At 45.1% G+C, this 288,358-nt stretch overlaps 1 protein-coding gene across 1 annotated transcript; it reads right to left on the minus strand.

Moving 5' to 3' along the window:
• Window positions 1-23,742: 23,742 nt before the first annotated feature.
• COMTD1 (catechol-O-methyltransferase domain containing 1) lies at window positions 23,743-236,586 on the minus strand. The gene is made up of 8 exons (XM_086922087.1): window positions 236,330-236,586; window positions 190,089-190,222; window positions 181,223-181,328; window positions 116,315-116,433; window positions 88,555-88,609; window positions 38,467-38,603; window positions 24,470-24,988; window positions 23,743-24,361 (listed from the first exon to the last, which is right to left on the minus strand). The coding sequence occupies exons 1-7, from the start codon at window positions 236,409-236,411 to the stop codon at window positions 24,836-24,838; spliced, it is 786 nt and encodes a 261-aa protein (XP_086778213.1). The 5' UTR covers window positions 236,412-236,586; the 3' UTR covers window positions 23,743-24,361; window positions 24,470-24,835.
• Window positions 236,587-288,358: the final 51,772 nt, after the last annotated feature.

Genomic DNA, 288,358 nt, shown 5'->3' on the forward strand with positions numbered 1-288,358 from the left:
ATGTGCGTGGACCCCGGAGCAATCAAAAATAATCTCTCAAGGTGTCGAAAAATGCAGAACTGCACAGACACTTAAGAGAGAACTAAAGACAGATAATGCAGCCTATAAAACCAGGCTACACTGTCCAGTACTTCAACTAGAAATTTCACCAAAAATCCACAAACAGCAAAGTCTGTCCAGATTTCCCTTGCCTCAACAGCAAAACACCTCTGGAATGATAGAGAGGAAGACCTGGACAGACAAGCCCCATAGGCTGCCATTATGTGGCTCAGAACAGGATACTGTGCCTTTAAGAGAACTTTCCAGAACTTCGCAGTATCCCAGAATGCACTGCAGGTCCCTTTTACTTTCAGTTCTTTTTTCCGGCTCCTGCAAGCAGGACCCTGGAGCATTGAGCTCTCCCTTTTCAAGGGTTTATTGGTGATTTTTCACTTTTGTTCAAGTCTTTGAGTGCTTTTCTTAAGTACTTTGGTGCCTGTCTTCTTGTTTATCCTTTGGTGCACCCTTTGATTGTCAAATATGCCTGCATTATTTGACAAATGTCCAGAGGGCGCCAGGAAGAAGGCCAAATCGGATCCCCATGAGGTGTGTATCCTCTGCCTTCCCTCTTCCCATGTCCCAGAGGAGTGTGTGATTTGACAGGGCTTCTCTGGCAGGACCCTGAAGGACAGAAAGAAGATCAGGCTTCAGGGCCTTGAGGAAAGAAGGCTGAAGGCGCAAGGTGGGTCTGGAGGGGCTTCCTCTGCCCGTGCTGAGGCCTCTGGGGGGCTCCCCAGGGGCAGGAAGACCAGCAAGCGTCCCCATTCTCTGTCTGGGTCGATTGCACCGACTACGGCGTTGAAAGGGATGACTACAGTCTGTTCCGCGTCTCCCCTGGGCTCTGGGTCGAAGGAACTGAACAGACCGCCGTCGAGGTCTCCTGTGACAATTTTGTCGTCGCCCTCGTCGGAGTCATTGTCAAGTGATCGACGTTGAAAGGCCCGGCGTCGGCGCTCGCCGTCGAGGCGACACCGCCGTTCGCCATCGGCGAAAAGGAGAAGATCGTCATCGAGGGGATCCTCGTCGTCAAAGAGAAGATCGCCGTCGAGGCGCAGATCGCCGTCGAGGCGAAGGAGGTCGCCGTCGAGGCGCAGGAGGTCGCCACCGAGGCGAAGGAGGTCGCCGTCGAGGCGAAGGCATTCGCCGTCGAGGGAGAGACGGTTGACGTCAAGGAGAAGACGCTCGCCGTCGAGGGACCGACGCTCGCCGTCCGGTCGCCGTTCTTCGACGCCGAAGAGACGTGGAAGGAGGTCTGGCACCATGGGAGGTTCGCCAACGTCCCAGGCTGGAAAGGAAGGCGAAGCACCGGGTTCGGTGTACTCCGTTGTGTATACCCCGTCACACAGGCCGGTTACACCCCCGCCTCCATTATCGAGGGGGGTCCCTCCGAGGGCCCCTCCTCCTCCTCCTCTACCACCACTTCCTATACCTCGACCTCAGCTGCCAGCAGGTAAGCTGCCTCCGGTCCCTCCGAGGTCGGTCTCACTGCCCCGACTTCCGACTCCTCCCAAAGGGACCCCTCAGCTGAGGGCCCCGGCCAAACCAAAGTCGCCCGCTCCGGTGGAACCGGCGGATCGACCGAAGCCAAGGAGGTCACGATCACACTCCGGACGGAGGGGGAGATCGAGGAGTTGGCGTAGATCCTCCACCAGGTCAAGACGTCGCCATAGGAGGCGTGGATCGAGGTCCCACACGGACTCCTCCAGGTCCAGGACCAGGACCTATTCACCGACCTTGTCGGAATCCCCAGGGACAAGGGTGTCTCCGGTGGAGGACATCAGCACGTTCCAGGATGTTCTCCTGAGGGGGGCAGCGAAATTGGGAATCACGGTGACGGCTCCAACACCCACGACGTCCGTGATATTTGAGACGCTTCACAAGAGGCATTTGTCTCGCCCTCTTCTGCCGCTAGTGCCTTGTTTGGTAGAGCCTGCGGAGGAGCTGTTCCTCACGCCAGCGGTGGCGAAGGCCGCTCCCTCCCGACTTCTGAAGAAGTACAGGGCCCCGGATTTGGACCCGGCTTTTCTGCGGATAGCCCCGGTTCCGGACTCTGTTATTGTGACAGCGGCCAGGAAGCTACATTCTACCTCCCCGCCTTCAACCGTACCGCCCGATAAGGAGAGCCGATGGATCGACTCAATTGGTAGGAAGGCTTGTGGGACGTCATCCACGGCCATGAAGGCATCCAGCGATGCAGCGCTGCTAGGGCGGTATGACCGTGCCCTGTGGGAATCCCTTCAATAGTTCACGGAACTCCTGCCACGAGATAAGAGGGAGGACTTCCAGGAGATACTCAAAGAGGGGATGCTGGTTTCAAACCAGGTCATCAGCGCGGCTGCAGATTTCTCTCTGCTGGCTGCCCATGTGTACTGTCATGGGATCAACCAGCGGCGCAATGCTTGACTCAGGCTCACGTCACTCAAGCCGGAGGCCCAGCAGCGGGAGGCCAATCTGCCCTTCTCGGGGGAAACCCTGTTCGGCAAGGATGCCGATGATGAGATGGCCAGCATGAAGGCGGAGGCAGAGACCCTGACGGCTGTGGGCTTGGAGAAGCCCAAAGAAAAGAAGGCCTACCGCCCGTTGCAGAGACGGTTCGGTGCACAGGGAAGAGGACGAGGGCAGACTTCGGGACAGCAGCAGCAACAACAGCAGCAGTTCCGTAGACCCTTCCAGAAGCGCCAGAAGGGTTGAAGAGGACAGCAGTCCTCTACAGCGAACAAGGGCCCGGCCGGGTCTCGACCCTGAGCGGTTACTTCCCCTCCATCCGTTACCCGCTCCGGTGGGAGGAAGCGTTAATTTTTTTCTGGCAGAGTGGAGAAAAATTACTCAGGACAGGTGGGTGGTGAATATTGTTTGCAATGGATACAGTCTTCGGTTCACCAGCCCGCATCCATCAATTCCTCCGGTCAGCTCGCAGTTTCAACTGCGCGAGCTCCAGGCGGAGGCCGATATCCTGTTAAGGACAAGGGCGATAGAAGACGTACCTCTGTGTCAAAGAGGGAGAGGTCTGTACTCCCGGTTCTTCCTGGTTCGCAAGAAGGACAAGAACGAGTTCAGGCCCATTCTGGACTTGCAACAGGCAAACAAGTGGATTCGCAGGGAGAAGTTTTGCATGCTGTCGTTGCATCAGATTTATCCTCAGTTGCAACAGGGAGACTGGCTATATGCAATAGACCTACCGGATGCGTACTTCCATGTGCCCATTGCACACAAACACAGGAAGTTCCTGCGATTACAAGTTGGCACCAATCATTATCAGTACACGGTACTGCGATTCAGACTGAAGTCTGCGACCAGAACATTCTCAAAGTGCATGGCAGTGGTAGCAGTGCACCTACGGAAGAACAAGGTGTTTGTCTACCGGTATCTGGACGATTGGTTGATCAAGGCCTCCTCCTTCTCGGAAGCTCAAGCACACTTCGGAAGACGTGCGTTCTCTTGAACAAGCTGGGGTTGCACATCAACATGGAGACGTAGTACTAGGAGAAGTCTTCGCAAGGTGGGGGACTCCAGACGTAGATCTGTTCGCCACCGCCACCGCCGAAAACAGCAAATGCCTAGACTTCGCCTCCAGGTACTACCAGCAGGGGACGCTGGGAAATGCGCTATGGATCAACTGGTCGAACAGCTTTCTGTACGCTTTTCCAACCATTCCCCTGATTCCGGCAGTGCTCATCAAACTGTCCCAGTCCAGGGCGCGGATGATCCTGATGATTGCCCCAGAATGGCCCAGGCAGTGGTGGTTCACGGACCTGCTTCACCGGTCTCTCCTTCCTCACATATGGCTGCCATGCAGGCTGGACCTTCTCACGAAGTTCGGGGGGCAGATGTTTCACCCCAACCTCTCGTCTTTGAGTTTGACGGCATGGCTCCTGAGATAGTGCAGTATGGCCATTTGAATCTACCCGAAGATTGCATGGACATACTTAAGGAGGCTAAGCGACCTTCCACTCGGACTTCCTATGCTTACAAGTGGAAGAGGTTCTGTATCTGGTGCAAGTCCAAGGACTATAACCCGACGACGTGCAAGGAAGACGTCATCCTTCCTTACCTTCTGTATTTGGCGCAGTCTGGCCTTAATGTTCATTCCATTAACACCTTGGCTGCTGTGACTTTTCCCCTCCTGTGCTGACGATCTGTAAATCCCATTGTTCATGACGAGCTCAGCTCGTCATGAGCACACGAGCAGTGTCCTGCATGACGAGCTGAGCTCGTCATGAGCATGGAGGGGTTATGGTTCATCTCGCTGCATTGATTGCCTACAGGAAATGCTCTTCACAGTCTTCCTTCTTCCAGATCCCTGTGATCAAAGATTTTTTGGAAGGCTTGAAGAAAGTATTCCCTCCTGTCAGGCTTCCTTCGCCTTCATGGGAATTGAATGTGGTGCTGTCCAGGTTGATGAAGGAGCCTTTTGAACCTATTCATAAGGCTTCGTTGCAGCACCTGTCCTGGAAGGCGGCATTCCTCGTGGCCATTACATCGGCCCGCAGGGTGAGTGAAATTCAGGCATTGTGTTGCCAAGAACCTTATACTGTATTTAATGCTGCTAAGGTTGTTATGCGTACTCACCCTAAATTTCTTCCCAAGGTTATTTCTGATTTTCATGTCAACCAGACCATAACTTTGCCTAGATTTTTTCAGAATCCTTCATCTCTAGTGGAAAGGTCTTTGCATTCCCTGGATGTTAGGAGGGTGTTTATTTTTGATTGCTCCGGGGTCCACGCACATGGGCGGGACTATTCACTAGATTAGGACTATATACAGAGATACCCCTACTACAGAACTGGAGTTACAGGACAGAAACTACTCCTTCCTCTTCCTTAATGTGCCGAAAGCCTAAAAGGCGACAGATGGGTTTAATCCACTTTTTCTTGGTCTGAAGGTATGCGGGGAACAAAAATAAAACATGGGCCTCGTCCTCCCTAACACCCATATCGCACAATTCCCAGGTTTCTTGGAGAACATTCCCTATTACAAGCCCATTTTGATGTGTTAGATTTGATTTGTAGAATGCCGTAACGGTACTTTAAATACAGTGATTTTGCCATAGTAGGCAAAATTTCAGCCTATCAATAGAAACGTCTGAGCACCTGCAGGGAGATTACCTAGAAGCACATAAATCTGATTTATACTACGTCCCCTTTTCAAATCTACTCCGTTCATTCTAATTTTTCAAATACTACTAAACACACAAGAAATTAAGAGCACAATCCAAACACAACTACCACACAAGAAAAAATGCCGGAAAAAGCACATCAATTCCTCGTCAGGAGTTATTGGCACTATATAAATAAATGTACAATTACAATTAAGCGTGTGGTAATAAAGGCCCAATTTTGTCAACAGGAGTCATGTCTACACTTCTGTAAATCAGTCGCTAAGGTATTACTAGGATGAAAGGAGAGGCCCTGGTGGTAATGATGAAATTGCAAACAGAGCTAAACTCTGAAAGGAAATATAGCACACAAGAAAAAATATGCAATTGCACTGAATAAAAAAACACTACAAACCAAGGACTCATTTACCAGGCTCCTGGCGGCACTTTTGCACCACCAGAGGGTCACTTTGTTGATGCTCCAATGGCGCAATAGCTGCAGCCTATTTACAAGCCACACATAGCCACTTTGCGTTGCTTTTCATGGCGTTGTAAATATGTGCCCCTTTCACGTAGAACACTGCATGAAAGGGACATTCCACTGGTGTTGCTTTGGGTGTCCCCAAACAACACCCATGGAATTTGAAGCATTCCCAGATTTATGAGGCATCGTAAATTTGAAAATGCGTCAGATTCTAACGCCACCCCAGGGGTGGTGTTAGGGAGGCGCATCATGGAGAAATATCCTTATTTCTCTTATTTTTTTCCTCTTTCTATATGTGCTGCATTCTGCAGCACACAAAGAAAGAGGAAAATACCTCTTGTGGTTGCTGTTGTGCAGGAAGGTCTCCCTTTCTGCACAAAAACAATCACACCTGCAGCGCAGACACCTTTGCACCATGGCACAAGGGTGCCTACGTTGGCCCACAGCCCATTGTGCCCCAGTGCAGGGAAAAAGGACATGAATGCATTTTATCTCGTAGATAGGGCACATTCCTGCCCTTTTCTTTTGATGCAGGGCAGTGCAGCACGATTCCTTGTGGCACTGCCCTGCACCAAAACCTCGTAAAAGGAGCTCATTTATAAGCCCCTTGCACCGCTGGTGCATCACTTTTTTGACACATCTGCGGCGCAATGGGCTTGCACATATTTATGAGGCCACATAAAGTCCCCTTTCGTGCAGGAAGGTGTCACTTCCTGCACATAAACAATTGCCCCTGCAGCGCAGACACCCTTGCAACATGGCGCATGGGTGCCTTCGCTAGGCAGCTTTAACAGCACAGCACTAGGGGGGAAAATACAGCGGTGTGCTGTATTTTTGTAAATACGGTGCATCCCAGCATTTTAAAAACACAGCGCTTCGAAACTTTGTTGTAAATATTCCCCTATATCTCTAAACAAAACAGAATATAAGAAATAACAGGCTGGGGAAGGAAAGACAGAATAGTATCTAAAAAGCTTCCCTGTTAAAAAGCCAGGTTTTAACAGTGCTCTGTGTGAGGGAGAGGGTGTTATATAATTTAGCACCTGGTACTGCAGCCAAACAGCCTCCTAGCCGGGCTGCACGTAACTTGGGAGGGAGAATTATAGAAGCAGTGGGAGATCTCAGAGATCTAGCTGAAATATGAAACTTAAAAAATCTTGATGTCTATGGGAGCCTGAACGGTATGCTGCTATATGAATGTGGGCAAGAGTCTTGAATTGAATTCTCTTTAAAATTGGAAACGAATGAAGGGTCTTCAATTTAGTTGGAATTAAACAGTACCTGGGAAGATGGAGTACTAATCTTGCTGCGAGTCCTGCTCTAGCTGAAGTTGTAGCATGAGTTGCCTTGGTATTGCAAGAAAAAGAGGAGTGGAGTAATCACACCTAGTGGTTATAAGGCCATGGATAACAGTTTTTCTAGCCACAAAAAGCAAACATGTTAATGCCTTGCAAAGAGTTTTTATCAGACCAAAACAAGGGTGAAGTTAAGAACCTAATGTCTAAAAGAGAGCTTATTGTAGAATTTGATTCCAAATTCCGAACTACTTTAACTGGAGGTGGGGAATAGCCGAGCTCTGAAGGCCACCAGGAATCATTCAGGGTTCTTTATTTTTCCCAAATATCCGCAGTTATGTTTTATCCAAGTTCAGCTTTAAATGGTTTTCATTCATCCATTTTTATATTGATATTAGGAACTGCCTGAAACTAAGTAGAATATTCCCGGGTTGGTTGTAAAAGAAATAATTGTTTGCGCGTCTTCTGCATTAGACATTACTTCGAAACTGAAGCCATGGACCAGCTCAGCCAGAGGGGTCATATCAATGTTAAAGAGAGAAGGACCCTAAGATGACCCCTGTGCTTCTCCACAGTCCAGTGCAGTCCTGTCCGAGAAGAATGGAGGGAGATGCACTAATTGAGACCTGTGGGTTCGGAAGTTGGAAATCCATGCAAGGGTGGTCCCATCAATCCCTATATCTTCTAGTCTCTGTATTAACATTTTTTGGGATATGGTGGCGAGTTCTACTGACAGATACAACAAAATGAGTGCAGCAGTCCCCCATTGTCCATTATGTGTTTGTCCCTTATATGTTCAAATACTCTGAGAAGAGTGGATTCAGTGCTAGGAGCATCATGGAAACCAAACTGTGATGGATCCAGTAGATTATGAATTTCTAGATACTGAGATAGTAGACGGTTAATGTGCATTTCCAGCATCTTGACTGGTGCTGGAAGCAAAGAGGTGGTTCTGTAATTCTCAGGTATATTAGGATCAACGTTACACTTTCTGAGGGTTGGTGTACCGTAAGCTAATTTCCAGCTATTTCGTAAAGAGGCAAAAAAATGGAAGAGTTCAAAATCTGACGAAGAATGGGGGCAATCATGCTACTTCCTAGACTAAGAAGAGAGAGAGGGCATGGATGCAAATGTGATCTGACTTGCAGTAAGTAATGAGAGTAAGATTTTCTGGATATGCGATTGGAAGAAAATGCGTGAGGCCAGGAGCATTGTTAGGTCATGTGCTGGCCAAACCTAGGCTATCCCTCTTTGTGGAAGAAAAAGACTTTTTGATCGCAAGAATCTTATTTAAAAAAAAAAATGAAACCAGTGAATTACACAGACCTTGAGAACGTGTTATCTAATGACACAGGGAAATGGAATGGGTCATTGATTTGACTATTTCAAATATTTCTGTAGATGAATGTCTAGCAAATTCAATTTTTGTAGTATAAAAATAAGATTTTCTTCTCCTGGTCTCTTTTTGATAATCTTTGATAGCTGCCTGGTACAAATTTTATCTGCCTCACTAAAGGTAGTGTGACATTTAATTTCAAGTTGGCTTCATTTTCTTTTCAATGGTAGCAAACTGGAATTAAACCAGGAGGTAGGCTTAGAATTACATGTACCTTTCTTGTTATTCAAAGAAACAACAATATCATGGGCAGATACAAGGCAGACTTGTTATAATTCAACAACTGTCCCAACTGCCCGGTCAGCTGTAACTGATTAGTCCATTACACAGAGTTAAATTCCATCACATCAAGCCAAGCTCATGCCAGGCTCTGCATGCCATGGCAGTTATAGCATGTTGCCTGTTTGTTGCTGGAAGCTGGATAGTAAAAGGGACTGCCATATGATCAGTCCAAGCTAATGGTATGGCAACGGAGCAGCTCAGATGTATTTAATAAATAAAAATAAGATCTAAGATGTGTCCTGCTCTATGTGAGCCACAAATGACTACTCGAGTTAGATGGAGTGTAGACAGTTTTCAAGAAATTGGTTAGTAGGGCCATCAGATTCATCATCCACATGGTAATTGAAATACCATGAGGATTTAATTGTAATTGAAATAACTGAGAATTGTGAAGTTAGTGGCATTGACAGGGAATGGCAATAATGAGTCAATTAAAACCTTAGTGAATGACACAGCATAAGCTGGCATGCTATACATTAACAGACCTGATGTTGTGGAATTAGGGTTTGATTTAAGTAAAAAGTTAGAGTCTCAGCATTAGATATATCAGAGATATGGGTGATGGAACACAAACAGACTTTGAAAAACAATTATAGCCAAGCCACCTCACTTTCTCTTCTCGTGATTTAATGAACTATTGAGAAACTATCGGGAACCACAGGGCTTTAAGTGGGATGCAAAAACTAGGGAGTCTCTAAAAGGGGTGTGGCCTATGTAATTAAGGGGGTGGCTTAAAAATACGTAAAACAACAAAAGAAGAGAGGTCTGGTCTGGTCAAGCACAAGGCTACCAGAAATGTGGAGCAAAAAGATAAGTGGGTAGTTTTGGTCACAGTCACTCTATTTGAGTGGGATCACAGTCACTCTATTTGAGTAGGAAAGCCCTCACACACCGACCTGGTCAGTGTCATGCTTCATCATCGGGCCCCACCGAAGAGACCGAGTGTCTCTTCGGTGTGCTACGACGCCAGAAAGACTGCGGAGCTGGTCGTGTGGGGAGGACGTGTTGTGAAAATAATAAGATTAAAAGTGACTAACAGGGTATCAAAAAAACTTTAATGAGTGATCCCTAAGACACGTGTAAGTGGTATATGTGTCTGAATTTAAGAGCCAAGGTTATTAGGATTTTGTTTAAATTCAGCTAAATACCACGAGTTTATTAAAATTAATCAGTCAACATGTTTCTGCCTTTACTGTGGTATATATTCACCATGGCATTCTTCAGGACTAAAAACCCCGGCGGTATGGACACTCTAATAGTCCACCCTAACCTGGGGACGTGAAAGTGAAAAAAGTAAAAGTGAAAAAGTGCTTAAAAATTAGAAGAGCAAATTGCTCATTCCAAAAAGGCCCCAAATTCAGGGGTGTATCAGCACTTTAAAACTGGGCGCTATTCGCACCATGGGTCTCGGGAGGGGGATTGGAGCGCGCTTGGCACATCGCCCTCAGCGCTCACAATCCGCTTGTCAACCTGCAAGATCCCTCTGAACCGTCTCTGACTCTCCCTACCTCTCTCCTTGTTGATATATATTTAAAAACACGTAAGCCAAAAATTTGAGTTTAGCATAGTGTACCGCACAACTTGTTTTTTGCGGTTTCTGTCATCGAATCCAGATATATGATACAAGTAACATCATACTTACAACAAGTTAGGACTATTGGCTTTGTCAATGGTTGCTAGTTACCTAAGATAAAAAAGCAGCAACTATGGCTAGTATATCATTTTGAAAAAGCTTCCACATAACCCCCGGCCGTCATGCATCACGGTGCTCGTGTGCTGATGAGGGCTGGGGGCCGTCATAAACCCACCCACTCAATAAAATTGCCGCGCAGAATCGCGGCTGCGCCCAAGGGTTGAAGCCCTGGTGACACCACAACAATGTTGCTGCTCCTGAGTTTCAAAAAGAAAAGGGAAATCCAGAGAGAAAATCACTCTCTTTAAAGGATTTCACTTCCCCTACAACGCTCACCTGGCATGACGTCATGCCGTAACTTTTCCACTGGTGAGAAGTGAGCAGTTTGAGCCTGCGTTCATTGATGTGCCTGCTATCACCGAAGTCTGAAAATTAACGGACCGCCTGTGCCAGGGCACAAAACAACCCGATAGAGACCCGTTTCGAGGCCTCCTTTTAAAAACAGCTGGTGCACAGCACCAGTGAGACCCGGCCCACTTAAAGCCCTGGGGGACCATGTCTGCAGTGTCTGGCCAGAGCAATCTTTATGCTAGGTCTCAGTAAGAAAGAAAGCACCAGGATTTAACTCCACATATTTGTGTTTGGGGAGCGATCTGGCGTTAATAAGATAGAAGGTGAAAAGCTTATCTTTCTTAGAGGCCACCCACTTAGGGACACAAGGGAAAAAAACACTAGCGAAAAGGACAGACAAAAGGTCCCACAGTTATGAGTCCGCCAAGGGTAAACACTTATCCGGAGGGCGCAGTGAGAAGCTCTCTTTTTTGGAGTAATGAAGGGCATCTGAAAACAGCTGACCAGGAGTGGGGGGTGTCACTGTTCGCAGTCCCAGCACGGACAGGCACAGCCGGGCTAGCCTTTAGCATCTCAGCGGCATGACCAGTGCACTTGTCTTTGATGAAGTCCTCTGTCCTGTCAGGGGGGCGTCGCCAGAGAGCCAAGGAAATAGAGCACTAATGCACTTCTAATATGCCAAGTACAGACAAGGGGGGGGGGACAAATTAAAAACAAAACTGGACCTCGGCAGATCTTGAGTCTGAGGACAAGCTCCCTTTCCAACACTACAAGGACAACAAAATAATTACACTACTACTCCAAAACATTCAAACCATAAAAAGAGACGGGAGACTCGTGCAGCTCTGAGTGCCTGGTGGGAGCCACGCACCTCACACCATACAAGGAAAATACAACTAGGATGACCAGAATTTTAAAGCAAAAAAACGGGACATTTCACAAAAATAGAAGAAGGACTGTAATTTTATGTCAACAAAGCGCACAGAATGACAGCGCTCCTCAGTAGAGAATTGCAAAACAGACAGTAAGAACATACATAAGATGCAATTTTTAAACCCAGTAGGTTTCCTGTGAATTAAATTGCTTTCCTGGAACAACTGCTAACTTTTCCTGCTTTGTAAAACATTAAAAAACGCCTACCCCGTTTTTAGTCGACCCTCTCCAAACACCAGGACACAAGCTAAATTTCTCAAAACCTGCCCGGACATCTGGTGTAAAAAGGGACCATCCCGGCAAATCCGGGACGCCTGGTCACCCTAAATAAAACTCAACTGGGACAAGTCAGGCAGGGTGCAACACCACTTCCTGAGTGTGTGTTTCAATTTGGAGACGAAATGACGCATGGCAGCGTTCTTTATGAATAACTCCTTCCTGGCGGGTGGGAGAGGTGTGTGTCTAGACAGCTGATGAAACTAGAGTGCTAGCGGCCTTTTAATTTGCTAATAGTTTATTGTGAGGTAATAAACTTCATACCAATCACCCACACGACTAAAACATACCTCAAATTTAGAAAGGCTAAATAACAATACCTTAGAATTAATAACACACAGTAATGTGTGCAATTTGCCTTCGAGTTTAAATGCTGCTTAAAAACAGAGAATAAAAAATCATGACCTGTCCGTGGAGTGGAAAAGGAGTCCTGCAATCAGGAAAATGAACAAAGGGTGATAAAACAGATTAGGGAGCCTATTTAGGCATTGGCATGCTGTAACTTCAAGTCAAGTCAAGTCAAAAACATTTGTATCACGCACATATCACATCCAAAGAGTCTCATGGCGCTTAACTTGCTCTGCCAGGGCAACTTAAGAATGTACGCACCTGCCCTGGTTTACTACAGAGGGTCATATATAGACATCTTCACCAGGCTGGTGGAGATCTCTTTGTCTTCATCTGAGTCTCTGCCACGGTTGCCCCTCTGAAGGCACTTAAGCCGTTCTGTATGGTTGCTTTGTTCAAAACACTCACAAAGAAAAGTTTTTTTCTTTAAAAAAAAAAAAAAAGCCCCCAAAGTGGGAACTTGTTTTTGAAAAACAAAAAATAAATGTTCCTGACATTCTTGGAGTTTCCTCCTAGCGTATGACTGTCATGTATTTACTGTTCTCCACCACCAGGCTATCAATGATGGTCACAAATAGCAAAAATAAATGACGTTAAAACGTATGCCCTTCATAGCGCATCCAGTGTCATGTCCACTGATCAACAGCCCAATGACTCTCAGAGAGTCAGTCAAAGGTTTCCACCCCTGGAGTCAACAGGGACTATAAAAGAGAAACATAACGATTTACCTAACTATAAGGGGGAGGTTTTCTTGTGTTTCCAATGCTGAGTGGGGTACCAGGTCTGCCAAACTATACATGAATTCCTACATAATTTAGGTATGCACTAAACAGTACGCTGTCTCATATGGTAAGATGTCTAAGCGAGAGCTGAGTTACTTGGCCCACAACTGATGATGCCCACCTATTAACATCTGCTTGTATTTATCGTTTATTTCAATGATACATTTTACTACATATATGTTTTATGAAAGAATCCTTATCTTTTGGATGATACTAAAGATAGTGAAGGGAACTCTCTGATGTTTCAAACTCTAAATGCAAAAAAATCAGTATGGGAACTGTGATGTAGGACAGGAAGCTGTGGGGTTGGGGGTAGTGAGGACAAAAAAACAGGGACAGCGTGAGTGGCACGGAGAGAAAAAAAAAACATGATCCTTGCTATTCACAAACTGAAAACTAAGAATTAAAAACACAAAAACTACAAGTACCGGAATGCAAAGCGGTGTTGGCAAAAATCCAAACCCGACTCACGGTGTCACTCATGACATGAGTATCTCTGCCAGCTCACATTGATTATTGCATGTGAAACAAACAACCATAGGGTCTCATTTACAAGAACAATGCGCCGCCGGTGCGTCACTTTTTCAGACGCACCGACGGCGCAGTGTGCCTGCCAGGGTTGGATTGGAATTAAAAATCGGGCCGGTGCACGCTAAAAAAAAGTGGCCCACATTTGCAGATTGGCTTTCTGCAAAACACTGCTTCGGCCAAATTTTATAAAAAGGGGGGGGGGGATAAAAATAATGCACAGATTAGTTTACACTGGTGAAACACACCTGAAAACTAGTGAGGCCACTTTTGCTCAGGCTGCCTGCCCCACTCAATATGAATAAATTAATGAGCCAAAGACACACAATTGATGGACAGAATGCAGAATAAATCAAAACATTCACCCCCAGTCAAGAGATCTGGGTTAAATCCATCATTCTTTTGCTCACCATGCCACCCCAGTTCAGACCAGGCTATATGCAAATCAGTCTTGACCCTGTGCCTCATGGGAACAGTCCAGCCCAAAGTTCCAAGCCAAGCTATCCATGCTGATGAGGGCTGAAAGCCCGAAACCATTCCTAGGATGCTTGTTTCCAGTCCAGGGAGGACCTGACCCGGCTGTTTGGGCTGGACTGTTCCTATTGGGCGCAGGGCCAAGACTGATTTGAATATGGCTGGGTCCAAACTGAAATGGCATGATGAGCAAAAAAATGATGGATTTAGGCCCAGATCTCTGTACTGGGGTGAATGTATGACATTGCTCTGCATTCTGTCTATTAATTGTTCTTTTTGCATAAATGAATGGGCCGGCCCAGCGAGAGAAATGGAATGACATCTCTGCCGTTGCTAAGAGGGAGGTAATAGACACCCACCTACCTCCAGAAAGGCCACACAGGCACCCACTGAACCGCTGGCGGCATCGAACAATGCGGAAAATGCCCAAATCGGCCCCCAGGCTGCTCAAAAGAGCAGCCCACAGGTGGAACTCAGATACCGGCCCCTCGGGCATTGCCCGAGTTACCAATCTGACGCTAGTGCCAGCTCATATTTACATGACCATATAAAGTCACCCTGCATGACTTTTAATGGCCTTGTAAACATGGGCCTATTTCACGCATTACTCTGTGTGAAATGGGCGTACCATGGGTGTTGCCATGCAACATCCATGGATCCTGACACATTCCCAGATTCACGAAGGGTTATGAATTGGGGAATGAGTCAGAATCCCATGCCTCCCCAGGGGAGGCCTATGAGTGGCGCCAAGAGAAGAATACTTTACTTTCTCCTCGAATTTTGCTCATTCTATGTGTGCTGAATTCTACAGCATATAGAAGGAGCAAATTGCCTTTAATGAATGTATTTGTGCAGGAAGGTGTCTTTCCTGCATAAAAACAATCATCCCTGCAATGCAGACACCCTTGCACCATGGCGCCAGAATATCTGCGTTGGCGCAGAGCTGCTTTTTGTGCAGCGGTACAGGGGAGAAGTACAGGAATGCGCTGTATCTTGTAGCTATGGTGCATTTCTGCACTTTTATTTTGAAGCACAGCAGCGCAGCAGGAAGACTTGCAGCACTACAGTGCATCAAAATATGGTAAATGAGGCCCATAGGATCTTGTCGGAAAGCAATTGTAATTCAGCAGAAGTAAGAAAATGGTAGAAAAGGCCCTTCAAGTGCAGATGGGTGCATCTAAATACTAATGGCCAAACGCATTAATCTGGGGCATTTGGCTTGCTCAAAAGTCGTATTGCCCATCACAAAAAAAGACCTAGGGATTTTGACACAGCATTAGAACCTCCTGTAGCCCCACTCCTCCTGTGATAATGTCTGCAGCAGAAGCAGAGTGTGCCTGAAAAGTCATACTCATCTGTGCTGTCATTGCTTTTTCCACGGTTGAGCATATGGTTTGTAGGGAATTATTGATCTGTACCTACAGGAATTTGATTTTGTTTTGGAACATTTAAATTTTTTTTTTTTTTACAAAGAATAAGAATGTATCTGTATAAAAGGAAAAAGTATAGGAACACCAATTCCATTAGTTCCCACCCACTTCGACTGCTGCTTGTAATCAAATCAACTGGGCACAATAACTATTTATAACTCACTAGAGTGGGTGGATAACATGGCACAAGGATCAGTCCAACTTCTTAGGGGAGATTACATCCTATATACAAATAGTGAGGGCTGGCTTTAGTGTTCCTCCCCTAAAGCACACACTTAGTATGGATGTTATTTTGTTTATCCTATTTTTGCTAGTCATTAAAAAGCTTTGATTTTATTATTAAATGTGATGCTGAATACATGTGGGTGGAATGTCAACAGTACAATATCAGTCTAAAGCATGTTTAATAAAAGGCAAACTTATCTCCTTTTCTTGAACAGAAATCTCCTTGAGCATGAGGAACAAAGACTTGCCACCGTCTCAGCACATTCCGCAACGTATTCAACACCTAAGAGACATGGCCCACCAAGGTTCACTCCAATCCGCATCCCGCCTCATTATAAGTTTGTGGAGGAAATCATAACTGAGACAAGAGAGATAGCAATGTCAGAAGCTGGCGACACTGAGGAAGATGTGATGTCGGCAGAAGAGCTGGATGACACCTTTGAGCCAGACACAGGGAAGCATCCTGAGGAATCCTGTGAGACTGACACAGCAACAGCGGAACAGGTCACTGTGGACGCAGGTGAGACTGTGTCTTCAACTGCTGAAGAACAGCAACAAATGACAAGAAGAGGAAACACAGCTGATAATATGAGAAAAGCAGAGAGAAAGGGATGCATTTCTACAGGGGAGATACAAATTCAAGGGCAGAAGAGTAGCAATCTGGAAAAGAATGGAGAAAAGGAAGATGACAGTCATTCACCGAATACTGCCACCATACCAATGTCAAGGACATTGCCTAATCAGGAGAATAAGCCCACAACAGAGGTGCAGCAACTTCAAACCCAGCAAACAGAGGTGTTAGTCAAGGTAACAACTAGAACAACTCACAGATCTGACACAGATATGCCTGAACACAAAGATCTGGTTTCAGAAGAGGAAGAAAATGACTCCCAATTAAAAAAGGGAAAGTCAGTTGAGAAGCAAGTGGAAGAATCAGGACCAGGAAAGAGAACCAGGCAAAAAAATATGGATGCGGGCAATGGCGCAAGAGTTACACCTACACATAAAAAACACACACTTGTAGAAGAAACTACGGTGGATGCCAAAGTCAAAGCAGACAAAGAGGTTGTAAAAGTAGGAGACAGCATAGATCGGTCAATTGAAACTTCTTGTCTTCTAGAAGAACATGACAATCATAAAGAAGGAGTAGAGCAAGAGACAACACATTCTGAAGACCAAAAGATTGTGCTTGTTCCAGTGACAACCTGCATAATTCAGAAAATGGCCAAACCAGAAACTATAGATATTACAGACAACTCTCTAGACAATACTTGTGATGAGAAGGTAGCAACAAACACAGCTGAGATAGCAGATGTTGAAGATGACATTGTGGAAGAGTCAGAAATTGACAAGTATCAGCCTTTCAAAGAGGATCAAAACCATAAAGACCCTCAGGAAAAATCAAATATCGACACAACTACTGAAAACGAAGAAGAAACAGACCAGCAAGCGTGGCTCATGGATGTAACAGATCAGATTACACCTGAGGTGGGAAAATTTGTTTTTAATAGATTAAAATTAGACACAAGCAGTGATGCAGAAATCAAAGAAGCAACAGCTGATGTTACTGAACAGGAAGTGAAGCATAGTGACAATAATAACAGCAAATTACCAATAGATAAAGAGAGTTTCATAAATAAAATCATCATGCCCATCGGTGATGAAAAGGAGGACGAAAACATCACAAAACAAGAACCTGCATCTAGCAATCTCACTCCAGAACTGAAAACCACTTCTCCGCAACCGGCGACAGAAATTAATCTGAAGGAATTTAGAGGAGGCTTGACAGACAGGATTGTAACTCCTATTATACAGGAAGTATTAGGAGAAATAGAAAACACAGGGGGGCCACAGAAGATTATTGTTCTCCCAGTCAAGGGTGCTAGTGATCCTATTGACTCAAAGCAATTACAGAATGTTAGTAGAGTAATAGAACATATTGACAAGTTAGAAGACATAAATCTAGAAGTTAAGGAAGAAGAACCAAGTAAAAAGCAGAAGGTATGTGCTCAACTGCCACCTGCAGTTTTGCTTATGAATGTTGGCGATTCCATGAATGTTGAAGAGAAGCAGCAGTCTTCTGAAAAAGATGCAGATGCACCTTTCAAGTCTTCATGCACAGGAGGCGAAAAGTTCAATGAAGTAAATGGAACTACTGGGATAGAGTCAAGGGAAACGTGCAGCATAGAAGAACAAGGTAGACAAGAAACAATGGCTTGTGAGAAACAGCTGAGTCACGATTTATTGCCACTAACTCCAGAGGAACGAGCAATCAGTGATGTAAATAGACCAGCTCAAGAGGAACAAGCAAGCCATGATCTCTCTTCAGCAGTTGAGGAAGAACAAGTGGCCCATGATGTATCTACACCATCTCAAGACTTAAACACAATCAATTATTTATCTACACCAGTTCATGAGCAAGGACTGAAACTTGATTTATATGCACCAGGTGATGAGGAACTGGAAACTCAAGAGGGACCAGTGATCAACAATGTATCACCTCCTAAAAAAGAGCAAGCTACTCATGATTTATCTGTATCAATTCTAGAGGGACAAGAAACTCACAGTTTACCTACAGAAGCTGAATTATCTATACCAACTCAAGAGAAAAAAGCAACCAATGATGCAGATACACAAGATCAAGAGGGCAAAGTGACACATGATTTCTCTGCACAAGAGCAAGAAGAATTATCTGTACAAGAGGAAGAATTAAGCAACAATTTACCCTCACCAGTTCAAGAAGAAGAAATGACTCATGATTTACCTACACAGGACATGGAACATGTTGCTCATGACTCATCAACACTAAGTCAAGATAAAAAAGTAATAGAGGAATTATCAGCACCAGCTGAAGAGGAACTAGTAACACACAATTTAAATACAAAAGATCACGAAGCCCTTTCACTCCATGATTTATCTGTACCTTCTCAGGAGGAAGACATGATTGACTATGTATCGTCCCCTCCTCAAGAGAAATCAATCAGCCAAAATTTACCAACACAATCTCAAGAGGAAAAAGATGCTGAGAATTTAGCTACACAATATAGAGAAGACCAAATGAGCCATGATTTATCTGCACCAGCCCAAGACGAAAAAATGGGTCATCATTTAGCCAAACAAACTACCAGTGAGGATGAGTCCCATGACTCTACAAAACAACTGCTAATGGGCGAAGTGATGCCACAAGAATCATCATTAAAAGTTCTAGGTAAAGAAAACTCCAGTGACTTTACTGAACAACTGGATGAAGTAACACAAGAAATATCCATAAATGTTATAGATAAAGAAGAGCCCTGTGACTCACTTGCACAAGCTCAAGAGAAAGAAGTGCCCCAAAAACAATTTATGAATGCCTTAGCAGAAGAGGTACCCCGTAATTTGGCTATACATGCTCTAGAAGAATACCTAACCCATGATGTATCTAAACAAGTAGTCGAAAAACAGTTTATAGATGATTTATCTACTCAACACCAAGAGGAAAACATAACACATAATTTGTCAACACAATACCATGAAAGGGGACTGATCCTTTCTTTGTCCCCACAAGGGCAAGAGGTGCATGTGACCAACTTGTTATCTTCAAAAGATCAAGAATTAGAAGTCAGCTGCAATTTATATCCTAAAGGTCAGGATCAACAGAAGACCAATGACTTAGCGACAGCTGTTCAAGAAGAAAAGACAACCAATGATGTATCTTCACCAACCAGAGTGGAACAAGACAGACATGAATTATCTACACTGATGCACACAGAAGAACAAACCCAAGAGTTGACACCACAAACTCAGAGGCAAAAACTGGACCAAGATTTACCCATGCAAGTTGCATCAAGTGGTAAGGAGGCTCTACCTATAACCGATACTAGCACAACAAAGCTGGAAAACAAGGAGAAGGAAAGCATAGATGGCAATGTGGTGACAGACTCTGGAGTGGAGCAGGCTCCTAGAAATAAAGTGGAGGAGACTACACGACCTACAGATAGCAGCAATACTTTGTCACAAAAGAAAGCAGAGCAATGAAGATGAGTGATACATGCAGTTGAAGGAAGGTACACATTGCCTGTGATGTTTCTGCACTACTACCTCCCGGAACCTCCGAAATATCGAAGTTATTAAATGCATCAAAAGGACTTCAGAGAGGAATGTCCAATAGCTCCCACTTTCGACAAAGCTTGAGGGATATGATGGCATCATGTGTAACTAGAAACTAAGGTGGAAACAGTTCTGTCCACGGCAGATAATGTATATTAAAGTCAAAGGTTATAATCGTTTTTTTCTGGAATGGTTAACAATAAAGAATGCCTTATGATGCTCAAAATGCTACTTTCACGTTTTCAGTACAAGAACTTTACCGCAATGGTGTAAATTGGTCATAAACAGGATGTTTTACTCCATAGAACACATGCTAGCAATGCATCTAAGCAAATACATCTATTTAAAATATACATTTGGTCAAAAGGTGAACTTTTGTCCCTAAAATCTTGAAAAGCCGAATAGTAAAGGTACACATGTTACAGAGTGCACAACTTGTGCTGTCCACAAATAATTGTCACCTTGAACTGCTCTTGTCATCACCTTTCAAAACAGGTAATAATGTAACAGTGAGGATGGAGTTAGCAAAACTGTGCTGGAACTAAAGGAACAACTTTTGAAAGCAAACTAGGAGGCTACTCATAAGGCACTGATCTTTGAAAAAGAGGTGAACGCTGCGTGATAAAGCTAGATAACAGATTGATTTCTTTAAGCCTCATTGTGAAAGGTAATAGAAGGGCTATGAACATGGAAACCAATGCCCTCATCATACGTTTGTGAAAGAATTCTGATATGTGTGTTAACAGCTGTTACTGCAGATATTAGAATGCTGATATTTGCTGCAAAGTCCACACCTCTCCAAATTCCCACAGAAAAAGGGGACATAAACTCCAATACATGAACATATTGATTCATAACACACCAATTCCGCATGTAATTCATAATTTTCCGGGGGAATCCGAGTTATTTACTGCCGCTGGCACATTTCTCACCCTGGGATAATATAATTAGAATTTACTGCATGTGATAGTACCCCAACACATTCCAGTGCACTCTTCATTGGGGACCTAGTCAGGCAAAACACAAAAATGTCCTAGAAGTGGACCTGTAGTATGCTTGGAAGGGTCCATCTACCCGGAAGTGTCATCTAATATTGGCAGTGCAAAGGCCAGGCTTTGTCTGCTGTGATGTCTAACAGGAATAGTGGTCTAGGAATCAACACACCAATATCACAGCTAGGTCTTTACATCTCCTAGAGTCTCCTGCAGAACTCAATACACCCATGCTCAGAGCTGGCTAACAAAGCTTGTCTCTCCTCATCCTGTACAAAATGTCCTTCAGCTGCATTTCACCTGTTAAAAGTTGTGGTACTTCAGAGAAAATGCACAATTTTCTGAGAAAATCATAAGCCCATGCACCCTTCTGCTACATCACCTACTTAGTGTGTTGTTATCCATTAGTTTTAAATTGATTGCCACTATGAGCCCCAGCGGCAACACGATCATTGTGACAAGTCTGGAGTTGGTTGGTTGATTGTTAGATGCCAAAGCAGAGTTTATATATTGCTCTACACCTTCATAAAGAAGCATCATTCTCTCCACTACACACAATTTTAGCTGCCACTCAGTGTGCTGACCAATGCCTCTTTTAGCAACATTTTTCAACTCATCGCTGTGTATCCCGTTTCATAAATATACAGACACATATTTGTGCAAAGATTATCTTCTTTTTATTTTTCTAGGAAAATTACAATATAATCTGTACAAAAAATCTTTTAAAAGGCCACACAGCAATTGTATCTTGCCATTTGATTTATATGGTTGCATAGTTGGATGAATCGTTAAGACTGTATTTATATGCTGCCTAACAATGGGATTGATTCTGGGTGTCAGTCAACAAAGTGGCCACTTGTGATGGCTGAAATACTAAGCACAATTATTTTCTAATTTGTATTTCAGAAGCAGGTAGAATTGATAATGGCCACTGTGTTGTTATCTGTGAACATGAGCATCACATGGCGATAAGTAATGGTTACGTGAAGGCAGTTGTGGAGGAACAGTGACACAATTCTGCAGCGACAAATTGAAGTCCCTAAAAAGCAGAAGCCTTGCACAGATAAATACACTCTGCTGTAAGACACAAATGCAGAACTCTTACATTTGTTACATTTGTGTAGTGCACAGTGGTGAAGCCTGAATTCCAGTAGTAACCTTTGCCTGCTTCGAGATTCTCAGGCTGGCCGTCTACCAACCTTTTAACATTGAGTGAGTGAAACACTTCTCATCCTAGGAAGATTCGCTGCCTAGGCCTGATGACACCTATCAAGATCCAAGCAGGAGAACCCTTCATTTGTGTGTTACAACCATGGGTCTCCGCATTAGCCCCCTATTTCTTCTTTATCTTTTTTTCGCTCATTTCCACTGATAAACAGATGCCAGCACTTTTTGACTGGTTCTGCTTTGCTTCCTTTAGACCAGGGGTCAGTAATCTTTTATGTAGTGAGAGCTACGTCTGCTCAAGGAAGGTCCTGTTGAGCTACTAGCATATTTTATCACTGTAAAATAGTGACGTCATGTGTTAATATTATAATATGAGCAGCCTAAGCAGGATTATCAGTAGTGACCATCAAAGCATTCCAGTCTAGGTTACCAGTAAAAAATGCAGCAAAAACGTATATCAATATTAAATAACTCCACATGAAGTAACATTTAGACCAATTGATTTCTCTATTGTCACATTTAATTTTTCTCATTTCTTTCATTTTTTTTCTAATCTCTTGCCTGCTGTCTTCATAATCCCCTCTCTCTGTTGGCTCCCTGCTCTCTACTGCTCAGCACGCGAGTCTTAGTACCTTGTCTCCCATGTTCTTGATTTTTGTATTCTACTCTACTTTTAAGTAGTTGTCCCAGTGCTGCAACCGTTGTTAACGCCTCTTAAGACATCACAAATAGTTTTCCTCTGTAGACAGAAACACATTTGGCTTGCCTACATACACTGTGGTGTCACTATTGATACTGCAACCAAGTGCATCCAAGTGCTAAATGCAAATAAGATACTTCATATTCTGGCAGATGCATCAAAGTTATGTTTTGCGAGTCCTTAATAGCGAATTTTAAGGAATCGCTATTAAAACCTCGCAAAACGGGATGCATGTAGGAATCGCAATGTTATTAGCGATTCCTACAGATTCCTTATTTGCGATTCGGTAATAGCTAATCGCTAATAAGGAATGGCCCATAGGAAGGAATGGGAAAGTCATTCCTTATTAGCAATTAGCTATTACCGAATCGCTAATGTTCCGCTATTTCAAGGGTGCCAGGGTGTCCAAAGGACACCCTTTTGCACCCCTGAAATGGACCTATACACAAATGTTACACACACACATGCCCTAAGGGCATGTGTGTGCGCAACATGTAACTTTGAAAAATGCACAAAAGTGCATTTTTCAAAGTTTTAGCAAATTACCACGAAGTTCAACTTCATGGTAATTTGCTCCCCCTATTAGCGAAATCGCTATTTTTTTGGGTTTCATGCATTGCATTTAAGGAATCTCATTTTGGGATTCCTTAAATGCAAGAGCAATTTAAGGATTCGCGATTTAGAGATTCCTTAAATTGCGATTTCTGCATTTGGGATGATGCATCCCAAATGCGAAAATACCGGGAGCAAACGGGCAGATTCTGAGAATCTGCCCGTTTGCTCCCGGTATTTTCTTTGATGCATCTGCCTGATTGTCAGTTAACTGACCTTGCCTTATACAAACTGTTAGTGGTGTTTTCTCATAGTCCTAGGTTGCTCAAATGTATTTAAATTACTATTGCAGTTTAAACAGCAATTCCCATCAATCAATCAATCAGGACTTAGAAAGCACGGCAAATCGCCTGTGAAGGTATCCAGGCACAGAGAACCCTGCAGCATGGGGGATTCAGTTGAACAGCCACGTCTTGAGTCCTTTCTTGAATTCCAGCAGAGAGAATTAGGGGATACCCAAAACCATAGAGAAGGGTGCCAGGCAGAACATCCTGCAAATATCTGGCAAAATATGAGCAGGCCTTCCATGCTTCTACCTACAGTGCAATAGAACATTTCACAGTCTTTTGGCTATTGACCAAACTCGCCGCAAAGGCAGAAGTGATATGCACCATGGCTGCAGCATGTGCCGCTGGTAAAAAGTCAACAAGGGTACAAAGCTTTCCAACCAAAACTTATGTTGTAGGAGAAATACATTTCTTGCAAAAACAACTTACTTGCAGGGAACTATTCCGTTAAAAGTAGGTTTTGCTGGATGTTTCTCCTGCAACACCTACCTACCTTTGGCAATTTTTCCCTACAGTTTTTACAAGTTTGCCAACATCCGACAGTTCATAAAATTTGCAACTTTTTCAAATCGAAAACTTAACGCACACTCCTACTGAACATGCACCAATAAGCAAAGCCAGACCACAATGCTGAACTCGCATGGACGTCCAAGGGGAATCCGTGGCAGCACACTGACACTCGAGGATGCTCCAGGAACATACAGCTGACAAGGTGCACACACATGTTCATGACAGATATCGGTTACCAGGAAGATGGACTGGCGGACAGGCTACCAGAAGAGTCGTTGGTGTATGAGCTTAATGGCACAAGCTACAGCATTTACTGAAGACTAAGCAGGTCAAGAAAGGGATCACAATAAAGAGTTTAAGCACACAGGCCCTCATCAACTAAAATTCTGTTCGGTGTTGGCTCATGCGATGCTAACTATAGAATCAATTTACTCTACTGTTGTGGGTAGTATTCGCAATAGCTGATTGGTAACTCTAAGCACCAGGATACCCTTTGGGTGATAATGCGCTATATAAATGTACCTACATTACATTACATTACTTACCCTTTGTGTGCTGTATTAAACTGGAATGCGTAGTGTGTGAGCCTTAGTAAATGAGAGACATGGTGTATGACATTTCAAGCAAGTCAACAATTGCAAGGTCAGCCATAACAGTTCTCATTGCCTCTCACATCCTGTAGGCCTGTGCAAATTTATTTGTACATTTTCATGGCTTCTGATGAGCAGGAGGACAATCCTGGATGTCATTATCACTCAGGCAATGGGGATTAGGTCTCTGTTCTGGTTCCTGATCAGGACACAAGCCATGTTTATTTAAAAGAAATGTTTCTAGGTCACCAAGATCTGTTTCCTATAGCAGCACCCACAGGAGAAAGGGGTGACTCGTCCAATCCCACGATCACCACTCACAGCTTGAAGGCCAGAGTTAGGCCATCCCCCAGGGGGAGTATACTGATGTTCACCCGATCGTCTCGTAGAAGCTTCTGATTCAGCTCATGGATTTGTTCGGCTACCACGTCACTTTTCTTTAGATGCAGCACTCTCGTCTGACATAAAACCTGATGTCAAAGACAAACAATAGTGGTATTAGCCACTTTAAACTTGAAGAGATCTAGTTCTGAGCACTACAGTACTCAAAGATCATCTTATATACAGGCCAGTCAACCTTGTCTCAGCCAAGAGCGATTGGTGATACCGGTCCTATCACATATGACCCCATTGAACCTGAAGACCCCAACGATATATAAAAGAAATCTGGAAACAGTTCCTAACATTCGTACAGCTTATTCATGGCATACCAAATAAAGCAATTTAAAACATACAAAGAGACAGGGCCTATTTATGAATCAGTTTGCACCACGCAATGTGGTATAAGAGTGACTCAAACCTTACATGTGATTTATGATGCCACGCAAGGCCACTTTGCGTGGCCCTGAGTAGCTCCACAAATCAGGAGTATGGCCACACAGTGAAAATCGCTGTGTTGCCTTATTCTGCCTTGGGAAGGCATTCCATGGGCGCTGCGTGGGTGTTCCCACGCGACTCCCATGGTTTTTTACACATTCCCAGATTTACCAGAGCTGGTGCCTTAAATACTGTACAAAAATGTAACACTCTCAAGGGAGTTACCCGAATGCCAAAAAAAAGGGACAAAGGGAAACCCTTTTTTTCGAAGACTTAAGCCACGGTATAAGATTTATATAGCAAACCTTAACGTACAAATAAAAATAAAAATGTGATCTGGTATTTGAAAACGTAGACAAACACAAAAATAATTTTTACATACGAATCACAAACATAAATAATTACTGGATTATGTGATAAAAATTCACAAGAGTTATCTCAAATTAGATTGTTTATATATAAATATTTTGTTTAAAAAATCATGGGATTTAAAATCTTCCACAATTGTTTAAATCAAAACAATGCATTCACAATATTTCATGAATTAAAGTTCTTGGGCAAACCCAGTGATACTCTCAAATATCAAAGTTCATAAGCACAATTCAATCTACATAGATGCCATAATCATGACATGAAATATTTCCTCATTCAAATAATTTTCTAATATTAAAAACAAATAATAAAATGTAATAAGCACTGTAAAACAACTGTTGACATGGCGTTTTGGTGAAAGAACTACAATTCGTAACCTTCTTCAGGAAAAGTATTTGTACAATATTTAATTGTCACTATAAAAAGAGGAACAATCGTTTTATTACCTGAAAAATGCTCATGATATTACAATCATATATATCACATCAACCTAATCACACAATTTACATAAACATTAAAACTGTTTAAAAATACCATTCACATAAAACACACAATGTTGCCGGTTTGTATAAAGAACCTATACAAAGATGAAGACTTATTCAACAGGTATAGAGAGTATATATCCACCTCAACCCAGCGGAAAAAATATTTGCTAACATACATTTAAATGGAGGGCACATATGTAGAAAATGTAATGCGTAACCTGACGCACAAATTAGTGTATCACAGCAATAGCTGTTCCACTCCCAAAGAAAGATCATTAAAGAGCTGGACCTCTGACCTCTGGTCTGAGACTCGCTCTCTCCCCAGAAGCTCCGCTGTCTCGAGCACCGCCGCTGACCCCTTCCTGGGCCGCTGCGACCGGGCCCGTGTCTGCACCCATCCCTGCTCAGGTTTCTGCCGGATCTCTTATATTTTCGTATTTCCATATCTTACTTTTTATTGCATATCATTCACTGTGCTTTGTGCTTGTGTAGTTGTGTAATGGCTGTTTGTGCCCTAGATTGTTGTATCAGCCTGTTTTTCAACCCGCCACTGGCGCACCTGTGGCTCCTCCCTGCTGCCCGTTTCCGCACCCGCCTCCCTTCCCTCCCCCTTCCCTATTTAATCTGTGCCCGTACGCTTCCAGCACCAGGCAGCCTGGATCTCTGAACATTTACTGCTACGACTCAGAAGCCCTCCTTGCACTCAACACCGGAAGAAACAACAACTGCCAGCAGTCCACGCTGAACACAACCCACGGCCAGTTCTCCTGCTGCCACTGCCACCAGACCTTCACCACCGCCCCCGCCACCAACATCGCCAATGCCCTGAGGTGCATTCTCCTCAACGAGCGCTCCATGCACAGACACGCCGTAGAGATCTGGAATCTCCTTGACACCCTCGCACCAAATGTCGCCATCTTTACAGAAACTTGACCAACGGCTCCTCCGCCCCTGACATCTCCATCCCGGACGGATACAAGATCCCGAGAATGGACCGCCCCAACCACCCGGGAGGAGGACTCGCCATCGCGCACAAAGACATCCTCCGCCTCCGAACACTTGCACTTCCAGGTCCAGACCAACTCCAAATCCACACTCCATGGCACCCTCGCCTACAGACCCCCCGGCCTGTGCCCTTTTCGCCGCCACCATCACCGACCTCCTCGCCCCGCACACCGTCGCCTCCATGGACTACATACTCATTGGAGACCTGAACTTCCACCTCGACAACCTCAGCGACCCCAACTCTGCCACCCTTCCGGACAACCTCGCCAACATCGGACTGAAACAACTCATCACCATGCCTACCCTCAAGGCAGGACACACCCTCAACCCCATCTTCGTAGGAGGAAACAGCATCCACTTCAGCCACACCACGCAACCCCCATGGAATGACCACCACTGCGTACACTTCCTCGTCGACAAACCCAAGCCGCCCAAACCTGCTCTGCACCCTCTGCGAAGGAATTGGAGCAGAGTCACAGAGGAGTATCTCAACTACACCCTCAACCGCGACACTCCCACCGCTGCAACCAACGGCAACCTCGCAGCCTTGGATTAGGAACACTGTTATATTTAAACCCACTGAAACAAGGGTGGGCAAGGAGGGACGGTATGTGTTCGTCAGGGGGATGCTGAATGGTGCATGTGTGGTGCTTGGCAGTATGCATGCTCCAAACGTGGAACAGTCGCAGTTCTTTGAAGGTATTGGCAGGGTGTTATCGGATTGGGTGGAGTGCAACTGGATTATAGGTGGTGATTGAAATGCGGTGTTGGATCTCGCACTAGACAGGTCACACCCCCCTCTACATGCAACAGAGAGCAGGAAACAGGACGTAGCATTGGCCAAGTGGGCGGATGACTTGGAACTAGATGACGCTTGGCGGATCCTTAACACATCGAATAGGGAATACACATTTTACTCCCCACCGCACAAGTTACACACTAGAATAGACCGTATCTTCTGTTCCAGGGCATTGATGGCATCCATTGTGAACGTGCAGCACATGGGTAAGACACTATCAGACCACAACCCGGTGGAACTGTCCCTACAGTGGGGGAGATAGCCCACCCCCATACCCACATGGCGCCTGTCCCCGGGTCTCTTGGAAGATCTGGTCTTCCGATCCACGCTACTGGACGCTAGTACAAACTACTTTAATGAGAACTCTGGCACCGCCAGCTCCAGACAGATTGAATGGGACGCCTTCATGGCTACCATAGGTGGAGTGGCGATGGGCACTAAAGTGGGCGTTAAACACCTGGTGTTGGATAAACTGTGGGCAGTGGAGGACAGCCTGGCGGCGCTGGAAAACGAGGCCGCGGGAACGGACAGCGCTCTCACGCAACTCCAGGAGGCCCATATACAACATGCAGAACTCTTGGAGGAACTGAGAGTGCTAGATTACAGGGAATACACCACACAGCAACACACGCAAGCGGATAGGGCGGGCGTGCTTCTGGCACGTCTGACGCGAGATGCCCCGGCGAGTGCCCCTATCATGGAGGTGCAGAATGCCGCAGGGGAATCAATTCAGGATCAGCAGGAGATCAACGCTGTGTTCCGACATTAATATTCGGTTTTAAATGGTCCGCATGCACCACTTTCGGAACAGGCCTTCGAGGAATTTTGCTCCGACATATGTGTCCCCCAACTGAGCGCGGCACAAGGTGCGGAACTCGCTAAGCCTGTCTCGCTGACGGAAATTAGAATGGCCATTAGGGCTTTGCCGAGAAACAAGGCACCCGGGACTGACGGACTCCCGATAGAATTCTACCTGACGTACATTGATCTCTTGGCCCCCCGCTTACACGCACTATACGGTGAGGCGCTGAAGAACGGTGCATTATCGGGCACGACGCTGCAGGCCCTAATTGTATCACTTCTGAAACCTGGGAGGGACGCCTTGCAGTTGGGAAACTACAGGCCCCTGTCGCTTTTGAATACAGATTCTAAAATCCTCAGCAAGATACTGGCGACACAACTCTCCTGCTTCATTCCGGACATGATACACCCTGATCAATGCGGGTTTGTACCGGGCAGGAGTACGGCTCTGAACCTGCGAAGACTCAGTCAACTAATGTCCCTGGACGACGAGGGTGGAGACGCGGACCTCAGACAGGCCTTTTACTCCCTTAGGTGGGACTACATGTTTGCGGCTATGGCCAGATTTGGGATCCCGCCGGAATTCATAGCCTGGGTGTCCCTATTATACCCGAAACCCACGGCGCAGGTTCGGACCAACAGATGCATCTCGGACCAGATTGAGATAGCGAAGGGTACGAGACAGGGGTGCCCGCTCTCGCCCTTATTGTTTATATTCACCCTAGAGCCTTTAATGGCGAAGGTACGATCAGTTGCTGCCGTGGTGGGGATCACTAGACTCCGCACTCATCACGTCATATCGGCGTACGTCAACGACATATTGCTGATCCTCAGGGATGTGGGTGGGTCGATGACACCGCTGCCGAAGATCTTTAGCGACTTTCGAGAATTGTCGGGCCTCGCGATTAACGAGGCGAAATCGTACGGGTTCGGTTTCTGTGGCCCGGTGACTGGTCACACGTCCAATTTACGCCGTATAGCTTCCAGGTCTAGCCTGCGACCTATAAATATCTGGGTATCTGGGTCTACCGGCAGGCACAAGACCTGATGGCCGGTAATCTGGGTAAGGCCCTGACCAATTTGAAAAGGCAGGTGCAGTTCTGGTGGCAGGCAGAGTGGCTATCTCAAAGATGGTGGTACTGCCGAGGCTGCTATATTTTTTCACGAACTTGCCACTCCTGGTGCCTATGCCCTTCTTTAAAACCCTGACCGTGCTGCTGACGGAGCTAGTGTGGGGGAGGGGCAGACGCCGCGTGGGCATGGCCAGACTGCAGATCCCAACGGACGGGGGCGGCCTGGGAGTGACTGACCTGTTTGCCTATAGCTGTGCGTGTCAACTTCAGTGGCTGGCGTACTGGCTGGCAGGCCGCAATCTCCAGGAACTGAGTATGACGGAGGCGGATCGCAACCGAGGAGTGATACACCGATTACTACTTCCAAAGGCCAAGACACCGCCCGCGGCCCGCCCCTCCTTAAACTGGCAATCGCAAACTGGAGGAGGGCGATCAGATACACGAACAGGCAGTCGGCGTATGCGCCTTCGATACCGCTATTGGGTATCCCACTGGGGACAGTCACGTTAACAGAGAGAAGATTACGGTCATGGCACGAAGCAGGGGTTGTGCAAATCGGGGATTTCTTCTCGGAAGGCAGGCTCCTAACGAACGCTGACTTCACCCGGTTGCACCAGACACCAAGAGCATTGTTTATAAAACACGCGCAAGTGACTTGTTACATAGGCACACACTGGTTATCAGACGGGACGGAGCCTGACACAAACACGTTGATCACCATGCAATATCTTATGGGGACGGGAAGTCACCTGACGAAGTGGCTGACTAATGGTAATCGCACATGCAGGGCTGTTTCTTTACAGCCCATTAGGTCGAGGTGGGAAGAAGACCTGCGGAGAGAGCTCACCGATAAGGAGTGGGGAACAGTGCTGAAGCTGCCAAAAAAAGTGTCCCGTAACCCTAAGTTTAAATTCATCCAGCTCATGATTGTGCATAGGGCATACTTAACCCCTCACAGGATACGTGTCATGTTCCCAGATGCAGCTGACACCTGCCCCAGATGCCATTGGGAAGCTGCAGGCCTATAACACATGTTCTGGGATTGCCCTACACTGGGACACTATTGGGGAACAGTTCACCGTATACTGAACGAAATAGCACCGGATAGGCCTTACACCACTGCATCCTACTGCCTACTGGGGTTAGGCCCCAAAGAGAAAAAGAGGAGTGTGGCTACCAGATATGTGGACCTGGTGTTATTGCTGGCGAAGAGGGCGGTGGCTATGAGGTGGAAATCAGCTAGGCCACCGACGGTGGAGACTTGGAGTGGGGAAGTGGTGAGATGGGGTAAAGCAGAGGGGCAGGAACTTCACAGAGAAGAGCGCAGAGGCCTTAGGAAGACTCCCATTTCATTAGATTGGAACGCTCTTCTACTGGAGTTTGAGCGGTGGGTACGGGATCAAGACGATTAAAACCCATACGATGGATTGTGCAGGAGGACGCCGTGCTGACCTGGTGATACCGTGTGCGCTGAGAGCCACGAACGGACTCCGAGTCTGGAAAGACATGTCCCTTGTACGAGATGCAGACCTTGCTAACACTGTAAGTTGTTTGATTATGTTTCAATGAAGGAGACCAAGAGACCCAAAAGATACTAAGTGAATCATTATAAAAGGGTCAATGCCGAATTAGAACCATTATGTGGATTGGGAAAGTGCTGGGATAGGGGGGAGGGAAGGGAGGGAAGTTGGGATTTAAACATTTACACACAAAACAGAAAATGGAACTGAAGGATTCTATACTGTTGAGGACACTGTACTTCTATTACGTACAAAATGCAAAGTTAAATATGTTATGTACCAGTGACTTTATGATGTCAATAAAGAAATTTTCAAAAAAAACCTCGCAGGCAGGGAATTTCATACATGGATCTCCAACTGTGCAGAGAAGGTCGCCCGCTACCCAACTTCGAAAGACAGCGCGCAAGAAAAGCCACCTGGTTCCTGCCGACCTCCAAGAAGCCAGACGTACCTACAGACGCCTCGAGAAGAACTGGGGAAACAACAAGACGCCTGAAAACCGCATCACCTACAAGAACGCCATGACAGAATACCACCAATGCATCAGAGCCACCAAAAGAACATTCATCCACAACAAAATCCTCGCAAACTACAGCAACTCATAGGAACTCTTCAGCATCATGCAGGAATTCACCAAGCCCCTCCAGTGAAACCACAGACATCACCCCTTCACAGGACCTCTGTGACAAGCTCGGATCCTACTTCCATCTGAAAATCTAGAACCTCTATGACAACTTCAACGACCAAACACCTGACTCCGCAATGACCCCACCCTCCGGCAATGTCAGCCAGCCTACCACCTCCTCCTGGACTCCGTTCACGACCAAAGAGACCGCCTCGATCAGGAAAGGCATCCACTCGGGGGCCCACACAGACCCCTGCTCACCACACATCTACCACAGAGCCGCCACCGCACCAAAATTACGACACACCATCAACGCCACCTTCAAGACCAGCACCTTTCCTGATGACTGGAAAAGCGCAGAAGTCAGACTCCTGCTTAAGAAGCCCTCAGCAGACCCCACGGACCTCAAGTACTACTGGCCCATCTCTCTCCTCGCCTTCGTAGCAAAAGTCGCTGAGAAGACCGCTAACACACAGCTAACAAGGTTCATCGAAGACAACTCCATCCTCGACCCCTCTCAATCTGGATTCCACAGCACCGAGACCCCCCTTCTCGCCACCACAGACGGCATCCACATCCTCGACAATCAAGGCCACACCGCAGCCCTGATCCTACTCGACCTGTCAGTAGCATTCAATACTGTCTCCCACGGCACACTCGCCGCCAGACTAAATGACGCCGCCATACAAGGAACCGCCCTCAAATAGAACAGTAGCCAAAGAATCAGATTGCCACCCTTCCTCTCCGAACCCACGGAAATCAACTGCGGAGTACCCCAGGGATCATTGCTCAGCCTAACCCTCTTCAACATCTACATGGCCCCCTTCAGACAGCACAGCCTCGGCATAGTATCCTCACCCACAACACCCAGCTCATCCTCTCCCTCACCAAGGACCCCACCACCCCCAGACTCAACTTCCATAAAGGAATCAGGATGTCGCATCCTGGCTGAGCAACAGCTACCTGAAGCTAAACTCAGAGAAGACAGAAGTCCTCATCCTCTGAACCACCCCGTCAGCATGGAACAACGCCTGGTGACTCACCACCCTACGCAGCCCTCCAACTCCCACGGACCAACCCAGAAACTTAAGCATCATACTCGACTGCTCCCTCTCCATGAACAGACAGGTCAACACCGTCGTTTCCAGCTGCTTCAACATCCTCTGCATCCTCCGTAAGACCTTCAAATGAACCCCCCCCCCCCTAGAGTCAAGGAAGACAGTCACACACAGACTCATAACCAGCAGACTGGACTATGGAAAAGCCCTCAATGCAGGCATCTACAAGTCTCTACTCCGGAAGCTCCAGTCGATACAGAATACCGCAGCCAGACTCATACTCCACATCCCTTGACACGAACACATCAGTGAACACCTATGGAACCTCCACTGGCTCCCCGTCGAGAACAGAGTCACTTTCAAGATACTCACCCATGCCTCCAAATGCCTCCACAACACCGGACTCCCATACCTCAACTCGAGAATCTCCTTTCATGTACCAAAAGAAACATCTGATCCACCAACCTCGCCCTGCGGAAACCACGCACATCTGCAGAGCCAGAACATCGGAAAGAGCCTTCTCCTACATTGCGGCCAAGGCCTGGAACGAGCTCCCGATCAACATCAGATGTGCTCCCTCCCTGAACACCTTCAGGAAGGCTCTCAAGACCTGGTATTTCAACTGAACTAAACTGCTGACCCCCCTGCCGCCTTGAAAGCCTCATGGGTGAGTAGTGCGCTTACAATTCCTTGATTGATTGATTGAAAGATGGAATACTAAAAGAGAATATATGATGTATTCTATTACACAAAACCCCAACTTGCCTGGATATTAATAGGGTACTCTGAATGATAATTATGGCAGCATACTTGGGCTAGTGATGTAGGATAGTGCACAGTCTCTTTAAGCATATCCTGGTCAGCCCAGGGTGGCAAAAGCTCATCCACCTGGGTAAACACGGTGAATGGAATAGAACCTATGAGAATGATCAACAATCTGCACTGGAAATAAAGTGCTTCAATAAGAGTAGGTCTCACCTTATATATTAAAAAGACCCGTACAGTCTGTTCTTAAATCAAACTATTGTTAGGATGCAATCTTTTCAATTGATTGGATCTGGTTCAAGCTGTATGTTGAACTCTATAAAACACAAAGAAGTACAACACAATAGGCGTTTTACCTGTACTCCTGTTCACCTTCGCAGGTGCTATTGTGAAAAGGCTACCGGTCCCATAGAAATCACTTTATCACAAGCACTTAAATGACTTCACTATCACTCAGTAATTAATATTAAAGTATTCAGCTGTATTGGCTGGTAGATAACATATCAATACACGGATACAATTAACGAAACCATCCCGCTGTTTTAATACTGCCGGGTAATACACTGGTGTTAATATTATCAGGATTAGAAATTACCCTTGATATAGGATCTTAGTTAGTGATATTGCAAGCAGGAAACCCTTAAACTCTAAGCGAAAAAATTTCAGGGTTATAAACACGTTGCAGTAAAACATGAAGCTGTTCGATCTTAAGTCTGAAAATGCATGTAAAGCACCAGAACTATAAGCGTCTGTTTTGGTGGTGGTGGACATGGTAGTGGTGGACGTGGTGGTGGATGCAGTGGTGGTGGTGGTGGTCCTGGTGGTGGTGGATGTCGTGGTAGTGGACGTGGTGGATGTGGTGGTGGTGGACGTGGTGGTGGATTCTGGTGGTGGTGGACGTGGTGGTGGTGGTGGACATGGTGGTGGTGGTGGACGTGGTGTTTGTGGTTGAGGTGGGCGTGATGGACGTGGTGGTGGTGGTGGAGGACGCGGTGATGGTGGTGGATGTGGTGGTGGTGGTTGACTTGGTGGTGGATGTGTTGGTGGCGGATATGGTGGTGGTGGTGGTGGACGTGGTGGTGGATGACATGGTGGTGGACGTGGTGGTGGACGTGGTGGTGGTGGTGGATGTGGTGGTGGTTGAAGTGGTGGAAGTGGTGGTGGTGGACGTGGTGGTGGTGGACATGGACGTGGTGGAGGACGTGGTGATGGACATGGTGGTGGTGGTGAACGTGGTGGTGGTGGTGGACGTGGTGGATTTGGTGGTGGTGGCATGGTGGTGGTGGATGTGGTGGTGGACGCAGTGGTTGTGGTGGCGGATGTGATGGTGGTGGATGTGGTGGTGTTGGTGGGTGTGGAGGTGATGATTGTGGTGGTGGATGTGGTGGTGGTGGATGTGGCGGTGATGGATGTTGCGGTGGTGGATGTGGCAGTGGTGGTGGTAGACATGGTGGTGGACGTGGTGGTGGTAGTGGATGTGGTGGTAGACGTGGTGGTGGTGGACATGGTGATCGTGGTGGATGTGATGGTGGTGGATGTGATGGTGGAGGATGTGGTGGCGGTGGACATGGTGGTGGATGTGGTGGTGGAGGACGTGGTGGTGGTGGTGTTGGTGGGCGTGGTGGTGTTGGTGGACATGGTGGTGGTGGATGTGGTGGGGGATGTGGTGGTGGGGGATGTGGTGGTGGGCGTGGTGGTGGTAGACATGGTGGTGGTGGACGTGGTGGTGGTGGTAGATGTGGTGGTGGTGGTAGACGTGGTGGTGGTTGACGTGGTGGTTGGGGTGGTGGACGTGGTGATGGTGGTAGACATGGGACATGGTGGTGGTGGAGGACGTGTGAGCCATGGTGGTGGTGGACGTGGGGGCCATGGTGGTGGTGGACGTGGTGGTGGTGGTAGAGGACGTTGTGGTGGACGTGGTAATGGTGGACTTGGTGGATGTGGTGGACGTGGTGGTGGACGTAGTAGTGGTGTATGTGGTGGATGTGGTGGTGGTGGATGTGGACGTGGTGGTAGATGTGGTGATGGTGGATGTGGTGGATGTGGTGTTGGTGGACGTGGTGCTGGTGGACATGGTGGACATGGTGCTGGTGGACATGGTGGTGGACGTGGTGGTGGACATGGTGGTGGTGGACGTGCCGGTGGACGTGGTGGAGGTGGTGGATGCGGTGGTGGTGGACAAGGAGGTGGTGGATGAGGTGGTGGACATGGTTGTGGTGGATGTGGTGGTGGTGGACATGGTGGTGGATGTGGTGGTGGACGTGGTGGTGGATGTGGTGGTGGTGGATGTCGTGGACATGGTGAAGAAGGCAGTGGTGGTGGACGTGGTTGTGGTGGTGGTGGACATGGTGGTGTTGGACGTGGTGGTGGACGTGGTGATGGTGGTGGACGTGGTGGTCGTAGTGGTGGTGGTGGACGTGGTGGTGGACATGGTGGTGGACGTGGTGGGGACGTGGTGGTGGACATGGTGGTGGACAAGGTGGATGTGGCGGTGGTGGTGGACGTGGTGGTGGAGACGCGATGGTGATGGTGTTGGACATGGTGGTGGTGGACGTGGTGGTGGTGGACGTGGTGGTGGTGGATGTGGTGGTGGACGATTATTGGGTAGGAAGGTGCTGGCAGAATGTGGAAGGAGAGGAGGATCTCGAAGGGGCACATGGGAGAGCATATTAAATATTAGGCCGCTGAAGTAAAGAAAAGCGCACTGCTGCCATTGTTCACTACTCGGCTTAGCAAGTGCAGCTGTCGGGCTGGTTAAATCAACCTTAAAAAGCAGAGACGGAAGAGAGGCAGTGACGGGTGGAAGTGCTTCAGGACGTAAACAAGAGGTCTTCGCTGTCTTCACTTTTCAAGTACTCGCACTCGTACTCGTGCCGGCTTCCATCTTGCGGGAGCGAGCAGCGGCCACATGTTTGTAATTAACGTGGCCGCGCTGCTGCTCGCTCCCACGAGGTGGATGCCGCCACAAGCACGAGTGCGAGTGCTTGAAAAGTGAAGACCGATGGCTAAAGGCCCTCCTAGAGCAGCATATGTGCGCTGCCTAGGCGAGACCTAAAAAAAGAATCTTCATCCTGGGCTGACCTGGAAAGTAGTAAAGGATTACACCTGATTAACTACAAAACTCACACCCTCTGATGCGGGCAAAGTATCCAGACTTGCTATGTTGGGAAAAAGGATACATACTATCCATACTATTTGGCAAAAAAAAATCCCATCATTAATATATATATGGCTAATAGAACATTAAAATCAAGAAACATTGACTTCACGGATGAAAAAATATTGTGAATGCATTGTTTTGATTTAAATGATTGTGGAAGTTCTTAAATCCAAAAAAAATGATATATTTAGATGTATACAATCTAATTTGAGAGGATTCTTGTGAATCTTTATCACACAATCCAGTAATTATTTATGTTTGTGATTTGTATGTAAAAATTCTTTATGTGTTTGTCAAAGTTTACCAGATCACATTTTCATTTGTACTTTAAGGTTTGCCGGTCTGTTATATTAAACTTATACTCTGGCTAAAGTCTACTAAGAAAAGGGTTTCCTTGTTGTTTGTCTTAAACACGGTGCATTATTTCCCTTTCCCTGTCACGCAGTGAAGCGCAGCAAGGTGACATTCTCATAGAGCTCGTACATAAACATTTTCAATGGCTATTTTTAATTCCTAGTCTAGCCCAGAACGAAGACTGGATTATTATCCTTAGCATGGGGTCCAGATTAACAATGTATATAAATATGCTGAACTGCGACTTGACTGAAAATATAAAAAGCACCCAAACATTTGCTGCCTGACCCCTAGCAGCTAATTTTTCTGAAAATTGAGGCTTTTAAATCTAAAAATGGAAACCCACTAACTTGGACTATCTAGTAGAAACAACTGTCATATGTATGGCACTAGTTGTTCCTATTTGTATATAATATAAATGCAATGTACCTCTGCCACCTAGTGGATAGTTCGAGCATAACTGAACAATACTGTTTCCTCAATTCATCAACAACCTACATACCATAGTACTATCGATGCAATTCGCATGCCTCCCAGCATGGCGTTAGTGGCTTGTGTAGAAATCCTCCACCCCTTCTGCGACTGAAAATTCTCGGCACAGTATATTCATTGTGTGTGAGGTCCAAGGATCTACCAACATTCCTACTCTATAATCAATATGCATTCGGATCTACAACCCGTCATAAGTATAACTGAATAACTACTCCACATGATGCTCGGTAAGCAGGCCTCCAAGCTTGCTGGGTTCTCAAAACATGGCAAGCGATGCTGCACTCGACCAGTAGGGGGCTCTGCCTCGTTGGCGGGATTGCGAACCAACTGCTGGGATCTAATTGGCCCTGTACGTATTACAATACACTTTTAAGTATTGTATATAACATGCACAACGACATATCACCTGTAAATGAAAGCAGCAAGAGAAAATATAAAAAGGAGATAACACATAACAGTAAATAATCAACGTAAGACACAGCTCTGGGTATGGAGTTCCTGTATTTAACATAGCACTTGCCCTACATTAAACACTACATAAAGGACTCTAAGTACTCCCCACAAAGGCATGTTATGTTGCAATGCATTTATTAAACCATCAAAGCCTTTAAATGAATACTCACGCCATCCAGAGCGATGACCCCCCCCTTCCTCAGGAGCCGTAAAGACTTCTCGTAGCAGTCACTGGGGTGCGACACGTTGTTAATGTTGATGAAGGCCATGTCGTAGGTGCCAGCTTCACCGGTCTGGAGCAGCTCATCTAAAGATAAGACAAAACAAGCATTGAAAAATCAATCGATCTCGAATTTGTTTGAGTTAGGGCTATGATATTGTAAATGGTAACGTTTTTCACCTATGTGTTATGGAGCGTATGTGGTGTGTAGTGGTAGTGGAATTATGTGGGTTGAATTGGATTAGTTAGTTGTGTAATTGTGTGGTGTGGACTGGATTTGAGTAGTGGAATTATGTGGCATGGTGTGTTGTGGAATTGTGTGAATAGTAATTATGTAGTCAATGTATTGAATTATGTGGAGTGGGACTGTGTGTTAAGAGGTGTAATTATGTGGAATGTATTTTGTGTTGTGGAGTGGTATGTAGAGGAGTTTAATTATGTGGTGTGCTATTGAATTTGTGTTGTATAATTGTGCTGTTGAGTTGTATTATGTGGTTTGGTATCAAATTATATGGTCTGGATAGGAAATGTTCAGAGTTGAATTGTGTGGTGTGGAACTGTGTGGTTAGCTTTGCCTTTTTGGTGATAAAAAAGAACAAATAGGTAGGCGCTAAGCTCTAATCTGTGTGTTTTGGTGTTAAAAAAAAGAAAAGAAAAGGAGTTAGAGCTATTGCCGTTGTAAATTACCTATGTCTTATGGATTGGAGTGGATGTATGTGGTGTGTAGGTGAATTATGTGGGTTTAATAGGAATTGTTAGCTGTGCAATTGTATGGTGTGTAGTGGATTTGTGTAGTTGAAATATGTGACATGGTGTGCAGTGTATTATGTGGATAGTAATTTTGTGTTTTGAGTGTATTGGAATTATGTGGAGTGGGATTGTGTGACGGTGCGTAATTATGTGTAATGGTATTGTGTGTTGTGGAGTGTTATGCAGTGGAGTTTAATTATGTGGTGTGCTGTTGAATTTTGTGGTATGATGTTGAATTATTTGTTGTGAATTGGATATATGTGGTGTGTAGTGGAACTGTGTTGGGAGTGGAACTGCAGCCCCCCCCCCCCCAGCACTGCAATTACACCACTACGTGAGACAATGGCAAGACCACACACGGGCGAGCATAACAGAGAAGGGGGAGGACAACAAAGAACAACTGCAGGGGGTGGAAGTATAGGAGTGAAACCACACTCAAACACACATTAGCGAGCACAACAGGGAAGCTGGAGGGCGACAAAGAACAATTTAGGAGTACAGAAGTACAGGAGGGAACCGGCTCTTAAACATATGGGGTGCTGAACATATGGAGTGCTGAATTAAAAATAATTCATTTACCTTACAGATTTGAGATAAATCCATGTAAAAAAGCTCTGCAACACATTATCTTGGGTCTTGTACTACCAGGGATTGAAGAGCTACACAATTACTACACACTGGATCATGCAATGTGATTCAGGAATACATAATTGCATCAGGAAACATTTAAGGACACATTCCACTGTGTTGAAAGGTGACATACTGGCTACGTAACAAAACGTTTGTAATACAGCATTGCATCCACAAAGTATCCGTACTTCCCTTTTCCAAAATAAATAGAGTTGTCTAAAAGGAACGCTTCTCTTGTACCAATGAAACTGAGAGACAGGGAGTTAAAGTCATTTACCAGGCATGGCTCACACAATGCGTTCACACAGGTGAGCAGATATCACACATAACTGCAGGGGGCGCTCCTCCAGTAGGGCGGAGGAGCGTCACCCCACTGCTTTCTCAAGGTGCAAGAAGCAGAAACATAAAATGGTAATAACTACCATTTGGTGGTTCTGCTTCTCGCACTGCGAGAAAGCAGAAGGGTTTGGTTGTGAGCGGGTGGATGGACCGGGGCTGCTCTGTGAGCAGGTCTAGACAGGGGAGGAGTGGTGTGCCCACGCCTGGGTGCCCATCACTGGTTTGGCCGGCCCTCTGGGACTGACCAAACCTTCTCCCTGCAGGCTGCAATGCAGCCTACATGGAGAACATGGCCAGGCCATTATCTTCTGGCTAGGCGGCATCCCGACCAATCACAGTGCTGCTTGCAGCATTATGATTGGCTTAGGGGTAGGAGCCTGGCTGCCTGCTTCCTGTTCCTGCAGGACAGCAGGTGGAGAAGAAGAGACGACGCGGGACTCGGCCGGCGGGAAGGTAGGTAAAAATTTTTTTACTATTAAATTAACCCCCTACCCGTGTGCCCCTCCCCCCCCAAACCCCTGAGCCAAGCTCGCCGCGGCTGCATAACTGCCTCACTGACACCACTGAGCATTATATGACCTGCAGCAGAATTCTGCCTTTTTTCGAGTGCTTCGGTAAGGTATATTATATATAGTGCCAAATGTATAATCGCAAATGGCTCCGATAAATAAAAGAGAGGAAAACAATGAAATTATTGTTCACTGAAGACGTTTCCTTTATTAAACTATTTTGATAATGAACATTTTATTTGTGAGAATGTCTCTGTGATCTGGCATGCAGTCAAACTTATTCTCATATTTATGACCACTACAGAACCCTAAGTAGAGAAACAGGTGAAAAATACTTCTGAAAGAGTGACTGGAAAAGCAATATTTTAACTATCTCCTGAATTACTTCAGCTATATTTTGTAATGTTCCATGGACTTAAACACCGCTAAAGAAAGAGAACTGCCACACCATGCACCTCTCAGGTGGGTTTTGGATAATTTACTTCATAGTTTGGGATCAATTACAAGTCGTCTGCCCTATGTGTCTACAACTTTGTTGATTGGAGATGGTGCAATGTAATGTAAAGAATCTTAGTGAAAGGAATGCACAAACTGCTGATCAATAGCCAGTGTATTTTTCGTCTCTCGACTGGGTATAACTAAATCCACTTTCGGAATTAAACAGATGATTATCATTTTAGCCCAGAAAGATTGTACTAATTCAGTAATAGTAAGACTCAATTTTTTTGCAGGAAATGTCCTGTAAACTTGGTGCTATCTCCCAGGATATGGAAGAGCTTCAGCAAAGAGTGGTTTTAACAGAGGAAAAGATACTTCGCTCTGAAATAGCTGTGAATAAACATGCGGCTCAACTATGCCAAATGCAAGTTAAACTTGAAGATTTAGAAAATAGGCAACACAGACAGAACCTACGCATATTTGGAATTGTGGAAGGGGCTGAGAGAGCTGACCCTAGAGCATTCATTGTTCAATTATTTCAGAAAGCTTTTCCCGAACTATCAGACTGGGATTGGGACTCGCAGATACAACGTGCCCATCGGCTCCCACTATTTCAAAGAAATAAGGGCCAAGCTATCTCATTAAAAGCGCGACCAAATACTCCAGTCACCACTGATCTAGTTACTTTTTTTGTTAGATCTGATTTAAGTAAACTCTCTTTGGAATGACGATGGAAACTGAAACAATATATTGACCCGATAAAGGAATTGGGTGGCCAGGCTTTCTTGCAAGAACCAGCTAAATTGAAAGTAATAAAAAATGGCCGCTCTTACTATTTCCTGGAAGAGAATGAGGTGGAACGAGCATTGGCTAATTGGAAATTGGAAAAAGATGGACATTGAATACTGCTTTTTCCTGAATATTTTAATCCTTTCCTTTTTTCAATAATGTTATAATAGGTGACGGGACACGGTATCTATGTGTGTAATACGGGTGTTTATCCAGGGATTTATTGTTATTTCTTTTATCTTTTCCGTTTGACTTATTGGGCCAGAAGGCAGTATAAAGTATAAAGTAATAGCGATTGCTAAGCGCGGTCTTGTTTACTTGAAATTATATTATTTGAACGCCCGGATCCTCTAGGCGGCTGACTCCGCTTTTTAGCTGCTAGTATAATGGCAGTCGGTCTAATGGGGGGACCTGTAGGTAGTTATAGGATGGGGGGTGTGGTAGTGTGCGGGGTGGGGAAGGGGGAGGTATTTTTTGGGGTAAAAATGCATCAGGGGGTTAAAAAACTATATAAATATGAGGTATATCAAGGTTGCTTTGATTTATTGTAGAGGCTTTATAGATAGAAAAATACACTTTATAAAATGTATCAAGTAAAATGTTTGGTATGGAGTGTGGTGGGCTTAAATAGCAGGATCAAAAGGAGTCTTGTGTATGAGGAACTTAGGATGTAAAATCCTCAAATTGCGGTTATTACTGAGACTGACGTAGCATATAAGGATAAAAAAATTGCTTAAACAACTGGGATATGATATTATGGTGTGTACTGAATTCAATGCTTCAATCCGGGGGGTGGCGATACTAAAAAATAAACATCTGAAGGTTGAAATACGTAGAACATTAACTGATAAGGCGGGCAGGTGGGCAATCGTACAGATAATATTGGAAGGCTGTAATTATGAACTCGAAATAGAAAGAACTGTCGCACTCCTCGTGTTTTAATAAAGGTGATAATTTTGGTATTGGTCGGTAGGTGCTGTTTGGTATACCCCTCTGAGTATCGGGGTTTTGTAAACTCTCTGTAGCATTATCCTGATCGAAGGTAACGTCCCCAAACGCACACAATAAGATGAAAATTGTTAGGCGATTGTAGTTTGGTTTATACAAATAAAGTTTTATTCAAAAAATCATTGTTTGTTTTCATTCTTTGGTATTTTCATTTTTTAGTAATTTCATTTGTTTTCAATGTAGACTACAACATTGTAAACAAATGAAAATACCAAAAAATGAAAATAACGCTACAGAGAGGGAAGGCTGTAATTATACAATATGTGGGGTTTATGCATCAAATCAGGATGAACCAAAAATTATTGACCAGATTAATATGGAATTGCTCGCATGGGATGGGAAATACATTGTGCTTGGAGACTTTAACTGTATTGTGAATTATAATTTAGATACTACCAGAAAAAGCTGGTTTCAGAGAATGAGGAAAACTAGGGCTGCAATTATAGATCTTGCAGCAATCCATCTTCTTAAAGATGCTTGGAGATGTTTACACCCCAATTTGGCCGGGTACACGTACTATTTCGCAGCACATAAATTATGTTCACGCATAGATATGGTTTAGGTCTCAGATTCTATTTTTGGAACTAGCTCTATGGCAATTTGTCCAAGGGTAAGCTTGGACCACAATCCGATCCTTTTAACATTTGAGGTTACAACAGTGAGACCTTCTCCTCGCCTTTTCTCATTTCCCAGATATTTATTCATGGATCTTAAATTTGTGAACCAACTTAAAGAGCATATAAAGGAATTTATTGACATAAATATGAATTCTGCTCGACCTTTGACAGTATGGGATGCATGTAAGACAAGCATACGAGGATTCACACAACAGTTTATATGGCGGCAAAATAAAGAGCGACGATGCCAAAATGAGAAAATGCTTGCGGAAATACTCAACATTGAACATCAAATATCTGAAGCTTTAGTAATTGGGGTAACAAATTTGGATACGTTAAGCTTCAAATTAATTGAGCTTAAAGCAGCTTTAAAAAATCTTCTTAGGGCAAAGAGTATTAGTAAATTAAAGAAATATCAACTTGACCAATATGAAAATGGCGATAAGATTGGTAAAGTCTTAGCTTATAAAGTGGCTGAAGATCGATCTCAGAATGTTATCAAGGAAATTAAAGGGGATAATAACCAATTGTTTTTAGATCCCAAGTCAATATTGCAACAGTTCACATTGTTCTTTCAAAATCTTTATACACCAGAAATCGTAGTCACGGAGGATAATATTAAAAATTATATTGCGGTAAATAGAGTCAAAACTATGGAGCCTGAACAATCGGATCGACTTGCGGCAGACATTACAATGGCAGAAATTAGAAATGCTATCAACTCCTTAGCAGCTGGTAAAGCTGTAGGTGAGGACTCTATTCCTTTGGAATTATTTAAATATTGTATGGAGGAATTGATACTGCTATTAATTAAAGTGATTTATGCTATTGGCAATGGGGAGCAGGCACCAAAGTCTTGGAACCTCACTCAATTTTTTTTTTTTAAAAAGGGCAAACTGCCTCAGGAGAGAGGCTCCTATAGACCAATCTCGCTCATTAATAGTGATGCTAAAATCTTTGCAAAAATATTGGCAACTAGGTTGGCACCATTAATGTCTCAGCTTGTATCCTCCCAGCAACATGGGTTTATCCCAAAACGAGATACTACAGCACATATTAATATGGCAATCTCTGCTTTTGATGTTGCACGGACCCAGTTAACCCCACTCGGTATGATTTTATTAGATGCAGAGAAGGCATTCGACTGAGTGGGGTAGGGCTTTTTATGGGCTGCATTGCAGGCGTTTGGTATCAAAGGCCAATTCTTGAGATGGACCCAATCGCTGTATGATAATCCTATTGGCAAGGTATGTTACATGGGAAATTGCTCCTCTACTTTTTCAATCAGGAGAGGGACGCGGCAGGGGTGTCCTTTGTCACCCCTGTTATTTGCTTTGGGCATGGAACCTTTTTTGATTGCACTTCAGAGCCAGGCTTTAATTTGCCCTTTTTTAAATGGTTCAAACTCTCTTGATATTACTGTGTATGCAGACGATGTTGCAGTTTTTTCTACCAATGTGTTTCAAGCTATGAAGGGTATTATAGCAGAAGCAGGGAACTATGGCTTAGTTTCAGGCTATCGACTCAATACCAGCAAAACTCAGATTATTATGAATCATCAACCACCAGCCCCGGTTTCAGGAATATGTGATGTAGCAACTTATTTGGGGGTAAAAATCTCCTCGAATATTGATTTAATTGTGGCATTGAATTATGAACCATTACTAAAAGAGACTGCTATGCTATTCAAGAAGAGGCATAAGTTACCGCTTAGCATTATTGGCCGAATAAACCTGGTCAAGATGAAAATATTACCAAAATATTTATATCTTTTTCGTTTGATTCCTTTACGGGTAAACAATTCTTATTTTCTTAGACTAGAGGGTATTATTAGCAGTTTTATATGGGGGTATAAGAAAGCCCGACGGGCTGTGTTTTCACTTAAACTTCCTTTTAATCAAGGAGGACCTGCTCTCCCGGATATTAAACTTTATTATTGGTCGGCTTTTTTGACCCGTTTTCGTAGCCTGCTGATCCCCGATAAATGCTTCTATTTCCATAGATTTTTGTTAGGATTGGATGCAAATTTGTTTCTTTATAGGCTAAACGACCCCAATTACTTTAAACGGGTAAATTTTAAGACGGTACGGGATACAGTTAATATTTGGCGCTCCATTCTGGTTAAGAGTAAGAGCTCTCTCTTTCATTATAAAACATCCTTGTGGTGTAATCCGGGTTTACCTGCAATTTTTCAGGATTCAGCTTGTCGTTTACTATCAGACTCTGGCATTAAAATATTGGATGATCTATATGACCACAAGGGATTTATGGTATTTGATCAACTGAAGATGTGTTACAACTTGCCGGAGGTGGCTCGGTTTAAATGCTATCAGATTAAGGATTATCTAGTGAGAAAATTAGAGCTTACTACTGTATCAGATTCTGAAGTTTGGAATTGTATCTATAGAGAAGCAGATAAAGCCCTGATTAGCATTGGGTATAAGATTTTTTTCTGGCTATAATATTAACGATATTACAAAATTAGCTGAGAAATGGAATAGAAAGCTGGCATTGAATGTACCATCAGATTTGATTTCTTCGTCTCTTAATAGCTTACATTTATCTGTTCAATCGTCAAGTCTTAAACTACAGTTGTTTAAAACCGTATGCCAACTTTATTATACCCCAGAGAGAATTCTTAAATGGGCAACAAATAATAACTTCAGTGACCGTACAAAATGCCCAAAATGTGATTTAAGTGGAGCTGATATTATTCACATGTTCTTTTCATGCCCGCATCTTATTGAATTCTGGGATGGAGTAACTAAAGTTGTTTCTGATAGACTTGCTTGTTTATTACATTTTCATCAATGGATGTGTTGGTGGGCATATCGGGGGGTAATAGTGTATTATGTGATTTGTTGAACATTTTAGTTACATGTGCAAGGCTGGTTATTGCTAGAGTTTGGGTAAAAAAAAAACACCAACGGTTATGGAGTGGTGGAGCCTTGTTAAGTAAATATATAATATGGAGCATGCTCTTGCTGCTACAAGGGGTTTGCAGACGTAACGGAAAGTCGACAGAATGTGGGGATTAATAATGTCTTATAACAGTCTCTTTCTCTTCTTTTTTCTTTTTTTTTTTAGTATTTTTGTGGTTGGCCTCTACTGAGCCTATGATTTATGTATTCTCTTGCTTTGGATATGTTAATTCATTGATCTTGCTTAATTGTATATAGACATTTATTGCTTCTTTTTTTGTTTTTTTTGTTCCCCATGATGCAAATAAAAATATTTTTTAAAAAAAGTAATGTAAAGAATCTTAGTGAAAGGAATGCACAAACTGCTGATCAATAGCCAGTGTATTTTTCATCTCTCGACTGGGTATAACTAAATCCACTTTCGGAATTAAACAGATGATTACTATTTTAGCCCGGAGAGATTGTACTAATTCACAATAAGGCATACTAAACTTGCTCATAACTATGGAGATACCTACTAAACTCATTTTACAGAGCACCTCAACTTAGCTGGGTGGTGATTCAAACTACTATGACTAGGGATGAAGGACTTGTAATATTTGCTGATCTAGCTCCACAAATACTCCTAGGATCAGAAGTCTAATACAATATTGCATTAAGGGTTACATCAAGGCTGGCATCGGACTGCTATGTGACATTCTTTGATTCAAATTTTGCCAAAGAGTGCAGCTAATGTTGGTCCTGCCGCGACGCAGGGTGGCGATCACCTGGATGGGGCGGAGGGCTTACAGATGTCCGGGAGTGGTCCCTGGCAGAGGAGACCCATATGCAGCGTACACATAGGGACGAGAAGCTGCAAGATGACCTACTTGCCTGTCGGGTCATGTGTAATACGGGGCTGCCCCTGAGTGATTCGGAGGGGACTAGTGAGGAACTATTCATGCTGGAGGGGTCGGGGACTGATGGGGAGGGGGAGTGGGAGAGGGACTGCTAGAATTGGATATTGTGTAGAGTTCGGCTGCTTCCTCATGTTCATATTCATCTCCTGTTTATATTATGCTTCTCTCATTCCTCATTGACTCAGCTTGAACTGTGATACCTGTACCCTTTAGTGCCATAATGAGGTCATCGAACTGTATGCAAGTCTTTTATCTGATGCCATTTGCAGGGGTGTATAACCAAAAATAAAGTTAAAAAAAATATATATAATAATTTTTTGCCAAAGAGCACAGTTTGAGTTAATGAGTTGCTCTAGAAGGGGGTGTTATGTTTTTTAGTTATCGTTAATTCCAGTGTAGGATAAGTCCTATAATCACCATCCCTGAATATGAATCTAAAAGAATCCTATGCTGGAGAATGTTAATATTTCACTCCACATCTGAGCTATTTTAAGCACCAGCTGTCTCTGATGGACTGTGTCACATGCTTTCTGCTTCACAGCTAAGACCAATGGTGGCAGGAGACACTAAGAAGCAGCTTTAGAAGCAGAACTGTAGAGCTTCTGCCTGTATTATCACATCAACACATTAACCTACTAATAAAGGGAACAGAGAGCCACAAGCATGAGATAGGGGCAATACGGAGGTGGGTTGCATGACAACACACAGCCTCATGGAGCATGGGGTTTACAGAGAAGCCCACTGTGTGAGAGAACAACTAGAAGGGGGGTGTACAGAGACTCACGTCTGGGTAATGTAGGTTGCATGACAGCACACAGCCTCATGGAGCACAGGGTTTACAGAGAGGGCCACGGTGCGAAAGAACAACAAAGGGGGGGGAGGAGGAGGGGCATGTGCAGGGAATCACATCCGGGTAATATTACTTATCCAATGGGGCTCAAGCAGGACTACTCCTGCGAGATTACATGATGTGCATTCGAGCTGCAACAAAGGCTCAACATGATAAAAAAAGAAGTGCGCCAAGATGAATCATATTGCCGAAAGTGAGAGGATCAATGTAGCAGGGGTAGTCTCCAGGGTGGGAACAAACCAGCTAAAGGTGCGACAAATGTAAAGCATTTACCAAACAAACCTCTTCAATTTGGAAAGGTAGGCCAAGGGACAAATTAAAGTGATGGGTGGGTGATGGGAGTGGTGAAACCCTACAGACATAGATAAAGCATGTCAAAAGACAGCACATGCACGCTGCCTAGGCTCAACCTAAAAACACTCATTCTGTAAACTGGGCTTTGCGTAACCCATGCTCCTTTATGCAAGGGGAAAAAGGTGAATGAAGAGAATGAAAGTGGGATTATATTCGGGGAGTTGTGATGCTGTACAACTACTAGCTCTCTGCAGACAGGAATCTGGCTGTCTCTGACACACAGCTGAAAGGACTTTGGTTAAACAGAAGCCTAGGGCTCTATAAAGATGGCTCCGGGTGTTGCTAAGTGGACAGATGTGCACCACGTTTTGACTGCAGACTATGCCGAGAGAGAAGGGACAGGACACTTGGACAGGACAGTTGGGCAGACGGCTAGCCAGGGGATCTATCTGGCCTCGTTGTGGGCACAGGAAAAGAATGAAAAACATATTAAAGAGTATGGTAATTAACACAACATTAGCAAATAAACACACCTAGATATAAATATAAATGAAAGACATCCATGATCTCATGCACTACAGAAAAAACGAGGTAGGCAGCATATATAGACCTATGTATTCAGTTTTGTGTGACAGAAAGTAAGGAGCACGTTGCAAGATCCTTGTCACTAGAAGTAGTGCTAATGTACACCCGCAGACCACCAACTGAAAAATACCAACGCGCATGAGGATTGGGTTGTTGCGAGCCTGGCTAGTATTCGCAGACGGCTTTAAAAATTAGGTGAGACTAATGTTCATTTCATCACATTGAACTCTGCAATAATGGACCTGCAGCCAGTTGTACTACAAAGACAGACTGTTCACTACAGTGATGACTGAGTAGATGCACAGGAACAGTTCTGCGCAATGGGCAGAACTTCTTACACAATTGTGAAGTAGTGATTGAAATATTTTTCCATAGAACTTTGTCAAGGTAGCAAAAACCATTTACTCCCACCCAATGAGCACACCCTGGCAAAAGTCGCCAACTGCTCATCCCATGGTTTCCTTGCCCAGTAGGTCTCCCAACTAAGAATGTAAATATAATTGTCTCTGCTTATAGTTTGTGTGATAAGTAACTCTTGGGATGGTGAATCATCCCTGGGCCACCAGGCATGGTCCAAGCAGTCAGTAAAAGGGAGCCAGCCTGTCAGTGACCCCTCCCCTGTCCAAGGGTGTAATGCAGGCCCCTGCAGCCCATGAAGTGCAGTGGGGCCCGTCCCGAACCTTTTAGGGGTGCCCTAACCCTACAGGGCCCCCCACTGAGACCAAGGCGAATGACTATTTGTGAGATGTGAGATACACAGTGACCCCTAATCACATTCTGTACCTTTATCCCACATTTAATGTGTGGGGAGGGGGAGAGATTCTCTATATGTGGGGAATCGTAAAATACTGCCTACCTATTTCACTAGTTCATCATAAAAAGTATCCTACAACCTTCTTGCCTCCATTCTGACCTCTAACTCCAGAAGGAAAAACAATCCAAAGGGAATATTTATGGACTCTCACACACCCTATTGGTGTCATGCTTCATCATTGGGTCTTACCCTGGTCACTATAAACCCCCTTTGGGTTTTCTTTCCTTCTGGAGAAATGCGTCCGATTGGAGTTAACAAGGTAGCTGGAAATAATTTGTGATGCCCTAATCACATTCTGCGGGGGAGTCACATCATTTTGCAATACGCTACTACCCCAGTCAGAGGGGTGTACAGGAGCAGGTGTCCCAGAGTGAATTGAGAAGGGACATGCCTTTTCTAGATACACTCCTATAATGATGCATGTTGAGAATGACCCAGGCCAGAGAAGAAAACAGCAGTATTGAGGTGATTCCTCATCAGGGGTACCCTCAGAAATCTGAAGAGGCCCTCACAGTAGGCTCCTAAGAGCCAGTCTCTCCCCAGAGGGACTGTCAGGTCCACCCATTTAATCTTTAATGGAGAAAGAAACTCCAAGCAATGGATGGTATATATACTTCATAGAGTGCTCACCCACTCACTTCATTGTCAAAGGGATGCCACCCATATCACTTCCTATAGATTAACAATAGTTTCCTAGCGCCTATCTTCATGACAATTGCAGTTAAACTGTTCTGAAGCATTGTAAGGAAACGAAGCTACTAGTTGTGCATGATGTGAGGCCTGCGCAAGTGATGGGTCCAAATTTTCCCTCTCATTGAGAACCAAGCACCAAAATTGTAGCACTTGATTCTCTCAGGGTAGCGAAGTAGAGCTGTTGTGTTTCGATTTAGATGTCCGTACATAGGTTTTCCTAAATCATGTCCTTATAAAGGCACAATTCGCATTGCCCTTATTTAGGCATGGAATCGCAGTCCTTATTTAGGCATTAGCCATGCTATCCAAATACAGGCATGGTCATCTACATCTGTCCATCCCAACGTCACAGCGAGTTCTTAGAAACCAGACCCTTAAGCCATTGGGAGTTTTCCTAGCCTAGGATTATTGATTTCTCCAAGAACTCATTTATTATGCATGAACTACAATTCCTTAGGGGTTCATTCATGACGTCTTCCTCTGCCCGACTTTACGTCAATGCTAACATTCCTAAGCACCTTCCAGGTATAAATATACCTTCCCTTACCATGGCAAACCATGGCTCGGCTGCACAGCTCGATACGTCTTGCCACTGCAAGTTCGGAAGGAATTTGAGTCTGCGCCTGATGCACTGACCAGATACTGTCATCCCTGCTCGCAGAGAATCCAGCTTCCAGTGTTCTGACTCCATTTGCGGGGAGTTTGAGACCCGGAAAGAGATTCCCACCTCTCTCATTCTAAGGTATGGAGCTGACAATAACCTAGAGGAACTCTTGGTATATATATATATATATATATATATATATATATATTACCTACTGGCGGTAGCCAGTATGTATATATAGTTAGGACCTAGTTTCCATAGGAAATCCCCAACATTCTATTGGGAATAACTTTGGCGCTGGTTGATGAATCTTCGCAAATTTCTCAAAGAAGATGGCTCGTTCCGCTCCTCTCCTTCCCTGAAAGTTTGGGGGGGATTCGTCAAGTGGGGGCTGAGAAAAAAGGGGGGTCCCAAAACGTGTTTTCCCCATGTTAATTTCCATAGGACCTTTAGACTCGGCTACAGCCCGAACGGCTGAACGGGATTATTTGAAATTTGGTAAAATGGAAGAGACTGGTTCGCAGATTACGCTTTTCTTTAAATGGTGTAAATCCGTCCAGTATTTGCTGAGAAAATTGCTTTTAAAATCAATTATATATCTATCGGCGCGCACGCGTGCGCGCACTCTCCCCGCCTGCCTGCCTGAAATCGGGCCGCTGCGCTGCCCGCGGCGACCCGGAAGTGCTGGGGCCGGCTGGCCAATCCCAGAGCGGCCGGCTGGAAATGCCCGCCCCCGCCGCGAGGGGGAAGAAGGACGATGGCGGCTGACTGTGCAGGGCTCCCGTGATGGGAGGGAGCCCTGCCACCTGTATGACAAGTGTCATTTGCACCTACGAGTGCCCACCTCGTTTTTGTCCCCGCCTGCCTGCCTGAAATAGGGCCGCCGCGCTGCCCGCGGCGACCCGAAAGTGCTGGGGCCGGCCGGCCAATCCCAGCGTGGCCGGCTGGAAATGCCCGCCCCAGCCACGAGGCACGGCACGGCGTAGCAAAGCATGACATTACATGACAGCTTGACATGGTTTTATGAATAAGATGCTATATGTGTGTCATGTGAAAATTGTTGTAAATGGTGGACGAAAGATTTCAGAATAGAACAAACATATTAACTAGTGAACTCGTGTTTTTTTCTATAATTCGGATAAGATTTAAGGGCTGTTTCTTGTTTGGATGCCAGTACAGCAGATTATAACATTCATTTACATAAACAGCCGCCTGACGTCATATGTTAATGAGGCCGGCTGGTGTTAATCAGCGCTGTGATTGGTCTTTAGGCAGGCTGACTGTACCGCAGATGATCTAAAGCGAACCCTATCATTAAACGGAGTAAGGAATTGGCACAAACTGTGCGATCCTGGGCAAATCCCATCGCCTTCAGCACGCCAGGCTCCATATTTTTCTGAACCAAAGCGCCTAAAACGGTCGTAAGGTCTGTGGTGTGCGCTATATGGATGGATAAATAGCATTTCCGTCACAATTCAGGCATACCAGCCAAGGGGGAGCCACGGGGAGCCGTGTGTGCAAACTCGAGGACGCAGGAGGCGGGTCAGACTGTAAACAGCGAACAGAGGTACCGAACGTATATACGGGGGGTGGGTTGGTAACCGAAACCGAGGGGTAATGCGGGACAAGGTTTTCACCATGAGATGAAGATGAAGGCGAGAGGAGCAGAGAACAGAACATGTACTAAACTTTGTAGCCAAAAATAAAACCTGTGTGCCAGACGCTTTTTCACCAAAAATAGCCACCGATTGTTGTGCCTGTCGCCTGCCCTCGCTGTCCGTCCCTGTCTGGGCGCTGTTCTCGCGGCATGCGTTTCTTGCTGATAAATATTATTCGGGTACCTAATCCTGTTTATTTATAAGATGGATAAGTGATTGCCAGCCTCTGCTGAATTTTTTAAACAAAATTTGCTTCCTTAGTGATATATACATACACACACATAAACCATTTGTTTTACTTTGAGTGAGGAAAACAAACCCACTACTCAGTTTTTTGGGTTAGGCACATACATTTTTGTGTTTTTATGTAGTGTGGACGTATTGCTAGGGAATGTCAGACTGTTGTATAGAGGTTGCACTAGGATAAGAAAACACTTGGAAAATAGCAGGAAACAAATATATATTATATATATATATATATATATATTAGCTTTTAAAAAACCAATGAAATTCACTGAAAAAACCATAGGTTATAGACTATATATAGTTAGGAATTAGCCTTTAAAAAACCTTGGAAATTCACTGAAAAAACCATAGGTTTTAGGCCTTATATAGTTAGCAATTAACATATAAAAAACCATTGAAATTCCTCCTATATAGTTAGCTGGACATTTTATTGATATAAAACCAATGAAATTCCACATATAGTTAGTTGCACTAACTATATATTTCGCGCATCCGCAATCCAATGCTGATGATGTCACATATTACATCATTCATGACATGGTCAGTGACATCACTGATGACAGCTCATTTAACATCAATGATCACACCACTGATGATTTACTTCATGTGATAATACAATGCACCTCCTTACACTCTAATATAACCTCTGTTACACCTAGTGTAAAATACAGAGTATCATTTTTGAAACTATTAACACACCAATACCATTTACTACATACGCACTCACTGATTCCTACGTCTACATGCACATTCATTCATTCACCCATAAGGTCACTCGTACATACAGTCACTCATCATTACAACACTATCATATGCACTCATACACCTATGCAGACACTCACACACTGCCACTCATCCATGGAGTTACTCACACACCGAGTCAGTCCTGTAAAGAATCAATCACACTTTGATTTCTTCATCTATACAGTTAAACACAGAACAGCTTACATTTTCACAGATATACTAACACATACTTACTCACTTATACAATCAAATCCTTAATCCATACTCTTATACATCCACTCATTCTTCAATATGTAAAACATATTTAAACTTTACAAAAACACACAGTCACTGGATGATGTCATCAGTGATGTCATTTGAGATGTCATCAGTGATGTCATCAGTGATGTCACTGACCATGTCATGAATGATGTAATATGTGACATCATCAGCATTGGATTGCGGATGCGCGAAATATATAGTTAGTGCAACTAACTATATGTGGAATTTCAATTGGTTTTATATCAATAAAATATCCAGCTAACTATATAGGAGGAATTTCAATGGTTTTTTATATGTTAATTCCTAACTATATAAGGCCTAAAACCTATGGTTTTTTTTAGTGAATTTCCAAGGTTTTTTAAAGGCTAATTCCTAACTATATATAGTCTATAACCTATGGTTTTTTCAGTGAATATATATATATATATATATATATATATATATATATATATATATATATATATATATATATATATATATATATATATATATATATATATATATATATATATATATATATATATATAACAAAACTATAGCTTACCATACTATAGAATACAGCACCTACTTCTTATCTCGTACAACACTTAGGTTACGAGCACTGGGGTAGAACTATTTAGAAGCATCAGACGAGTATCCACTTTTTAGTCTGTGTTATTTATGTATATGTATATGAATATGTGTCATAGCTAAAAGATAATGCTATTTCAGTATTATTTCTTCTTACTGCTTACGCTGTACGTATTATATCTCGCATACTGTCTTGCGATTGTAACAGCTCATATCTTTGTAAATGTAAATGTAAATGTAAATGTATAGGCATTTATATAGCGCACTACTTACCCGTAGGGTCCCAAGGCGCTTCGACCGCTGCAAAACCCTTCCTGGCTTCCCTGAGAGATGGTCCCTTAATGGGTATCTCCAGGGTGAGACCAGGCATCCCCGGCGGTCTGGTGGGGCCGTTAGTGAAGATGAGGCAAGCTAATGCCCAGAGTTGCCGAGTGTGATCGCTGATCAGAGTGGGCACCGAGGCGAGAGAATTATCGGGTCCGCTGACCCTGGTCCAGAAACCTGCCGCGCCGGGAATCGAACCCTGGTCCCGGGCCGTCCTCTGCTCTCGGGTCTGCCGCCTCTAACCAGTGAGCCACACTACTTCATATCTTTAACATGAGAAAGAAGACTGTTCAATAAATCCTTTTATTGAAACACCCGTCTATCTATTTCTGTGTAACTCTGACGAAACTAAGCATGCACGATTGACTGAGTGAAACTGTTATCTGTTGTTTCCACGATTCTGAGACATGTTCCAATTCTAAGGGAAACAAAGATGTCATGTTTATGTTTATTCAAGGAGTTTCTAGTGGCCTCTGAGTTAGCTGGCACACAAATTAATTAAGTTTAATGTACTCGATAGAGGCATACTGACCTCAGTCCTATGCCAAAAACTATAGTGTATATTATTCCAATGCGCAGAGCCTATAAGGGAAATAGGAACTACACTACAGAGCAGTTCAAGTCCTACTTTGGGAAAGTGATGTGGGCTAGAAATCACATCTCGCTGGCACTTAACAATGCCACTCAATAAAGGATTGTCCATGGGGGTGGTTAAGCAATGGGATACGCTGCAAATAGACTTATTAGATGGCCCTATGATTGCAAAATTCCACTTTTTCCACACCAGGCATGCGCTGCGAGCAGCCCTAGTGGAGGAAATGCTAGAGACGCGGGAATACACTCCCTTAACGTATTGGTTGCATGCTCAATCCCTGCAACACATGATTTTGATCCTGTACACGCTTTCCAATGCTGGCATCGGTCCCCTAAACGTGAAAGCATTGCAGGAATGGCGCGCAGAATTAGAGTTAGACATCACAGACAAACAATGGACGTATTGCTGCGCAAGTACAAAATCTGTTTCACAAAATGGCAGGCATCGCTTGATACACATTATATACCTGCAAAGAGTGTACTAAACTCCGTCTTGCTTATACAGGTGCAGAATTTGAGAAGATGATAGATGCGTAAGGAGTGGGGCAGCCGCTGCAAACCTCACACATCTCACATGGGGCTGCCATGGGATTCAGAGGTTTTGGGAGGCAGTACACGCTGCGCTACAAGATATAGCAGGAGTGAGGCTGACTTTGACCCCTTTTGAAGCTCTGTTGGGCTATGTCAAGGAGTTCCCCAAAAGCACAAACAAGCTACTGGCTCTGGGCATTGAAGGGTTGCTTTGCAGTGGATGAGGGGCCCTACACCTACAATAAAGGAATGGCATGCTGATTTGTTCTATTGCAACACACACTCAGAAAATGTTAACACTCTTTATGCCCAAACTCTGCAAACCAAAGAACATTTGGGAGTCATTCCAGGCATATCTTGCTTGACTTGGCACGACAGAAGAAACAGAGGAAGAACAGGATAGAGAGGGGATTGGTTGACTTAGTTGAGGCATACACAAACAGGGACATAACGCTAATAGAGTTTGCCACACAGTGTATTAATGTTGGGCCATTTTGCCGCGGAGTAGGTGGGATGTAATCCCCGGCTGTCAAAATGCAATGTATAAGAATCAATGTATAAAGGTAATGCCCCCTCAGACTACAATGCAGGACGATCGTGAACTATGCTGTCAATGTCATGATGTTATCTGCCTCATCCAGCTGCTGCTGAACTTAATGTAATGTTCAATAGTAACAATGGCTGTATGCAAAATGAAAATAAAGTTAAAAAAATCAAATAAAAAGGATTGTCCAGTGTGTGCTTTTTTTTTTTTTTTTTAATTTTTAAAACCTGTATTGTATCAAAGCACACAGCTATTCAGCCTAACATCCCGGAGGCAAGGCAGCATGGTATCAGGAGAAGTAAAGTGCAAGACGATTTACATCAGAACATTGCAGGTTGTTTTTTATTTATATATATAACAACAAAAACCAAGAAAGAAGCGCCAAAGGGCGCATGAGAAAGGCAATGGAGGAAAAAGAAATGCGCATGAGTCAGCTGGAGGCATCGGAGGTCAGGTAAGAATCTAGAGAAGAATGGAAAGTAGGATGTAGAAGGGGGGGGGGAAGGAAAGCAGGAGAATTACAGTAAGTGTAAAGTAGCTGGTGTCATCGGTTACGGTGACAGGTGTTCCTCGCAGGGAAGAGGCTCAGGTGGTAAGCACAGGTCACCCCTGTAAGCATTCCACGCCCCCCACACCTTGTTCCATGTCTGAGGCCTCCCCCTGGCAGCGTACACCGTCTTCTCACGTAACATACACCAATCCATATTGGCCTTCCATTGCACCACCAGGGGGGCCGTGTTAGAACCCCATTTCTGCGCTATATCTCGCTTAGCTAACATGTTGCCCAAGGTAGCCCAACGAGTCTGCGCCGTGTTGTAGTCATTTGGCTCCCAGATGTTGAGGAGGCACCTCCGCGCCTCCGCTGCCAACTCAACTCCAGTCACTTCCCTCATTACTCGGTGTACTCTCTCCCAGTAGGGGGCAATAACAGGGCACTCCCACAAAATATGCATGAAGGTAGCAAGGGCTCCACAGCCACGACGACAAAAGCCATCAGGTGAGAAGCCCATGCGCACAAGCCGGGGGCCGGTAACATATACCCGGTGGAGGATCTTGAACTGCACCAGTCGCAGACGGGAGGAAATGGCGTCCTCCTTAGGGGAGGACACAGCACTCTGCCAGTCCTCGTCGTCCAGTTCCAGGCCGTCGGCTACCCACTGTTCTCTCAAGCGCTGGAGGAGGTCGATTCTAACATTAATCAGCTTCTTGTAGGACAAAGAAATGGCACTATCAGGCATATGGCCGTCCAGAATCCTGTCCTCCAAGGGGGATCTTTCAGGGATTTCACCCTCCTCTGGACTAGCGGCACTTATCGCGTGCTTCAGTTGGGCGTATCGGAAAAACTCCGATCCACCCAAGTGGTATTCAGCCTGTAGTTGGGGAAAAGTCTTAACCTCTCCTATAGCTACCATGTCTTCCACCCTGGAGATACCTATAAGGTCCCACTTATCAAAACCCTTGGTGTGCCAGAGCTTGCCCAGGATATCAGAATCGTACAGAGGGGTAAATCTCGTCAGTCTGCCCTGCCAGCCCTGTATCTTGGTAATCGTCCGCCACATGTGAACCGCTGCCTTAGTCGGGCCCGTAACAGTGTGTGCTTTTTGATTGGAAACAGAAATGCACATTTATTACACACACCACTCAATACTAAACAGTAATTCACAAATAATACATAACAGTGGTAGAAATATCTTTGGTTACCTTCTGAAATCACATTTGACTCCTAAAGGGTCACAACGCAAATAAATCACAGTATCTTCCCCATACCAGAAATTGCATTACGATACAGGAGGACGTCACTTTAAATAATACAGGTCTATTGGCTTTGTAAGACCACATTAAAAGACCAAGAATCACATGTTATTAATCATTTCTCTATTACTGACATCAATACCATGCTTTATCTGCAATCATAATTATCAATAAAGCATTACAACGTTTATGAAAAATCACCATCAGCAATTCATCTTTTAAATAAAGCATTGTCTAGATTGGCTTAAATTAGTTTGGCTCTTGACAGTCCATTCTACAGTTTGTTTCATCTTCTTCTCGCCGTTCTTGCACGTTTCCAGTTTCCCCCCGTGTCCCCTTGCAACCTGTCTGGTTATCTTTTCGCACCCCTGGTGGTGTGAGGAGATAGAAGATCAAAAGAAGAAAGGTGTAGGAGTAGAGAGAGACATAGGCGCATTATGTTGTTGAGTAGGATGCATGTGTGGATTTTGCAGTATTGTCTGGTCTGGGTGTTTAGGGTGGCTTATGAGAGGACAAGTAGCTGTCCAGTGACAGCCATATCTCGCTCTTTTTCCCTGAGTTCGTTTGGCTGTTGGTCGTTATGGTGTCGGCTCCTCTTAGGAAAATGACCCAGTTGAACCAAGCTTTAAAGGTGGCTTTTGCTGTGTCCTTCCAGTTGTTCAACACCGTTTTGACAGCTGCTGTGAGCAGGAGGTCAATCAGGTCTCTGTCATTTTCGGATGTTATGGAAGGGTCAGTGTATCCCAGAATTAGGTGGTGGAAGTCCATTGATAGTGTGGCTCCTGTTACGTCATTGATTAGAGTGTTTATGGAGTTCCAGAACTTCTTTGTTTTGGCGCAGTGGAAGAGGAGGTGTGCCAGGTGTGCCAGGTCTCCCTTCTGCATGTTGCAGTTCCAGCAGGAGTCGGTCTCTCTGATACCCATGGTGGCTAGACGTGCTGGGGTCCAGTAGGCCCTGTGTACTAGCCAGAATTTTGTCTGATCGAGGGTCGTTGTCACCTTCCTCCTTGATGTGGAGGACCATAAATCTGCCCTTTCCTTCTCGCTTAGCTCTCTCCCTGCCGCTTCTTCCCATTGGCTTAAAGTTCTGTTATTTAATTTGGAGGTTTTGGGGGTCATGGCTCTGTATATGTGCGCTATCTGGTGTCCTGTGATGTTCAGGCTGTTAGCGTATTGTGTTATTGATGGGGTGAGCGTGTTTATGTTGGCTTTGGCTATTGCCACTCTTATTTTAAAGAAGTTATAGAGCTCTATGGTGTCGAAATTGTATTGTTGTCTGAGTTTGTCAAACGCTGTCTGAGTCCCTTTCTCCTGTAGCTGGCTCACCGTTGTTATGCCGTGCCGGTACCAAGTGTGCATATCCAGTGTTCTATCCCTATACTTAATTCTAGGGTTGTGCCAGAGCAACTCTAGCTGAGTTTATTGTGTAAGGTAACCAGCCTCTCAGGTCCTGGAGAGACTCTCTGGGCCTAAGGCAGTTGTATGGAGAGTCCTTTGTCCATCAAGGGCTTGTCCAATTCCAGGGTACAACACTCCGTCTCTCACTTGTGCCAGAGCTTTTAAATGGGGCTATAAAGTTCTAGATGCCAGTCACCTATGCTGAAGCCTAGGGTGCCACATCAACCCTCCTCCCCTGTCCCAACCCTCCTGTAAAACATACTGGGACAATAGAAGCTGGCACCATCAAGTGGTTTCTGTGCACATCTCCACTGGGGGCGTCAGCTCCACCCTAGCTGATATCACTACCAGAGCCTTTCCCACCAAAACTTCCAAGGGGAGCCCCCTCCTGTGTTGGCTATGGAGGTCTGGGATTCCTCCTTTGCCTAGTGGGCTTGGGCTTTCCCAACTCTGGTACAGTGTGGGAGCTAATTACCAGGTACATATTTTCTACCCAGCCCATCCTCCTTAGGAGAGACGTGAAGCACTGTAAATTGTTTCTTTTGTGTGGGGAGGCCTTTGTTCCCTCTGCTTGGAGGCAGAGTAATTAACTTGGCCCAGCAGGGTGACAAAAGGCCTGGAGTCGGTTCCTATGCTGAGCCAAAGAAACGTGGAAAATCTGGGCAACCCATAAGATATACATGTATGTTTTTGGGGCTTACATACTCAAACTTGGCATGCATTTTCCCCCGGTTTGATACTCACTGGGCTTTGTAGGCCTAAGGGAAGCGAAACTGCACTTTACTGCAGATTTCCCCCTATTTTTATACTTCAGTGACACTGCAGATAAACTAGTAAACCCTACTGACTTTACCTATAAGTGCTCACTAATATTATACGGCCTACTCCAGGTCAACATCCAACCTTGCAGAGTCCACTCTTAGCCAGGTGACCTGTGCGCAGTTACAGTGCTGTGCACAACGGTGGTCTCACATTCGCAGGCACCTCATGGGTGCACATGCATGTGCATAGTTCAGGTGTATCCAGCCCAGTGACCCTTTCCAGAAGTGGTATCACAGCAGCCTTATCTTAAAAGGTGGAGCCTGGTAGTAAGCATGCTCAAACCATTTACCCACAGTAAAAAGTCCAAAAAACGGGTGTTGCAAAGGCGAAAAAGGTGGGTGGATTAAATGGTCAGAACCCATTTTGCTACAACCATGGCCTTACCAACGATTTTTCCTGACCCAAGTTTGTCTTAAGGAAGTAACTAAATTAGTTGAGCAGCCTGCCAACTCAGGCAAGCTGGCTGCCTGAGTTGCCAGCCTGGAAGTATGTGAAACATTGACTTTTTGCTAATGGAGATGATTGATGTTTATAATGTATGTAAACTCCTGACATTGAATTGAAAATAAAAAAATAAAATAAAAAAGATAGTGATACACGTTCCTCTCGTACCTTTCAGACTTCATCACAGAAATCCGAAAGAAGAGGACGGTCAGAACACAAGGAAGAACCCGTGAAGTCCAAAGACGATCAACACGTTCCAAAAAATAAGAAAACTCAATTCACCAAAAAGAAGGTAGAAGGTCTAAAAATCAGACATGCCGAGGATCTTGAGGACACAACTCAAGAACGGGGAGTGGGCTCAAACAATGTTGGACAGTGCAGCAGAAGTCACCATAGCTCAAAGATTTTGAAGGATCATCTGGAGACAGTGGACTTGAATGAGTACATCCAAGTTGAAACTGCAGATACCAGGGTTATTGTCCCACACAAGTTATATGAGGTAACAATCCGGATGGAGGGGACATAACTAGAAAAATAAGAGCACTCTTTTGGGAGAAGCTCTCCCAGGGTTATGTCATTCTTCTAGCTGAACAAGACTGGCCACCTGAATTTGTCAGGGAGTGCCCACATGGCGAAGACATCATTATGCCAGCCTTCTCCAATCATATTCAGATTCATAAAAAATACACCTATGTCAGGAAATGGGCAGTAGCCCAGGCTACTGCATTATACAAAAATCATGTAGGATGGGATGAGGATTCTCCGTACCATAAAATCCAATTGAAAACTCAACCAACTGCGCAAAGGCAGTACCCAGTTAAGCAAAAAGCTAAAAAACAGGTCAGGGAGATATTAGATCAACTTGAATACCAAGGGGTGATTGAAACATGCACCTCGTCCATGAACATTCCTTTGTTTCCTGTGTCCAAACCAGATAACGTCTAGTTTTGGATTACAGACATTTAAACTCTTGTTGCAAAACCTTTGCAGTACAAAATGCACACAGTGCAGCACTAATGAATAACATTGTGCGTAAAAAATATAAAACGACATTAGATATTTCAAACAGTTTCTTCTGTCAAAACATTGCACCGGAAAGTAGGTATTTGACGCTTTCTCAATTATGGGGACACAGTGTCCTTTCTGTTGTCATCCCCAGGGATTCAAGAATAGTCCAGGGTTATTTTCAGCTAGAGTAACAGAGTTACTACAAACATATGATGATGAGGCATTATCATATGTGGATGACATCTATCTAACAGACGATGACTTGGATAGGCACTTGAATAGGGTGAACACAATCATACTTGGCTTCGCATCTGAAGGGTACAAATTCAATTTTAAGAAATCAAGAATTGCCTACCTCAACGTCCTGTTTCTCGGATATGAGTTATCAAGTGAAGGCAAAAGCCTGCCAGCCAACTTTTTAGAAAAGTGTGCGCTGCTCCAACCTCCAAAAACGCTTAAAAACCTACAATCAGTTCTAGGTTTCCTAAATTTCAGAAGAACTTACATTCTAAATTTCGCAGAAAGCGTTAAACCTCTCTACAAATTAATCAAACCTGATTTCAAAACAGTTAATTGGACTAAAAATGCACAGAAATTTTGCGTTCATCACAAACAGACATGTTAGCAACAACACATTTACAAACACGCGTAAACATACGCAACCTAGTGATCCGAATCATTCCAGGGAGATGCGGATTCACGTACTTAACCTTTAATGAAGGAGAAAAAGTACCAATAGCTTATAAATCACACTTGTACACACAAGCAGAAATTAAATTCACTTCTACAGGAAAAAATCTGACAATGGTTCAAACTGCAGCAGCAAAAGAGAGAGCCCTCGCACAGGGTAATCGCATAATGGTCGTTACGTCTGTACCTGCCTTAGAGGCAGTGACAAAAGCGAGCATTCTAAATGCAAAAGTTTTACACCCGAGATGGATACAATGGGTTAATTCTCTTGCTGCAACAGACGTTGAATATGTTTTTGACCCCTATTTGAAAACACAAGAATTTCAACAATATGAACAATATGAACAAGAATGTCCTCTGCCTACTGAGATTCTGCCTCTAGAACAGTATGAATGTATAATTTATACAGACGGATCAGCACAACCCCCTATTGTGGTAAGCAATCTAATAGTACTACATGCGTGGTCGTTAAAGGTCGCTGGCGAGATGGCAAATTCTGACCTATGGTCACTAAAACTCAATCTTTAGGAGATTGTACAGCTCAGAGAGCTGAACTACAAGCATTGAAGATTGTGCTTGAAAATACTGATCGCGAATCCCCCACACTCATAGTGTGCGATTCCTATTACTGAGTTCAATCTTATAATGAATACTTGCAGCACTGGATTCAAAACGGCTTCAAAGATGCATAAGGTGGCACAATCAAGCATAAATTGCTTTGGGAACAAGTAGTTCAGTTACGACAAGAACTACAAAAGACTCACGTGATACATACACTGAGTCATCAACGTGATGGCGTTCACGTTGCAGGGAATTCATTGGCTGATGAAGCTGCAAAGGCAGCTGTGCAAACGGCTTCCGTAGCTGCAATCACTCGTTCAAAAACTAAATTAGACGGCGAAATAATGCTAGCTGTCAATGGTTCAAGCAAAGACAGTGGTAAAACATTACCAAAAGGCTTTTCACTCAAATACTCATACATAACTGATGCAAATAATGTTCCGTTTGCTCGAATCCCTGGAGTGGGGATAGAGTAATTCCAAACTTGGAACATAGATTAGGACTAATCTTAGCAGCACATGAAGGGCTCGCTTCTGCACACGCAGGTGTTTCCTCCACAGTATCATTATCAACAGACCCGAAACTATGTTTTGGAATGTGAGATCTGCCAAAAGATGAAAGTCTCTACAGTGAAACGTCCTGCGCAGATGCCCCTCTTAATTTCAGATGAACCATTAGCTTGCATTTACCTGGACCACTGCGGTCCCTTACAGAGGGATGGTAACTATAAATATCTCATGGTCGCAGTGGATTCATGCTCAAGATTCTTTTGGATGTGGCGTCTGGGCTCGGCTGACGCACAAACTGTTATAAAAGATTTGCGAGTCTTTATCGGCACATACGCAGTTGGCACGTTACATTCTGACCAGGGTCCTGCGTTTAGCTCAAAAGCTTACAAGGAGGCCATGGAAAATCTGGGCGTTGTTGCGCAATCAGACACGGCGTTCCGGTTGTTTCCTTATTGAAGTTGTAAGGTCCAAATTCCCCTGTGCATCAATTTGCCCAACAAGGAAGTGAACACTTGGTGGACCTATTGACCCGCAACACTGGATCCCACTCGTCCAGGATTCCCAACGGTTTCTCTTGATGAAGTGTACTGGACCTTCTCTGATCAACCGTGGACAAGCGAGTCTTGACTGATTAGGACAACACACATCAAATATAAAAGAATGCAATGACCTTACAGAGTCTAGACATATATACATTCATTATTCCTCATTTCTTACATCATACCTTATGTTCGAAGGCCCATGCTAACACTCCTACAGTTTTTTTGGTGATTAAACTTTACCACCTTAAATGACACAAAAAACAACTTTAATTGCAATAAACACTTCCAAGTATTGATTTGGTTAGTTAAGGTTAGTCAGGCAGATTATTTAACACCACACTAACACTTGTACCTTCCAAACTGTACTTAGCGTCCTCAAAATGGGGTTCTGTAAGGATAGATGGAAAGAAAGAAAAAGAAACAGCACTATCCAAAAGTAATTTCTCAAGGATTAATTCCACCTATTTTTGTGTACAATTCTAAACGGAGAAGTTGTTATTACTTCACCTCAATTACTATCACCACAATTACTATGATCATCAAGACCGCTGCAACTTTGAACATGCTGCCTCAGTATTTTAACAAACCACGTTGCTTACTAACATGTCAAACCACGTCAAGTCTCCATGGCTTGATAATACAATGTTCAGTATTTCTATAATGTTCAAAAACCAACATGGAGCGCACTTTTTTCAAGTGTCCTGAAATGTCTTTAAAAGTTGCCCATTAAATGCATGGTGCGTGTTTTCGTTAGTCTCAAAAGTCTTACCCGGTTATTAGCGTTTTGTCTTGGTGTCTGGTAACCTGGTAACAGGGGTTTGTTTATTTCCTTTCAGATTGCGCAGGAAATCGGCATGAACGACGCCGGAACAAGGAATTCAAGAGGATGTCCCAATTTCTATGGGAAGAGGACCGGAGTTCAGGGTTCCAGGGACGAGGTAAGAGGAAGTGGAAAGTAGCAGGAGGAGGGAGGAAGAAAGAGGAAATACTCACCGGTTTCTGGATGTCTGTTGAAGGGACGGGTCTTGCGTCTTGCGATGTAAGCAAAGCCGTCTCTCAGCTGTTTCCCAATTGCAGGACTGCAATGCGGCTGTCGGCTGGTCCGAAACGCTCGTGACAAGGAAAGCAAAGCGTTGCCAAGTTCCAAGGCGCGCCTTTTATAGTTTAAATACAACGTGCCCTGAACATTTGCATGCACGTGGAGTGTACTGAGCCGTTAGGCGGTTTACTCACATGATTCTTGAGGGGTAACAAAGAATAACAAGCATTGCTAACAACAAATGTTTCAAGTAGATACAAGAATTTGCAATACAAGAATTCCTTGCCATGATAACTTAACTGAATACTAATACACCAGGCTGATTGTCTAAAGAGCAATCATTCAACAATCTAGGGGGGTCTCTGTTACGTGATTGCGACCAATGAACCATTAACAGGCGTTGCATTGTGGTACTCTAGTCCATTCCATACTGAGGGAAATTCGGTAGTGGAGAGAAAAAACTGGGACATAAAGCAATCTATAACAGCTAAGGTATTAGGCTCGGGTGACGGGTGGGTCAAACATCTAATAAGTGTCCAACGTAGTCTTAACAATCTGCTAAGAAGTTGTCTAGGGGGAATCACTCCATATGAAATCCTTTTTGGAACTAGAATGATTGTTCAGGACCTCGATCGTCACACTTCAGTGGTAGAACAAAAACCCTTTGATATCAAAGATCGTTTGGCTGTTTTGCAGGACTTAAATGAAATTAGAAAAAGACAAAGCAACGTGTTTCTGAGCCAACAACCACTGAAGAGAAACCACCCGTGCCAGCAAGGCCTGCCTGGATTCCAAAGATTGGGGATCTAGTCAGAGAAAAGATCGCGGACAAGAAGGAGTTTGGGCCTTCTTATAGACAACCAGTACCTGTCCTAGCAATCCACGGATCAAGAACAGTAATACTGCCGCCCCTTTCTGGTAAAAAGGAGAACAGGTTTGTTTCCATCGACCTGGTCAAACCACATCATGTGGCTGATCATAAGTAGTAGGCCAAGTGGACTCCAAAGATGTAGCAGACGCCCGAATCTGGCTACTATCCAAGAGGTTCAAACTGGGAGAATAATCACCTTTGAAGAATCTACAGTGCAAAATAAAGGACTATGCAACATAGCCATGGAACTTGTGCATCTTGATTCCCAAATAACAGTTCGTCAACAAACGCCTGTCTACAATGAAAAAGCATCTGATTATACAGATATGACAAGTGATCAAGTGGTTCCAGCGATTTTAACGAATCCTGATGCAATCCCTACAATTGACAGAACTGCCTCTGGCTATTTCATTAACTTTGATACGTTTTCCGAGGATCCCAGTGAACCTGAAACGACGCCAGTAAAAAGAACTTTTAAAGAACAAGCTACAGAACTTTTTGATCACCTGGAAAAGACTTATCTGGTTTCACCATGGATTGAACTTTGGATTGCGGTGGGTATACATTTTCTTCTCCTTTGGTTGACTCTTGTATTTACCATGGGAATGCTGTTAAATAAAAGATATGCTAAAAAGGACACAGCAAGTAAGAACATCAACCTACTCCTCAAACCACACAAATCATCCCATCATGAACAAAGAGGCTTGTCATCAGGGAACATCACAGCCGTCCTATACCTGGTGGTATAGCCTGGGACAGAACTGATTATGACATCTTTGGTCCTGTAGAGCTGTGGAATATTCCACACCAATTCAAGTTTTCCTTGAGTGACATTGTTTCATCTAGCACCTTTTCTGATGATTGGGACTTTGAGACTGTTAATAATATGATGACAGACTTAGACATGTCTGCAAAATTTACAAATCATGAATACTTAGAAGGTCCATCGATTACGAAGGAATTGAGGAAACAAAGATGATTACCTGACCCAAGCAGAAGATCTGAGTAACAAGCTGAAAAACAGAAAATATCCTAGCAAACTGATTAAGGAAGCCAAAAAACGGGCTGGAAACAATAACAGGGATGCCCTCTTAGAACCAAAAGAGAAAACTGAATCAGAAAACACCAGACCAATCTGCATTACTACATACAACCAAGTATCAGACACAGTGGCCAAAATAATCAAAAAACATTGGCCTATGATCAACAGTGGAGGATTGACCATACCTACCCCTATGTTCAGCCACCGCCGGGGGAAAAACTTGAAGGATTTCCTGGTTCACACTCGCCCCATACTCACAAACCAGACAATAAGAACCCAACCACTACCAAGTGGACATTTTCCCTGTAACAATTGTAGTGTTTGTCACTTAACATCTGTAACAAAAACTGTAACCTTCAACAACGCTACACAATGGGAACTAAGAGGTTTCTCTAATTGCAACACCAGTGGAGTGGTATATCGAATAACATGCACATGTAACTTACACAATGTAGGGATGACCACGAGGAAGGTCCGTACCCGCATAGTGGAACATAGAAGCAACATCAGGTGCAAACGAGCCACCACCAGGATGACTACCCACTTTATTGAGCAGAACCATACACCCAATGATCTAACTTGGGTGGTGTTAGAAACAGTAAAAAACAAGGACAACCTTGAGAGAATTCTCCATGAACGAGAACAGAGATGGGTGTTCCGATTGCACACTGACACCCTTGGGCTCAACGATGAAATCCCATGGGGCGCTTTCAGAATCTAGTGTGATTATCAGCAAACAACATTATACCATGGAGGTCTATTATTCTCCCTGAAACTATCTGACCATTCACAAATCTAATAGAAACTTTTTGAACTATATCCGAAAATGGTAAAACAAACCCATATAGCTGTAAAGGAAAGTAAATTTCCTCCATCACAGAACCCAAAACTCATTCAATCTTAGGCAGCTGGGTTCAACTATCTTTCCGATCTACTCTCCGAAATAAGTATTGACTGATTAATTTTTCTGAGTCTGTGTTCTAAATTATATAAAATGAAAGCTCAACATTGTGGCATTACTCAAAAAAACTCTGTTTTCAAAAACCTGGCCAAATATGAATTCTACGAATGATTTTATATCATACTCGCGCCGACTCCACGAACATACATCCAAGATGGCCGCCACATATGGAACGGTCTAGCATTCATTGACGCTCTGAACCCGGAAGCGCGAGGATTCTAAATACACCGGCGTACCCTTCCAGCATCAATATGCGGTCGGGTGAGGATTGATCAGGTAGTACCGAGCGTGTTTGCCGATAGGAAGTAAGTAGAACATCGAAAAATAGTACTTTTGTTTCAAACCTTTAGAGGGTTTAAACTCTTCATGATGAAAACGCACAATTGTAGATGAAAAAGAAAATGTAACTATCATCTCAAAACTTTACAGCAATGTTTCCACGAGGCGATCCTGCCCTCGCTTGAGACCATGAAGTGTAATTTAACACTCATTTATGTAAATATACCATTTGCCTTGACAATATTTTATGTATATATGTTGTGTGTCTTGTCTATAGTCACATTAAGTCCTGTGTCATTTACATGTGTGAAATCACAAATCACTTTTTTCACAGTTCTTTTATATTTGCACTGGTTTTGAAAGCCTGCACGCACCGATATGGTGCCCGAGGCACACTCACGCCCTAGACGAAGTGAGCTGCATGTGTGATCCCCTTCTCTTCTGGAGGGGGGATGTTTGCCACTAATCAAGTGTCATTCTCTTTTACAGAAATACGAGTAGGATACAAATTGTATGTATAAAAACGCATGTTTAATCATTAACAGCGCATAGTACAACAACTATTTTTACAAAACAACCTATTTATTTAAATATAGGAGTGAAAATACAGGGCTGGACCCTGTATGGTCCTGATGAAAAGCTTGGGGAGCTTGAAACATGTCGACCACAAAACACTGATCTAGCCCAAATTTAAGGTTAGAATACAGTGTTACCCCATTTTAATATACCAAACTAGGAGCATAATAAATTGTTGAGGCCCACTAGCACAGTATTTTTAATCACACACCCACTCCACCATCACCACACTTCACACCACACATAGCCATTTCACAAAAAAGTGCTCCTGCGTAGTCCGCTAGTCGTAGCACGCCCCTTTTCGTAGAGAACTGGGATGGCCCCAATGATGAAGCATGTCACCGTGGGGAAACCCCGGTGAGTGAGGGGACTCTAGAAATAATTTTTTTTTTCTCATTTTTGGTACACACTGACAAAATTGGCAGTAACCATACACACCAACTAGGTCTCTGAACCCTTCAAATTGGGTTCCTGAATTTCTACTTAGAAGGTCCATCAGATTATGAACAAATGTACTGTTATAATCACGCTGGTCATCATTTCTTGCACAAATCTGCAAACCATTTCAATACTTTTCAGGTTTTAATGTTTCAAATCCAGAAACATTTTACTTTAAAAATATTAATAAGACAGGAACGAAAAGTATGTTGACTAATACTAAGCAAATTTATTCTGCGGCCTTTTATGCTCAACTGCCCAACTCTGTTATAGTAATGTGCGGGTGATCTAAAGATGCAGCGCAATGCATAGGATAGCATCTACTCGATTACTATTGTAAAGTCTGAGTACGTGACAAAAGCATACGAACAAGCCTTAGTTAATGTAGGCAAATTTACACAAGAATTCTTGCCACTTGAGGAAGACACTTTTGTGTTTGAAGCCGCAGAGCTAACCTCGAACTCCTAGCAGGAGTTCCTGAACCTTGATTCTAATCGAGGTACACAGGCATCACCACAGCAGGGGCTCCACGGCAATGGTGGAGGAGCATTATCCCACTGGCTCAGAGCCAGCAGCAGAAAAATAAAGTGATATATTATTATCGTTTTGTTTTTCAGCTGCTGGCTGATCCAGCGTGTGTAGGGAGGGGCGGGCCAGGCCACAGGAGGGAGGAGGAATGAAGTGCTATGTGCACTTCTAAGTGTGCATGTCTGTTTGGCTGGTCATCTTAGGCCTGCCAAACAGGCATGCACACTTAAGTTTCTCTAACCCGGCTATATTCCTCACCTGGGTGTAGAAACAGCACATACTCCCTGTTCCTGAGCGGAGCGTCAAACCAGCCCATTCAGCCCAATCCTGGCGTTGCTCTCATATTAGGTAAGCAGCATCTGGATTGGATGCGGAGTCTGTCCCAGGGATTGCGGGGAGCAGCAGGAGAACCCGAGCACAAGGAAGCCGCACAACCAGGTAAGTTTTTAGAAAAATGTTTACTTCAACCCTCCCCCCGCCACCACTGTTGCTGCCCTACCGCCCCGCCACTGCATAGTGGCAGCAGCCACGACTGCATCATCAATTGTTGTGCTAGGACACCAAAGCAAAAAGCCACTGGTAACGTGGCAGTTGCTCCAATAACTATTATGGTGCAAACCTTCAGCATTGTTTCTGGTACAATAGTTGTAGCAAATTATGGGCAGGTGGATTGGTAGCACCGCTTGGCTTCACGATCTTGCTAATATCAGGTTCTGAACGTTTTCTCACAACTCAATCCAAGATTAGTCTATTTTTGTGGTTAGCCATTGGTTTGGCATTGTATCCTGACTCATGGCATACATTAGGATCACTACAGTACTGATGTTGGTAATGAAATGGCTTTTTTAAGGGTTCACCGTCATTTTTTGGTAACTTCGGACTAATGCTGCTGGTTTTGCGATCTGTGAATGAACTGAGTCCGGCCAAACAGGCGTCAGTGTCAGTGCTACGACCCTTCCAAATTTACATGTATAATTGGCTCACCCACAATTGGCATACTAGGGTCTAAATAAATAAATAAGTTAACTTACTTATAAGTCCATAGTATATGGTACCACCATGGGAACCCAGGGCCTATGAGTTAAAGTTTCCCTCGTGGACTGTATCACTTGTTGTGCCTCCACCAGTGTGACAAAGGAAAGCATCACTCGCAGCCGCCAGTGCTGGCTGCCAGAGCAGTTTTACGTTGCTAACTTTTTAAGATATATTTAAGTTCCCCGTAAGGCAAACCTAATGAGCCATATTGTAGGGTGCAGTATACTAGAATGTAGAACATGTTTTTACAGGTCCTGACTGTAAAAAAAAACACATTGTTGTTTTTACTGTAGAAAGGCTTGTAGCCCCATTGGCGACAGGATTATACACAGACAACTCAGCAGTGTTAACTTCTGAATGGAACTACTAAATATGGTACTTCAAGGTATCAAAAGAATTGCTGCATTAAACCTGACGTGTTGCTCAAATTTAATTTAATGTAACTTTTTTACTAATAGAGAGTTGGCAGTTTTTTGCCTAAAGATTTTCTGGGACCATTTACTGTTGCACACAAGCTGTTGCCCCCAGGAAAGCCCACTGCCGTGCTGGGGGGAGGTGTGATCGACTCTCAGGAAGAAACACAAAGGGACTGCTTGGTAATATGACCAAAGAGGGTCTGAGCTTAAAAGGCAAGCTTCAAAGAGTAAGCTGCCTTTGAAGGTCAAATGGTAGTCACAGATGTGAGAGCCTACCCTTTTTTTTTTAGCAGACAGGCTGACATCATTGACAGAGAGGGGGAAGCAGTGGTCAAACCGTTTTTTTCCGTGGGTTGCGGCCCTCAAATAGCCACACCCATGGGATGGACTAGAGAACTCCACACACCAGGAGAAAGCTCCTGCCATGTTGGAAGTGAGCAAAATAGTGCATTTAAGGAGGCTAGCTAGAGGCCACACTTGACAGAAGTCGTAACTAGGCAGGAAGGGACCTGGTAGCCCATATGCTAGTAGTCACTGCAACTGCCGAGGGCAAGAACTGGGCATAAAAATGGCACCCAGGCCTCAGATCATGCCTGTACTGGAAAGAGGACAGAAGGAGGACTGACCTGCTGCTCCTTGGACCCAGCAAAGAGAAGCTGCACTAAAGACTGGAATGCACATTGAAGTACTGGGTTTTTCGGAACCCAGCGGTGCCAGGGAACACACCCTAAGACTTCGAGTCCTTCCTGCTTCAGACTACAGAAACACAGAGCCTTCTTGGTGAAGTCAAAGATCGTATTTATTGGCTGCAGCCAGTAACAGGTATCCTAGAAGTACAACACGGTGTATGTTCTCAGGAGACTGCTCAATCTTACAAAGCCAGCCTTCTCTTTTTATACAAAATATTATGCTTTAGGCAACCATTCCTTATTTTACAGTTGACCATTCACATATTTCCACTACAAAGAAAAAGCAGAGTCATGATGACAAGCCCATATTTCAGTTTGTCCAGCCCACAATCAATTACCCGGCAAGGGCTCTGTATTTTCATCAGATATCGACGGACCCCCAATAAAAACGGGCACCTCCTCCTCGTAAAGCAAGTCATAAAGAAAGAAACAGGGACATGTGTGTGTAAGATTAGGCATGGTTTGTGTGCGATGAAAGGTTTATGATATGTTGTGCTTTGATGCTAATCTCATTCGGCCACTGGGAAAGGAACTGGCCGAACAGGTTTGGCTTCAGGCCTTGGAGTCAGCTTGCCCAGGTCACAGAGGAGTCAGCAAAGGTGTAAGTGTCCTTTAGACCTGTTTTTGGCCTTAGTCATTGGGCCTATGTGAGGGCAATCACAAAATGGCTGCCATTCACAAAATGGAACCCGAGGGTTCAGAACGGAAACTCTGATTTCAGGGTGATTTCGTCACCCGAATATGACGGAAATGCTTGTGCATGGTATCCTAATCATTCTCGGTCTTATGATACCAAAATCGTCATGATTCGACGATGTTTATGACACGGGTCCAGAATTTTCAGTACCACAGACCCTCCTTTTGCCCTTACATAGGCAATAACCTATACTCACGCTAATCTGAGTCCAGGTCTATATTCATAAAGTCATCGAGATGTTGCTGTAGCATCATCCTATTACTTAGCTCGTTTCTTGATACAGGCTTACTTACACACGATGTAGCACAGAGGCCACATATTGCAGGAGCACACTGTACACACAGACAGAACAGGAAAATAATGGCTAAGATCATCCCAATGACTATCAGAATCTTCCATCCCCAGGCAGAGATCAGTTCCCAGAACCACCCCATCAATGACCAATCTCCTTTATCCACGTGAATAGATTCAGAGATCTTATGTAGTTTGGAAATGGCCTGGTAAACTGTCGGAGCGTTATCTGGGATGAAAATGCAACAACTTGATTGGATCACTTTACATACCATACCTTGGTCTGCAAGTAGGACGTCTAATGTGACCCTGTTCTGAAGAGCCATAAGGCGATCCGACTGGAGCTCAGCCATCAAATTGCTAAGGGCACCGGCGGTTTCAACTACAGTTGATTCAACCACCCTTGTCAATTGCCTTATGTTCCTGCTGTTCACCATAGGCCCCCAAAAAGGCAGAAAACCCTTCACGAAATCTCCAAATTCTTGTCCTGCAGTGTCTTCCTCACTGATGACACCTCTAACTATCCTTGTCTTATGGTAATCTGCCGCAGCCGTGTAGGTGGGAGGCAACAGGAACGAAACAAAACATGTGCCCGAGAAGTCAGGGGGCAACCATGTATAGGCTCTATCATGGCAGATGAAATAGGTACCCTTAGCTGCTAGAAACGGAGGGGAAGTCTGAGACGAAAAAACGTATGTTTCAGTGCAGACACTTTTCCCTAGCTGAGCTCTGGGATTCTTGCCATTACCTTGCAGACATAGGTGACCCTGATGGGGTACAATCCAAATCGGGGAGGATCTCTTTGCTCGCTTGTTCTCACTCAGAGTAACTCCATATCTTGTTACATTCCATCTATCGCAAGCTTGCAACTCATCTCTAGGAATCGTTCTATACGAGTCAATGTTTCTGCTCATATTTGTGATTCCCACTACCAATGCCTTGTTGCTCGAGTTACTTCTCGTGGAACGCGGGGGATATGGTTCGATGGCATATATGAACATCGTCTGAAACGCCCACAAAGAACCATTGTAGCTAAATGGTAAGACCAAGTATGGGATACCCTTATCTGTTGTATGTGGCATAAGACCACGCACCCAACAATTAGTTGTGTTCATTACTAATTGGTGTTGGTGTAAAAGCTGGACGAAGGAGTTATTGATAAACTCTAATCTTCTAGTGGACTCATGCTCCGGCAGAGGGTGAAAAGAATGCGTGGAAACAGTAGAAGGAGGTATGGGCTGTGCAGTGGGTGCAAAGGTCACTTGAAAAGAGAATAAAACATATCCTATTAAAAACATCATTACACTAAGCAACATCAAAATACATAATATCAAAAATCGTGTCTTTGTCATCAGTATACACATTCTGGTTTTAAAGTTCATCTGTTTGGCAGGTCTCTCCATCTTGAAACACTCCATCCTTTCTAATTGCTGCCCGCGGCGGTAGGGTGTTCTATGCTAAGGAATGCTTCTGTCAGTCCAGGGCAACTCCCTTAGACCGACCAGAACTGTCGACCTAACGTCTTCAGCTGCACTGCAAAGAGTTGGGCAACCGCGACCCTAGCAGCTGAACTGGATGGCAGTTCGAAAAAACAAAAATGAGAAAGTTCCTCAGATGAGAGAGCTGCACTTTCAAAAATAGAAAAAAAAGAATTTTTATTTGACCATAGTTCTCGACCTCAGATTTTAACGGCTTTTTCCAGTTACTGTCTGGTTCTGAAACAAGAGTTCAGGCTCTGTAGTGTTCAATCGAATTGACGGTGGCACAGCTTCTTGCAAGATATTGTCGATTTCTTGCTCAGAAATTGTTCCTTTTACACGTGCATCGCTAAAAGGCAGAAAACGAGGCACAGTCTCAGTTTCAGAGTCAGCGATCCCCTCCTGGACCCTACGGTTGTACGGAAGAGGCAGAGGGACCCTCTTACAGTGTACGCCGTGGATCCAGTGCTTTTTCCCTTCTACTCGAACAGCTGATCTTGTTGAGAGAAGGACCAGGTGGGGGCCGGTCCAACGGGGCTGGTCATTCTTTGTCCGTTGGAAGTTCTTAATCAGCACCCACGATCCAGGATCGATAAGATGTCCTGGAGCTTCAGAGACCTGAGGCAGGGTATCGTGAACCTGTTGGTGTAAAACACGCAATTTAGCCGTCAATTCATACAAATAATCAAGCAGTACAGGGTGTTCGATCTCGCGAATTTTGTCGGCCTTGGCACTCCCCATATGTTGGCCGGACGGCCGAACACAATTTCATAGGGACTAAGTCCCACCCGCGAATGCACAGTCATTCTCGTTGATAGGAGTGCCAAAGGCAGAGCGTCAGGCCATTTAAGACCAGAACTCGCTTGGATCTTGGCCAATTTCAGTTTTAGTGTGCCATTATAGCACTCTACTAGTCCAGCTGATTGGGGGTGATTTGCAGCATGAAATTTTTGATGGATACCTAGCCCCACACATACTTTCTTCATCACTCGACCCACAAATTCACTCCCATTATCACTCCAGACCATTCTCGGCATTCCAAACCTAGGGAAAAATTCTTTGACAAGGGCTTTAGCTGTGGATATGGCAGTGTTGTCTTTTAAAGTATATGCTTTTACCCATCTTGAAAAGGCACAAACAACAACAAGTACGTATTTCAGATTGTTGCACCTTTCCATGTAGATGAAATCTAGCTGTAAAACCTCGAATGGATACGTTGGAGGCGCAAAATGACCAGCTGGAGTTGGGGTTCCCCTACCAGGATTGTATTTCAGACACACCATACAGTTCTTCACCAAGTTCTCTGCACATTTTGGAATTTCCGCATTCTGCCAAACCGGAGCCAACAACTTGCAAATCCCTTTCACGCTAATATGTGCCATTCCATGAGCCATTGTCACCACTGCAAGCACATACGCATCGGGTAGCAACCATCGTTGATGTTCTGACAATTCAACCCAACAACCATTTGCATCCAATTTACCTGTACTCTCTCTCCACACACTCAACTCTTTCTCTGAAGCTTCGGCTTGAGTAGACTTCACACTCTCTATCGTATCTTCACACATTCCAACGTCACCAATCCATCTTGCAGGGCCTGCAACATACATTCGATTCATTACATCTTTTGCTCTTTCTTTTGCGGATTCGTCAGCAAATGCATTCCCACAACCGTAACATTTTTGTGTGCACTGCATTTCACAATCGCAACGGCAAGGTCAGTGACTCAAGAAGCTCATTCACCAACTGACCATGCTGAATCTTAGCTTCATGCGAAGTCAGGAACCCACGTTCTTTCCACAAACGTACAAAACTGTGAGCCACGCCAAAGGCATACTGACTGTCAGTATATATGGTCACTCTCATTCCTTTTGACAACACACACGCTCTTGCAAGTGCAACCAATTCTGCTGCTTGAGCTGAATTATGTGGGATACATGCAGTTTCAACAACCGTATACAAAGTCGTGACAGCATATGCCGCAGTCGTATCCATTCGGAAGCTTGAAGCACGAACCATCAACCCACAAAGTACCATCACATTCAGGAAGAGGAGTGTCCCTAAGATCTATTCTCCCTTTCGTCTCTTCTTCAGTTCTCAGAAAACAATCGTGCCGTTCAACATCATCTGTCTCTACTGAAATCGGCAATAACGTGGCTGGATTCAACGTATTGCACCTCTTTATGTGCACATGACACGCTAACAGTGCCAACTCGTAACCTGACAAACGAGCACTAGTCAAATGTTGTGTCTTGGTTCTGCTTAACAAAGTGTCCACCGCATGTGGAACCATCACAATTAGCATATTATTCATCACTAATCCAGCAGACTGTCGAATAGAAACAGCTGCTGCCACTGTGGCTCTCAAGCAACTTGGCAACGCCTTAGATACCAGATCCAAAGTCGACGAAAAATACGCGTATGGACGCTGTTTGTCTCCAAAAGACTGTGTCAGCACTGATAATGCACAACCTTCTTTCTCATGGACATACAGTGTAAAGGGCTTACTGTAGTCGGGGGTACCCAACACAGGAGCCAAACACAATGCATCACGCAATTCGGAAAAACATTTCTGACAATCTTCAGACCACGGATTGGGATTCGGTGTATCTTTATAAATTAATGCCACCAAAGGTTTGGCCAACAAAGAAAAATTCGGTATCCACTGTCTGCAATATGATGTAATGCCCAAGAAAGCACATACTTCTCTCTGTTTCCTCGACACACTCAATTTTTCAATTGCCTGAATTCTTTCTGGGGTCAGTTTCCTTCCCTCCTTCGATAAGAGGTGGCCTAAGTAGGTCACTTTTTGTCGACAATATTGCAGTTTTGAAAGAGACACTTTGTGGTACAGATCAGACAAATGACGCAACAACGACAACGTAGCTTCCTTACAAATCTCCTCAGTATCTGCAGCGACTAGTAAATCATCGACGTACTGAATAAGGGTAGCGCCATCAGGAAAAACAATCGTATCAAGCTGTGTTTTTAAAGCCTGACTATATATTGATGGTCTTTCACAGTAGCCTTGAGGAGCGCGTTTGAAGCGGAACCCTCGGCCTCCTAAACTGAAACCAAAAATATCCCTGCTCTCCTCGGCAATCGGGATGCTGAAGAAAGCATTCTTCAAGTCAATCACCGAGAACCAAGTGGCTGAAGCTGGAATCATAGTCAATAGAGCAGTGATGTCAGGGACAACGGGAAACTGTGGCACAACTATTTTATTTGCCTCTCTAAGATCAATCACAAACCTGTAAACAGGTGGCTGGGATGGGTCGGTACGCTTCAAAACAGGCAGAACAGGACTATTACAAACGTTGCCTCTTGTCTCTTCAATTACATCTTTTTCGATCAGATCGTAAATGATCGCTAACAACACCTTTTCACCTTCGCTAGAGATCTTGTATTGGGGAATGCGCGGCATTCTAACATTGGCTTTCAATGTTACAATATATGGTGGTATTTCCAAAAGACCCACGTCGTTAGGACCAGTAGCCCAAAGACTATCCGGGAGAGAAGAAAATTCCGTCGGAAGTGTATCTTTCGACAAATAGATCGGGGAGACCACTCTCTTGCCCAGTGTGAGTTGTACTCCCGAAAGAGAACAATACAACGTCGCATATAGTCTTTTCAACAGATCCAATCCTAGAAGGTTCTCCCCACAACCTGTCGTCAGAATAAGGGGTGCTTCAAATTCATAAGGTCCAACAGAAAGAGACATAGGACTAGAAATCGGGTTCCTAACCGGGGCGCCAGAAAAACCTACTGAAACATTCATTTTGCCAGACAAAGGTGCGCCAGGGAGTTTTGAGTGCATAATAGAACTCTTTGTAGCACCAGTATCCAACAGAAAAGGCTCCGACACACCTGATGTAATCACCTCAACATAAGGTCCACTCTGATCTACTGGAACTGAAACAACTACCTCTCTTTGTACATGGCTGTCCTAACAATCATTACCATTCATTTCCTCACCTTCATTATAGTAATTATCCGTATAGTACTGAGCGGTCCTACCAGATGAACCTCGCTGTTGATCAAAACTATTCATCGAGTTCTGTGGAGGCAAAGAAAGCACATTCTGTCCACGACCTCCTCTACCTCTAGGCGCTTGTTGAGCACCTCTACCTCTTACACCAGAAGCACCATTCGTACGCTGCAACAAAACCGGACAACTATTCTTGTAGTGACCCTCTTCTTTGCAATACGCACACTGATTAGGACAATACGGAAAACGCTGTTGAAAAGACTTGTTTCTTTGCGAGTTTCTCAAATACTGCTGAGGTTGCTGATAGTCGAGCTGGCTATTACTATGGGGTGGATAAGCTTGCTGTAGAAGAACTTTAGTCTTCAATTCCTTAGTCTTCTTATCCGCTTTCTCTAACTCATCTTTGCGCCTATTTTCATAGTATTGGGCAGTAGCCAAAATCTGTGCTGACGTGGAAACAGCCCAAGCACTCTCAGAACCCTTCAACTTATTACACAGTTCAGGAAGCAAATTATGTACAAACTTGTCGACAAACCATCTCTGACCACCCTCTGTAGCCATATCCTGACCACTGTGATCTACAAAGGTCTCTTCAAACCGCATGAAAAAATCAGACACAGTCTCGTCTTTCTTCTGTTTACATGCAGACAACTTGTCCCAATTGACACGCAATTCGGGCATTAAAGTCTTCATATATGTAATAATCTTATCAGGAAGTTCAGTAATCAAATCCTCAGGCTTAGCACCGCCTACTTGCCTATTGTCGGCATCTCTAAGATTAACACATGTATCACCCAATTCAACCACATGATCTGTATGACGAATCTTACTCCAAATAGGTTGTGGAACGACATTGCCAAACAACATGTCGATGTCCGCTAGATTCATAATACACGAACCCACGGTCTGAGTCAACTCTTAATAGTACCCTGCTGGATTTTTGCGTGCATCACCACCCCCTTTTGTACCGCTTTTGGCCGCCATAAGTGTGGCAGGGTATACTCAGACGTGAGTCCCTTGCTCACTTTGCCACTGGATTCAAGCAAGCCGGGCTGAAGACGGCTGGAATGCCAGAAACCGGTCCTCGGAAGCTTGTTTCCGGTCCAGGGAAGACATGGCTTGGCAGTTCGGGCTGTACTGTTCCCATGAGGCACAGGGTCAGACTGATTTGCATATAGCCATGTCTGAACTGGGGTGGCAGAGTAGGCTAAAGAACGGTGATGGATTAAACCCAGATCTTTTGACTGGGTGTGAGTGTTTGATTGATTCAAATGCTCCGTCCATCACCACCCCCTTTTGTACCGCTTTTGGCTGCCATAAGTGTGGCAGGGTATACTCAGACGTGAGTCCCTAGCTCACTTTGCCACTGGATTCAAGCAAGCCAGGCTGAAGACGGCTGGAATGCCAGAAACCGGTCCTCGGAAGCTTGTTTCCGGTCCAGGGAAGACATGGCTTGGCAGTTCGGGCTGTACTGTTCCCATGAGGCACAGGGTCAGACTGATTTGCATATAGCCATGTCTGAACTGGGGTGGCAGTGTGGGCTAAAGAACGGTGATGGATTAAACCCAGATCTTTTGACTGGGTGTGAGTGTTTGATTGATTCAAATGCTCCGTCCATCACCACCCCTTTTTGTACCGGATTTTTGCGTGGGTCAGGCAAAGACTGCTTAATAGCTAAAACTTCAGCGCGTTTCCAAGGAACATGCACCCAGACACGCTGGAAATGAGCCGGTACAGGTGGTGGAACATTACCTGGACCAGCAGCCACTTCTTCTTTCCATACCGGAGGAACCTCTCTCATTGGATATTGTCGTGCCTTTCTCCCAACTGAAGAATCAGGCCCGAACAATTGTCGAGAAGGAGACTCACTCCTAAATGACAACAACATCGCGACCGCTTTCCCTACATCAGATGAACTTATAATAGTTCCTTTCGCAAATTCGGAACGTATGTTGTACAACTTATCAGGAGCTTTCCCTACTTCCTCGTCCCATTTTTCAACAAGAAAAGCACACATTGTATCGAAAACGTACCTTTGCTTTGGTGCTTCCCATTGAAGGAAAACATGCATAACCCCCTCAAGATCATACTGTGTATTGTACATAATCCATTTTCGCGCCATGTGGTCCAAAATCGTACGCTCATCCATATTCGGCAACTGACTACGTGACTGCCTACGCTCAGTAACAGGGGACATACCCAATTGTCCCAACAAAGGAGAAAAGAAACCAGTAACTGCAGTAGTCATTCGTTGTCCAGCAGAAGGAGAAGGTGAAAGAATAAGAGAAGAAGGAACAATAGCAGAAGAATTCAAAGTCGGAATGGAGGGAGCATTAAGAACAGGCGTAGGAGTAGCAGACGAAGAAGGAGGCAAAAGTGGCGGACCCTGAGGAGGCTGCGCCAAAGGAATAGTAGCCAACGGAAAGGGAGCTGGCTGTGGTGAAATCACAGGTGGCACACCAACTGGGGGTTGTGCAACCACAGCTGGTGGCGGTGGTGCCGTAGCATTCTGTGCATAAGGGTGTGGCAAACTCAAGAGGTGCGACATTAAAGGATCTTTCTCAAGATCTTCCTTTTCTTCCAGTTGTTTACGCGGCAAAACTGGGTAGCATCTATCTACCGCTAACTTCTTCACTCTAAGCATCTGTTTGTTTTCTTGCTCTTCCTCATTATCCCTAAACGCAACAGCAGCTTGTAGCATTGTCATACCTTGTTCTCGTTTATTTTTCTTTGCTAATTTGATTCCTCTCTGTTTGGCTTCTTTGCGCCATATGCGAAAAGAGTCAAACATTGCCGGCCGGGCTTTCTTCATAAAAAGTTTAACTTCTAGATTATCCAAAATCTCCGTGTCAAAACTACCATATTGGGGCCAATTCAAAACACCATCTTTCCTGGTGTATCGGATCCATACTTCATTATATGTGATGGGCCTACGTCATGCTTCATATAAAGTTCATAGGTCGGAGTTCCAATCAGAGGAACCGGACACGAGTCCTCCAATCGGGAATCCCTATTACAACCAAGACAAAACAGATTTCCAAGTCTGCTAAGACCAGGCATCTTCGCTCTCTAGTCTAGCTTCAAACTTCAAAGGATTATCGAATACGATAGTATCGTGAATACACAAGTCCCTCTGCTTTGGTGCTTGCAAGTCCCAAATAAAGGCGATCCCAAGGGGATACCTAAAACTAAGAACCAAACTAAGGACTGGGAGAACCTCCACTCATACTTAACGGAAGTATCGATGACGTCACCAGAAGACTCGTCTAACGTTTCGCTCTACCAATCATTAAAGGTCCAAAACAGGGCGATAGTCAGGGCAGCAGTCCTTCGTAGCCGTCGGGAAGCGGGGAACCTCGCAGCAAAGACTTTCGGACCACGTCGACATACAGGGGTCGATGAAGTGGCGGCCTTCCTCCAGAATTTTCACACGAAGCTCCTCACGAACCTCTGGCTTGGACCGGTACCGCTGAAATCGCCCCACGTTGGGCGCCAATTGAAGTACAGGGTTTTTCAGAACCCAGCGGTGCCAGGGAACACACCCTAAGACTTCGAGTCCTTCCTGTTTCAGACTACAGAAACACAGAGTCTTCTTGGTGAAGTCAAAGATCGTATTTATTGGCTGCAGCCAGTAACAGGTATCCTAGAAGTACAACACGGTGTATGTTCTCAGGAGACTGCTCAATCTTACAAAGCCAGCCTTCTCTTTTTATACAAAATATTATGCTTTAGGCAAACATTCCTTATTTTACAGTTGACCATTCACATATTTCCACTACAGAGAAAAAGCAGAGTCATGATGACAAGCCCATATTTCAGTTTGTCCAGCCCACAATCAATTACCCGGCAAGGGCTCTGTATTTTCATAAGATATCGACGGACCCCCAATAAAAACGGGCTCCTCCTCCTCGTAAAGCAAGTCATAAAGAAAGAAACAGGGACAGGTGTGTGTAAGATGAGGCATGGTTTGTGTGCGATGAAAGGTTTATGATATGTTGTGCTTTGATGTTAATCTCATTCGGCCACTGGGAAAGGAACTGGCCGAACAGGTTTGGCTTCAGGCAGTGGAGTCAGCTTGCCCAGGTCACAGAGGAGTCAGCAAAGGTGTACGTGTCCTTTAGACCCGTTTTGGCCTTAGTCATTGGGCCTATGTGAGGGCAATCACAAAATGGCTGCCGTTCACAAAATGGAACCCGAGGGTTCAGAACGGAAACTCTGATTTCAGGGTGATTTCGTCACCTGAATATGACGGAAATGCTTGTGCATGGTATCCTGATCATTCTCCGTCTTATGATACCAAAATCGTCATGATTCGACGATGTTTATGACACGGGTCCAGAATTTTCAGTACCACAACATGTCGCACCTTTTTATTCCGTGGGTTGCGGCCCTCAGATAGCCACACCCACGGGATGGACTAGAGAACTCCACACACCAGGAGAAAGCTTCTGCCATGTTGGAAGTGAGCAAAATAGTGCATTTAAGGAGGCTAGCTAGAGGCCACACTTAACAGAAGTCGTAACTAGGCAGGAAGAGACCTGGTAGCCCATATGCTAGTAGTCACTGCAACTGCTGAGGGCAAGAACTAGGCATAAAAGTGGCACCCAGGCCTCAGATCATGCCTGTACTGGAAAGAGGACAGAAGGAGGACTGACCTGCTGCTCCTTGGACCCAGCAAAGAGAAGCTGCACTAAAGACTGGAATGCACATGTTGCACCTTGGGCCAGCAAAGAGAGGACTGTGCCTAAGGTGTCCAGGTCGAGAAAAAGTCATCCTGAGCCCCAGACAGAGAAGATGACTCTAAGAGTCAGTTGTCTGATGTCCTGTTACTGCCACAGGGCATAAAACCGGAAGAAGCCTACCTTGACGAGTTGGTAGCCAAGAATGACTGATTGCCTCTGATGGCGGAAAAGCAGCCTGGGAGACTTAGTCCCAGCACTCAAAAGTTGAACTCGAGTCTGCTGGACCCAAGAGAATCATCAGAGAGCACGTTGGTCGCCCAACAAGAAAATTATTGATAGCTAACCAGAGACCAGGAGACTAGTGGCAACTGGTTTTTATCTGGACTTGAACTGGAATTTGAGGGGCTTCAACACCTTCTGGCCAAAGTTGCCCCATGGTGTTTGTGGACTGAGGGATGACTCTAGGAAGACCCCTGTCACTGGTTCAGCATCCTCAGAAACCTTGAGCATCTTCAGCATCCTGTATCTCTGGCATCAAGACCGCTCTATTGAAGTCTATGGCGGACACCCATAGAGCCTGGAACTGGACTGAAGACAACTTTAACTGAAAGGTAACTGTTCAACTGGATCTTATTCATTCTTGAGACCGGCTCCCTGTTGGAGTTAGTCAATACAAGAGGGCCCTTATGGATGCTTTCAAGTTTCTTGTAGTTGACCCTAAACCTCGGGCCGTGGTAGATTACATTGATTTATTGCGCTAAGTGACAATCTGTGATTTCTTGTTTCTTTAAAAATTTGCATCTTAGGAACCCTCCTGTGAAGATTTGTAGTTGAGATGTCTATTTAAAGATAAAAATACAATCTATTATTTTATTTTTTATTGGAGTTAGATATTTATTGTGTTGGTTGTTATTCCTGTTCAACTGTTTTGGTACTTCTAAAAAATGCTTTACACTTATTCCTTAGATAAAACCTGAGTGTTCTGAAGCACAGATAACAAGGGCTGAGCTAATGTTTTTCAATCAGACTTGGCTGGACCTGATATGGGTTTGTCTGTATATTATTACACAGTGGGGTCGCACAATCACATCATATAATAAACCACTTTTTTCAAACAGTGGTTGTGCCAGACGGTTGTACGACGATACAACGCATGCAATTACTTTGCATGCCTTTGGCACACATTTGTTTGCACGCATGTTTTTACCGTGAATATGTATTTAAAACGCATGCCAATACCATGCATTGTTTTTAGATTGAAACATAATGTATTTGGAGGGGAGACCCCCCAATTTACCTTAAATGTGTGGTATTGGCATGCATTTTAAATACATATTTGCGGTAAAAAAACATGCGCGCAAAAAATGTGTGGTAAATGCACAACAAGGTAAACACCTCATTGTAAAGGCTGTTCCCTGTGTCAGACTGCACTTGTTGTCCTAAGGAGACCCACTGCAATTAAAACGGGAGTCAAAATTTAACATTGTTTAAATGATTAAACACATAATATATCCTGAGTTAAAGTTCACAGTAAAAGTCCTTAAAGACAAGACGATCTTCCCAAACTTCTTCTTAATTTCAAAATATTTCTTCAGAGCAAAAGATCTAGCCGCCAACACGTGTTTCGTCCTGTGCGGTGTAAGCCACACACTTCCTCAGGGCTAATCACCATAAAGACCGTTTAATCATAAGGTAAGTCTTTCAAGCATCCAGTAGTTTATTATTATCCCAAAACCAGACATTATTCATAACGGCAGTCTTGGTGAAGTGACGCCACTTCACCATGACCGCCGTGACGAATAATGCAGCTAGGACTGGTTTGCTGAACACCAATTGACTTTTGAACGGACCATTGGAAAGAGGACAAATAATTATGGTGTGGATTTCCACGCCTTTTGGTGAATGGTGGATGGCAGTCACCTTATTCTTTGAGCTATAATTACGTGGATTCAACTTACTGTTTCACAATTTTGCGCAACTGTTACCCAGCCATTCTGTTCTCTGTATTATATTGTTTAAAGGATTGTCCATAGTTGATTAAATAAAACCAAGAGGAACAAAACTTACATTGAACTGTGGATACTTGATAAATAGTGGACATTCTACGTAAGTGTATATATGTGTATCTTATTTTAATTTTCACACCATTTGCACATTTGTCAAATAGAACACCAACAAAGGGTACTAAAGGAATACAATATTGTTTTTTAATTCTAAAGGCCTTGATTTTTTTCTGTCCTGAATAAGTACATTAACCATAGGTGTTTATTGATTGGATTAGACCTTTACTACAGTGTGAAGTAAGACCCATTGAACAATTATTTCTGTTCTAACATGTGTCGGAAGGACTCTTCGTTCCACTGTTAACCTTGGTCCAAAGGATTTGCATCTTGTGGTAGACTCCTGAGGGAGTTCTGTGATTATTGTTTTTCCTTGGTTGGTGGGTACCCCTTCACCTGTTTAGTTAGTATCATACAGATAGCAATGAATAGTGAAAAATCATGCAGTAGTTTATTATTATCCCAAAACCAGACATTATTCATAACGGCAGTCTTGGTGAAGTGACGCCACTTCACCATGACCGCCGTTACGAATAATGCAGCTAGGACTGGTTTGCTGAACATAGAAAAAGCAAAAACAAGGAGAAATAAAAGTATTCCTCCTCGTTGCACCAATCTAACACCTACATCTGCATGGCGTTAGTTTCAGGCACTGCCTCAGATTTACAGATCCTTGTAAATCTGGGAAGCATCAAAAGGCAATGGGTGTTGCAGTGGAACGCCCACAGCAACACCCATCACATGCCCCTTTCACGCAGGTTTTAGATTGGTGCAATGAGGAAAATTCTTTTATTTCTCCTTGTTTTTGCTATTTCTATGTGTGCTGCATCTGCACCGAAGGAAAATACCAAAATGGTCAAAACTACAACCAAAGTTTGGCAGAAATGTTTAGTGACTGGTTAAAATACAATCCACCCCGGTCTGTTTCCAGGTACAACATGCCAAATTGTGATGAGACATATTGGAAGAGCGCCTTCCTACAGAGTATTATTTACTTGAAACAAGCATTTATATTACATTCTGTTAATAGCTAATTTGCCACGACTAATGCCTGAGAGGACTATTTTTCTTAATATTTTAATCAAATTGTAACTATTAACTGCCCACACTGAAAAATATAGCGTTATATATTATGTGTGTATAAGGAGTGCGGTAACCAGTAATAAACTAGTAATAAATAAGTAAACAAGACTATTTTTCTTTCTACTTTTTATTTACAAGTCAGTACAGTGTTTTGTGCAGCATAAAATAAGAAGAGATTCGCTTCTTCAGGTAATATGACATTTGTGAAAAGCGTCATATTAGAAATAGTGAAAACTTGAAAATGTAGAATGATGACGCGCATGTTCTACAAGTAAATAACTTTCTTGGCAGTTATTACTAGGCTAGATGCATCACTGGAGACCAAACTCCCATTGCGTCATGTTTTCTTACGAGAAACAAAGTAGACCTAAGAATGTCGGTGGGGAGATCTGTCTTTCAGACTTATGATTTTCAAATAAAAACAGAATGACTATCAGTAGCAGACCCATTAACCCACTGTACAATCATGGTGTGGGACAGCCACATGGACTAATTCCCAAGTACTCTGAAAGATTGATGCTTAGTTCAGTGCACTAGAGAGCTTTAGAGCCTGAGCCCGTTTTATTGATGGGGTGCAATGTCCCCATGTGCACCATGGCCCAGCTTTTATTAGATGCACTAAGTTTGAACGGGGACAGTACACCGCATTATTGATAATATGCAACCCCCAGGGTCCCTGCGAATGTTGTGCTGTCCTTTGGCCAGCAGATTAGTAATAGACAGATGGCTGAGCACAGTTCCATCCTTTACAGTGCAAGCGGCATTTAGCCTTCACTTTCAAGGAGGATGGAGACCTCCTGAAGGCAGGTGCAGTGAATGATTGCACCCACTTGCAGAGTGGCCCTGACAGAGGGTGCAGTGACTCTGCACTACCTTTTTGTGCTGCACAGTCAGTGCATCTCCTGACAGCCCCTTTGCCTCTGCGCCTGTGTCCACAATACAGTCATGGAGGCAAAGTGTTTCCCTTATTTGCATCGGGGCAATTTACAACACAGATGAAGAGACATGTGTGCTGTTACATTTGTATTACAGATGGGAGCCATGCAAGTGTATGTGGCTCCTTCTACAATACCAAAGTTGCCCAGGGCACAGGAAGCAGGTGTACATGTTGTGCTCTTGGGGCACTTTATGTAATATGGGTTCTGAAGCTCTATTACATTAAGGGTGCAATATCATTCTTTGGACCATTAGCGCACCTTTACTTAAGAGCCCTTGGTGAAAACAGTGTGCCATGTTATTGATAATGCGCTACCCCAAGGGCAGCCGTGAAACTGCACTGCATTGAGAGCAGCCCTTTAGTGGAAGACAGACCAGCTGTTTGAAGCAGCCAGTCTGTCTTTCAAAGAGTGGTAGGCTCCCAGCCTGCTTTTCAAAAGGGGGCAGAGATCACCTTGCAGGGGGGTGTAGGGATGATTGTCTGCACCAGGAGAATCCATTGGTCCCTTGCTCTCTTCCTCCAGAGAGGAGTACTTGGGGGCAGACTGACTGTGCTAACTGTTTGTGTGCACAATTAATGCATCTTGTGGCCGCCTCTTTGCCCAGTGCCCATGTCCATAATACAACACAATTATTTTCCTCAATCCCTTGGGGCTCTGTGCCCATGCAAATAAATGAACACCCCTATATGATAGTGCTACATGCGCATTAGGTTGCATCTGCGGACCCTTCTGTAATACCAAGGTCCTCCGGGGATGCACACAAATGAATGCACATGCCTCTTGCACCCCTAGGATACTTTATGTAATATGGCCCTGGTGCACAATTTTCAACACTGCAGAGCAGAAGGCACTGATAATATTAATTTAAAATTTGAAGGCACCATTTGCTTAGGAGTAACTGGTGGTTAATATGGTATCTTTTCACTTTTATACATCCATTCCCCCATGCACAGAGGTCTTACAAAAAGTGCTGCCTGTGCGTTAAACATTAGCAGGAGAAGGGACTTACCAAGGATCTGAAGTGTCAGCTTTATCCGCAAATCAATTTTCTGATGCACATCAGCCTTAAAGGAAAGACACAAAAATGAGTCTGAGACTGGGTGAAGTGAATGTTGGAAAGAGATGAAGAGGTAGTGCTAGCAATTGGGAGGGCTGAATGTGGGACAGCATGTGGAGACAAGAACACTAGAGAGATAGAGTGGGAAAGGGAGAAAGAAACAAAATAGAGAAGAACGAAAGCTAGCAGAAGCAAGGAATGTAAAAATGAAACAAAGAAGAAATGGAGGGACAGGAAGAGAGAGAACAGAAGGTAAAAGGAAGGCAGTGGGGAAGGAAGGAAAAAGGAAGATTGGAAATAAGTAAGAAAGGGGGGAAAGTTGGGAAGAATATACGATTGGCACCTTGAGTGTCCCACTAGACTAATGCAACTAATCCAGGATGTCAGATCACTGAAGCATTCTGCCTGTCCCATATTACTCAAAAGTTCACCACTGGAAAACTCCACACACAATGAAACGTACTCTTGACGGTTTAGTGTTGTTTAGATGCAGATGTTGCAACAAACTGTGGTGGTAATATACCAAGGGTTGTGTGGACGGTCATGTGGTGCCATACAATAATGCCCTTCACCCTTAGAATTTTTATAATGCTAAGTGTATTGATGCATTGCTTTGCACCACATGAGCAAACACACAAAAACCATAGTAAATAACCTCAAAAATGATGAGACATCTGTTCCAACATTCAACATTTTGCTAAATTAGCGATTGTCAGTGACGTGCTGCATTAGATATGCAATGGGGAGTAGCTGAAAGGGAAGAGAGGAAAAAAGGTTGGTTGGCACATGTGTTATGCAGGAATGCATGAACAATAATAGAAAAGGGAGGTGGATGTGTATGATCTGGGAACATATAGGGAACTCCCTTTTTATGAGGTGGTTTGTTGAACTGCAAGAGGATAGAAGGTCCTCCCACGATATATCAGGACTTATACTTCAGAACAGGTGACATTGGACTTGCAGCACTGAATCAATCTATGGAACCTATTGATGTCCATGATACTGATGCGTGTGCTATGGGCATCTGAGCTTACTAAAGCAACACAGCCCTGTGAACTTGGTATTCCTAATTCTGTGGTAGGTGCTTTGGGTGCGCCAACCTGCCAGTATCTCAGAATACTAGTGGGTACTCCACCATCTGATCTTCTCTTAGTTCCTACTGTAGGTTCCATTGTTAAGTTGAACTTTTTTATCTCATGCCTGGGGATAAGAAAGCTGAGCATGATTGGGACCAACTACTGCACCTTTTAATGTATCTCTACAAATGGGAGAGTCTCCTCTTGTGCTAGATATTACTTTCTGCATTATTATAGGTGTGTTTTTCGCTGCAGTGGCCAAAAGTGCCTGCTTTTTCCTTTTAGAAGTGCATTTCTAAATAGTCTCCCAAAAGGATAGTGACATGAAAAGATGACAACTGCTCTGAAGCCATTTAAAGTAAAATGCTTTAGCTGGAAATGCTTTAGTATGAGGGATAACAAAGTCCAAGCTTATAATTTGACTCAACAAAAAAGTGTCTTCCTATTCTCCTGACCAAGAAGTAGACAGAGATACATTTTAGATGTATCTATGTCCAGGCACAGAAAGTGGTGAGGATTACATTATCCTTATATGACCCATTGGTAGAGATCTCACCAGTTACAGTAGGTGATATTGAATCTAGAGACAAGGATCAGGGCCATTTTATAAACTAAATTGTGGACTTTCCAGATAAGTGTTGTTGGTGAAACTAAAACCACCACTTCAGTACTTTTTTCTAACCCATTCCTCCTAAGATAACATGGTCACCCACCATTTAGTGCCCACTCTTTCTGGAACGTGATTGCTTTCCATTAGCTTACAAGGTACCTAGCTGCCTACCCTACTTTAAAAACTCGCTATAGAATCATTTATATATACGATAAAAGAGAGAGAGAACTCTGTGTAGTTCCCAAGTTTAAGTGAAAAGCAGCTCCTATGTAGAGCATCCTGCAACACCAGTCCCGCTCTGAATTTGCTCACCTCAAATATCTGCTTTTCTATCATATAATTCTAAATAGGAACTCCTCTCCACCTAAACTTAGAAACTACCCAGAGTTCTCTGCTTCTTATGTACATAATTTATGCGGCACTATATGCCTGAAAGGATATTGTTTTGATGTATATACATATACACATATATATATATCACCTACTGCCAATAGCCAGTAGGGGGTTATAGTTAGGATCAAAGGTTCCTTAGGAAGAGAATTTATTGTTTTGCCAATAACTATGGTGCTGCAATACAAATCTTGATGAAAGTTTCAAAACTTATACTTTAATCAGTTCAGTTGCTGTGTTGAAGATTTCTGAGTGATCCATCAAAAGAGGTTCTGAGAAAAAAAGGAGGGGGGGGGGGTCCCAAAACGCTTTTTCCCGATTTATGCCTATGTGGATTTTTTATTTTTTTAACACGACTACAGCCCTCACCGCTAGACGGAATGACACCAACTTTGGCAGAAAGCTAGCTATTGGTCCAGAAAGCGTGCTTTTTGTGATTTGGTGTAAATCCATCCGGTAGTTTCATAGACATTAGAAGTGTAAAAATACAGATATTTAGAGACGGGGATCCTGCCGGTAACTCTGCAGATCCTGGAATCTGCTAGATGGATCCTTGAATACACAGGATAGATCCTCAAATATGCAGGATAGATTGTTGGATCAAAAATCCAAGGGGAAAAAAATACACCCACTCACACACCAAACCCAGATGTGCATTGCCTACGACAGTGCGCGGTGTGGAGTTAGGTGCATGAGGGGGTTGGCTGCAGGGCTTGGCCGTGTGTGGCAGTAGATGTATTAATGTAGGGTAATTGTATATTAATTTTTAGTATAAAAAAACCCTAGAAATTCACTGAAAAAAACAATGGTTACAAAGACGTTATAGTTAGGTTGAAGTTTTACCCACATAAAACCATAGAAATTTAGCAGTTATAGTTATACTTATCTGAAAAAACTATAACACGTGCCATTAAGTAACTTAAGGCAACAATGAATCATAGTGTCTTAACATAAGTAGAACTATAAGTAGAACTATAACTGCTGAATTTCTATGGTTTTGTGTAGGTAGAACGTCAACCTCACAATAACGTCCCTGTTACCATTAGTTTTCTCAGCTGATATATATACTCTTATATATATATATGTCCAACAATGCAGGAGCCATATTCAAGGTGAGGCCACACGAGTTATGTTAACTCCACTTTATTGATGGAATGCTCGCCAGCAGGCCCCTTGTCAGAAAGCACGACATTAAACTGCTTCTCGAGCCAGACGCGTTTCAGGAAAAATCCTTTCATCAGTGGCTTTAGAATGATTGACAGCGCTGCTGCTCACCCTCATTTTCAACACCTGCCGCGGTGTGCATTGTCCCATTGACTTCTGGGTGTTGTAGTGCTTATAATTTTTACCAAGTGGGTGCGCTGTCATCATGAATTAGATTCAAATATTTGCTGATGTACACAGTCCTGCAGGAGTCCTGCCCTGCTTTGTAGCAGTCGATAGGGATTGAAGCACACACCAACCTGCTCTGGTAGTAGCTTCGCTCGTTCCGTTTCTGGCGCCACAGTGTGCAGCCACGGATCCACTGATGCCGTGGTGGGCCTCTCCTCATGACCGGGTCCGGCCGTTTATAAATCCAACAATGCTGGAGCCCAATTCAAGGTGAAGCCACACAAGTTATGTAAAATCCACTTTATTAATCGAATGCTCGCCAGCAGGCACCTTGTCAGAAAGCACAACACCAAACTGCTTCTCGAGCCAGACGCGTTTCAGGAAAAATCCTTTCATCAGTGGCTTTAGAATGATTGACAGGGCTGCTGCTCACCCTCATTTTCAACACCTGCCGCAGTGTGCATTGTCCTGCAGGGGTCCTGCCCTGCTTTGTAGCAGTCGATCGGCAGCGCACCCACTTGGTAAAAATTATATGAGGCAGGACACCTGCAGGACTGTGTACATCAGCAAATATTTGAATCTAATTCATGATGACAGCGCACCCACTTGGTAAAAATTATACGCACTACAACACCCAGAAGTCTATGGGACAATGCACACTGCGGCAGGTGTTGAAAATGAGGGTGAGCAGCAGCGCTGTCAATCATGTTAAAGCCACTGATGAAAGGATTTTTCCTGAAACGCGTCTGGCTCGAGAAGCAGTTTGATGTTGTGCTTTCTGACAAAGTACCTGCTGGCGAGCATTCGATCAATAAAGTGGATTTTACATAAATCGTGTGGCCTCACCTTGAATTGGGCTCCTGCATTGTTGGAAATATATATATATATACATATATATATATATACAAAGCTCCAAAGAATAATGACAAGCACTCATGGGGGTTTTAAATCCGGATCGGATTTATTGGCAAAAAAGAGAAATTAAATTAATTTTATTTATTAATTAAGCTTTTAAAGCGCGACAGCTAGCTGAAAGGGTTTCCCGGTGCTGAGATAATGCAACTAGCAGAAGATAGAAAGAGGCCACTCAGTTATTGATCAAAAAGCTAGGTCTTGACGGCCTTGCAAAAGCGAGTGTAGCAGTCCTCTGAGCGAATATCAAGAGGGAGGGAGTTCCATAGCTTGGGCCCCAAATTGGCGAAGGATCTTCCGCCCATTTGGGAAAGTCTGAACTTAGGAACAGTAAAAAGAATTTGGGAGGAGGAACGAAGAGAACGGGCAGGAGAATAAAAATTCACCAAGGTTTGCAAGTAACTAGGAGCCAACTTTCTCCTGATCTTATGCATGTAACTGAGCACCTGAAACAGCTGAAACAGACGCGTTTCAGCGGTACGCCTTTGTCAGTGTAAGGCGGCCGCCATGACGCTACACGTTATAAACAAACCACTTCATCATCAGCTCTTGTGGGATCTGTCCCTGTAGGACGGCATATTAATGGCAGGCAACACAAGTGTTTGCAAAGAAGGACAAATAAAGTAATTGGAAATTACTGTGTGCAAGAAAACATATGAATAATGTACTTCATTACAGTGCATTGATAAACCAAAAATTATCCGCTTGGTTGTAGACCGAGAAACATACATTTCCACATAGTAATAATCACTTGATAAATTCATTTGCTGGATCAAAGTTACTACATAAGATCCCATTGCAGTATTTATATTGATATAGCCCATTAAAGGGGACAATAATCAATTATTTTCTGATCCAAAATCAATTTTACAACAGTTTGCCTCCTTTTATCAAACTCTTTATACACCGGAAGATGTTATTTTAGATGAATGTATTAAGGATTATATTGATGTTAATAAAGTTAAGCACTTAGATTTAGACCAATCGGCTCAATTAGAGGCCGAGATCACGCCTTTAGAAGTGAGGGGTGCAATAAAATCTCTGGCAATGGGTAAAGCGGTCGGGGAAGATCTTATCCCCTTGGAAATGTATAAATATTGCACTGAAGAACTATTACCACTATTTGCTGATGTGATCAGCGCTATTGGTAATGGGCAACAAGCACCCAGATCGTGGAATCTGACCCAAATTATTTTCTTTTTGAAAAAAGGTAAAGCACCACAAGAGAGGGGATCTTATAGACCTATTTCCCTTATTAACAGTGATGCCAAAATCTTCGCTAAAATACTGGCTACTAGATTAGCTCCATATATGTCCCAACTTGTCTCTCCCCAACAACATGGATTCATCCCTAAACGGGACACCACAGCACACATTAACATGGCTATTTCAGCCTTTGATGCGGCACGGATTAAACACACCCCACTCGGTATGATTTTACTAGACGCTGAAAAGGCATTTGACCGGGTGGGGTGGGGTTTTTTGTGGGCCACATTACAAGCATTCGGGATTAAAGGAAAACAATTACGATGGATCCAATCTCTATATGATAATCCAATGGGTAAGGTTTCATATATGGGAAAATGCTCCTCTTTGTTCCCTATTAAAAGAGGGACAAGGCAAGGGTGCCCTTTATCACCTTTACTTTTTGCTCTTGCAATAGAGCCCTTTTTAATTGCTCTACAACATCAAACTTTAATTTCCCCTCTTTTTAATGGATTAGAAAAATTAGATATCACGGTATATGCTGACGACATAGCTGTTTTTACCCCAGACGTCGCTAAGACTATGGAGGGTATATTAAAAGAAGCTGGCATTTATGGCTCAGTTTCTGGCTACAAACTCAATACCACCAAAACCCAAATCGTCATGAACTACCAAGCTACTACCCCTGTCCTTGGAATTAGCAATATAGCCACCTACTTAGGTGTCAAAATTTGTGCGGATATTGATTCCATAATAGGATTGAATTATGAGCCCTTATTAAAAGAAACTGCTATGCAACTTAAGAAATGGCATAAACTCCCTATCAACATCATTGGTCGAATAAATTTAATAAAAATGAAAATCTTGCCTAAGTTCCTGTATCTGTTTCGCACAATCCCTCTACGGGTCAATAATTCTTTCTTTTCCAGGTTAGAAGGTATAATTGGCAGCTTTATATGGGGGTACAAAAAGGCCCGGCGTGCTCTATCATCACTTAAACTTCCCTTTAGTCAAGGAGGATTGTTACTTCCGGACTTCAAATTATACTATTGGTCAGCATTTATGACTCGGATCCGCAGCTTAGCTGTTCTGGATAAATGCACATATTTCCACAAGTTTTTACTAGGACTAGATGTCAATATGTTTGTGTATAGGATGAACGACCCCAATTATTTTAAAAGGGTAAAATTCAAGACCATTAAGGATACTATGAGCATTTGGCGATCTATTATGGCTAAATGCAATACCTCTCTTCTTCATAGCCAAACACCTGTTTGGGGCAACCCCGGATTTCCTAGTATTTTTCATGATGTAGCTTGTCAAGTGTTTTTAAACTCTGGTATCAGATTTCTGGGGGATTTATATGACAATCTTGGTTTTATGGCTTTTGATAAAATGAAACTATGCTTCAACTTACCAGAAATAGCTAGGTTTAAGTATTATCAGATCAGAGATTATCTGGTGAAAAAAATAGAACTTACCACAATTCCAGAATCTGAGATATGGGACTGCATTTATAGGGATGACGATAAATCTATCATAAGTTTGGGCTACAAGCTCTTTTCTGATCTCAAGACCAGTGATATTACCATTTTAACCGAGAAATGGAATAGGAAACTGGCCATAAATATCCCTACAGATTTGATTGTTAAAACATTCACAAGCCTAAACACAACAGTGCTATCATCCAGCTTAAAACTGCAGATGTTTAAAACAATATGTCAATTATATTACACGCCTGACAGGATACTTAAATGGTCAACAAATAATACTTACTCAGATAAAACGAAATGCCCTAAATGTGATCTGAGGGGGGCTGATATTGTTCACATGTTCCTTACTTGCCCTCATCTTAAGGAATATTGGGAAGGAATAACTAAGGTTATTACTGAGAGGCTGGAGCAACCTTTTTTACTCTCAAATATTATTATTATATTATTATTATATGAAATTTGTAATGCGCTCAGCTTACCCGGGGGCATCCCGGCGCAACAGACCAAAGAAGGAGGAACTCGATAACTCACTACTGTGGAAACAAGTAGGTTTTAAGAAGTTTCCTAAATACTAGGATCTTGTGCTCTGAGCGAATCTTAAGGGGCAGAGAATTCCACAGAGATGCCACCTGTACCGAGAAGCGCCTGCCCCCAGTCCGAGCTCTCCTGACTCTCGCAGATTGCAAAAGATGTTGCTGGTCTGAGCGCAAAAGGCGGGGAGGTTTATAAGGACGGGCCATATTAAAAAGGATGGGGGGGCCTTTGCCATGGAGAATTTTATGGGCCGTACACAACGCCTTGAATTTCACCCGCTCCTTAACAGGGAGCCAGTGAAGTGCTTTCAGGGCCGGGGCAGCAGACTGCCTTCTAGGGATCTCCATCAAAACTCTGGCAGCTGCATTTTGCACCTGTTGGAGGGTTTTAAAGGTGGCTTCAGGGGCACCAAGAAACAGGGCATTACCAAAGTCAAGCCTAGAAAGGATTAAGCCACGCATCAAAAGCTTCTTAGCTGGATCCGGAAGCAGTGGGAGAACCTTTCGGGCTGACTTCAGTAGACCGAAGCAAACCCCCGCGGTCTTTCTGGCGTAGGTCCTAAAGGACAGATCTTCCTCCAACCATACTCCCAAGGACTTGATCTCCTTCTTGGGAGATGGAGGGTCGCCAAGAGACCGGGGCCAACAGCTGGTAATGATGGAGGGACTGGTGTTACCCAAGAGCATCAGCTCAGTTTTACCTCCATTGAGCTTCAGAGCTGAGATGGACATCCATTGATAGACATTAGCCAGGCAGTCATGCAACAAGTTGGGTTGTTCCGCCAGCTGAGTGAGGCCCACCACCAGCTGAGTATCATCAGCATAGCTGATGATCTTCAGCCCCGAGGGGGCTACCACTCTTTCAAGTGGAGTCATATATGCATTGAACAAAGTAGGGCTCAACGATGAGCCCTGAGGGACTCCACATTGAAGAGGGAATAGGGAAGACTGTTCTGCCCCTTCCCAGACTTGGTAGAAACGGTTGGAGAGAAAAGATCCCAACCATTTCAGGGCCGTCCCTGAGACACCTACCTCTGACAGGCGTTGGAGGAGCACCTGATGACTCACGGTGTCAAAGGCAGCACTCAAGTCCAGGAGGATCACTGCCACTGATCCTCCAGCATCAAGAGTGCTCCTTGCTTCCTCCACTACCGCCAGCAGGGCTGTGTCCGTTCCTTGGCCGGGACGGAAACCAGTCTGGGAGTCTCCCAACAGGTGGTTGGACTCAAGATAGTGAGAGAGCTGACGGTTAACCAGCTTCTCTGCGATTTTAGAAAACCTCGGCAGAAGCGAGATAGGCCTGAAGTTGGTCAGATTGGCGGGATCCAGGCCTGGTTTTTTTAATAGGGCTTTTACTACTGCCTTTTTCCATCTCTGAGGGACTATACCATGAGAGAGAGAGAGGTTGACAAGGTCAGTAAGAGGAGCTGACAGAGTATTAGCCACAAGTTTAAGATGTTTCATAGGCACTGGGTCACTCGGAGATCCACTCTTCATCTCCACCAAGACCTTTGTAACCTCCTCCTCCGAGAAGGGGCCAAAAGAGACAAGTTCGGTCGGGCAGCTTATAGGACCAGTAGCCGGCTCAGAGATTTGAGGCATAGCGGGCAGAGAGGATAGGATTGTATCTATTTTAGAATGGAAGAAACTAGCCAGTTCTTCACATTTATCTTTAGGATTGACGTGCACGACTGGCGGGACTGGGGCTTTGAGGAGTTCTTTAAAAATTTTAAAGGATTCTCTTGGAGAGTTACTTGCCCTCTCAATCTTATCACTAAAGAAAATCTTTTTGACATCTTTCAGTGCACTTTTGTATTTTCTCATCTCTCTTTTATAATTAGCCCGGCTTTACAGACGTTGGCGTAGGCATTAGTGGGGGGGATAGGTTTAAAGATCTACTGAATGTTCTAATTACTTGTGGAAGGCTAATTGTTGCTAGAGCTTGGATTGAAAAGAACCCACCAACAGTTCTAGAATGGTGGAGGTTAGTAACTGAAACTTATAGTATGGAAGCCGCTATTGCAGATTCAAGAGGAGTGCAGGCCAGGCGAAAAATTGACAGAATATGGGGCCTATTTATGTCTTAGTAGGTGTCTTTCAAAAATACAAGTTTTTTTTTTTTGATCCTTTATTGTATGCTTTGCACTGTACAAGTAATGCTATGTTTATTTTTATATTTATCTAAAGGTAATTATGGAATATTGCTATCTTCTAATTTCTGCTTCTGTTTTCTTTTGTTGGAAAAATGAATTGTTTATTATTGTTTATGTGACCCTTTGATGCAAATAAAAAAACACTTTAAAAAAAAAAATATATATTGATATAGCCCGTGTATGGGCATTGAGTCCCACAATAAAACCAGATAGTTTCCCATATTCGAACCAAAGCAAGATAGAGCCCTCAGATGGGCTACAAAACCAAAATTAATTCATGCAAAAATTAAAATTCAGAATCAATTAAGAGCAAGATTGCATTCATCATCAGCTTAAACTGTACTTCATCAATTGGAGATTAATTTCTACAGAATATATAAAGCACACTTAATCTATACCTCAATTCATAGTCCAAAAACCTAAGATCCCACTAGTGGTTGTTATACTCAAAAAAGATAATACAGACAATATTTACAATATTTACAGGTGTACTCTCAGTTCCTCCCTCATGTTCAGTCCCAAAGGTGTTTTTGTTGCCATATCAATAATGTAACGAGACTCTAATCTCCTAAGGCGTTTCTCTCTATCTCCACCTCTTGAGTCTCGAGCCACATGGTATAAACAAAAGTAACTCAAAAGTTTGCGATTACTGTTGTGGTGAGTTTGGAAATGGTGTGCTACCGGGTAGTTGCTGTCATTATTTTGTATTGCCTTCTGGTGTTCCAATATGCGGATTTTGGCTAGATGGATTGTACTCCCTACATATCTAAGGCCGCACGGGCAGCTAAGGCAGTAGACTACATAGGGTGTCAAGCAGTTCATGAGTTTTTTTATGGTTATAGGATCGCTTCTCCCAGGTATGGGATAGCATGTGATTTTCTTGCTATCCGCACACGCTTTGCTTTTATTGCACAGGTAGAAACCACTTATATAACTACCAACTACAATGTAGCAAAGGGTCGGAAAGAAAACGCTCTTGTATGTGTCTGTCGAAGAGTGATCTCAACTGTAAATGGTAAACAGCGAAATCAATCCTAGGGTACTTTCTTTGTGCAAAGAAAAATTCCCATCAGATTACCATACTGTACCGCCCTACATCATCTGGGAGCCATCAAATTGCAGGTAGATAATCGTACCCTCGGAAGATTTGGCCAGGCTCAGCTAAATCTTACCATTATGTCCCAGTGTCAGTATGATCTTACTCAGTATCAAGAGGTAACTGAATAGCAGTGCTAACTAGTGTAAATCATAAGTGATTTAAGTGAGATAAGTAAAATTGAGTAGTAAGGAGGAAAAAGTATTTTTAATGAGCACCTCACTATTCCCAAATTTAAAAACAGTGCAAGTAGTAGTATTAACAAATAACTACTAGAATGGAAGTTAGGTCGACATGTTTCTGCAGTTAACCGGTGACCACAGGTCTCCTACTGCTTCATCAGGACCATATATGCTACTACTAAATGTGTGAAATAAGTGAAAAAGAGTATTATTGTCACCTGAAATTCTCCTGTTTTCAAGGTCCAATATGTGTCCAAATGTTCAAGACAATAGACAGACAAAAACATACAAGAAAAACATACATAACATTAATGGTGTATACTCATCACAATATTCCTTCATGTTTCATTTATCAAGTCAGGACTGAACAGTACAGTATGTCATGGTACTTTTAAGTAAGATACCATAAGAATGTATCAACTATTAGTAAGGTACCTTAGGAGTGTATCAGCTTTTAGTACATTGCCACTAACCTATGTTGTAGGAGAATGTAGCCCCACCTCACCTGGCCACAGCGCAGGAAAAACGGAGCACCGCTTTAGTTAGGCAAAAAGAAGAAGAGGGTCAGAGGAAGAACCCTAATGCTACAGAACAAGAATCACTTAAAGATTTTAGTGGGTCTGACTATGTTGAATTGAACGAGTACATTTTTGATGTTGTTCATCATGTCTTAATGCTGTGTCCCCTGCACGTCATCCTCAAACAAACCCAATAGAAAAATCATTAACAATTGGGGTTGTAGAGACGATTATCTGTGTTGGTGGTGCTGCGTATATCGAGTCAGTACAGCTGTTATTGTAACTGTTTAGGCATTTGTTAGAGTCTGTATTACTCTCTAAGCGGTATGTCAAAGTTATGGGCATGTCTTAATGCAATGTCCCTGCAGGCCATCCTCAACCAAACCCAATAGAAAAATCATAAACAGATGAGGTTGTAGAGACGATAATCTGTGTTGGTGGCGCTGCGTATATTGAGTCAGTACAGCTGTTATTGTAACTGTTTTGGCATTTGTTAGAGTCGGTAACACTCAAAAAGCGGTGTGTTAAAGTTATGGGCATACGCTTGAAACAACGGCTTATTAAGGTCGAGTTACAGGAAGCCGTTCGCGCATGGTGAAACTTTTGTAACCACCCAGAGTTTTCGGCCCCTTTAGGTCTACAATTACGATAGTTTGCACTCGTAGAGTCAAAGTGCCCATTTCAGAGCACAAAAGCTCAATCAGATGCTCAAAACAGTCGACAAGAATGACTAACCATTTCAGAGAAGTACGACATACACCCACAGACCTGCACTGGACAGTTCTCGAGCAGCCACTGATTCCATCACATATAACAGATGTGAGTGCCTTCCTATTCAGACGGGAACAGAAATGGGTATACAGGCTACAGACTGAAAAAAGTGGACTGAACGAGGACATTCCTTGGAAGTCACTATAACACGTACATTGTTAGATGACATGAGTCTGTAATGATTCCAGATTTCTGAATACTTATCCTGCATACAGGAACCATGGGGCTATGGTCCGCCTTTGTCGAAACTTTACATTGGTTGATAGTTGAGGATGGCCTGCGGGGACATTGCATTAAGACATGCCCATAACTTTGACATACCGCTTAGAGAGTGATACAATGCCTAAACAGTTACAATAACAGCTGTACTGACTCGATATACGCAGCGCCACCAACACAGATAATCGTCTCTACAACCCCAATTGTTTATCATTTTTATATTGGGTTTGTTTGAGGATGACGTGCAGGGGACACTGCATTAAGACATGATGAACAACATCAAAAATGTACTCGTTCAATTCAACATAGTCAGACCCACTAAAATCTTTAAGTGATTCTTGTTCTGTAGCATTAGGGTTCTTCCTCTGACCCTCTTCTTCTTTTTGCCTAACTAAAGCGGTGCTCCGTTTTACCTGCGCTGTGGCCAGGTGAGGTGGGGCTACATTCTCCTACAACATAGGTTAGTGGCAATGTACTAAAAGCTGATACACTCCTAAGGTACCTTACTAATAGTTGATACATTCTTATGGTATCTTACTTAAAAGTACCATGACATACTGTACTGTTCAGTCCTGACTTGATAAATGAAACATGAAGGAATATTGTGATGAGTATACACCATTAATGTTATGTATGTTTTTCTTGTATGTTTTTGTCTGTCTATTGTCTTGAACACTTGGACACATATTGGACCTTGAAATCAGGAGAATTTCAGGTGACAATAATACTCTTTTTCACTTATTTTACACATTTAGCAGTAGCATATATGGTCCTGATGAAGCAGTAGGAGACCTGTGGGCCCCGGTTAACTGCAGAAACATGTCAACCTAACTTCCATTCTAGTAGTTATTTGTTAATACTACTACTTGCACTGTTTTTAAATTTGGGAATAGGGAGGTGCTCATTAAAAATACTTTTTCCTCCTTACTACTCAATTTTACTTATCTCACTTTAATCACTTATGATTTACACTAGTTAGCACTGCTATTCAGTTACCTCTTGATACTGAGTAAGATCATACTGACACTGGGACTTAATGGTAAGATTTAGCTGAGCCTGGCTAAATCTTCAGAGGGTACGATTATCTATCTGCAATTTAAAGGCTCCCAGATGATGTAGGGCGGTACAGGTTGGTAATCTGATGGGAATTTTTCTTTGCACAAAGAAAGTACTTGTCTTGACAGGCTTTTTGGCTCTATTTCGGAGTGATAAAGACTTTAAGCTTGCTCACACATATAGGCTGTATTCTTCCCTTTTAAGCCCTTTCTTCCAGACCTAGAAGAGGATAGCTGCTTTATATGATGATAGATCCCTTACTCTAATCCATCTATTGCCTATTGGCTTTGCCTTTCATTATTTTGCCTATAGTAGAGGTTGGATCCTGTGGTCCTGACTTTATATTACACATTGGTATGGTTTATGTAGGTACTCTGACAGAGCTAAGGGTTATTTCATCCTTCTCAGGCCTACAAGGCCCAGAACTAAAGAGACTCCATTTTGCTCTCTATCCCTGCAGAGATGAGATGCTTCAAGGGGAAAGGTAATATTTTGGTTTTGAGCTGTTGTTCGCCCTAAGCGAACCGGAGAGAACCGGCCAGAGCTGAATCTAATCAAGAAGTGTCCCTGGGCTCAGGTCTCTAGACGAAACAAGCAGTTGATCACTGTGGGAGCGTCTGGAGCATGGAGCCTGGTGCATGGACATGGTGGGAGGAGGCTGATGGCTGGAACTTTCCATGAGGAAACAGCATTCCATAATAGTGAAGTGCAGAGGCGGAGTCAGTTAGTTGAGTTGAATTGGAGGAGCGGAGAGTGTTGGTTGAGTTGGAGAAGTGGAGTTGCAGGGGGAGAAGAGACAGAAGATGCTTGGAACAAAGAGAAGACAGACAGACAGTCAGTGAGCTGGAACTGAAGTAAGTAGTCAGAAGCAGTTACTTATCAGGAGGAGTTGTGAATAGCTGGAGTCTGAAGTAATGCCTTTTAGAAGAGACTGAAGTTATATCGTGGATTAACCTGTGGGAGCAGCTGGAGTTAATTGGACATTGGCACAGAGACATTTAAACAGAGTGAAAAAAGCTAGTGGAACGAATGGTTATCAGAGCGGCAGGAACCATTAGATTGAAGTTGGAAGGTGGAGAGAGTCCGTGGGGGAGAGAAGTCCAGTGCAAAGTGATCAGCGCAGATGTGTGTCCAAGAGTGCAGGAGAGAATCTAAGACGAGCTAAGGCACATACGAGAGAGGAGCCCAGATGACAGCTAGAGCAAGACTTCATACTACCAAGGTGACCTCGTTCCTTACTTTATAAATATTAACCTTGTCCTCATACTGTATGTCTAATCCTTTTCTTTCAGAGGTGTGTTAAAGTTCCTGTTAATCAAGAGACCCCGCAGATAACCTTGTCCTCCTACTGTATGTCTAATCCTTTTCTTTCAGCGGTGTGTTAAAGTTCCTGTTAGTTGTAGAGGCCCCGCAGATTTGTGTATTGTTGTTGTAATAAAAATACCCCAGTTCTTAGTGAACCGACCTGTGCCTTGTATTCTTGTTCAATCAGGGTAACCTGGTCTTCTAGTCAGACATTGTTTGCATGAACGGATGTGAATCCCGGTCAGGTAAGAGGTGACTGAACAATGAGGGAGAGAGGGAACATTTGATGTCAAGAGCAGAAGGTACATATTTCAATTTGGAAAGCCGTTCTAACTCCTATTATTGTAGTAGCGAACCCTTAGTGAATAGTGAGAGAGACTTCCCAACATAGAGATAGAGAGCTGAAGGTATTCATAGGAAAGTGGTCGTCATTGGTAAGTGGCGTTAGTGAGAGCACTGATTGTGGTCAGTGTGTATACCCGCAAGATTGCGGCTTGAGTGAGCACTGAGGGTAGTCAGTGTGTAGATCCGCCGGATTGTGGATCATGTTGTAAGTGAATGAGAGCACCGGGGGGACACGGTGTGTAGGTCCGCCGGATTGTGGACCGGATAAGAGAGAGAGAGCACTGGGACTGCAGGCCCGTGTGTAGGCACGCCGAATTGCGTGTCGAGTGAGCACTGATGGTGATCAGTGTGTAATGGTAGATAATCAGAACTGCCCCAGGGTAGATTAGTCTGGACCCATGTGGTCGCGAGACTATGAGTTTGGTGTAGGGCATGGACGTCCTTAGTAATCAGTGAGTATTCCTAGTAATCCCTATAGATTTAGTGGTGTTTCTAATGATATGAGCTTGTATATTGCGAGTTCCCCATCCTCAGGTAGGTACCCAGGTGCCTGGATAGATGGTCCTGAGGAGGGAGGTGGTTAGGTTGGAGGGGCTCTCAGGAGCTGATCCCATCTAGTCTCAGAACACGGTCGTTACATCTGGCGTAGTCGGCTGCTTACGAAGCCTGTGTGCCCTGGCCATGTGTTTGGATAATTTCCCATAAGTTGTGGGGGAGTCCCCTAATCGCCAGTTACATCTGGCCTAGTCGGCTGCTTACGAAGCCTGTGTGCCCTGGCCATGTGTTTGGATAGTTTCCCATAAGTTGTGGGGGAGTGCCCTAATCGCCAGTTACATCTGGCGTAGTCTTGCAGTTTACGAAGCCTGTGTGACCTATTGGCTTGAACAGTTGAGTTTCCCATAAGTTGTGGGGGAGTGCCCTAATCGCCAGTTACATCTGGCGTAGTCTTGCAGTTTACGAAGCCTGTGTGACCTATGGGCTTGGACGGTTGAGTTTCCCATAAGTTGTGGGGGAGTGCCCTAATCGCCAGTAACATCTGGCGTAGTCTTGCAGTTTACGAAGCCTGTGTGCGCTGTATTGGTTTTTATCTTGATGGTTTGCACTTGGCACGAAAATTGGCCTATGGGCTTGAACAGTTGCAGTGTAAGGAGATTGCAGTACATCATGGCATTTGACTTATGCAGGGTGGATGAAATGCTTTTCATCTTGGTGTTTGAACTGTCAGGCTTGAAGGGTGACATTACATGAGGGAGCCAATTACATCTTTGTGATGGTCCAATTGTACAAATGTGTGTGAAAAATGCTTTTAAATTGCCCATTAAATTGCTTGCTGTGTTTGCTTACGCTGTGCAATGTGAAATGTGTTCTTTGTAATATGACTTGTGGAGTTCCTTGTAAATAGCTCCTTGTAAATATGCCTTGTAAATAGCGCCATGTAATTATGGCTTGTGAGGTGCATGTTCTCATTTTGACTTGCTGTGTTCCTTGTGAATTGCGCCTTGAATATATCCCTTGTGAGGAGCATGTCATTTTTTGAACTTGTTGACTTTCTTGTAAATATGGCTTGTGAATAGCGCCATGTGGATATGGCTTGTACAGTGCATGTTATTGTTGCCTTAGGCAGGAGAGAGCTGGATCTCTTTCAAATGCTTGGGGAAAATGTTTTGTAGATGTGCGCGTGTGTTATTTGAAAACGTGGAGTGATAAGTTCTTGAATTTCCCATGTACTGCAGACATAGGGGAATGATTGTGTTTGAGCTGCCAAAGGGTTAATATCTTGAATTGTGACGGCAGTATTTATTTTAACATGCTGTTTAACATGCATGGTTATGTGAGCTGACACTAAAAGTCAGTGAGTGTTTAGATGAATGATGGTTTGATTTGACTTTCATTGGTTGCTGGGTTCTGCCTATGTGCTTTGTCAGCTTGCTGACGGACTGGTAACATCTTGCGTAGAGAGAAAAGGTGTGTTCATTTAACATTCTTTTTTAAATGCGTCCACGTATTTGTGTGGGTTTGCCTTGGAACACATGATTTAATGTGTCTGTCTTAGAGGTCGTAAAGTTATAAATCAACCAGTCGGATTGAGATAAGGGTTTTCAGCTGTGGATGGCACACGAACCAGTGTTTTAGAATTAGTGCATTAGCGGTTGTGAAGAACGAAAATATAAAAACAGACCCATAATAGAATGTGCTTTTAATTAGTGAAATGCAACCGTGTGCTTTTAAAAATAAAATGTGTGTTCTAGAAATTATACATGATTATTATTTTTTCCAATGCAAGCTGCCCCTTAGAATAGCGTGTGAAAGTTAACCCACTCAGTTTGAAAAAATGGCTATTTGAAAAATAAATGATGTTGAATCTGGCCCTTTTTAATATGTAGTGTATAACTGCAATGCAAAATTACATGTTACCCCTTGTTTTACTTCTCATGTTGTTTTCAAAATGGAAAATGAAATGTGTTTGAATCTAATTATTTTTCCCTTTCAGCAAATAGCTGTTTTTATAATAGATTTATTTCAAAATGCTAGCCTGTGACTTAGTTGCAAAAAATATGTCCTTATTAATTATTGGTTTTAGGATGCTTTTCATCACGTTTTAATTTTGCTTCGGTTAGTTAGAGAATAATGGTTAGCTCTCTGGCCTGGGAACAGATGTGTTTTGAGTTACAAAGAATTTGAAATGACCTTGGCTGATATGAGCCAGGCACCAGTTCTCAGCTCGGAGCTTTGTGAGGGAGGAGGCCCAGTGTGTAACTTCTGAGAGCAGCGAGAGCCAGCTTGTTATTCTTGGCTATATTCCAATTTCTTTCCGCGGAGAAATGTTTATGTAAGGGGGGCTCAAGTCGCTCTTCCTTGCTGTCGGCGCAGACAGCTTCATTGCCTTCAGATAAGGGATCCTTGCACATGTAGAATAATTGGCAGACGCTTGGCCCTTGGAGTTAGATAAATACAGTAGGCCTAAGTGAGCTTCCCTGACTAGAGATTAGAGATGCTTGGACAGAATGGTTGGCAGTAGCCTTGCTCCTGCAATGAGATCAGCACTTGGCAGTGATTCAAAATTACATCGCACTGTAGCTCGGCTCCTGCTTATTTTTTGGAGCGGATTCAAAACTCTGAGCGCGAACATCTTTCTGAAGGGAGGGGCTGTCTCTCAGAGGATTCGGGAGTTGCTAGGCCCCAGCCCTTCTGGCTGTGTATGACAAAATTGGATTTTGCCCAAACAAATTTAAAAGAATATGATTTAAATCATTCCTTGAATTCAGAATAATGTTTTTTTATTAATTAGGAGGTTTCTTTCGACAATAAAAAGCACTTGGGGTGTTTTTTAAATGGAAAATTTATTTTTGCTAGATTAATGATACTTGTTTTTTCGTTTCAGGTTGTTGGGTTGTGGTGTTTGGTGTGTGCGTCGGCCCACCCCCCTCCCACTCCCTTTCTTATTTTACTTTTTTTTTATGTTAGTTTGTTATTTTTGGAAGATGGAACCAGACCAGACCGGATTGGTGGCGGATGAACGACGGAAGCTGGAGACTAATGACACGATCGGAGGAAGTGCTTCCTTGGCACCGGATACAGATGAAGATTAAGGGTGGTGACCTACACTGATGAATCCACAATTGACTGCCTTGAACCCCAAAATTATGCTAAAAGAACTCATTTTTATTTGGTTATAATTATGTTTCCAACAGAAGAAGTCATTTTTCCCCATATTTTTTTTATTTCAGATGGACATTCACAAACAGGCCCCAATTGAACATTTCTCATGGTTTTGATGTTTATGCAGTACTATATTTTGCCTTTAGTATGCTATGCTATTACAGATTGACTTTACACTTGTTTATCTTTCACCTATTTCATAGTTTTCCTGTTTTCTGCAAAACAGTCTTGCCAATGAAAGAGATAGTAAGAAATGATGGTGCACACATGTGTTCCACAGTGTGATACAGTGAGGAACTAGGTGCTAACTGTTTTGTGCTTTTATATATGCACCACATTTAGATAATTTTCTGATTTCATGCTTGATATGCATAGTGCTACACCAGCTATTTTGTAGGAATGGGGTTATCCTTATTTTCCTGTTATTCCACTTTCACTTTGATTCATCAACTCTTCATTAGAACAGTGGGATTAGTTCCAAGGGTGGTTACCCTAGACTTTAAGTTGTCCTGGGAGCTGTGTCTTTTAGTAAAGTTATGTCCTACATCTATTAGTAAGGTTTGCCCAGACCTTGAGAACCGTTTGTCATGTTTATTTCTCAGATTTCACCAAATTTTTTCTTAAGTTGACCAAAGTAGGTAGGCCTCATTTAGGCCCATTGTTATTTTTATTCCACACACATGGCCCTTCACCAATAGATTTCATGAGTTACCATTAGAAGTTGAAGCACATTTAGTTCTTAGGTTAACCAAAGTAGGTAGGCCTCATTTAGGCCCTTTGTTGTTTTATCATTAGAAGTTGAGGTACATTTAGTTCTTAAGTTGTCCGAAGTAGGTAGGCCTCATTTAGGCCCCTTGCTGTTTTCATTCTACAAACATGTCCCTACATCAATAGATTTTATTAGTTATCACTAGAAGTTGAGGCACATTTAGTTTGAGGGTGCTTTGGTTGGTTTCTGTTGTTATCAGATCAATCTTAGATATGTTTCAGCATTCAGGTCAAGGGTGCTTTGATTTGTTTTCAGTTGGTTGTTAGATTTGTATTCCCTACATCAAGTTCAGGTGGAAATTCCTTAAGTTGTCATTTATTTTAGAGAGCCTTTTGGTTTTTGGTTTTGTTGATAGATTATGTTGATGTTTGTTTACTTGGATGTTGTTGTTTATAGATGTTCGCAAGATAAAGTCTTAGGGTGGAATGTCTTGACAGGCTTTTTGGCTCTATTTCGGAGTGATAAAGACTTTAAGCTTGCTCACACATATAGGCTGTATTCTTCCCTTTTAAGCCCTTTCTTCCAGACCTAGAAGAGGATAGCTGCTTTATATGATGATAGATCCCTTACTCTAATCCATCTATTGCCTATTGGCTTTGCCTTTCATTATTTTGCCTATAGTAGAGGTTGGATCCTGTGGTCCTGACTTTATATTACACATTGGTGTGGTTTATGTAGGTACTCTGACAGAGCTAAGGGTTATTTCATCCTTCTCAGGCCTACAAGGCCCAGAACTAAAGAGACTCCATTTTGCTCTCTATCCCTGCAGAGATGAGATGCTTCAAGGGGAAAGGTAATATTTTGGTTTTGAGCTGTTGTTCGCCCTAAGCGAACCGGAGAGAACCGGCCAGAGCTGAATCTAATCAAGAAGTGTCCCTGGGGGAGGAGCCTAGCCTGCAACCATGATGGCCGCCTAAACCCTCGGCTCCGCCGACCCGTCCGTTTTCCTACCGTACCGCTCTTCATCCTGCAAGCTATCCTGCATTTGCGTCGAGGTATCGGACTTGGGAAGTGATGCCGGTTCCAACGATGTGCTCCCCGTCGGTCTCCCTGCGACAGAAGTGACAGGGCGCCCTTGTTTCCTTACTGGTGCTCAACGACGGGGACCGGTTCTTTGTTCTCAGATGTGGCCCGCCTGACTATGACAACAACGGCCATTGATTTCAGAGCGGAGTTGGCCGGCGGGAAGCGGCAGCTACGCTGAGTTTTCCGCAGTAGCGAGACATTTAATCCTCTGATCTCCACGCTTCCACGGCTTCGCCGCTGCCAGTGCAACATTTGTATCCTTTTCCCCGGATTACTCTGAGAGACTTCTCATCCTCAAGCGAAGTGAAGGGGGCCATTTTGGACGGAGTGTTCAGCGCTTGCAATTGACGATCCGGTCTGTTGCTGAGGGCGCTTATAACGGCCGACGCTGCTCTGCCATCATATGCGGCGTCAGAATGGAGTGTGCTGCCCTAGTCCCCACGCCCTGGCTGTGCCCGTCGGGGCACCGATGTGATGACCGGCTGCTAGGAATGGATACCGGCGGCCGGGCTCGGGGATTGCAACACGTCTGCGAGCCCCATGTGCAGGGAGCTGCAGCATCATCCTCTCCTGAGGCGCCCTTGAAGATCGGCGATGTTCTGAGCGCCCTGGACAGTTTGCGAGCTGCCTTGTGCGACAATGCCCAGGACCTGGGGGCCGACTAGATGCCATTCTGTCCCCGTTCTCCTCGACTGGCCGAGTTGGCGTTCGCGTGTGGAGCACTTCGCCACACCCTGGGTTCGACTATTGTGACCTGCCTCTCCAGAGATGCATGGAGGCGCTGAAGGTGAGAGAGCTGAACACCGCCGCGATACTGACTGTTACAGCTGTGGAGAGGAGTGTGCTTCCTGAACTTGTACAGAGGCTGGGGGATCGCCCCTGGACGCCATGTCTGGCACCTCCTTCGGGATCTGTTGGCGAGTCTTGCACTCTTATTCTGGGCATGCTGCTTATGCTTTGGTTGTTTAACTCTGGAGGACTGCTGCTGTGTGCTGCCCCGTTTTGTACATTTGTAGATCACATGGCTCTGCGTTGGGTGGATATTGGTGGACGGTGCCTTGTCTCGCTGTGGTCATTCCGGCTGCTTCTCCTATTCCATAAGGCTACTTTACTATTGTACCTCACTGGCACACTGGATCGCAAGGGACAAGGTTGAAGCTGCTTTTCCCCTTTTTACTTACTGTTGTTTGCATTGCTAAGACTGTGATGGATAGACGGGGGAGCTGGACGTTGGCTATGATTCGATTCGGGGTCGGGGGTGGGGCGGCTGATAATATACATGATGGTTGCTTCGGACGCACACGTTTGGCCCTCCTCCGGTTTTACATGTCTACCTTTTTCTTTCTTTCCTTTTCTTCTTTATTTCGGGTACTCTTTTTTGGGCGACAGGCACACTGCTAGGGGGGGGTAGGCCGTAGCCTCTGCATGCGTGTAGGGTGGGGGGTAGGGGGGGGGATTTTATTTTGTCCGTTTTGGTTTCTATGGGCCTTAATTTTTTCTTTATTCCTACATTCTTTTCCTTACTCCTTTCTTCTTTGGGTCAATGGCGTGAGTTGTAGGGGGGTGGGTAGCGACCGGCACACAATGTACTATGCGATTGTCAATCCTTTTATAATGTCCTTGTGCCGCCATTTTGATTGTGTCTCAATGCTCGCTGGATTTATTTGATGGGCGTCGCCCACTTCAGTTTTGGACGGAATGTGTGGTCTTTGATCCTTTCTAGTCTCCACTATTTTAATATTCTTCACGAAAAACTCTTAAAATAAACCTTAACTTCTCCTGCTTCCCAGTAGTACGAATATCTCCAGTGTAACTCAGGTTGACTGTATTTTGTTTTGACGTACTACTGCGTTGCTGTATTGTTTGCTGATGTGCTCCAAAAGTTGTCGAGGCCGGCCGGATGGTTGTAGGCCCGTACTTGTTTCATGATACTGTGCAATAAAGGTTTTCAAAAATGTAAAAAAAAAAAAAAAGTGTCCCTGGGCTCAGGTCTCTAGACGAAACAAGCAGTTGATCACTGTGGGAGCGTCTGGAGCAAGGAGCCTGGTGCATGGACCTGGTGGGAGGAGGCTGATGGCTGGAACTTTCCATGAGGAAACAGCATTCCATAATAGTGAAGTGCAGAGGCGGAGTCAGTTAGTTGAGTTGAATTGGAGGAGCGGAGAGTGTTGGTAGAGTTGGAGAAGTGGAGTTGCAGGGGGAGAAGAGACAGAAGATGCTTGGAACAAAGAGAAGACAGACAGACAGTCAGTGAGCTGGAACTGAAGTAAGCAGTCAGAAGCAGTTACTTATCAGGAGGAGTTGTGAATAGCTGGAGTCTGAAGTAATGCCTTTTAGAAGAGACTGAAGTTATATCGTGGATTAACCAGTGGGAGCAGCTGGAGTTAATTGGACATTGGCACATAGACATTTAAACAGAGTGAAAAAAGCTAGTGGAACGAATGGTTATCAGAGCGGCAGGAACCATTAGATTGAAGTTGGAAGGTGGAGAGAGTCCGTGGGGGAGAGAAATCCAGTGCAAAGTGATCAGCGCAGATGTGTGTCCAAGAGTGCAGGAGAGAATCTAAGACGAGCTAAGGCACAGACGAGAGAGGAGCCCAGATGACAGCTAGAGCAAGACTTCATACTCCCAAGGTGACCTCGTTCCTTACTTTATAAATATTAACCTTGTCCTCATACTGTATGTCTAATCCTTTTCTTTCAGCGGTGTGTTAAAGTTCCTGTTAATCAAGAGACCCCGCAGATAACCTTGTCCTCATACTGTATGTCTAATCCTTTTCTTTCAGCGGTGTGTTAAAGTTCCTGTTAGTTGTAGAGACCCCGCAGATTTGTGTATTGTTGTTGTAATAAGGATACCCCAGTGTTTAGTGAACCGACATCTGCCTTGTATTCTTGTTCAATCAGGGTAACCTGGTTTTCTAGTCAGACATTGTTTGCATGAACGGATGTGAATCCCGGTCAGGTAAGAGGTGACTGAACAATGAGGGAGAGAGGGAACATTTGATGTCAAGAGCAGAAGGTACATATTTCAATTTGGAAAGCCGTTCTAACTCCCATTATTGTAGTAGCGAACCCTTAGTGAATAGTGAGAGAGACTTCCCAACATAGAGATAGAGAGCTGAAGGTATTCATAGGAAAGTGGTCGTCATTGGTAAGTGGCGTTAGTGAGAGCACTGATTGTGGTCAGTGTGTATACCCGCAAGATTGCGGCTTGAGTGAGCACTGAGGGTAGTCAGTGTGTAGATCCGCCGGATTGTGGATCATGTTGTAAGTGAATGAGAGCACCGGGGGGACACGGTGTGTAGGTCCGCCGGATTGTGGACCGGATAAGAGAGAGAGAGCACTGGGACTGCAGGCCCGTGTGTAGGCACGCCGGATTGCGTGTCGAGTGAGCACTGATGGTGATCAGTGTGTAATGGCAGATAATCAGAACTGCCCCAGGGTAGATTAGTCTGGACCCATGTGGTCGCGAGACTATGAGGTATGAGTGTTGTGTAGGGCATGGACGTCCTTAGTAATCAGTGAGTATTCCTAGTAATCCCTATAGATTTAGTGGTGTTTCCAATGATATGAGCTTGAATATTGCGGGTTCCCCATCCTCAGGTAGGTACCCAGGTGCCTGGATAGATGGTCCTGAGGAGGGAGGTGGTTACGTTCCGGCTGGGTTGGAGGGGCTCTCAGGAGCTGATCCCATCTAGTCTGAGAACCCGGTCCTTACAGTACCCTAGGATTGATTTCGCTGTTTACCATTTACAGTTGAGATCACTCTTCGACAGACACATACAAGAGCGTTTTCTTTCCGACCCTTTGCTACATTGTAGTTGGTAGTTATATATGTATAGGGGCAGTAGCAATGACTGGTCGTTAAATATTCCCTAGGACCCCCCCTCTCTTTTTTTGTAATTTAGAAACCACTTATACCCTGTATGCCTCTAGTAATGGGGGGTAAGTGGCTCTGTACCAAGTGGTCCCTTAGCGATCTGGTCCTGCGGAATGTCACAGATGGATGTGCAGGGATATCTCGACCAATAATTGGATCAGATTTTAATATGTTCCAATTAGAGTACATGATTTTCTTAAGACTCTTGGCCGCATTAGAGAAGTTCGTAATGAGTCTAAGGTTATTGGTGCCTACACTTTTCTCTTTGGGAATATCCTTGATAAAATCTGTTCTATTCTTGACCTGTGCTTTCTTCCAAGCTTCACTCAAGACCCTTTCTTTGTACTCACGCTCCCGGAATCTGTTAAGGCAGGCTGCACCTGCCTCCATATAATATTCAGATCTGGAGCTATTACGTTTGATACGCAAAAGTTCTCCATAAGGAATGCTGTTTTTGAGGCTAGTGGGATGGCTGCTACGTGCATAGAGCACATAGTTGCCCACTGTGGGCTTCCTAAACAGTGATGTCTGTAACCTGCCATCAGCTATGAAGACTCTGACATCTAAGTAGTTAACCTCGGTATCGCTGATTTCACCAGAACATTTTAGATTTAGATTATTGCTGTTGAGGTGTCTGATATATTCTTCAACTGACTCTCTACTGCCTCGCCAGACAAAAAAGAGGTCATCGATATATTGCCTCCAAATTATGGTTTTGTCGACCCAATGGTCGCAGGAATCTGACCATGCTGCCTGCTTCTCCCACCAGCCGACAAACAAGTTCGCGTAGCTGGGGGCGAAGCAGGCTCCCATGGCCGTCCCCCGTTTTTGTCGGTAGATCTGATCCTGGAAAATAAAAATATTACTAAACAGGCAGAAACGTAAAAAGTCAATCAACATCTCACTGTGTTCTCTGTATTCTGATGCTCTTTGTTGCAAAATCTGGCAAATCGCATCAATGCCTTGTTCATGTGAGATACTTCTATATAGACTGGCTATATCCAAGGTCACCATCAGGAAGTCACATTCCCATGGACTTCCTTCTAGGTATCGCAAAAAATCTTTTGTGTCTCTGGTGTAAGAAGGCAATTCCTTCACGAAAGGAAAGAGTTAAAATTGTATGAACCTTGAATGCGGCAGGTGTTAAAAATGAGGGTGAGCAGCAGCGCTGTCAATCATTCTAAAGCCACTGATGAAAGGATTTTTCCTGAAACGCGTCTGGCTCGAGAAGCAGTTTGATGTCGTGCTTTCTGACAAGGTGCCTGCTGGCCAGCATTCGATCAATAAAGTGGATTTTACATAACTCGTGTCGCCTCACCTTGAATTGGACTCCTGCATTGTCATATATATATATATATATATATATATATATATATATATATATATATATATATATATATATATATATATATATATATATATATATATAAATAATATATATATATAAATATATATATATATATATAAAACTTGTAAGCAATCCTGTATCCTACTAAGGACAATTCACAGCTTTAATTGAAGAATGTGCACCAATCCTACTAAAGTAAAGAAACGCAATACTCACATGAGGGACTACTTATCCCTGGATGCAATGATGTTACTGCCCGAGACTACGCCCTTGGCGGGCAATCCATGTACTAATAAAGCAGGAAATGATGTCATGTGAGCAATTGGTGTCACGTCCTTGAACAGCCCTAGAAGAAGAGGCAGCAAGCCTTGAAACGCGTCGGCTTTTTTCAAATAAAAAATCGGGAATGCCATGTAAGTTGCTAATTTCAAGCCTGAGGGCAGGAGCGCTGTCGTGTGACCTCTCATGCTTCTGGGCACTTTGAACTGCAAAATTATCTCACGGCAGCCCTGCCGTGGAGAGGAGCACCACCTTCTACCTGTTTGGGGCTGTAAGTAGCACGAATCTACATTAATTCAGCACAGCGCCCCTTGCAAACTAAACTTGTAAGCAATCCTGTATCCTACTAAGGACAATTCACAGCTTTAATTGAAGAATGTGCACCAATCCTACTACAGGAAAGAAACGCAATACTCGCATGAGGGACTACTTATCCCAGGATGCAATGATGTTACTGCCTGAGACTACGCCCTTGGCGGGCAATCCATGTACTAATAAAGCAGGAAATGATGTCATGTGAGCAATTGGTGTCATGTCCTTGAACAGCCCTAGAAGAAGAGGCATCAAGCCTTGAAACGCGTCAGCTTTTTTCAAATAAAAAATCGGGAATGCCATGCAAGTTGCTAATTTCAAGCCTGAGGGCAGGAGCGCTGTTGTGTGACCTCTCATGCTTCTGGGCACTTTGAACTGCAAAAGTATATATATATATATATATATATATACTCTACCCTCAATACTGCTTTGTTGATCTAAGAATTTTTCCAAGATTGTATGTTTTTGTCGTGTGTGTTTCTCCTACGTGTCCGAGGTTTCCAACCCAGAGTGGTGAGGGCTCTTTGGCTTAAACGCTTCTCTTGCAAGAGTAAATCATGACACAAAATTTGCCATCCCCCCAATAAAGAGAGGGCATGCTGGGCAGTGTATGATAGAGAGAAGTAAACAATAGGGATCCCACTATACTAAGGAACATGCAGTGGTTACTGAAAATGAAAAGACATTCCTTACAATGAGGAGGGTACTTTTTGAATCGCATCAAAACTGAGGAGAGCATTCTCAAGATCCTTTTGGCACTGCTTTGAGTAGCCCTTATATGAAAAAGAGTATTCTGGGCATTTAGTGATATTAGAAAGGGTGTTCTGGGCATTCAATGATATCGCGAAGGACGCTCTGGGCTGCCTATGACACTCAGGTGGGGAGGCATCATGGGTATATCATGATACTGAGCATGTTATTCCCGGCATCCTATGATATTGAGAAGGGTGTTCAGCACTATTGATAAGAGTGCTTTTGTCATCCCATGAAACCTAGGAATGTAGTCTGGGTGCCCAATGATATTGAAGAGGGCGCTCTTGGTATCCCATAATGTTGAGGAGTGCCCTCTTGTTGTACCATATTACTGAGGAGGGTGCTTGTGGTGTCACATGATGCTTAGGAAAGTGCCCTGGCGTCCTCTCATACTGAGAGATTAGTAGGTAAGTTTCATTCAAGAATCATTAAGGTCAAGAGAGATGCATACAAGAGTAACATTAAAAGTCAGGGGGAAAAAACTTTACCTTATTCCAAAATGGCTCTCCAATCTCTGCCTCTACTGCAGCTTCATAACAGCTGAGCACCCTGACGTCATCAGGTAAAGCCAGGGCCATGCTCAATGTAAGGTAAGTCATTGAGTCACCTGCACATGGAGAGGAAGAGAAAAATAAGTAATAGAGCCACTGAGAACAGTGATAAGGTACATTAGTGAGTCAACTACAATAGACAATAGATGAAAATTTTCCTCTGGGCCATGTACTAACACTACAAATAATTTGCAATTCGCAAAATTGTTTTGTGACTCGCTATTAGGAAGGGGCGTTCCTTTTCTATTAGCGACTCACAAGCCATGCATGAATGTTTTTCAACCGCAATTGCGGTCGCAAAACTCTCACAATTTACCGCCCTCTTCAAGAGGGTGGTAATGCAACTGCAAAAGGGAAGGGGTCCCCAGAGGACCCCTACCCCTTTGCAAATGCAGGGGAAAATATTTTGTAGGGGCAGGAAGTGGTCCCAGGGACCACTAACTGCCCTTAAAAAATGAAACAAAAACGTTTCATTTATTTTTATTTAAATGCATCCCATTGCACATTTCAAACCACACCTTTGTCCATGCTCTATGCTTAGCCGATGTCTTCACAACCTGTGCATAATTGGCTTAGGGTAGAGTGCTTGCACTTTGGCTAGGCCCAGTCACCCCACACTTAGAACCTAATGTGTTTTAAGATTAATCTCAAGTGGGATCCACAGATCAAAAATGGAGTTTGCAAACACTTGATTCTTGGGTCCCACAGGGTTTTGGGGATTCTCAGTGTCCTATTAACATCCAGAACCGAGGACCCTGAGGATAATTTTTAAAGATGTAATCATTGCTTATTTAATTATCCCTTGCAGTTTTAAGTCGCAGGCCCTATGCCTCAAAAATGGCAGGCATAGCTCACCACAAAGTTCTACAAGATCTATAAATCCTGCAACACAGTTATAAAAGTTGCACTCCCTTGTCAAACTCTTACCGGAATTTATTCTCTACCCTACAATAGAAACTGATAGACAAATTCACAACAAACGTGGAATGAAACAAAGCTTGGACGAGGATATATTAATTTGTTTGGTTGGGACACGTTCCTGAACAAAAACAATCCTTAGAGGCATTCTCTACTTTCTTTGCATGCTGCAAAATGTGGTGCGCATAGATAGAGGAAATAACTAGGAGAAATTAAGATATTTTTCCTTGTTACACCTCCATTGGGAAGGCATACCATTTTGATGCAATCCCAGGTTTTCTACCCTTAGTAAATCTGGGATTGAGTTAGAAATCCATGGTGGATACATGGGAACGACCATGCTCCACCTAGGGAATGCCTTCCCAAAGCAGATTTGCACAAGGCATCGATTTTTGATTCCTTGTGATACTCTGGACGTACTAAGCCATGCAGTGCACAAGCGGGTTTAACATGGCTTAGTAAATGTTACTTAAGCCCTTGCATTGCCTTGCATCGCCTTGCAAGTGCAATGCATGGGCTTAGTAAATCTGGCTCCCTGTGCCCACAGAACCCATACATAGATGACTTTGGGTCCAAGTCTGGCACCTTTCCTTATATGCATGAATTCAATGTGTGAGGTCTGTTGATGGTTGGTGCTGGTCGCCAGATTAATTATTCAAATGTATGAAATACTTTAAAAAAAGTTTGTGTCTTAGTCTAATCACTTTCTCATTTAATGTGAGCCAGTGTAAAATGGCATGACAGGCGTATCAAGGATATATATACTTTAATCTCCACTACTGGATGAACTACTGTGCTTCCTATGAAACTTGTAAAATTATTAAATGGGGTGAATATCGTAGCAAGAATTCTGCTACTGAGGCACATTTTTGGCTGTAATGATCAAAAGCCACTTCTCTGATTTGTGCATTAAGACTAAACCCTTACCGATTTAAAAAAAAAGTACAACCACAATATTTTGCAACAAAATATTTTTTTAACCCCTTCGATGCTGATGACGGAGCGGTTCCGTCATCAGCATCGGTTTGGCTGTGCTGATGACGGAACCGCTCCGTCATCAGTACAGCCCTCGGGGGGAGCGCTGTCGCTCCCCCCCTGGAGGTCCGATCGTGGTTGTTTTAGGGGGGGTGGCAGCGGAAGACTTCGCGCTGCTCCCCCCGGCCCCACCCGCACTTCCTGGTGACGTCAGCGCGCTGTCGCGCACGCCGACGTCATCAGGAAGTGCTGGACGCGCTGGAAGCCATTTCTTTCCAGCGCGTCCAGCTGTAAGGTATGTTTTTTGGTCTCCGGTGGGGCGGGGGGGGCCATTTCTCGGTGCCTTGAGGCATCGGGGGGGAGGAAACACTGTTTCCTCTCCCCTGATGTCCCAATGCAGGGCATTACTGGTTCAGGATCGCGCACAGCGTCGCAATCCTGCACCAGTAATGCCCCCACTAGACACCAGGGATGTTTTTGATTGAAAAGGAAGCGACCCCTTGGGCAAGGGTCGCTTCCAGGGGCACATTTTATGATTTCAGACTTTTCTGCCCCCCCTGGGTCGATATCGGTCGCTTTAGCGAGCGATCTCGACCCAGGGGGGGGGCAGAAAAGCCCACTAGACACCAGGGATTGTTTTTCTTTGAAAAGGAAGCGACCCCTTGGGCAAGGATCGCTTCCAGGGGCACATTGTTTATAATTCAGACTTTTCTGCCCCCCCTGGGTCGACATCGCTCGTTTTAGCGAGCGATCTCGACCCGGGGGGGCAGAAAAGCCCACTAGACACCAGGGATTTATTTATAATTGTGAAGGAAGCAACCCCTTGGGGAAGGGTCGCTTCCTAGGGCCATCATTTTTCAATGCAGACTTTTCTGCCCCCCCCCTGGGTCGACATCGGTCGCTTTAGCGAGCGATCTTGACCCAGGGGGGGGGGGCAGAAAAGCCCACTAGACACCAGGGATTTTAGTATATTTATAAAGGAAGCGACCCCTTTGGGCAAGGGTCGCTTCCAGGGGCACATTTTTTATAAATCAGACTTTTCTGCCCCCCCTGGGTCGACATCGCTTGTTTTAGCGAGCGATCTCGACCCAGGGGGGGGCAGAAAAGCCCACTAGACACCAGGGATTTATTTATAATTGTAAAGGAAGCGACCCCTTGGGGAAGGGTCGCTTCCTAGGGCCATCATTTTTCAATGCAGACTTTTCTGCCCCCCCTGGGGGCAGATCGCCCATGTTAGCGCGTGATCTGGACCCAGGGGGGGGGCAGAAAAGCCCACTAGACACCAGGGATTTATTTATAATTGTAAAGGAAGCGACCCCTTGGGGAAGGGTCGCTTCCTAGTGGCCCATAATTTTTTTTAGACTTGTCTGCCCCCCCTGGGGGCAGATCACCCATTTTTTGGGCCACATCTGGACCCAGGGGGGGTAGAAAAGCCCACTAGACACCAGGGATTTTAGTATATTTATAAAGGAAGCGGCCCCTTGGGCAAGGGTCGCTTCCAGGGGTCATTATAAATATTGTAGACTATTCTGCCCCCCCCCCCCCCTGGGGACGGAGTGGCTGTTTTTTTTACAGTTTCTGGTCCCAGGGGGGGGGGGGGATAGAAAAGCCCACTGTACTCCAGGTTTTTGTTTTTTATAGGGAGCGACCCCTTGGCCAAGGGTTGCTTCCTTGGGCCCATTTGTTTTCAGTATGTTCTGCCGTGTCTTTATTTGGCCTCTCTGCCCTCCGTACGGTTGCTTCCAGGGGGCCCACGTTTATAATGATTTATAATCTTCCCTCCTTGGGGACAGACACCCCATTTGTGACATTCCCATGTGACATAGCATGTTGTAATGTGTGTTGTTTTTGTTTCTTCTAATGTGTTTTTTTTTTTTCTCTTTAGATTGTTGCAGTGTGCGGTTCTGTTACTGGTGGTTCTGTTGTGCTGCTGTTTCTGTAGTTGCATGTGTTTGGTAAGAGACCTTTTTTTTGTTCAATTGTAATGTAATTGTTTATTTTGCAAAGTATGTAGTAATACGAGTATGTGTTGTTGCTGTTTGTTGTGATTGTAAAACATGTTTTGCATTTGTTTTTGATGTGTCCTTCTGTAGATGTAAGTTTTTTTTTTCTTCTTTCTAGTGGGATATCGTTGCCTATTTGCTGTGTCTTTGCAGAGTAGGTGCTGGTGAGTGTAGTTGTGTCTTGTAAGTGAATTGAATATTTTTTCTAAATCTATTTTTTGGTGAAAAAGTCTTACATTTTTATCTTACTTTGCGCAGTATTGGGGTTGTTGAGTTGTTTGTGCAGACTCCTTTATTTGTAAGGATAATGGCTAGCCGCCGGATTACTGCTCAGCAAGTTGTTGGAATTCTTTTTGATTCTTCCTCTGACCATGGTCCAGAGTCTGACTCTGATTCTGAGCCAGAGGTGGGAGGTGAAGATTCAGGTAGTGAGTTTTCTCTACGCATGGCTTCATCTGATGATGAAGACACTTTGAGTGCTGATGAAGCTACTTTTGGTGTGGATGATGTGCCTGTGGTTGGGGAGGACATTGCTGTGTTTACGGTTTTGGAGGACATGCTTGTGCCTGTGGTTGCGGAGGACAGTGATGTGCCAATTGTGCGGCAAGAGACATCTGGGCTGCAGCCTGGGGCTGCTAGACTTCCAGTTGGTGTTGTGAGACAAGGGTTAGTTGGGCGGCGGCCTGCGGCTGCAAGACTTGACGATGAAAGTTCTGACCTCTGGGTTGCACCAGGCATGGTGCAGCCGGCATTGCCTGAATTTACTGGTGTTCCAGGGTGTAGGGTGAACACAGAAAACTTTTTGCCTATTGATTTTTTCAAGTTGTTTATGGATGATGTGTTTGTGGCAGAGATTGTAGAGCAGACTAATTTGTATGCTGTAAATTTTTTGAGGGTGAACAGTGCCAGCCTTAAGCCCCACGCTAGAGCTACCCGGTGGACTCCCACAAATTTGGAGGAGATAAAAAAGTTTTTGGGTTTAACTTTTTTGATGGGCTTGCTTAGGAAACCATCAATGGCTTCATATTGGTCTACTAGTCCCTTGATGGCAACAGCTATGTTTCCGGCAGTCATGAGTCGTGATCGGTATTTGCTTCTGCTTCGGATGATGCATTTTGTTGACAATAGTCTTGCTTTGCCACGAGATCACCCTGATTGTGACCGTCTTTTCAAGATTCGGCCTGTCATTGATCATTTCGTTGATCGATTTTCTGAGATCTTTTATCCTGGGAAAGAAATTGCAGTGGACGAGTCTTTGCTGTTGTTCAAAGGCCGCTTGGTATTTCGGCAATACATTCCTAGTAAGAGGGCACGCTATGGAATCAAACTGTATATGCTGTGTGACAGTGAGACTGGATATGTCTCTAATTTCAGGCTTTACACTGGTAAGGAATCCAGGATTAACCCCCCTGGTTGTCCGTCGACTTTTGGAGTGACTGAGAAAATTGTGTGGGAACTTGGTCATGGATTTTTTAACAAAGGCCATCATTTGTATGTCGATAACTTCTACACAGGTGTGCGGTTGTTCAGGGAATTGGGCAAAGTGGACACTGTTGCTTGTGGCACAATCCGCTCAAACCGTAAAGGTTTCCCAAAAGAACTTGTGTGTCAGAAGCTTGCTCGGGGACAGTGTAGTGCATTGCGTTGTGAGGAGCTTCTAGCTGTGAAGTTTTCAGACAGGAGAGATGTCTACATGTTGACTACAATACATGATGAAAGCACTGAACGGGTGACTGTTTGGGGTCAGGTTGCAGAAGTGCGCAAACCTGTGTGCATAATGCACTACAATAAGTACATGGGTGGTGTTGACAGAGTAGATCAGAGGTTGGAACCGTATGCTGCTCTTCGTAAGGCTTACGTTTGGTACAAGAAGTTGGCTATCCATCTTTTCCACTTGGCAACCTTTAATGCTTTTGTTGTGTTCCAGAAATCTTGTCCCCAGTCAAAGATTACTTTTGAAAAGTTTCAGGAGTCTGTAATAGGCAGCCTTGTTTTAGTTGAACAGGCAAGTGTTCCTAGAGTTGGAGTGGTGGAGGATATTGCCAGATTGAAAGATCGCCATTTTCCTGGTCAAATTCCTCCTACAACCTCAAAAGACTTTCCCAGTCGGAGATGTAGAGTCTGTTGGCGAAGAGGTTTGCGGAAGGAGGTTCGTATGTACTGCCCTGACTGCCCTTCAAACCCCGGGCTGTGTGTACCTGCTTGTTATAGATTGTCCCACACGCAAAAGAATTTTTGGGAGTATCAATGAGTGGTAAAGTGAACTGGTTGGTCTTATTGTTCAGTTTCAAAGTTTGCATTTGTGTAGTCTTTTTAGTGTAGTTGTTGAGTTAGTAGATTTGTATCAATTTGCAATTTGTTTTTGTTTTTCTTTTATTTAAAAAAAAAAACTAAAGTATGATGTTGGTTTGCTTGTAGTGTCCATTGTCTGACGGTGTGCATGGTTTGGCGCTTGGCTGCCGGTGTCTGTGGACTGGTGCTTGTCTGGCGGTGTCTGTGGACTGGTGCTTGGCTGGTGGTGTGTGTGGAGTGGTACTTGCCTGTCGGTGTGCGCTGAGTGGTGTTTGGCTAGTGGTGTGCATGGTCTGGTGCTTGGGTGGTGGTGTCGGTGGACTGGCGCTCGGCTGGCGGTGTGTGAGTAGTTACTTTGGTCACTACACACACTGCTAGGTGAGTGACACCACGCAGTCCATCATTTTGTGTTGTTGAAATGTCAGAAATGTGGGCGTGTGAAAGTGATGGGCCCTTGGATGGGGCTGTCTGCTGGTGTGAGTGTTGAAATGTGATGGGTCCGCGGCTGGCGGTGTGAATGTTTTGTATGTGTCACACGTACGAAAGGTGTATGAATGGCCTGTAAAGAGGTTGGTGCCTTGACGTGGCTTTACAGCTCACGAGCTGTGAGTCAGTGGTTCAGTTTATCATACTTTCAATTATACGCAGTGTATTTCATTTTTTTGAAATTACTTGCGAATACAATTGTATGTACAGAATCATCACTCACCCTCGTGCCAAATCCAACCAGAATGTGTGTGTGCTTGCGGATTTGATGGCTGTGCAGTAATGTTTGTCTTTTATCTCTTTCTGAAGTAGGGTGTACCTTGTCCCTTATTGTGATTGTTGTAATGTGTTGCTGTTCTTTCCGGATGGTGTCAATGGTCTGGTTTGTATCAGGTATGAAAGGCGCGTGAATGGCCTGTAAAACGGTTGGTGCCTTGTCGTGGCTTTACAGCTCACGAGTTGCGAGTCACTGGTTCGGTTTTTATGCATTTATTTATTGACAGAGCATTTCATTTTTTGAAATATCTTGTTAATAAAATTTTATGTACTGAACCATCACTCGCTCTCGTGCCAAATCCAACCTGTATGTGGGTGTCTTTGAGGAATAGTTAGCCGTGCCTTGAATGTTTGACTTTTGAGTAACTCTGTTACGGTGTACATTATAGCCATAAATAACTTACTAAATTTAGTTATGATTGTTAAACCATGGAAGTATATGGTCATGTCTTTCTGGTGAATTCTATTGTTGATTTTTATACAGAATCTCCTGCAAACTTGAAATTGTCTGTCACAATTTCCTTGAATCACACGCTCTCAAATTGAAAACTTAATTCTCCACTGTACGATTTGGACCGTTTCCTGTTGCAGCCACTATGCCTACCCACGCAAGTGAGGTACCATTTTTATCGGGAGACCTGGGGGAACTCTGGGTGGAAGGAAATTTGTGTGAACCCAGTGATGCCACGCTTTCCCATGCAAAAAAGTGTGAAAAAACTGATTTTTTTTAGCTCAAATTGAGGTTTGCAAGGGATTCTGGGTAAAGGAACGTTGGAGGATCCACGCAAGCCATTCCTCCTTGGAAGCCCCCGGGTGTCTACTTTTCAGAAATGTATGGGTTTGGTAGGTTTCCCTAGATGGCCGTCTAGCACGGGGCCAAAAACCCAGGTAACCCCTCTTGCAAAAGCTGGTTGTATTGAATGTCAATACCGCCAGTTTTTGCAAGAGGGGTTACCTGGGTTTTTGGCCCCGTGCTAGACGGCCATCTAGGGAAACCTACCAAACCCATACATTTCTGAAAAGTAGACACCCGGGGGCTTCCAAGGAGGTATGGCTTGCGTGGATCCTCCAACGTTCCTTTACCCAGAATCCCTTGCAAACCTCAATTTTTGCTGGAAAAATCAGTTTTTTCACACTTTTTATGCGTGGGAAAGCATGGCGTCACTGGGCTCACACCAATTTCCTCCCACCCAGCGTTCCCCCAGGTCTCCTGATAAAAATGGTACCTCACTTGCGTGGGTAGGCATAGTGGCTGCAACAGGAAACGGTCCAAATCGTACGGTGGAGAAATTGCAATACCCAAATGCAAAACAACCTTGATTTTTTGGGGGGGGCACCTGAGTCTTTGGCCCGGGGCTCGGTGGTATTCTTTGGAAACTACCAAACCCAAACAGTTCTGAAAACTAGACACCCGGGGGAGTCCAGGGAGGTATGGCATGCGTAGGTCCCCCAATGTTTTCCTACCCAGAACTCCTTGCAAACCTTAAAATTAGGTAAAAATATCACTTTTCCAAACTTTTTTGCGTGGGATCTCCGTGCCGGCAAAAATGTCCTACCACCCAGCGTTCCCCTTGTTCTCCCGAGTAAAAGGATACCTCACTTGTGTGGGTGGGCCAAAGGCCAGTGTCTAAGGCAGGGGGCTTAATTTGTAAAGCTCAAATACTACTTTTTCAAAATTCATTTTCGGACTGTTCTGCTTTGGGGCACCCACACAAGTGAGGTATCCTTTTACTCGGGAGAACAAGGGGAACGCTGGGTGGTAGGACATTTTTGCCGGCACGGAGATCCCACGCAAAAAAGTTTGGAAAAGTGATATTTTTACCTAATTTTAAGGTTTGCAAGGAGTTCTGGGTAGGAAAACATTGGGGGACCTACGCATGCCATACCTCCCTGGACTCCCCCGGGTGTCGACTTTTCAGAATTGTTTGGGTTTTGTAGTTTCCAAAGAATACCACCGAGCCCCGGGCCAAAGACTCAGGTGCCCCCCCCCAAAAAATCAAGGTTGTTTTGCATTTGGGTATTGTAAATTCACCACCGTACAATTTGAACCGTTTCCTGTTGCAGCCACTATGCCTACCCACGCAAGTGAGGTACCATTTTTATCGGGAGACCTGGGGGAACGCTGGGTGGGAGGAAATTTGTGTGAGCCCAGTGACGCCACGCTTTCCCATGCAAAAAAGTGTGAAAAAAATGATTTTTTTTAGCTCAAATTGAGGTTTGCAAGGGGTTCTGGGTAAAGGAACGTTGGAGGATCCACGCAAGCCATACCTCCTTGGAAGCCCCCGGGTGTCTACTTTTCAGAAATGTATGGGTTTGGTAGGTTTCCCTAGATGGCCGTCTAGCACGGGGCCAAAAACCCAGGTAACCCCTCTTGCAAAAGCTGGTTGTATTGAATGTCAATACCGCCAGTTTTTGCAAGAGGGTTTACCTGGGTTTTTGGCCTCGTGCTGGACGGCCATCTAGGGAAACCTACCAAACCCATACATTTCTGAAAAGTAGATACCCGGGGGCTTCCAAGGAGGTATGGCTTGCGTGGATCCTCCAACGTTCCTTTACCCAGAATCCCTTGCAAACCTCAATTTTTGCTGGAAAAATCAGTTTTTTCACACTTTTTATGCGTGGGAAAGCGTGGCGTCACTGGGCTCACACCAATTTCCTCCCACCCAGCTTTCCCCCAGGTCTCCCGATAAAAATGGTACCTCACTTGTGTGGGTAGGCATAGTGGCTGCAACAGGAAACGGTCCAAATCGTACGGTGGAGAAATTGCAATACCCAAATGCAAAACAACCTTGATTTTTTTGGGGGGGGCACCTGAGTCTTTGGCCCGGGGCTCGGTGGTATTCTTTGGAAACTACCAAACCCAAACAGTTCTGAAAAGTAGACACCCGGGGGAGTCCAGGGAGGTATGGCATGCGTAGGTCCCCCAATGTTTTCCTACCCAGAACTCCTTGCAAACCTTAAAATTAGGTAAAAATATCACTTTTCCAAACTTTTTTGCGTGGGATCTCCGTGCCGGCAAAAATGTCCTACCACCCAGCGTTCCCCTTGTTCTCCCGAGTAAAAGGATACCTCACTTGTGTGGGTGGGCCAAAGGCCTGTGTCTAAGGCAGGGGGCTTAATTTGTAAAGCTCAAATACTACTTTTTCAAAATTCATTTTGGGACTGTTCTGCTTTGGGGCACCCACACAAGTGAGGTATCCTTTTACTCGGGAGAACAAGGGGAACGCTGGGTGGTAGGACATTTTTGCCGGCACGGAGATCCCACGCAAAAAGGTTTGGAAAAAAGATATATTTACCTAATTTTAAGGTTTGCAAGGAGTTCTGGGTAGGAAAACATTGGGGGACCTACGCATGCCATACCTCCCTGGACTCCCCAGGGTGTCTACTTTTCAGAATTGTTTGGGTTTTGTAGTTTCCAAAGAATACCACCGAGCCCCGGGCCAAAGACTCAGGTGCCCCCCCCCAAAAATCAAGGTTGTTTTGCATTTGGGTATTGTAAATTCACCCCCGTACAATTTGAACCGTTTCCTGTTGCAGCCACTATGCCTACCCAAGCAAGTGAGGTACCATTTTTATCGGGAGACCTGGGGGAACGCTGGGTGGGAGGAAATTTGTGTGAGCCCAGTGACGCCACGCTTTCCCATGCAAAAAAGTGTGAAAAAAATGATTTTCTTTAGCTCAAATTGAGGTTTGCAAGGGATTCTGGGTAAAGGAACGTTGGAGGATCCACGCAAGCCATACCTCCTTGGAAGCCCCCGGGTGTCTACTTTTCAGAAATGTATGGGTTTGGTAGGTTTCCCTAGATGGCCGTCTAGTACGGGGCCAAAAACCCAGGTAACCCCTCTTGCAAAAGCTGGTTGTATTGAATGTCAATACCGCCAGTTTTTGCAAGAGGGGTTACCTGGGTTTTTGGCCCCGTGCTAGACGGCCATCTAGGGAAACCTACCAAACCCATACATTTCTGAAAAGTAGACACCCGGGGACTTCCAAGGAGGTATGGCTTGCGTGGATCCTCCAACGTTCCTTTACCCAGAATCCCTTGCAAACCTCAATTTTTGCTGGAAAAATCATTTTTTTCACACTTTTTATGCGTGGGAAAGCGTGGCGTCACTGGGCTCACACCAATTTCCTCCCACCCAGCGTTCCCCCAGGTCTCCCGATAAAAATGGTACCTCTCTTGCGTGGGTAGGCATAGTGGCTGCAACAGGAAACGGTCCAAATCGTACGGTGGAGAAATTGCAATACCCAAATGCAAAACAACCTTGATTTTTGGGGGGGGGCACCTGAGTCTTTGGCCCGGGGCTCGGTGGTATTCTTTGGAAACTACCAAACCCAAACAGTTCTGAAAAGTAGACACCCGGGGGAGTCCAGGGAGGTATGGCATGCGTAGGTCCCCCAATGTTTTACTACCCAGAACTCTTTGCAAACCTTAAAATTAGGTAAAAATATCACTTTTCCAAACTTTTTTGCGTGGGATCTCCGTGCCGGCAAAAATGTCCTACCACCCAGCGTTGCCCTTGTTCTCCCGAGTAAAAGGATACCTCACTTGTGTGGGTGGGCCAAAGGCCTCTGTCTAAGGCAGGGGGCTTAATTTGTAAAGCTCAAATACTACTTTTTCAAAATTTATTTTCGGACTGTTCTGCTTTGGGGCACCCACACAAGTGAGGTATCCTTTTACTCGGGAGAACAAGGGGAACGCTGGGTGGTAGGACATTTTTGCCGGCACGGAGATCCCACGCAAAAAAGTTTGGAAAAGTGATATTTTTACCTAATTTTAAGGTTTGCAAGGAGTTCTGGGTAAGAAAACATTGGGGGACCTACGCATGCCATACCTCCCTGGACTCCCCCGGGTGTCTACTTTTCAGAACTGTTTGGGTTTGGTAGTTTCCAAAGAATACCACCGAGCCCCGGGGCAAAGACTCAGGTGCCCCCCCCAAAAATCAAGGTTGTTTTGCAATTGGGTATTGTAAATTCACCACCATACAATTTGAACTGTTTCCTGTTGCAGCCACTATGCCTACCCACGCAAGTGAGGTACCATTTTTTCCGGGAGACCTGGGGGAACGCTGGGTGGGTGGAAATTTGTTGATCCACGCAGATTCCAGAACTTTCCACCACAGAAATGTTAGGAAAATGTGTTTTGTTTGTTAAAATCTTAGCTTTGCAAGGGATTCTGGGTAACAAAACCTGAGGGTAGGCAGAGGAGTCACCCCATCCTGAATTCCCCTGGGTGCCTACTTTTCAAAAATGTATAGGTTTGCTAGGTTTCCTTAGGTGCTGGCAGAGCTAGGGCGCAAAAACAAAGGTAGTCTTTTTGTCCAAAAAGTGCAAAATTTTACTGGGAAATTGAGGTGCGACCATGTTGCGTTTTGCGCTGTTTCATGTCGCAGCCACTATGCCTACCCACGCAAGTGAGGTACCATTGTTTTCGGGAGACCTGGGGGAACGCTGGGTGGGTGGAAATTTGTTGATCCACGCAGATTCCAGAACTTTCCACCACAGAAATGTTAGGGAAATGTGTTTTTTTTGTCAAAATCTTAGCTTTACAAGGGATTCTGGGTAACAAAACCTGAGGGTAGGCAGAGGAGTCACTACATCCTGAATTCCCCTGGATGTCTACTTTTCAAAAATGTATAGGTTTCCTAGGTTTCCTTAGGTGCTGGCAGAGCTAGGGCGCAAAAACAAAAGGTAGTCTTTTTGTCCAAAAAGTGAAAAATTTTACTGGGAAATCGAGGTGCGACCATGTTGCGTTTTGCACTGTTTCATGTCGCAGCCACTATGCCTACCCACGCAAGTGAGGTACCATTTTTTTTGGGAGACCTGGGGGAACGCTGGCTGGGTGGAAATTTGTTGATCCACGCAGATTCCAGAACTTTCCACCACAGAAATGTTAAGGAAATGTGTTTTTTTGTCAAAATCTTAGCTTTGCTAGGGATTCTGGGTAACAAAACCTGAGGGTAGGCAGAGGAGTCACCCCATCCTAATTTCCCCTGGGTGTCTACTTTTCAAAAATGTATAGGTTTGCTAGGTTTCCTTAGGTGCTGGCAGAGCTAGGGCGCAAAAACAAAAGGTAGTCTTTTTGTCCAAAAAGTGAAAAATTTTACTGGGAAATTGAGGTGCGACCATGTTGCGCTTTGCGCTGTTTCATGTCGCAGCCACTATGCCTACCCACGCAAGTGAGGAACCATTTTTTTTGGGAGACCTGGGGGAACGCTGGGTGGGTGGAAATTTGTTGATCCACGCAGATTCCAGAACTTTCCACCACAGAAATGTTAGGGAAATGTGTTTGTTTGTCAAAATCTTAGTTTTGCAAGGGATTCTGGGTAACAAAACCTGAGGGTAGGCAGAGGAGTCACCCCATCCTGAATTCCCCTGGGTGTCTACTTTTCAAAAATGTATAGGTTTGCTAGGTTTCCTTAGGTGCTGGCAGAGCTAGGGCGCAAAAACAAAAGGTAGTCTTTTTGTCCAAAAAGTGCAAAATTTTACTGGGAAATTGAGGTGCGACCATGTTGCGTTTTGCGCTGTTTCATGTCGCAGCCACTATGCCTACCCACGCAAGTGAGGTACCATTTTTTTCGGGAGACCTGGGGGAACGCTGGATGGGTGGAAATTTGTTGATCCACGCAGATTCCAGAACTTTCCACCACAGAAATGTTAGGAAAATGTGTTTTTTTTGTCAAAATCTCAGCTTTGCAAGGGATTCTGGGTAACAAAACCTGAGGGTAGGCAGAGGAGTCACCCCATCCTGAATTCCCCTGGGTGTTTACTTTTCATAAATGTATAGGTTTGCTAGGTTTCTTTAGGTGCTGGCAGAGCTAGGGCGCAAAAACTAAAGGTAGTCTTTTTGTCCAAAAAGTGCAAAATTTTACTGGGAAATTGAGGTGCGTCCATGTTGTGTTTTGCGCTGTTTCATGTCGCAGCCACTATGCCTACCCACGCAAGTGAGGTACCATTTTTTCCCGGAGACCTGGGGGAACGCTGGGTGGGTGGAAATTTGTTGATCCACGCAGATTCCAGAACTTTCCACCACAGAAATGTTAGGAAAATGTGTTTTTTTTGTTAAAATCTTAGCTTTGCAAGGGATTCTGGGTAACAAAACCTGAGGGTAGGCAGAGGAGTCACCCCATCATGAATTCCCCTGGGTGTCTACTTTTCAAAAAGGTATAGGTTTGCTAGGTTTCCTTAGGTGCTGGCAGAGCTAGGGCGCAAAAACAAAAGGTAGTCTTTTTGTCCAAAAAGTGCAAAATTTTACTGGGAAATTGAGGTGCGACCATGTTGCGTTTTGCGCTGTTTCATGTCGCAGCCACTATGCCTACCCACGCAAGTGTGGTACCATTTTTTTCCGGAGACCTGGGGGAACGCTGGGTGGGTGGAAATTTGTTGATCCACACAGATTCCAGAACTTTCCACCACAGAAATGTTAGGAAAATGTGTTTTTTTTGTCAAAATCTTAGCTTTGCAAGGGATTCTGGGTAACAAAACCTGGGGGTAGGCAGACGAGTCACCCCATCCTGAATTCCCCTGTGTGTCTAGTTTTCAAAAATGTATAGGTTTGCTAGGTGTCCCTAGGTGCTGGCAGAGGTAGGGCGCAAAAACAAAAGGTAGTTTTTTTGTCCAAAGAGCGCCAGATTTCACTGGGAAATTGAGGTGCAACCACGTTGAGTTTTGCGCTGTTTCGTGTCGCAGCCACTATGCCTACCCAGGCAAGTGAGGTACCATTTTTTTCGGGAGACCTGGGGAAACACTGGGTGGGTGCAAATTTGTTGATCCACGCAGATTCCAGAACTTTCCTCCACAGAAATGTGAGGAAAATGTGTTTTTTTTGTCAAAATCTTAGCTTTGCAAGGGATTCTGGGTAACAAAACCTGGGGGTAGGCAGACGAGTCACCCCATCCTGAATTCCCCTGTGTGTCTAGTTTTCAAAAATGTATAGGTTTGCGAGGTTTCCCTAGGTGCTGGCAGAGCTAGGGCACAAAAACAAAAGGTAGCCTCTTTGTCCAAAGAGCGCCAGATTTCACTGGGAAATTGAGGTGCAACCACGTTGCGTTTTGCGCTGTTTCGTGTCGCAGCCACTATGCCTACCCAGGCAAGTGAGGTACCATTTTTTTCGGGAGACCTGGGGAAACACTGGGTGGGTGGAAATTTGTTGATCCACGCAGATTCCAGAACTTTCCTCCACAGAAATGTGAGGAAAATGTGTTTTTTTTGTCAAAATCTCAGCTTTGCAAGGGATTCTGGGTAACAAAACCTGAGGGTAGGCAGAGGAGTCACCCCATCCTGAATTCCCCTGGGTGTCTACTTTTCAAAAATGTATAGGTTTGCTAGGTTTCTTTAGGTGCTGGCAGAGCTAGGGCGCAAAAACAAAAGGTAGTCTTTTTGTCCAAAAAGTGCAAAATTTTACTGGGAAATTGAGGTGCGACCATGTTGTGTTTTGCGCTGTTTCATGTCGCAGCCACTATGCCTACCCACGCAAGTGAGGTACCATTTTTTTCCGGGAGACCTGGGGGAACGCTGGGTGGGTGGAAATTTGTTGATCCACGCAGATTCCAGAACTTTCCACCACAGAAATGTTAGGAAAATGTGTTTTTTTTGTTAAAATCTTAGCTTTGCAAGGGATTCTGGGTAACAAAACCTGAGGGTAGGCAGAGGAGTCACCCCATCATGAATTCCCCTGGGTGTCTACTTTTCAAAAAGGTATAGGTTTGCTAGGTTTCCTTAGGTGCTGGCAGAGCTAGGGCGCAAAAACAAAAGGTAGTCTTTTTGTCCAAAAAGTGCAAAATTTTACTGGGAAATTGAGGTGCGACCATGTTGCGTTTTGCGCTGTTTCATGTTGCAGCCACTATGCCTACCCACGCAAGTGTGGTACCATTTTTTTCGGGAGACCTGGGGGAACGCTGGGTGGGTGGAAATTTGTTGATCCACGCAGATTCCAGAACTTTCCACCACAGAAATGTTAGGAAAATGTGTTTTTTCTGTCAAAATCTTAGCTTTGCAAGGGATTCTGGGTAACAAAACCTGGGGGTAGGCAGACGAGTCACCCCATCCTGAATTCCCCTGTGTGTCTAGTTTTCAAAAATGTATAGGTTTGCTAGGTGTCCCTAGGTGCTGGCAGAGGTAGGGCGCAAAAACAAAAGGTAGTTTTTTTGTCCAAAGAGCGCAAGATTTCACTGGGAAATTGAGGTGCAACCACGTTGCGTTTTGCGCTGTTTCGTGTCGCAGCCACTATGCCTACCCAGGCAAGTGAGGTACCATTTTTTTCGGGAGACCTGGGGAAACACTGGGTGGGTGCAAATTTGTTGATCCACGCAGATTCCAGAACTTTCCTCCACAGAAATGTGAGGAAAATGTGTTTTTTTTGTCAAAATCTTAGCTTTGCAAGGGATTCTGGGTAACAAAACCTGGGGGTGGGCAGACGAGTCACCCCATCCTGAATTCCCCTGTGTGTCTAGTTTTCAAAAATGTATAGGTTTGCTAGGTTTCCCTAGGTGCTGGCAGAGCTAGGGCACAAAAGCAAAAGGTAGTCTCTTTGTCCAAAGAGCGCCAGATTTCACTGGGAAATTGAGGTGCAACCACGTTGCGTTTTGCGCTGTTTCGTGTCGCAGCCACTATGCCTACCCAGGCAAGTGAGGTACCATTTGTTTCGGGAGACCTGGGGAAACACTGGGTGGGTGGAAATTTGTTGATCCACGCAGATTCCAGAACTTTCCTCCACAGAAATGTGAGGAAAATGTGTTTTTTTTGTCAAATTCTTAGCTTTGCAAGGGATTCTGGGTAACAAGACCTGGTGGTAGGCAGTCGAGTCACCCCATCCTGAATTCCCCTGGGTGTCTACTTTTCAAAAATGTATAGGTTTGCTAGTTTTCCCTAGGTGCCGGCAGAGCTAGGGTGCAAAAACTACAGGTAGGCACTTTGCTAAAAAAGGGTCAATTTGTAACTGCAAAATTTAGGTGTCACCACGTTGCAGTTTGCGCCGTGTCCTGTCGCAGGCACAAGGCCGACCCACACAAGTGAGGTACCGTTTTTATTGGGAGACTTGGGGTAATTCAGATTTGTAATTCAACTGTTATTACCAATTGAGCTTTCGCGCATTTCTCCCTTTCAATGAAAGACATTGTGTAAAAAAAAAAAAAAAATTGAAAAATGACCAATAATTCGCATGCTAGTATGAGTATTTCCAATTTTGAAAATTAGCAATTATATACTGTTTCTGAACTCTATAATTTGTACCCAATTCAGAAATACATAGGTGTCTTTCATACAGATTTTTCCATGTATACATTTTCCAAGACAAAGTGCTCTATACCCAGTAAATGAAAAAATACCATTGCAAGTTGCTGCTCAGTTTTTGGATCTGGGTTCGTCGGGTTCTTGGTAAAACTACAAGTCCTATATATCCCCACAACCAGGAAGGTCTATCGGATGTAACGGTATATTGCTTTCCAAGAGCTGTCAAAAGTAGAAAAAGTTATAGGTGAAAACGTTGAGACAAAAGGCTATTTTCTTCAACAAATTTTCAATTATTCCAATATTTAACTGTTAGTTTCTATAAAGAAACCTTCATGGATTTAGACAAATGACCCCTTTCTGAATTCAGTGTTGTCTACTTTTCGAAAATGTCCAGCTTTCTAGGATCCATTATTGCTTTCAAACTCATTTCTACCATTAACTGGAAGGAGGTGGAAAGCTCTAAAAATAGCAAAAATAGGCTATGTCCCAGAAAAATGCCAAAACTGTGTGAAAAATGTCGGTTCTCTGACAAAAGACTGTAATTTCCTAAAAGCTGAGAAAATGGAGATTTCAGCCCCACAAACCCTTTTTTGATAACATTTTCAGGGAAAAACCCAGAGGCTTTCATTTGCAGCCCGTTTTCCCCATTTTTCTGAAAAAAACAAAAAAAACACTATATTTTGGTTAATTTCCGGGACCCCTCCAAGGGAATCCAAAAACCCTGGGCGCCTTTAGAATCCACATGATGTTGGAAGAAAAGGACGCAAGTTTGGCGTGGATACCTTATGTGGTCAAAAAGTTACAAGGGCCTAAGCGCGCACTACCCCAAATCGCCAAAAAAGGGCTTAGCTCAGGAGGGGAAAAGGCCTAGCAGCGAAGGGGTTAAGTTTTCTGTTAGTGTAATTTGTAAAGTCAAATATCCATCCATTGGCCTTATTACATGTTGAGGGATAAGACCCGAACCCTGTGCAAAAATTTGTTTGTGCAGGTATTGGAATTAGCCGATGAGGGATAATTATCACACTGTTGTCGTTTTCCTGATAGATTCTTACATGCCAAATCTGCCAAAATGTATAAGGAGGAAAAGGCCTGTAAAAAAAGGTCAAACATGTTGAATTTGGTGTGTTAAATACTGATTGTATTTCACAACAATATCTCATTCGGATTCAATAAAACGGCAGGTAAATATGTATGCACAAAACATTACAAAAACACGGACAAAAGGAAGAGAGACTAAAAATTTCAGTTTTTAGAAAGTGCTTATAGCATCATATATTTAAGAACCCATTTTATACAAAACAGTTAAAGAAGCACTGTAGGCATAGAATGTGGTGGCAACCCAAGGGGGCTTTGTGCACTAGGTGATAGTGAAGCAAAGAGTGACGACGCAAGTGACAAGTGGGTGAACCCAGAGAAGGACGCAAAGTGACACAGTGAAAGAACAATATGTACAAAAGCAATGGTTCGTCCTCAATAGATGAGTAATTAATATTTGATTATATTTGATTGGAAACCAAGGTATATGATGCACCATGAGTCGCGCTGTATTGAGGGTCTGTGGTTCCGTGGTCCCGAATTGGGTTCGATAGTTCCGAACCCGATTTATAAAGATCGTCGGAAATGGACGATTTTGGTGTCAGCAGACCGCAAATGGCGAGTGTAACGTGTCTGAGTGTTTTCGTATGAATCTATATAGGAGAACACTCAATATTCGAGGATTTAGTCTGAACCTCCGGGTTCCATTTTGTATGCGACAGCCATTTTGTGTGGTTGCCCTAACATAGGCCCGATGACTGTGGCCGAGCGAGTCCTTGAGACACGTACGCCTTAGCTGACTTTTGGGTGACCTGGCCGAACTGACTCCTAGCCTGGGGCGGACCCCGCTGAGCCAGTTCCTTGTTCAGCAGCTGGTCTGATAAAGATCAAAGGGCAGGACGTGCCCGAGTTTATGGTACACTATTCCCACCACTCTATCTCCTTCCAATCTGTTTTCCACCTTTCCTTTACGACATGATCATCGATCTGGGTTAAAGGGTTTATGGTGGGTTTGTCCGGCCTGATCAAACAGGAAACTGAGAACGTGCGTGGTCATTTCTGGTGGGCTGAACAACGGAAAATGGGATTGTCTTTGACTGTCGTCATTTGCTACTTTTGAAATGCTACATTGTCATTGGTCAGTTTGTATGCACCAAATGTAAATTGTAACGCCGCCTGAGGCATGATTTTTGGCATAAAAGACCATGCTCCGCTTACTGAATTTGTGCAGTCTCTGACGAACTACCCGTGTGTACTTCGTAGATCTCTGTTCCTGGTTGCAGCCAATAAACTTTGGTCTTTGACGTCACCAAGAAGTATCCCGTGTCTCTGTTTGCCAAGACAGGGGAACTCGAAGGTTTCAGGCGTTCTCCCTGACGCCGCTGGGTTCTAAAACCCGGTCCTTCAGTTGGCGCCCAACGTAGGGCGACTTCAGCGGTACCGGTTCAAGCCAGAGGTTCGAGAGAAGCTTTGTGTGAAAATTCTGGAGGAAGGCCAGCCACTTCATCGACCCCTGTATGTCGTCGTGGTACGAAAGTCTTTGCTGCGAGGTTTCCCGCTTTCCGACGGCTACAAAGGACTGCTGCCCTGACTGTCACCCTGTTTTGGAGCCTTAGACGTTTGTAGAGCGAGACGATTGTCGGGTCTTCTGGTGACGCCATCGACATTTCAGTTAAGTATAAGCGGAGAGTCTCCTAGTCCTTAGTTTGTTTTGTATCCTTTAGTGGATAGCTTTGATTTGGTACCTGCAGGCCCCAAAGCCAAGGGATTTATGTATTCACGGAATCGTCGTTTTTGGACTTCCCTTGTTGTTTGAAGCTGAACTAGTGAGCAAGATGCCTGGTTTTAGCAGTTTTAGAAATTTGTTCAGTTGTGGTGCATTGAAGGATTCCCGGTTAGAGGATTTGTGTCCGGTTCCTCCGATCGGAACTCCTACATACGAGTTGTATGTGAAGCATGGTGTGGGTCCTATTAGCTATAATGAGATCTGGGTAAAATATACGAAGAGTGACGGTGTCCTACAGTGGCCCCGTTACGGTAGTTCCGAAACTGAAATACTCGATAATCTCGAGGTGAAATTGTTTAAGAAGAAAGCCCGGCCGGCAATGTTTGACTCTTTCCTCATATGGCACAAAGAAGCCAAACAGAAAGAAATAAAATTAGCGAAAAAGAATAAGAGAGGTATGTCAATGGTGCAAGCTGCCATTGCGTATAAAGATAATGAAGAAGAGCAAGAAAGTGAGCAGATGCTTAGAGTGAGGAAGTTAGCGGTAGACAGATGCTACCCAGTCTTGATGTCTAAAGAGCAGAAAGATTAAAAAGATCTTACGAAAGATCCCTTAATGTCGCATCTGTTAAATTCACCGCCACCTTATGTGCAGAATGCTACGGCACCACCGCCACCAATGGTGGCTGTGCAACTGCCAGTTGTTTTGCCTCCTGTGATTCCTCTACAGCCAGCTCCTTCGTTGGCTACTGTTCCTTTGGCGCAGCCTCCTCAAGGGCCGCCAACTTTGCCCTTTTCTACTACTTCTATGCCTGTCCCTACTGCTTCTGTGTCTGTTCCGACTTTGCATTCTTCTACTATTGTTTCGTCTCCCCTTGTTCTTCCGACTACTCCTTCTCCTAGACAGCGGATGACCGCTGCCTTTTCTGGTTTTCTGACTCCTTGGTTGGGACAATTGGGTATGTCTCCTGTGACTGAGCGTAGACAGTCGCGTAGTCAATTACCTGATAAGGATGAATGAGTTGTTCTAGATCACATGGCACGTAGATGGGTTACGTATGCGTCCCAGTACGATCTTGAGGGTATTATGGATGTTTTCCGGCAATGGGAAGCACCAAAGCAACAATATGTTTTTGAGATTATGTGTGCGTTTCTCCACGAACAATGGACGAATGAAGTGGGTAAAGCTCCAGAAGAGCTGTTCCGGTTGCGTTCCGAATTTGCAAAAGGAACAATTGTAAGTCACCTTGACATCGAGAGAGAGGTGTCGACGTTGTTGTCATTTCGAAGCAACGTTCCTACTGAACAGCTGTTTGCGCCTGATTCGTCCATTAGGAGACATGCGCGTCAGTATCCGATGCGAGAGGTTCCGATGCAACTGCTCAGCCACCTGTTGTTGCGCACTTTCAGAGAGTGTGGGTAGACGTTCCTTGGAAGCGTGCTGAAGTTCTAGCGCTTAAACAGACTTAGCCTGATCCGAGGAAAAATCCTGCGGAATATTATAAAGAGCTTACACAAACAGTGAGTTTGTGCATTATGAATTTGGTGGACATAGACATGTTGTTTGGGAATGTTGTTCCACAGCCCATCTGGAATGTCATTCGACATACAGATCATGATAATGAATTGGGTGATTCGTGGGTGAACCTTGTTGCTGCGAACGATAGACAAGTTGGAGGTGCTAAGCCTGAAAATATCATTACTGAACTTCCTGGTAGGATTATTACTTTTATGAAGACTTTGATGCCTGAAGTACGGGTGAATTGGGATAAGCTATCTGCATGTAAGCAGAAGAAAGATGAGACTGTGTCAGACTTATTCTCGCGTTTCGAGGAAACGTTCGTCGATCATAGTGGTCAGGATATGGCTACCGAGGGTGGCCAGAGGTTGTTTGTCGATAAGTTTGTACACAATCTTCTTCCTGAGTTGTGCACTAAGTTGAAGGATTCTGAGAGTGCTTGGCCTGTTTCTACATCGGCGCAGATTTTAGCTACGGCTCAGTATTATGAGAATAGACGTAAGGATGAGTTAGAGAAGGCAGACAAGAAGACTAAGGAATTGAAGACTAAAGTTCTTCTACAACAAGCTTATCCGCCTCGTGTTAATAACCAGCGTGATTACCAGCAATCACAACAGTATTCGAGGAACTCGCAAAGAGACGAGCCTCCTCAACAGCGTTTTCCGTATGGCCCTAATCAGTGTGCATATTGTAAAGAAGAGGGTCATTATAAGAATAGTTGTCCGGTTTTGTTGCAACGAGGGAACAGTGCTTCTGGTGTGAGAGGTAGAGGTGCCCAGCAAGCACCTAGAGGTAGAGGTCGTGGGCAGAACGCGCGTCCTTTGCCTCCGCAAAATTCGATGAATAGTTTTGACCAACAGCAGAATTCTTCTGGGAGGACGGCACAGTACTACGTGGATGATTACTATGTTGAGGGTGATGAAGCACATGATAATGATTGTTAGGACAGCCATGGACAAAGGGAGGGAGTTGTTTCAGTTCCAGTAGATCAGAACGGACCTTACATTGAGGTGATTGCATCAGGTGTGTCGGGCCTTTTCTGCCAGACACTGGTGCTACGAAGAGTTCGATTATGCATTCTAAGCTCCCTGGCGCACCTTTGTATGGCTTTAATAATGTTTCTATAGGTTTTTCTGGCGCCCCCGTTACGAATCCGATTTCTGCCCCATTACCACATTCTGTTGGTCCTCGTAAGTTTGAAGCACCCCTTCTTTTGACTACAGGTTGTAATGAGAATTTGTTGGGATTGGACTTGTTGAAGAGATTGTAAGCGACTTTGTATTGTTCTCCGGCGGGAGTACATCTTACTTTGGGTGAGAACGTGATCTCTCCAATATATATATCGAAAGATTGTCTTCCATCGGAACTGTCTTCATTGCCACGTTTGTTGTGGGCTACGGGTCCAAATGATGTGGGCCTGTTGGATATTCCCCCATATGTTGTGACACTGAAGGCTAATGCTAAGTTACCGCGCATTCCACAATATCGTATATCGAGTGATGGTGAGCGTGCACTTTTAGCGATCATTTATTATCTGATCGACAAGGATGTTATTGAAGAGACGCGAGGTAATGTGTGCAATAGTCCTGTTTTGCCTGTTCTGAAGAGAACTGATCCTTCACTGCCTCCTGTATATAGATTTGTTATCGATCTTCGTGAAGTGAACAAGATTGTTGTCCCACAATTTCCTGTCATGCCTGACATTACTGCCTTATTGACATTGATTCCGGCTTCTGCCACCTGGTTTTCGGTGATCGATCTAAAGAATGCTTTCTTCAGCATTCCGATTGCCATGGAGAGTAGAGATATCTTTGGATTCTCTTTAGGAGGACGAAGTTTTTGCTTTAAGCGCGCTCCTCAAGGCTATTGCGAGAGTCCATCGATTTATAGTCAAGCTCTGAAGACACAACTTGACTCGTTAGTTTTTCCTGACGGTGCAGCCCTTATCCAGTATGTCGACGATTTGTTGGTCGCTGCTGATACGAAGACATCTGTAAGGATGCCACTATGTCCTTGTTGTCTCATTTATCTGATTGCCACCATAAGGTTTCTCTCTCGAAATTGCAATTTTGTTGACAAGAAGTTACCTACCTAGGTCACCTCTTATCGAAGGAGGGAAGGAAACTGACCCCAGAAAGAATTCAAGCCATTGCAAAAATGAGTGTCCCTACGACACAGAGAGAAGTATGTGCGTTCTTGGGTATCACGTCGTACTGTAGACAGTGGATCCCTAATTTTTCTCTGTTAGCGAAGCCCTTGATAGCTCTTACAGTTAAGGATACCCCAAATCCTATTCCTTTGACTGATGAATGTCAAAAGAGCTTTTCTGAACTATGTAATGCGCTGTGTTCGGCTCCTGTGTTGGGTACTCCCGACTACAGTAAGCCTTTCACATTGTATGTTCACGAGAGAGGGATGTGCATTATCGGTTTTGACTCAGCAGTTTGGCGGGAAGCAACGCCCATGTGCGTACTTTTCGTCGACTTTAGATCCTCTAGCTAGAGCGTTGCCGAGCTGTTTGAGAGCTACAGCGGCAGCGGCTGTTTCAATTCGACAATCTGCCGGTTTGGTTATGGATAATACATTAGTGGTCATGGTTCCACATGCAGTGAATACCTTGTTGAATCGTACGAAGACACAGCACTTAACTAGTGCTCGGTTGTCAGGGTATGAGCTTACACTGTTAGCGAGTCATGTCCATATCAAGAGGTGCAATACCCTGAACCCAGCTACATTGTTGCCGATTTCTCTTGAGATAGATGATGATAGTGAGAGAGCGCAATTTGAATATAAAGTATATCATAGCCATATCTAGACGTATATGTTATAAACGTAGGAATGAAATGCATATTGTAATGTTAAGTTGGCGATTATAGCATAAAGGCCAACTAATGTGATAACATGGTATAGGAAATGTAAATGTATTTACGTGTTAAAACGCATTAGATTTAGAAGGCCCGTATACATAATGGATAAATATAGAAACGCTTAGGAAATATAGAACGTGCACAGTAGAATTCGTGTACGTGTGTAACTTCATATGGAAAGACATAGAGAAATGTAACGTGGATAAATGTATAAAGAACTTACACGACGATGTAACCAAGGAGAGTGCATAAGTTATACTCTACGCAGTCGTATTCTATGTATTATATATTCGATGTGAATGTATTCAAGTATAACTAAGTCTATTTGCTAAAGTACGAATATATAAATGTATGCCAAAGGTTATACTGTGTAGAGGGTTCCTGTAGGAATGCTGGAAGAGTTTAGGTCATTTGTGTTTGTAACCTAACTGACCAAGAGTTCGCAGGAGCATAGTCAAATGTATGTAATTTAGAGGGCTTGTAAAAGTCGTAAATAGCTTCATGTGGACGTGAGAGCCGAGAAGTCTAGCACTTGTTAGATTTAAGGTGACAATGCCGGACGGAGCTTATTGCTCGTACGTGAGGAGAGACGCTTTTGTATGTGAACTATGTTTTGAGAAGACCATTCACAGGATCTGGAAGGTTAAAGAATTGTAGAGATAAGTTAAAGCCTTGTCTAAGTTCATATGACATCCGATCTGAAAGAATCAATAAAAGTCGACGATGAGATGATGAAGATGACATCTAAGGAGAAAGGTCAACTTAACGAACGACGCAAGGAGTGGACCAATGGAAGAAGCAGGAAGTTGACATCATCGGGGAAAGTCCGTGGTGGGCGTCAAGGGGCGTTCCACCCACACTGTGATTGTGTATTTTAGGGACAGCACCCCGGGGAGAAGATAGCGAGAACAGCGAGCAATCAGAGAAGGGTGAATTGCTCAGAGCGAAGGCAAGGGTAGATGCCTTGAGCAGATGCGCTGAGAGATCAGAGCGCAAGGGAGCAGTAGGCCGAGGACCCTTAGAGAGCGGATGGGTAGGCAGATAGGGTACTGCTTCTGAAACTTAAGATTTCCTTTAGAGGCTAAGAGAGTTTGGACTTCTTTGGGAGTCAAACTGCTGACACCTTTTTAGGGAAGAAACTTGCGAAGTAGGGATGTCACGTAGCATAGAGTAGGGACAGTTTTAACTTGATTATTTTATCTTACTGCAGATGACGCAGAAGGAACCACTTCACATCGAAGCTTAAGATTCTGATATTGTAACTGATTTTGTATTTTGTATACTTTGAGATTTTATCCTGAGTGGATTGTATTGCATTCAAAATTAACTTTATATAAAACTTTTAAACTTTATCAGTTGTAAGTGGTTCTTCAGAGTGGCGTCAGTTAATGGGGTTTGTCTAACTGATGCGGGGGTGGTCCTTTCCTCAATGACAGATACGAGCGGTCCAAAACAGATGAATGGGATTCTTAATTAAATTTATCATAATCATAAATTGATATCAAAATCTCATTCCCCGCAGTTGGTAGCAGAGGATGGTTATCTTCTTGAGGAAGACGACCTAGGCCAGGTTAGTTTACCCCAAGGTCCCTAGTCATCGTCGACCAGAAGAAGAATTGCAGCCGAAGACGGTGCTGACGGTGTGTCGAGAGAAAAGCAGCAGAATCGGTCGAGAGTGAGTATAAGGGTCATGCGTTGTAAGATTGCGGTGTTTTATGTTGTTCCTGTGTTGTAATGTCAAGCGGAGTTGAATGCCTGTAGTGTGATTGGGGGAAGGTTGTGAGCGCGCGCAACCGGATGAAATCTTATGTCCAGAGGACTTAAGTGGTTTGGGTGTATCGAACACCCAGAGTAATTTGTCTACCATTGAAAGGGGGTCATGAGGTACCATTGATTTCCCGACAGACCGATGATAGGGGGAGCGTATGTGTGAGTGAATGAGTAGCGGACGCTGGTCGTACGTTTACTGTGTGTAAGTAACCTATCAGTTGAGGCAAGTGTCCGACCGTAAGAGGAAAGACGCTGTGCCAGTTGAGGTAGCAATTACAGTTAGACTGTGGCCGTACAGTCAGAGAAAAGTGATCGCTTGGACGGGAGTAGTCATTTTTCAATGTATGAATGAAAACGCATGTGAGATCGTGAGACGAGTTGAGAAACGAGGGAAGCTGCTGAAGAAGAGACAAGTGACGTCAGCGTAGAGCCGCGCTGAGATTGGTCGGTTAGCATAGAACTGTGCTGGGATAGGCTGATTAGCGAGAGTCGCACAGGGATTGGTGGTTGTTATCAAGACGCAAACAAGGAAAAGAATTAGCAAAGATCAAAATGAAGTGTTTCAAGGGTTTAGGAAAAATCTTTAAAAAGAAAAGGAGAAATTTATATGCCGGAGAAGAAGCTCCACCAGAAGGCACACCAGCATATCATATGGCAGTCAATGTAGGCTTACATTCGATATTATGGATCTCCGAGTGGCATAGGCTAACTGAAGGGCAAAAAGAACTGGCGTTTCCAAGATTTGGAACGTTTAAGTTAGAAGTGTTGAACCAACTGAAGGCGACGATGCTTTCAATGAGACCTTTACCGAGGCCAACACAATTTGAAGCTCTTGGTGTGTGGTTTAGAACAGCACACGAAAGGGGCGTAAAGAGGCGCCAAGAAAGAGTGAGAAGATCGGTAAAAGCAGTGCAGGATGCTAAATGGGACGATGAAGCTAAGAAATGGAGGGTGCAGAAGATAGAAGCAGATAAACTGTACCCGATGTTGGAAGTTACGGGAGAAAGGAAACCTATAGAACAGGAAGATGAGGAAAGCGAGTCGGAGGAGGATCTGATAGAGAGGCTATTAACAGACAGACCACCTCCATACAGCGGTGAACTTGCGAGTCCCATATTACCGCAGACAGACGGAGCTAGGTGGGGGGAATATAAGTCGATCCCGGTAACAGAGTGGGACGCTAATAAGACTGAGGAAATACCCCAAACTAGTTCTGAACAGAGAGTAGTGGGAAGATTTGTGGTCCAGAAGGTTCCAGAGACGCAATGCGCAAGGTCGTACCAAATGCCAGACGCTTTGCAGGTTCCGGTTACCATAGGGCCTATTGTGTCAATCTATAACCCAGAAGGGGTCCAGCAGGATGAACGGGCACGATGGGACAGTGAAAGAGCAGAAGTGGAGAATAGGAATGCCACAATGAATCCCCAAAGGCAAATACTAGCACCGATAAGAAGGAGTACCCCATTAGATTCTGCAACGGGTCCCAGGATAGAACAGGGAGATCAAAGAGGGCCAATGGATTTGAGGGGTCCTAAACCGAAGTCCTTTAAGGAGTTAAGAGAATATTTGAAGGATTGGGAAACTGCCGAAGAGGTTCGGGGTAGGAGTTTAGAAACGGGATCCGAATGGAGAGAGCAGGACAACAGGATTCTCTCTCATTGTGGAGCTGACGAAAGCAGTCCCGAGTGGGAGAGAGGGAGTCAAGAAAGCAGAAGGGATACTTGTCCTGCCAATAACGGCAATAGGCAAATGTGCGAAGACAGAAGTGCAGGGTGTGGCGAAGTGCCTCGCGTCACCTTCAGTGAAGGGGAACGTAGGACACAGGAGTACCAGAATACCTTCAGGTGCACTCACCACGCCCCAGGTGAGAATGTGAGACATTGGAGTCACGGAAACATGGAGAGTCGCGAAGCGTCTCGACATGCATCCGGTGATAGTGGACGGAGTCACGAGAACATAGGGAGTCGCGAAACGTCTCGCCATCCATCCGGTGATCGTGAAAGAGATCACGGGAACATGGAAGACCGGCGAGGGCCTTTCATTTTATTAAGCGACACCAGACAGCAAGCGAGTTATAGTGGGTTAGAACAGAACGGTGGATCCTATCTCACATCTGGAGAAACCGAGCCTAAAAATCGGAACGTAGGGCTGGGGGACGGAGCATTATTCCACCATACCCCACGTGGAGATGGAAAGGCTTGGGATCTAGAGGGGTGGGAACGAAGAGATGGAAGGAAGACTCCTCATAACTCACCTGTGCTCAGGCGTAGGGCGCATAGTGGAGGTGAGAGGGATATGAGAGAAGAACATAGAACTGAAATGCTGAAAGCTGAAATGAAAGCAAAACGGCTTGACGTGATGAGTTTGAAGTCAGATTTGGATGAAATGATTGATGGCACAGTGGCACTAGAGAGATTAGAGTTGTATACACCAGACGAAATATTGTTCTTATCCAAGGATATTACTCGGAGGGCGAGGTCAGCTCATGAGAACTTATCTAATTTGGCAAACAGGTACATGGTAGACCTGTCGCGGACTAAGGCTTTACAGAGCAACCATAGGCTAACTTGCACGGATCAGGATTTGGATGATCGCAGAACGATCGCGCTGAAAGTACACATAAAGGAACTGATCTTAAGTATCAGAATATGGAGAGATCTGGATAGATGGGAGGAAAGATGGTCCAGAAAGGGCTCCGTTAGACGGAGTGTGCTTGAGGAGTCCCAGGACGCAGGCTTGATGCGAATGGAAGCCTTCCCTTTGCGAGAAATCGCGAATGGAAGCTACGTTCATGTGCCCTGGAGTAGGGGGGATTTGGCGGCATTTACCAACTCCTTCCCAAAGCTTAGGGATAATCCCGTCGAGTGGTACAAACAGGTAGAAAGATTCGTGAAGATCTCGAAGGTACTGTGGATCGATTTGAACACACTGTTCGATATCGTAGTACCCGGAGATTTGTGGACGGCGTGCAAGCTTAGTGTTGAATGGCCTAATTGTGAGCCTCCGAGAGATACCCGGACGAATGGTCCATCAGCTAGAGTCATGGAAAAATACGAGAGGGTAATAACATGGCTAAAAGAGAAAGTGCCAGTGCAGGACATAGACTGGGTAAAGATAGATCGGACTACCCAAGAGCCGAAGGAGACAGTCCATGAGTTCTATGAGAGATTACTGAAAGCATTCAAGCAGTACAGCGGGTTAGACGTGATGGATCCTAAGGACATTGGACAATTTGTTTCAAAGTTTGTCCTCGGATTGAGACCAGAAATATGCCTAATGATCCAGCAGCATCTGATCTGTTGGCAGAACAAGCCTTTAGATGAAATTCTGAGGTATGCAAGATACTGTAGTGACGAGATAGATTCTAAGGCCAAGAAGCTTAAAGAAAAGTTAATGCTAGTGCAAATGCAAGCTGCTGGAAAGGATAAACCGCGGCAGCAGGGAACAGGAATGCAGGCAAAGAAACAGAATAATCAGAGCAGAGATGAGGAAGAAAGACCGAGACCGAGAATGGATATCGCGACACTGAAAAAGACGACGAGATGCCATCAGTGTAACGAGGTGGGACACTGGCGACGCGAGTGTCCTTACAATGTTGAGTCAGGGGAATTTGAGCAGGAGGAGGAAGAGGTTCAGAACAACGTGGTTAAGGGAGCCACAGTCCCGAAGAGCAAGTTTGTCAAAGGAGGGACTCAGACTCCTCGAGCCCCGTTTCCTCAACCACCTCGCATCTCAAACGGAGGGAAAACCTACAGACAGATGCCATTGTTTGTAGGAGGAGAGGAATGCTACTACGTTGATCCACTTACAGGGCAGCGGGCGAATAGGGAGGAAGATTGTACACTAGGAGCCGCCTTGGAAGTAGATCAGAGAGGACCATACGTAGAGGCTGAAATAGCGGGATGTCCTACAACCTTTTTGGTGGATACAGGGGCCACTCGATCCACGTTAAGATCTGCGGTAGTCCCAGGTCTGCCAATATCAGGAGAAACGGTTCAGGTGGTAGGAGTCGCGAACAAAAGGATGACGAATCCCTTGACCGAACCAGTGTCAGTCAGGATAGGGAATTACAGTGACGAACATCAGTTTGTGATCTGCGATTCTAGTCCTGTGTGCTTATTAGGGAGAGATTTACTGTGCAAACTGAACTGCACGATACATTGCACACCCGAAGGAGTAGAAGTGCAGACCAATGATGAGGATGCGGATTTTAAAGTCGTAAACTCAAAAGAATGTGTGGAACTCTATCCTACCTTAACAGTGGAGGAGCTTCCGCAAGACTTGAGAGAGAAAGTCTCAGCTGAGGTATGGGATTTTACTGGGGAAGAGATAGGATTGATCAAAGGAGTGGAACCGGTAAAAATCTTGGTAAGACCCCATGCTGAGTATCCAAGAACACCACAGTATAAGCTAACGCCAGAGACGATTGCAGGAATAAAGCCTGTGATCGACTCCATGATTAAGCAGGGAATACTGAAGGAGATCGTGGGTAGTCCATGTAACTCCCCGATCATGGGTTTGCAGAAACCTAGTGGAAAATACAGGATAGTGCAGGATCTTCGAAAGATTAATAACATTGTTGTCTCATGTTGTCCAGTGGTACCGAATCCATCAGTGATATTATTTCAGATACCGTTCCAAGCTGAATGGTTCACGGTGATAGATTTGTGCCAGGCTTTCTTTTCGATACCGTTAGACGAAGAGAGCCAGTATCTTTTCGCTTTCAAGCTGGAAGATCGCGTCTTAACATGGTGTCGTATCCCTCAGGGGTATACAGAGAGCCCATCGATCTTTAACCAGTTATTGAAACGAAATCTTGAGAGTCTAGTACTGACCAAGAATTCAGTTCTGGTCCAGTACATAGACGACCTCCTGGTTGCGTCAGAAACTGAGGAAGCTTGCAGAGAAGACACCATCATCTTGTTAAATCACTTGGCCGAGAACGGACACAAGGTGTCTCCAAGTAAATTGCAATATTGTAAGACTGATGTGCAATACTTGGGCCACAGGATTGAAAAGGGAAAGCGGAAGGTGTCTCCAGACAGAATAGAGGCGATTATGAAAATGAACGCGCCTACGACACAAAGAGAAGTCAGGATGTTTCTAGGCATGGTCGGTTATTGTCGACAGTGGATAGCAAACTTTTCACTGAAGGCTAAACCGTTATTACAACTGACGCACAAAGGAGTAAGTGATCCGGTACCATGGGACAAAGATTGTTTGATGGCGTTTTTGCAGCTGAGGGAGGACTTATGTCGTGCCCCGGCTTTAGGAATGCCGGATTACACCAAACCTTTTTTGCTTTACTGCTGCGAGAGAGAGGGATGCGCTTTAGCGGTTTTAGCTCAGATCCACGGAGATGCGCGTAGACCAGTGGCGTACTTTTCGGCTACATTAGATCCAGTGGCCGCAGCGTTGCCCGGATGTCTCAAATCCGTAGCTGCAACGGGTGTCAGCATTGAACGATCTGAAAGCGTAGTTATGGGTCATCAGTTAGAGGTGTATGTACCACATTCTGTAGAACTGTTAATGACCAGGACTAAGACTCAGCATCTAACGAATAGCAGGCTCACACGCTACGAGCCAGTCATACTGGCTGCCGAGAATGTGACCCTAAAAAGATGCTCCGTCTTGAATCCTGCAACCTTGATGCCACTTCCGAATGAGGTGGATAATGAAAATTGTACAGAGCATGACTGCCTCGATGTGACTGAACTATGTACCAAACCGAGACCTGATATCGTAGATGAGCCATTGACAGACCCAGACGAAATTTTCTTCGTTGATGGTTCATGCGTAAGAAACGATGTCGGTCAGCTGAGAGCAGCTTATGCAGTATGCACGATTACCAGAGTTATAGAAGCCGCTTGCCTGGAAGGAGTACACTCCGCACAGGTAGCTGAAATTGTTGCTTTGACTCGTGCTTGCTTAGCAGGCGACAAACTTCGAGTCACCATATATACCGATAGCCAGTATGGTTTCGGCGTAGTTCATGATTACGGGCAGTTATGGTCTCAAAGAGGTTACATGACCTCCTCAGGTTCTCCTATTAGGAATGGAGAATTCGTGAGACTTCTGTTAGACGCATTGCAAAAACCTATGGCCATAGCTGTGGTCAAATGTGTTGCGCATACTAGAAACGTTGATTTTGTATCACTAGGAAACAAATATGCAGATGAAGTAGCGCGTTATTGCGCAGAGCAGGGATATTCTCACACTGATGTAAAAGTGGGGGGAATCCAGGAAAGAACTGAATTGACCATGTTGTTAGACACTGTGGATACATGGGATGAATTGAGAGCTGTACAGGAAAATGCACCAAATGATGAGAAAAGGAGCTGGGAAACAGCAGGGTGTGAAAAAAGTGAGATGAACTTCTGGGTTTCTGCCGACGGAAGGGCAGTTTTACCAAATGAACTTGTTAGTCCAATGGCAAGGAAATTGCATGGATCAGCACACATAGGAAGAGATGCTATGGTGAGAGTATTCAGACAAACGTGGTTCAATCCTAAGTTTAGAGTAGCGGCAGAAGCAGTGTGTCAGCGATGTGCGATCTGTCAGCAACTAAATGTGGGTAAGAGAACACCAGTTACATTGAGTCACATTGGGAGGTCTGGGGGGCCTTTCAATAGGATGCAGATTGACTTTATAGAAATGCCTCCATGCAACAGACTCAGATACGTTTTAGTGATTGTCTGTATATTTTCTAGATGGGTTGAGGCTTACCCTACACGTAGGTGCGATACACTTACAGTAGCAAAATTGTTGCTTAGAGAGTTGATACCGAGGTTTGGGGTGCCATCCTCTTTGGAATCGGACAGAGGAACTCATTTTAATAGCGAAGTGGTGAAGATGCTATGTTCAGCTTTGAATATCGATCAGAAGTTACATTGCAGCTATCGACCAGAAGCTTCAGGGATTGTAGAACAAATTAACAGTACCATCAAGTCCAGACTGGCTAAAGTTTGTTCATCGACATCCCTGAGTTGGCCAGACGCACTTCCAGTAGTTCTTATGAGCATACGTAGCACACCTGATAGAAGAACAGGCCTCTCTCCACACGAAGTGCTAATGGGGAGAGCTATGAGGTTGCCATCGGTTCCGACTGCAGCGCTAGTGAACATCACAGACGATTTGATCTTGGACTACTGCAAGGGACTATCTGATGCCGTTAATTCTGTGTCCCTCCAGGTCCAGGCTGCAGAGGTTCCATCAGTACAAGACTTGTGCCATGACCTGAGTCCAGGAGACTGGGTCCTGGTGAAGAAGCATGTCAGGAAGAACTGCTTAGACGTGCGTTGGAGAGGACCATTTCAAGTCATACTTGTAACGAATACCGCAGTGAAGTGTGGAGGTCTGCCAAACTGGATACATGCCTCACACACCCGAAGAGTGCCAACACCTCCAGAAGAAACAGCTCCTCTCTCGGATGAAAATCCGACGAGAAGCGGAGAAGTCATAGAGGGGGAAAACCAAGCTGGGGAGGTGATCGAAGAAACTGAAACTGTGTTGGAACAGGACGACGAAGGTCAGGACACAAGTGGGACCGAAGTCGCCTCAGGAGAAGAAAGTAATTGGGAATCCGACACAGATATCGAGCAAACTGAGAGTGACCAAGAGACAGGTCCTAGAACAAGGAGCGGAAAGACAAAGAGTAACGAAGCCAGTTGGCCGGAAAGAAGGAAAAGGCCAAGTTCGGAAGGAAAGAAAGAAAGAACTCTTGCTCCGATCGCTGAAGAATCGGATCAGGAGGAAGACACGACAGACTCAGGAACTGAGAGTCCACGAAGATCGAGAAGGGTACGTGTGCCCTGCAGAAGGTACGCCACCCCAGAGTGGACTTATCTAGCAGATGTATTGGGGACAGAAATCTGGGAGAGTGAGGAGCGTGAAAGTAATCGATCTCGATCCATTTGTGGCAGTGGAGATATGGATGTTGGCGCCTGGACTCGAGACTGAGGGGTTACTGACTTTCACACTTCCCATACCCCCACGTTTGAGTAAAATTCAAGATCTAGTGCTAAAAAGATTACAATTTCCAACAGTTGGTCAGCAAATGTCAGAAGAAGAAGAAAAAGTTATTCGCTTTGAACTGTTAATAATTGTTGTGAAAGCTGCAGGTCCGAAAATAATTGTTGATGCATAAAGACTTTTGTACGTATGTTAGAAGGAAGAAGATAACCTAGCACCGAGTGGAAAGAAGAATAAAATTAGGGATTACACTTAGAGGACGGAGAAGGGCTAGGGTTGTCTGCTGCTAAAAAGAGAAATGACATTTTTGTGAAAAAGAGACTTTGTTGATAAAGAGCACTTTAAAAACTGAGAAAGCAAACAAGCAACCAAAGACTGGAAAGAGAATTCTCGCTAGAGAACGAGGTACGCTGCTTGATGACATGGAGAACGGCAACCCAAACAGAAAAGCTAGATGTATAGTAGGTACACTTATAGCAATGGTGATATTTCTCATAATCATAGTAGTAACAATATCTTACATGACAGGATATGAGAATGATAAAGAAATAGCGAATGTAAAAACTGTAACGACTTTGAAACCTGCTCTTGTGGGAAAGAAGGAGGAGAGCAATGTTATACGTGAAAAGGCGTTACTTGCAGATGAAACTCGTAGATTACACGTAGACGAGTCACAGGGAAACTTTAGGTCAAATGCATATGCCAAATTATTATATGAGTATATCGATGCCATGGAGGCCAAAGATTGCTACGTTTGTATGCAATTGCCGGCTTCTGTAGACGAGGGCATTAGATATCACCATCTCCCATTAACTTATGGGATAACATGTAGTTTACTGCTTAGTATATTTTATGGTAGAGAAGGATTTGAGTACTACTTTTCAAATTATGATTCGGTACTGCCTGAAGTTCCGAATTATAAGCAAATGAATCAGTGGGACTATTACAAAAAGGAGGATAGACTGGCTAAATTCTTTCTTCCTTGGGATACATTAGATACGTCATATGCACGTAGAAATAATCTGACTTGCAAAGTATCAGAGGTAGAGAAAAGGTTTATAGCACAAGTAGATGATCGATGCAGACGGCAGAAGATTCTAAAAATGTCAGGACAATGGAAAACAGATTGGACAGAAGAAGAGAAGGCACATAAAAAGAAAGGTAGCAATGGTCCAATAGCATTGGATAGAACGCAGAAGGGAAAGTTATGTTTAGCTCGAAGCAAGACATATTATGAGAGTGAATTTGTAGGTGAAGTTAGTTGCGAGCACTCTTTTAAACTGGAGTACTACACGAAAGATTTTATGAAAGGGATGCAAGCTATTCCGAATGTGTATTTTGTATGTGGGAGAAATGCCTATGTAAAACTGCCTGACAATTGGTATGGTTCGTGTTACTTGGCAATTGTCTTCCCCAAAATATATCATGCAAAGGATTTAGCGATAATAGAAGGAAAGGCTTCGACGAGAACGAAAAGGGAAGTAGGAGATGCGGAAGTAGTAGGAGATGTATTTGGAGCGATGTTTCCGTTGTTAGGTTTGATTCTTAACGATGTTAAGATTAGAAGGTTAGCGACAGTCGTGGATAGATTGTCTGCCAGTACTGCAAGATCATTAATGTTAGTAGAAGGTGAGATGCAGTCGATTAGAGCAATGGTCTTACAGAACAGACTTGCTTTAGATGTGATATTAGCAAAAGAAGGCGGAGTTTGTAAAGCTTTGAAAGTTCAGGAATGTTGTACATATATTCCTGATAATTCAAAACCACTTGAGAAGGTCATACAGAACATTACACAGATTCATCAAGAAATTGAAGATTTATCAAAAATAAATGTTTGGGAAAAAGTAGGAAATGGAGTGGGAAAGGTTGGAAGTTGGTTTGCAAATCTTGGCAAAAGTATAGTTTGGTATATTTTGAAGCCTGTATTAATAGTATTAATTTGCATCATTACACTATTAGGATTAGTAAAATTGTATAAATGGTATAGGTCGAACCAGTTACAAAGATCGATGAGAGACCAGGAAAGGAGACTGGCTGTTCTACAAGATCAACAGTATAAAAGTCTGAGAACACTCGAATCGATAAAAAGAGGAACTGATGTAACTAGTTCTGTATAAGAGATGTATTCAAATTGCTTTTAGTGATGACTCCTAAAAGTCATCAAAGGGGGGAACTGAGAGAGCGCAATTTGAATATAAAGTATATCATAGCCATATCTAGACGTATATGTTATAAACGTAGGAATGAAATGCATATTGTAATGTTAAGTTGGCGATTATAGCATAAAGGCCAACTAATGTGATAACATGGTATAGGAAATGTAAATGTATTTACGTGTTAAAACGCATTAGATTTAGAAGGCCCGTATACATAATGGATAAATATAGAAACGCTTAGGAAATATAGAACGTGCACAGTAGAATTCGTGTACGTGTGTAACTTCATATGGAAAGACATAGAGAAATGTAACGTGGATAAATGTATAAAGAACTTACACGACGATGTAACCAAGGAGAGTGCATAAGTTATACTCTACGCAGTCGTATTCTATGTATTATATATTCGATGTGAATGTATTCAAGTATAACTAAGTCTATTTGCTAAAGTACGAATATATAAATGTATGCCAAAGGTTATACTGTGTAGAGGGTTCCTGTAGGAATGCTGGAAGAGTTTAGGTCATTTGTGTTTGTAACCTAACTGACCAAGAGTTCGCAGGAGCATAGTCAAATGTATGTAATTTAGAGGGCTTGTAAAAGTCGTAAATAGCTTCATGTGGACGTGAGAGTCGAGAAGTCTAGCACTTGTTAGATTTAAGGTGACAATGCCGGACGGAGCTTATTGCTCGTACGTGAGGAGAGACGCTTTTGTATGTGAACTATGTTTTGAGAAGACCATTCACAGGATCTGGAAGGTTAAAGAATTGTAGAGATAAGTTAAAGCCTTGTCTAAGTTCATATGACATCCGATCTGAAAGAATCAATAAAAGTCGACGATGAGATGATGAAGATGACATCTAAGGAGAAAGGTCAACTTAACGAACGACGCAAGGAGTGGACCAATGGAAGAAGCAGGAAGTTGACATCATCGGGGAAAGTCCGTGGTGGGCGTCAAGGGGCGTTCCACCCACACTGTGATTGTGTATTTTAGGGACAGCACCCCGGGGAGAAGATAGCGAGAACAGCGAGCAATCAGAGAAGGGTGAATTGCTCAGAGCGAAGGCAAGGGTAGATGCCTTGAGCAGATGCGCTGAGAGATCAGAGCGCAAGGGAGCAGTAGGCCGAGGACCCTTAGAGAGCGGATGGGTAGGCAGATAGGGTACTGCTTCTGAAACTTAAGATTTCCTTTAGAGGCTAAGAGAGTTTGGACTTCTTTGGGAGTCAAACTGCTGACACCTTTTTAGGGAAGAAACTTGCGAAGTAGGGATGTCACGTAGCATAGAGTAGGGACAGTTTTAACTTGATTATTTTATCTTACTGCAGATGACGCAGAAGGAACCACTTCACATCGAAGCTTAAGATTCTGATATTGTAACTGATTTTGTATTTTGTATACTTTGAGATTTTATCCTGAGTGGATTGTATTGCATTCAAAATTAACTTTATATAAAACTTTTAAACTTTATCAGTTGTAAGTGGTTCTTCAGAGTGGCGTCAGTTAATGGGGTTTGTCTAACTGATGCGGGGGTGGTCCTTTCCTCAATGACAGATACGGGCGGTCCAAAACAGATGAATGGGATTCTTAATTAAATTTATCATAATCATAAATTGATATCAAAATCTCATTCCCCGCAATAGTGAAGAACAGCATGATTGTTTTCTAAGAACCGAAGAAGAGACGAAAGGGAGAGTGGACCTTAGGGACACTCCTCTTCCTGATTGTGATGATGCTTTGTGGGTTGATGGTTCGTGTTTTAAATTGCCGAATGGTGATACGACTGCAGCCTATGCTGTGACGACTTTGCATACGGTTGTTGAAGCTGCACGTATCCCACATAACTCCGCACAAGCGGCTGAATTGATTGCACTTACGAGAGCATGTGTGTTGGTGAAAGGAAAACGAGTGAATGTGTATACGGATAGTCAATATGCGTTTGGTGTGGCTCATAGCTTTGGACGATTGTGGCGTGAAACGTGGATTTTTGACATCGAATGGGACGAAGATCCAACATGGACAACTAGTGAATGAACTCCTTGAATCTCTTACGTTACCTTTGCAAGTCGCGATTGTGAAATGCAGTGCTCATAAAAAGGTTACGGATGATGTTGGTCGTGGTAATGCATTTGCGGATGAAGTTGCGAAAGAAACTGCGAGAAACGTGATGAGTCGAATGTATGTTGCGGGTCCCGCGAGATGGGTTCCAGAGAAGAGTATGTGTGAAGATACCATTGAGAGCGTGAAAAATATTCAGAGTGAGGCCACAGAGAAAGAGTTGAATGAATGGAGAGAGAGTAAGGGTAGATTGGATTCGAATGGTTGTTGGACTGATTTATCTGAGCATCAGAGATGGTTGTTGCCTAACGCGTATGTGCTTCCAGTTGTTACAATGGCACATGGAATGGCACATATTAGTGTGAAAGGGATTTGCAAGTTGTTAGCCCCGGTTTGGCAGAATGTGGGGATTCCCAAATGTGCAGAGAATTTAGTCAAGAACTGTATGGTGTGTTTGATGCATAATCCTGGTAAGGGAACTCCAACACCAGCTGGTCATTTTGCTCCTCCTACGTATCTGTTATGAAGAGATGCAACAACTTGAAATATGTGTTAGTGGTTGTTTGCTCTTTTTCTAGATGGATAGAGGCTTACCCCCTTAAGGACAATACTGCTTTGTCCACAGCAAAAGTTTTGATAAAAGAATTTTTCCCGAGATTTGAAATGCCGAGAATTATCTGGAGTGATAATGGGAGTGAATTTGTGGGTCAAGTTATGAAGAGAGTGTGTGAGGGTCTCGGGATTAGGCAGAAATTCCACGCTGCAAACCACCCCCAATCAGCTGGTTTAGTCGAGTGCTACAATGGCACTCTTAAGTTAAAATTGGCCAAAATTCAAGTGAGCACTAGTCTGCAGTGGCCAGATGCCTTTCCATTAGCACTTTTGTCCACAAGAATGACTGTGCATTCGCGAATGGGTTTAAGTCCGTACGAGGTTGTGTTTGGTCGCCCAGCAAATATTTGGGGCGTACCAAGACCAACGAGGTTCAGTGACCTCGAGTATCCTGTTTTGCTTGATTATTTGCGTGAACTGACAACTAAAATGAGTGTTTTACGCCAACAGGTATATGACAGTCTTCCACAGGCTACAGAGGATCCAGGGCACTCCATTGAACCTGGTTCCTGGGTTTTTGTTCGGAATTTTCAGCGGACGAAGAACGAGCATCCCTGCTGGACTGGTCCCTACCAAGTACTTTTGTCTACGAGATCTGCAGTCCGAGTGCGAGGGAAGCGGAACTGGATCCACGGCTCGCACACCAAAAAGGCACCTTTGCCCTTGCCTTACGACAAGTGGGTCCAGGAGGGTCTTGCGGACTCTGAAACAGAAGTAGTCCCACGGTTCGTACCGTTCAGCGATGCTCGATTGATTGGAACTAGCTCAGAGTCAGAGAGCGATCAGATTCTACAAGCATCAGTACCTCCTGTAGATCGATTGGACACTACACAGCCTCACCTTTTGTTCATTGATCAAGAACTATCTGGAAAAGATCACTACAATCTGAGATCGAGAATTACAGACAAATAAAATATTAATAAAATTGATTTTTTACTGTTTGCAGGTTAACTCTCCACCAAGGATCTACTCATTTTTGTTTTTCTTGAACCGCCATCCGGTTCTTAATGCTAGGGTCGCGGTTGCTACCAGTCTTGGGAGTGCAAGCCTGAGACACTAGGTCGAGGGTTCTGTTGGCCTGAGGCAGCCTTCCTGAGTTCAGCAGAGGCACTCTCAAGCAGAATCAACCAACCACCACGGGCAGCACATTTAGTTTAGGATGGATTTATTTGAGTTGGAGAGACCTGTGCAGACATTGACTTTTAGAAAACGTATATGCAAAATAATATCGAGGAAATGCTTTTTGATACCATGTTTATTTTTATTATTGAGCTTTGTAATCTTTAAAGCTGGTTATGTAGCATTTGTTTTTCAAATGACGTCTAATTCCACTGTGCAACCTACACCTTCACCTACTGTTTCTTCTCATTCTTTCCATCCTTTGCCCGAACATGAGGTAGTCAGACGATTGGAATTTTCTAACAATTTCTTCATTCAACTTTTGCACCAGCACCAGTTAGTGATTAATACAACGAACTGCTGGATTTGTGGTTTGATGCCACATACAACAGACAAGGGTATTCCTTATTTAGTTTTGCCCTTCAGTTTAAACGGTTCGATTCGAGCTTACAAAACAATGTTTATCTATGCCCATAGTGTCTACCCCCTACGTTCACCGAAAGACAATCCGAAGAATAGTGCTTTAGCTAAAGGCATAGTCGACATGATTAAAGGGACTAATGCAGTTGAGACTATTCCGAAAGATGAGAGGCAACCATATAGTGGTTGGAACGTCACTGGATATGGAGTTAGTCTGAGTTTTAACCAGCGAGCGAAGAGTCCTCCACCGATCTGGATAGTGCCCCATTGGGGCCACTTTTGTTTGCAGGGCAACGGTAAGAATCCGAAGGCTCAGTTAGGGAAGAGTGTTTGTGCTGAGACTTACGTGTTTGCGACTCAGTCTTCCCCAGCGTTCTTAGCGGCTAAGGGTACCTACTTTGTTTGCTATGACAAAGCGTACACATGTTTGCCCTCCGACTTCTCTGGCACATGCTTTGTTTTCTTTCTGTTGCCTCCCACTTTTACAGCTGCGGCAGATTACCACAAGACGAGAGTTGCTAGAGGTGTCTTTAGTCAAGATGACACTGCAGGACAAGAATTGGGATATTTCTTTTAGGGTTTTCTGCCGTTTTGGGGACCTATGGCTAACAGTAGGAATATTCGTCAGCTAACGAGAGTGGTTGAGTCCACCATAGTTGAAACTGTCGGTGCCCTTGGTAACTTGACTGCTGAGCTCCAGTCGGATAGACTTATGACACTTCAGAATAGAGTTGCCCTTGATGTTATTCTAGCAGATCGAGGTGGAGTTTGTAAATTGATTCAATCAAGCTGCTGTGTTTTTATTCCAGACAACGCTCCATCAGTCTTCCAGGCCATTTCCAAATTGCACAAAATCTCCGAGTCTGTCCATTTGGACAAAGGAGATTGGTCTTTAATGGGATGGTTATGGGGATTGATATCCACTTGGGGTTGGAAGATTTTGATGGTCATTGGGATGGTCTTAGCAATCCTGTTCATGTTCTGTCTCTGTGTACAGTGTGCTCCTGCCATTTGTGGCCTTTGTGATACTTCGTGTGTACGGAGACCTGTCCAGAGGGAGATGCTTAGTAATAGGATGATGCTACAGCAGCATATCGATGGCCTGATGAATATAGACCCAGATTCAGATTAATATGGGTTTGGGTTTATTGCCTATGATAGGGCAAAAGGAGGTTCTGTGGTTCCGTGGTCCCGAATTGAGTTCGATAGTTCCGAACCCGATTTATACAGATCGTCGGAAATGGACGATTTTGGTGTCAGCAGACCGCAAATGGCGAGTGTAACGTGTCTGAGTGTTTTCGTATGAATCGATATAGGAGAACACTCTATATTCGAGGATTTAGTCTGAACCTCCGGGTTCCATTTTGTATGCGGCAGCCATTTTGTGTGGTTGCCCTAACATAGGCCCGATGACTGTGGCCGAGCGAGTCCTTGAGACACGTACGCCTTAGCTGACTTTTGGGTGACTTGGCCGAACTGACTCCTAGCCTAGGGCGGACCCCGCTGAGCCAGTTCCTTGTTCAGCAGCTGGTCTGATAAAGATCAAAGGGGTTGAAGGGTTTATGGTGGGTTTGTCCGGCCTGATCAAACAGGAAACTGAGAACGTGCGTGGTCATTTCTGGTGGGCTGGACAACGGAAAATGGGATTGTCTTTGACTGTCGTCATTTGCTACTCTTGAAATGCTACATTGTCATTGGTCAGTTTGTATGCACAAAATGTAAATTGTAACGCCGCCTGAGGCATGATTTTTGGCATAAAAGACCATGCTCCGCTTACTGAATTTGTGCAGTCTCTGACGAACTACCCGTGTGTACTTCGTAGATCTCTGTTCCTGGATGCAGCCAATAAACTTTGGTCTTTGACGTCATCAAAAAGTATCCCGTGTCTCTGTTTGCCAAGACAGGGGAACTCGAAGGTTTCAGGCGTTCTCCCTGACGCCGCTGGGTTCTAAAACCCGGTCCTTCAGGTCGACGGCGTTTCGATCCTATCTAGTCAGAATCTTCATCAGGACAGGGTTGCCAGTTTTAAGTCAGTGATGCAGGGGAAGGAAAGGACACATGAGGGTTCGGAAAGGAAGGTATGGGACGCAGTGTGGGCCCGAGGCCAAAAGGGGCGAAGGAGGACGAGGGGGGCAACCTGGGGGAAGGGGAAGGCTGACACATCGGGGTATGGTTTGCCGGGGTCACGGGATAAATAAGGAAGAAGTGAGAGTAGGGCCGAAGAGGAACCTGCCCTGAAGGTGTCTGGGCCGGGTGGGGGGCTGGCGTGTGCTTTAGCGCAGGGTATGGGCTATGCAGTTGTGAGGTGGAACCGTCAGGTACGGGGGCAAGGTATGCGCACTGGCGTCAGTCGTGGGGAAAGCAACTGTAAATTTGGAGAGCATGAGTCCCCTGGATAGAATGTAGTGGCAAGTGTGGTGGTAAGGTGGCTAACCTTAGGGTGAGACTCAGCGGTTCATGGTCCCTGGGGGAATCAAGGGGGTGGGAGGCGGGGGGCTTTAAACCTGGTGTGCTGCGAGTGGGGGCGTGTATAGGCTGGGAAAAGTAGTTACAGGTGCGAGTATTGGCCAGCGTGTTCCAGGATGGTCCAGTAACGCAGTGTGGTACTGACCGTGTTACCTTGTTGCAACAGGGGTGCGGATCCAGAAGGTATCAATGTGGGCTCGAATTAACATGATTACTTTAACAAAGGCACACAATCTGCCCCGCAGCTGTGCCCTATTAACGAATGAAAGGCAGCAAGTCTACAAGCATGATATGTGCTTTGAGGTGATTGTGAAAGCACACGTTATGGTTCTACACTTCCTGCCTTTCCTTTGTTAATAGAGCGGAGCAAATTGTGTGTGAAAAGAATGCCTGGCACAAGATCTTAGCGCAAAACGGCTGGACAAAACAGGACAATGCAAGGACAGCAACCTCTGGTTTGGACGTTTTTTGTACCTCATCAGTGACACTACTTTTGGGGAACTTTGACATTATAAAACATCAACAGAAGGCTAAATTTTCAAACTGCGCTTTGCAGGATAGGTTGTTAGTAATCCTTCCTTCCTTCATAAAGCCTCCTGAGATGTGATTGATATGTGTATGTGAGCACATTTCATTTGATTCGGTGCGTGAAGAACTTTTGTGTTGTATACACATGCCACGTTTTTAAACAAACAAGGGGGAGCCACTAAATGGCTTGGGACCATGGGTATCAAGTATTTCAAAAAACAAAGGTCCTAAGCCTAGAACAATATTTGAAAACAATGACATAGAGACCACAATCGGACAATATGTGCACTTTTCTTATACCCAGCCGGGCAAAGAATTTATTAAGGAATATATGACAAGAAGTCAATTTATACGTTATAATTAGACATCAAACATTTAGTGTTTGAAGAAAGGCACAAGCCTGTGCCGTACTGAGCAATAGAGAAAGGGTTGTGAGAAAGGGTGCAGAAGAAAGAACAGTTTACATCAGGCAAAAGGAAGGTTTGAGCAAAGCCCGGTACTGCTTTAGAATTTAAATTGGCAGTATTCCCTAGAGTAGAACATACACATATGAATAACAATGAAACAACTGTATGTCTACAGAACAAGATCGACGGCGTTTCGATCCGCGCTCAAAATAATGGGATCATCATCAGGACTTAATATATGCCTGGAGTAACATAAAACAATATGCCTGTAAGGAGAAACAGGGGAAAACAGAGAGGCAAAAATATTTTTAGAACGCTACTCTGTGTTGAAGAATAAAGGTCAACTTAGTCACACTCTAACCGTCATGCAATTCGGAATCGCAGTGCAGTGAGTTATACTTGGTTGTTGTTGGTTGTGACGTGAAGGTTGGACATGGTGGTACTGCTTGGCTGTGCCTACTTTGTGAAAAGCTGTCATTTCTGTGTTCGTGGGGAAATGGCAGTGTGTGTGTATAACCGCTACCTGAGAGTCGAATTTCATGCAGGATAGTGCTACAAGTGGTGGGGTGCAGGACTCTAAAAGACTAAAATTGGGCGTGATCAGATTTGGTGTTAGCGGTATAACATGCCGGCATACCCAAAGGCTGGAGGATTGCGCGTTCAATTTAATGGCAGAGGCCACTCAGTACGTTGGCCACTCAGTACGTTGGGTGAGGAACTTCAAAGAACTAGAAAAGATATGGCAATGGTTAGTTATGGGACCCAGGTGGGCTCGGGTGGCAAGCCTGCTCTAGGGTCGACACTTACCAATTTGCAATCCAATCAGTTGCAGAATAATTCTATGTTTTTAATTAAGTAGCCCAGTATGGGAGCTCCGTCTAGTTGAGTCTTCGTTTGAATTACGATCTGTGGACAGGAATTAGCGATTGACATTAGCACCAAGGGAGGTTTGTATAATTACGGCGGGGGTCATAGGCAGGGGCATTCTCACCTTGTTAGAAGATGAGTTAAACCACAAGAGCGGTCAGATTGATTCAGTGATCCACTGTACGGGGCTGAGTGAGCGCCTTGGTTTAGGCGTTCTCACCGTGTTTACAGGAAGCTTTGTCCGTGGCGGCGGTCGGAAAATTGCACGATCCGCTGTTGGCAACAAGCAAGGGGTTAGGGGTGTAGCCACGATCACTGCGTGACCGGGGTGGATTTGTGGGCTGGGGAGGAGTTCTTACCTCATACGACGGACGAGGTGTCGATACACCAGTTCCTCGCAAGCGACGCTGCTTCCTAGTGGGGTAACATGCAGCCGAGGCTAAGGCAGTGCGGTCATGTGACCATGGTCATGTGATCGCGGATCGAATGTGGCGGCCATCTTGGAGTGGGGATACAAAGTGAGGGGACAGGTAATGGCGCAGTGAATTTGTGCTTAAGGGGTGAGAGTGACATACATCATTTTAACCAAAAAGTCACTGACAAGAAACATTATACTATATAAAACATATAAAACATACTTAAAACAGCCAGGTTCATGGTTGCCAAGTTTAGACCTTTCTGAATACATTTTTCAGGGCAACTTGAAGATTGTTTTGCAAAAAACCGGAGCCAGGTAAAGAGTTCAGAATTCCGGAATTTGGGTTAGGTTCACAGCAGATTTGTCCAGTCCTCACTACGGTTCAAGCCAGTCCTGATAGTGTTGAATTGGATGATGGACTTGAGTTCTTCTCTGTTCATTAGTTGGGAGAGATTCCCACCTCTTTGTGGGAGTTTAATAGCTTTAAGGATGGTCCACTGGATGTCGTCAGCTGTGTGGTTCATCTCTGTGAAGTGTTCCACGATGGGAGCATTGGGCGTGTTACATCTGATTCTGCTCCGATGCTGGCTGATGCGTGTCTTAGCCTTTTGACTGGTCTGGCCTATATACATTTTCTTACATGGGCAGAATATCGCGTAAATCACATTACAAGTATTGCAGTTAGTGAAAGATTTCATCTCAAAATTTACGCCATTATGACTAATATTCCTTGTTTCAATTGTAAATTTGCAAACAATGCAATGCCCACATTTCACATGACCATGCAATGGTGGTAGCCCCCAGTTGGAGTCAAGAGTGGTCCGGAGGATAGGGGTCGGTAAGGCTGCCCTCACTAGGTGATCTTTCAGGTTTTTATTTTTACGAAATGCGAAAAGGGGTTTCTCTAGGTTGAGGGTTCCAGCATTTATGGTAGACCAGTGTTTAAGGATTGATTTTCTGATTTTGTTGGACACGGGGCAAAATGTAGTCACACAAGCTATTCTGTCTTTATTTTCTTTTGGCTTTGGTGTGAGTAGGACATCACGAGGACAATACCAAGTCCTTTTTGAGGCTGCCTTGACTATTCTTCTTGGATAGCCACGCATTTTAAGTTTATTTGACAAAATAGTGGCTTCCTTGAAGTAGTCCGTTTTATTCGAGCAATTACGCCTTATTCGTAAAAACTGGGAATAGGGTAATGAATCTTTCAATGCTCTGGGGTGGCAGCTATTGTAGCTGAGCAGAGTATTTCGCTCCGTTGGCTTTCTGTATAGGCGCGTTAGTAATTCACCTTCATGACTATAGATTGTCAGATCGAGGAAAGCAATTTGGGATTTATCGTGGGTCAAGGTGAAAGTTAGATCCGCACAGTTATTATTCAACCAATGAAGAAACAGGTTCAATGTATCAGTGTCATGGTTCCAAACTAGAAAAATGTCGTCTATGTAACGACGCCACAGGGAGATTCCTGCAAAGAATGGGTTGCTGTCCTGTAAGATAACACCAGTTTCCAGTGCATCCATGAATAGAATGGCTAGGATGGGGGCAAAAATAGCCCCCATGGAAGTCCCCTTAATTTGTTGGTAGTATGTGCCTTCAAAGGAGAAGAAATTCTTTGAAAGACACAGTTCAAGCAGTTGGAGAATGAAGATACTTGGGACCCTGTGTGGGCGGGGCCGTGTGTCTAAGATTCTTTGGATCACCAATAAGGCAGCTGTTTGCGGGATATTGGTGTAGAGTGATTCTACATCCAGGGTACATAATGTGTTGATGGTGGGATCAAAGGGACAATGCTCTATCAAATTTATCATTGCCATGCTGTCCCTAACATAGCACGCAGTACTGGGAACGAATTCTTTAATAAAGAAGTCCACATATGCGCCCAAAGGTTCCAAAATAGAGCCGCAAGATGATACAATTGGTCTGCCTGGCGGTTGGTTGATGTTCTTGTGGACCTTGGGTAGGGTGTAGATTACTGGTATACGGGGGCTTTTTACATTCAGAAAGCAGTGTTCCTTTTTGCTTAGAAACCCTTCGGTCCTAGCATTGGTGGTAAGTTCCATCATGGTGGCTTGAATCTCCTTGGTGGGGTTCCCTGGGAGACGCTGATAATGGTCAGTGTTTCCGAGTTGTCTAAGGACTTCTGTCCTATAGGAGTCGATGTCCTGGAGGACAATCCCGCCGCCCTTATCCGCACTCTTGATTATGAGTGAAGAATTTGATTTCAGTGTGTCAATTGCTTCTCTCTCTGGTTTGGAGATATTGTATGGTATATAGAGTTTCCTCTTCTCTAATTCAGCCAGATCATTTATGACCAGTTTCTCAAAGGTCACAATTTCTGAAGGAATCATGCTGGCAGTAGGAAGAAAGGTAGAGGGTGGACGGAATGGGGTTTTCGAGCTGCTCAGGGGTGAAGGATGCAGCTGAAAAATCCAAACCAGAGAGAGAAGCAATTGACACACTGAAATCAAATTCTTCACTCATAATCAAGAGTGCGGATAAGGGCGGCGGGATTGTCCCCCAGGACATCGACTCCTATAGGACAGAAGTCCTTAGACAACTCGGAAACACTGACCATTATCAGCGTCTCCCAGGGAACCCCACCAAGGAGATTCAAGCCACCATAATGGAACTTACCACCAATGCTAGGACCGAAGGGTTCCTAAGCAAAAAGGAACACTGCTTTCTGAATGTAAAAAGCCCCCGTATACCAGTAATCTACACCCTACCCGAGGTCCACAAGAACATCGACCAACCGCCAGGCAGACCAATTGTATCATCTTGCGGCTCTATTTTGGAACCTTTGGGCGCATATGTGGACTTCTTTATTAAAGAATTTGTTCCCAGTACTGCGTGCTATGTTAGGGACAGCATGGCAATGATAAATTTGATAGAGCATTATCCCTTTGATCCCACCATCAACACATTATGTACCCTGGATGTAGAATCACTCTACACCAATATCCCGCATACAGCTGCCTTATTGGTGATCCAAAGAATCTTAGACACACGGCCCCGCCCACACAGGGTCCCAAGTATCTTCATTCTCCAACTGCTTGAACTGTGTCTTTCAAAGAATTTCTTCTCCTTTGAAGGCACATACTACCAACAAATTAAGGGGACTTCCATGGGGGCTATTTTTGCCCCCAACCTAGCCATTCTATTCATGGATGCACTGGAAACTGGTGTTATCTTACAGGACAGCAACCCATTCTTTGCAGGAATCTCCTGTGGCTGCGTTAAATAGACAACATTTTTCTAGTTTGGAACCATGACACTGATACATTGAACCTGTTTCTTCATTGGTTGAATAATAACTGTGCAGATCTAACTTTCACCTTGACCCACGATAAATCCCAAATTGCTTTCCTCGATCTGACAATCTATAGTCATGAAGGCGAATTACTAACGCGCCTATACAGAAAGCCAACGGAGCGAAATACTCTGCTCAGCTACAATAGCTGCCACCCCAGAGCATTGAAAGATTCATTACCCTATTCCCAGTTTTTACGAATAAGGCGTAATTGCTCGAATAAAACGGACTACTTCAAGGAAGCCACTATTTTGTCAAATAAACTTAAAATGCGTGGCTATCCAAGAAGAATAGTCAAGGCAGCCTCAAAAAGGGCTTGGTATTGTCCTCGTGATGTCCTACTCACACCAAAGCCAAAAGAAAATAAAGACAGAATAGCTTGTGTGACTACATTTTGCCCCGTGTCCAACAAAATCAGAAAATCAATCCTTAAACACTGGTCTACCATAAATGCTGGAACCCTCAACCTAGAGAAACCCCTTTTCGCATTTCGGAAAAATAAAAACCTGAAAGATCACCTAGTGAGGGCAGCCTTACTGACCCCTATCCCCCGGACCACTCTTGACTCCAACTGGGGGCGGCAGACCCGGGAGCAGAAGTGGGCCGGGACCAGGGTTCGATTCCCGATGCGGCAGGGTCGTGGACTTGGGTCAGCGGACTCGATAATTCTCGCTTCGGTGCCTACTCTAATCTGGGGTCACACTCGGCAACTCTGGGCATTAGCTTGCCTAATCTCCACAACGGCCCCCCCCCAACGCCGGGGATGCCTGGCTCCACCCTGGGGACTCCCAGCAGGGACCATCCCACAGGGAAAGCCAGGACGGGTTCCCCAGCGTTGCACAGCGCCAGGAAACCTCCGGGTAGCAGCGCGCTTTACAAGTGCAAACATAATAATAATAATAATAATAATAATAATAATAATAATAATAATGTGAAATGTGGGCATTGCATTGTTTGCGAATTTACAATTGAAACAAGGAATATTAGTCATAATGGCGTAAATTTCGAGATGAAATCTTTCACTAACTGCAATACTTGTAATGTGATTTACGCGATATTCTGCCCATGTAAGAAAATGTATATAGGCCAGACCAGTCAAAAGGCTAAGACACGCATCAGCCAGCATCGGAGCAGAATCAGATGTAACACGCCCAATGCTCCCATGGTGGAACACTTCACAGAGATGAACCACACAGCTGACGACATCCAGCGGACCATCCTTAAAGCTATTAAACTCCCACAAAGAGGTGGAAATCTCTCCCAACTAATGAACAGAGAAGAACTCAAGTCCATCATCCAATTCAACACTATCAGGACTGGCTTGAACCGAAGTGAGGACTGGACAAATCTGCTGTGAACCTAACCCAAATTCCGGAATTCTGAACTCTTTACCTGGCTCCGGTTCTTTGCAAAACAATCTTCAAGTTGCCCTGAAAAATGTATTCAGAAAGGTCTAAACTTGGCAACCATGAACCTGGCTGTTTTAAGTATGTTTTATATGTTTTATATAGTATAATGTTCCTTGTCAGTGACTTTTTGGTTAAAATGATGTATGTCACTCTCACCCCTTAAGCACAAATTCACTGCGCCGTTACCTGTCCCCTCACTTTGTATCCCCACTCCAAGATGGCCGCCACATTCGATCCACGATCACATGACCATGGTCACATGACCGCACTGCCTTAGCCTCGGCTGCACGCTACCCCACTAGGAAGCAGCGTCGCTTGCGAGAAACTGGTGTATCGACACCTTGTCCGTCGTATGAGGTAAGAACTCCTCCCCAGCCCACAAATCCACCCCGGTCACGCAGTGATCGTGGCTACACCCCTAACCCCTTCCTTGTTGCCAACAGCGGATCGTGCAATTTTCCGACCACCGCCACGGACAAAGCTTCCTGTAAACACGGTGAGAACGCCTAAACCAAAGTGCTCACTCAGCCCCGTACAGCGGATCACCGAATCAATCTGACCGCTCTTGTGGTTTAACTCATCTTCTAACAAGGTGAGAATGCCCCTGCCTATGACCCCCACCGTAATTATACACACCTCCCTTGGTGCTAATGTCAATCGCTAATTCCTGTCCACAGATCGTAATTCAAACGAAGACTCAACTAGACGGAGCTCCCATACTGGGCTACTTAATTAAAAACATAGAATTATTCTGCAACTGATTGGATTGCAAATTGGTAAGTGTCGACCCTAGAGCAGGCTTGCCACCCGAGCCCACCTGGGTCCCATAACTAACCATTGCCATATCTTTTCTAGTTCTTTGAAGTTCCTCACCCAACGTACTGAGTGGCCAACGTACTGAGTGGCCTCTGCCATTAAATTGAACGTGCAATCTTCCAGCCTTTGGGTATGCCGGCATGTTATACCGCTAACACCAAATCTGATCACGCCCAATATTAGTCTTTTAGAGTCCTGCACCCCACCACTTGTAGCACTATCCTGCATTAAATCCAACTCTCAGGTAGCGGTTATACACACACGCTGCCATTTCCCCACGATCACAGAAATGACAGCTTTTCACAAAGTAGGCACAGCCAAGCAGTACCACCATGTCCAACCTTCACGTCACAACCAACAACAACCAAGTATAACTCACTGCACTGCGATTCCGAATTGCATGACGGTTAGAGTGTGACTAAGTTGACCTTTATTCTTCAACACAGAGTAGCGTTCTAAAAATATTTTTGCCTCTCTGTTTTCCCCTGTTTCTCCTTACAGGCATATTGTTTTATGTTACTCCAGGCATATATTAAGTCCTGATGATGATCCCATTATTTTGAGCGCGGGATCGAAACGCCGTCGACCTTGTTCTGTAGACATACATTTGTTTCATTGTTATTCATATGTGTATGTTCTACTCTAGGGAATACTGCCAATTTAAATTCTAAAGCAGTACCGGGCTTTGCTCAAACCTTCCTTTTGCCTGATGTAAACTGTTCTTTCTTCTGCACCCTTTCTCACAACCCTTTCTCTATTGCTCAGTACGGCACAGGCTTGTGCCTTACTTCAAACACTAAATGTTTGATGTCTAATTGTAACGTATAAATTGACTTCTTGTCATATATTCCTTAATAAATTCTTTGCCCGGCTGGGTATAAGAAAAGTGCACATATTGTCCGATTGTGGTCTCTATGTCATTGTTTTCAAATATTGTTCTAGGCTTAGGACCTTTGTTTTTTGAAATACTTGATACCCATAGTCCCAAGCCATTTAGTGGGTCCCCCTTGTTTGTTTAAAAACTTGAGCGCAATCGCTGGATTGCAGGGGTTTCTTTAAACCTTACACCTCGGTTCCCGAGGAAGGCCACCCTAGTGCCCTTAGTACTACTATCCCTTCTCCTTGTAAATTAAATCATTCATTCTTTTCCTCTTAAGTGATGTCAACCCATGTCCCACTCTACACTGCGGACTATATAAAACATTTATGCTCAAAACCGTCCCTACTATCTGAGACCCCAGATGTCCCGATCTCGACCAGCAGTTCCTTACCTGATCAACTTGAAAAGCTTAGGAAGAAACAGGTCCGCCTACAACTAATGGTGCTCATGCTGACAGATTATCTAAAAGCAGAGGTCATACCCCTAGGCCTTCAGGTTCGCAATATCCCTGGCATCTTTACAGACAACCCAAAGTATACAACAAATTTTAGCTACATTGGAACCACATGCTCAAGGCATTGGCTCGCATTAGGAATCGATATTGCCACAGAGACACTAGAATCTCTGGAAAAAGAGATAGCGGAGGTCCTTAAACAAATAAATGATACTGACCCCACTGCTGAATGCAAAAAACTACTGGAGCAAGTAGATAAAACTGTAGCTGAGTTCCATAGAATCGAACAGAACAAGAAGTCGAATAAAATAAAGAAAGATATAAAATCTTACAATGTAGAAAACACCTACCCCTATTTACAGAAAGATTTTTATACAAACAAACCTCATTTCAACCCCAACACCAGACCTTGGGGCAGATACAATAAGCGACAGAACCTGGTGGGTTTCTCTGAGACATCGGGAGATTCTTCCGATAGCTCAGACCCTGGAGAGGGTGGAAGTAACTCAAGACGAGGAGGTGGGGCACAAACCAATTTTTTATCCAGGGGCCAACCGAACACCCCCCAACGAGGGAGGGTGAAGAAACCACAGCGCTGGTTCAACGCTCCTGGCAAGCGCAAGACCCGCAACAATTTCTACCAATGGTAGAACACGTGAACAACCTTGAACCTCCAACTGAGGTAATCCCTTTTTTCAATTTATCCCAACATAATTTACGTGGCCCTGAACTAGAGCTCCTTAAAAAGGTCTCTCATTTGTACCAACTGTCCGTCCGAACTTTATGGACCTGCAGGCTGAACTATTGAAATTTTTCAGACTAATTCGCCTCAAAGCCTTTTTTCAGCTGCATCCTTCACCCCTGAGCAGCTCGAACACCCCATTCTGTCCACCCACTACCTTTCTTCCTACTGCCAGCATGATTCCTTCAGAAATTGTGACCTTTGAGAAACTGGTCATAAATGATCTGGCTGAATTAGAGAAGAGGAAACTCTATATACCATACAATATCTCCAAACCAGAGAGAGAAGCAATTGACACACTGAAATCAAATTCTTCACTCATAATCAAGAGTGTTGATAAGGGCGGCGGGATTGTCCTCCAGGACATCGACTCCTATAGGACAGAAGTCCTTAGACAACTCGGAAACACTGACCATTATCAGCGTCTCCCAGGGAACCCCACCAAGGAGATTCAAGCCACCATAATAGAACTTACCACCAATGCTAGGACCGAAGGGTTCCTAAGCAAAAAAGAACACTGCTTTCTGAATGTAAAATGCCCCCGTATACCAGTAATCTACACCCTACCCAAGGTCCACAAGAACATCGACCAACCGCCAGGCAGACCAATTGTATCATCTTGCGGCTCTATTTTGGAACCTTTGGGTGCATATGTGGACTTCTTTATTAAAGAATTTGTTCCCAGTACTGCGTGCTATGTTAGGGACAGCATGGAAAAGATAAATTTGATAGAGCATTATCCCTTTGATCCCACCATCAACACATTATGTACCCTGGATGTAGAATCACTCTACACCAATATCCCGCATACAGCTGCCTTATTGGTGATCCAAAGAATCTTAGACACACGGCCCCGCCCACACAGGGTCCCAAGTATCTTCATTCTCCAACTGCTTGAACTGTGTCTTTCAAAGAATTTCTTCTCCTTTGAAGGCACATACTACCAACAAATTAAGGGGACTTCCATGGGGGCTATTTTTGCCCCCAAACTAGCCATTCTATTCATGGATGCACTGGAAACTGGTGTTATCTTACAGGACAGCAACCCATTCTTTGCAGGAATCTCCCTGTGGCGTCGTTACATAGACGACATTTTTCTAGTTTGGAACCATGACACTGATACATTGAACCTGTTTCTTCATTGGTTGAATAATAACTGGGCGGATCTAACTTTCACCTTGACCCACGATAAATCCCAAATTGCTTTCCTCGATCTGACAATCTATAGTCATGAAGGCGAATTACTAACGCGCCTATACAGAAAGCCAACGGAGCGAAATACTCTGCTCAGCTACAATAGCTGCCACCCCAGAGCATTGAAAGATTCATTACCCTATTCCCAGTTTTTACGAATAAGGCGTAATTGCTCGAATAAAACAGACTACTTCAAGGAAGCCACTATTTTGTCAAATAAAATTAAAATGCGTGGCTATCCAAGAAGAATAGTCAAGGCAGCCTCAAAAAGGGCTTGGTATTGTCCTCGTGATGTCCTACTCCCACCAAAGCCAAAAGAAAATAAAGACAGAATAGCTTGTGTGACTACATTTTTCCCCGTGTCCATCAAAATCAGAAAATCAATCCTTAAACACTGGTCTACCATAAATGCTGGAACCCTCAACCTAGAGAAACCCCTTTTCGCATTTCGGAAAAATAAAAACCTGAAAGATCACCTAGTGAGGGCAGCCTTACCAACCCCTATCCCCCGGACCACTCTTGACTCCAACTGGGGGCTACCACCATTGCATGGTCATGTGAAATGTGGGCATTGCATTGTTTGCGAATTTACAATTGAAACAAGGAATATTAGTCATAACGGCGTAAATTTCGAGATGAAATCTTTCACTAACTGCAATACTTGTAATGTGATTTACGCGATATTCTGCCCATGTAAGAAAATGTATATAGGCCAGACCAGTCAAAAGGCTAAGACACGCATCAGCCAGCATCGGAGCAGAATCAGATGTAACACGCCCAATGCTCCCATGGTGGAACACTTCACAGAGATGAACCACACAGCTGACGACATCCAGTGGACCATCCTTAAAGCTATTAAACTCCCACAAAGAGGTGGGAATCTCTCCCAACTAATAAACAGCGAAGAACTCAAGTCCATCATCCAATTCAACACTATCAGGACTGGATTGAACCGAAGTAGGACTGGACAAATCTGCTGTGAACCTAACCCAAATTCCGGAATTCTGAACTCTTTACCTGGCTCCGGTTCTTTGCAAAACAATCTTCAAGTTGCCCTGAAAAATGTATTCAGAAAGGTCTAAACTTGGCAACCATGAACCTGGCTGTTTTAAGTATGTTTTATATGTTTTATATAGTATAATGTTCCTTGTCAGTGACTTTTTGGTTAAAATGATGTATGTCACTCTCACCCCTTAAGCACAAATTCACTGCGCCGTTACCTCTCCCCTCACTTTGTATCCCCACTCCAAGATGGCCGCCACATTCGATCCACGATCACATGACCATGGTCACATGACCGCACTGCCTTAGCCTCGGCTGCACGCTACCCCACTAGGAAGCAGCGTCGCTTGCGAGGAACTGGTGTATCGACACCTCGTCCGTCGTATGAGGTAAGAACTCCTCCCCAGCCCACAAATCCACCCCGGTCACGCAGTGATCGTGGCTACACCCATAACCCCTTCCTTGTTGCCAACAGCGGATCGTGCAATTTTCCAACCGCCGCCACGGACAAAGCTTCCTGTAAACACGGTGAGAACGCCTAAACCAAGGCGCTCACTCAGCCCCGTACAGCGGATCACCGAATCAATCTGACCGCTCTTGTGGTTTAACTCATCTTCTAACAAGGTGAGAATGCCCCTGCCTATGACCCCCGCCGTAATTATACACCCCTCCCTTGGTGCTAATGTCAATCGCTAATTCCTGTCCACAGATCGTAATTCAAACGAAGACTCAACTAGACGGAGCTCCCATACTGGGCTACTTAATTAAAAACATAGAATTATTCTGCAACTGATTGGATTGCAAATTGGTAAGTGTCGACCCTAGAGCAGGCTTGCCACCCGAGCCCACCTGGGTCCCATAACTAACCATTGCCATATCTTTTCTAGTTCTTTGAAGTTCCTCACCCAACGTACTGAGTGGCCAACGTACTGAGTGGCCTCTGCCATTAAATTGAACGCGCAATCCTGCATTAAATCCGACTCTCAGGTAGCGGTTATACACACACGCTGCCATTTCCCCACGATCACAGAAATGACAGCTTTTCACAAAGTAGGCACAGCCAAGCAGTACCACCATGTCCAACCTTCACGTCACAACCAACAACAACCAAGTATAACTCACTGCACTGCGATTCCGAATTGCATGACGGTTAGAGTGTGACTAAGTTGACCTTTATTCTTCAACACAGAGTAGCGTTCTAAAAATATTTTTGCCTCTCTGTTTTCCCCTGTTTCTCCATACAGGCATATTGTTTTATGTTACTCCAGGCATATATTAAGTCCTGATGATGATCCCATTATTTTGAGCGCGGGATCGAAACGCCGTCGACCTTGTTCTGTAGACATACAGTTGTTTCATTGTTATTCATATGTGTATGTTCTACTCTAGGGAATACTGCCAATTTAAATTCCAAAGCAGTACCGGGCTTTGCTCAAACCTTCCTTTTGCCTGATGTAAACTGTTCTTTCTTCTGCACCCGTTCTCACAACCCTTTCTCTATTGCTCAGTAAGGCACAGGCTTGTGCCTTACTTCAAACACTAAATGTTTGATGTCTAATTGTAACGTATAAATTGACTTCTTGTCATATATTCCTTAATAAATTCTTTGCCCGGCTGGGTATAAGAAAAGTGCACATATTGTCCAATTGTGGTCTCTATGTCATTGTTTTCAAATATTGTTCTAGGCTTAGGACCTTTGTTTTTTGGTATACACATGCCACAGCCTGCTTCCTTCCTTTTCAGTTGGTTCCCTCCTGTCACTTCTCTCTGAGCTCTACACTTCTCTGTTTCACTGAAACTAATGTATCTCCCTGCGTCCCATATAAAGCACTTCACCTGTGGTGACGGGAGGGCTTTAAGTGGACCGGGTCTTGATGGTTTTTGCCATCAGCCTCCGAATTAAAAAAAATCGAAACTCTGCAGCAGTGCCACCCTTCACTGCCTTTGATGTAACTAAAAGACTTGTTATAGTTCTTTCATCATATAGTTATGATCATGTCAGTCTTGAACCATTTTCAATGTTTATACAACAAAGCCATAGTTGTTGCCTGTTTATCTTATGCAACTAACAACCACTGGCAAAGCCAATAGTCCTGGCTTTTTGTAGGTGTAATTTTACTTGTTATATATCTGGATGCACTGACAAAAGCAGCAAAAATACCTGTTCGGCGTCACACTATGCTAAGCACAAATTTTAAGCTTACTGTGCTTTTAAGCCACACCCTTAATTACATCGGCCATGCATCTTTGAGAGACTCCCCAGTTTTTTCATCCACTTAAAGCCCAGGGTAATGGTGTGTGATACTATGCTCCTTGAGAAACCACTGATTGAGCAGCATACCAGTGGGGCATCCCACTATGCTAAGTACAGATTTTTAACTTAAGTGTTTTAAGCTACTCCCTTAATTACATTGGCCACGCCCCTATGAGAGCCCTCTAGTTTTTTCATCCCACTTGAAGCCCTGACTATAAGCATGACGTGCTTTGATGTTCCATCCTGTGGTGTCAACGGACTTACTTCACGGCTGTGAATCGCTGAAGGGGAGAGCGAACGGATACAGGTATATTATTGTTTCAAAAGGACCAGCTGCAAAGTTCCTGGGGCCTCATTTATGAGAAATGACGCATCGTTGCGTGAAAGCAGCGATGCGTCACTTCTCAGTGCGCACTCCTTGCGACATACCTGATGAGTCATATTTACTGTATGACGCATCATTTCACGAGGAGTTACAGATACGTCAGTATTTCTGACGTATCTGTAAGCGCAAAAGTGACGCATAGCTGGAGTGTGTCACAAAAGTGACGCAACTCCAGCAATGCGTCCTTTTACATGGTGCAAGCCCCATGTGAAAGGGTCTGCTTCAGTCTTACTCCTGCTGTGAGGCCGGCGCAAGATTTTGACGCAACGGCATCCTAGAAGTGACGCAGTGCAATCACATAGATTTCACTGCGTCACTTCTACGAGGCTTTTTGCGTGGGAAAGCCCCCCCTGCATACATTATACCTGACGCAGGTACAATGTAGCGCAGGGGTTTACAAAGTGACGGATCTGCTTAGATGCGTCACTTTGTAAATAGTGCGCAACAGGAGGCATGTTTTACGCACCGATGCGTCACAAAATGTGACGTATCAGCAGCGCAAAAGTGATGCAAGGCCTCATAAATGAGGCCACTTGCCTCCAGCAATGTGTGCAATGTAAAGTACACCCTACACTGGTATGAGTGGCTCTATAAAATAAATTAAGTGCATCTCAGAGAGAGGGTAATGGAGACTTGAGCAGCACCTTTAAAGGTAAATAGTGAGGGCCTCACTGGCGGAGGTGTCATTGGGGGGCACCAACAAACGTCACACAGGGCGCCAGCAGCGCTAAGGCCGCTGTGTGCGGGGCATATTGTGTGCCTCTGAGAAAGTATTCATGTTCATTGCAGTGCATGACTGGTGCTGTGATTAACATGAATACTCACACAATCTGCACTGATATATGTCGCTGCACCCAAACTCGCAGTCGGGTTCCTGGTGCACATAAACTTGGCTGCAGCGCAGAGAGACTTTATACTGCCGCACACAGAGAAAAAAAATTTGAGGGAACATTGGTCACAACATTAAGGGTATTGTCTATGTACAGTGCCAGTATTGTCTATGTAAATGGACAGTACTGTCTATGTAAATGGACATTATTGCCCAAGCCAAAGTTACTTCAGTCTAAAGACACTCAGGGGCATATTTACAAAGGGATTGCGTCACCAAAACATCACTTATTTCGCTGTTCCGGTGGCGCAATGCTCTGCACCATATTTAAAAAGCGGAGCTAAGCTACGTTGCATGGCTCAACACCGCTTTGTAAATATGGTAACCTTTCACACGGGTATATGTGTGAAAGGGGCATGCAATGGATGCTGCTGTAAGCGTTCCACCGTGTTAGAAATGGGGGACTCTTGTAGGCAGCTTTGTACCCTGTCCAGGTAGGGATGCTTCCTTTTACTCAGGGTAAATGAATTACACTTTTAAAATAACCCTTGCTCACCCCCTTGGTGGCTTGGCAAGAGCAGTCAGGCTTTTATCAGAGGCAATGTGTAAAGCACTTGCACATAAAACACAGTAATACAGTGAAAATACTACTAAAGGACACCACACCTGTTTTAGAAAAATAGCATATGTTTATCGGTGTAAAATAAGACCAAAACGATGAAAAAACATTATACAGTAATAAAGATATGAATATTTCAAGAACAGACTTAAAATACAGTTCCTTGAAGCTGAAAGCTCTGTCCGGGGATATCACAATGTCGTTAACAAATAAATACTAAAGTTCAGGCCAAATGCAAGGTCGCAGGCCAGCTACGGTGTCAGGAAGACCCATAAACAGTACCTTGGAATGCAGGCATCAAGGGCCTTCCATTGAGCTCTGAAGAGGCGGCAGGCATCAGTCCCAGAGGTCAGTGAAGGAATCGTCGGGACCTTGAAGTCACACGTGTTGCAGATCGAACTACGTGAGTTTGAAGTCAAGAGAGCCGGCGATGTTAGGGCTGCAGTGAAGGGGAGCGTGCAGTAAGCGGTGCCCTCAGGTCACGGTGCAGGCAGCAACTCAGTGACAGCATCAGCGGCGTTGGTGTGACCAGGGTTGTGAGGTGAAGTGGGGCAGCACTTGTGGCAGTGCTCGCAGGTCACGGAGCAGGCAGCGGTGCCATCCTTGCAGAAGCGCTGTTGTCGGTAGACCCAAGGCTGGGGTGAGACACAGGGCAATGTGGTGTGCAGGGTGCAAGCAGCAGCTTAGGTTGACGATCTGGAGTTGATGGTGCCTGATGGGCTAAGGCTGCAGTGTGGGATTGGGCGGTGCATCGAGTAACTTAAGAGTGGTGCGCCCAGGCCACAGTGCAGGCAGCGGCCTCAATGTCGGTGTGGAACGGCAGCGATGGGGGTACCAGGGCGGAAATGTGAAGCGAGGCGGAGCGAAGTGCAGTGCCCTCAGGTCAGGGTACAAGCAGCGGCTCGTTGGCAGTGGCGATGCAAAGCAGGGTGATGCTCTTTGCTGTGCCTTCAGGTCATGGAGCCAAAGAAGCGGCCTCGGTGACGGCACCATAGTAGTTTTTCTTATGTTGCAGAACAAAACACACAGTTACCAGTGATGGTAGCAAATGATATCAAAATCTTTTTTGGTGCTGAAACTTCTTAAACCAGGGGCAAGCTATACTTCTAGCACTTGGAGAAACTCAGGAAACAAGTTGTAGAAAGTTCAGTCTAGTACTATTACTGCCCAAGACAGAAGCAGCATCTGCAGGCTAACCCAACAAAGCAACAAATAGCAAAGGGTCAGTACTCTTACTGGCAGCTCTTTCAGCTCTTCTTCTAGGCAGGTTCCTTAGTCCAAAAGAGTTCTAAAGTTCTGGGGTTTTAGGTCAAATATGTATACCACTTTTACTACTTGAAGTCTTTGTTCAGAAAGTTTACCTGGCTCTTCAAAACCAGTTCTGTCCTCCTTGGTCCAGCCGCACTACAAGGGATGGAGATAGCAGTGTGCAGAGCAGCCACAGCCTATTCAGGTGTCAGTGATAACTCCTTCCACCACTCTAGCCAGGGTGGCCCATCAACATATGCAGGGTACACCTCAACTCCCTTTGTGTGAGTGTCTGGAGTGAATGCACAAACCAGTCCCTGTCAATCTAAAACCAGATGTAGATTCCACAGGCAGAAAGAAGCACAGGGTGGTTAAACAAGAAAATACCCACTTTCTAAAAGTGCTGCAGCTAAAAATGATGGACGGAATGCAGAATGAATCAAACATTCACCCCAAGTCAAGAGCTCCTGGTTAAATCCATTGTTCTGTTGCTCACTACACCACTCTAGTTTGGACCCATCCATATGCAAATTAGTATTGACATTGCTCCTCTCGGTAACAGTCCAGCCTAAACTGTCAAGCAGGGTCCTCCCTGGACTGGAAACAAGCATCCTGGGATCAGTTTCAGGGTTTCCCCCTAATCGGGCAGGCCAACTTGAATCCAGTGGCACAGAGAGCAAGGGGCCTACTTCTGGGCATACCCATTCCACTTAGGGCGAAACATGCTGCAGCAACAAATGATGGACAGAATGCCGAGTGAATCAAACATTCACCCCAGACAAGAGATCTGGGTTAAATCCATTGTTCTTTTGCTCACTACACCACTGCAGTTTGGACCCAGCCATATGCAAATTAGTCTAGACATTGCTCCTCATGGGAACAGTCCAGCCCGAACTGCCAAGCCGGGTCTCCCATGGACAGGAAACATGCATTCTGGGACCGGTTTCGGTGTATCACCCCATATCAGCCAGACTAGCTTGAATCCAGTGGCACAGTGAGCCCAGGACCCACATCTGGGCATACCTGGCGCACTTAGAGCGAGAAAGCAAACAACACACAAATGATGGACGAAATGCAGAACAAATCAAACATTCACCCCCAGTCAAAAGATCTTGATTAAATCCATTGTTCTTCCGCTCAGCATGCCACCCCAGTTTTGACCCAACCATATGCAAATCAGTCTTGATGCTGCTCCTCATGGGAAGAGTTCAGAACAAACTGCAAGCCGGGGGGTCCTCCATGGACAGGAAACATGCATCCTGGTACCAGTTTCGGGGTATCACACCTCATCAGCCAGACTAGGTTGAATCCAGTGGCACAGTGAGACTGAGACCCACGTCTAGGCGTACCCGGAGCACTTAATAGTGAGAAAGCAAAAGACACACAAATGATGGACGAAATTCAGAACAAATCAAACGTTCACCCCCAGTCAAGAAATCTGGATTAAATCCATCCTTCTTTTGCTCACCATGCCACCTCAGTTATGATCCAGCCTTATACAAATCCGTCTTGACCCTGCTCCTCATGGGAACAGTCCAGTCCGAACTGCCAAGCCACGTCATCCCTGGCCCAGAAACAAGTATCCTGGGACCTATTTAGGGGTATCACTCCTTATCAGCCAGGCTAGCTTGAATCCAGTGGTACCGTGAGCCTGGGACCACATCTGGGCATTCTACAGCACACATAGAAGTAGTAAATCACCATTATTGATTGCTTATGTGCAGGAACTGACACCTTCCTGCACATAAACAATCATCTCTGCAACACAGGCACCTTTTCACTATGGCGCGAGGGTGTCTGAGTTGGAGCTAGAAGCTATTTTTACTGAAAACACGAGTGAAAACGCAGAGTGCCCCATATTCTTGTAAATACAGTGCATCCCAGCGCTTTTGAAATGACGCAGCGCGGTGCTGCAGAATTTACCGCAGCGCAGCACCATTTCCTTGTACATATGCCCCTCAGACTGCAGACAAACATGAATCCAGGGCTTGCGGAATGAAATAATGACATTTAATAAGGATTACTGACTTTTCCTAGGATCTCCTCAATGTTAGTAGTAACTAAGAATGCCTAGAGAAAACCTGCTGTTTGTGTATCCAGAGAAAAACATGTGTAAGCTAAACATACCAGTACTTATATGTCCAGAGAAATAGCAAAGAACTGTTTATGGAATAATATCAAGAATAATTCAATCTTCTTCAACAAGTTCTCCGAGCCAATTAAGGATAACCATTTCTTTACTTACCTAGTGAGGAGTGATAGTGTCATCATTTCAAATAGGTATAGATGTATTCTGTGTACCATTGGTACAGGGAGATGGGCAACCAATGCTTTGGGTCCTTAGTATAGCAAAGAATGGGTGGGATCGCTGCATAATGTGCACCAGGCACAAACAAACAATATCTGCATAAAATGTTGGGAGATCTTCAAAATGCCTAGGATGTTCGAAACTTGCTTGTGTTACCAACCAGGTAGAGGCCTAGTTTACGTGTTTTTGCCATTGATGAAGCTAGTGTTTAGGGTCTGGTGAAGAAATTCAGTCTTGCATGTTTCACTCGTTACGCCCTAAACAGTGTAAAAAGTAAACTAAGCATAAAGGGCCAGATGTAGGTAAGTAACATTTACCGATTCTTAATTACCGAAAATTACTGAATTTTACCGATTCGGTAATTAAGAATCGGTAAATGTGAGGGGTGGGTATGTAGGGAATCCAGATGTTCCCTTTTACCGAATCGGTAAAAGTCGGTATTTACCGATTCGGTAAATACCGAATCGGTAAAGCCTATTGATTCCTATGGGCTTCAAAGCCCATAGGAATCAATAGGCTTTACCGATTCGGTATTTACCGAATCGGTAAATACCGAATTTCACAAGGGTGTAGGGGGTGTCACTTTGACACCCCCTGGCACCCCCTAAACAGGATTGGGTGCCATGTGGCAGGCATACAAGCCCTAGGGGCAGGTCTGTCTGCCACATGGCATAGGTGTGCATGCACACATGTGCATGCACACCGGAATCGGTATTTTACCATGAAGTTGGATTTCATGGTAAAATACCGATTCGTTAAGGCCTTTGGGACTCAGAAGAGTCCCACCTACATATGGAATTTACAGAATCGGTAAAATTACCGATTCGGTATTTTACCGAATCGGTAATTTTACCGATTCTGTAAATGTAGATTTACCTACATGTGGCCTTGGATTTAGGCCCCTACATACCGATTGGCCATTTACCGGTCGGTAACGGCCGAAATCGGCCGTTACCGGTCGGTAAATGGCCTGAAACGGCCACCTACATCGGGCCCAAAATCTCTTATCTCCTCCAACCTGCTCTTAAATAACACACTTCTTCAAATTAAGATATGACAGTGGAACAAATGGGAGGCTTGATACTAAGGATACCTGGTTCTTAGCTTACGCGGACCAATGAAGGAGGTAAAACGAGTTTCAGTACAACACAATAACATAACAAATTAGCAGGGTGAGCTAAGCCAGAGCCGGGCCAGTGGTATGGCTTGGCTCTTAAGAGCCCATTCACGAGCTGAGCCCTAAAAGTGTTTGCGGTTTAAATCATACAAAACACATGTATTAAAATATGGTAAAGTCTCTTTGAAATTCAAAAAGTGTATTTCTTTAACATATGTAAGTTTTGATATTATGAAGCACTGCACTGAGAAGTACCTACTAAAAGTGATTTTTTAAACATGATCTTAGTACCATTCTTGCCTCCATTCCCGCCCATCCCCATGCAGCAATAGTGTAATTAACAATGGACTGGGATGCATCCCCGAGTAATTATCAGTAGCTGAGATGAATCCACACATTCAATGCATCACTTTTCTGTATACTTCATTAATGAATTGAGAGGCAAGACAATTGTCATGTGAACCCTGTATGTGGCCTAGATTCTTATAGATAAACCGGATAGCCTAATAAATCAAACACGGCATGCCCAAAACTTTAAAGAAATAATGCCCCCTGGGACCGCCGCCTGGGAGGGGGCATTCGTTTTCATCAATTTTGAGGCCCACTGCCCACATGCACGCAGAGGGCCCAGGGGGTGTTTCTTTTTAATAAGTTTCGGGCCCGTTGCTGGGCCCGAAACGGAATAAATATAAATGCCCCATAGGCCCGTCGCCTGCCGGGCGGCGGACCCTTATAATTTTCAAAAAATAAATACCCTCTGGGCCTGTCCCTCAAATGGCACCCAGTGGGACCAGAGGAGCATTCAATATCATCACGTTTTGGGCACGCTGCCTACAGGGCACGCAGGGGCCAAGGGGAATTGATATTTTTTGTCAAATTCTGGAATTTTGCGGGGTCTTTTGCAATACGCAGAGGCTTTTTACAAAACTGCCTGTTTTTGCAATTTGTTTTGCAAGTCGCGAAATCCTGGAGGGTCTGTTTATACAAGTCAGCCATTAAATGGGTATCTATTTGTCAATGTACAATATATTACCTTACATGTTAATATATTGTTTTTAGCACTGTGGATGATGGTAGAGTGAGGATGACAGGCAGAAGACACATGAAAACTCTGCTCGTTATGGGCTAGAAACAGACATTTAAAGGCAGAAGTGTCCTCACCAGCTATCAGGATAGCCTTGGCCTTGATGAGTTTGGCGATGTTGGTCAGAAATTGGGCTTCCTCAGAGCTCACGGCATGCAGAACAGCAGGATCTTTGGCTGTACTCTGGTCAATACAAAGAGAGAAAGCTGTGTTAAGCAGCACATTGCCAGTGCCCACTTTTCTACAGTAGCCCCCCCCCCCCAGGCCAAAGGTGAGGCCAGCAACAGAGTCAGGTTGAGCAACAAAAACAATCTAGAGATTTCTGACCAATGAAAGACCGATAGGGCTGAAACATAGTATACAACAGGCCAGACAAAGGGGTGTAGCTTGGGCAATAAAATTGGGGGGTGGGTGAGCTTCAGATTTCCCAACAATCATGCTGTGATATCTTGTTAAAACATAGTATATGAGAAGCAGGACATGAGGGGTACTTAAGCAGCAGTGGAAAGAGAGAAGAGGGTGGATTGTTAGGGGCACTAAAACATAAACGTTTTCAAAATAATCATATATTTTTTAAGGTCAAAACAGAGACGAGAGAGTGTGCGTTTGTGTTTTTGTCTGTGTGGGCATTTAAACATCTCAGGTGAAATCCGACAGACACTTCACCATACCCGACTGAAAGCACTTGTACCCAACTATTTACTACAGAATACATTTTTTAGGGGGGTGTAACACCCCATACAACCCCCCTGAAGCTATGCCCCTGGCCAGGCATTGCCTCTCTGGGTACATTTTCTAATGTGGCACACTCTACCTCAACCCTGCTGGCTCAAATGCAGGGGATGTCTGGAACATTACCCTGGTTTTTGGTCAAGGAAGAAAGAAAGAAAGAAAGAAAGAAAGAAAGAAAGAAAGAAAGAAAGAAAGAAAGAAAGAAAGAAAGAAAGAAAGAAAAGAAAGTAAAGAAAGTAAAGAAAGAAAAGAAAGTAAAGAAAAGAAAAGAAAAGAAAAGAAAAGAAAAGAAAAGAAAAGAAAAGAAAAGAAAGAAAGAAAGAAAGAAAGAAAGAAAGAAAGAAAGAAAGAAAGAAAGAAAGAAAGAAAGAAAGAAAGAAAGAAAGAAAGAAAGCAATGAGATATGAACAGAATGGATTTTAAACTAAATGAGCCTTATTCAAAAATGACAGTTAGAAAATAAAAAGGATTTATAATGCCAAACTGTCAAAAGCTAACAAAGAAGGCTTGGTGAATATTGTCTGTGGAGTGCAGTGCCTTAATCACTGCCCCAGACTACATTTTTATTATCTCTCTTTAATGCATCAGAGAATGGACAATGTTTGACTGTTTTAGTGGGCGAGCCAAAGGCACGGGTACAAGTCAAACAGAACAAATGCCAAGGTCCTGTGTTTTAACGTGAGTTTCATTCTAAACTTTTTAAGTCACCAGGTTAACTTTAGCCTTTTGTCTTTATTGTGTCTGGCAAAAGAAAATCCTTCACCCCTCAAGTACCACTGCGATTTTTTTTCCAATCCTTGCATGTATCAGGTAAAAGGAGTTCTCTTACAGAAGAGCCACAAGTCTGCATTTCACATAGATTTTCTTTTTAAGTTAGACTTGGGTAGCTTAACTGAGGCGTCGGCATAGAACTTCGGTTTTGTGAAATATTCTTTTGCACCTGCGGAATTGGCAGAATTTTGGTGGCTCTGCTTTAATCTTGTAACGTGGAGTTTCGGCCAAATTCCGTCAATCGCCACGTGGTGAAATTGTTTCTTGGGCGCAGCTTCAAAAAGGTAAGTTAGCGAGCACACAAGAGATTTTCCATTCCCTAGCCTGATTTCCGATCGCCGAGAGGGCATCCAATTCAATTTTTCTTACGCAGGTGGTGGCTACTATTCATAGTCAGAAGGCTGCCACTCAAGTAGAGGATCTACTTGAGCAGCATCAAAATCAACTCAAGTAGCTGCATCCTCTGGAACCCCAGGTGGTGCCATTTGTGATGATTTTTCAGCTCGGAACGTGCTCCCAGTGCTAAATCACAGCACGAGCAGCGCAACGTGCCTATTTTCACCCGTTGACGAAACTCGTGGAGTTTATATGTAACTCAGAAGAATCATGTAGAATCAAATTCCACAAGTTCCACCCTCACCTACAAAGAACCAGTAGGGTATCAATGATTTATTATGTAATTTAATTTAAAAAGAAACAGTGCCATGAGAGATGCACAGCTGCTAGGTCCCACCACTGTATTGTCCCCTAGACCATGTGCAGGGAACAATGGGGGCCCAGCCTTAATGGTGGCACCTTAATGGTTGAGGTGTTAACGTGACTTAGGCTCTTGCCGTCATGTTTCTACTATGCCAGGCAGTGGTAATGCTATAAGACAGGTGTTTACACCCTCCCACAGAAAGAATGGCTGCTGATTGCCCAGCAAAAGTAAATGGGCCACATGTCCACTGAAGACAAAGCAGACCCTGAACGATGCAGAATAAAGATTACACAGGTGATGAACCAGACCCTTTTTAGGTTTTGACTAGCCAATGCGTACGAAGTACGCATGTGCTAGAAAAAACCTAATGAGAATAGTATATGGGGCTTGGAATCCGCCCCGTCTTCTATTGGCTAGCTCCATAAATGGAGGCTAGCCATTGGAAGACGGGCCTGTCCGTCAATGCCGGACCAGATTCGGGGGCGTTCCCGAGATTTTTTGGCTTTTGGCTACGTCAGCCAAAAGTCTGTTCTCGGGAACGCCCCCGAATCTGGTCCGGCATTGAGCCGGCACCCGCCTTCCTGCCGAAGGAAGCAGCCGTCCGTCTACAGCCAGGGCCGCGCTGGGATTGGCCCAGCCGGCCGAGCCTCCGCCGTGTCATCGGGAGGAGGAGGAGTGGAGAGCAGGAAGCAGCCTGCATCGTCTGTCCCGAGGCTCCCGAGCGAAGGAGGAGCCCCGGGGAAAGAGCAAGTCCCGCCTCGGCCCCGGAACGAAGTCCAGGTGAGTGCTTTGTTTGCTGGGGCTAGGGGAGGCTCTCTCCCGCTACCCGTGTGTCCGTTCCCGCCCCCACACCCCCCTCGCCCCCTCTCCGTGTGTCCGTTCCATATGAGTCAGTGTTGGTGTTTGCTTATTTTAATCCGGCCCCTCCCCCCTTCTCAAGCTCTTATTGGCGCCCCCCCCCCCACAGCGCCCGCAGCACTGAACCCCATCACAAGCTGGCCAGGAGGAACGAAGGGCCCGTGCCGACGCCCATCCGTCCGCCCCCCCCTTCCAACCACTGCTCCTGGGCACAGTCGACTCGGGACCCTGTCGGCAGCTCCACTCTCGGATCCAGCCTCCCCTGCCGCCCCTATTTGTGCTGCTCCAGACACCCTAGCAGCTCTTCTCCATCTTGCGCGACGTCCTTTCCTGAGCCCTGATACCGATTCGCTCTGCTAGGAGTCCCCTAATGGCCACCAAGTTCCACGTTGACACAATCTATGCCTACCTCCTTTAGTGCCTATTCACCACGAGTGCTGTTGCTACATAACTCCTTATTTTTTGTTCTCTTTGCATCGGAGGCCTAATCTCCGCATGGTACCGCAGTTATTCTTTCCTTCCCCTTATTGTTTAGGGCCACTGTCTGGGCGGCACCCCACGTCCTCACCCTCGTGTCGGCAGTTCCGCCCACAAGCCCTCGTCCGCCCCCCTACCGAACACCCTTGCCCCCTGTCCTGCCAAGCTACCCTCGCGCTCCCGACCACGCATCCACTATCCTCCCCTGCGCCCCCCCAACACTTTACAAGCAGGCACCCTTTCCCGGGCGCCACTCCCTGCGCACCTGTCCCGAGGCCCACTTCTCCCATCCTTCACACCTACTCTCATGCACTCGGTCTCGCCCCTCTGCTGTTATTATTGTTACCCGAGCACCAATAGCAATCCAGTACCATTCCGACGTGCGCCACTCCAAATGCCGACCTTTTCCCAAAAGTAATGACACCAATCTTGTCAATTCCAATCCATCCATGAAACCTGGGCACCCCCATTATCAGCGTGACGCAACACTTAATTAACCAACCCGCACCCTCTGAGCAACCCTCATTTGTATCCATGCGGTGGAATCCAGGACGCTATACCTGTTCTTTGTATGGGCAGTAGAGGCCTTCTTACATCGTGTTCTGTTGCTGGCTTTTCCCTGCCTTTCCTTCTCATTGACATCGCGCGTGCTTCCCGCTCAGAAGGCCTTTCGTAACCAAAACCCCACGAGCCCGCCAGCCGGGGTGGCCTGTGCGCGGACGAGGTAGGTAGCAGAGGATCTCCCTTTCGGCTAATTAAGCTGGAATATGCATCCAAGCAGCCTATTAGCATGGCACGCTCAAAGATGTATCAAGGCCTTTAGAGTAGTATGTCGGAGAGGGCATGTGATGAGCCCCCCACCGTCACCACCGCCCCCCAATCCCTCGGTGCCATTGGCCTTTATTTTTAATTTATTTATTTATTTATTTTTTGATGTGACGATGTTTTTCTAGCTACCTAGTAACCCTCAACCTTTATGTAACTCATGTAATCCCTAGTCCTTATGTTTGCAACTAGTTCTTATGTAAAGCGCTCTGACACCTTCGGGTAAAGTTTGCGCTATAGAAAATCGCATCAAATAAGTAAATTATGGCCAGGCAGTTCTGTCTGTTGTCTCGTTCATTAACCTCCGCAAGCACAGGAGGGGTGGGGCAGCTCCCTGGTGTCGACCCACCATGCTCTCGTCCCAGCCGCACCCTCCTCCTCCCCTCCTTCTGTTGTCCTGCCCCTCCCCCAACGCATTCACTGCATCGGGCAATTTCCGAATGGCGCCAACTGGTCATCCCTCGCCCGCTCTGATATCCTTATCTCTATCCATTCATTCTCCTGGACAGCCCCCCTACCCCCAGCCTGGTTCCTCCCTCCTTTACCCTGCTATCCGACCCGACGCTGCCTCTTCCTTGGTCCCTACTTAGTGCCTTTGGCGGGCTTTTTACTATCTTTTACAGTGGCCTTGAAGGGGCGTTCTCGCGCATCCAAACATACTACAGGACCCAGTGAGGTGTCTTATCAACCCGGTGTTCCTGCACCTTTGCCTACCTTAATCGGCACTTAATGAGTGATAATAGTCAAGAGGTGAAATCGCCCTCTTATTCAAATTCCGTTACCAACCAGTGTAAATCAGCAACCGAGGCATATGTCCACATCTCACGCATATGCATCCCAATCCCCTTAAACAGCCTTTTTTGCATTTTCGTATTTTTGTCTAGGAGTAGACCCCACCCCACTGTGACTTGCTACCACCTCTGCGTGCTACCGACCCCCCACCCTCCCTCCGCCCCTGTATTCCTTCACTTTCCTTGCACCCCCGCAGTCCGGGACACCCTCACCCCACCGGCGCCCACCCTGCCCCCATCCCCCCACGTCCTTCAGACATCTGAGCCCCCAGCTCCAAGCATAGCCCCCCATTTTGTCACGCTACATCCTCTGCTCCTGAGCCCCAGCCCCGTCTCCGCAACCCTCATTGAGCCTCTAACCATTCCCCAGCGCCCCCCCTTTTCCGACCACCCGTTGTTAATGTCAGCAACAGAAAACCTGTAAATTGGACTGCAGTCTAGATTAGAAGTGGATGCTACAAACTGGCCGAATACAATATACTAACTGAGAATGTGTGGCATGCTAGTGAAAATCAAATAATAAAGAAAACATAACACAGCGTGCTAACCGAAATGCACTATTCTGTAGTTTTGTCAAAAAATAAGTGTTGCGAGTAGCCAACTCAAAGGTATGCTTTCTTTGAAATCTAAAGGAACTAAGGAAAAATGCCCTCAGTTTTGTAAAGCGCCGACTTTCATCTTGCAATCACGTAGTAAATAAAGTCAGTTACTAACGGCAGCCCGCGTTGAACACCATCCGACATGGGAAGGGTATAGAGTGAACGGTCCTAGGTAGTTTACTAATTCGGAAGCAGTTTCGTTCAACTTGCAGAAAGTTGCGTTGTATTTCACCAGCACATCCAGGTTACACATAGGGTGCACACGCCCTCCGTACATGCCTTTCTTACACTGCTAACTCTGAAGTGATCCTTTGGACTTCACACAATCTGATCTGTCATGTGCACTTTCGTTGTACTATATATAAAGTATTCTGGTACCCAATCTTTTCCTTAACTGAGAATGTAATTTGTGCATTCCTCCACCCATCTCCTGCTATCCTGTCTCCCTCCGTTCCCAGCATGCCCACCCCGAAATGCAAACGTACTCCTCCGCATTACTCTTGCCACTGTCATAACCGCCGCCAATACACCCTTCGGAAAACCATTCTTCGGACTTTAATTTGTTGTTCATTGCGCTCTCACTGCCGGGAGGAGGAGTGGGATCTTGGGTGGTAAATAAAAAAAATATTGCACCAATTTATCCGGAAGCATTGTTTGGAGGGTACGTGTAAAAATACTGTAAAACGTAAGATTAAAGTCGGATGCGGTTTCAGATAGTAATGACTCATTGTAGCAAGCCGACTAGCAATCGTGATGGGCGTGTGAGGCCATTGAAAAGGAGCGCTGCATTTACTTCCGCCTTAGTAACGCGTTGGACGGTGACGTCTTCTTAAAGCCCCAGCCATGTACTGGTGTCCATCCCCGCTGTATTGAAAAACGTGTTGCTATAGCTCGTCAAGTTTACTGTGTATGAAGTGGCATGTTTTCGATGTGTTATGTCTTAAATCACTTTTAAATGCTCGAACTCCGTCCAGATCGTGGGTTCTGGTAGCAAGGTGAATGTAATGCATTTTGGTCACTTTGTATCACATCTTAATGCCAAACAATACCAGGCGCACACACGGAGCATGCGTAATAACACATTATAATCTTACACATGACGTGTCATTTTGACAAAATTACTCATTTTAAGTACCTTATACTTGGGTGGGCTTTGTGTGGCTGTGTGTGTGGGGGGCTTTGTGTGGCTGTGTGTGTGGGGGGCTTTGTGTGGCTGTGTGTGTGGGGGGCTCTGTGTGGCTGTGTGTGTGGGGGGCTCTGTGTGGCTGTGTGTGTGGGGGGCTCTGTGTGGGTGTGTGTGCGGGGGGGGCTCTGTGTGTGTTTGGGGGGGGCTCTCTGTGGGTGTTTGTGGGTGTTTGTGGGTGTCATTTGCGAGATAAAGCTTGTGGCATTGTAAATGACAATGCCATTTATTTATGTTAAAAAAACATAAATAAAAATAATGTCAAGAGCAATGCCAATAGCTCTAACTTTAAAAAAGGCAAAACCATTGCATTGGAAATGCTTGTTAATATAGGGATCTGCAAATATCAACACCAGAGAGTCATAGCTCATGAAGATGTACGATAATCGCTCTTCAGCACTATGGAACACTGTTTTTAGTCCACCCTAACAGAATCAAACTGATTCCACAGTCATTATTTTGCTTCATATGAATACATAATTTTCTTGAAAAGATAGTAAGTAACTAGGACCTAAAAGGTGATACATGTAGGAGACACGGGAGGAGCAGGATGACCAGTACGACTTGACGACAACCTACTAATATACTTGAAAAGGAACTTTTGAACTATGGATGCTCCTTCATTACGTTGGCCCGTCTCTATTGAACGCCTGATAATAACATGCAAAGCCAAGAGACAATTATCTCATTTACACTTCTACAGCTTTGGAAAGACTATTGAGTAGGAAATATTAAGAGGAACTGAAGAATTGTGGCAGATATTTGGCATTGTATCATGATCAGCTTTTATTGATACTACTTGATGGTGCCCTGAAGAAGCCCTTGTTGTAGGGCGAAACGCGTTGGGTGTGGCTACATAATTTAGAAGACATTGGAATAAAGAATTTCCAGTTCATATTTGGAACTGTGGATTGAAACTTTTGGAATCTTGACTCTTTATCTGTGATCATATTACCTCTCATTTTTTGTTATAAAGGTGATACATGCATCTATACAGTTTATTATCCCCTCCCATGCTCATGACGAACTCAACTCGTCATGAGACATGGTTGCGCTGTGCTCATGACGAGCTGAGCTTGTCATGACCTGCGTGGCGCTCACACGTGGGGATAATTCACCCGCTGTGCTGAGCGTTCCACGAAAACGGGTGTGGTCATGACGAGCTCAGCTTGTCATGAGCACAGCGCCACCGTGCAGCGTGATGAGCTGAGCTCGCCCCCCCACCCAGCACCACGGGGGAATGAGCCCTGCGGCGAAGGGGTTACATTATTTCCGAAACAATGCACATCAGTACATCATTATCAACAATTGTATCAAATTATTAAATAACATACAAAAATGCTTTAGTTATCTTACACATCTGAAACATCACATTAATGAGACTAGCAATAGAACACTCATTCACAATTGTTCAGTTGGCGGTGGGAGATTCAGACATAATATCACAATATAGTGTATTCAATGTATTTATTTAATGTGGCAAAGATGTATGCATGATGTCTAGTTTAGGTTTTGTACTGGAAGTATGCCATTCGAGTACAAAACCTATGGCATCTATAAAAACTATGCCTAGAAAATGTCTATAACATTTCACATTGATGTGTTTTGAAAGTTTGGAGAAATTAAAACATTTTTCATGATTTAAGAATGTGTTATTTTATTTTGTGAGGCAAATCCCTGTCTTGACTATTTTAGTTGATCGGGATTTGCATCACAAGCAATTTGTGGCTGTGCTGATCCAGCCGATGTTTCCCAATATACACCGACGTAGATGCTGGACCAAATATTTGTAACTCTTCCCCAAAGTATTTAGAAGGCAACTGGCACAATACTGGTAGAGATCATTTTATTAAAAAATTGGGGACTATATTAATAATATTTTGCGCTACTTAATAGGTTGTTAGTTTGCTTTAAATTTAAACCAATAAGAGTTTCACTACACAAAAGTTAACGAACTGATACATTGTACACATACATTTAAAACACTTGGTAAATATTTCTACAAACCTGACGCATTTTCTTTAGCACAGGATGTTCTCGAAGTGAGTGTTTCAAAGCATACGCCTTTCCAGGATCGCTCTCTTTGTCAAAAGTCTTTGGGGACTTGCTCTTTCGAAATATTGAAATATGATATTTTTTCCCTGAGGCATAGAAAAATGGAGATTTAAGGCAGGACAGAACGAAACTCACAAAAAATACAAAGCTCTTTGAATAGTTTTGATATTTTTCGCAAGAAGGCAACAAATCTACTAGCGAGTTAAAAGTAATTGCTTCGGAAACCCCAAAACACAAATGTGCTTTACAAATATAATGTACAACCAACACATTTGCATACACCTTTTTCAAGGCATTCATTAATAATCGACTGTAATTCATACAGAAAGTGGACAAAGGGTGTACTTTGCAGTTTTGTGTTATATAAACGTTGCCACTCCCTGTGTTTGAGGCATGTAAGCACCATGCACGCATATCATCGCAGGAATGTTGCCTCGGCCAGACACAGCTGTGATGATCTGGTTTCTGTGCAGATCACATGACTAAAGGCTGAACATGTCTGCTTGCCTGTTAACAAATGACAATCTGCATTTAAAATTGAAACCAAAAGCATTTCCAAATGGTGACACTCGTACTCTTTACTTAAACCAGAAAGATTAGTGTGTGTAATTCACATATCTATCAAATCGTACTGAAGTCCAAGTAGAATTATTGTCTTTTAGTGCTCTAATCCGAAGAGAAGATAATGACATCATCTGTTAACAGGCCGTAAATACACACTGAATTTGCATGCCTCTGTGTCTATGTGCTAGAGACGAGGATTCCATTAATTCAATTGAGTCCACATATCCATAATAATATATCATGAACCTCAGTATGAGGTTTTCATTCAAGTTGACAGATATGTGATTGACACTCCCACCTTCGTTTAAATTAGTGATCACATGCATTTTGTTAACTAAAGGTAGTCCTTTAATTATAAACTATGTTTATTTCCATGTTTTAATGTGCTTTGTGATGAGGACCGGGGCTTGAAGTGGGATGAAAAAACTGGGGGTCTTTCAACGGTGTGTGGACGATCAAATTAAGGGCGTGGCTTAAAAACACGTAAGCAAAAAATCTGTGCTTAGCAGTACTTAAATTGGAAACATAGAAGTGCAGGTAGTCTATAGCACAGTACCTGCTTGTTTCTGAGAAGTGCTGGCACTCTCCAATTAAAAATAGAACGTTTCTCTTGAGAAGTGAAGGTGCTCTCCCTCTCCCAATAACAAAGTGCCACTACTCAGTAACAGGCAGGACCTGCCCATTCAAAGCACTGGTGCTTAGCATGGTGTGGCACCCGACTGGTATTTTGCTGCTTCTGTCATTGCATCCACAGTAACATTACACCTACAACAAGCCAGGACTATTGGCTTTGTCAACTGGTGTTAGTTGCATAAGACAAATAATTAACAACTATGGCTTTGTTGTATATAATATTGAAAATGCTTCCATTCTGAAATGATGAGACTGTGAAAGTACTATAGAGAGTCTCTTTGAAGTGACAACAAAGGCAGTGTAGGATGGTTCTGCTGCTGAGTTAAGATTTTTTCTCCCTCTAATGGTGAGGGAGAAAATGGAGAGCCTGATAGGGACCTGTCTCAGCTCCAGCTTTTTAGAACAGACGGTGCTGAGCACCAGCAGGAACCAGACCACTTAAAGCCCTGATGAGGGCCTAAAAGATTCTATTGATATGTGAGTACCCACTTCATACCACTGTGGCTGCGGTCTCTAAACCACACCTGAAATGCATGCTACCCAATTACAAATTGGAAGTGAAACATGTGGCAGACATTGAGGATCTCATCCTTAAACACAAGCTAGTCATACTAATCCTGACTAAAACATGGTAAATGATGACTCGACACCTACGCTTGACTTACTAGTGCCACCTAATCACAACATCATTAGATTAGCTAGACCAAGCAGATCTGGCGGAGGTATTGGTTGCACACACTGAAACAATATAGCAATGAAACAGTCACACAAAACAGACATATCCTTATATGAATACCTATGCATTTACATTTTTAGCAACAATAGACCATTGTGCAAACTGCACACGATCTACCACCAACCAGGTTATAACATCACATTTATAGAACAAATTATGGAAACCACCTCAACCAAAGGAGGATAACACAGCACTCACTTCTTCCTCAGACATTTCATGCTCCATTTGAATGACCCTCATGACCCAGCAGTCAACAAGCCTTAAATCCTTCCTAGCTGACCTCAACCTGACTCAATTCTGAGACTGTCCTACACATAACTTGAGTGTGACCTTGGATCTTATCATTGCAAAGTGTAATATTATCTAACTGGATTCTATCATTCCTTGGGACTGGACAGATCAGCACCGCATCACTTTACTCATCACAGAATCAGTGAAGACAAGAAACGGTCAACTAAACAAAACCAAACAATGGAAAAGGAGCACACAGAATATTAGATGGAACAATCGGACATCCCTCCATGGGAAATGGCAGATGTCCATGACCTCACTACAACAACTCCATGATGAACATTTTCGACTTAATTGCACCCCTGAAGCTAAAAAGAATGTCCACCAAAGACTCCAAATCTTGGTTCAATTGCAGACTTAATACAAAAACATGCAAGCACAGACTAGCTGAACAAACATGGAGATAATCACCATCCCTCAAAAACCGTAAACTCCTGAGATCACTGAGGAGAATCTACAACAGACGTATCAGAAGCTCTAAAGCGCATTTCTTTAGATGTCAATTAGATAAACCTACAATCCAATAAGCAACCCAACATTTCTCAAAGAGGTTTTAATCCACAGCCAGATTGTGAGGATTTTGCCTGGTTCTTCAAGGAAAAGTCAATAAAGATTTTTGTAATGCCTATGTTCAGCTACAAGCACCTTCCTCTCACACCTCATTGCAGCACCACCACACTCCAGCTTGCTGAGAAACCAGGTCTCACAGCTTACACATCTAAATATAATCCACGGTGGAGCATATTCAAAACTTTTGATGAAAGCAACATCCTCAAAATCCTAACAGCACTGAAACCCTCAAACCATTTTAGTGACCCTCTTCCAAAAAACGTCTTTAGTGTGATCAAAATGTTCTTACTCCCTCTCTGGACTAAAATAGGTAATGCCTCACTACTTCAAGGGTTAGTCCCTGATAGCCTTAAGTTTAAGTTTAAAGTTTAAGTTTATGTTTATTGCACAGTTATTTAAAACCAATGCGATATAGTACACAATAGCAAAATTAAAATACTCATAAAAACATGCGTTTAAGATCGATTCTATTCTATATTGCAGAAAACAAACAGTTCAGCATACAAGTTGATTTTGTTTGCTGGCCGCCCACGTTAGGTCATCTGTACTTCTCATCCACTTTGTAGCCTGTTAGACTATTCATGTTTTTTCCACAAATTTCTTTACAGTTTTCAGGCAATTCGTAAATTAAATCATATGTCCTGTTTGTAGATAGTTCATGTGTCAATTTTTGGTAGTTTTTTTTCCACTGCTTTAAAAAATTTCACAAAACTGCAACTGAGCTGAGGATCGTGTGCTGAGAAGCAGGTTAGCACTGCACTCCTTCGTGTGCGTACCCCCTGTAAAATAAAGTGGCTTTTCAGCAGGAGCTTTCTTTCTTCTTGTAATTCTTCACAAGTGCATAGCAAGTGCATCATGTCTTCTGCCCCAATGCCACATAACCTGCATAATGTTCCAGCTTTCGATCTCAGCCAGTAAGGGAGGTATAGAATACATGGTAGCAAGCCCAGTCTATATCTTAGAAAGGACAATTTGTTTTTTTTTGTATAACCTAGACCAAGATAAGGCTGGGAGGCTTGTGTCAGGTATGTATTTAATACCATCCATGCGTGAGATCTTTTTGATAGGGTGGCTTTGTCCTGGACCCATGACTGAAGCTTGATCGATTTCTTCACCAGTTTGTTGAATGATTTGTGAGTTACCGGGGACGCCCAGAGTTCTGCCAGTCCGGTGTTCACTATACTCTTTGCCAAATATTTTGCTGCTGGTGAATTTTGGGTCTGCTCTAGTTCTTTCCATAAGTATGCGTTCAACGTTCCTTCAGTCGTTTTTCTTACTTTGTCCCATGAGCAGATATATGCCCCTTGTCTTGCAAAAAGCTGTGATTGAATACCAAACTCCAATCTGATCTGTGCTGGGGATGATCGCTTTGGAAGGCCGAAGATGATTCTATATGCCGACACAATTGTACTGTCAAGTGTTACGGCATCTCTGCCTCGGTGGGCCTCACTCCCATAAGTTAGTGTTGGTAATAATTTTGCACGTATGACATGTAGTAAAGGGGTCAGAGAAGGGCCAGAGAGGTTGTTATTTAGTGTTTTTAAGGCGATTGCCAGAGCAAGGCCTTTACCTCTTATACTGGCCCTTTGTTCACTGAATTGGCCACCCCTATCAATCTTCACACCTAGATATTTATACAATGAGGTGTCTTTGATGCGGATGGTGTTCCAGAACCACGAGAAGCTTTTCTTGTGTTTGTTCTTGCTGATTGTCATTGTTTGCGTCTTCTCGAGGTTCGCTGTTAAATCATTTAGCTCAGAATATCTCTGGGTTGTATTTAAGAGATTTTGAAGCCCTACTTTAGTATGGCTTATTAACACCAGGTCGTCTGCGTATAGGAGGCATGGTAGATTTAGGCCTCCTAATTTTGGCGCGTGTGAGTTGCAGTTATTTAATAGGGGTACCAGATCCGCCAGGAACAGATTGAATAGTGTGGGTGCCAACACGCAACCCTGCTTAAGGCCGTTGTTGGTATGTATCCGCCTTGACAGCATTGAGCCGTCCCCCACCTTGATCTGAATCCAAGTGTCTGTATGTAGGTTAATTAATGGCTCCAGCAGACCTTTTAGGGATACCCCAATCCTTGAGCTTTGTCCATAGTAAATTGCGGTTGATGTTGTCAAATGCCGCCTTGTAGTCTATAAAGCAGAGGTGCAGGGGCATTTTTTTCATCTCGGCCTTGTCTATAAGCATGCTCATTGTCAGTATGTTTGTTGTTGTCCCCACGGCTTTAACAAAACCTGTTTGATTGACAAGTATTAGAGACTTCCTCGTGGCCCATGTCTTTAGATCTTCCAGTATTAGACCTGCAAAATACTTCGCATCATGATCGATTAGAGCAACTAACCGATAATACCTCTATCCCCTGCTTTATATATGGGGGCAATAACGGAGCCCTTCCAAGTGTCTGGTAGGATGTTAGTATGCCTGATCTCCCGAAAGAGGGGTTCCAGTGCCGCTGCCCAATAGTCCATGTCTTTTTTAAAAAGGACAGGCGGAATCCCGTTTGGACCCGGCGCACCTTCCCTTCTTCCTTTCTTTATTTGCTGCTTTATTATGGGTTCCAAAGATGTATAATCTGCGTCTCCTGCCATGTCCTGATTGATTGGGTGCATTTGTAGCCTATCGCCGACATCGTGGCCTCGTACCTGGCAAGATTTGCTCATAATCTGATTGGCCGACAGATCTCGGTTGAAGTGGTTTTCAAGATATGCTGCCCAAGTTGCTTCTGCAATGTTAGATGTAATCTCCATTTTTGCAGGGTACGTTAATGAATTTATTTTCTTCCAAAAGTTTGCACCGTCATTCTTTTTTATGTCCTCATGGAGTGTTGCCCAAAGTTGTTCCTCTTTAGTTCTATTTGCTTCCCATTTTAGTTTTTTTAGGGAAGCTTTTAGTTTAGAGAGTTGATGCAGCATCCCTTTGTTGTTCTGATCTTGTTGTACTGCTCTCATTAACTTTGAGATTGAATATTTCATTTCTTTTACTTTCCCTCTATATGCTTGGGGAAGGGTGCCCAGGTTGTTCCTCCTTGTGTGCGCTTTTGGCTTTGTTGCATATTGCCCCAGAGTAGTAGTGAACTGCACCCATTTTGCTACTTCATTGATGCCTGTGCGCTCCATATAGTGTTTTTTTGCCTGTTCAATCAAAAGTTCGCCCATTGCAACCGAATACTTGATCTTTTTGAAGTTTATGGTATAGATGGACTCCTTAGGAGCCGTTGAACGCTCATAATTTGGTTTGGCAAGATCCATAGTAATTTCCTGAGGACAATAGTCACTGTCTGTTTGATTCCCTATCCGATAAGATGTTATAAATTGAAAAAGTGGAGTGACACGAAGGTATAATCTAACGTGCTGCTTGCTGTTCCCGAGTGAAAAGTTGAGGCTGGCGGGTTATCCCCTGTAAACCTGCCGTTTAGTGCCCTGATGTTAAAGTTTTCTAATGCCTCAAGTACCTTCTTTCCCAGTTTTGATCTATCGGCTCTTTGTGGCTTGCCTTGTTGTGGTAATGCCCAAATAGTATTTTGTGCCATGATGCCCTCCTCTTGTGTTGTTCCCATGAGATTGAGGTTAAAGTCCCCAGTGAGTACTAGATTCGCTGTTTTTTCACACATGATACACTCTTCTATATATGCATATAACTCCTCCGCTGCTTTTTTCTTTTCTTTGGAGTGTATATAAGCATTGACCAGGGTGCAGGTGTTAATTGTTTTGCCTTGTCTTGTCGTCAGAGTCAGATTAACTGCAAGTGCAGCTATCGCCGAGGGCCCGATTTCTTTGGCCATCACAAAGCTGTAAACATATGTTACCAAGGCTCCTCTTAAATGACCATACTTGGCTAGGCTCTTTGCGCCAGAGAAAAAACGTAGGTATCCCTGAAGGTGCGGAGGCTCAGCAAGCCAAGTTTCTTGTAGCGTGATTAGGTCAAAAGATCATATATAAGCTATGAAGTCCAAGTCAAGCATTTTGGATGCTTGGCCATTTATATTCCACGAACATAGGCACAATTGATCCTGTAGGTGCTCCATTGTTGTCCGCTGCATTTGTCAATTGCTGTTTGTTATGGTCCTCACGAACCATCTATGTTCCTGCCACCCGTTAGGGGCTTGTCTTCCATTCTGCTCCCCTAGAGTGAGTTCAAGGAACCCATTTCTATCTGTACAACTAGGCCCGACAGCACCCCTGAGAACTGGGATAATTCTTCCTTTTGCCTGCTCCCTCTGGTTCAGGCTTCTCTCAGAGCACAGTACATCCGGGTATCGAGGCTTTGAAAAGGGCCTCAACATGATGCCCCAGTTTTTAAAAGTCTCAGATTCCATAAGGATCTTTTGTGCCAGATCTACCGAAGACCAAATCGTCTTCGTCGCTTCTTTTCCTGTGCCTTCCACGGCTATGAATTCAATGGACTTCAGGTCAGAATTTGCCACAGTTGTAAGTGAAGGGATATGGCCCAATAATCACAAGATGTTGCCTCTGTTAAGGATATCGTGTCTCCCTTTGGAGGTATAGTCAGGGGTGAACCATATGGCATCCGAAGCTTCCCCTTGGTTGATAGCACCTCCAACCACATTGTCCATGTTTAATCTTGCTATTAGCTTCATATTACTTGTTATGTTTGCTGATGCCCCAGAGCCCTCTCGATGGTGCTCCCATGCTGGGATTTGATCGCTTGCACATACAGTAGGATCAGTGGTTTCACGGCATGGAAGCTGCTTGTTTAAGGTCAGGTCTACATGTGCAATTTTTGACTTTGGCTGTTCCGCTTGTAGGTAAGTTGGCACAGTTTCTTTCGTGATGGCTAATATTTGGTTTTCAGGGGGTCCTAGATCTTGTCTTCCTTTTTTTTCTCCCCTTGGGGTTGTTAAAGCTTTCGGGCTTGTGCGAGGCTTCATATTGTGCATTAGCCCGCTCCGTAAACCAGGGTTGGCCAGTGAAGTGATGGACCCAGAAAGTTGGGGCACCACAGCTTGGTTACTTGATGGAACAGCTGTTGTTTCCTCTGAGCTTTTGTTTGTTGATTGTGGAATGTCTTCAGGTGGGCCACATCTTTCGTCGTGTTCACGCTCTAGTGATAATTCTTCCACCAAGTTGCTCATGCTTTGTTCTGCAGTCTTTGTTTGCCCAAAAAGTTGCCTAAAACCTTCACGTTTAGAGCAGAGCTTTTGTTTTCTTCCTTTACGTTTTTTCGCTCTCCTCTGTTTGGCATTTAATTTATAGTTTGTATCCGTGTCGTCTTCGACTCTTGCCAAAAGAGGCGTTGGTGGCTCCGTCCTGTTCTCCCCTGTATCATCAGTTTTCTCTACCGACCTTAGATGATCATGCCGTTTGGCATCAGTGTCCTTACTACAGGTAGCGTCAGTCTCAGCCTCCTTTGTTTGTACTATAGACACTTTACCGGGACCATTTGTTTTTGGGCAGCCCAGTGCATCACTGTCGATCCTCTGTCTGTATCCGGCAGATCTTTTGAGGTGTCCACATAAGTCTGACATTAGTGTTGGCAGGGTGGCCAGTTTATCAATGATTGGGCCACATTCACACTCAATGCCATTTCTCTTTTTGGAGTCCTCAAGTTGATTTAATTTGCTCTGAAGAAGCGAGTTTAATGTGCCCAGCTTCCCATCTATTGCAACTACAAATACTGCCAACGTGTCTAACAGTGTTAGTTGGGCATCCATTTTCTCCGATTGGTAGTGTGCTGCGTCCACCAGGAGTTGTACTGTGTTAAGAAGACTGGGCCATGCGCTTTCTTGCCTGTCCTGAGCTGGAGTTGCCTGAGCCGGAATTGTATCCTGATTCCCATGGCGCTCTTGGAGTCCCGCTTCTTGGTGCACCAGTGGTTTTTATAAGGGTTGCGCTGTTCCTAGCCCCCCTACGCCAACTATATTTAACTCCAGCTGTGCCGTTCCACTTTTTGTTGACTCGCTGCCCAGCCTGCTTGCGCTCAGGTCTTTTGGATAAGCCGCCATGAGTTCCTCCCACTCCTCTTTCCTTAAATAAGAGGAGATTTCGATCACCTCTGGTGTGCAATTCTTCTGACTTATATCTTTATTTCGCATCCCTTCTGATGCCTTGGGTACTTGTATAGATTCGTTATTTGTTGTATCGAGGACTATTAATGAGGGTTCCATCTTCGTTAACCATGCTGGTGGAATTGCAGTTTTCTCTTTTCTAGTACCCTGCTCATTGTTACTTATGCCCTCGTTGCCCTCATGGCCTGGTTCGTTAGTCATGCTGGCTTTCTCGGTTTTACCGTTGATGTTTGAATTCTTCTTCTCCATAATTGATGGCAGCAAATCCATAGTTTCCTTTGGCCGATGTATTTGTATTAGGTTGGCATCTATGATTAGTTCCCGTTCTACCGGGGTACCTGTCATCTCGAGCTTTTGCCCGAGCTTTTCCCCCATTTTGATGTTATTGCTCTGAGGTGTAGAAGTTTTTTGGGGTGGTGTTATAGATGTTGTACTTTTGTCTCCTCTGCTGTTACTGATGCTATTGCTGTAGCTATCGTCCAATCGGGCCGCTTATCTCTAGGATGATGGTTAGAGGCTGATTGAAATGGTTCAAAAGGCGATTGAAGGCCTGATGCTTTATTAATCTTTGAAAATAAAACGCCCCCTGGACTCTTTAGAAAACAAAATTTTGTATAAATTTTAGGCTGAACCAGAGTTATGTTCATTTCATTTCCCCCTTCTGTTTTCGTTGTTTTTCTCGTTTGTATGGTCGTGGCAATTTGGTCCTGTATTTGTTCCATTGTCTCACTTGCTACCGTCAGGTCAGCTGTTTCTGGTAGGGGGCTGTTCCCCCTAGCTGTAGGTGTAGAGACGTCCGTCTGAGCCTCCATCCCCCCCTTAGCTAGCTTGGACCTTTGTTTTCGCTTATTTTGCCCTCCTTTGTTCGTTTAACTCCCCCGAATCTTGCCAGATCTCATGTTAATCTATTGGTATTTAAGATGCGGCCCACCAACAGACAGACAGTGGAGGGTGGAAGTTGGAGGGCTGGGAAAAGCTTAGGGGAAGCTTAGGATGCTCACTGACCGTGGTATTGATGTTGCTGTCCCAATGGAGAAAACACACTTAATCCTTAGTACTTAGCACCCCCCCTGCTCCCCTGCACTAGCATGCAGCACACCAAGCCCGCCACTCACCGGTTTTTGTCCTGTTATGTATCCAGCATCCGGGATGATCAAGTTCTACTGGCAAAAAGTCAGCGGCTTCACGGGCTCGTCCGCGTGGGTTTTAGAGTTACAGGAGGAAGGTTAGTTAACCGATTGTCCGATGACCTTGCACCCCTCTGCTTGGCTGGCTATCCCCTCCCACGTAGTCTGTGCTGTTGCTGTTGCTGTGTATACTGTGGCTGTGGCTGTGGCTGTCGCTGATAGCTTTCTTTACTGAGTTGATGAGTTTATTTGTTGGCTAAAATCACCACACCTCACTGCGTTTTCAGTTCTCAGTTCAACCCAGCCGTGAATGTGCTGATGCTGATAGCCGCTCCGTGCCCCCGCGCCCCTGCGCTGACCTGTAGCTGGGAGAAAAACAGTTGCGGGTCTTTTCAATTGTCACTTCGGGTGGTTACTTTGACCCTTTGCTCCATTATTTGCCGGTTGCCAGTTGCTAATTACCGGTTGGCCCCTTGTAACTCCGTTGATGGCGGAGGTCTTCCGTGCAGCCCTGCTCCGCTCTGCTCTCCGCTCTGACCTCGGAGCAGTCGGGCAGTCAGGTGACCAGGCAGGGCGCGGGAGTGGGAGCGTGGGAGCGTGGGTCAGCCGTACTGTGATAATCAGCAGTTGCCCTTCGCTCTTTGCTCCTCGCTCCTCGCCTCTGCTCACAGTGTACCGCTGCTCGCACCTCCCCTCGCACTCTGCCCTCGCTCGTATTCCGCAGGAGGAGAGGAGCACTCCAAGATTTCTCGCGGTCCGACGGTCCGGTGATCTCTGGCGTTCTCGGACCGTTGCTTCCGCTGCTCCACTGCTGCTCGTCACTGCTCTCTGCTGACCTCTACTGCACAAAGCCTCGGGCTGATAGCCTTAAAGCTGGGTAGGTTACCCCATTAAAAAAAACCAACAACGGGGGACCACTCAGACCTAAACAACTTCCATCCAATCTCTACGATTTGGACACTAGCAAAGCTCCTTGAGAAATAAGTACATGTAAAACTGTGCAACCACATTGACCAATTCAGTCTTTTAGATCAATTTCAACCCGGCTTCCGCCATGGCCACTCACACACATATTTGATGATGCGTTAAAAATATGGAATCAGAATGAATCCTACCTTCTTATCCACATTGAACCTCTTGTGAGCTGTCAATACTGTCCACCATGATAGCCTCCTAGACCTACTCAAATGTAGGTTGGATCTATCGGGTCGGTTCTTAACCGGCTTGCCTCTTTTCTCCACAACAGAATTCAAAGTATCAATATCAATATGTTCCTATCCAACTCCATATAGGTCACTTTAGGGGTCCATCAGGGGTCTTCAGTCTCACACACTCTTTTTACCTTATTCATGGAGCCTCTAACCGAATTATTGAATTTATCAAACATCCACTATCACATGTACACAGATGACACCCAACTGTACTTAGAAATCTCTTCCTCCGAAGATATTAGGTCTCTAAACTTAACCCTACAAAAGACAAAAAACTGGTTGACTGGCAACCACCTCAAACTAAATGCTCTCAATATGGAATTCTTCCTAACTGCCCCACCCAAACATTCTCTGAACGCCACAGAATGGATGAAACAACTAACAGCGCTGAATGGTGTTCCATACACTATACAGTGGACAAGATCTCTGAGAATAATGGTGGATAAGAATCTGGACAAGCAGCAGCACATCAGCCCTGTCACCAAAGGAGCGATTTTCTACATGATCATCTTAAGAAACACAAGACCCTTCCTACCCCTGGATGACTTCAAGTCAGCTGTTCAAGCCTAATGGTTCCTAGGTTGGACTATGGGAATGCAACACTACCCAAAGCTAAGCTGACATCACTAAGGGCCTCTCTTAACTCTGCCGTTAGTCTCATTACAGAATCAAAACAAAACAATCATATCACTCCTGACCTGAAGTCCCTGAACTGGCTTCCATATAAGGCAAGGATTCATTTGAAAATTGCCCGCATGACCCATAAAGCCCTCCACTTGAGCATTCCGAAATACCGTGCACAAAAGCTAGAGTTATCTGGTGGCATTAGAGCATCTAGAGCAGTGGTCTTCAAACTTTTTGATGCCGAGACCCCCCTTCAAAATGTTCTAGGTATCAGGACCCGCTCCTGACAAATATTTCCAGAACTTGGTAGTCCCTATCATTGACAACCATAAATGCTCTCCAGAGAAACGGTCAATCTGTGGTTGCACCTCATTAGTACCAGTTTAACACTCAAATATAGCAATAAGCAACAAAAAGGTGACCAGAACAGCTTCATAAAGGGCCTTCTACTGAGTGGCAATGCCTGTTGCTGCTTTTTTGTAACTTTTAAACCTTTTGAGTAAATACAATTTTTTTTGTTAAAATCAGCAGATTAGGCCGCACATGATGGATTATGTGGCAAATGCAGCAAATCAATAACTATGCTAACATCGCTGCTGCCGTACAATCACATAATTCCAGTGGCCCTTTGTCTAATAGCTGTAATGCAAGGACTGCAACTTTATTGCACGGCATTAGAGGAAAATCATACTATATTTTATAGGATGCTGACAGCTTTGTATTTACATCTGCATGTAACTGGAGGCAGCTGAACATCATTCATCATAATTAAAACATACATACATTTTTTAAGTCTTTCACCGTCAGGTAGCTACATATAAAATAACGAGCATCTTCAATGAATAATAAATACCATTTAAAAAGTTCTTACTCAGTGGGAAATGCACTATAGTAATTTATGAAACCTCTATTAGTTAATGCACTGCAAAAGTCTGTGTGAAGCCAGAAAGCCACTGAATTAAATTGTGGTTGGTGCAGTGGAGAATAGTGACTTGTGTATTTTTAGGGCTATGAAGTCACAGCCTGTCAAAAGAAAGCACTGTGAATGTGTAAATCATTATTTTTTACTTGCATTTCACACAGGTTAAAATAGGCCGCTACAAAATGCGTAAAATGTTTTACGATAAAATGGTGCTTCCAAATTATACTGGTTGCTTCCAAAATATAGGGGATTCATTATAAGTAGGGCTCCAAGTTTTATGGTACTTACTTTTTGGCCATTTCCGTCTGTATTTATCCATATTTCTTTTTTGTGTTTTGAGTATACATAAAGTTGTAAAACTGTACATTTCCATATCTATTTAACTGATAGACGTGCACTTCTACTTTTATGTCTGTCGTGTTTTAGCTATTTAAGCTGCCAAATGTTAAATACCAATACATCCACTGGTAAATACTAGCACTATACCATGAATGTATGTTGACATATGCCTTTATTTAAAGAAATTCCATCCTGTTTTTTAATTTCCCACGTGGTCCCTCTGCTCAGCTATTGACCCATAATTCATGAAAGACAGCACGGAGAGTCACTTAAAAGAAGTACAATTTTCTGTATTTATCCACTTTTAAAAATAAATGCAGACAGAAAAAACATTGTTTTCTGTCTGTATTTATTTGTAAAAATCCATAAAAACGGAAAACCGGGAGCCTTAATTATAGGCCCGTTGCACTGCCGGTGCATCATTTTTTATGACAATGACACTCTGGTTGTGCAGAGAGCAGATCTACGAGGCCTCGCAAAGTCACTTTGCGTGGCTTTTCATGGCCTCCTAGGTGTGGTGTAAGGCAACGCAGCGCAAGTCGGTGCATTGCTTTACACTGTGTCTTGGGGGTGTGTTCCAGGGGCATTGTGGTGGGTTTTCCCATGGTTATTAACACATTTCTCGATGTACAAAAATCTGTAACCCTGAGGGTGTGTCAACACTGTACACTTCCCCAGGGGATGCGTAACAAGGAGAAATATCTGTATTTCTCCTCAATTGTTTCCACTTTGTATGTGTAGCACACCCAGAAAGAGGAAAAGGCCTCTTACAGCAGACAGCTAAACACACCTTTCTGCCAGTATGCTGCTGAAAGAAATTCAAATGAGCACAACGAGTTAATCTGCAAATCCTTTACATTTGAAGACTAACTCGTTGTGCACATTTGCATTTCTTTCAGGCCAGACACACAATGGTAGAAAGGCGTGTCTGTCTGGCTTCGATTTCCCAGCACAGGAGAGTCCCTAAATAACACCACAGGGAAAAGCATTATAACTACCGGTGACCGTCTGGAATGTTTCTTTTGGCAAATGAAGAGCGTGACCCCCTTCCCATGACCCCACAGCCCCCCTGGGGGTTGTGCCACACAGATTGAAGACCTCTGATCTAGAGGCACTAGTTCCCTACTGCTGAAACCACCAACATTTTATAAATAGGAAACAAATATCCGAGCCTTTTCAGGTATTGCCATGAGAATCTGAATGCACAACCGTGATATCAGAATGAACCCTTCAATTGATTCATTCAAGAAAGAAGTCGAAAGGATACTGATGAACACATTTCTGCTGTAGAATGCATGAACTATACTCAAGAACAAGATTTATCCCTCAGTCTGCATGCATGCTTATTTCATGCAGACTATGGAGCATATTTAAAAGCCTCTTTTGCCACAGGAAAGTCACTTTTATGACGTTCCTGTGGCGATATGTGCTTTGCCTAACTTACAAAGCAGCATTAAGCCACTTACTGTGGGCTTAACACTGCCTTGTAAATAAGGCCCCCTTTCACGCCACACTTAGCGTGAAAGGGGTGGGCAATGGGTGTTGTGTTGGGCGTTCCACCCCAACACCCATTTATTTTGATGTTGCCCCCTATTTGGCGTAAATAGGAGGCAGTGCCAAAATTTAGGCCAGAGAAAAGCTGGTCTTAACACGGCAAAACTTGGAGAAATGCTTTATTTCACCTCGTTTTTGCTGTTTCTAGGGGTGACGATTTGCAACTTCTATGTGTGCTGAACAATGCAGCACATATAGGAGTTACAAATCAGGTCCAAGGATGCTTGTTTTCTGATCCAGGGAGGGCCTTGTCTGGCAGTTCGGGCTGGACAGTTTCCATGGGGAGCAGGGTCAAGGCTTATTTACATATGGCTGGGTCTAAACTGGAATGCCATGGTGAGCAAAAGAATGATGGATTAAGCCCAAATCTGTGACTGGGGTGAAAGTTTGAAAATGTTCAGCCTTACGTCCATCATCTTTTCATGTTGCATACTTTTGCCAGAGTGCCTGATATACTAAGTGTCCCAATATAGCAGCAATAGTGATTAGGTAAAATTGTTATGACTTTAAGTAAGCTTTTAAACTTTGACCAGCTAAGAAGTGTATCAGAGAAAACAAGCAATGGCAAATCCAATAGGTCTCGCATATGCAAGAGCTGTATGCTTCGCTAATGTATTTTAGCAATGTTGTATACCAACGTGGTTGCTGTTCAGCATGGCTAAAAGTTTCTGGTCCAGAGGAGAGTGGATTGGAGTGGTGTAGAGTGGAGTGGCATAGAGTGGAGTGTTGTGGAGTGTCATAGGGTGTCACATAGTAAAGTGTCGTAGAGTGGAGTGTTGAGAATTAGAATGGATTGTAGTGGAGTAGAGTGGATTGAGGTGAGGTGAGTTGGTGCACAGCAGAGTGGTGCAGTGTGGAGGGATGTAGAAAGGACGTGCGCATGAAGTGGCAGGGGCGTAAAGTGGAGCAGTGGGGCATATAGTGTTGTGACAGTGTGGAGTAAAGTGTTGCAGAGTGGAAGGGCAAAGAGTGGCATAGAATAGAGTGGAGACATTTTTGGACTATGGAGTAAAGTGTTGTAGAGTGGAGTAGAATGGTGTGGCACAGAGTGGTATAGAGTGATGTTGAGTGGCATACATTGGAGTGGTGTTTAGAGGAGTAGAGTGGAGTGGCTGAGAGTGTAGTAGCGTAGAGTGGCATGATATACAGTGGAGTGCTATGGAGTAGAGGTTCATTGATTGTGGGGGAAGGTTGTATAGTGGAGGGTCGCAGACTGTCATAAAGGGTCATAGAGTGGAGGATTGCAGGTGCGGCAAGATGGCGGCCGGACCTTCGGCCGGACAAGCTGCTTAAGGCACTATCTCCCGACTGACTCACCACTATGCTTTGAACTTATGTTTGCGACTCCCCGAGCATTCCTGAGGGAAACCTGATGTTTATTTTGCCATAAGCTTACCTATCGGCTCCGGAACGATATGCTCTGGCACTCTTTTGCAGTCCGAGACCAGCTCCCCTGGTGTCATCTCACTCGTTGGATTTTGTGGTGGGTCGGTCTCCCCTCATCCGGCTCAAGCTGCAGCATATCCCTGCCTCACCTGTCTGCTTCCTCGCCGATAAAGATGCCACCAAAGGGAAAAGCTGCTGCTCCAACAACAAATGGTCGTACCTCACTTGTGCGGGTGGGTAGCCCTCTGAAAGCCGCCCCAAGACAGATCAAGCAGCGTCTGCGGCAACATCAACGCCGACATCCGCGGCAGGGAGTCGGACTTCAAAGGAGAACGCGAAGGAGAGCGCAAACAATCGGCGGTCTTCTTATTTATTTATTTATTTATTTTTAAAATTTCTAAAGCGCGCAAATGCCTTGCGGCGTCTCGGCGCTAGCGGCGTCTCGGCGCTATGCGGCGCCTTCTGTAGAGCCTGCATCTCCCGCTTCGGTCGCGGCTGCGGTATGATCAAAAAAGATTGTGCCAACTATGTTCCATAAACCGCCGGACAAGGCCAAGCAGACTTGCAAGAATAAAAAAATCCAACCGGCCCAAGTGAATACATCTGCAAAATCCGTAAGTACCTCGGCATCGGCTCTGTGAGCAATAGACTCAGGCACTGTATCTGCTGTCACTCTCCCTGTTTCACTTTCAGTAATCAACAGGGTAGTTTTGTCAGATAGTGCTGATTGCACTGTAGCGCCACACTTAGGAGGGCCAAATACTATTCCAGTATTGTTACTCTCTAATGGAAAAATGGCTAATCCTGCACAACCCAATCGAACTCTGGGACCTGTAGTTTCATCCCAGATTACAGGGAGTACTGCAGCAACTCCATCAGTACCCATCAGACCTATTTTGAAGTTCTTTGACTGCCGCACTCGCCAGCTAATTGTTCAGGCGACCATCCTTTCTAGACTGGACTATGCCAGCTCTCTCTTACTGGGGGCAAACCTCGCCGAAACCACCAGACTGCAGAGAGTCCAGAATGCGGCAGCCAGGGCTCTGGTAGGTCTCCCTCGCCATTCCTCGGTATCCCGAGTCTTGAAAAAATTGCACTGGCTCCCGGTGGGTAAAAGGATCCAGTTTAAGGCACTGTGTTTAGCCTTTAAAATCCTTAAAACCGCTTCCCCCCCAATGCTGTGCCCCCTCCTGTCAGAGTACGTTCCTAGGAGGTCGCTCCGCTCAGAGGGACAACATCTCGCGATCATCCCCCGCACCAGACTGGCCAGAGTAGGCAGCCGATCCTTTAGCTTCCTAGCTTCCTAGCTTGTGGGGAAGTGTGGCTCAGGGGTTAGAGGCGGCAGACCCGGAAGCTGAGATCGGCCCTGGACCAGGGTTCAATTTCCCCGCCTCGGCGGGTCTTGGGCTCAAAAATTCCACGGACTCGATAATTCTCGCTCCTGTGCCTTCTCGACTCACGGGTTCACACTCTGCGACTCTGGGCAATAGCTTGCTTAATCTCCACAACGGCCCCTCGCGGCGGGATGCCTGGCTTTCACCTTGTGGATACCCTGCCGGGGTTATCTCACAGGGGAATACCAGGACGGGTTCCCTAAGCAAGCGCCGGGAAATCCTTTGTGGGTAGCTGTGCGCTACATAAGCTCAAATACATTTACATTTACACATAGCTGCCAAGCTATGGAATAGCCTTCCCGAAGCTATCCGTGGTATACAGGACCTTTTAGCCTTCAGAAAGGCCGTCAAAACTCATCTCTTCCAATAATCCTTTCATTTTTCTGCGCCTCTAACTCTCTGCAATCTGTCTGCTCGCAGCGCCGGGACGCCCCTTGGCTGGGGCAGCCGCGCGCTATACAAATCACTATAACATTAACATTAACATTGATTCAGACCCTATATTATTCCCAAACGAACTAACCTTGGGTGCAATCTGCTCTTAAAGCCTTAAGGAACTCAGGTTCAAACTCTAATGAGGCTGTGGCAGGGGGTGATAGATACTACTCTCTTTCAGACCACACAGGTTCTTCCGAGGAAGATTTTGGTGAGGAAAAGGACTGGACGATTGATGATTGTTAGAAATGGGATCTCTGGCTGGCCAAGGCTTACGCCAAGGTCAGTCAGAGACCACCACTCTAAGTCAGGGCAAGGGAGTTTCATGCCAAAGATAACCCCTGCTCACCCTCTAGGTGACGCGAGCAGCAAGGCTAATCTTGGAGGCTATGTAGGTTAAGTGTTTGCGCGCGCACCCAGCAACAACACCCAAAGCCCACCACAAAAGAAACTCCACACAAGGTTATATGTAAAAATACCCTTTGTGTTGTACCAAACACATTAGATAAAAACAAACACTTTACAATGTGCCAACAGACACGGGCAGAATTTACAGGGGAAATATGTACAGTACAGGGCCACATGGACCACTGTCAGGAATATGCACTTGTAGATGTAGAATACTTGTAGAAATTAGCACTTAGAACATAGAATATAAAATCACTGTAGCACAGAATAGAAATTAGGGCACACAACCAGTAACTACTGGTAAGAGGTAAGTACCACCTACGCAACCCTAACCACCTTAGGAGAATATTACGCAGGGAACCTGGGCTTCACTAGCAACACCTGTACTAGGAAGAAGAACCACATAAGTATCACCATCCATTTAGGGGTATAAGCATGAACATATTACACATGATGCATCACAACATTCAGAGGTGTAGGGAAGGAAAACACATGATGCATAACCATACATTCAGCGGTGTACGAAAAAGGCACATGACACATCAAAACACATTCAGAGGTGCAGGGAAGGAAAACACATGATGCCTAAAAACATTCAGAGGTGTAAGAACAATTGCGCAGCTCTCACATAAGTCACCACCTGTGACTGTACCCAGGCCAACTGGCCTTGTTGGGGCTAGGACACCCTGTGTCCTAGAGTCAGGAGCCTAAACAGAGCAGCTGCCCACTAAGTGCTGGGCAGCTGTGGAGATATGATGGGGCCAACGTGGGAGCCTCGCAGGCTCTGAACCACTGACTGTCCCCATAGCCTTTCTGGGCTCTAAAACAAAGTGATGCCCCCTAGAGCCTCTGTGGCTCTCAATAAAAATGTGGGGCAAGGTGGGAGCGGCCCGCTGCCAACCGGGACCACTCTACCACTAATGAAGAATGCCCCCGGATGTCAGAATCCTTCTCGGGGGACTCGAGAACAATGCGGCACCCCAGAGCCTCTCAGGGCTCATACAACAAATGGGCCGGTCTGAGCCTCTCGGGCTCTAAATACACAAATTGCCCCGAACGTTGGAGTCCCTCCTCGGGGGACTCGAACTCAAAGGAATGCCCCCAGGATCGTTGGAGCGGCCCTCTGCCAGCTGGGGCCGCTCAAAGTGAAAGGAAACTGCCCCCGGATCAAAGTGAACACACTGGGGGGGGCGGGCACCGGCAATGTGCCCCGACGCCCCCTCTACCATACACCACACCGGGCCCCACTCACCGGCACTGGAGGGCTACTCAGCTGGTCCCGTCCTCGAGCACTTCTCGGCTGCCCTCTGGGGCTCAACCTCGCTGTTGGGAGCCCCCGGGTAGGGACGGCGGCCTGGCTCCTCTTTTAGGCAGTGCGGGGCTCTCCTCAGACACCGGAGCCCCGCCTTCACCTGCAGCCGCCCTGCTCCTCCAGCCGTGGCTTCAAGGGCGGGACTTCCGGCCTCGTCTTGCTTGTTCTGGTGCCCCCGCCCCTGTCTGGGCGTCTGGTGCCTGGCTTCCTGTGCCACGGGCCGCCAATGGCAGCGCAGCCCTGGGGCTGAGGAGGCAGGCTCAGCGCCTCACCGGAGATCCCTGTGCAGGCCACGGCACCTCCAGCACACAATGAGGGGCGGGCACCCTCGAAATAAAGAACCATAAATAACACGGAGAAGGCTCCTGTGAAAGAATTTAAAAGTTGTGCTGCAACTTCTGCAGGGTGGGCACCTGCCCCAGAAACAAGAGGCACAAAGGAGGATTCCCACGCCGGGGAATCCCTCGGGTAGGCAAAAGCAGCTCCGGGCACTCGGGAAATAGTGCTCCTAAGCACTAGGGGCAAAAAAAAGCGCTCTGAAGTGCTAGTGGCACAAAAGTCCAGCAACAGGTCCTTCAGGAGGTGGGGGGGGGGCAAGGCTGGGCCTGCCAGGGACAAGCTCACAGGGTCCTCCTAGACAGGGAGGCAATCCCCAGTGGCGGCCGTACTGGCGCCCAGCAGCAGCCCTCCTCAGGAAAAAGATCCAAGAAGAGAACATTTTTCAAGGGGACACAGCTCCTTTTTATACATGAAAATCCTTTGTCTGTGTGCAGGGTGGGGGAAAAACCAGTCGCAACTGGTCTGGGAGCACTCTTGATGTGCTCAACCACACTCTCTATTCACCAGGTAGGCTAGGGTCATTAGACGCACCACAGGGGGCGGAGCCAGCATTGTGTGTGGAAAGCCAAGCCCTATTCAGGACCCAGGTTAACTCCTCCCCAGCCATCAGCATGCTAATCTCCACACTCACCACCGGGGAAGACCCATCCAGACTCCTTGAGCCAGGCTCACCAGCCAGCTCCAGCCAATCATGTGCCAGCACACTCACTGCACACGCACACCCATGTCTAGAAGTGGCACTTCCACACTAGACATATTCACGCCGCACACATCATTGCGCAGCATTCAATCACACGAGTCCGCACATACCAAACTCGAGCCTGCACACCTCACGCATCAGGAACTACCAGGGACACAGACATTCCCCACGCATTCCTATGGGAGGGCAGGCCAACCTTACTCCACGCACTCAGAGTGCGAACGCACTTTCCACTGGGACACAGTGAAAGTGCGGAGAAACCAACAATCACTACCACCAATTCATATTCAAAAAGCAAAAAGTTTAGGGGTGAACTTGCCAGAAGGGCCACGTCCAACAATGATGATAGCGAAACAGGGGACTGGCGCACTAGTGATGCACTAAGCTCACATTCTGGACCCCGTACTGTTCGAAAAGTAGGCAAAGACCAAGGGGGCATAGCACTTGGCCATGACGCATGGTCACTTACCTGGAATTATTCATTTTTCCTCCAACCTGGGTTGGAGAGCAATGACGTCACTGCTACTAATGTAGGGAATGTACATGGGGCAAATCTTCCTTACTCTCCTTCGGGTGAAATGACACTTGCAGTGATTTATCAGACCATCATGGCACATCGTGAGGAAACTCGGCAAGAGAGCGCTCGCACCCAAGGAGCATGCCGTAGGGTACAGAATTCCATCCGGAGAGTTGCTAAGACCTGCTCAGACATTGTATCTAGAATTGTGATGGCGGAAGAGAGGATCTCTACTCTCGAGGATGATATGGCTACCCAAAGGGGTATTACCGACTCAATTAAAGCTCAAAGGGAAGATATTATATGGAAGCTCACAAAACTTGAAAACAGGTCCCGCCGTAACAACTTAAGAGTCCTAGGAGTTCCGGAGGAGATTGAGGGATCGGATGTCAGACAGTGTATTGTCGAACTATTTACGGAAGCGTTTCCTGATGTTAAACAATGGGATTGGCAGCTTGAGATCCAGCAGGCCCATCGCTTCCCATTCAAACCAATGAAACGCACAGGCCAAACTGATGACAAGCCCCGTGCTATTCTAATTACCTAAATAATTACCTGGCCAGGGAAAGGATATATGACTTGGCACGTCCAGATAGAAAACGGTCTGGCAAGAGTTGCCAGCTCTTTGTTAGGCCTGACTTGTGTCCAGCTACTGTTGAGCGGAGGTGGCAGCTCCGTCAGCTAATAGCATCTTTTCAGTTAAAAGGGGCCCAAGCTTTTTTACTTTTTCCATCCAAACTAAAAATTATAGTACAGGGCGAGACCAGATTTTTCTCCTCTGAAATCCAGGCCAAGGAATTTTTGAACTCTTTAAAGCCATTGTAGACATTCTAATGGCAGCTACGCACAGGCTTTTCTTTTTGTTTTCCTTTCAGGGTTTTTTTTTAAGGGGATGAGAGTTTTTTGGGGGATGGGGGGTGGGTTCTTTAGAGTTCAGAGGATTGTGAATAATGTTTATTACTTGCTCTCTCTTGTTCTTTTCTTTGATTTTCCTTTCTTCTCTTAGAAGATCATACCCCCCTGATCAATTTATGGAGGTGAGGTCACCGGGGGAGTTGGCTTTGGGACAGCTCCCCCATCACAAGGACCTCAGTCCTGGTGCCCTATGTAGGGGGTGGTGGAGTGAGGGGTTCTCGGGGGGGGGGGGTTCAGGGTGGGTCCAGCTCAGGAGGTTGGTTCGGGAGGGGTGGGTGGGTTGGGGGGGGAAATAAAAAAAAAAGCTTGAATATATACTTTAACCACGATTTATTGGTGAATAATGACATCAACACGATATTCTCTCTGTTGTTCTTAATTGCTCAGTTTGAGTTAATCAGATCAGGTCCTTCTCGGTTTGGGTTTTCTCTTTTCTATACGAATGGCCCAGAGTAAGATACGCATAGGCTCCTGACTGACTGACTGACTGACTGAAATATTTGTAGAGCGCACGAATGCCGCGGCGTCTTGGCGCTAACAGATACAGAGGAGAGGGGAGGAAGAGGGGCAGATAGGTTTAGACAAAGAGCCAGGTCTTTGGGTCTTTTCTGAAGCTCGTTTTTGATTTTTGGGCATGAAGTGCTGGGGGAAGCGAGTTCCAGATTTTTGCCGCCTGGTAGGAGAAGGACTTACCCCCCATCGGGTTCTGTGCATTCTGGGTTGGCAGACGAGGTCGAGGGTGGCTGACCTCAGTGCGCGCGGGGGAATGTATCAGAGTATTAGGTTATTGAAGTCGTCGGGTCCCTTGCCGTGAAGAGATGTATGGACCAGGCAGAGAGCTTTGAATTGAATGCGACGTCTAACCGGGAGTCAGTGTAGCTGCCAAATAGCTTTGGATGTGGGGTGGCGTCTGGGGATGTTCAATAAGGCTCTGGCCACCGCATTTTGGATAGCCTCGAGTTTAGACAGCTGTTTTTCTCCTGCTCCTAGATAGAGGGAGTTGCAGTAGTCAATGCGGGACAATACTAGGGCTCCCATCACCGTTTTCCTTAGCGTGTCTGGGATGTAGGGAAGGATTTTCCTGATCAGTTTGATGTTGTGAAAACAGGCGGAGGTTACCTGGTTCACCTGGGCTTTACAGGAGAGTTCTTTGTCTAATAAGAAACCAAGGTTTCTGACCTTGTCTAAGGGAAGAGGACCGGTTCCTGCTTCGGGGGGCCACCATAGGTTGCTCAGATGGAAGTTTTATGGCCGAACTCGATGACTTCAGTTTTATCTGTGTTCAGTTTTAGGAAGTTGCTGTTCATCCAGTTCTTAACCTGAGAGAGGCAGTTCCTGAAATGTTCTGCTGTGGCATCAATGGATTGAGAGATGGACACAATGATTTGTGTGTCGTCGGCATAAGATACCAGTTGTAGGCCATAGGATCTGATCAGGGCAGCTAGGGGGTGACGTAAAGATTAAAAAGAGTTGGAGACAGTGCCGATCCTTGTGGAACTCCGCCCGGAAGAGAGAATTCAGCGGATTGTAGTCCATTCCAGATCAGTTGGTTGGTGCGAGTGGTTAGGAAGGAGGCAATGAGGGGCAGGCTAGAACCGGTGAAGCCTAGGGACGAAAGTCTTTTTAGTAGGACGGCGTGATTTACGTGTCGAAGGCCGCTGTACGGTCTAAAAGTATCAGGGCCGACCGTCCACCTTTATCCATGGTTTTACGAATCTTTTCAGTAGCCAGGATGAGGGCTGATTCCGTGGAGTGTAGGGGTCTGAAGCCATGTTGTGACGGATCAAGTAGCTTCTTTTCCTCCACATGGCGCATTATTTCCTGGTTCATAGCTTTTTCTAAGATCTTTGAGGGTAAGGGCAGACAGGAGATAGGCCGATAGTGTTTGGGTTCAAAGGGATCAAGGGATTCTTTTTTGAGGATGGGTCTAATACATGCCATTTTCCAGTTTTTGGGAAATTCTCCTTGAGAGATGATTTTATTGAGCAGAGGAGTCAAGGTATTTGCGGTGATCTCAGGGATTTGATGTAGCACATAGGGGGGGCATGGGTCCAAAGGAGAGCTGGATTTCATCTGGATTAGTAGGTCATGCACTTGCTGTTTTTCGAGTACAGAGAACCTGGAGAAGCAGGGGGGGTTATGTCGGTATGTCCATCTTTATTAGAGGGTATGATGGATACCATGGTGCTAAGGTCATCATATACCGATTGTACCTTCTTTTGAAAAAAGGTGGCCATTTCGTCTACGAAACTCTGATCAGGGTTAAATACTGTGTCTCGTGGAGTTTTTGTTAGGTGGGCAACTGTTTTGAAAAGTTCCCTGGAGGAATTAGCCAATTTTTGGACTTTTTCTGTGAAGTAGGCGGCCTTTGCCTGGACTATGGTGGATTTATACTCCTGTAAGGTTTTTAAATATTCAAGTTTTTTCTCGCGGCTGTAGTAAGAGCGCCAGCTCCGTTCTGCGCGTCGGCACTTGATCTTGACTATTTTTACTTCGGTCGTGTACCATTGAGCTGTGACAAGCCGTTTTCTGGGTTTCTTTGATTCAGGTTGGGCCAGCTCATTCATTGCATCGGTAATCCATTTGTTAAAGTTGGAAGCCCAGTCTTCACTGCTGCCTTGGTCAAAGTCGGGAAGGGGTTTTCCCAGTGTCTCAGCAAGTTGGTTGGAATCCAGATTTTTCCAGGGACGGGAAGTTTCAGGGGGCGAATAGCTTCTGCGCTGAGTTGCAGGGTTTTTTATTTGTAGATTAAAATAGATGGCATTATGATCCGACCAAGGTATAGGAGTGATGGATAAGATTTTGATGGAATAACAATTGGTAAAAATCCCGTCGAGGGTATGCCCTGCTGAGTGGGTGGGTTTGTCGATCAGTTGCTTCATGTCAAAGCTGAGAAAGTTGTCAATAAGGGTGGCTGAGTCAGGATCGTTCTTTAGCTCTAGGTGATAGTTGAAGTCGCCTAGGATGGTATAAGAGGCTGCGTCAAAGGTGGTTTCTAGAAAGGTGTGTAGCGCTTTGGTGAAGGGCGTTCTGGGGCCGGGAGGACGGTACACTAGCAGTCCTTCAAAGATCAAATGGTTGTTTTCTTTGATCTTAAAGGTCATAGCTTCGGCTTCTGATTCTAATTGGGGACAGGAGGTTATTTTGAGGTGCGATCTGTTGATTATCGCAATACCTCCACCAGTAGATCCTGTTCGATTCATGCATTCGACAGAGTAGCCTGTGGGCATGGCGATGGAATATTTGTGGGCTGAATAATGGTAAGAAAAGGGCACTGTTTTCCATGGTTGTTCAGGCCTTTCATTTGGAGGTATTGTGCTTACAAGAAACCCATGTTCCATGGGGTAATCGTAGTTGACTGAAAATACCTGGGTTTGATCTTGTTGGATGCTCGTCCCAGACTTCCATGATCGGAGGGGTTGCAATCCTACTAAGACGTGGCGTTGGCTCATGTAGGAAAACCAGTCAAGATAATGGTGGGAGATGGGTGATCTCTGAGTTGTTAATTAATGGTACACCCATAACGATTTGCACTGTATATGCCTCTAATTTAGATGGTCCATCAGTCCTACATCACTTAAATGTAGAGCTCGCCCTTTCGCCCCGCCCTATCTGTTTTTGTGGGGACCTTAACCCCTTAAGTGCTGCCTCGGTGCATTGGCCGACGGCAGCACTACCTCCCCAGTGCTGCGCACGACCATTGGACGTCCATTCAGCACTAGTTCCAATGGACAGCGCAGCACTGGGGAGGAATGTTTAATAGCATCTATGAGGTTAATACTGACTTGCCTGCCAATTTCAACTTAGCTGGGGGCCAGAACTATGATTGTAAGAAACTTAGGGGCATATTATCAAGGGGGGCGATAGGAAATTTTCGCTGCTTTAGCCGCGTTATCGCCCTATTAGCAAGCTGTCGCTAACAGCAATTAGCGACAGCTTGTAGGCTATAGCGAGCGGTTAGGGGCCCGCTTTGCATGTCAGCGATATTTATTACTAATGACATGCAAAGTGGGCGTACCCAACTTGTTAGCGACTGAAAGCAGTCGCTAACATCGCTATCGCCTATTACCAGCACAGGCGTAGCGATGGAAATATTTGTGCTAAGCGTGAATATCTCCAAAAACTAACGCCTGCTCAGACCAGTTCTTAGCCATTATATCCAATCGGAAGTGGATATAATGGCTAAGACCCTGTTAGCGATAATGCGTGAATATCGCTGTATTCTCAGCGATATTCACGGATTTCACCTCTATCCCGGAAATGTTATCGCTTTTGAGATAAACGTTGCTAATAGCACGTTATCTCAGCGATAAAATCCGGTGATGCGCGGTGATAAAAAAATTGCCGCTAACCCTACTTAGCGATAAATATCGCTATTTGTTGATAATTTGCCCCTTAGAGTCTTTAGGGCACTCCAAGAATTGGTTCAAGAGCATGGTCTTATAGACCTTTGGTTTCACAATAATAAGCATCTCGATGGCTATACTTATTTTTCTTCGCCCCCACAACAAAATGGTCCGACTAGACTACCGCCTTATGTCTGACCAAAATCCGCTGTTTATAGACTGGCCTCTGCCACGTATTGTAAAACCGCCCAGGGCTTGGACAGTTGAGAGAAAGTTACTATTAGAGCAAAAATATATTGATCATATGAACAATTGGATTTCAGAATTTCTGGACTTCAAAAGGGACACTGCCCCCTGCTCTACTGTATGGGATACGCTAAAAGCTGTGATTCGGGGTGAAACTAAGAGCTTTTCATCTTTTCGGCAGCGATCTATTTGAGATCAAATGAATAAGTGATTGAGGAATTGGAAGCTGCAGAGGTTCAGTTAGTAACCGCAATAGAGGAAGGCCGCAATATCTCTCAAAGCCAGCTACTGGTGTCTAAAGTCAGGGCCTCCTAGTTGGAGTTCTTTGGTCAGGACCTAGCTGCTAAGTATCTGCAGTTCCGCTCCACGATGTTTGAGTATGGGGAAAAATCAGGTAGGGTCTTGGCCAAAGTCTCAAACAGCGTGGGGTAGCTAATGCTATTATTAAGATCATAGACTCCCATGGCTCTATTCAGGAAACATCGGAGGGGGTCATGGAGGTTTTTTATTAGTTTTATAGCTCTTTGTACACTGAGGGAGGGACCCAGGTTTTGAATTTGATGTTGGGACCTTTCTTCAGGTTACCGAACAGCAGAATGAACTTCTCTCAGCTCCTATAGAATGTGAAGAGGTTGAACTGGTGATTAACTTATTAGCTAATGGCAAAGCGTCCGGCCCAGATCTTATTCCTTTAGAATTTTATGGTTGTTTTCGATCTGTGATTAGGCCTGATCTTCTGAAAGTATTACGCAGCGCTCAGCGTGGCCTTATACCGAATTCCTGGCGCCAAACAACAATTATCCTCTTTAAAATGAAAGGCAAACCGGAGTTAGACCCTTCATCGTTCCGCCCGATTTCCTTAATACAGAGAGCAAGATCTATTCCAAAAGTTTAGCTACCAGACTGGCCTAGGGGATCTCTCCTTTAGTCACACTGCAACAACATGGTTTCATTCCAAGGCGAGACATGTTTGATCATATTCGCCGCATAATCGCATTTCTGGATTGGGCCCAAGTTACAAAATCTACCCTAGGAGCGATCCTGTTGGACGCCGGAAAGGCGTTCGACAGGGTCGCCTGGGGGTTCCTTTGGGCAGTCCTTCTGTGGAATGGATTCAGCTCTGCGATTTTGCAGGCTATTCAATCACTTTATATCAATCCAGAAGCAACCATTTTGATTTCAGGTCAATCATCTAGACCCCTTAGCATTGGTAGGGGTACTAGGCAGGGCTGCCCTTGCTCGCCCCTCCTGTTTGCTCTATATATCGACTCCTTTTTAAGTAAAATCTGGAGTTCTGGCAATATACTTCCAATCAGGGTCAATACTATAGAGTACAAGCTGTTGGAATATGCTGACGACATTTTAGTCTTGACTAGTATTATGGCCTCTGCTTTTCCAGCAATTGAATACCTAGCAAAACAATATGGCCAGCTCTCGAGCTATAAACGTAATGTTTCCAAGACCCAGGTTATTCAATCTACAACTATGGGTCCCTTAGAAGCTCCAGTAGTATCCAGTACAACATACATTGGGGTCGAAATAACTGCTGCAGTTGATAACATTGCAGATCTTAATATCCTACCTATTATCGACTCTGTTAATTCAACCCCGGTAAGAGTAGATACCTTATATTTGTATCTGTACAGCAGGGAGAATGTCCTTAAAATGCTGGTTTTGCCTACGTTTTTTTTTTACCTTTTTAGAACTATTCCATTGGAATTCTCCCAATACACTTTTGCCAGGGCAGAAAGGTGTTGTAATAGGTTTCTTTGGGGATATCATCAGCCACGAAGAGCGGCCAAGTGGATGCACCTCCTGTATGAGCGAGGGGGTTTGTCTGTCCCGAACTTGGTGCTTTACTAACGGTCAGCTCTTCATCATTTCGCTCTACCATTGTTTGGGGACAGAGCGGTGATGCCATCTTGTTGTAGACCATCTATTTTTGAAATTGGACTCGGAGATGATGCCAAGGGGATTCTGTTGCAGGTTCTTGAACCTAGTTATTACAAGAAGACTAAGTTCAAGGTTACCCAAGCAATGTTCTCAGTCTGGCGTAAGATTCACCGGAAATGAGCGATTCCTAATATCAACTATTAAACACCATTTTCGGCTGCCAGACTTCTCCCTTCTATCTTTCAAGATCAGGTTACATTTAAGTGGAGGGCGCAGGGCTTAAAGATTTTGGGTGATTTAGGGTCTGAAGGAACAATGGCTTCTTTCTTATTTTTAAAGGATAAGTTCTCTCTCAATACATCTGAGTTCTTTAAATACTTACAGATACTAAGTTGTATAGAAAAAATCGAAGATCCAACCATTACCTTTGTTTGATAGGAATGTGTTAATGGAACTGATTCTGAAGCGCTCTAAGATAGGGATTATCTATCAGTATTTGATTTCTGACCTTCCTGATGACCTCTCTCTTCAGAATGCTAAGTGGGAGACAAAGCTGGGTAAGACCGGGCTGGATATCTCTCTGGCCCTAGCACTATTAAGCAATATGTTAATATCAGGTAGCCTACGATCCCAATGTTACAAGGCATTACTTGATCTTTACTACATTCCGGCCCAAATTTCGAAATGGGGAGGCAGAGGGGGCAATTGCTGCCCTAGATTTGGCTTGGTGGCAGCCAACGATGTTCACATGTTTTTTTCTTGTCCTAAACTTGCGTTATTTCTAAATGCTGTAGAACTGTTTATCAATTCTAATCTTAATATTTCGGCTGCACTATCACCAGAATTAGTAATGTTTGGATGTGAAAATACTGATTTGTGCGAGAGATCAAGCCATGCATCTGCCCTCCTTTTTTATAGCCATGTCAATAGTGCGGCTCTGTATAACATCAGAATGGATCCGTTAACATGCCCCTACCTTTATAAACTGGAGAGCAAGGCTTTTGGCTCATTATAATCAAGAATCTGCCATCTTTCAGTGGAGGGGAAGAAGGCGGCGTGCGTTAGGCCAGAAGATCTGGGCTCCATTGGTAGACTGACTTAGAGACTAGTTCATCGAGTCCTTTGCCTAACTGTAATTCATGGTTATTTATTTATTTAATTATCTCTTAGCTCCCTTTCCCGCCCTTTTTTCAGTTTTTCTTTCTCTCTTTTCTCGTTTGCTCTTTTTTTTCTTTTTCTTCCCGTCTTCTGTGTTGGCTTTAATCAAATGAGATATTCGTGTTTTTATTAATTTTGTTATCTAAAATTGTTTTGTTTTTGGTGTTGTATTTTTCAAACTTACAATAAAAAATATTTTTTTTAAAAAGAGTGGAGGATTGCAGAGTGTCATGGAGTGGCATAGAATGAAGTAGGGTGAAGTGGCCTATAGTGCCTTGGACTGGAGTTGGGTGGAGCAGAGTGGAGTAGAGTGGAGGGAGGTAGAGAGGAGGGGCATAGAGCGGAAGGGCATATAGTGGCATGAAGCATTGCACAGTGGCGTGTTGTAGAGTGGAGTGGCACAGAGTGGAGTAGAGTGGCATGGAGTGGTGTAGAGTGTAGTAGAGTGGAGTGACATAGAGTGGAGTGACACAGTGTGGACGGGTGTAGAGTGGCCTAGCAGAGAGTAGAGTAAAGTGTGGTACATTGGAGTAGAGTGGAGTGCCATAGAGTGGAAAAGAGTGGAGTGGAGTAAAATGTGCAGTGTCGCAGAATGGAGTTATTTGGCATAGAGTGTCGTGGAGTGGCGTAGAGAGGCAAAGAGACTCATAGAGGGTCGTGAAGTGGGATAGAATGTCGTGGACTGTCGAGAGTGGAGTGGCATGGTGTGGAGTAGAGTGGCTTTGAATAGAGTGGCTCTGAAAGGAGTGGCGTAGAGTAGAGTACAGTATAGTGTCATAGAGTTGTGTTAGATAGAGTGGAGAGGCATAGCGTGGTGTAGCATAGAGTGGTGTAAAGTGGAGTAGAGTGCCCCAGAGTGGAGTAGATTGGAGTGGAATGCGGTGGAGTGCAGTAAAGTGTCATAGTGGATTGGCGTATCATTGAGTGGCATAGAGTGGAGTAAAATAGCTTTAAGTTTCAAGTTTATTTTTATTTATGTTACAGAATGTAAATGTACAGGAATTTATATAGCGCAAATCACCGAGCGGTTTCTAAGCGCTTGCTTAGGGAACCCGTCCTGGTATTCCCCTGTGAGATAACCCCGGCAGGGTATCCGCAAGGTGAAAGCCAGGCATCCCACCGCAAGGGGCCGTTGTGGAGATTAAGCAAGCTATTGCCCAGAGTCGCAGAGTGTGAACCCGTGAATCGAGTAGGCACCGGAGCGAGAATTGTCGAGTCCATGGACATTTTAGGGCTCAAGACCCCGCCGAGCCGGGAATTGAACCCTGGTCCCTGGCTGACCTCTGCTTCCAGGTCTGCCTCCTCTAACCAGTGAGCCACACTTCAGGTCCACATAAAATTCTCAAAATACATATATACACTAAAATACAGATTAAACAAAAAATACAGAAAATGCAAGATTGTGCTCGAAAGTACATAGAAACCACCCCATTAGTAGGTCCAGCAATCACAAGTGTCCAAAATTTTAAATGACATGTTAAACAATTTCCCAGTATACGACGAGGAATTGCACCTGCGGGAACATAACGTGACTATCATGCCATCAGTGCAAAGATGTACAAAAGGCTATAGATAAAATAGGCCTCCTACATTAGGAGCAACAAGACAAGGATATCTGGTGAGTAAGAAAGGGAGAATTCCCGCTTAAGTATCAGTAACAACCTCAATTTCATTCAAACCTGAAAATCATTAATACTGCTTTCAAAAACACTTTTAAAAAGTTACAAATTCTGTAAAAAAAACAGGTTATTTGGAGGTGCATAAAGAGACTGGAAGACAGTTGAGGCTGAGAGAATGGGCAATTGCAAACATATGGGCCTCAGTCAATTCCGCTGACATAGTAACAAAGTAGAGCAAACAAATAAGACATGGTTGAGATCTTGGGGACCATTTTCGCACAGAGTACATACCGCCGAAGAGCCATACCATTAAGCCAGAAGGGGATTTAACGTGAGCATACCCTGGCTCAGGAGTATCCAAAAACATATCAGTCCATGTGACAGATTCCAAAGAATATAAGGCTGTGCTCGATTTATCAGGCAGGAGTCTATAGCAGGATGATAGCCCCTTTTATTGATATAAGCCTCCCTGTACAGGCGGAAACTCATGGACCATGTGGCTTGTTTTAGGCTAGCTTTTAATTGTTGCATTGTCAGAGTTAAAATCAAAGATGGATATATTTGCAGCAGATCTGGTGCAACCACAAATTTTTTATAAATAAGTGATTTCTCTTTTAGGTCATCTACAATGTCTTTCTTTATATTGGACCTTAATCAGAAATGATCACTCTTCGCTGGGCACACATCCCTGCATACCACCCCTGCAAGACCCTAGATGAAGGCCCTTCTCAAACCAAATTCTAGCCTTAAAGCTGCCACAGGGAGAGCTGAATTTACTGAAGCTAGGCTTCTAAGGACTCACCCTTCCATCATATTTTTTTTTAAAACATTGAGAAACATAGATCAGTTCTGCTCCATTCCCCAAAGAGGCCGGTATCTTGGCTCGGTAAACCTCTAACAAAAGTGCAAAGTGCCTTCTCTCCATAGCCCTATAAAAAGCACCCAAACATTAAGCCAGAGAATTGGCTTTGGTCATGTTGTTTTCCATGTGGGCTTTTCAATGAAATTCCCACAAACTATCTTCTCCAGGAAAGTGTACAATCTCCCAATTTCTAACTTTTTATCGCCCAGGGACCATGTAAAGTTTACATATTTTGTCCTTCTCCTCCCATTAAAATACAAAACTTTGCTTTCAGATATACTAATCTTTAAATATTGGGCATCAGTGAGTTGTTGCACTGCCTGCTGACGACTATTTAGCCCTTTTGGGTAACATCGGAAACTATTATGTTGTCCACGTACAATAAGAACACTTTAGACTATCCCCCAATTAACGGAGCAATACCCACACTCTAGGCCAATTGATCACAGAGGTTGGAGATGTATAGGGAAAAGAGAAGAGGGGCAAGAAGGCACCCTTCTTTTAACCCATTTAAAGTAAGGACCCCTATCCCCACTCAGGAGAACTCTACACCAGGTATTGCAATGGAGGGAGCAAACGTAATCTAAAAGGGTACTCGTCATACCCAAACTTAAAAGCTTACTCCACATCAAAGGAGGTTCTACTTTAGGTTTTGACTAGCAAATGCATGCGTACGAAGTACGCATGCGCGAGGAAAAATCTTATGATCTGTGTGTGGATTCGGGTTACAGCCCCCTCCTCCCATTGGCTAGCTCCATAAATGGAGGCCAGCCATTGGGAGAGGGCTCTGTCCGTCAATCTCGGACCAGATTCAGGGGCGTTCCCGAGAATTTTTGGCTTTTGGCGACGTCAGCCGAAAGCCTGTTCTCGGGAACGCCCCCGAATCTGGTCCGACATGGACGAGTCAGTGTGGCTCACTGGTTAGAGGCGGCAGACCCGAGAGCAGAGGACGGCCCGGGACCAGGGTTCAATTCCGGGCGCGGCAGGTTTCTGGACCAGGGTCAGCGGACTCGATAATTCTCTCGCCTCGGTGCCCACTCTGATCAGCGATCACACTCGGCAACTCTGGGCATTAGCTTGCCTCATCTTCACTAACGGCCCCACCAGACCGCCGGGGATGCCTGGTCTCACCCTGGAGATACCCATTAAGGGACCATCTCTCAGGGAAGCCAGGAAGGGTTTCGCAGCGGTCGAAGCGCCTTGGGACCCTACGGGTAAGTAGTGCGCTATATAAATGCCAATACAATACATACAGTTTTGATGAGTGCTTTGTTTGCTGGGGCTAGGGTAGGCTCCCTCCCGCTATCCGTGTGTCCGTTCCCGCCCCCGCCCCCCCCCTCTCTGTGTGTCCGTTCGGAAGCCGTCGTTGAGAGTGTCTGCTGGTTTCAGAAAGTATGCCCCGTGCCATTCGTAATGCAAAGCTTGCAATTAAAACGATGAATCTGAGGAATTAGATGCCCATGCAAAGATAATTAATCTCACTAGTTGGGACCAAACAGGGAAAAAAGTACACAACTCCTTACCTAAGAGAACATTTGAAAATAGTGTGCTGCGTTTATCTAAAACGGGGCACTTTGCACTGTATTTTGACTCCGCCTTCCTGCCGAAGGGAAGCAGCCGTCCGTCATACAGCCAGGGCCGCGCTGGGATTGGCCCAGCCAGCCGAGCCTCCGCCGTGTCATCAGGAGGAGGAGGAGTGGAGAGCAGGAAGCAGCCTGCGTCGTCTGTCCCGAGGCACCCGAGCGAAGGAGGAGCCCCGGGGAAAGAGCAAGTCCCGCCTCGGCCCCGGAACGAAGTCCAGGTGAGTGCTTTGTTTGCTGGGGCTAGGGGAGGCTCCCTCCCGCTACCCGTGTGTCCGTTCCCGCCCCCCCCCCCTCGGTGTGTCCGTTCAGAAGCCGTCGTTGAGAGTGTCTATGGGAGGCTCATGGTGCTGTGGTACTCTCATCGTTATAAGCCTTTCCCTGGTCTGTTGGTCCAAGTGGTGGTTGAACTGAAGCAGACAGAGTACCTTCTTGAACATATACCTAATTATTAGGAATACACTGGGAATCCATCAATCATTTCCTGCCATCCTGGGTGCCAGACTGTCTCCCTCGGCTCTAGTCTCTATGTCATGTTCTACATCAGATTCCTCTTTGTGGCTCATTCTTGACGATGGGCCCCAGTAATCTGGAGCACTGGGTATGCATCGTTTGATCCCTTCTCTGGACTCTGAATTATCTTTTTTATATTGTTTCTATTTTCTGTTCCAGCTGACAGATTGTGTTTTATTTCATGTTTGACATGTGTATGCTTTAGCAATCCATGTGCTACCTGAATGTACGAATTAATCACATTAATTGTTCGTTACACTCCGCTCAAAAAAATACAGAGACAATTCTGGTAGAGGTCTTAACTATCAAAAATATATCACAATGGAAATGAGTGGCATGCATAAAACATAATCTCTACACTTTTTGTGTGAAAGTGGTGGCAGACTCTGCCCCTCCGTCTGCAATTTGACATTTTAGGGTTTACGTGGCTTCTCAGCACAAATCTAACGTTGCTGCCAACTCTTCAAGAATGCCCTTTATGAGCTCACAGCAGGCACCCTCGGATGCCATCCCTCCCTCGCAGGGCGCCTGCCGGCAGGGCACACTGCCCCACAGCTTGTTTTGAAACAACAAGAAGAAACGCTTATCACCATCTCCTTGGCAATCACAGACCGGCTGGCGGTGCCATTTAATACATTTAGCAAAACTTCGCAGAAGGCGTAGGAGGGGACCTGTCCCAGCCTCTGAACTGCACTGTGATTGGCCAGTGGTCCTGAATATGAAGGATGGGGCCTAGGCAGGGCTCGAGTCGGGGTATCACACCGGTGGACGGCGTCCCCCCACTTATTTTACCCGGAGGACGCCGCCCCCCCTGCCAAACAGCTGTACTTAACTCTGACGTCTCTGGGACGAGATCGGAGCGCACCTTTCGTGTCACTTCTGGTGACAGCGTCTCCCCCATTTCTGTTTTTAGGACTCGTGCCCTGGGCCTAGGGAGGACCCGGTGCCACCTTTTGGGGAGCCTCTGCTCCCGTTAGTGAGGTGAGCAGCTCAAGTTAAAGTCTGCAGGGTGGCCAACATTTTAAATTATACTTTTTATTGGGACGGGAGGGGGGGCTCGATATCTTTGGGGGGGGGGAGTCTCCTGGGAACTGCCATGCAAGTTTCTTGTCAGGAGACCAATGCAGCTTGCACCACACATTGACCCTACCAGTGCTGCCCATGACAGTAACAACACAACTACTAACCATCACAAACCTACAAGAGTGACAGTTCAGGCTATTCCAGGCCCCCAAAGCTACAAGAATGGCTTGGGCAGCAGGTAATACACATTTGAATGTATATTGAATTCACAATTAACTGCTGTTGCAGTCGCCTTTAAAATAGCCAGACAGCGCTACCTTGTGGCAGACTGTCAAAAGTCATGGTGTTAACGGTTAAGTGCTGGTGCTGAGCACCGGAAACCACTGGCTCAAATTGAGCACGGTTGTCATGCTTTACCTAACAATACGTGTCAAGAGTACATCATTCAAAGCTCTGAGGATTACAGCTGGCATTGCTGCATTCCTTCTTACTCATAGGCCAGCCAAGATGAGAACCATGTACAACAGGATCCAAAGATCCGTTGCTTTCTTTAATAACACTGAGCGGGTATTTCTGTGGCATGAGTCCATCATAATCTCACATAACAGGTGCTATATCAGAAAACTCAATAGTATCGCAGTATCCTATGGTAACAGCACGTTTCTCAAACATCAACCTCACTTTTTCTATTTTGCGTAGCTATTACCCAATTTAATGATACTAGGCTTATTCCATTAGCAGCTCTGATCCCCCTCACTAACTTTTTTGTTAAAACAATTCTAAATAGAACATAAATATCAGAATTTTAAGCAAGCGTCACTTTAGGCGTGATCCTGTTAGAGAGAGGTGGAGGAATTCTAAAAAGGTGTTCAACAATCACACGCTAACTTTGTCTTCCATGGACATCCTTGATGGCCTATCATGAACAGGAGAAGATCCTGTAGTGGCACGCCCGGAGACTGAATGTTCCACTGGCACTGACTGCATTGGTACTAGATTTTTAACAGAATGAGAAGTCAGGAGAAAGTTGAGGGGTGGGGGAGAACAGGAACCTAGCATGGAACATGTTCCAGAAAGGATGAATGAAGATGGTCCAGTGCTTAATTTTTGCCAGTGTTCTGCACCGGCTTCTGATTCTAAACATCTGCACTTACTAATCAGTCTACCACATGGTGGCGCTGTCAACCGAACTTTTGAGCAGCTTTCATTATTAACACATGGAAAATAGCAATATACTTAAAAAAAATATGCTAGAAGTTTAACTAGCACATCCAACCCATCCTCAGTGATTGAGCTAACCTACAAAAGTAAAAAATACCGCTTTTGTAAAAGTGTGGTGGTAAGAAAGCGAAAACTGGTATTGGTATTTAGCAGAAGGGGCTGTGTGGCTAGTGGCTGGTGCCAGCTGCGGAGGACTCTGCAGTGCCCTGGCCATTCAATTTTACAAAGCAAGCACTGCTCGGTACACTGCACCTGGACATGCAGATGTGGTCAGGGCCTGTGTCACCGATACAACCCCCCTTCAAGCTTGCTTAGTCCTACAGCCAACTAGCTCTTGAAGTCATATAGCCGTGTATGCGCTAGGAAAAATCTTATGATCTGTGTGTGGAGTCGGGTAACAGCCCCCTCCTCCCATTGGCTAGCTCCATAAATGGAGGCTAGCCATTGGGAGAGGGCTCTGTCCGTCAATCTCGGACCAGATTCGGGGGCGTTCCCGAGAATTTTTGGCTTTTGGCGACGTCAGCCGAAAGCCTGTTCTCGGGAACGCCCCCGAATCTGGTCCGACATGGACAAGTCACCGAAAAGGCTTCTGTTTTGGTGAGTGCTTTGTTTGCTGGGGCTAGGGGAGGCTCCCTCCCGCTACCCGTGTGTCTGTTCCCGCCCCCGCCCCACCCCTCTCCGTGTGTCCGTTCGGAAGCCGTCGTTGAGAGTGTCTGCTGGTTTCAGAAAGTATGCCCCGTGCCATTCGTAATGCAAAGCATGCAATTAAAACGATGAATCTGAGGAATTAGATGCCCATGCAAAGATAATTAATCTCACTAGTTAGGACCAAACAGGGAAAAAAGTACACAACTCCTTACCTAAGAGAACATTTGAAAATAGTGTGCTGCGTTTATCTAAAACGGGGCACTTTGCACTGTATTTTGACTCCGCCTTCCTGCCGAAGGGAAGCAGCCGTCCGTCATACAGCCAGGGCCGCGCTGGGATTGGCCCAGCCGGCCGAGCCTCCGCCGTGTCATCGGGAGGAGGAGGAGTGGAGAGCAGGAAGCAGCCTGCATCGTCTGTCCCGAGGCTCCCGAGCGAAGGAGGAGCCCCGGGGAAAGAGCAAGTCCCGCCTCGGCCCCGGAACGAAGTCCAGGTGAGTGCTTTGTTTGCTGGGGCTAGGGGAGGCTCCCTCCCGCTACCCGTGTGTCCGTTCCCGCCCCCGCCCCCCCCCCCCCTCTCCGTGTGTCCATTCCGAAGCCGTCGTTGAGAGTGTCTATGGGAGGCGGGGGCTGCTAGGGGAGGAGAGTCAAAGTGGAAATTTCCATGTAAGCCGGCTCCTTATAACACTAGTGGCTGCATCAGATCGCCTGATTGTCGTTGAAGGGAGAGTGAGGCATTGTTTGTGCTCTTTACACTGTCAGACGGAAAGCAGCACATCACAAAAACCGGGCAGCTGGCAATACACGGAAAGTACAGCAGGCAACATTTTTTGTACCCCCTAAAACCAGAAATACCTCAAAATTAACCGCCTCGCCCGCGCCACCCTGCTTTGCTTCTTAAGACCCACCTGTCACATTACATTCACGTCCCTACCGGCTCCCCAGACGTGCTCAAGATGAACCTGACTGTAGATGAGCGCGGGTGCCGCGAAGGAGCGATGCGGCTGCTTAAGGAGCTACGGCCACATTGGAAACCGGAGGAGGTTACCACGCAGGTAAATACAAACTAATCGCCGCGGACTATAACGCCAGCAGCCCGTTTGACTTTTGAGTTGGGTTACGTATAATTGGAAGTCTCGGGCACAACCGTCAGATTAGGGGCGCCACGCCCATCCCCCCCACAGGATCCGCAGAGAAAGTGTCTCCTTGGAGGCCCCACCTCTCGAGTCTGAAGCACGCATGTATAGACAGCGACAGAATATTTTTAATAATCATTGTTCTTTATTTTGTCAAAGACAATTGTAGAGAGATAATCTACCCTCCACCGTTGTGAAAACGTTATCAATTGTAACTCCTCTGCTTTAAAAAATAAAAAAAATATTGCACCGATTTATCTGGAAGCATTGTTTGGAGGGTACGTGTAAAAATACTGTAGAACGTAAGATTAAAGTCGGATGCGGTTTCCGATAGTAATGACTCATTGTAGAAAGCCGACTAGCAATCGTGATGGGCGTGTGAGGCCATTGAAAAGGAGCGCTGCATTTACTTCCGCCTTAGTAACGCGTTGGATGGTGACGTCTTCTTAAAGCCCCAGCCATGTACTGGTGTCCATCCCCGTTGTATTGAAAAACGTGTTGCTATAGCTCGTCAAGTTTACTGTGTATGAAGTGCCATGTTTTCGATGTGTTATGTCTTAAATCACTTTTAAATGCTCGAACTCCATCCAGATCGTGGGTTCTGGTAGCAAGGTGAATGTAATGCATTTTGGTCCAGTAGCCCCAGCACCATTTTGGTCACTTTGTATCACATCTTAATGCCAAACAATACCAGGCGCACACACAGAGCATGCATAATAACACATTATAATCTTACACATGACGTGTCATTTTGACAAAATTACTCATTTTAAGTACCTTATACTTGGGGGGGCTTTGTGTGGCTGTGTGTGTGGGGGCCTTTGTGTGGCTGTGTGTGTGGGGGGCTTTGTGTGGCTGTGTGTGTGGGGGGCTCTGTGTGGCTGTGTGTGTGGGGGGCTCTGTGTGGCTGTGTGTGTGGGGGGCTCTGTGTGGGTGTGTGTGTGGGGGGCTCTGTGTGTGTTTGAGGGGGGCTCTCTGTGGGTGTTTGTGTGTGTCATTTGCGAGATAAAGCTAGTGGCATTGTAAATGACAATGCCATTTATTTATGTTAAAAAAACATAAATAAAAATAATGTCAAGAGCAATGCCAATAGCTCTAACTTTAACAAAGGCAAAACCATTGCATTGTAAATGCTTGTTTTTAAAAGCTGTGGATGAGTCTATAAAAGCTGCATATATCTCCCCCCAGCTTGTTAAAACACATTTTTCTCCTGAAGGGCAGTTATACTGTCAATCGTTCCATGTTTACTCGTGAACCCTGTTTGCTCAATGGGGATGAGTTTATATTCTTCCACCCATTCATTAAACTGAGTTAGTAAACATTTAGCAAAGGCTTTGCCCGCCGCATCAAGAAGGTTGATCGGACGATAATTTTCTGACAAGTTACGATCTCCTTTCTTGAAAAGTGGGTCTATAACAGTCCTCATCATCCATGAGGGTTTTTTTGTTTGTTTTATAGCAGTTTTTAACAAGCATTTACAATGCAACGGTTTCGCCTTTGGAAAAGTTAGAGCTATTGGCAATGTAAACGACAATGCCATTTATTTATCTGTTTTCAAAACCAACACATAAATACAAATGTTGTCATTTACAATGCCAATAGCTCAAACTTTTCCAAATGCTTGTTTATATTTAGCTTGAAAATAAAATGCAAAGAAGTGAATTCTCACCCTCGGTACGGACTACGAGGGCCGCGAGCCATACTCAGAAGATAGACACCAGTGCGCGCCGGATGGCGGACGGATGGCTTTAATCCAAGAAATTCACTCCGCCAAGGCGGACGCCCTTCCTGCGGCCTGAGTCACCGCGGAAACTAAAAAAAACAATGGAAGAAGACATTAAAAAGGCACCTGCTGCTTTTTTACTGATAACCAGAAAACGAATGGGCAGCTAGGAAATGCAGAGAAAAACACCACGATAGATACACCCACACGCACGAAACAGCGCTTATCTCGCAGCGCCGGTCAACAAAGCACTAAACACGCAAGCCTAGAAACCACTGCTTGTTTCACAGTGCGCGCCTTGCAAACTCTACTACACGATGTAACCTACAAAACAAACACGCGTCCGCTCGTGGGGTGAAAGAACTGCTGTTTCATTGAGCATAAACCCTCTGACACTTTCACAGTAAGCGCACTATAAATATAATTATTACCCTAAACTTTTCTCCGTTTAGAATCAAATGTTTATTTGATGGGTTTCCGTAATATAAATGATACAGATACTTACAATGACAAAATAAGGGACAGATTGCACCTGAACCGAGTCTATCTCTTATAGATTCAGAGCCTTAATGCTGCTATCGTGTTTTGTTGAATGCCCTATATATTCAATTCATTAACAACTCATGCTTCTCTGGTCTGACTTCACAGTAGCCATTAAAAACCCTCTTCTGCAGCTTGAAGACCTGACCAAAACTTCACTGATAACAAATCTATTTCACCCACTGCACATTAAACATTTCCCTGACGGGCAATGCATTGCACAACAATGTAAAGAAGTACTAAATGTATAAATTGTAGTGTTACTGATCACATCGCATCATCAACTGCACTGTTTATATTTAACAAAAAAAAGTTATGAGTTCTTCTGCGGTTGAGAATAGCTGTTGTGAGACCAGTTACCAAACCTCAAAAAATGGAAATACTTGAGGTGCAATATTCATAAACCTAATGCCACATCAATAACACAACTCAGGCCACAAATTTGACAACTCGTTGTGGTTACAATGCAGGCTCAAAGGTAGTCCTTAAACAGTATTCACATTCAAGTCTCTCCTACTCGAGTAAGCAATTTTGTTTAAGAACAAAAAAAATCCTGCTGAAATCATAAAATGGGCGTTTTCCTCCTTTCGCTGAACTTGCAGCCAATTAAAGGCAGAAGAAAGTGAAACTTGCCAACAGTATCCAGTCAGCTGAATAACGCATTGTAATGAAATTTAGTTTCATTACATTTTCAGTGGTCTTAAAGTGTAATATAACCGTATCTATGGCAGCACGCAGGTTTTTTTGTGTGCTAAGTCCCATAAGGTCAGTGATAATAAATGGACTGTCCTGCTCGCCTTCACTTTTAACCCTATAACCACACAAAACACCTATGGTTTCTTGGTAATCTATGCAGTGCGATATTATACATTATACTAGTTCTGAGCATAACCTTTTGTGATTGCATCACACTATTTACCGGTTTTAAAAAAATGCTTTATTTATTGCCTGGAGAAATACTGTGCTTTCTAAACTGATCAAGTCAATTGTTATGAACGTATTGAAATACGCTACTAACAATCTTTAAAACACAACTACGCAATCAGCAGCGCCCTCTCTAGAGAATCTATAAGTAGACGGTTTCACTATTTTAGCTACATTGTAGTTCATTTGCAACCAAAATTAGGGCTGAGGTCCAGGTTTCTGAACTCGTCTAACATGGGTGATAACGGAATGAAAAGTTTACTTCATTGTCACTTAGCATTGCCACAAATCACAACTTACATACTAAATATAACTACTTACACGGATCATCTGTAAACTCAGACTATAACCGGTAAACCCTGCTGATCTTTGAACGGATATAATCGTTCAATAACTTTACCACTTCTGGGTCGAATAACAAGACCGGTGGAAGACGGGGTGGGGGTGGGGGGTGGCAAGTTTGTTATCACTTCCGGATTCAGTGACGGGCTTTTCCAGCAAGCTTGAGGACCGCACCTTTTGTACAATGTGATTGGTCAGACTTGGCGGGGCGTGCCCGTCTCCCGTGTTGTAGTCTGCCACTGATGTCCCCTGGATAGGTTTATTTGAAACGAAAGTCGCCTTGTGATTGCCTTGCCTAGCCTCCAATATTTGAAGTGGTTAAGCGAGTGCAATTGTGCAGAGCGAATATTAGTTTAGCTGGTGGCAATCGAAAAGCTTTGTATGTGTTGCGATCACCGACTTGGGTATAGTTTATTCGAGTGAAACGCTGGCGGTAAACTGGAAGCGTTATTTGTATCTTTTAATACTGGTTTAAATTCAATCGCGAATAATGACGAGAGAAGAAATGATAAAATTGGATGCGGTCAGTGCAGTGTGTGCTGCATGTGATGTGTTGTAGTATAGGTAAGTGTATTCGTACATGGAGTGTGAAGTGTTGGAGTGAAGGGTGGCGGTGTTCGGATCCCCGCGGTAGTTACAGAGAACAGTAGATCTTGCTGGACGCAGCTTTGCTTTAGTCTACTTGTGGGTCATGTGTCATCCTATTGGATTAAATTACATCTTACACTTTACCTACAGTGCATGTAGTGAGCCAACACACCAGGAAGTAGTAGAATAATCCTTTTTATTAGTAAGTAACCCCGTGCGTACAGCATTCAGAAAAGAAAACAAGGTCAATTTGAGATTCGGGGCGTGTTTTTCGCCCTCTCCCCTTCCCATTGGCTGGAAGGTAAAATTCCAGCCAATGGGAAGAGGAGAGGGAGGGACTTAAAAAAAGACCCCGAAACGCCCCCGAATCGCGTCAAGGCGGGCCCTGAACTCAGTGACGCTCCTCTCCTCCAATGGCTGGCCAGCATTTACGAGGCCAGCCAATAGAGAAGAGGGGCGTTTTCAGGCCCCCGTACTACTAACAAAAGATTTCGGCTCCGCCTACCCACTGCTTATGCAGTGGGACGGTAGCCGAAACCTAAAAACCGGGTGAAGGATTTTACAGAAATTGAAATTTCTTCAGGACCCATCGCGGCCAAAGTGCAACAGATTGCAAGCTCTATCTCTTTTTCAGAAGGAGGACCATATAAAACAGAATACCCTTTTACTGTGGATCTATTTACATATCCCTTGTTTGCTGCATATAAGCTCCGAATAAAATTAACTAATCTAGATTAAAGTAAAGTAGCATATAGTGTCATAGAGTAGAGTGGCCTAGATTGGAAAAGAGTGTTGTAGAGTGCAAAACAGTAGCATAGAGTGTGGTAGAGTGGCATGTCATAGAGTGTCATATAGTAGATTGTCATAGAGTAGAGTGTCATAGAGTGGAGTGTCGTAGAGTGGAGTGCCGTGGAGTATTGTAGAGTGGCATAGAGTGGAGTGGTGTAGAGTATCTTAGATTGGAGTGTTGTGGAGAGGAGTGGAGTATCATAGAGTGCAGTTGAGTCCCATAGAGTGGAGTGTCATAGATTGGAGAAAAGGTGCCTAGAGTAAAGTGGTATAGAGTGGCCCAGAGTCAAATGGCATAGAATTGTGCAGGGTGTCATAGAGTGGCAGAGTGGAGTAGAGTAGAATGGCATCAAATAGAGTGTTATGGTGTAGAATGGTATAGATTGTTGTATAGTGAGGTAAAGTGGAGTGGCATAGAGTGGTGTGGAGTGGCATGGCATGGAGTGGAGTAGGGTGGAGTGGCATAGAGTGGAGTGAAGCGGATTGGATGCTGTGTTGAAGAGTGTCATCTTATAAATTGTTGTGGTGCTGAGCAAAGGGGCATAGAGTGAAGGGGCTTAGGACCTCATTTATGGCAGTTTGACGTTGGGCAGCACAGCAAGGCACCTTGCTGCGCTGCCCTACACCAAAGTGAAAGGAGGGGAACACACAGTATTTAACCCCTTCGATGCGGATGACAAAGCCAGCTCATCATGGGTGTTACCTGCGCTGCGCGCATGACAAGCTGGCTTTCTCACGTAACCCGCGATTTTCAAATTTCAGCGCGCAGCGGGAAAACCCGCTAGCGCGCATGCGGTTAAGCAATACAGTGCATTCCTGTCCTTTCTGCCTGCACTGACACTGTTTCAGTAGCCTAGCGCCAACATAGGCACCCTTGCACCATGGTGCAAGGGTGCTTCTGTTACAGTCAGGATTGTGTTTTTTGCAGAAAGGGGCACCTTCCCGCACAAAAAAACAATTCTAAGAGCTATTTCCCTCTTTCTATGTGTGCTGCAGAAAAGAGGAAAAAACAAAGAAAAATGAAATTATTTCTACTCTGTACATCTCACCTCTACTCTGAGCCACTGTACTCTGTGCCAATCTACTCTGCATCACTGTACTTTATGCCACTTCACTCTAGGACACTCTAATCCACTCTACAACACTAGACTCTGTGAGCCTGCACTCTATGACACTCTACCACATTACACTCTATGACACTCCACTCTACAAACTCTACGCCACTCTACAACACTACTCCACTCTACGACCCTCTATGCCACTTCATGCCACTTTAATCCACTCCATTTTGCGACAAACTACACCAGGCTACTCCACACTGCTCCACTCTATGGCACTCCACTCTGAGATTCTATGGCACTGCACTCTATGCCAATTGACTCCACAACACTCTACTTCACTCTATGCCATTCTTTCTTACACTACTCCATTCTAGGCTACAACATTCTCTGAAAATGTTTCCACTCAACGCCACTCTACTCTACAACACTCTACTCCATTCTACTCAACACCCTCTAGGCCACTCCACTCTGCTCTACACCACTCTACAAAACTCTATGCCACTCCACTCTACGTTACTGTATTCAACTCTATGCCTCTCAACTCTACTCCACTCTATGCCCTTCCACTCTACAACACTCTTCTCTCTCCACAACACTCCATGCCATCCACTTCGCTCTACTCTGCCACTCAACTCTACTCTACACCACTCTATGCAGCTTTATGACAATCCATTCAACTCCACTTCACAAGACTCCACTCCATGCCAATCTCCTTTACCCCACTAACTTTTAGCCATGCTGAACACTAGCCACATGGTGCACAACATGGCTAAAACATATTCGCAAAGCCTGTAGCTTTTGCATAGTTGGGAGCTACTGTCTTTGCCACTGCTTGTTTATAAGTAGCTCTTAATGCCATAATTCTGCCGTCTCTAGGCTCTACAAATAAAATAAAAGTTATTACCAATCTTTAGGGTGCTCAGTCTAGTGGCCTCGGTACAGGGCTGGTGCTGGACATGGATAGTGTGGGTCAGTTTCCAGGGCCCCGCAGTCAGTCTGCCAATTTGGGGCCTTGTACCAATGCGTAACAGTCAGGCCACGGCGTGTAAGTGCACGCAAGCCCCCTACCCTGGACTCACTGCTATGGTGTAACAAGGTGAGATACAGACAGTCCTGAATGGGTCAAGTCTATGCAGAATAGAGGGGCCTCACACATTCCCCTTCTGCGCAGGGCCCCAAAAATCCTGGGGCCTCATTTATGAGAAATGACGCATCGCTGCGTGAAAGCAGCGATGCGTCACTTCTCAGTGCGCACTCTTTGCGACATTCCTGATGCGTCATATTTAATGTATGACGCATCATGTCGCAAGGAGTTACAGATACGTCAGTATTTCTGACGTATCTGTAAGCGCAAAAGTGACGCATTGCTGGAAGGTGTAACAAAAGTGACGCAACTCTAGCAATGCGTCCTTTCACATGGGGCAAGCCCCATGTGAAAGGACCTGCGTCAGTCTTACGCCTGCTGTGAGGCAGGGTCAAGATTTTGACGCAACGGTATCCTAAAAGTGACGCAGTGAAATCTCATAGATTTCACTGCGTCACTTCTACGACCCTTCCTTGCGTCGATACGCCCCCTTGCATACATTATACCTGGCGCAGGTATAATGTGGCGCAGGGGTTTACAAAGTGACGCATCTACCTAGATGCGTCACTTTGTAAATATGGCGCAACAAGGCGCATTTTTTACGCCACTGGTGCGTCACAAAAAGTGACGCACCGGCGGCGTAAAAGTGACGCACAGCCTCATAAATGAGGCCCCTAGAGCTGGCCCTGCCTCGGAAGGATAAGGAGCCTGCAGGGGTTCGGATTCGTAATCTACCTCAAAGGCGAACTACCACCTCACTAAGCCATCGTCCTGGGGGCATCTGTGTCCAGCTCGTTTTTTCTTTACTCGTACTGTATGATTAATTCCCTTCCGGGGTCGCCGCCAGCAGTTTTAATAGCAATGGGCACCAGGCACCATGATCATAAACTTACCAACGAGGACGCCCGCTGCGAATGCAACACCCAACATCGCCGTTCCCACAACAGCCTCCTTGGAAACCCCTTCGAAAGGCATTGCGTCTCCCTCAGAGGGCCAGGTGGAGGTCCGAGACGGGAAGAAAAGTGCGCCCCTGCCCTGGCACCAGAGTGACAGCGATGCTTCAGCAACGAGTGGACTTTGTCCAGAAGTGAAAGCGAAAAAGCAACGTGCGTTCAAGCAGCCTAGCCCTGCTTCCTGTATGTGCGCAGGCACACGTGGTGATGTCCCGGGCTTCGCCGGTCTATTTCAACACAGCACACTCACGCTACTACGATCGATTGGTGCCACCTACCGGTGCCGATTTGCAACTAACGCCCTAAAAAACAGGGTTTTGTTTTTAAAGGATATTATTTCTGTCTTTTATGCCCTGAAAGGATGTTAAACCACCCCATTGTCATTTTTAGGTTAACCCTTTTTTGTTGACTTGTTCTTTGAAATGCCATATGCTGTATTTTGCCAAGCGCATTATTTCCATGTGCCTTGATGTTATATGTTACACCATTTTCTGTTCGTCCTTAAATTAATTTTTTGCTACCGACCAGACGTCTTTTATCAATTCATCTGCATTTTATTCAACCTATCTGTTATCTATGTTTTGTGACTGAGAGGGGGAGTAATCACTTCATAAAATACACAAACAAATGCATTTATTTAAAGAGTTTGTAAAAGTAAGCAATGGTCCTTAAAACAGCTTCAAAGCCTCCGCAGGGGTAGTAAACTCTATATAAACGCAATTTAAACAACATTTATATTGGGGTGGATTAGCAAAGTGGGCCGGATAATGGACGTGGCTATCAATGTTGCAACGGCTGAAGTTGAACCTGGGACCCAGTGCAGGGGCGGCTCAGGGCTCATGGCGGCCCTGGGCAGGGAGCGTAGGTAGGTGGCCCCGGAAGAGGGGGTCCGGACGGGGCGGAGCGCGGAGGTCAGTGAAGAGGGGGGAGGGGTCAGGGTGTTTTGAAGTGGAACAGAGCTGGAGGCCGCCAAATCCCTCAGGGGCCGCCACTCAAATATATATCCATCCTCAAAGGATTAATATATTAAGGATATATATTGGCATGGTGGCCCCTGGGGATTGGTGGCCCTGTGCAGGTGCACAGCTTGCACATGCCAAAGGCCGCCGCCTCAAGGGCCCGGACAGGTAGCTCTCCAATCCCTCCTCCAAAGCATATGTACCTCGAGTGGGTGGAGAGGCGGTGAGACGAGGTGAACCAATGCGCAGAAGGTCGTTTTAGGTGGGTGAAAGAACTTGAGCTAAATATCCGGAGCAGTGCCTAATTTGTTAAAAGTGCCAGGGCTATCGTAAAGAGGCCACTTCAGCTTGTAAAACACATTGCCCCTGCCATGCTGCCAATGAAATGTGCCACATAACCAGGCCAATTATGAGGTTCTGCGGTTGCACCTTTTTTTTGGCATAATTATAAATTTGGCGCATTTGCCACATAATCCATAATCTGCTACATAATCCTCAAGGGAATGGTCAGACTGAGCGAATTAATTTCCTTGAAAAGGAGTGCATCAGGGTGGCAGTTGCATTAGGACATGAAGTGAATGTTTTTTGAGGGAAATGTGGACATACCGCAACACTACTCACAGTGTCACTGGGGAGATGCCATTTTTGGTATGGCACTCAGCGGAAGAAAGGTTTGTGACATACAGACAGAGTTTGAGGTCTCCCTTTTAAGTAGATATCATGCAGAAGACTTCTGCAAATCTTCAATTAATTTCTTTTTTTTAATCCAAAATAGTTTGTCCTTTAATAAAATATTTCTCTCTCGGAACAAAACGACGATATGATGTTGCCTTACCACGGTCAAACAGTGATTACATGACACCATTTAATTCACAAGAAAAAATGACACACTCCAATTAGGAATGAAATATTAAATCTCCGAAATAATAATTTGCAGAGTAACGGCACGCTATGACAAAATGTGCTTGTCCAAAGTTAATTTATGGCATGATAACAGGACCCTCCATTACTGTTGGTCAGAGCTTTAAATGGAAAGTGCAGGTTCTCACCAAAAATAAGCAGTGGATTGGGGTTGGTGTCTGGGGCACGGCAAGGAGCGGGGCTATGTTTTTTACCTTTCTAATCTTTGTTTGCAAAAAAAATGCATGCATTGTAAAAATTTCTAACCACTTATATAGTACTTACCAATAAGCCCTTAATATTAACCAAAGTAACCTTTTTTTAAAAACCTTATAATAATAAAATATTGAGAAAAAAACAGCCAGTTTCCTAGCGTTTGCCTTGTAGTTTGCATTCATATTCTTAATGCATGATCATGAACCACTGAACTATATGACAAAGATTTTAACTTGTGCGCTGCAGGTAACACAATGATCTCTACAGCAAAAAGAGTAACCAACAGAGCGCTCTATATAAGAAACAAATCTGGCAGGCACAGTGATCCTCTATGCAAGGGGGGCTTGGGGGAGGGCAGCCGACCCCTGGGAGGTCTCCTCCCCCGGGCGGTTTGGGAGATCTGGGTGGGGCTCGCCTTCTAGCAGATTCCATTTGGGCTTCTTTTGGGCTATTTTTGGTTGGATGGGGAGCGCAGCCTATAAATGGGCGGGGCTCCTCTCCCCGGGCACCATTTTGGGCTTAGGTGACCTGGTGGCCGGTTTGCTCCTAGCTAGTTTTTTGTCAGAGTTTCTGGTATTTCTTACTTTTCCCTCTTGTAGTGATCTCTCTTTTGATTATTATGGCTGGAGAGGATTATCGTGTTCTTGAAGCTATCCGTCTTCTCAGTGAGGCGGGTCGTTTGGACCTGGTGATAGGTGACCGGGTACAGGCTGAGCCTCCGCGTCCCCAGCGGGAGGCTTCGGCGAGGGTGTCGGCTGCGGTGGCAGCGTGTTTCTCCCCTAAACGTCGGAGACAGGATGGGGTAAGTGAAAGGGGTCGTTCTAGGACTAGGAGGGCGGGTGCGAGGTCCCGCCGTGGGAGTGATTCGGGGTCTTCGGATCCATCTGTTAATTTGGACCCCTCGCTGGGTGGTGTGGTTTTGGAGGGTGAATTTCATTCTGTGACGGCGGAAGTTTCAACGGTCGGTTTTCGCGACAGGGCGGCCTCTGCTCCTGTTTTGCGAGGCCGTCGTGCTTCTAGACAGCGTGGTTGCACGCGTCGCTCTGTTTCGGCCTCCGCGGTGGCGGTTACTGACGTCAATGGGGGAGGGGGGGCGGAGGCCATTTTGGATTTCGAAACTGTGGTGCCGCGACCGTTACAGGGCGGTCAGGTGCAGGTTGTGTCCGAGGTTGTCGCTCCTCAGAGCGTTATTCGTCAGCACGTAGTTACGGCTCCTGTGGCGGTTGACGCTAGTACAATGGGTGATTCTATCGCACAGCCTTTAGCGTTATTGCCTGGTATTGTTATGTCGGAGAGTTCTGGTTTGGTGGTGCGTAGTGCGTCGGTTAGGGACCAGAGTAGTCCTTTATTGTTTTCCCCTTCGGTTTCTAACAGGGGGGAAGCAGTTTCTTTATGTAGTGGTTCTTTGGGTGAGGGGGAATGGGCGCAGATGGGTATGGTGGAGGGAGCTGGGCGTGTAGATGGGTCCTTTCTGGGAGGGGATCCTTTGGGCGCGGGTTTTCCTGCGGTGAGTTTCCGTCCGTTGGAGGTTTTAGAAGGTTTTCCTTCTGGGGGGGAGGGGCGTGGTGATGCCGTTTTTCAGCAGGGTTCTGATGAAGGTGGTTCTTTTTATGGGCTGTCCGGGGATTTTCAGTTTCCTGGACTCATTGTTGATACGGGGGTTGCAACACGGGGTTCTTTGGAGGAAACGAGGGTTCAGGATTCTTCGGTTCAGGGCCCTGCGTCGCAGATTATACAAGCATTGCTGGATGTTAGTTCGGATGAAGAGGTGTGCCAGCCGTCTCCTAGGCTAAGTGATGCTTTAAAAAGGAAAGGCGCAGGTGGTTCTGGGGTTTTTGCAGTGGCTGGTCAGGGTTTTGGCGGTCGGGTTGGTGGTTTGTCTTCTGTTCCTGGAGTTGTGTTTAGTAAGGGTCCCGGCACACCAGTCCGGCCTTTTTCGTTGCAGGTTGGAGTTCGACCGGGAGCAGCAGACTTGGCAGGGCAGCAGGCAGCCCAATCACGCCGAGGAGAAGTGCGGGTGGAGCCTGGCGCGGCACGTCCCATACCAACGAGGGATCCCGTCGCGGCCATCCCACGCAGGTTCAGCACGACCTCGATGGCCCCAACGAGGGATTTCGACATAGGCGGTGTAAGCAGGTCAAGCGCGACCTTACCAGCCTCAACGGAGGAATCCAGCGCTTTTCATGGGAGCGGGTCATGCACGACCTCTCTTGTGCCACGTGGTGGTCGTAATGCTGCATTAATTTTTACAGGGAATCAACAGGTTGTAAGTGGTACCAGCGGAGGAGTGTATAGGCGGGTTCAGTCGTCCTCCCCGCCAAGGTCAAGTGTAAGGGCTGGTAAGGCCCATGGTCGGTCTAAAACGGTGGAGACGGTTCAGAAATCAGTGGTTGTACCTACCCCTTCCCAGTTGGAAGAATCATTGATTTTGGATTATGATGAGGACAGCCCTGAGGAGGGCGAGGTTCAGGAAGTGGTGTCTGGGGGGGGCATTCTAATGTCTCTCACAGTGTGTTGCAGGCACCAGTGGTGCGGAGTCGTACAGAGTCGTCAAGGCCACGAGTGCTCGGCCCCTCGGTGAGGGCTCCTCGGAGGGCGGACGACGGTTCACATCCGGAGTGGAGGACGGAATCCAGTCAGCCTCCTTTATTATGCCCAGGTGAGACTGTGGTACATTCTGTGCGGCCAAACATGGTCTCTATTGGTATTGGTGTGGACCTGGTCTCTAGTGAGAGTGATGGTAAACTATATAAAGGTCGTATTGTCAGAGACCAAGGTGTGGGCACAAACGGTGATGATATAAGTACAAGCTCTAAAGTGGATAGTGGCACTTCCACTGTTGGTTTGGGCACTTCTAAAAATGTGTTGCACAGTAAAGAGCTAAAAATTAAAAAGTTGCCGTATATGGGGGTTACTAAGCCCTTGGGAGCCCATTTAATGCTCAGCACGAAAGAACGTATTTGGAACGGTGAGTATGTGGAACTGCTAAAATTGTTACACAGGGAGGTTCGAGCCAAGGAAGGCTCTAAGGAGGAAGAGTATGAATTGGCTAAGCGCCCTAAAGTGCCGTTAAATATTGAGAATTGGACGGCGGCCTTTTTAATATATGCCAGCGTCTATTGTGAGAAGTTTCCTGAGCGCTGCGTATCATTGTTCAAGTATATGGATGTTATTCGAAAGGCTCAAATTACACGCAATGATTTCGCATGGGCTCAGTATGATGAGGAGTTTAGAGCGCGCATGGCTTGAGACCCCGAGGCAAAATGGGGTGAGTTGGACACTGACCTTCGGCAACATACTATGGGTTCGGCTGCTGGTGGTAGAACTATTTTCACAGCTAGTGGTTTTCCTTTAGTTTATCGCCCCTTTCAGGCTCGTCCCACCCGGGGAGGGGTGGGAGCCAGTTCTACCACGCAGTCAACTACAGGCACGTGTTGGGATTTCAACAAAGGGGTGTGTAACAGAGAATTCTGTAAGTTTCGGCACGAATGTTCCCAGTGTGGCAGAAAAAATCATCCCTTGTCCAGATGTTGGGGTCCCAGGCCTTCCGGAGGTTCCCATGTTTCACAGCAGAGTACAGGGTCTTTTGTCACGCCACAGCAGCCCCCAGCTCCCAGGGGTGGGAAGTCATCGGCCGGTGCTGGGCCCAAAGGCTCGTACACCGGTTAATGTCGTTAATTTGGCTGCCGCTTTACGGGACTACGAGCCCGCGGAGCTGCGGTCTTTCTTGTTATCTGGTTTCCAAGTTGGTTTTCGGTTAGGTTATGAGGGACCTCGTTTGAGGCGTTGGTCGAAAAATTTAAAGTCGGCAAGCGAACATCCTGATATTGTGCAGGCAAAGTTGGACAAGGAAGTGATTGAGGGTAGAATGGTAGGTCCCTTTGATGACTGGCCTCTGGTGAATTTGATTGTGTCCCCTATTGGAGTGGTCCCCAAGAAGGAGCCTGGGCAGTTTCGGCTCATCCAGCATTTGTCTTGGCCGGAGGGTGAGTCTGTGAATGATTTTATTGACAATGATGCTGCCTCTGTGTCTTACTCTTCTGTTGATGTGGCTATGCAACTGGTTGTAACGGCAGGCCCTGATGCTTTGATGGCAAAATGCGATATTAAATCTGCATTTCGACTGCTTCCAGTCCATCCTGAAGACTGGTGTCTTCTGGGCATCCATTTCCTTGGTAAATGGTACGTGGACAAAGCACTGCCGATGGGTTGCTCTATGTCCTGTGCGTTGTTTGAAACCTTTAGTACGTTTCTGCAATGGTTTTTTACTCAACGTAGTGGACATGAGTTGGTCACGCACTACTTGGATGACTTCTTCTTTGTGGGTGTGGCAAATTCACTGGTCTCAAGATCAATGTGGAGGGAGAGAGGAATTTGTGATCCAACCAATTTCCTCGAACTATATACTTATGATCAGGGGGGGAAGGATCACTTGTCCTGCATAACTCTGGGTATGCCGTAACTGTTCCGAGTAGTCCCAATGTTAACCCTCATGCACGTGCTGGTAATCGTGTGGTATTGAGCGGTATATCTTATTCTCCGCCGTCCCTTGCACGTGTGTGCATAATCATCGGGTTGTTTTTTATGCAACCTCCATCCAGGAGGCATTACCCATTGTTAAAAACAGTAGTGATAAGTGATGGTGAGGTGAAGTGATAAAAAATGTCTCTTTTGATCAGAAAAATTATTTATTCGTTCTGTATTCAGAGGCAATATAATTAAAAATATGTCGGTGAACGTGAGTTATTATGACTCGTTCACACTAAGTGAAAAAGGTCGACATGTTTCAGCCCTATCTTATGCCTGACAGGTCATGTGGGCTTTCTTCAGGACCGTGACGTGAAATAGAGACCTCTCACATCTCTATCAGTGGTGAGAAAATTTTAAATTATGGAACAAAGCATTATGTTGCTCCAAAAGAAGGTCAAAAAGTACCTATGTTCTTGGCTCTAATAAGCCTCTTCGGTATCAGGGTGGGTCAGGGAGGCACACTCCGGCTCTCCATTCACTCCTTGTGCTGACTCTGCCACCTCTGTCCCGGAATTCACTGGTCTGCCATGATGCTCTCACAACGTTTCAGTCCTTGATGGGTCATTTGGGTGTACCATTGGCTCCCGAAAAGACCATGGGTCCTTGCGCGACCATGTCTTTTTTGGGAGTTGAACTTGACTCGCATTTGATGCAAGCTCGTCTTCCCATTGAAAAGAAACAGAAAATGCTGGATTTGGTGGGAGCAATGTTGGGCAAGGAAAAAGTGTTGGTGAAGGAGATTCAAGTTCTGCTGGGGCACCTTAACTTTGCCTGCAGGGTGGTCAGGGCGGGCAGGACTTTCTGTAGGAGGCTGGGTAGAGCTCTGTCTGGTCATTCCCTACCACATCATCGAGTGAGGCTGTCAGCGGGGGTTAAGGAGGACTTACGTATGTGGATTTTCTTTTTACATTCTTTCAACGGTGTGCCTTTATGTCGGGAGGTGGACTGGTGTTGGGATGTGCAGATATTCTCTGACGCTGCAGGCAGTGAGGGTTTTGGACTCTACTGGCAGGGGAAATGGTGTGCCCAGCAGTGGCCGAAACACTGGAAGAACGGAGGCAGGAGTATTGCCTTTTTGGAATTGTTCCCTGTCGTAGTTGCTGTTACTTTGTGGGGTCAGGAGTTGGCCCACAAAAAGGTGCTTTTTCGCATTGACAATATGGCTGTGGTTCAAGTGATTAATAAACAGTCGGCCAGGGATCCTCAAATCCTAAAGCTCCTTAGAGTGTTTGTGTTGGGATGTCTGAAGTATGATATTTGCTTTCGGGCCCTGCATGTTCCTGGCGTGGACAATGACATTGCGGATGCTTTGTCTCGTTCACAGTGGGAGAGATTCCGTGGGCTTGCTTTGGAGGCAGACGAGGAGCCGACCCTCATGCCGGACCATCTGTGGATGGTAGGCAACACCGGGTTATTCAATTGGTTTTAGGTTCCCTGGCTCCTTCCACTAAATTGGCGTATGAGTTGGCCTGGAACGAGTTTTTGGCGTCGGGTGCATGTAAGAGAGAGCTGACTTGGCAACGGTCGGAAGATGTGGTTCAGTTTATTTTGTGTCTTATGGATAGGGATTTAACCAGAGTTACCATTACTGGCAAGCTGGCAGGTGTCTAATTTATGGGGAAGCTGTTGTGGGGGTATGCTCCGTCGGCTGGGGAGTTGGGTAGACGAATGTTAGAAGGGTGGTCTCGGGAGCGGGGATCTGTTCGAACCCTTCGGTCCCCTTTATCGTGGCAAAAACTGTTTCAGGTGATTTCTGTACTGCCAGTGGTATGTACTAATAGAGTGGAAGCTTGTTTGTTTGCCACTTTGATAGTGTGGATGTTTTTTGGCGCGTTTCGGGTGTCTGAGTTGCTGGGAAATAAATCTGCTCGAGGTCTTCTGTGGGGGGACGTTCAGCTGTCGGTCAGGGGAGTCCATGTTTGGCTCTCTCATTCAAAAACAGATCAGAGAAGTACTGGCAAGGGGGTTTGGTTGGAGGCGGTTTCCCCTTCGGAGACGTGCCCTTTACGTTGGGCCCACTGCTGGAAGGAGCTGTCGGGTGGGGTTGTAGACCACCCGGTTTTTCGGCATATGAATGGTTCCTTAGTTTCTACATATCATTTGCGCATGGTACTGCGAAAAGCGATGCGTCATATTGGATTGGACGAGTCGCTATATGGAACACACTCATTCAGGATTGGGGCGGCTACGGAGGCTTTTCACAGGGGTTGGTCGAGGGAAGATATCATGGGTCTGGGGCGCTGGACTTCTAACTGCTTTCAGCGCTATGTCAGAAGCGAATCTAGTGGAGCGCATGCGTCTTCTTCTGTTTTGCTTGTCTGATACTGTTTTCTTTTGCAGGTTCCGTGGCTGGTCCTCGCGCTGCTTTCCTAACGGTGTGGATCGTGGGCCATTCGTTCGTTAAACGGGCGCAAGTTCAAGCTCGACAAAGTTATTTTGGTTCATCGTTAGGTTTTAATGAACGTTTATTTAACATTGTGTGGAAAGGTAAAGGGGGCATGTTGTGGAAAGAATTAATCCCTGCTCTCAATTCTTGGTTGGTGGGTGGGGTTTGTCCTGATGTGTTGGTTCTCCACCTGGGTGACAATGATTTGGGTTCAGTGAAGGGTGTTGTTCTTCTTCGGGCAATGAAGAAAGACTTGGCTTTGATACATAAGCAGTGGTCGGGTTGTCATGTTTTATGGACGGAGTTGGTCCCCAGGAGGGTTTGGAGGAACGCTGTGAAGCCGAAGGCGGTTGATAAATCCCATAGAAAGCTCAATTTGGAAGTTTCTAGGTTCTGTAGAGAACTGGGTTTTGGACGTATCGTCCACGGCGATATTAAATATGATGTGGTTGAATTTTTTAGGGGTGACGGTGTTCATTTGTCTCGGATGGGGATGGATTTGTACCTCCTGGAGCTGCGCGAGGTATTGTCTCGCTGTTTGACGGTTCAGCACTTTGTAGGTGAATAGTGAGTTGCTTCGTTGTTTCGCTGTTTTTCTCCCCCCCCCATGTGGTTCCCCCCCCCCCTTTTTTCGTGTTTGTGTTGGGGGGCAGAAAGGTGGGGCTCTTTCTCTATTAGGTCTTTCTCCCCACGGCTTTCTGGGTGGCGGTTTATTCTGTAATTGTCAGTTTTGGGCCAGGTTTGGACCCGTTAGTTGTGAAGTCGGATCTTGTTGGGGGAAGTTTTATTCAGATTGAGGTTGGGTTCTGAGAATATGGGTCGGGGGATATGGATCAGTTGGTTTATAATTGGGGATTTGATAATTAGGATTTTGGTAATGTGATGTTATAATGTTATTGGGGTTTTGTATGGTTTATTATGTGTTTGGGTATGTACGGGTGGAGCCGGGTGTGATGGAGGGTGAGGGGTGGGGGCGGGGTTCGGGGATTTGAAATAAAACGAACAAAAGTTGGTTATGGTTTTAGATTGTTAGGCGGTTGCCGAGGTTGTGGTATTTGTAAATGTGCACCTGTTCCAATAAAGCGGCCTTTTTCACACTCCATTGGTTGTTTTGGTCTGCTCACTCTCCCCCACCCCTCTCTCCCAAGGGGGGCTTGGGGGAGGGCAGCCGACCCCTGGGAGGTCTCCTCCCCCGGGCGGTTTGGGAGATCTGGGTGGGGCTCGCCTTCTAGCAGATTCCATTTGGGCTTCTTTTGGGCTATTTTGGTTGGATGGGGAGCGCAGCCTATAAATGGGTGGGGCTCCTCTCCCCGGGCACCATTTTGGGCTTAGGTGACCTGGTGGCCGGTTTGCTCCTAGCTAGTTTTTTTGTCCCTCCCTCCCTCCCTTTCTCTGGGCTCTTTTCTTCTTTCCCTTTATTTAATTATTTTATTTGGCGGCTGACTGGGACAGGTGGGCATAGGGTTTTTAGCTTTGTTTCTTTGTCGCTTGGGACAGGTGCGTGGCGGTTTATTCTGTAATTGTCAGTTTTGGGCCAGGTTTGGACCCGTTAGTTGTGAAGTCGGATCTTGTTGGGGGAAGTTTTATACAGATTGAGGTTGGGTTCTGAGAATATGGGTCGGGGGATATGGATCAGTTGGTTTATAATTGGGGATTTGATAATTAGGATTTTGGTAATGTGATGTTATAATGTTATTGGGTTTTGTATGGTTTATTATGTGTTTGGGTATGTACGGGTGGGGGCGGGTGTGATGGAGGGTGAGGGATGGGGGCGGGGTTTGGGGATTTGAAATAAAACGAACAAAACTTGGTTATGGTTTTAGATTGTTAGGCGGTTGCCGAGGTTGTGGTATTTGTAAATGTGCACCTGTTCCAATAAAGCGGCCTTTTTCACACTCCATTGGTTGTTTTGGTCTGCTCACTCTCCCCCACCCCTCTCTCCCAATGTTATGTTCAGTCAAACCTTTGTTTAGAAGAATGCACACAGATATCTCCTGCAAGCGCATCAACCACCAGAGTTATTAAAGTGACATTATACCCAGGAATTTACTGGATATGCAATGATCTCTGTACCAGATAATATTTCGTAATGCAGAATGCTGTGATGAGTTAGGGAAGGCAGAATAAAGTTATCACATTTGTCTTGTTGTCCAATTCTTTGGGGCAGAGTTAAAAAAAATAATTAAGTTCAGGCTTTGCTCTTTGAAACTGCGCCATTTACTACTTCTAATCCCTTGCCTTTGCCAGATTAATAAAGCTAGGGTTGGCTCCATGAGTAGCCATTTTTAAAGTGCATTTGCCTAGAGATGTGTGAGCCACTTACAGGTCGAGCCAGGCTTGAGGCAGATGCTGGGCTCTGGATCAACTCAAGGTTCTCTTGGAACTTCGAGCCCAAAATGAGCCGAAATTTCATGTGGCTGCTGCACTCGCTGTACCCTTAAGCCTAAAGTTAAAACAAAACATTAACATCTGACATAAAACAGAGAGATAAATAGATACCAATTTTGTGGCTGATATGTGCAAAGTGAAACACGAAAACCTTGGATTTATCCTGGCTTCTCCACTTAACCAAACTTTGTGATCGTAGGCAAGTATTTTGTTTTACAAATGTCCCTTTTTCTAAGTTATACCTCAATATTGTATAATGAGACATATTAATGTCAAAGCTGCACCATGTTAAAGAGATATGCTTTTTTTTATTTTGAAGATACTTTATCCTACTTTAAGTGATGTTTGTTGAAAGATTTACATTGGAAACATTTCAGGGCTCGGCTCATGCAAGGTCTCTTAGAGCCCAGCCAAACCCTGGCTCAGCTGTTCCTGTACATTTGTTGGCTCCCACACCACTACATTTGTCTTCTGAATGGTAAACCTGCTGCATCATTTGTTCACATAGCTGGCATTTTCTTAAAGAGATACACACATTTCCACAAAATAATCAGAGCATCAGAAGAAGAGATTGACTGTTAACACACATTCCCTAAACACTGAAAAAAGTTGAAATACATTCGCCACCTTTCACACACACTCGCCCATCACACACTGAAAAGCCTTGTTTGTGCTAGCTGAATCTCATCTAGTTTCACACAAAAACACAGTACTACTTTTCACTCTCAGAATCACACATACGCTTGCAAAGTCACACATTTATTGCTTTTACGTCCTGGTTCTCGCACATTCTCTTTGGGGCCCGCCAGTAGGAGGGGGGGAGCACTGACATGGAAACAGGGATGGTGTGATGAAGGCCCCTTTATTGGATTCAGGTGCACCCTGCCTAATCCCAACCTTGGCCTGCGCCGCACAAAACTATGTCTCACCAAATAAGTTGACTGCCTAACAACCCCCCCCCACCACGCCTAAATGGATCCCCACATTGCAAAACTCATACAACATCATAGAACATCCGGTCCGCAACATACCCCCCTGCCTACAACTGCAAAAGACCTCAGTGTCCCCCACCGCCTGTCAAAAGCCAACCCAGACCTCTTCCAATACCCCAACTACCTCCTTTTAACTAGAAAAGCGCCTATGATAAAGCAGAATGCCAGCACCTGATCCAGCGACAACACAGCTGTCCCCACTACCCTCAACCACCCGTGCATCATCATCCAAGAAAACCTCCTCAAGTCAACTACAAGACCCCGGGAACCCCCTTCCCCCCGGGACAACCCCTTAAACTGGGCGGGAGGGTGGGCCAAAAAACCGTCCCCAACTGCTGCTACCGGCTGCTGTGTCACTGTACCACAAAATGGTGGACAGTGACACACGTAGGACATCTATGAACACCCCCCAGCCCAAAAGCAGCCCAAATGGAGGCCGACCAAACATCTTCTATCAATTCATCTGCATTTTATTCAACCTATTTGTTACCTATCTATGTTTTTGACTGAGAGGGGGAGTAATCACTTCATAAAATACACAAACAAATGCATTTATTTAAAGAGTTTGTAAAAGTAAGCAATGGTCCTTAAAATAGCTTCAACGCCTCCGCAGGGGTAGTAAACTCTATATAAACGCAATTTAAAAAACATTTACATTGGGGTGGATTAGCAAAGTGGGCTGGATAATGGACGTGGCTATCAATGTTGCAACGGCTGAAGTGGAACCTGGGACCCAGTGCAGGGGCGGCTCTAGGCTCATGGCGGCCCTGGGCAGGGAGCGTAGGTAGGTGGCCCCGGAAGAGGGGGTCCGGACGGGGCGGAGGTCAGTGAAGAGGGGGGGAGGGGTCAGGGTGTTTTGAAGTGAAACAGAGCTGGAGGCCGCCAAATCCCTGCAGGGGCCGCCACGCTAATATGTATCCATCCTCAAAGGATTAATATATTAAGGATATATATTGGCATGGTGGCCCCTGGGGATTGGTGGCGCTGTGCAGGTGCACAGCTTGCACATGCCTAAGGCCACAACCTCAAGGGCCCGGACAAGTAGCTCTCCAAACCCTCCTCCAAAACATATGTACCTCGAGTGGGTGGAGAGGCCGTGAGACGAGGTGAACCAATGCGCAGAAGGTCGTTTTAGGTGGGTGAAAGAACTTGAGCTAAATATCCGGAGCAGTGCCTAATTTGTTAAAAGTGCCAGGGCTATCGTAAAGAGGCCACTTCAGCTTGTAAAACACATTGCCCCAGCCATGCTGCCAATGACATGTGCCACATAACTAGGCCAATTATGAGGTTCTGCGGTTGCACCTTTTTTTTGGCATAATTATAAATTTGGCGCATTTGCCACATAATCCATAATCTGCTACATAATCCTCAAGGGAATGGTCAGACTGAGCGAATTAATTTGCTTGAAAAGGAGTGCATCAGGGTGGCAGTTGCATTAGGACATGATGTGAATGTTTTTTGAGGAAAATGTGGACCTATCACAACACTACTCACAGTGTCACTGGGGAGATGCCATTTTTGGTATGGTACTCAGCGGAAGAAAGGTTTGTGACATACAGACAGAGTTTGAGGTCTCCCTTTTAAGTAGGTATCATGCAGAAGACTTCTGCAAATCTTCAATTAATTTCTTTTTTTTAATCCAAAATAGTTTGTCCTTAAATAAAATATTTCTCTCTCGGAACAAAACGACTATATGATATTGCTTTACCACGGTCAAACAGTGATTACATGACACCATTTAATTCACAAGAAAAAACTGACACACTCCAATTAGGAATGAAATATTAAATCTCCGAAATAATCCTTTGCAGAGTAACGGCACGCTTTGACAAAATGTGCTTGTCCAATGTTAATTTATATAATATGATAGAGTCCGTCCAGCACTCTGGTTTTTTATTTTCTTTTCAATTTAATCCATTCGTTGTTGTGCAACATTACCTAGTGTTTTAGTCTGAAAACACTTTGTAAGTATATGGCAAAAAGTGAGACACCGGGAAATCCCGTTATCTAGATGGTAATGTTCTGCACACTTTTACTTGAACCGCTTGGTTCTCTTCAGGTATACTCATAGACAATAATAATGATAATCCATTCCATGAAATGATCCTTATTTCAAAATTTCTGTTTATTTCATCCTTTTAATTCATGTGAATCCCTTAGTTTCCAGGACAATTCAAATTAACATCTCCCATTTACCCAATGCATTTCGGGTCTATGGTGACCCTTCCTCGGGGGTCTCTATTAGAAAAATCAAGAAAAATGCAATCAGCCTCTTAACCTATATAAGTGTATACATTTACATTTAAATGCATTTATACCCACTCTGTTATTTAGTGCAAACAAACATCTAAAAATCATGGCATATCATTTTATAACGATCCCTAAGTAGCCTAACTTGCAATGTTCACACTATTCACAAAAATATATGCGCAGAAATGTCCGTTTTTAATTTAGCGCTAAAAATGTAACAAACAAAGAAATCATACTAAACGCTCCATGCAAGACTAACTTAACCTAGTTTAACAAAAATATCCCTAAACAGAAAGAAAACTAGTTCAGCCTAACAAACGCCTTGCTCCTCTACAGCGCTTCACTTACTGGGAAATGTAAACGTCCCTCGTTTACGCGATGTCAGCCAATCCGCTACTTCCTACCTTTCAGTGCGAAGCTATTTAAAGCTCCGTGCGCTCTAATTGGCTCAGCTTGCGATCACGTGATCGCAACGACGGACTAAAGTATAGTCCTCGTTTCATTCTCAAATGGACTTAAATGTCGAAGAAAAAAGTATAAAAATGTATAAAAAAGTATAAAAAATGCCTACTTAAAGAGAATCTATAATACCAAAAAAAGGACTAATCCATAAATGGAATTATTCAATTCCGTATAATACTAACCGCATGCTCTTCATAATTAAGTTTACACAATGTTTGTTATTCTGAAAGGCTGCCTCATGTGAAACACGAATACAATAACGCATATTTACAACAAATAATAAATAATAAATAATAAACAGTTTCTGAAAAAACATGGTGTCGGCCATTTTGGGTAGGGGAATTCTCACTGTTAGTGTCATGCAAGGAAATAATGTTAGCTTTCCACAGTCTATTTACAAAAAGCAGGATAATTCTATCCTGTCATTCAGTCCATTCGGTTGTAAGCTGCCCAACTTCTTTATCCAAAAGTATTCAGATCTCAGTCTTAGTTTATGTGAATCTTTCTCGGGGTGATGTTTGATAACTTCCAGTATGGTAAAGCGTAGTTATGCCACATTATGTCCTGCTTCCAACCAGTGTGCAGCCAATGTAGATTTCAAGTTTTTCAAGCGGATGTTACTCTTATGTTCTGTTATTCTTACTTTTATTTTTCTTTCAGTTTGACCTATATGTTCCAACTTATGGTAAATATTTTCATCTTGAAGATGGGCCTGTACACTCTCTTTGTAGTAGGTAGTGTTCATTACCACTATCGCTCCCCCTTTGTCCGCCTTTGTTATAGTGATGTCGTTGGCGTCTCTCAAAGTTTGTAAGACTTGCCATTCTTTTCTAGAAAAGTTACTGGTAGTGCCACTGGAGTAATTGATTTTTTGGATTTCAGATGTTATGATCCGTTCATATGCATCAATGGTTTTATGTGAGGTGGGAGCACAGAATGATCGGATAACGTTTGCCTATAACAGGTCTAAGAACTTGAAAGAACTGTTAAAAAAGAAAAACAAACCAAATGAAATCAACTATAAAGGCATGCAGAGATGCGAAAATTGCATCCATTGTAACAATGTGATTGTAGGACAAATGTTCACACATCCAATGACAGGCAAGAAGGTGACCTTGTTACATTCAGGAACCTGTGACACAAAAAACGTTATTTATGGAATCAAGTGTCCATGTGGAAAATTGTATATAGGTCAAACTGAAAGAAAAATAAAAGTAAGAATAACAGAACATAAGAGTAACATCCGCTTGAAAAACTTGAAATCTACATTGGCTGCACACAGGTTGGAAGCAGGACATATTGTGGCATAACTACGCTTTACCATACTGGAAGTTATCAAACATCACCCCGAGAAAGATTCACATAAACTAAGACTGAGATCTGAATACTTTTGGATAAAGAAGTTGGGCAGCTTACAACCGAATGGACTGAATGACAGGATAGAATTATCCTGCTTTTTGTAAATAGACTGTGGAAAGCTAACATTATTTCCTTGCATGACACTAACAGTGAGAATTCCCCTACCCAAAATGGCCGACACCATGTTTTTTCAGAAACTGTTTATTATTTATTATTTATTATTTGTTGTAAATATGCGTTATTGTATTCGTGTTTCACATGAGGCAGCCTTTCAGAATAACAAACATTGTGTAAACTTAATTATGAAGAGCATGCGGTTAGTATTATACGGAATTGAATAATTCCATTTATGGATTAGTCCTTTTTTTGGTATTATAGATTCTCTTTAAGTAGGCATTTTTTATACTTTTTTATACATTTTTATACTTTTTTCTTCGACATTTAAGTCCATTTGAGAATGAAACGAGGACTATACTTTAGTCCGTCGTTGCGATCACGTGATCGCAAGCTGAGCCAATTAGAGCGCACAGAGCTTTAAATAGCTTCGCACTGAAAGGTAGGAAGTAGCGGATTGGCTGACATCGCGTAAACGAGGGACGTTTACATTTCCCAGTAAGTGAAGCGCTGTAGAGGAGCAGGGCGTTTGTTAGGCTGAACTAGTTTTCTTTCTGTTTAGGGATATTTTTGTTAAACTAGGTTAAGTTAGTCTTGCATGGAGCGTTTAGTATGATTTCTTTGTTTGTTACATTTTTAGCGCTAAATTAAAAACGGACATTTCTGCGCATATATTTTTGTGAATAGTGTGAACATTGCAAGTTAGGCTACTTAGGGATCGTTATAAAATGATATGCCATGATTTTTAGATGTTTGTTTGCACTAAATAACAGAGTGGGTATAAATGCATTTAAATGTAAATGTATACACTTATATAGGTTAAGAGGCTGATTGCATTTTTCTTGATTTTTCTAATAGAGACATCCGAGGAAGGGTCACCATAGACCCGAAATGCATTGGGTAAATGGGAGATGTTAATTTGAATTGTCCTGGAAACTAAAGGATTCACATGAATTAAAAGGATGAAATAAACAGAAATTTTGAAATAAGGATCATTTCATGGAATGGATTATCATTATTATTGTCTATGAGTATACCTGAAGAGAACCAAGCGGTTCAAGTAAAAGTGTGCAGAACATTACCATCTAGATAACGGGATTTCCCGGTGTCTCACTTTTTGCCAATGTTAATTTATGGCATGATAACAGGATCCTCCATTACTGTTGGTCAGAGCTTTAAATGGAAAGTGCAGGTTCTCACCAAAAATAAGCAGTGGATTGGGGTTGGAGTCTGGGGCACGGCAAGGAGCGGGGCTATGTTTTTTACCTTTCTAAACTTTGTTTGCGAAAAAAATGCATGCATTGTAAAAATTTCTAACCACTTATATAATACTTACCAATAAGCCCTTAATATTAACCAAAGTAACCTTTTTTTAGCAACCATATAATAATAAAATATTGAGAAAAAACAGCAAGTTTCGTAGCGTTTGCCTTGTAGTTTGCATTCATATTCTTAATGCATGATCATGAACCACTGAACTATGGCCCACATGCACCAAGCATTTTTGGAGTCGCAAACAGTGCGATTCCTTAAAATCGGCCGTTTGCGATTCCAAAAGTGCTGTTTGGGATGCATCATGCTATTTTAGAAATCGCAACTTTTTTGCGATTTCTAAAATTGCGATAGCATATAAGAAATCGCAATTTTGCGATTTCTTAAATGCTATGCATCATTTCCAAAAAATGTGCGATATTTCAAATTGGAAGTGCAAATTACCACGAAGTTCAACCTCGTGGTAATTTGCGAAATTGTTTAAAAATGCACAAAAATGCATTTTTTAAACTGTTAAGTTACAGACACACATGTCCTTAGGACATGTGTGTATGTAACTTCTACTGAAAAGTACATTTCATGGGTGCAGGGGGGGGTCATTTAGACCCCCCTCTCCACCCTTGAAATGGATTGATGAATTGCGATTTCAAATTGCGAATTCGCAATTCCCATTCATTCCTATGGGCATTTTGGCCCATAGGAATGAATGGGAATTGCAAATTCGCAATTTGAAAATCGCATTTTTTATGCGATTCGGTAAAAATAGCGATTTTTACCGAATTGCATAAAAAATGAAAAAATAATCATGTATAGGCTTTTGCGATTTCTAAATTGCGAATCGCTATTTTTCGCAATTTAGAAATCGCGAAAGCCGATATTGATGCATGTGGGCCTATATGACAAAGATTTTAACTTATGCGCTGCAGGTAACACAATGATCTCTACAGCAAAAAGAGTAACCAACAGAGCGCTCTATATAATAAACAAATCTGGCAGGCACAGTGATCCTCTATGCAATGTTATGTTCAGTCAAACCTTTGTTTAGAAGAATGCACACAGATATCTCCTGCAAGCGCATCAACCACCAGAGTTATTAAAGTGCCATTATACCCAGGAATTTACTGGATATGCAATAATCTCTCTTCCAGATAATATTTCGTAATGCAGAATGTTGTGATGAGTTAGGCAAGGCAGAATAAAGTTATCACATTTGTCTTGTTGTCAAATTCTTTGGGGCAGAGTTAAAAAAAATAATTAAGTTCAGGCTTTGCTCTTTGAAACTGCGCCATTTTCTACTTCCAATCCCTTGCTTTTGCCCGATTAATAAAGCTAGGGTTGGCTCCATGAGTAGCCATTTTTAAAGTGCATTTGCCTAGAGATGTGTGAGCCACTTACAGGTCGAGCCAGGCTTGAGCCAGATGCTGGGCATGTGGCTGCTGCACTCGCTGTACCCTTAAGCATAAAGTTAAAACAAAACATTAACATCTGACATAAAACGGAGAGATAAATAGATACCCATTTTGTGGCTAATATGTGCAAAGTGAAACACGAAAACCTGGCATTTATCCCGGCTTCTCCACTTAACCAAACTCTGTGATCGTAGGCAAGTATTTTGTTTTACAAATGTCCCTTTTTCTAAGTTATACCTCAATATTGTATAATGAGACATATTAATGTCAAAGCTGCACCATGTTAAAGAGATATGCTTTTTTTATTTTGAAGATACTTTATCCTATTTTAAGTGATGTTTGTTGAAAGATTTACATTGGAAACATTTCAGGGCTCAGCTCATGCAAGGTCTCTTAGAGCCCAGCCAAACCCTGGCTCGGCTGTTCCTGTACATTTGTTGGCTCCCACACCACTACATTTGTCTTCTGAATGGTAAACCTGCTGCATCATTTGTTCACATAGCTGGCATTTTCTTAAAGAGATACACGCATTTCCAAAAAATAATCAGAGCATCAGAAGAAGAGATGGACTGTTAACACACATTCCCTAAACACTGAAAAAGTCGAAATACATTTGCAACCTTTCACACACACTCGCCCCTCACACACTGAAAAGCCTTGTTTGTGCTCGCTGAATCTCATCTACTTTTACACAAAAACACAGTACTACTTTTCATTCTCAGAGTCACACATACGCTTGCAAAGTCACACATTTATTGCTTTTACGTCCTGGTTCTTGCACATTCTCTTTGGGGCCCACCAGTAGGAGGGGGGGAGCACTGACATGGACACAGGGATGGTGTGATGAAGGCCGCTTTATTGGAATAAGGTGCACTCTGCCTAATCCCAACCTTGGCCTGCGCCGCACAAAACTATATCTCACCAAATAAGTTGACTGCCTAACAACCCTGCGCCTCGAACCTCAATACCTCCGCTTTAGGAAACTGCTCAAAACCCACCTCTTTCCACAGTGATTCACTCTTGGCCCTTACCCTGCTTTTCCGTTCCGCCCCCCCCCGTCCTCTTCTTCCTTTTTCCTCCCTTTGTCCCACTGTACTTAGGAGATAGGTTTTTTTTAGCGCTGGGATACCTTCGGGTGACTACGCGCTTTATAAAAATAAATAATAATAATAATAATAATAATAATAACCCCCCCCCCCACCACCCCTAAATGGATCCCCATCCCCACATTGCAAAACTCATACAACATCATAGAACATCCCATCCGCAACATACCCCCCTGCCTACAACTGCAAAAGACCTCAGTGTCCCCCACCGCCTGTCAAAAGCCAACAGGCCTGTCAAAAGCCTCTTCCAATACCCCAACTACCTCCTTTTAACTAGAAAAGCGCCTATGATAAAGCAGAATGCCAGCACCTGATCCAGCGACAACACAGCTGTCCCCACTACCCTCAACCACTCGTGCACCATCATCGAAGAAAACCTCCTCAAGTCAACTACAAGACCCCGGGAACCCCCTTCCCCCGGGGATAACCCCTTAAACTGGGCAGGAGGGTGGGCCAAAAAACCACCCCCAACTGCTGCTACTGGCTGCTGTGTCACTGTACCACAAAATGGAGGACAGTGACACGCGTAGGACATCTATGAACACACCCCAGCCCAAAAGCAGCCCAAATGGAGCCCAACTGCCAACCCCCAGCCCAAACAGCCCAAAAATCCATTCCCGTCCGTCCTGTATCCCCCTCCCCTCCTACCGGCCCCAAACATCCTGTTGTGACAAGCCTCCCGCTGGTCGGCTGTCCCCCTAAATCCCCATTGGGGCCCACCAGTAGGAGGGGGGGGAGCACTGACACGGACACAGGGAAGGTGTGATAAAGGCCGCTTTATTGGAATCAGGTGCACCCTGCCTAATCCCAACCTTGGCCTGCGCTGCACAAGACTATGTCTCACTAAATAAGTTGACTGCCTAACAACCCCCACCACCCCTAAATGGATACCCAGATTGCAAAACTCATACAACATCATAGAACATTCCGTTCGCAACATACCCCCTGCCCACAACTGCAAAAACCACAGTGTCCCCCACGGCCTGTCAAAAGCCAACCCAGACCTCTTCCAATACCCCCAACTACCTCCTTTTAACTAGAAAAGCGCCACTTGAAAGCCGCATTAGCGTCTTTCGACCCCCCTTAGGACTCCGATCTCCTCGGATACCTGCTCATCCCCAACACTGCATCAAGTGCATCCTTCAACTGCACAATATAGAGTTCCATCCCATACCTTGAAAGGTGAACTCCATCCTCCCTAAAGAAATACACCGCCCGTACCTAAGCTAGGGTGCTCCATCCTGCCTACCCCCTACTTGGCACAAAATTCCTTCATCTCCCTGTTGATCTTCCTCCTCGTCTTGTCAATAGCACCCGGGCGCTCAGCACCCCTCCAACACCGTCTGGGAATAAAATCCGACCAAATCACACGACACCCCGACCAATGCCGCTTAATCTCCAAAAGATCTCGTTTCATCTGCTTGACCAGTGCCAAACTTTTACATTGCACTAGGTCATTTTCTCCCAGGTGGATAACTAAAACATCCGGGCATACCCCCCCCCTGACCACAATATTCAATATGGGCATCAACTCGTGCAAACGCATCCCCCCTTTCCTTGCCAATGACACCGAAACAATCTGTCATCCAACTCCAAGTTCAGCTTCCAGTGATTGTCCCATTCAGGCCTCTCAGCCCGCTTGATAAATGAGTGTCCCACAATGTAAATGTTCAGCAGCGCCGCCTCTGGCCCCGCCACAGCACCTGAAAAGACACACATATAAGAGGGCGAAACATAAAGGCTCAGACCGTCCCCTCTACCCCCTGCATCCTGACATATCGCCTGTAGCAATCCGACTTCCACCACCCCAGCCGCTTGATCTCCTCAGTCCCCCAGCCACAACGCGCTGCCTCCGTCGCCGCTCCGATTCAAAACAAATGAATCCCAAACGCCTTCGGGTCCTCTCCCATATTCCGCAGGGCGTGCCGCAGAACCCACAAAACATGATTCGCCGTCACCCTGCCATCTTCCTTCCGAGAAAAGACCTCAACACCCATCGCACTCCACCCCGCTGCCAGCCGCCGACCCCACTTCGCCGGACACACCCCCTCCTGACCCCCGGTCCCAAAACCACCCATGTCCCAACCCCCCTTTGATCCGTCTTCGAGCGTCGCAAGTGCACCGCCACTTCCCAGGCCCGCATCTCCACGTCCTCCCACAGGAGACTTGCCCCCCCTTTCATCCCCACCAGCTCCGACACCCGAAACGCTCCAAAGAACAGCCAGGACATGAGTGTAGAAAACAATACTGTCTCCTCCCCGTCTCGACACACCGACGGCAACGCAGCAATCAAGGCCACCAGTAAACCCCCCGTGATTGGGCAACGCCGTGCCAAGCCCGCTCCCCTCTCCCTCACCCAGCCTTCCAGTAGACGAGTCCCCAACTCACCCGCCGACGGGGCATACCCCCACCACAACTTCCCCATGAACGCCACCGCTGCCAGCTTACCCGCAATCGTAACCCGCGACAAACCTCTGTCCATCAAGCTCAACATGAATCTCACCACTTGCTCCTCCCGCGCCAAGGATCCCCCCGCCTTACCGCACCAGAGCGCCGAAACTTCTCCCACGCCTGTGCATACGTCTTCCTTGTGGACGCGGCCACTGACACCCTCACCAGCTGAAATACCCGGCGTCTCCCACCGACCAGAGCTCCCCCGGGACCGGCGCCTTGACCATCTCCGCCACCGTGGCTAGCCCATTGAACCTCTGCCACTGTGAACGAGACAAAGCATCCGCAATGTCATTGTCCACTCCCGGGACATGGCGCACGTGAAACATAATGTCATTCTCTAAACAGCGCAGCACAAAAACTCTCATCAGCTTCAACACCTGGGGGTCCCGCGCCGACTGCCTGTTTACCACATGCACCACCGACATGTTTGTCCACCCGGAACAACACCCGCTTGTGCGCCAAATCCGCCGCCCACACCGAGACCGCCACCAACAATGGAAACAACTCCAGGAAGGCAATGCTCCGTCCCCCCGCTTGCCAATGAGGTGGCCATTTCTCCGCGCACCATCTCCTGTCCCAGTACAGGCCAAAACCACTGACACCCGCCGCATTGGAGTACATCGTCACGTCCCACTCCCAGTCCTCCGCCGGCGCCATTGGCACACCATGGAAACGTTCCAGGAAAACATGCCATATCCACAAGTCCTCCTTCACCCACGCCGAGAGATGCACATGGTGATGGGGGAGAGTCGAGCCGACAGCACCAAAACCCAACCGCCGGCAGAATGTACGACCCACTTGCACCACGCGACATGCAAAGTTAAGGTGCCCCAAAAGCACCTGAACCTCCCGAACCAACACCTTCTGCTTTCCCAGCATGTCGCCCACCAATGACAACATAGCGGACCTCTTGTCCTCGGGCTGGGGGGCTTCCATGGCCGCAGAGTCGAGCTCTATACCGAGAAAGATGACTCAGAAAAGGGGGTGGTGATGAACAGAGTGTCTGAATTAAGCAGACCACTCCTACCCAGTCCAAAGATGAGGGCTTGATCCATCACCGTTTTTTAGCTCACTGCACCATCCCAGCTCAGAACCTGGCTACATGCAAATTAGTCTGTTCCTGTCCCAGTGCATGATGGGAACAGGGCAAACCAAACTACCAAGCCAATTCTTATACTGGGAAGGAAACAAGCTACCGGGGACCGGTTTCTGGCATTTCAGCCGTCGTCGGCCCGGCTTGCTTGAATCCTGATGGTGCAATGAGCAAGGGACTCACATCTGAGTATACCCTTCCACGCTTATGGTGGACAAAATGATTCAGAAAAGGGGGTGGTGATGAGCAGAGTGTCTGAATTAAGCAGACCACTCTTACCCAGTCCAAAGATCAGGGCTTGATCCATCACCGTTTTTTAGCTCACTGCACCATCCCAGCTCAGAACCAGGCTACATGCAAATTAGTCTATTCCTGTCCCAGTGCATGATGGGACCAGGGCAAACCAAACTACCAAGCCAATTCTTATACTGGGAAGGAAACAAGCTACCGGGGACCGGTTTCTGGCATTTCAGCCATCGTGGGCCCGGCTTGCTTGAATCCTGATGGTGCAATGAGAAAGGGACTCACATCTGAGTATACCCTTCCACGCTTATGGTGGACAAAATGATTCAGAAAAGGGGGTGGTGATGAACAGAGTGTCTGAATTAAGCAGACCACTCTTACCCAGTCCAAAGATCAGGGCTTGATCCATCACCATTTTTTAGCTCACTGCACCATCCCAGCTCAGAACCTGGCTACATGCAAATTAGTCTGTTTCTTTCCCAGTGCATGATGGGAACAGGGCAAACCAAACTACCAAGCCAATTCTTATACTGGGAAGGAAACAAGCTACCGGGGACCGGTTTCTGGCATTTCAGCCGTCGTCGACCCGGCTTGCTTGAATCCTGATGGTGCAATGAGCAAGGGACTCACATCTGAGTATACCCTTCCACGCTTATGGTGGACAAAATGAATCAGAAAAGGGGGTGGTGATGAACAGAGTGTCTGAATTAAGCAGACCACTCTTACCCAGTCCAAAGATCAGGGCTTGATCCATCACTGTTTTTTAGCTCACTGCACCATCCCAGCTCAGAACCTGGCTACATGCAAATTAGTCTATTCCTGTCCCAGTGCATGATGGGAACAGGGCAAACCAAAATATCAAGCCAATTCTTATACTGGGAAGGAAACAAGCTACCGGAGACCGGTTTCTGGCATTTCAGCCGTCGTCGGCCCGGCTTACTTGAATCCTGATGGTGCAATGAGCAAGGGACTCACATCTGAGTATACCCTTCCACGCTTATGGTGGACAAAATGATTCAGAAAAGGGGGTGGTGATGAACAGAGTGTCTGAATTAAGCAGACCACTCTTACCTAGTCCAAAGATCCGGGCTCGATCCATCACCGTTTTTTAGATCACTGCACCATCCCAGCTCAGAACCTGGCTACATGCAAATTAGTCTGTTCCTGTCCCAGTGCATGATGGGAACAGGGCAAACCAAACTACCAAGCCAATTCTTATACTGGGAAGGAAACAAGCTACCGGGGACCGGTTTCTGGCATTTCAGCCGTCGTCTGCCTGGCTTGCTTGAATCCTGATGGTGCAATGAGCAAGCGACTCACATCTGAGTATACCCTTCCACGCTTATGGTGGACAAAATGATTCAGAAAAGGGGGTGGTGATGAACAGAGTGTCTGAATTAAGCAGACCACTCTTATCCAGTCCAAAGATCAGGCCTTGATCCATCACCGTTTTTTAGCTCACTGCACCATCCCAGCTCAGAACCTGGCTACATGCAAATTAGTCTGTTCCTGTCCCAGTGCATGATGGGAACAGGGCAAACCAAACTACCAAGCCAATTCTTATACTGGGAAGGAAACAAGCTACCGGGGACCGGTTTCTGGGATTTCAGCCGTCGTCGGCCCGGCTTGCTTGAATCCTGATGGTGCAATGAGCAAGGGACTCACCTCTGAGTATACCCTTCCACCCTTATGGTGGACAAAATGATTCAGAAAAGGGGGTGGTGATGAACAGAGTGTCTGAATTAAGCAGACCACTCTCACCCAGTCCAAAGATCAGGGCTTGACCCATCACCGTTTTTTAGCTCACTGCACCATCCCAGCTCAGAACCTGGCTACATGCAAATTAGTCTGTTCCTGTCCCAGTGCATGATGGGAACAGGGCAAACCAAACTACCAAGCCAATTCTTATACTGGGAAGGAAACAAGCTACCGGGGACCGGTTTCTGGCATTTCAGCCGTCGTCGGCCCGGCTTGCTTGAATCCTGATGATGCAATGAGCAAGGGACTCACATCTGAGTATACCCTTCCACGCCGACGACAGCTGAAATGCCAGAAACCGGTCCCCGAAAGCTTCTCTCCTTTCTGGTGAAGAATTGGCTTGGTAGTTTAGTCTGCCCTGTTCCCATGATGCACTGGGCCAGGGACAGACTGATTTGCATATAGCCAGGTTCTGAGCTGGGATGGTGCAGTGAGCTAAATAACCGTGATGGATCAAGCCCTGATCTTTGGACTGGGTAAGAGTGGTCTGCTTAATTCAGACACTCTGTTCATCACCACCCCCTTTTCTGAATCGTTTTTGGCCACTATAGATGTGGCAGGGTATACCCAGACATGAGTCCCTTGCTCACTACACCATCAGGATTCAAGCAAGCCGGGCCGACGACGGCTGAAATGCCAGAAACCAATCCCCGGAAGCTTGTCTCCTTTCTGTTGAAGAATTGGCTTGGTAGTTTAGTCTGCCCTGTTCCCATGATGCACTGGGCCAGGGACAGACTGATTTGCATATAGCCAGGTTCTGAGCTGGGATGGTGCAGTGAGCTAAATAACAGTGATGGATCAAGCCCTGATCTTTGGACTGGGTAAGAGTGGTCTGCTTAATTCAGACACTCTGTTCATCACCAACCCCTTTTCTGAATCGTTTTTGGCCACTATAGGTGTGGCACGGTATACTCAGACATGAGTCCCTTGCTCACTGCACCATCAGGATTCAAGCAAGCCGGGCCGACGACGGCTGAAATGCCAGAAACCGGTCCCCGGAAACTTGTCTCCTTTCTGGTGAAGAATTGGCTTGGTAGTTTAGTCTGCTCTGTTCCCATGATGCACTGGACCAGGGACAGACTGATTTGCATATAGCCAGGTTCTGAGCTGGGATGGTGCAGTGAGCTAAATAACGGTGATGGATCAAGCCCTGATCTTTGGACTGGGTAAGAGTGGTCTGCTTAATTCAGACACTCTGTTCATCACCACCCCCTTTTCTGAATCGTTTTTGGCCACTATAGGTGTGGCAGGGTATACTCAGACATGAGTCCCTTGCTCAATGCACCATCAGGATTCAAGCAAGCCGGGCCGACGACGGCTGAAATGCCAGAAACCGGTCCCCGGAAACTTGTCTCCTTTCTGGTGAAGAATTGGCTTGGTAGTTTAGTCTGCTCTGTTCCCATGATGCACTGGACCAGGGACAGACTGATTTGCATATAGCCAGGTTCTGAGCTGGGATGGTGCAGTGAGCTAAATAACGGTGATGGATCAAGCCCTGATCTTTGGACTGGGTAAGAGTGGTCTGCTTAATTCAGACACTCTGTTCATCACCACCCCCTTTTCTGAATCGTTTTTGGCCACTATAGGTGTGGCAGGGTATACTCAGACATGAGTCCCTTGCTCAATGCACCATCAGGATTCAAGCAAGCCGGGCCGACGACGGCTGAAATGCCAGAAACCGGTCCCCGGAAGCTTGTCTCCTTTCTGGTGAAGAATTGGCTTGGTAGTTTAGTCTGCCCTGTTCCCATGGTGCACTGGGCCAGGGACAGACTGATTTGCATATAGCCAGGTTCTGAGCTGGGATGGTGCAGTGAGCTAAATAACGGTGATGGATCAAGCCCTGATCTTTGGACTGGGTAAGAGTGGTCTGCCTAATTCAGACACTCTGTTCATCACCACCCCCTTTTCTGAATCGTTTTTGGCCACTATAGGTGTGGCAGGGTATACTCAGACATGAGTCCCTTGCTCACTGCACCATCAGGATTCAAGCAAGCCGGGCCGACGACGGCTGAAATGCCAGAAACCGGTCCCCGGAAGCTTGTCTCCTTTCTGGTGAAGAATTGGCTTGGTAGTTTAGTCTGCCCTGTTCCCATGATGCACTGGGCCAGGGACAGACTGATTTGCATATAGCCAGGTTCTGAGCTGGGATGGTGCAGTGAGCTAAATAACGGTGATGGATCAAGCCCTGATCTTTGGACTGGGTAAGAGTGGTCTGCTTAATTCAGACACTCTGTTCATCACCACCCCCTTTTCTGAATCCTATACCGAGAAAGGAACACTGTACTGGGACCGTGCGTCTTCTCCGGCGCCAGGGGGACCCCAAATTCCTCCATCATCCCCGCCAAACTGTCCAGCAGCCGCTGGCAGTCCATCGCACCGGGTCGCCCAACCAGAAAGAAGCTATCCAGATAGTGTGTCACCATCTCAGAGCCTGTGCGCCTGGAAAAAACCCACTGCAAAAAGGAACTGAAGCGCTCAAAAATCGCGCAGGAGATGGAACACCCCATCAGCAGCGCCTTGTCCACAAAAATGCCACAGTCAAACTGGATCCCCAGTAACTGGTGGTCCTCAGGGTGTTCCGGGAGCAAACGGAACGCCGACTTAATGTCGCACTTCGCCATCATGGCGTCCTTGCCCCCTCCTGACACCAGCCTTCGCACCACATCCATCGACGATTATGACACTGACGACAAATCCGACGAGATGAAGTCGTTCACTGACCCACCAGCCGGCCACGACAGATGTTGAATTACCCGGATTTGCCCGGCTCCTTCTTGGACACCACCCCTATCGGGGATATAATCAACCCTGGCAGCGGCGGTTCCGCGAATTGGCCCACCATCCGGCCCTCCTTGACCTCCTTAAACAGCTTCTCTCTCACAATACCTTTGTGGGCCTATACTGATTTCAGATTGTCTGCCCAGCGCGCAATCTGTGGACCCTCATAGCCCATCCGAAAACCATCCCGAAACCCCCGTCGCCACACGGCCGCATCGTCCGCCCGCGGATACGCCGCCAGCCATTGCTCCATTTGCGCCAATCTAACCGGCGTACAAGCCTTTTCCCAAAGCCCCAGACACCCCCGGCCACCTCCCCTCCCCCTGCTCTGCGGCCCTCCGCCCTGCACTCCACCTTGTGCAGGCTGCTGTCCTGGCGGCCCCACGACCCCCCCCATAAGCATACCACTGGGTGTCGGCGTCCGCATTTGGAGCACTCGTGCCGGAAACGGCACACCTAGCAGGCACACGCCAGCCTATTGAAATACCAGCAGGCCCCGATGGTACTTTGGCCGGTGGGCTCCCCGTGCCCCAGCCCCCCTCGGGTGGGGCGAGCTGCAAAGGGGGCCGGCACGAGCGGCAAACCGCTGGCCGTGTACACGGTGCGACCGAACTTGGCACCCCCCATCGTCTGCTGGTAAAGATCAGAATCCAGCTCCCCCCACTTCGCCGCTGGGTCGGCCGCCATTTGCGCCCGGAACTCCTCGTCATAATGGGACCAGGTGTACCCCCATATGTCACCTGCGCCCTCCGCACCACGTCCATGTTCTTGAATAGCGCGATGGACCGATCCAGGAATTTTTCACAATATACGCTGGTGTATATCAGGAAAGCTGCTGACCAGTTGTCGATCGCTAGTGGGACCTTGGGGTGCCGAGCTAACTCCTGTTCCTCCTCCTTGGACCTCTCCTTCGAAGTCAATTCCCTATGCAACAACTTTAAAATGTCAATATACTCTCTATTCCAGAACTTCTCCCTCGTCGCCAGTGACAAGTGCGCCCCCAGCGGCTTGGTCACCCCCAGGTATGGCAGCTTCCGCACCGGTACTACGCAACTCTCCTTACTCCCAGCCACATCCGCCCCCGCCGCCGCGCCCCCCCCCATTGCCATCCTCCCGGCAGCGCCCGTCCCGAACGCACTCGCCGGAGCCCCGCCATCCGTTCCTACCCCGGTGTCCTTAACATACCGGCCTTTCACTAGCCGTCCTTCATCATCCCCCCGAGAATCCATCCTCACCGACACCTGCACACAGCGCCTCTTGCCCGCACCACTCCCCACTCCATCTCCAACCTTACCTGGCATCAAGGTTGGCGTCCGAGCTGGATCCCACCGCCTAACCAGTGGAGCTAAGGGGGCTGTCACCCTGGGCGCGTCTTGCTGTGGCCGAACCTACAACACACTGCCAACATCACTAGATCCCCCTCCCGTATCTCCCCCTCCTCCTCAGAATCTCCATCACCAACATCCTGTGGCCCCCGGCCGTCCCCCATGGACTCCAGCCGGCTCAACCCCGCCTTCTCCCTGCACACCCACATCAAATCCACCAAGTCCACGCACTCACCCCCTCCCTCCGCCGCACTCGCACTAACAGTCAAAGAAACCGGAGCTGCATGTACTTCCCTACCCCCGTGGGCCAATGTGAACCTTCGGGGGGGCTGGCGTGACACGTCCTGTCGCCGCCCAAAGCCGTCCCATGCCATGTCCCACGTTGGAGCGCGACCACCCGTACCAGGCAGAGCCGGCCCATCCCCTCGGTGGAACGGAGCCACATGCTGCTCACCCGAGCCCCTCGCCAACATGTCCTGCCAATGACAAAAAGTGGAGTCCAGCATGCCGGGTAAGAAAGGCCCTTCTTGTCCCCCTCACGCGCTGCTCTCGCCCCAACCCCACTGTGCCCCTCGCCCCCACCACACAGAGTGACCCCCCTGCCGCGCCGGGCGCCCCAGCCCCCGCCCCACCCCCTTGACCGCCATCCCCACCCCTCCTCCCAGTCTGGCCACTGTGTCCCTGCCCCACCCCCCCACCCCCCGGACCCCATCTTGCTCTCCCACCCCCGAGTCGCCACCCCCCACTCCCCTCCACCTCCTCCCCGGCCCCGCCCACCAGCCGGGTCCCCCCTGCCACCTCTGCACTCCCACGCCTGTCCCCTCGGCGCCCCACCCCCCTCCGCTCCATCCCCCTCTCTCCCTCCCCCTCCCTGGTGACGGACCCCTGCTCAGGCCCACCACGCTCGCCCCCTCCCCGGACGGAGACCCCCAATCTAGCTGACTCTCTGCGACTCCTTGCCCTCCCCTCCCTTCCCCGCCCCCTCCCCACCCCCTTCCTCCTCCATTTCTGACTCTTCTATTAATAAGGGGGACCCCGCCCCCGCCTCCTGACCCACCCCTGCCCCCTCCCCTCCCCTCCACCCTCCATCTCTGGTACCGCCTCGCACCCCTCCCATGGCCCCCCCCGTCCCCTGCTGCCCCGCCCTCATCTACTGCTCCAGGCGCCCCCCCCTTCCACCCCGAGGCCCCACCCCCCACCACGTACCATGCTGCCGTCTCCCCCCTCCCCCCGGCCCCACCTACAAAGTGCAATACTGGGCATCCCTGCTGCCCTCCAGACTCTTTCCCCCCCTCTGGGCCTTCCCGTGCCTCGCTGCCTTGCCCCTCCCGCCTCCCTCCCACCCCTCCCACCTCCTGGGGCCTTCCGTGGCCGGGACCGCGGAGGCCCACACGCTATGACCCCTCCTGCGGCGCCGTTGGCAGTGCGCCGCAGCGGCCTCCTCCAGCAGCCTCAGAGCCTCCTTGACGCGGGGGTCCCCAAGCGCCACCATTACTCCGCAACGTCCGCACCGTACTGCCCAAGACAAGACTCCGGGAACCTGCACAACACCGCTGCCGTCCGCGACGCCCCGGGTAACCCACCAGCACCGATCCCGCCACCAAAAAGCCAAAAAAACGTCCCCAACTGCTGCTACCGGCTGCTGTGTCACTGTACCACAAAATATTGGACAGTGACACGCGTAGGACATCTATGAACACCCGCCAGCCCAAAAGCAGCCCAAATGGAGCTCAACTGCCAACCCCCAGCCCAAACAGCCCGAAAATCCCTTCCCGTCCGTCCTGTATCCCCCTCCCCTCCTACCGGCCCCAAACATCCCACGGGGGCAAGCCTCTCGCTGGTCGGCTGCCCCCCCAAATCCCCATTCGCACGCAGTGCCTGACGTTGGAGGCCATCAAAAACTTTAACAGGTGCAGCAACAAAGTCGGGTCGCATTTTGTGTGATGTATGTATTCAGTATTGAAACCTTTTCAGAGACTGTCACAGGTGTGTCTGGCTCATTGGAGCTGAGATACTTAGTAGGTGATTTTGCTACTGCAAATCACCTATGTTAATAGTTATATGGCAAATGTTTATCAATAAATGGCACACTGACGAATCAGTACTGGTGCTGTAGTTTTTATTTTAAAAGCATGAATGCATTGATTTAATCTAATGGGAGGGATTTTGTTTCATGCAACCCTTTCATTATAATTGTTGATGGGCAAAGATTTGCGGGCTTTTAGAACAATGGGCATGCTAACAAGCTGTATGCCCTGAACAATGTGGCCCACACTCGCTCCTATAAGATTTTATGGATACCTTCTGACCCCCTCTGAAAGACACCCTGCAGCGATACTCCACCTTTCTTAACTTCCAGAGAGGCAAAGTCAGCTCTCTGTGTACTACTGAAGGCTGTCCTGGCGCTTTTGAACCTGCTTATCCCAGGCTTCAGCTGGGTTTGAAAGGCGCTTTAACTCATTGCAGGTAGTGCAGAAAGAACTCAGGAGTGCAGCACCAACCACATCAAAACCGGGCCGTTATGAGTACCGGTACTCTTCTTTTCCAAGGAAAGGTCCCAGTACTCAAGGGGAGAAAATATGGAAGTGCTGGTACTCAGTACCAGTGAGTACCGGCCCATTTAAAGCACTGCTGCTGGTTGCCTGCATTATCAGGTTAACACATTTGTGACATGTTGTTCCCCAAATGGTTTTTAGACTTAGAGGGAAATGGGTGTGTTGTCAGCTGAGGAGCAAGGCAACACTATTGCCATAGCCAAGGCCAACACCTGAAAGAAGCAGTTGGAGAGCAGGTGTCGATATGATGTGATTAAAGGAGCAAAGAGCAGGGCTTGGATGTGAGAATTGGTACGTGTAAAAAATACCCAAAACCATGATCAAGAAAGGATGCTTTAGATATTGCCCATTGAATAAGGTGGATGAGTGAGTGTGGATGGATGTGCTATGTAATTAGCAAATGGACGATGGTGGACTTTTGAGTGTGAGGTCAAGGTAGGAGATGCTGATGGTGTGGTTTGCAGTGAAGGTGCTCCGAAAGGAGCTGAGGTAGCTTCCATAGTCCAAAGGGTGGTGCAGTGACAGATTAGGCATACAGGTTTGCCACGTGAGTTCAAAGGTTCTGTTATGGTTTAATATGCATTCTAATTTTGCAAAATTCCCTGTTCATTCCTTGGGACTGGTTTCTTTTGTGATTGTGTTGGGTTCAGATGTTAGGAATATTATGATTGCATTGTATTGTGATATCTTTTTGGTCTTTTCTGTTTTTTTGTTGTTGTTTATTTCTTTTAGTTTACTGTTTCACAGTTAGAAATGTTACATTGTTCTTTGTCTTTTTTAGGGACGAAGGGAAGTTTGAAATAAACCCTACCTGTACCTGCTACCATAGTACTTTGAGTCTTTCTCGGCTCCCCATACCACATTCCCTCCTCCACGTCTTCTGGTTTTAGCACAGGTAAATAAACCCCAGCAGCATGTTAAATTAAAGGAGCACATCATCTCACCAATCTCCAGTAATGCCTTGTCCTTGGATATGATTATTTGAGGCCTCATTTATATATTGTTGGTATGTAATCTCCAACGCAACTGCAACAGAGTATACATACTGCCAACATGAATTAAATATATAAAAGTGCGGGCAGACCTTAAATCTGGCTAGGGCGGTCACTACTCCATCACCGCCATAGCCAAGCCTCTTTGACGGCCCGACGGAGTAAGGGCTTATGGAGAAACGGCAACATGTCCATCTGCCCGATCAGGATGGATGGACATGTAGTCCTTTTTTTTACTGTTCGCCATTACCAGGCAAACCACGGTGGTGATGGATAGGAAAACTCAAATAATGCTCCCCCCACCATGAGAGATGGCTATATGTTGAGTGGAGCATTACTCTTTTTATAAAAATAAAAAAAAGAACCAGTTTAGTGATTTTTTTTAATGAAAACTGTTTGGTGTAAGGCTATGTAACACAACTGTTTGGTGCAGGGCTACGTAACGCAGTCCTGCTTCAAACAGTTATATGCATTGACAGGACAATGAAGGCAGTTCCTGCCAATATAAAAATGACCGCCTGCTTAGCGTTCATTTATAAATTTGATGGGCGCTACATCCATCATGGAAGAGGAGAAATTTACTCCATCCCCCTGGCGGAATGATGGGCCGTCCGCCAACATATAAATGAGGCCCTCAGGTTCAGTCTTCCTCTAAGTGTACGTTAACAGTTTTACAGCATGAAACATGTAAACATTCAGTTAATATAAGCTAATCTTAGGCACCAGACTGAAGAGTTAAGGTCAAGGCAGCATTTTCATTCCATTCAGTTTAACAGGGCAAGCTTTGGTCTTCTCTGAAATGGATGGAGGCAACGCTCTGCTGATTGGCTTCCCTGACATCACTCCGACACCCATGAGAAGTCTTCTACATGCTGTGGTAAGAGACTGAAGCAAATGAACTGTTTTCCATGCCAGGCCCAAAGCATCACCAGTTCAATCCCTGATATAGTCGAGAATTGACCAAGCAAACAGTCTTAACAGGACTTCGTACAATTCAACTTCAAAATAGTACAACATGCAGAGGTTGAGGCCAGGATTTAACCTTGTGGCCTTCAGTGTTACTGCATCCACAAAATGTGTTTTATTTTTAGGACCGCGGCAATGACTCCCCATGGAACCAGAGTACTCTACAAGGCCCCTTGTATTACACATGCGGTTTTACGCACATCCATCCCTCAGTACTTCACTTTGAAACTGATGCTATCAGACTGTCTCAGATTTCTCCATTGAAAGACAATACTTTTCCTAGAAGTTCGAGCATTAAAAAGGAACACATCACGGCACAGTTGTTTTCTGACAATGTGACAAAAGTCTGGGGGCAGATCTACAAGGAAGTGCCGCAGCGTGGCACCGCAAGCCCTTTGGCTGTGCCACGCTGCGGCTCTTCCGAAGCACAGGGATGCAACATATTTACAACAATATGTTGCATCTCTGTGCTTCCCCCTGCACTGGCACACAAACTGCAGCCATGCGCTGGAGCAGGCACCCTTGCACCATGGTGCAAGGATGCCTGCGTCATGGGGAGATTGTTTTTGTGCTGGAAGGGGCACCTGCCTGCACAAAAACAATCACTACAGGCATTTTCCTCTTTCAATGCGTGCTGTAGAATGCAGCACACATTGAAAGACAAAAAAACAAGGAGAAATGAAAACATTTCTCCTCGTTGGGCCTTGCTGTGCCACCTCTAGGGTGGCGTAGCATTCTGACGCATCTCCAGATTTACGATTTCTCGTAAATCTGGAGATGTGTTTTGTTCCATGGGTGTTGCGTGGGAACACCCACAGCAACACCCAAGGAATGCTCCTTCAACGCAAAGTGCTGCGTGTGAAGGGGCCGTATGTCAGGGAGAGGAAAAGTCACACAGGGTGGCTTTTCTGCTTCTTGCAAATATGGAGGAACCCCCTGCGCCACCAGTACGTCACGAAAAGTGCCGTACTGGTGGTGCAGGGGGCTTGTAAATCTGCCCCTTGGAATTCTATACCAACAAGTGTACGCACCACATCCTCACTGGTACTCTTCAAGAATGTGCTGAGACATCTTCTGTTACAAAGACACCACTTGTATTCCAAAGGCTTACCTCCACCTTTGTTTTTATTTCTAATCTATTTCCCCTAGCTTCTTTGGCCCCTAGCTCCTTGCTTCCTCTCCCCTCTCCTCTTCTTCATGCTCTTCTATGAGCTGATTTTATCTAACGACTTTCACATAACCACTCCGTCCTGCATTACCATTTCAATATTGCATTTATTTCAAGTATATATTCCACCTGGACTCTTCTTCAGTTCACGTTACAATTCGGCCCTGTTTAAGCTTTCTGCAATTTTTATATATCTCATTTTTTCTGCCTGTTTGATAATTGATGGTTTTGTGTTTTTTCTTTCACTAATATCTAATATCGATCGTTAGGGAATTCACTGCCCCACGGTCGAATGCGGCCCAGAGTGCTCCGACAGAGTCGTGGGCATCGGATCTTGCATGCTTTTTTACGACCAAGATTAAGCTGATACAAGATTCCTTTCCGCCGCGGCCGGTTGGGGCCTTCCTTTGTTCTAAGGCTGGTCTAACTCCATCGGCGTCTGTAGGGCCAGTCTTATCTGACTTCCCGCCTATTTCAACTCCTGCGTCCCTGACACTTCTCGCTAATCTCAAATCCGGATCGCCGCTCGATCCATGCCCGGCCAAATTTTTGGCGAAGATGGCGGCAGTCGTAAATCCACTGGTCAACCCCCTTCTGAATCTCTCGCTGAGCCAGGGAGTGGTCCCTGTGGCTTGGAAACAAGCGATGGTTATCCCCCTTATTAAGAAGCCCGGCTTGGCCCCCGAGGTTTTGGCCAATTATAGGCCTATTTCTCTTCTACCCGCATTGGCCAAGACCGTGGAGAAGCACGTGCATAACGTGCTTTCCAATTTTTTGGAGTCCCACGATCTCCTCCATTCCACTCAATCGGGCTTTCATCCCAATCTTAGTACAGAGACGGCGTTGCTGGAGGTGTCTGAGGCCATCAAGGAGACGCTAGACCTGGGTGGTAGAGCCATGCTGATCATGCTGGATTTGTCGGCGGCTTTCGACACCGTCCCCCATGAGGATCTGCTCGTCAGACTTCATGAGATCGGTCTGAGGGGGACGGTGCTCAGCTGGTTTAAATCTTTTTTGGCCGGCCGCCGACAGACGGTCTGGGCCTCTTCTAGCTCTGCCGAGATGCCGCCACTGGGAGTCGGAGTCCCACAGGGCTCTGTATTGAGCCCGACTCTCTTCAATATCTTTATGACCCCTCTGGCGGCTCTGGCCGAGTCCTTCGGGGCCCAGATCGTATCCTACGCAGATGACACCCAGCTGCTCTTCACCTGCCGGAAAGGAGAGGATTTTGATGGAGAGAGCATCCGTGAGTGCCTTGGGGCTGTGTTCAAATGGCTCCAACTGAACAGCCTCAAGTGCAACTCAGACAAATCGGAGGTGCTCTTCTTCGGTTGTCAATCAGATCCGGACTGGCAGGTATGGTGGCCGGCCGACATGTCTCCTCCGGGGCGGTCGTCTCAGTTAGCTAAGAATCTGGGGGTTAAAATTGACAACGGTCTGACTCTGAGATCTCAGATCCTTACCCTCACTGGCACCTGCTTTGGGCTTCTCCGCATGCTTAGGAAGTTTTTTCCGTTGCTCTCCGAGGACCATAGGAGGATTACGGTTCAGGCCCTGATTGGGTCAAGACTGGATTACTCCAATGTCCTATATCTCGGCCTGCCCGAATATCTCCTGCAACGGATGCAGGTGGTCCAGAACGCTGCAGCGCGTGCCATTTTTGGCTTGCAGAGGCGAGTCAGAGTCTCTGGCCTGCTGCAGTCGCTTCATTGGCTGCCTATCCGACAGCGGATAGTTTTTAAAGCTTTAACCCTCGCTCATAAGGCCTTTTATGCCACGGGGGCGAAATACCTTCAGAAGAGGTTAGCTTCCTATCGTCCTGCTCAATCTCTGAGGTCAGAGTCGAAGTTTCTTGCCATTGTTCCGCGTGTGAGGAGGGCACGTATCGGAGGTCACTCATTTATGCTTCGGGCCCCTCAGCTTTGGAACACTTTGCCCCTGACGTTACGCAGCACCTCTAATCTGCTGGCTTTTAGGAAGGGTTTGAAAACCTGGCTCTTTGCCTCCTAGCTTCTTGTAATGCTTTGCTGACCCTGTTTTCTTTTATCTTGCTGTGTTGTGTTTGTCTTTCTTGGTTGTCAATAAAGCGCCGGGACACTCTTCTGAGTAGCCGAGCGCTATAAAAGACATAAAATAACATAACAGAACATAACAATATTGTTGAAGGGGGTTTTTTGTAACATGTAACATTCACCTCTGGTCGTGTAAAAGGCTCCATCACATTTGCGGCATGTTTGTGCAATAAAAAAACTCCACAAACAAATGAACGAGCAAATGAATAAATAAATAAATAAATAATCAAATACGTACATCTTGAAGACCAATTACATCACCTGGAAAACATCAGAAACGACACCCTACACACCTACCCTGAGAGGTAAGTTTTGTACTCTGCGTACTCCTCTGTAGAGTTGCAGGTTGTGTACTCCTGGTTTTCCTCTCCAGCAGTGTACGTTACGAACTCCTGGTATTCCTTTCTATGTTTCAATAACATTTTTATTCACTATTAACTGTAGAAGCTACAATAACAGTTCAACAATGTCTAAACAACCCCACCATCCCTCATAACCATCTTGTTTGCGCCTTCTGATTCCTGGGTAATCCTGAGAGGCATTTTCCTATTTCCATGTGTGCTGCAGAATGCAGCACACATGGAAAGAAGAAAAAATTAGGAGAAATACAAATATATCTCCTCATTACTTTTCCTTAGGGGAGGCGTATGCCTTCCTGGTGCAGAATAAGGCAATGCAGCGACTTGCGCTGCTTTGTCTTACTCCACATCTACAATGCCATTCAAAACAATGCAAATCGGCTTTGTGTGGCCTCATAGATAGGATTGAGAGGTTTACGCCTCTGGAGCGTCAGAAAAAGTGATGTTACTGCGGCACAAGCCTCTCACAAATAAGCCCCTTAACCTCTTCCTTGCTGCCGTCGGCCATTGGCCGATGGCAGCACTACCTTCCCAGTGCTGCCGTCGGCCAATTGCCGACGCGGCCCGCCCTTTTTGCGGAAGTGCCGCTCTGCGGGAAAATCGGGGCCGCAGGAAAGGGGTTAAAAGCTGTTTTTTCAGCGTCAAAGATGCCTCAAGAGGTAAACAAGTGCTCTACAAATAAACATTTTATGCTTTCATATATATAGCAGATTTCCTATGCTTTAAGTTAGCCTCTGCCTAACTCAATGACTAGGGGCCATCTAAGTTCTAGTCGCCCTCTTCCTAATATCTATGCTCATAATAAAAAGAGTTATTTGGATGTGGGACCTCCCAAAAATTCTTCATAGTTTTGGAAGTGGTTTAGTACCAGAATATCCAGATTTAATGATCGGGCAGCCAAAATATTCTTGCCAAAATATCGACTACCAAAACATCCGATGATGAGTATATATTTAGTATACTTACTTCCACATAAATGCATCTTGACATTATATATATCGTAGGTTCATAAATGATGAGTTAAGACTATATTCTTACCCTCACAATATTTTGGTAGCCGACATTCTGGCTATGACATTTTGGTAGCCAAATATTTTCCCCCCGGCTATTATGACATACAAGATTTAAATGTTAATGCACTGCCGATGCGAAGGCAAGATTGTTAAAAAACAGGAGTGCAACAACATGAACGATGTTGCATTTTTGTAAAGGGGGAAATCTTTAAAAGAATCACATCTGATACATTGCTCTCTTTCATCTCTTTTGATCTCTTTCATTAGGTTGATCATGGGGTGATATGTTATAGGACCCCCCACAAATGTCTGTAAGCTCCATTCCAATACCTCTTTCAGGCATGCCACCTAGAAACAATTGTCTATACCATTGTTTAGTTCTTTGAAGGCTTGTCTGGGACAATTGGACAATAAGCTCTGTTCAAATAATCATAGAAGTGAGCAAATCTATCCTATAGCCTTGTAGCCCCCCGCCGTAGTGGGCTATACCGGCTATTAAAGGCCCCCTGAATCGTTAAAGGCCCGAGCCGAAGGCGAGGGACTTTAACGAGACAGCGGGACTTTAGTTGCCGGTATAGCCCTGCTACGAAGGGCTATAAGGCTATTAGAACATTCTACCACTAGAGGGCAGGATGTTCTAACAAATTATACAAAGGGTTCTGGAAGCTCGAGGGGATATAAATCCCCTCGAGCTTTGAGAAGCCTTTGTAGAACATTGGAATGTTGCTCTGCGGGCCTTTACCGGCCCGTAGAAGCAGGGAGCACTCCATTGTCTGCAATGGAGCTCCCAACATTCTAATATAGCCTTATAGCCCGCCGTAGCGGGCTATACCGGCTATTAAAGGCCCGCTGAATCGTTAAAGGCCCGAGCCGAAGGCGAGGGGCTTCAACGTGACAGCAGGACTTTAATTGCCGGTATAGCCCTGCTACGAAGGGCTATAAGGCTATTAGAACATTCTGCCACTAGAGGGCAGAATGTTCTTACAAATTAAATAAAGGGTTCTCGAAGCTCTTCGAGAAGCCTTTGTAGAACATTGGAATGTTGTTCTGCGGGCCTTTACCGGCCCGGAGAAGCAGGGAGCACTCCATTGTCTGCAATGGAGCTCCCAACATTCCAATGTTCTAATATTTATTATAATCATTTAGTCATTGTGATGTACATCTAAATGAGAATTCCCTTGACATTTTGTCATGTTCTGTGTGCGTAAAGTATGGTGTAGAATGTTTGAGTTGCTCAGATTTACTTGAAACCATGATTCCTGACAGTATTCAGTTAAAACTGGAAGGATATCTGCGACCAAACAATCTGGGTTTTGAATATACAACAAAATGATGCCCGGAAACATTGGTGTTTTGAAATGATATTGCCCTTTCAACTCCTCTTTATTCCCATTATATTTTCGGATGCAATGAGTGAAAGGTTCTTCAGACTGTGCAAAAAATAGTCAAAAAAGGGATGCCTGTGCCTTCTGCATATTCTCAGCTACAATCACTGTTTAAATCTATTTACATTTATATTAGATGTAGGAGTGTCCCAGATTGTGCTTGCCAGCCATAGAAAAATGTATATAGTTAGTAGTGAATCCCATATAACTTAATAACTCTTTAAAACAGTTTACACAGTCAAAGCATCTTTTTTCATCAAGTGAGAATATTGTTACTTCTTTATTGAATCGTCTGATGTAGTCTATTATGTTTTTTGGATTGTGGCCCTCAAGAGGCCCCAGACTAATTTCTAACTGATCTGGGAGAAATGGAAACTGCATTACTCTTGCCCGTGGATTTTCTTGAGTACCGTGATGTGAAAGTTGACAAAGGTAAATTAGCTCAACAAAGGAAAGGGTTTGCATCTGGTTTACTTATAACAGAAACTGTAGCATCTAAAATGTTGGGGTGTTTCTTTTGGAAGTTAAAATTGGTTTGCAAAGTCTAGTAAGGATGTCCCGTAGAGAAGGGGGCGGGGGGGGGGGTATTATGTACATTGACACTAAGAACTCTGAAGGTCCTTGGCTATGTTTACATTTGATTGTTCTTTATATTTGCAAATGGGGCTATAAAGGTTTTCATTTATCATCATTTGAATGGGCAAGATTGGAGTCAGCTACACAGGATGAATGCTGCTTCCTCGAAGAAGTCTTGCATTTGTATAACAAGCATTTGCAATGCAATAGGTCTCGCATTAGGAAAGTTTGAGCTATTGGTATTGTAAATGACAATTTTTTTAATTTATGTGTTGGTTTTGAAAATAGCTAAATTAATAGCTTTGTCATTTACAATGCCGATAGTTTTAACTTTCGCAAATGTGACACCTATAGCATTTGTAATGCAATGTGTTGTGTTTACGTGACTTAGATGTATAATTTTTTAAAATAATTAATATTTAATTAAAAGTTATTGTAATTTATAATGGCAATAGCTTAAACTTTTGTAAATAACTTTTGTGAAGATTATGTTCAGTGTATTTTATTGTGACGAAAATCCAAGAACAGAAGTGAAATATTAAAAAAAAAGAAATTGTGACATTTGTAATAAAGCTTGAAACATTGAGAGAACATATTTGAACCATCTTCAAGATCAAGAATGTGCTTAGAGGGGGTAGCAGGTCATTATTTCCTCTCTCTCTGTCTCCACATGTCTAACCATTGCTTTCTGACATTGTTCTGGTAAAACAATGTCCTTGGGTTTCAACGGAGTCCTAATGCTAATCCATTAGCAGTAAGATGCAGGCATTTGATTCTGGCAAGCTACCTTTCCCTTCTCACATACTAGGCTGTAAACCAACTTTTGGCTAGAAGAATAAAAGGGACCAAGCTAGGAACAATCTCCAAAAATAGAGAGTTTCCCAGGGACCAGAAAGGACTGGGTATCAAATATTAATCAAAAAGAAATCCTTTCTGTGTATTAATCTTTCATTTGGTGACCATGAGGCCTACGCATTCAAATCAATACCTATTGCTTTGTAACTACGGTGTTAGATAGATATTGGGTAAGTATTAGTACTCCACACTAGAAGATAATTTTTGTTACTCTCAAAAATGTATTATAAGGAAACATTTGTATTAAGTAAAACCATTGTTAAAATTGCATACAGTTAGTATTATAAATAGGGTGCTCTGGTACAATCTTATATACTGTCTAACAATTCCGATTTACGGTATCTATCTCAGAGTCACTCCGAATTAAAAAGTCATACACTTTTATACTCACAAATTAAAAACAAAATACATACAAATCATATACATTTAAAAGCCCCACTGTTGACGCGTTTCGGTGCGTTGGTTACAATTATGGCACCTTCCTCAGGACGGACGAGTTTAAAACCAAAGATTATTTACTTCTTTCTAAAAAAAGAGAATACATGTAATTAATACATTGTTCCTATAGAGAGTTCGTTCTAGTTGTGGACTAGTCTAGTGGAGTTTACTATTTGCATGTTAACTGCCCTTACTTGAAGTATAGGGATTGAGGTCCTTCTATTAATTTTCAGGACGACTGTATCTCCTTGTATAGTTGCGGATAGAATCACTCACTTCGAAGTTTTTTTGGATCATTGACTTTTACAAGAGAAGAGCATGGAATTATATGCCATACTACAGAGACTTGTGGCCTGTTTTTACATTTTTCATGAGCCACTTACTCATAAGATTCTGATTGACACTTTATTCAATGGTGTCTGTCAAACAGGTGCGTTTTTTGAAGTGCACCGTCTATGTTAGGTTGTCTTGCCGTGCCTGTAAAGTACACAAATGTTACAGTATACTTTGAATAATGGGTTTATGACTGGTGGATATATATGGGATTAGCGAGCTGATACATACCAATTGCTTTTGCGTCTAATGCTGACAATCAGGCTGTTCTTCCCTTCACCCTCTCCAGTGGTATCTTTGTACCTATGCCGGAATGACATGACATTATGATTTGGTGCGTATATATATATGGGGATCATAGACTGTCGTTTCCCTGTCCACTGACTCATTGTTGGTTTAAAAAGGTTTTATACATACCGATTATGGGCTATAATGTCCCTTTATCGCCTGATATGCAGCGTTCTCTCCTTTTCATTAAGCGCTGTAAGATGCACTGTAGGGTGGGGGGATATTTTCAATTTAATCTTCTCCCAACCTAGGCGGTAAGTAAGTCATATTTAGAGTGGTATCATGAACCATTCCCAAGTTCAAATTTATTATTACCCGTACATATTCTTTTAATTCGACTAGTTACCACACTTGCTACTGGCAAGTGTAATCTTGCCTAGTGCTAGTGTATAATAGGTGGTCTGGTTCTCATAACTATGCTATTTACACTAAGTCCCTCTCAATACTCTTGTAGATCTATTGCACATGTTACTACCTCCTTTTCACTCAAGGTATATTAATATTGTGCCCCTATAGGTTGGGTCATCAAATCTAGTTATTTAAGCAGCCCACTCGGTTTCCCCAACTTACCCAATATCTATCTAACACCGTAGTTACAAAGCAATAGGTATTGATTTGAATGCGTAGGCCTCATGGTCACCAAATGAAAGATTAATACACAGAAAGAACCAAGCTAGGAACTACATTGTATTTTGCCTTTCACAACTCTGCGCTTTGGTATCATGACCTAAGATACAATGGTCTATTTTTATTTTTTTCCTACTAACAGCATTCTGCATCACTGGGCTTGTAGTTTTGCTTTTAACTGTTTCATCATAGGCTCAAAATCCCAGCATACAAAGTGTTGATGACTAAAATGCCAGAACTTGCTGGGGGTGTCATGCATGACAGAGCCACTAGTCAGCTATATTTTCATAGTTTACAGTCTTCTATTCTCTTACACAAATTACTTGTTTCACGCGTGAAACTTAAGCGTTCCCTCTAACTCACATACATCTTGCATTAAAACAAGTATTGGCGATGTGAATAGTTTGGTATTCTGTTTAGTGGAAAGTTTCATACATAGCTTCACAACACAGTAAATGTATAACAGACACTAGCAGAGCAGCCTTCCTTAAAAATAATAAGTGAAAGAGAGGTGGCAGTGACAGAGGGACTATCACAAGAGTCTCTCACACATAGGGAGCAACCCTCTTCACAGAACAGGTACACTGAGGGAAGAAACAATGCAAACTTCCCAACTTCAGAAGGCAGTTATAGACAACGACAGTAGCATCCGCGCACGTGTTCCCATCACAGGACAGGTGCAAGTTAGGCAGCAGCAGCACAACGTTAACTTTCTCACCAAAAAGGGAAAATATTACATTAGTAAATCAAGCTGTTTCCTCTCACAGAAGACAATTCGTCTATCTTCCATTTACAGCAGAACAAAACCAGCAGGGCAGCCTAGCACAAGCTTTCATCGCCCACAGAATAAGTACACTACAGGTGTAGGCTGCAGACACAACTCTAGAGTGGGTGCCTTATCAGTAGGATGAATGTGCAGGTGGATGAGTTGGTGAATGTGTGAGTTTAGACCACATTCTTGGGTTAGCTGATATTTCATGTCCGCATCTGTACAATACAATACAATACAATCTGAAGAATGCTGCTGTCACTTGCAGAGCCTCTGTTTCTGGCGAATCTTTGGTGAGCCACAGACTGAGAATTAGCCATCACCTAGTCGGCCATTGTTATTTTGAGCAGCCTCGCCATAGTGTAACTATGCCCTAGACGTCCACAAGGATGCGAACCTCTTAGGCAGGGTTTTGAATGCATGCATACCAAGCGTTGTGCAATCCCAGGCTTGGTGGTGCTGCACCTGTTCAAAATGTTGAGGGCCAACCAATGCGTATACTTTAGGCGTAGTAGGGGCAACTAAAGAACGGCACATACAAGACTTGAGAAAAAGTCATACCTATTGTGATATGGAGAATGTAGATTCGTTTACAGTGCGAGCTGGACAAGAGAAGGCACACTGGGAAGGGTGCACCAGGAGTGGAGGATTGTGGGAGCTTACTGATGACATGCTGAGTCAGATGAGTCCTAAAGAAACCTCAAAGCCAAGCATATGTTTTTTTACAATAAGAAGTGATCAAAGGCACACGGTGCGAGCATTTACGGTGCAAACATTTAAGTATGTAGCAAAAGCTCGCCATCTGACCAGTAAAATGCTTAAATCCGTTTAATTATTCAGACAGCTGCTCGGCTGGCTACTGCATGCAAATGAGATATGCGTCACTGTTTCCCTTATCAGATCTTGCCAATCAGTGGGGCTCTCAAAGTCCAGCGCATACGACACTGAAGCACAGCTAAAGGGTAAAGTATGGCACTGCCTGGGATCGGGTGGGGTTGCACGAGAGAATGCAAAGCTCGGTGCTGCAGACTTCTTCTGAAAGGAAACTGCATGCTGTTGCAAGCCCTAGTGGACAGCTCTGGGATGCAGATCAGCAGAAAGTGATCTGGGCGTGCAAACCGCGGAACACAACAGAAAACAAGCATTTACAATGCAACGGTTTTGCCTTTGCAAAAGTTAGAGCTATTGGCATTGTAAATGACAAAAATTTTATTTATGTGTTGGTTTTGAAAACAGATAAATAAATGGCATTGTAATTTACATTGCCAACAGCTTAATCTCTCGCAAATGTAAGACCTATTGTACCCTACTGGACGAGCTCAGCAGACAGCAATTACTACCACACACACACACCCAGAGCCAGCCACACACACACACCCAGAGCCACACACACCCACAGTGACACACACACACACACACACACCCAGAGCCACACACACACACACACCCAGAGCCACACACACACCCACAGACCCAGAGCCACACACACCCACACACACAGAGCCACACACACACACACATCCAGAGCCACACACACACACACACCCAGAGCCACACCCACACACACACCCAGAGCCACACACACACACCCAGAGCCACACACACCCACACACCCAGAGCCACACACACCCACACACCCAGAGCCACACACACCCACACAAGCACAGCCATGCGGCAGAGAAGCAAGCACAGCCATGGGGCAGGGAAGCAAGCACAGCGCCCCCTTGTGTCTCTTCCAAGGAACAATTTGTGGAGAAGTCATCATGCGCCCAGGCCCTGGGGGAGCTCTCCCTAATCTTGACATTGCAAATAAAAGAAACGTCAGCAATCTCGCTGCAAAAACAAGTGAGTGTGTGTGTGAGAGTTTGTGTGTGAGAGTGAGTGAGTGTGTTTCCACCCGTGGCTGATAACAGACAGCACTGTTTGTGCACACCTAAGGCGGGTAATAGCATACTAATCGTGTTCTTCATCATTTCAAAGTGTCGAACTCTGATTCGAGTGAAAAATTGCACCCCTAACCAGATGCCTATGTGCTAATGTAAAGTCTGATATTTTTTTTTCACCTTGGTGTACAAATCGGAATTTGACACCATTTGCAATGAAGGTACTCACCATGATTTTACCGGATGAACATTTATTGGCAAACAGTGTGGGTGTGCAATTTGAGCATGGGCAAATAACAAGCATAATTTCAGTCTTGATTGAAATCCGTTTCAGGCACAACAGGGGTTTTCATAGGAAACAGAATTAGCCCCTAGTTGTGATCAGGGGTCAAAAGTAGTACTGGAGTCACCGACCTCTGAATGAAAAGTATTCAATCCGCCCAGATGGATCAGCAAAACTCTTGATATGCAGATTGCACATAGTTCCTGGCAGCAGGCAGATTAACCCGCTGAGCTATCTTTTGATTGGACGCAGACAGAGGAGGCTTCCAGCATCATAAGGAAATTAATATGGGCCTGAAAAGCAGGACATTCGTCTGAAGTGATGAACACGAGTGACTAATGGAAAGCTGGAAGGTGGGGTGGGGATGGAGGGCACTTCAAAGTAAAGCTAGAACTGGGGCAAAGAAGAGATGTGAATCCTGTGTGGTGCGCCACCCCACGGCGACTGCAGGTAAACCCTGTGTGAAAATATGCAAAAGCTGGAGCAGCAACGAGGGTCAGGGGGTAGGGGGAACGAGCACAACGAGGGTCAAGGGGGTGGGGGGACTCGAGCACAATGACGGTCAGGGGGGTGGGGGGACACGAGCACTACGAACACTCAAAAGAGATAAAAAGATGAACACACAAATGAAGGAAATGTGAAGATTTAGAGAACTGCCAGGAATTAAATAAGAGTACCAAAATGAAAGGGAAACTAAAAAAGACAAACAGAAAGCAATACATTGAAGAAAGGCGAGAGAAGAAAATATAAATTAAATGAAAATACCATGGATGGGGGCACCGGAGGGGGGAGCGGAACACAGGAGGTGCTGGAGGACATTGAGGCTCATGGCGTTCAGGCACTGCGGGGGAGACCACACCTCCGGCATCATGGAGACATCCTGGGGGCTGCCGAAGCCAAACAAGAGAAAAGCGTCCGAGCTGCGGAGCTTCCCAAGTAAGCTACTGCCCGGCCGCCATCTTCGGAAGAATGAGAACAACAAGTTCTGGAGCAATGTGTGCGGTTAGTTTGAATGAAACAGACATAAAATGAAACATCGGAACCAAAAAAACACTCCAGCACCTTGTAACTCAACACCAGGCATCAGATGACTGCCGTGAGCGAACTAATGGTTTTACAAGAAAGGGAACACAAAGGTCCTGCCCTCTCCCCCTCCTCAGCTTTCCTGCTAGTACCTCTAATACATACCATATGTTCCGCACAGTCACTGGCTCCGCCTGGAGTCCCTTCACCCCTGCCTGCTGCAGGCATGGAGACACTTTGGGTGAAAGTCTAGCGAGAGACGGGCCACGGAGTCGAACGGGCACACGGACAGCGGGAGGGGGGGCGGGAACAGTCACATGGACAGCAGGAGGGGGGGCGGGAACGGGTAAACACGGACAGCGGGAGGGGGGCAGGAACGGGATAAAAAAAAGTAGTACAAAATGCCGCTTACCTGCTAGCAAATCAAGGAAAGTGAAATCGTGCAGCCCACCCATGCAAAGCACACGTTGGAAATGACAAAAACATGCAGAGGCAAAAAAAAAAACAACCGCCCACCGCCGCATGACGTACGAAAAGAGGGGGAGAGAGAAAAAATCACCGGAACGCCCACGAATCTGCTCCCACAATGACTGACGCATCTCTCTTCCAATGGCTAGCCTCCATTTATGGAGCTAGCCAATGGAAGAGAGAGGCGGGTTAAAGCCCAGTACTGCTAAACAAAAGATTTCGCCTGCGCGAACACTGCTGGGCAGTGGACGCCAGGCGAAACCTAAAAAAGCATTGGTTGGAGTAGGCACTAACAGTTCCCGGTTTCAAAAAAGGAAATGTGCATGACATTTAATACTACCTGCCAATATCTCTCTTAGATTCCACCCTAAAAATCATTGGGAGGGTAGTTCTGGATCGCCTACTTGATTGCACTAATAAAAATAGAATACTTGCTCCAAACCAATTTGGGTGTAGAAAGTGACTTGGGACTATTGAACAGTGCCTCAACGTTCACCTAATTGTGGCAAAATATAAGTTTGTAAAGGGTGTATCAACATATTTGGCAATTATGGGCCCGTCAAGTGCCTTTGGCTGTATATCTAAAGCAAAGCTTTGGACTATTTTAGAGAGCATAGGTGTTGACGTGGGTCAGGTTTTATTCTTAAGACATTTACATCATGACTTAATGGCAACAGTTAGATATGGCAGTGCAGGGGAATTCACAGACTCTTTTAGCATTAAGCGGGGGTGCGCCAAGGCTGCGTGTGTGCCCCTATTCTCTTTCTCCTATAACCGAACGATTTGGAAAAAAAACCTGGTATCTGTTGGCGCAGATGTACCCTGTGTGAAGAAAAAGCCTGTACCAGTGCTCCTGTATGCTGACGATGCAGTACTCCTGGCAAGGACAGCCAACGGCTTTACGTAGCTCATTTGTAGCTGTCAGGTTCATGAGAGGCCTGGGCTTGGAGACTAACCTGAAGAAAACTTTACCATGGTATGTGGGCCTAGAAATATGAAAACCTGTACTCTAAATATTGATGTAAAATCACTAGATAGGGTTTGCTCCTTTTCGTACCTGGGCCTGGATTTTGATGATGGCTGTACAAGGGCTACTTGTACTAAAAATAGGATATTGCGCTTTACTTAAGCCGTTGGTACTGCTGCAGCGCTTGCCATGTCTAGCGGCAAAAAACCTATTGCCCCTATCCTTGAGATATACAAATTGAAATGCTTGCCAATTTTACCATGTGGAATGGGTATCTGGGGATGCAGGGATGTTCATGTAATCCAGACGGAAGAGAATAAATTCTGTCGCCGGCTTTAGGCGTTCCTCTGTCAACCCCGTATTTCCCATTGCAGCTGGATCTCGGCATGTCCAAGACACTATCAATGCTGCCCCTGGCTCTTTGGTGTTGAATTTGGTTCAATAAAGAAGCCGAGCTCAATCAGGCAGTCATCAGAGATTGTTTATCTTGTGTCCAAGGATTGGCCATGGTTAAAATACATGAAAGATTACTTCATGGCATTGGGTTTTGCTAATTTGTTTGAGCACCCGGAGACCATTCTGAAAAAAGATAAAAATTGGGCTCTGGAGTGTATCTTTAAGCATAAACCAGTTACCAGGGAACTAACGAAAGTGTTCAAACCTTCAGTTCGATACTCCTGCATTATTCAAATGGTGCTCACTATTGCCCCAAATCTATTATATGTGACCAATGTGTATGAGAGGACGCTGTTGGCAAGATGCCAGTTAGGTTCCTTTCGCTAGCTAATATGTTTTCCATAAGGTCAGTATTCTTCTGCCTCAATTTGCACCTGTCCATGTGATGACCAATCTAGTCAAACATTTTACACTTTGTGCTTTTTTGTCATTTTTATCTGCCCTTTACAAGAAAACTATTATTACCTCTTTTACGCAGACATAAATTCTCCAAGTGTAAGCTGCTTTATTTTACCTGTTGCAACTCAATGATCACTATGTATGCCATGCAGTTGCTAGCTTCCTGAAGAGTATTTTAGCTAAAAGAAGGAGTATGTTGTTTTAACGGAATATTTTTTATATCATTTTCTTTTTTAAGTGCGGTGGGTTATATACTGTAACATGGAAATTGAGGGGCATATTACCAAGGGCCATTATCGCCACCTTAGCAGGAATTTTTCCCGCTAAAGCGGCGATAATTTTATCGCCCTATTACCTAGCTGTCGCTAACACCAGTTAGCGACAGCTAGGAGGAGATAGCGATCATCTTGGGGCCCACTTTGCATGTCAGCGATATTTATCGCTAATGACATGCAAAGTGGGCGTGCCAAGATGTTAGCGACTGAAAAACTGTCGCTAATATCGCTATCCCCAATTATCAACAAAGCCTTACTTTTGGAAATTTTCACGCTAAGCGCGAATATCTCCAAAAGCTAACGCCTGCCCAGAGCAGTTCTTAGCCATGTTATCCAATGGAAGGTGGATAACATGGCTAAGAGCATTGTCACGATAATGCATGAATATCGCTGATTTTTCAGCGATATTCATGCATTTCGCAGGATTTTTACCGCTTTTGAAATAAACCTTGATAATATCAAGGTATCTCAGCGGTAAAAATCGTCAGAGCGCGGCAATATAATTTTTGCCGCTAACCATGCATAGCGATAACTATCGCTATTGCTTGGTAATATGCCCCTGTGTTCCTCGCATCCTTTACCATATCTATTACATTGTTTTAGTAGATTTGATGCTTTCGGACTCAAGTAGTATGCACTGTCACTTTAGACATAGTAAATTAAGATACAATCCCTTCTTTTTTTAAATTGTGGATTTTTTAATACATATATTTATAATTGCATGATTATTATCACTGTATGTTATGTGTGTATCTTTTATGATCTGCCTCTGCAAGATCGAATAAAGTCTAATCAAATTGAATTGAATTGAACTGAATTTGACTTGACTTGGGTGTCACGTGGTACGCTATTCATATTACGAAAATGCACAGAAATAGCGCTATGGTGAGCTTCAGCAATGCATTGTATACTGACACAAAAGCACTACAGTGACAGCATCCGGTAAACAAATCCAGAAATCCCATACAAAGTGTTAGTATGTCGAAAGCAGCCAGACTATAAACACAAGCATTTGCAATGCAATAGGTCTCGCATTAGGAAAGTTTGAGCTATTGGTATTGTAAATGACAAATTTTGTATTTATGTGTTGGTTTTGAAAATAGCGAAATTAATAGCTTTGTCATTTACAATGCTAATCGGTATAGCTTTCGCAAATGTGACACCTATAGCATTTGTAATGCAATATGTGTTTTATTTACGCGACTTACATGTATTGATATTGCAAATAAATGGCTTTTATTTATTTTTTAATAATTAATACTTAAATAAAAGTTCTTGTAATTTATAATGGCAATAGCTTAAAGTTTTGCAAATAACTTTTGTGAAGATTATGTTCAGTGTATTTTACTGTGACGAAAATCCAAGAATAGATGTGAAATATTAAAATCTTTTTTGTGACATTTATAATAAAGCTTGAAACATTGAGAGAACATATTTGAAATAGTTGTTGTTGAATGGTTGCACAGATTGATGCTGTGGTGGCGCTGAGTGATGTTGTGGTGCCCATGAGTGATGCTGTGGTGGTGCTGAGTGATGTTGTGGTGATGTGATATATAGAGTGAGGGCGATAGATAGATAGAGAAAGGGCGATAGAGTGGGGGCGATGGATAGAGTGGGGGCGATAAATAAATAGAGTGAGGGTGATAGATAGATAGATAGATAGATAGATAGATAGATAGATAGATAGATAGATAGATAGATAGATAGATAGATAGATAGATAGATAGATAGATAGATAGATAGATAGATAGATAGATAGATAGATAATTGATAGAGTGAGGGCGATAGATAGAGTGAGGGCGATAGATAGATATAATTATGTGGC

Source organism: Lissotriton vulgaris, chromosome 5 (assembly GCF_964263255.1).
Source record: "Lissotriton vulgaris chromosome 5, aLisVul1.2, whole genome shotgun sequence".
NCBI lineage: Eukaryota > Metazoa > Chordata > Amphibia > Caudata > Salamandridae > Lissotriton > Lissotriton vulgaris.

Coding starts and splice junctions, on each gene's coding strand:
- COMTD1 (XM_086922087.1), bottom strand. CDS start 236,411: ATGCCTTTCGAAGGGGTTTCCAAGGAGGCTGTTGTGGGAACGGCGATG. Junction 181,329..190,088: donor TGCTAAAGAAAATGCGTCAG/GTTTGTAGAAAT, acceptor TGTATTGACCAG/AGTACAGCCAAAGATCCTGC. Junction 88,610..116,314: donor GAGAGCCATTTTGGAATAAG/GTAAAGTTTTTT, acceptor CTTTCCTTTAAG/GCTGATGTGCATCAGAAAAT.